Here is a 288,358-nt window from a genome sequence, read left to right as displayed (position 1 = left end):
TATAACTAAATCAACAATATCTTTAGAGGAGTATACTTTAGATCCACGGTAACAACGATTTAAGTAAAGCTCTTCCACTTCTTCGTCATTTGTCGTACACGATGCTTGGTCTTTAAAATCAAATTTAATCTTTTTAAAACCAAACCTTTTCTTCATTTCTGTTCATATTGGAATATGTTTTTATGAGACTTTTCACTTATGTTTTATTTATTTTTAGTTAATACACATGACAATTTTGATGGTCATTATTGACGTATAATAATTTTTGACATATACAAGCAATATTGAGATTTTGCGACAGTGCGTTATTATATAATAGACATAAAATAGACATATAAAAAATAAATACCTATCCATTTTATTATGTTGACTCTTATCGTATTTAGTAAATTTTAGATCGCTTCTATTTTTCAATTTTTTTTTAAACAACGTAGGAACATTTGGGCGTACAATTCATTGGGGTGAAGAGAATTGATCCAAGTAGATCAAGAACGAATAATCTGAGCCCCAATGCTGTCCAAGCACTCTTCTATAACACCCGGGATAGCACGCTGATACGCTGTAAGAGGCTACTATCATACTGATGATTGTCATGTGGGAGTCTTAGGAAACGAGACAGGACAGCGTGAGGCGCTTTGGTAGCATGGTCTTCGTTTCCTTCTCGTCTTTGTGTGTTGTGTGTATCTCAGTATCGAACTTCCTTAAGTCTGCAAGAGCCTTTTGGCTAAGCAGACTCCAGAATCTCAACACTCGAATGGGAAAATGGGCCTGTCTGGCCTAGTTTCTAAAGTTTTGTTAGTATTTTTTTTTGGTTGTCATGTGTCATTTTTGTGTCGTTTTTTATTTTTTTTAATGGCTTCGACTTTCTTGTATTTTATTTAATTTTTTTGGGGAGTTTGGGATGGGAATCGGCTGAGGGTGGGAGCTAGTCGAGCATTACAAAGCTACTCATCTACTTGTCTCTTCTAAGTCGTTGCCAAGTAGTTGCTATTTGGGTCTTACCATCGCATTGGTTAGAAACATACCTTATGATCTTTTACAGGATGTGGTTGGGATGGTCTATTATTTCGGCGAATTTTGTTCTTACTTTGTTGTCCATCTGGTCCAATACTCTGTTCTGATGAAGGAATATTTCCACTAAGTATCAAGAAACGTCGCCATCCTTCCAGGTCGCCTAGTGCTGTCTGAAAGTTTCTGGTTGAAATGTTGTGGTTTCTGTACATAAAGGCTGATCAGCGCGCCTAGTATTCTGAGAGTGTCGGCTATGTATATAGCTCCCTGCAGTACACTTAATTCCAGAATTCCGACTTTGGATAGTGAATCCTGAATTTTCGATTGGCAAAGTACGAAGAAAATCTCTGTCATGGCATTACTTTATTCATAGTACTTCATTTTATAGATCAGTCATTTGTGTCAGACTCTGTTAAATGCTTATCTCACGGTGTATTGCCTGGTGTTACCTGGTAGTCGCTTGAGTGTTTGGCTCTAAAGCCAAATTGGACTTCTGGTAACAACTGTAGTCTTTCCGTACCTCTTCGAGCCTTAGGAGTATCAATTTTTCAGTAATCTTGCTAGCTGCTGGCAGTATGCTTATTGGCCTGTAGTTCTATGGAAAAGTGCTGATTTTTCTTAGCTTGTGGATTATGATCCACATGGGCTTTTTTCCATCGATTGGGAAATTTTCTAAATATCATCAGTGCGTTTAGTATGTTGGTCAGATAAACGACTTGTTTTATTGGGAGGTATTTTAGAGCCCTGTTGGTGATTTCGTCTGGTTTAGATGCTTTTCCCCTTCAAAGTCAGGGTCTTCTTGTTGGGGATAGTTCATGAAAAACTGTCTTTCTAGGATGGTTCTAGTGACATCGGCCTTGTTTTACGGTAGTGTATACTATGCCACTTTCTTCATTTAGAGGTGGCATTGGTTTTCTGCCGTTTCTTAGAATTTTCTGTATTTTCCACACATGGTCCGTGTTTTTTTTGTTTTCTTCTTGTTGCTTCTCATGGTTGTTCCATTTCTTACTCGCGTGTTTTGGAGCTCGTCTTTGATCTTTTTGTTAAGTCTGTTTGCTCGATTTTGTAAGCAAGTAAAGCAAGATTTTTCCGCAAAATCTTCCATAAAGTCGATGGACACGTAGCCAACTGCTACGCATGATGGCGGATAAACTGATTCGGGTCTTCCTGTATGCTACGCTTTACAGAAGAAACAACTTTTTCTGTACGCGCTGTACGACGCGACGTATGTGTGGATGCATATTATCATTCAGAATAAACGTGGTGCAAAACGTACCATGGTTAATCGAATTACTTTCTCTGATGGGCTATTATGTTGACCATAGAATGGACGTAGTGCGTGATACGTATTTCGATTAGAATCACAAGTTTCAAAATAAATTTGTATAATTTGGAAGCGTTGTTCAGCCGTCAAATCTATTCATGCTGAAATGTCAAACCAAACTTGAAACATAAATTACATGAAAGCTGTCAAAATGATTAACATACAAAAAAGTGCTATCAACTTACATTTGAGGCTATCAGTGCAATAACGGACCAACCCACAAAAGTTAAAAATTTATTTTATTCTAGAATATTAACTGTCTAGTTGAAATTTATCAGCTGCATAGTGCACCAATCCACATTTTTCTATTTGTTACTAGATGGCTGCACTAAAGTAGTTTTGGAACTCCATATTTGATAGGATCTTAGAGAAGCAAAGTGGACCATGTGCGGTTAGTCCACTGTGCTGCTCATAGTTAGATGTCTATCATTCTTGCTTGATATTTTTGGATCTTTTTGTAAATTGTCATTGTGAATTTTAATTATTGTGAAATATATATTCTGTTCTATCCCCTATCCTATTTTTTTTTTTTTTCGAGAAACGTTCAACAGACTCTTATAAGAAGTGTGATTTATTTAAAGTAAAAATAAAGTCAGCCAATAGTGTATCAATTAAATAACTCGAAATTGAAAATGAACTTCAAAAGAAGGCGAAGAGTGGTCGAGATTCTTTAAAAAGAGACACCAAAATGGCAAAAAAAAGAAAGGCATCGGTCACCTGTGCTTACTGCAGGAATTTGTTACTACAAGCGGCAATTATGCACCTACTGCTTCAATATTCCTGAAATGGAACTAACAACCCATTTATATTTGTGTGGGATGTGTCACCTCTAGGATCCTGCATTTCATTTTCCATAAAAAATTTCGTAAAATCGAAACGACTTATTATGTATTCTGACCAAGGTGGCGGCCAGAATCGTAATATTAAAATGTCATTATTACGCAATTATATAACTACATCTCCAGATTTTACAGTGGAAGAAATAGACCTCAAGTTTCTGGTAAGTACTTGCTATCTGACCAAGATTTTGGTATAATAGAAAAAGAAAAGAAATTCCATTCACATGTATTTATAACCAAAGACTGGCATGCAGTGATAAAGCACGCTAGAAAGAAAATCCGTTCACAGTAAGAAACATGGACAAATCAATTTTTTTTTCCAACAGAAAAGTTTCCGAATCAAAAACCTAGGTAGAGTGGCTTAAAATTCAATGGTTAAGATTGAGGAAAGACTTTCCCAATACTCTTTAATATAAGTATTCAAACAATGAGGATGTTTATTTTGAAACAGTGGAGCTTAATAAAAGGAAATCTGTTTCCAAGAATACAATGGAATTGCCACTTCTGTATCCATATGGTAATACCATTAATGAAGCTAAAAAGAGACCTACAGTTAAGATACCTCGTATACACCATGAATTTTATAAAAACCTGAGATCTTAAGCTCAAGCAGCCGTAGGTGAAGTAATTGGCCCATTTGACGACGAAGAGGATTAGACATTCTAACTTTTGATGTTTTTATACACATTCTGTGGTAATAAAGTCTGTGATTCAATATCGAGTGTATTATTTTGTGGGATAACCCATTCACTAACTAAAATTATTTTAAATGCAAAGTGGACCAACCCACATTAAAAAATCGAATATAGGTGTGTATCCAAAAATTTTGATCAAATTTGTCAAGTAAGTAATATCTAACATAAATCCATTCATTCCAACCAAAAAATATTCTTAAATAAGGTTATAGTGGATCTCCTAATTTTCACTTTTTTTCAAACCCATATTCTAACACTTATTAATATTGGGATTAGTCCGTTATTGCACTCATAGCCTCATTTATGGAGTCGAATAAATTTATTGAGTTAAATGTGAATACGTCCTAACGTAGTGAAAAAAAAATATATTACCATAGTTGTATTTATTAACATAGTAGGTAGATATACGGAATACGGAATACGGAAGTACGGAATAATTATACTATTATCTTATATACTAAAAGGCTAAGCCCCTTTCTTGTGCGCAATACTCCTCCTAAACGGTGATAGATAGGAGAATAATTTTTTCGAATAATTAAACAGATTGTTGAGTAGATTCCCCCTAAGGTTTAAAATTTAAAAAATTCGAACCGGTTTAAAAATGGCGGCCATAAAATGAATTTTTCCTATAGTAAAGTATAGGAATTTTATAGGTTTCATTCTTCAACATTTAAAGTCCTAATTTTCAATGTATTTTTAAAATATGCCCCCGTCTACTTTTTGCAAACCAAATTGCAAACAAAAAAATCAACTTCGAATTTCAATATTTCAATAATATATATAAATATATTAAAATCCATTTCTCATTCAATATTATACACAATGCAACAACGCGTCAATTCTCGAATGCTGGAATGCACCAACAAGTGTTTCCACTTAAGGAATAACGATAATGACCACTCAAAATTCGGGATCATCCTGTCTCCGATTTTAATTTATGGGGTCTGTTTTACACTATCTGATGAGTTGGTATTTTTTTATTTTTATGTTTAGTAAGAAAGTATTAGTTAGAAATTTATTATTAAGTTTGTTGGGAATAAGCCACAATTTTACTTTAAATTAGGTTTATTTTAAATAAATAAATAAAAAATAAACTTATTATAAAGTAAAATTGTGGCGTATTCTCAAAAAAGTGGAACAGTAGGCGGTAGTGTAGACTAGCGCGGAGCATCATACTGTTTTCTGTATTTTTTAAATTTAAATAATATTTAAATATAAATTTAGTTAGTTGGTTAGTTAGAGTTCTCAAACCGACTTCTTTTTCTTAAACGTGGCATTTTACAATCTAAAATATGCAAAAAAAAGTTACTTCCGTTTTTTATTTAAGAGGGGCGGAGTCTAACAATCATATTGTTTCCGTTTCCTAATGTAAATCTTCCTGAAAATCCTAAAAAACTACTGTATCGATTTTCAATTTAAAAAAATTGGCGTCGATACAGTTTATTTTTAGGATTTTTGGAACATTTACACCAGGCGACGGAAACGATGATTCGTTAGACTCCGCCCCTCTTAAATATCAGCAAAACTTACATCAAAACTCGATGTCGAGTTGGTCCGCTAGTTATTATATTAATCATGTTTCACTAATTTTTTAAATATTTATATGCATATTTAAATTCGATAATAAAGCTTATGCTGATTGCGACTGGCTGAATGACAATTGTCCAAGCCAAGAACAAAAAAAATGTGAATACGAAAAAAAACCTATATTGACGTGAAACAAAGTAGTGTAACTCCGCATAAAGCATTACTTACATAAAATTGACTTATTTGTTGGTGGAATGTATATTTATGTATATACAATAAATTTTAACTGATGTACATTTTTCTTTCATTAGGCACTTTACTTTTATTTACATTCTACATCGTTTTATTACAAGAGTGCTATTATCATTTCTAACGGTACTATTATATACGTATACAAACATAAATGCGACAGATTGTTGAGTATTACCAGCCAATAATTAAAAAGTTATCTTGTAAAGGCCACACAAATAAAACTACACGTTATGCAACCGTCATCTGGTTAATGGAAACTTCTCGGTATGTTATTCTTGTAGGTACTTCTTTTTATAGAATCCACAAAGTTAATGAACTGCTAAACAGTCGGCTACGGATGGTTTATAGTTGTAAGTTTTTCAATTTGGTTACAAAAAGAACAGTCTAAACATATTTTTTACAAAGTACGATATATAATGTACTTGTTAACTCTCAACTATTTCAACTTTTCAGCTTTTTTTTTGCTGTATTGCGCACCAAAAGAACAAAACTTTTCTTAAAACGATCGTAATCGTGAATTTTTCAATCAAATTCTGCGTTTCAAAATATAATAGTGCGCAACACACAAAACAAACAAACAATAAGTATATTTTCATCATCATAATTGACTTGACAATCCTTTGTGGATCTTGGCTTTCTCTCAGGAAAGTCACCACTCCTCCCGTCGATTCCTAGCAAATTCCTTGCTTTCTCTGACTCTTAGAATCTTAAGGTCTTATTCTATATCTTCAATCATTTTATACGCAGTCGTCCTCTACTTCTTCTGCCCTCTGAATGTATGAATGTGTCCAAGTGCAATGTCCAGTACAATGTGTCCAGTCCATCTTAGCCCCTGGGCATTAATACATTTCACAATATCAGGATCTGTGTACAACTGATATAATTTAAAGATATATCTTCGACGCCATATGCCATTTTCATTTACAGGCCCAAAAATCTTTCGAAGTGTTTTTCTCTCAAAGATATCAAGTAGTCTCTCGTCGATTGGAAATAAAGACCATGTTTCAGCCCCATATATCAATATCGGTTTTATTAAGCTCTTGTAAATGTTGAACTTAACTGCTCGTTTTACGTTTTTATTTCTCAGATATTTCTGAAGACCATTGAGGTTTTGTTATTGCTGTGCGTCTTTTACTTGGTCGCTTGTCGTGTTTGTTGTGTTTACTGTTACGCCAACCCTTGACCCTTGCTACAAACCTGATCAAACTTTGCCAGCCGGCGTTCGATAAAATTCTACGATGTTCGAACATTTCGACGTTGGAAGGGAGACCTAAAATTATTTTGGGATCTGGAAGTGAAACAGAAATATATACTCGTACATATATATATATATATATATATATATATATATATATATATATATATATATATATATATATATATATATAGACTTGATGTCCAATTAAATAGACATTTACGTATTATATATATTTTTGGCAACAACTTTACTTTACTTTACTTAATCAGTAGAACCCGAACCCATTTGTACCTTTCGGTGTTGGGCAGTTTACAATACAATTAATTAAATTACAATATTTGACAGTCTTCTGAGGTGTCCTAGCTCTTAACGAACTTTCTCCATTCCTTCCTATTGGATGCCATCTGTGTTGCTTCCTGCCAAGTCTTACCCTTACTCTGCAGTATCTGCGAGATGTCACTGTTCCATTCTTTAATGGGTCTTCCTCTTCTGTTCTTCCCTATTGGTTTGGCGTCCCACACTCTTTTTACTTGTCTATTATTGTCCATCCGGGTTAGATGTCCGAACCATGCCAATTTTTTCTCTTTGATTGACTCGAGTATCGGTTTGATTTTGAGTCTTTCTCTTATTTCTTCATTTCTGATTCTATCAGTTCTTTTTACTCCTATCGTTCTTCTAAGGTATTTCATCTCTGCTGCCTGAATTCTGCTCTGATGTCTTTTGTTTAATATCCAATTTTCTGCTCCATATGTCACTGTTGGTCTATATATTGTTTTGTATATTGTTTTGTTTTCTAACTAAGACTTCTTAAATGTCTGGAAAATTCGGATATAGATTCGTATTTCACAAGCTGCTTTACCTAACCGCAGTACTACTAGTGACAGTGGAAATGAATATACAAACAAAGCTCGACATCAACAAGGTCCAACACATGTAGCTTCTTTTATGTATAGAATTCGACTACCGGGAAAAGACGTATGTATTTGTGTCAAAGCTCGTCGTAGTATTTTCGGTGTTACTGAAATGCAGATCAGTCGAATTAGAAATAGCTTAGCAATGAGTGGATGTTCTCCAAAATATTCCCGGTGCAAGCATACAAATAGGCCTAAGAAGACACTCCCTGCTGATACAGAAAACATAATAGCTCACATTTCTTCATTTAAAGGCCGCCAAAGTCATTATACATGGAGACTGGACAAAAAGAAAATTTATCTACCATCAGAATTTAATGTAAAAAATATGCACAGAGCCTTTAAAGAACTTTACCCACAGTCCAAGGTTTCTAACTTTGTTTATTATAACATAATCCAAACTCGATTTAACATATCCTTTTCTTACATTATGTGATAAAACTGAAACCCAGCTTCATTACGCTAAAGCAAGGGCATTTTATGATATAAAACGAAAAATTAAACATAAATATCAGCATAGTAATAATGTATCTGCAATAGCCTTTGACTTTATGCAAAATCTTCCGCTACAAAATTTGACTTAAGATAAAGTTTTCTACAGCAGACAACTTTGGTACTATGTATTTGGTGTATACGACATCTTCTTCTTCTTCTTTTTATATAGACATGACTTTGTCTGTTTTTCAATATGCCTCCAGTAAGTTGTCGTTCCATCGTTTTCGTAGTCTTCCTACTGATCGTCTTCCTTGTCGTGTTTACTGCTCTATTTGTTGTCATTCGGCTTATATGATCGTTCCATTCCACTCTTCTATTTTTTACCCAGTTCTTGATGTTCTCCACCTTGCATCTACGTCGTATATCTCTACTTCTAGCTCTGTCCCATAGAGTCTTACCATCAATTTTTCTAAGTGTTTTCATCTCTGCTGTTTTTAACATCTTTTTATCCTCTTTTGTCAGGTCTTATTTCTGCCGCGTATGTCATTATTGGTCTGATGGCCGTTTTGTAAATTCTGCCTTTTGTTTCTTTCCCGATATTTCTCCATATTGTTTTATTTAGACAGCCTGCGGCTCTGTTTGCTCTATTCACGATCTTCCACTTCGGTTTCGAGCTTTCCGTAGCTAGATAATGTGGTGCCTAGATATTTAAACTCCATCACTTGTTCTATTATCTGACCTCCCCGCTCCAATTTACATCCTAGTAAATTTGCTGTTATAACCATGCATTTTGTCGTTTTTGGGGAAATTAACATGTTAAACTTTCTGGCGGTTATATTAAATTGGTGCAGCATACGTTGTAAATCAACTTCACTCTTTGAGAGAGTAGTATTGCGTCGTCTGCATAGCAGATTATTTTAAGTTGTTTTTCTCCCATTTGTTATCCTTTTTTAGTTCTTACTTTTTTTATTATTTCATCCATAATCAGGTTGAACAATAGAGGACTCAGGGAATCTTCCTGTCTTACCCCATTGCCAGCTTCACTAGGGTCGGTTAGTTCTTCTTTTACTTTTACTTTTATTGTGTTGTTTTGGTAGATATTTTCGATCGTTTTGATTATTCCTAGAGGTATATCTTTTGCATACAGTAAGTGGATAACGTCGTTTAATTTGACCGGGTCAAATGCCTTTGTAAGGTCCACGAAACATAGATATGCCGGTATGTTGTATTCTAATGATTTCTCTTGCACTTGCCTCATTATAAATATGATCGTGTACACACGATGTCGTGTGTACACGACATCGAACGCAATAATGTTCATATGTATACCTATCACAAAGAAATGGCTAAACGTGGTTAAAACGAAGTAACTTCCATGATACTTCATTACCTAAGAGATCATACACTCGGTAAAATGGATGAAATATGGTAATAATTTCATTAAAACCAGCAAAAATGTACCGAATATCTGAGAAGTATCCTGGATAAGTTTTAATACGCCAAAGTTATCACGGCCCATGGACCTTCAACACCGTTACTGGAAAAACAACTCTAAAACAAATAATTCTGATACCAAATAAAGCGAAAAAAAAAATAAGTCAACCAAAGTTTCGCAATCTAATGTTGTTAACTAAATATCGCTAATCTTAATCTAGAACCAGAATACGAGGAAACCAAGGACCACACTCCAGTCATAGAACTATTTAGTGATGCTAATAGCAATGGTGGCGAATAGACATCATAGAAATTTTGTTATTTCTACGAAGATATTATATATGTTCATTTTCCAATATATTTTTCTAAGTTTCTACCGATTTTTATTTAAAATATCAATAAAAATATAAAGTCAACTCGTACAATTATTTTGATATCCACATCCTTTTTAATGAATATCTTAGTAAAAGTAGGATTTGAAATAAATTGAAGATTGGCATTTTTTCTTGATTTTTGTGTAAATGTTTGGATATATTTAAATCAGACATTTCCCGGACGATGGATTGGTAGATTAGGTAGTATCGAATGGTCTTCTAGTTGACCCGATTTGAATCCTAAAGATTACTTTTATTGGGGATACGTAAAGTTAAATTTATAAAACTAAACCAGCAAGAGTTGCAGAGCGAAAGCAAAGAATTATCATTAATCTGTATTAATTTCTAGAGAAACATGGAGAAACCTTAATATACGCATTCTGCCATCGTTAAGGATACGGTTAACTCAACAACAAAAAAACAGTGTGAACTCTTGATTAGGTAGTATTTAGCAATGTAGTAAACTTTTAATTTTTATGTTCAAATTTAATCGTACATAGTGAATCAAAAAAATTATTGAGACGATTAGGCGTTTCTAGGCTTTTGTTTTATCTTTTTAAATTGTACCGGACTACATAAACTCGAAAGTATTGTTTACGGTTAAACTGGTATCAAATTTCAATTTTTCATAATGCATAATAGCTGTATCTCTGTTTTGTATAATTCCAACCATTCATTTAAGAGATAATTAAGCGTTTCCAGACTTTTGGTCCACCCTGTGTACTAACTTAACATAGAAATTTTCATGGAAAAATTTTCATCCATGTAAGCTTAACATAAAAAAAAAATATATTTTTTGCACGGGTATCACACTCCACCTGTAGATACTATTAAATTAGATAACGAAATTCTTTGATTATTATACAGGCCACCAACGCGACGTGAGCAGCAAGTTAGTAGTATTTTATGTCATACATAGTTCACAAGACCGTCTTAAATCCATTCAATACAAATCAAGGAAATAAGACAATGTACTCAAGTCGAATAGCAATAAAGTTATAAATACACACTTCGAAACAATGGACTCTTCGGCTGACTGAAGTGAGCAGGTATTTAAGGTAAGGGGCTTTATTAGGTCGCTATTTTTATGTGAAAATACGACAGGCCTTATTATTTAAGCGAAAATAATAACTTGTAATTGTGTCACAATTTATAAAAATATTTTAATGATTTTTACAAATAAATATTACAAATAGTCGTACAATCCAAATGAACAGATTCAAAATATGTTTTCAATGAAGACACAATGAAATATAAATGAAAATCAATATAAAGACACATTGAAGAGGTATGTATTATGGCAAACTTTAGTAAATACACATAAGTAAAAGTAACAATGAACAGATATTTTAGAAGTAGTTCTTAATAAGTAAAAAATATTGAAGAAAAATAAAAAACTTGAAAACGTTAAGCGGTAGAACTAGCACATACTAGCTCTTCAGGTTGGTTGACAAAAAGAAGTTCAGGGCGCAAGCAATTCAAGAAAGAATACCTCAGGCCAGCATTTTATCACTTATAATATTTAATATTTTTGTTTCAGGTTTGCTGACTGATGTCAGAATAAATACAGAACTATATAAAGATACCACAGCAATATATACCGCATCTGGCAACAGAAGAATCGTCGAGAGACTTGGAAACCACCTAGAGAGAATTGCAAACTAGAAACAAATAAAAGATAAAGATCAACACAGAGAAGACTCAGTTCATCATCTTTGCACAGCAGATCGTACCAACCAGAGAAGGATTAACGATAAAAAATACAGGTTTTAAAGTAAATAGGAGTCCATCTTGACAATAGAATAAATTTTATAAAACACACCCAGGAAGTCAAGACAAAGGCGTCAGTGGCGAAGATATTAATTCAACCCTACATAAACAGGACCAGTCCTCTATCACAGGCCAAGAATGATTTTATACGCAGTATCAGTAAGAAGTTCAACAGCGGAGACCAACTGTAAGAAGCTTATAAGAACAGAAATGACATCTTCTTCTTCTTAAAGTGCCTATCCGTTCCGGATGTTGGCAATCATCACGGCTATCTTTACTTTGTTTATTGCAGCGCGGAACAGTTCAGTGGTAGTCGTGTTATACCACTTTCGTAAATTTTGAAGCCAGGAAATGCGTCTTCTTCCCGGTCCTCTCTTACCATTTACTTTACCTTGGAGAATCAGCTGGAGAAGGCCGTAACGTTCTTGATTTCTCATTACATGTCCTAGATATTCCAACTTTTTAGTTTTAACGGTCATGAGAATTTCACATTCTTTCCCCATTCTACGCAGGACCTCCACATTAGTAACTCTGTCAACCCAGGATATACGTAAGATGCGCCTATAACACCACATTTCGAAAGCTTCGAGCCGATTCATAGATGCAACAGTCAGTGTCCATGCTTCCATTCCGTAGAGCAGAACTGTGAATATGTAGCAGTTCAATAGACGGCATTTTGTTTTTAATGATATGTCTCGACTGTTGAAAATAGTTCTCATTCTAACGAATGCTGCTTTTGCTTTTATTATTCGCTGTTTAATTTCTGTTGAGTGGTCCCATTGGCTATTTAAATTGGTGCCTAGATATGTATATTGCTCGACTCTTTCGATATTCTGTTGGTTGATTGTAAGTTGAGCGTTTAGTATTGGTTTTTTACTAATTGTCATAAATTTGGTTTTCTTTATGTTAAGAGCTAGTCCGTATCTGTTGCTGACTTCTGTTATGCGATTTGTTAATATCTGTAAGTCATTCAGATTATCGGCAAAAACTATAGTGTCATCTGCATATCTAATGTTATTCAACCATTCACCGTTTATTAGTATTCCTTTCGCACAACCGTCTAAAGCTTCCTTAAATACCCATTCAGAATAAATATTGAACAACAATGGAGACAAAATACAGCCCTGTCGTACTCCACGTTCTATTGCAATTTTATCAGTTAACTGGTCTTCTATTTTGATTATGGCCGTTTGATTGTAGTAAATGTTTCTGATAATTCTAAGATCTTTGTTGTCAATTCCAATTTCTTGCATTAGAGTCATTAATTTGTCATGTTTTACTCTGTCAAATGCCTTCTGGTAATCTATAAAGCATACGTATATGTCACAATTCACATCCCTGCATCTCTGAAATAGCACCTGTACAGCAAAAAGGGCCTCCCGTGTTCCCAGAGCATCACGAAATCCGAATTGTGTTCTTGTTAGTTGTTCCTCACATTTTGTATATATTCTTTTGTGGATGACCTTTAGAAATGTTTTAAGTAAATGGCTCATAAGGCTTATAATTCTATAGTCTTCGCACTTTCTCGCATTGGGTTTTTTTGGAAGATTTATAAAAGTTGACACTAACCACTCTTGGGGAACCACGCCCGTATCATATATACTGTTAAATATATTTGTCAACCATTTTATGCCATCATAATCCATAAGTTTTAAGAATTCTGAGTGAAAATTATCAGGGCCTACTGCTTTACCATCTTTGGTGCTTTTGATGGCATATTTTACTTCTTCGACTGTAAATGGTGGTCCAGATTCGCAATTGGTGTTTGTTGTAATACCAGTGTTACTTCGTATATCTTCAAAAGTTTTTTCCACGTATTTAATCCAAATATCTCTTTTATGCTCTATTTCCAGTACTATGTTTCCCTGATTATCTGTCAGGAATCCAGTGTTCTTGTGTTTATATAAGCCTGCCGCTTCTTTAATCTTTTTATGGAGGTTAAATGAATCATGTTTTTGTTGTAATGACTCTATCTCTGTACACTTCGAGCTAAACCAATTTTTTTTTGCTATTTTAATAGCCCTTTTTATTTCGTTATTGATGTTGTTGTAGTAATTCTTATTATCTTTAGCGTTTCTTCTGTCTTCCATCATACATAGAATCTCCTCCGTCATCCATTCCTTTTTATTTGTTCTTTTAGGTTTTAAGTATTTCTCTGTTATTTCTTGACTTACTTTGTGCAAATTTTCTAGTTCTACATCTGTGTTATCTGTTTCTGTACGGGCCCATGGTTTTTCTGTACGAGCCCACGTTTTTTCTTTTAGGCGTTTTTGTACCTTTTCCTTTACTGTTTTATTTTTCAGTTGGTTAATATCGTACTTCATAATTTTTGGTCTTTGAACTTTCTTTAAACTAAGTTTCATTTTGGCGATAAGTGGATTGTGGTCCGAATTTATGTCGGATCCCGGGTACGCTTTAACAGATGTTATAGAGTTTCTAAATCGTTTGTTAATAAGAATATAGTCTATTTGATTTCGTAATGTGTGATCTGGAGTATCCTGGGGAGATTTCCACGTATATAGTCGTCTTGGAGGAAGATCATAAAAGGTGTTTGTCACTACGAGCTGTTCTTCAGTTGCAAATTCAATCAAATGGTCTCCGCGTTCATTACGTTCCCCTAGACCAAAGGATCCCACTAAATTTCCACTTTGTCCTTTGCCAACATTGGCATTAAAGTCTCCCATTATTAGTATTATTTCGTTTTTCCGAATCCTTTTGATAATATTAGTAAGGTCATTGTAAAATTCTTTTATGATTTCTTCTGGGGCGTCCGCTGTAGGAGCGTATACTTGAATAATGTTTGTTTTTATGGGAGTTGTGTTTAGCTGAACTAAGAGCATCCTTTCTTATACAGGTACAAAGTGACTGACATAGTTGGCGATTTTATTATTCATAATTAGGCCCACTCCATTTATATGTTCGTTCTTAAGATTTCCTGAGTAAAATATTTTGTGATCTTTGATAACTCGGTATCCCGTATCTGTCCAGCGCATTTCGCTTATTCCCATAATATTAATCGAGAGTCTTTCCATTTCTTGAATGGCATTATAGATTTTTCCCGCCTCGTACATTGTTCTAACGTTCCATGTACCTATCTTTATGGCTGTTCGGAATACTCTTAGAGATCCATCATCTAGAATGTAGTTTGGTTCGTGAGGATTTCTCTTGATAACGACCTGGAAGGCCTCACGGTTTGAGCTAGATTTACCTTCCCTGCCGGATCTTGAATTCCGATTTTCATGATCAGTAGTCGGAATCTTAAAGTTTTTTATCACCATGATAATTGTACTAGAGATACTTACAAGAAGTCTTTAATGCAGTGGTTTCTCCTTGCCTTCTGCATCCTTATGCCGTTCACTAAAATCTTAGTTCCTCCGCCTTCGAAGCCGATTTCTCAAACTCCAGGACAAAAGAGTGCCCTAAGATCGCAGTATCACAGCCGCTTAACTCATAATGTGAGTGTCGCCTGTGAGTATCTGAGATTAAGCCTACAGGATTTTTACTTCCCACAGCCTTAATCCAATAATGACATTACTGCTGCCTAATGTCATATCCTCAGTTGATCCGCGGGTACTTATTTGGCAATGCCTTATTCGTACCTGTCCTGCATATCTGCAGGAACTTTCCCTATCAGCCATATGGGACGTGCCGTGTCGAGGTTGAGGATATCCCCCGCCCAGTCTGTCTTCCGTGAAGTACAGAAGAGCCCCTACTCAGTTCGGAGCTCCTCCTCCACGAAAGCGGAGACCGGCCACGGTCTCCGCTTGACATGTGACAGCTTGAGAAATGACATGCTACATGTTAATAGTGGAATTCTCATGGCCAGAATAGTTTTAAACGCAACCATCCAAGACAGGCTAGACCACATCACTGAGAAAGGTGGCCGTGAGCACAACCAGAAAATTCTTTCATCAGGGAATAAGAAGACTTCACAAGATTAGGCATATTCTCGCCAGAAGCACAGAGGATACATCGGGATACCCATAAACTGATTGTCCATTTAATTGGGATCTAGCCAGATGGTTGCCAAAGAGAGCCCAGCAAAGAAGTAAATACGGTGCCAAAAATAGTACCTACAAAAACAGAAGTCCAGGAGCCTAGCAGCCTAGATAATCAGGAACCCGAAGTGGACGTAGTCCCATAAAGTGAGTGGTATAGAAGCGGAATGTTGGCAAAAGAAGAAAGAAGACTGTGTTGTAAATACTGTTCGACATGTACATATTATTAGTGCAATAAACTTTTTTATTTTTATTTTTTTATAAATATATTAGTTCACAGACAACGCAAACCATAATGTTGTCGTCAATAATAAAAAAGAAGTCACTCAAATACTAACTCCTACAATGTTAGTGGCTACAGGAAAATGTTAAATAATACACAAAGAGAGATTTATAGAGAGTTGCAGGTTCCTCTGTAATTTTTGATACTTCCTCATTGTTTGGTTTAGTTCTACATCTAGCTTTTTTGTGTGAGTTCTATTTAACCACTGTTTGGAGAACAGCATTCCGCTGCCGAGTAAATGAGTTAATGAGATAAAGCTGAGCTGCGCACTACAGATGCATTAGAAATCCAACTAGTACCTACCGCATAATTTTTGTATAATGTTCAGGCTACGAATTTTTATAGCACAAAGTTCTAGCAAGCTTAATGTAAAGGGTTTTTATTATAGGGTAGCACTTTACCATCAAGGTGTATCGTAAGCTGCTCATTTGCTAATTTATTATTCAGGTTAAAACAGGTGATCTCTTTTTTTGGACTATGTTGTAATCTCTATTCTCGAAAATATTTTGTTATTATCATCAGATCATTTGTTAGTACGATCTCGGTGTATTTCAGGACTCGGTGTTGCGTGGCTATAGCCCTAGCGTCTTCATATTCAAACTTTTCATCTGTGGTTATTGGTATATCTGCTATGTAAAGGCTAAATAGTAGTGGAACAAGAACAGAATTTTAAAGCAGGCCGTTATTGAGTTTCTTTAGCTTACTTCTCTTATTGCCAAGGATTACTGATCGATTACACAGCATCTCGTTGATTAATCTTGCAGTTTTCAAACCAAGACTAATAAAGGAAGCAACATCTTACTAACTGTAGAAAGGTTATCATTAAAAAAATGCCAAATGTAAAAGTCTGTATACAGGGTGAAATTTTCGAAACCATTATTGTCTTCATTCGCTTAAAGTATTTAAAAAATGGTTAAATAGTTCAATTTTTTTATGTGTTCTACTGGCTTTTTGTAGATGTTATGTTTGTCTGCTAGTTGGGATTTCAGCCTATAAGACTATGAACATGATCTTTGTTTTTTGTTCCGTTAACACGTAGACAACACGTGTCGTGGGCGTCTCGTATATTCGATAGGGTATCGGATAGACTTTTTATGCATTTATCATTTGCATGTTCTAGTGCTCTTTAAAAAATTAATTCTGAGTAGCAATTGAACAATCTGATCTTAAAGCATTGATGAACTTATCTTACTCCCCATTTAATAGGTGTTTCCGGTATTAGGCCGCTTTCTTCTCTCACTGACACAACTTGATGCATAGGTAGATAAAACAGAGTCTGTATATCGTTTCTATCTAGTCCTGTTGCTTCTAGAATTTCGATTAAGTCTTTTGCTTCGAGTCAGTCAGTCAATCTATATAGAAAATATATGCTTTTTTCTTCTGATCTCTACATTTTTGTATGAGAACCTAGATATTGAATACCGCTTATCTGTTCCCAAGGCCGGATCTAAAACCAAATTGTTCAAATCTTATATCAGTGTCACATTTTTGGTATATTCTGAGATTCATGATCGTTAGATATAGTTTTAGAGTCTATAGACATAGTAAGATTTTTTCAGGATGGGTATGAAAGTCGATTTTAGCCAATATTTCGGAGGTTCTACTGCTTTATATATTCTGTTGAAAAGCTCTACCCGAATGTTTATTATTTATGCATTTCTTGGTATACTCCATTTGGTCCTGCTTCTTAAACTTTTTTGATTTCTTTGAGGGCCTTAAAAATTCCACTTTTTATTGTGGGTTCTCTGCCTGTTTACTGGATCTTATTATCGTTACTAAAGAGTTTCTCTATACAGGGTGAGTCATGAGGAACTTTACATACTTCTACCATATGTAGAGTCCCTCAGGGAGCATATCATGTGGCCACTAAAAAATGTCAACTCCTCTTCTTTATTAATTAACAGGGTGATTTGTGTAATTGACCATTTATTTTATTTTACTGTAGTGTTTATACGGCTCATTTGATTTTTTTAATTTTTGTATGATACAGTACACTACTATCAAGCATTCGACTGGTATTAGCTAAACTAAAAAATTCCAGGACTGGCTTTGGAAAAATTAATTTAGGGATTCGTATTAAATATTACACCCTGTATAAATTTTTTTTAAAATGCAATAAGTGATTTTCAAACTACATAAATAGCCAATGAAAACGACATATGCGACAATGTTGTCGCACTTTTATTAAATTTTTAGTGAACGATCAAATCTTACCAAAAATAGAACAACCATAATGAAGTATCAAATTATAAGGTATTAATTTAAACAAATGTTATAAATTTCAAACATTTTAATTAAAATGAGTTCCTACGACATTATCTAATACGTAGAAAATTAACATCTTTACTGTCACTTTGAATTATCTCTACGATAGAATCAATTGTTTTTCAATTTTAAATTTTTACTCATAGATCGTATTGGGGCATTATTTTCGATAAATAATAAATTAAATTGATTAAAAAGTCAAACCTCTTGTATGTGTTAGTTTTTGTTGATTGTAAATGATTAAAATTTTATGTCAAATAGTAATACATTGCATCAACTGTACTAAATAAAAATAAATCTAAAAAAGTTTAAAATGAAGGTTGGCGTTGACCGTTTGACGTTTCTTGATATTTTATACCCATTGTCATTATTGTCATTATCAATTGTTATTTATGTGTACAAGAATACATATTTCTTCTGTCATATCTACGTTAAGTACATTGTGTTAGTTTTGGTAGAGCTTTTGTTACTTTCGTTCAAAATGCCACATCAGTTTTCGACCACAGAATATGCAGACATAATATTTGTTTATGGATTCTGTAATGGGAATGGTAGGGCTGCTAGTAGAGAATATCGCAGGAGATTTCCTAATCGTCGAACTCCCAGTCATCCAACATTTGGGTCAGTTTTTAATTATTTGCGAGAAAATGCCACTTTTCCTAGTGGAACAACAGAGCGACATGTAGATGAAGCGCAGGAAGATGACATTATGGACGCCGTTACTATGAACCCTACAATAAGCACTAGTGAAGTAAGTCGAGAACTCAATGTTACTCAATCAAAAGTAAGTAGAGTCTTACAAAAATATAATCTATACCCATATCACATTCAAATGGTTGAAATTTTGTAGATGGATTAACAATAATCGACCAACGCTATACAGGACACTATTTACAGATGAAGCCCAATTTACCAGAGACTTGATAAATAATTCACGAAATTCACATGCGTAGGCAGAAGAAAATCCCCATGCTATTCGAGAACTTCGTTCTCAGTTAAGGTTTTCGGTTAACGTGTGGATTGGTGTCATAAATAACCAATTAGTAGGTCCTCACTTTTTTGATGGTCGTTTAACAGGGCAGGTCTATTTGAACTTTCTACAAAATATTTTGCCGAATTTGCTTGCCAACGCGAACGTTGCTATCCGAGGGATGTATTTTCAGCATGATGGGGCACCCCCACACTTTTTACTGGCAGTGAGACAACATCTCAATAATGTTTATGGCAACAGGTGGATAGGACGTGCAGGTCCTATTTCGTGGCCTTCAAGATCCCTTGATTTCAATCCCGTTGATTACCATATTTGGGGACGATTGAAGCAACTAGTTTACGCAGTGAATATTAATAACCGACAACAATTAATTGATAGAATTATACATTGTTGTAATACTATTAGAAACGATCCCCAGAGTATTTGTAATTCAATACGTCAATTAACAATTCGGCAACAAAAATGTGTACAGGCTGCAGGGTTCCATTTCGAAAATCTATTTTGAATTATTTTTATTTTGTTACCATTATTGTATCTTTTCCAGTTCTAATTTATGGGTTTATCATAACTATGTACATATTTTTAGTTTTTTTTTTAAATTGTTCTTCGTTATTGTTAGTAGTTACTGTTTTTTGTTGTGCAGTGACTCAGTTTATCATTTCAATTAAAATATTTGAAATTTATAACATTTGTTTAAATTAATTACCTTATAATTTGATACTTCATTATGGTTGTTCTATTTTTGGTAAGATTTGATCGTTCACTAAAAATTTAATAAAAGTGCGACAACATTGTCGCATATGTCGTTTTCATTGGCTATTTATGTAGTTTGAAAATCAATTATTGCATTTTAAAAAAAATATATACAGGGTGTTATATTTAATACGAATCCCTAAATTAATTTTTCCAAAGCCAGTCCTGGAATTTTTTAGTTTAGCTAATACCAGTCGAATGCTTGATAGTAGTGTACTGTATCATGCAAAAATTAAAAAAATCAAATGAGCCGTATAAACACTACAGTAAAATGAAATAAATGGTCAATTACACAAATCACCCTGTTAATTAATAAAGAAGAGGAGTTGACATTTTTTAGTGGCCACATGATATGCTCCCTGAAGGACTCTGTATATTTGGTCCATACTTCTCGTTATTCTTGAGTAGTTATTGCATCAAGTTGTCATTTTGTTGTCATCTTCATGTAGTGTAGCTTCTCTAAGAGTTGATACTTTTTTTATTTTTGTGCAAGTTAATTATATCAAGTTTTTTGTAGCTGCTTAATTTGAGTGCATCTTAAACAAAAAGGACTGCGTATTTTAACAGGAATACTAAGTGGAAGCATATGGGATACAAAATTAATATTAACATAACATAGGTTACATAACATACCCTTAGTTATAAAGTCACTGTGAGATATAGGACTGCGAGAGCTACTCTAAACACTGAAAAACTATCAGAAAAAGGAATGAATATTGGACACACTAGATCTTATCGCGATCAGTCGCAGTGGACTTTTTTTTTCCTAAAGTTAGTAAATAATTATAAAAAGGATCATGAGAATAATTCTCGGACGTATTTCTTACTAATTTATTGTATTCATGTTAATCTATTCCATCATTTGTCTGTAGTAGTGGCCATGACATCTTTATCAATCATTGGGCCATACAAATCAATGAGTATTTACATCGCTTTAACTTTTTTCTTTTGGTATATTTTTTGGTTATATCGTCAGTTGACAAAATCAAGGAATGTTACCTTGAAAGTTGCCTGTTAGATAATCGAATCGAATTAAAAATTATTCTTATTTAGAAAATAATTCTTTAGATTTATACATCTATAAAAATTATGGGACAATAAATTACAGAACAGATTTATTTTTCCAAATCTAGGTCAATCATAAAATGTTAAAAATGGATATTAAATAGAAATATTAACATAAACTGGAGGCAGAAAGGTCGATTAGGATCACGACATTTCACATACTACCAGTTGGAAGTTTTAGGACTTTGATTAATATATTTGATTACTAAAATATATGGTGAGATAAAAAAGTAACTAAGTATCTACTAATACCAAACATTAAAGAGGCCTACTCGTAATCCATAAATGAATGGTAGATATTGGTCCTTCTTCATATAGGCTCTTCAGATAAATTAGTTTTGGATATTAGTTCCTTTTAATAAGAATACAACTCTTTTTCCAAAGTGCCTGTGTTGTATGTGCGTTAACTCTGGAAGAAAAAGAATCTTAAAACTTGATACCTATATAGTTACTACATATTGTAATACTTTTGTTTTTGCGGATATTTTGAGAACTGTCTTATTAAATATTATATAAATGTATGTTATCTAATTGTTACTATTATGTCCTAATATACTTCATTTGTGACGTATTGTAAACGTTTGACTAGTATCAGAACCAGTTCCAACCAGTCCCATAAACAATTCCTAAGTCACGTCATATTTCCCATGTTGGCAACTTTCATATCTGACAGAACAAGCTAAGATTCATCAGGATTTATTTACAAGCCACTATTACCACCATTTAAATTTTATTGGATCGTTGTAGTACTGACGTCAATTTTTTTTCAAATTTTTAGTTAAGATATCATGTCAACGTTTCTGAATATTTTTTTGAGGTTTTGCTCAAATTACTAGTAACCATAGACATATAATACAAATAGACTGACTGTTGCAATATAGGCCCATTCCCCAGTGCGACAAAGAAACCTGACGCAAAGCAGTCCCTGCATTTCTTTGTAATGGACCGGGTTTATTGACCATGTGACCTTTTCATTGATCATTTAGGTCTAGTTTAGGCTTTTGTTTTGGGAGGACGCATTGATGAAATACTTTTCTCTTTGGGAATGTGGGCAGCTTCCTTTAAAAACTTTCTCTCAGTTTTCTATATACTGTCCACACAAGACCAATTCTTTCCCTTTAGTTCATGGGTCTGATTATCCCTGCCAGTCATAATTTCATGTCCTAGGTATTTATATTTATCTACGAATTCTATTTCATGCCCACCAATACTGATGTTCTGGTTTGGTACCAATTTTGTCATTATTGTTGTTTTTGAGATTTTGTCAGTCATTAATCGTCTAAGACTATGGAATGCAATAGTTGAACTGAGCATCCTAGCTGCGATAACGCGAATGTATGTAAGTAACTCCTTTGTATAAGTTAGAATAGGAAGAAATACATCAAATGCTTTCTGCGACAATTTTTGACTAAGACAGGAAGATCTGCTGTCCCCATGGTTGTTTAACCTGGCATTGATGTCATGCGAAAACTTTATCCATAAATCAAATCAGACATAACTGCTAGATGTAGTAGTACAATCAACATTAGAAGGTAATGATAATTTCTCTAGCTTTAAAGAAGCTGTACTAAATATCAGTCTAAATGTAAATGAGACAAAACAAAACACATGGTTGCTTTAAAACAAAAACGACGGCAAATAAGACAAAATATCGCTATAAACGATCATAACTTCGACTTGGTTAAAGAATTTACCAATTACAACAAAGTAGAATAAAAAATTATAACGCGAATACTGGCGAAAAACAGAACTTTCTTTGCAAGGCAACACCTAATGAGGTCAAAATTTCTTTCACAAGCAGTCGCGTATGGAAGCGAAACATGGACGCAAGTAAGTAAATTGATGGTGTGGAAACGTATAATTCTTCGAGTAATATATGGCCCTTGCAGAGATAGCGTGGCAAACTAATAAGACGAAGAAAAACGAATAAAACGAGGTGCAGACACAACAACGAGTTAGAGTCTGTCTTTGAACATGAAAATCCAATGAGATATATAAAGTTTAGTAGACTAAGATGGGCAGGACATGTGATACGCAGTAATGATAATTGCATTATAAACAATGTGTTTTGGGAAAGACTAGATGAGAGATGGTCTGTAGAACGGCCTAGCTAAAGGTGGAAAGATGCAGTGAGAGAGGATCTGGAGAAAATGGTTGTAAAATTTAGCTATCCAGCAAACCATCGAATGTCATATACATCTACACAAAACCTAATACTAGATAAAGGACAAACAGTTTAAAAATTCTTTGGATCCTACATTATAGGCAAAGTAGCATCCAAAGAATTTTTAAACTGTTATCCTTTGTCTAGTGTTAGTTTTTGTGTAGATACAGTAAAACCTCCGTTAACCGAAATAATTGGGGGAAAGGCCGTTTCGGATAACAAGAACTTCGGTTAAAAATAAAATTGTTTTTTATAGTTATCTTGGTCAAAGTATTAGTATTAAAAAATACTATGAGGTGGTTTCGTAATGTTTTCTAATAAGTAAATACAGAATAAAGTAATAAAATTAAGGAAAATGAACAAGTTTAACATGCTTTATTAAAGCAATCTTCTATTTTCTTTTGCGTTTTTGTTTGACAACAATGTTTTGCAGCTATATCTCTCCATCGTTCATTTGCAGACCATCATGAGTTTGCCTCATTCGATTGTTCGACGAAACGTAAAGCAATCTGAAAAGGACAAAACTTTATGCAATGACAACAAAAATTAAGTAGTCGTGTCCTTAGACCTACTGTATAAAATTCTTACCTCTAAGGCATTGAAAATCATTGAAGGCAGCACGAGACCGTCGACCGCGAGTCGGCGGTCTCGGGCTGCCTGTTGTGTGTTGGGTCGTCATCTTCGTCGTCTGATACGCTCAGGTTGTCTGGATGAAGAACCATATCAATGATGTTCTGGTCGATGAATTCACTTTCTGAGTCATCGGCTGCTAACCACTCACGTATCTCTTCTTGGTTAATTTCGTCACATCCCGGCAAAATTTTTTATTATAAAGGTTTAATTTTTTCTGTCGTTTCTTTACCATTTTCTTCTTCAGGCTCGTCAATCAAAATCCCATCAAAAAGTTTGTTCCAGCATTTGAAGATTTGATCTTGGCCCATGACTCAGCATAACAATAAACAACATGTTTCATTCATCAAAGATTTGAGAATCAACAGTTTTGGGTTCATTTGTCTTCTGTAATAACAGATGTCTTAAGAATGCTCCTCTATAATGTTTGTTGAATGTCTCTATGACTCTGGTCTAACAGCTGAATTAAGCTCGTGACATTCGGTGGCAAAAATCTGACAATTGTCACCAATTATGTAGATTTTGAGGGTGAGTTGGCGCATTGTCAACAATCAACAATGCTTTGATGGGAAGGTTTTTTGATTTTAAAAAGGATTTTACACTTGGGACGAATTCATGTTCAAACCATTCTGAAAATAAAGTGGTCGACATCCATGAGCTTTTTTGGCCTCTATAAAAAGCTGGAAGTGCTTTTTCGGAAATATCTTTTAGAGCTCTTGGTTTTTTTGATTTCCCAACACACAAAGGCATCAATCGGTAAGTGAAATTAATGGAACTGTTTACGTTTTGCGATAAAAATTTAATTTTTATTGACGAAATTATTGAAACTCAGCCGTTTCGGTTAAACGAGGTTTCGGTTAAAAAGGTTTCGGTTAAGGGAGATTTTACTGTATATTTAAATGTTTATAACATTCACTAATGTGCTGGATAGCAAAACTTTGACGAAATTACCCTGAAGATGCTCTGAGAGCGAAAGTACTTCAACCATATATTATATTTATGTATTTATTTTATTTTACTTAAGTATGTATTCTATTTTGTGTGAATCCTTAGCTCACAAATAATTTTTTTCAAATTAGGAAACAATAGGAAATTATCATGCAGAACACTACCCTGCTAGTTACCTGTAGATAAATAAATTATTTACTTATTGTAATTTACATTACAGATCGTAAATAAATGGAAAGTTAAAGGAAAAAATACGTAAAAGGACGAAAACTTATATTTTCCTATAATATTTATAAAACTAGAATCATAATTTAAAATTAGTGCTTCTAGATTTTTTTCTTGATGTCAACATTTACGTGGAAATACTTTAGATCACCCTTGTTATTCATGATTCATTGTAATATTAATTTTATGTATTCTGGTTTACTTTAAAACATAGTCGGATATACAGATTTTTTATACCTCTAGTGTGACTTCACCATTAGCAATTTCCTGATAATTGTTTGTAGTCACCAACTCTACAACAAATTTTTCGTACCGCCGATCAATGTGACATTGGACAAGTAGCTTTGACTTTACGGGGGACCTTGGCCGATCGAATGTGGTAGAATACCGCGATATAAGGGGGCTTGGGGGGCACATAGTCCAGGAGCTAGTAAAAAAATGTATTCGGCAATAGTTAAATAGAAACACTTTCTTTTATAAAACCATTAAATATATTTTGCTTTTTTCATATCCCGTCTGAGCAATAAAAATACGCAAATATATGCTACCATGGCCTATCACAATAGTTATATAATAATCAAAGCCATATAACCTAGTTATTCATCATTTTTATTTATTTTTGAAGAAAGTTCCTTAAACCTAAAAACCTTAAGATCGATAAAACGACTATTGGAGTTACCCATATAAGTTTGAACTACAAAACAAACAAAGCTCGGTCGAAAAAATATTACTACGATAATGAAACGAAACGTCTACAGCGAACAGGAAAACAGCAACCAGTGAAAAGAACACAGCAGAGCAAAGTTTAAGTGGCGATATAAGGTGGTGACAAAATGCTGCTCTTTACTGAAAACTCAAACACAGAATACAACATATAAACAAAGTATAAAAAATAGTCTGGAGCATACTATCGATCAGATCATATGCTGCTTAAAATGAACTGCAGACTCAAACTAGACACAATACATCAGACAAGGAAAACCACAAATATTAGAACACATAAATAAAATATGAAATGGAATTAAAAGCTGGATATTTTAGCAGACACAGACTGCAACCGCGTAAAATCCAACAGAACAAATATTGGATGTCAGGTGAAACCTTGGAATTACTGAAAGAAAGAAGACTTATGCTATAGAAAATGTCACACTGAGAGTGCAGTACGGGTAAGATACGGCAATGCTTTTCTTATGGAGAATAAACGCGCAGGGTTGTCGGTTTTCTCCAGCTGTTGATTGCTCGTTGTCTCACAGGACCGGCTTGGATAAAATGCATCTGCCGGCAGTACGAGTAAAATATTTTATATCATGTATACGTATACAGTAGAATAAAAAGGCATTGATGAGTTATTGACAACGAAAACTATGAATTTTGCATATAAAACGTCAACATGAGATATACAATTGAATCATATTCATAAGAGTAACATTTGAACACCTCTTTACAAGAACAACATACAATAACTGTAGTTTTAATGTTTTACATAAAATAGAAAAAACCTACATAATTTCTAGGAAAGAATTTGGAAACTTGGAAATGATATTATTTATAGATATTATATATAATATTCAAATTTCCAATTCTTTCATAGAAATTAGATTTTTTTCTATTGTATGTAAAATATTAAAAATACAGTTATGTTGTTTCTATAAATAGGTCTTCATTTCTTTTGTAAAACTTCTGCTACAAATTACAATCATTAACATAATCACCTAAATATGGCCATAAACTTGTTTGTCATAATTAGTATTTGATAAACTCCAAGCTTTCCCTATTTCACCCCCTACCCATCCTAAGGATGGGTAGGGGGTGAAAGTGCTTTTGGAAAACGAAACTACACTTCAAAATTTAGTCCGAGTTTCAACAGAGAGCATGGAGTCCCATAAGTTTAAATCCGGTGAATTATTTAACGGTTGCGCTAAACTCGTAGTGTTAAATGTGTTGTGTTTTTTACAAAATATGGAACAACTTAATGTAAGTGCTGCTGTAAGACGTACTTCGTTGATGACTGGTGTTAGCGAAAGAAGCATTTACAATTTCAAAAAAGAAAAAGAACAGAGTGGAACGTTGAAATCGCCAAAAAAACGTAAAAAACGAGTGTGTCAATCAAATTCTAGAATATTCACATATGACGAGGGTGTAAGAAGTATTCTACGGAGAATTGTTCATTGTGAATTTTTCATGAAAAATTTGCCGCCATTCTTAAAGCATATACATAACTTCATACAAGGTAATGAGAATATACAGCCGTTGTTTTTTTCTACTTTATACAGACTTCTGAAAGATATTGGATTTGTTTATAAGAAACGTGGCCGAAGAAGCATCATGGTGGAGCGAGAGGATATTATTCATTGGCGCCATAATTATTTGAGAACTATACGACGTTTGCGAAAAGACCATTGCAATATCATATATTTGGACGAATCGTGGGTTAATGTTGGCCAATCTATAAATTACGAATGGTGCGATACTACGATACAAAATAGTCGTGATGCTTTTCTCAAAGGTTTAAGTACTGGCTTAAAAGCACCTACTAAACGAGGTCCACGATATGTTTTATTGCATGCAGGTTTTTCAGGAGGTTTTCTTCCTGGCACACAGCGTGTTTTTCTGGCAAAGAAAAATGATGGCGACTATCACGATGAAATGGATGCCGCATATTTTGAGTCGTGGTTTAAGGAGACATTAATATCAAATTTACCAAATAATGGTCGCAGGAATGTCATTGTAATGGACAATGCATCGTACCACTCCCGTAAAGAGAGATTCCCTAACAATTCCTGGAATAAAGCTGCAATCAAGGAATGGCTAGTGGAAAAAGACATTTTTTTCGAGGAGTGTTATTTGAAATCCGAGCTATTAGAAACAGCGCGTGCTTTTAAAGATCAATACGATAAGTATCATCTTGATAAATATGCTTCACAACATAATGTTTATATTTTAAGGCTTCCTCCATATCACTGCGAATTGAATCCTATAGAAATGGTGTGGAACCAAGTTAAGCGATATGTAGGTACACATAATACCACTTTTAAAAACGACGAGGTACGCCAGTTGATCGACGACGGTTTCGCACGCGTCACAGAGCAAAATTGGCGCAATTATGTCACTCATGTTGTTGAGAAAACGGAAACTGAGATGTGGACTGCGGACAACCTGCAAGATGACGTAGACCAATTGATAATACACGCGAACACAGGGGAGAGTTGCGAAAGCGAATCCGACATCTCGGATGTAGAGGACGACTTTAGTATAATTAATTGAATATCTGTGAGTAACCTCGATTATTTTACACTGTATAACCAATAAAATGCATTTACCAGTCCAATCAGAGTATGGGCTTTTCGGATATTGGGCTGGGTGCACGGAAATCGAGTTGCCGGAGGTTCCACCCTGTATATTTATAGCTATCAAGAAATGTAATTTAAAATATATTTGTTAGTTTAATAAAGTATAAATATAATATAATGTTAAATAACTTACACTATAAACCTTATACCTGCTCATCTGGTCAAGTGTGGGCAAGGAAAACCATTATCCCATATGGAATAACACAAGGTTTCGCTGAAAACTACCCGGTTGCTATGCCAACGAACCAGGTAAACTTATGTTGTGTGTAAAAAATGCGAGACTGCATTATGTTTTAACAAGGACAAAAACTGCACTTCAGATTTCCACAAAAAAAAATTTCATAGTAGGTGTTAAAATTTCGCAGTGATTCAAGTGAGCAACTTGTTTTTTTAATAACATCGTCGGGATTAAAAAATGTGCAAAGCTTTGTCGATATTCCCGTTCCTGATAATTTTTCACATATTTACAAAAGAAAAAGTTTTTCTTGGATATTGGGCTGGGTGCACGGAAATCGAGTTACCGGAGGTTCCACCCGGTATATTTATAGCTATCAAGAAATGTAATTTAAAATACATTTGTTAGTTTAATAAAGTATACAGTTTTATAATAAAATTCTCGCTAAAAACTTAAGGTCTTTTTATTCAAATTCATGCCTCTTATTTGGTTACTTGAAGGCAATTATTTTATCAATATATTATTTTATAATAAATAACAGAGCCCGGCGTAGAGATCTGGATACGGTTCTGTGACTACCACTTGGACCTGTTTGTATCGCCAAGCACAAGGCGTGAAATCCGGCAATTGTGCATTCCTATATTAGCCGTACTGCACTCTCGGTGTGACATTTTCTATAGAAGATAACACAAAAACAGAAAAAAACACACAAGAAATAGCGGAGCTAAGCAGAAAAATAAAATGTAAAATGTGCATCATAGATAAAAACAACCATATTAATAACAGGTGTCAAGAACAGGACTAACATACAAACTATTTAAAAAAGTTAAATATTTAGCCCAAGAGCTCAAGCCACAACTTCAAACCATTCAAGGTCATAATGGAGAAGTAAAAACTGACATAAAGAGCATTGCAGAGACATGAAAAAACTACTGCTCAGAATTATACAAAGATATTGCAAAATATACAGTTTCAGGATACAAAAAATATACAATCAAAGAGGCAGAACCAATCATTTTACGAGCTGAAGTAGAGAAGGCTCTCAAAGAACTAAGAAACGAAAAACCCCAGGGATAGATGGCATATCAGCAAAGACTCTAAAAGAAATGGACGAGATTAGCCTAGATGTAATACTGGATATGTGCAGCACATTATGGATTACAGTTGAATGGCCTGATGAGTGGTGCGAATCTACATTCGTCATCATCAGCCAATTTAGAGTGTCACTACGACCTGACAAGTGTTCAAGGAATAAGAAGGTGGACCAAAGGCTTAACGAGGAAACAGCAATAATATCTACTCTAATAGTCTTATCGCTGTGATAAGGTTTTGTTCATTATTGAAATGAGAGGTGTATGTCTATCAGAAGTATGTATATGGTGTTCTGATGGATGCAAACTTATCTTGCTAAAGGCACAAAAGTACAGTGTATTATAGTTCGTAACATTAATTCATTATGTAGTTGTCAACACTAATTTTCAGGTGAAAGACATCTACAAACGAACGTGTAGTCTACCAGAAACACAAAAAAACAATACCTAAAGAGTATTCTAACAATATATTTATAAATAAATATTTATATATTTCGACTCAGATGACTATCTTGTGGGACTAAGTAAAACTACATCAAATTGCCAGTTTGCAAAAATGGAATAGGGAAACATTTAAGAACCTAACGAAGAAACAATAATACTAGCACAATCTTTAAATACAACTTAACAGGACAGAATGGCAGAGGGTAAATGGAGACGATCAGTTTAAAAAAGATGATCAGTTTAAATCCCAGTCTATTAGTTTAGATAAAGAATTAATTTTTAAGAGGCTTTACAGTTTGCAGGTGACGTAATTTATTTTCTGGAAATTTCCCTCTAACAAGTACGGTAAACATTTTTTAACTATCAAATTTCTTGCTCAAATTTTTTCATATTGGTACAGTTATAAATGATTACATGGACTTCTTTGGAAAGTACCATGTAAGAAATCATTGGTAAACTTTCTTTTATAATTATCATAAGTGGCTCGACAATCCGTTGTGGATCTTGACCTGCTCACAAAGAAATCGCCACTTCTGTTGATTACTATCAACTTCCCTCCATCTTCTGACCCTTAAAATCTGTACGTCTTCTTCCACATTATCAATCCATCTTCTTCGTGGTCGTCCTCTGCTTCTTGTGCCCTCTGGTTTTGAAAATGTTAATCTCTTCGTGTATTCGTGAATCTGACATCCTCGCAACTCTGGCTGTATTGGTATGAGGTGAATTAAGTAGCTCTATAACCGATGCAGCCGGTAGGGACAGAGGAGTAACACCTCTAAAAAAACCAGGGTTCAGCTGACCCGGCTGATAGCACTCTATGAGGGTCCCTGCCTGGGGTACAGGTGAAAACCGGTCAACGATCTCAAAAGCAGAGGATGGCTGGAAAAGTCACAATGGTCGAGAAGGCGGAAGAACCAACAGCGTCTGATCCAGAATGGCCATTTGAAGAAACGGTCCTCCAAACGGGGGTTGTTGCGTTAGTAATTAGCAACCTAACACACAGAAAAACGTAAGGGTAAGAAGAACGAAAATCGCAAGATAAAAAAGCCAAATACGGAAACACATCCCCGGTGGAAATCCACAACTCTGATAGAGGGAGCCCCATCGGATACGAGTGAGGGCAATGTTACGAAGAGTTCGGAAGACCCAGTCTTATCAAAGCTCAACCAAAAATCAAAACGAAGAAAAGATAGAACATTCATATGTGCAACGTGGAATATACAAGGATGGAACAAAAGGACGACAGAAGTGATCAAGGAGTTTAGAGTAAACAACATCGACATACTAGAAACAACAGAAACCAAAAAGAAAGGAAATAGAACGAACACAATAAAAGACCATATCCACTGCTGGAGCGGAGTTAATAAGAAATGTGGAGCAAAGGCAGGAGTGGGAATCTAATCAAAAATAAATGAAAGAACAGGGTTAGAACATGGGAGCCTATCAACGAGAGGATAATAAAAAGCCTGTAGACATATACGGTAAAGAGACAGTAATACTCGGAGTATATGCACCAACAGACGATTCCCCGAGAGTAAAAAAAGAAAATTTCACGGAACAACTTTAACACCTAATAGAGCTAATCAAGAAGAACGTGAAGATGATTATAACAGGATACCTTAACGGCAGAACCGGAAGGAAAGAAACAATAAAGTAGTGAGACAGTAAAGACACAAGAAACACGAAAGCTGAAATCGATAATAGACTACGTAATAGTCAAACAAGATACCACAATAAAGAGAAAAGATGTGAGAGTCAGAAGAGGAGCAGAATGTGAACTGAACATAAACTACTAACAGCAAAAATGGGCATTAATTGGAAACATAACACACTCTACAGAAGAACCGTTGAACACTATAAGAGAAAAACAATACAATATAGAACTACTCCAAGAATAATCAATAAGAGAACTATAAAAACAACGTCTAAACCAAAAATTAATAGAATTTAGATACGGCAACGTCAAAGAAATATACGAGCATATAAAGGTGAGTATAAAACAAGCAGCATTCGAAGCCCTTGGAGAGAAATAACATATAATGACTAAACAGCACTATTATGAAATAAATGAGCCAACAAAAAGAACAATCGAAGAAAAAAGCAACTATAAATAAAATGGCTGACTACAAACAGCAATGAAGTTTATAAAGAATATAGAGATAAAGTTAGAGAAGTGAATAAATAAATAAGACAACAAAAGAATAATAAAGAATGGGAAAGAACCTGCTTAAATATTGAAACATACATAGGAGGTACAAGAACTTCGGAGTCATGGAAAGTACTGAGAGGATTGAAACAAAACTCAAAAGAAAAAATTAAATTGGGAAATATACAGGACAAAGAATGGAAGGACTATTACAGGGAACTGTTAACAGAACAAAGATTCATTGGAAAATAAAACAGGCGAAGACGAAGCAGATCCCTACAACAAGAAATATAAGCAACAGATAGGGAAATGAGAAAGACTCATCACACTTCAAAGCAATCAAAAATAAGAAAGCACCGGGACCTGGAGGCATCTCACCTGAGCTTATAAAGTACGGCTCAAAAAAATTACACCAGATGATAAAATGGATATTTTAGACAGCCATAAATGGAAAACAGCTCCCAAAGGAATGAAAGGAAGCATATATGACATCTATATTTAAGAAAGGAGGTAGAAAACGATGCGAAAACTACAGAGAACTACAGTTTTTATCATGTAGAATTTCACCGTTAGTCTCTTTACAAATTTTTAATCGTAGTTTAAATTTTCGACGGCTATTATTTAAGGATTTGTAGTATTTCCTCGTTTTATTTTTATCGAATAAGGTGAACTAATCTAACTACTTTTTTAACCATCAAATTTATTGCTCAAATTTTTTCATATTGGTACAGTTAGAGTATAAATGATTGCATGGAGTTCTTTGGAAAGTACCGTGTAAGAAATAATTGGTAAACTTTCTTTGCTTGCTTTTAAATAAATTTTATTAAAAATAAACTTAGTTAGTAAAGTTAAACTATTTATACAAATCGGAGTAATAGAGTTTCTAAGAAATAATATGTCTACTCCATTAAAAAAATAAATTGAAAAAATATTTACCAAATATGAAACTAATCAGATAGTCTTTTCCTTTTTTAGTACTCCTAGTAAGACATTATTTTCCCTTTTTGAAACTTTCCTATAACCTCTCTATAAGTATCTATGTGTTTCAATGATTGTCTATCGGTACGCCATAAAGGCCCTTTTTTACAATTATTTGGTGATAAGTTCTTATCATAAAATCAGATATCACGGAATCTCTAGAGAAAGCTGCTGAAATAAATGCCAATTTAATATTGATTAACAATATTACATTGTTTATAATTGAAAATGTCACTTGACAATCATTAGCTTGACAGTTAGTGGTAAGACTCTGGAACAAAAGTGTCTAGCCATAGTTATCTTGGGTCAACAATCAATTACTTGGACGATTTCTACAAAACGTTATAGTAACAATAGAGAAAACATAAACAAACTTTATCAAACTGAGAAAATACCTTAGAACAAAGAATCTGAAACTGGATTTGCTAGTAAGTCTATACGTTGGCATATTTGAGTGCAAACGTAAAATATTACATGTTTCAATTGACCATAAAACGCAAGAAAAATTTAAGTTTGAAGTATGTTAACATATGTATCTTCCAATTGTGAATGTGTTCTGTATTTATATCAGTACATTTCTTTCCTTCATAGCCACTAATTCCAGTGGAGTGCGCCAATTTTCACAATGAAAAATAATAAATCGGATAAATTGGAAACAATCACAAATGGCTAAAAAACCAAAATTTAAGTTTAATTCACAAAATAATCATTAATTATTTTTTTATCGTGTATTTTTGGTTATCTGTTACAAACATTTGCAATAACTAAGTGATTCTGTGATAAATATTTACCTGGGTTGACTATCCTCTTAGCCCAACCTATAGAACTTTTATTAGTGCCCGAGTAATATGTATTTCCCAATCATAACACATCTTCAAGTGTTATTGCTTCGGAGCCGTATGTAATTTGATTAGCAATCAGATTGGCTCCTGGGCTATGTCGTCGATATAGCAGGTTCAATGCACCTGACGGAATGGCGAGTCGGTGGTACCGTTAAGACGGCAGCGAGAGCGCTAATGGGTTCCGCTAACGCTAACGCTAACGTTAACGCGCATCCAAACTCATCATCATCATTATGATCACCATCATGCGCCAGGAACTTTTCTGCATCTACATGATGCTGATATCAGGGTGAAAGGTACAATCCAATTAGTACGAGCAGTACCGTCACAGGATAATCGTTTAAGTTTGTTGTTTTGGTCTATGGAAGAGGAAAATTAGACCATGCAAAAATTATGTAGTAATATTGCGTAACAATTCTTTGGAAATATTTAGAAATATATAAACTGAATGTATGAATGAAGATTAGAAGTCTTAAATAGCTTAAGTGAAAATAATAAATTTAAGTAAAACGAAATTGAAAATCTGTTTATAAAATTAAGTAGCATTTATCTCACACGAAATGAGTTTTAAACATGCAAGGCAAGGGCCCCACTTAAATTTTAAGACACTGTATGACAACTCCTATCCAGAAACGTCAAATCTGACATGATGAACGCAAACTTAAACATTTTAATTTTATACAAGACATGGACAACACTTTGGTTATATGGATGCTCTTTTTAAGCATTGTTGGCTTCAACGTCTTTGTATATTAGCTATTTTACTAACTACTTAATTTTACTTATTTTTCGACCTTTTTACGCTGATACTGTTTGTATAGTCTATCTTCTTCTTCTTTTAATGTCCTGTTGGATTACCGAACTTTGGCGATCATATTGGCAATAATAACTTTGTTTACGGCAACTAGAAACAAATTAACGGATGTCTCTTGATAACACTCTCAGGAATTTCAGAGCCAGGATGTTCTTCTTCAACCTGGACGTCTTCTTCCGGCGATCTTGCTCTGTATTATGTAGAAGATTATACCTCTTTGGATGTCTTATTACATGGCCGAAATATTGTAACTTTTTAATTTTTTCTGTTTTGTTATTTTTGTGCTCTTTTTCATTCGGTGTAAAACTATTAAATATCTTTACTATACTTACAGCAATGTGGAGAATATGTAGCAGCATATTAATCTGATTTTAAGGTTTAATGTAATGTCTCTATTAATGAGAATTTTGTTTAATTTATAGAAGGCCACTCTGGCTTTTTCAATGTGTATTTTTATTTCTTTGCTTATATTCCAGTTATCATTAACAAGCCTCCCAAATAGGTCATATTGTGGATTCTGTCTAATTCTATTCCATATGCTCTGATGTTCCATTGGAATTCCATTGGTTGTAACTCGCTAAGTTTTGTCTTAGAAGCATTAAGCTTTAGCCCATACTGAACACATGTTTCGGTCACCCTGTTTATTAGTTTTTGCAACTCTATTTGATTGGATGAAATCAGTACCGTGTTGTCTGCGTACCTGAGATTGTTGATATTAATCCAGTTAATTTTAATACCTGTATCTTCATCTAAGGCTTTTTTGAAAATAAATTTTTAGTAGATATTATAAAGTACAGGCAATAAAATACACACTTGCCTCACCCCACTTCGTATTTTCACTGCTTCTGTCGTATTCTGACCAATTCGTATGTTTGTACCAATACAAATTTTTGATAATACGGAGCTCTTGGTTATCAATTCTCACCTGTTTTAAGACACCTATCAGTTTGTCGTGGGTGAGCCGGTCAAAGGCTTTTTTGAAGTCGATAAAACACATATATATTGATTTTTCTATATCCCTAGATCCTTGAAGCAGAACCTGCAAACTAAATAATGCTTCTCGGGTTCTAAGGTTGTTTCTGAAACCAAACTGTGGTTTCAGTACATGGCTCATTAGACTGATAGTGCAGTGATCGCTACATTGTTTACTGTTTATTTTTTTTGTTTTTCGCTATCATTAGAAATTTTGATAGTAGCCAGTCTGTTGGTATATGCCGCTGCATATATGGTCTCCTATGTGATAAATTATTTCTTTCTCTTGGTTTTGTTCTTTTTCTGGGTTTAAGATCTCTTGAAAATGCTTCTTCCACCTTTTCATTAGTTCCTCTTTCTCTCTGATAATTGCCCCGTTTTTGTGTTCTTGCCCACTGTTGTTCTTGTCATGTGTCCTGGAGTGCATCTCTTGGTCCTTGTAAAATTTCCTAGTCCTTCTTCTGCTATTATAATCTGTAATTTGTTGTATTTTCTAATTTAACATTTCTCTTTTTTTCCATTTACATATCTTCCTGGCATCCCTTCTTAGTTCTTCATGCATTAGCTAAAACGTTTAATATTATATCTTCTAACAAAAACTACAGTGATACTTTCCTCGTTTATAAGATACAAGCTGAAAGTGCAAATTTGCCAGAAAGTGAGTTAAAAAACAATTCACTTAAACTGCTTTTACTGCTGAAGAACTGAACAATGCCTTAATGAAATTGAAAAACTAGCCCATGGCCCAACGACGTACCAGTAATATTTTTAAAATATCGACCCCTTTCTGCTAAACTAGACCTACACCAGGTCTCCAATTTAATTTGGCAAATCAAAATTTTTTTGATAACTTGGTCAAAACCATTATTCTGTCCCTTTTAAAATCGCAAAAACCAAGTCTAGAATCTGAGTGAGTGTGACTGACATGTTTAAAAAGCAAGTTAATGAAGAAACTGGTAAACCATAGACTGATGTGGATGATAAACTCATCTAATCACTGGATGATTTCGACCTAATCGCTCTGGATTTGATAATACCTTGCACTTGTAGAGTGATATCCACGATGCGCTAGCCACAAATCAATCCTGTATTACAGTATTTTTTATTAAAATATTTATATTATATTAAAGTATTTTAATTTTATTAAAATATTTTTGTACAATAGGTCCTTTCGATTAAGTATAGATAATTCCGACCCTGAGGAATGTGCTGAAGAAAATGGAACTCCACAAGGCTCAGTACGTAGTCCTACGTTGTTTCTATAATAGTATCATTCATAATCTACCTAAACCCCTAAAAGCTCATTAATTTGCATACCATCTTGTTGTGTATATCAAAGGTAAATACATTAAGTTAATGACAGGTACACTGCAATCATTGCAGTTAGAAGAATAGTCAGCCAGTACAGGTTTCGAATTTTCAATACTAAAAACTTCGGCAGTATTTTTCACCACAAAACGTGCATAAAGTCTACCCAACAATAAAGTTGCATAACTCCGCAGTGGCATTTAATCCATCCGAAAAATTTCTGGGCATGTGATTTGATCAAAAACTTCCATGGCAGGAACATGTAAAACAGATTGTATCCAAATGTCATAAAAACTAAACTTAAAAACATTGGCTAATGGAAATTGGGATCAGATCAAACAAGGGACAAAACATAGGGATAAAAGGCTGGGAAAATCCATGAGCTGGCGTGGGCAGGTGTGCTATTTCTGAACTAGATCTATCCCCTGCCGGGAACGCAGAGAAGTATCCACCCACTACCCGCTATACCTTTAATTGAGGAATAACGCTAAAATATGTCGGACAAATATTGTTTAATACTTAAGTTGATATTGCAATGCAATATAATTAATATTATTGAAACGTATTTAATTTTGTTTTGTATGTTTTCTACCCTTAGTTTGAATATTGCAATCCGTAGAAGCCTCGGTTATTGCATATTTTTGGATGTAATCATGTAAGTACCTACTGTTAATTGAGTTTAAATATACTGTAATCGTTATGTCGCTAATATCCTTCGGGTATGCGATTTTGTGTTCAAATAAAAAAAAACATTTACACGTTCCAAAATTATATTTTTCGTTATCTTCCCCAAAAACCTTCCAATACGAGAATTTTTCATCTCCCCGTAGCATGTATGCATACGCTAACTTTCTGTAGATTGAATTGAATATATTGTTTCCCATGGAATACTTACACATTCATGGAAACAAATTAATTAAGTAATATACGATTTTTCAACGTTTTGTGGTCTTGCCTCTTTGGGTATACATCCAAACACGTACAACATGCCTGAGAGCAGGCGTGTACTTGAGTCGCAACGCAAAAATAATTTCCCATGGTTAAGTAAAACCATAAAAAATTACATTAGAGACTACCTCGTTAAGTAACAAAATAACAACATTTACTGTACCATGTAAGTATATCGTTGATTCAGCTAGTTTTTTCGATGTAATTAAGCGGTTAAACTAGTAGTAATATTCAATTTGGTTATTCATGCGTTAAAATGCTACCCGACAAGAAGTGTTTTCGTATTTAACTAGGGACATGTAAATCAAATGAGTTTGAAACAAAACTGATAATTCCCTATAAGGTATGTCAAATTGCTTTAAAAAGTTTATTCTTCTTTTTGACGACTCTTTTCTTATCCGTATCTTATTTGTATTCCCTGAAAAGTTTCAGTGTTATTACTGTCTTTTTTAAATTTCTTCATGAACACAAATGTCCTTTACACCTAAAAATAGTTATATGAAATTTTATATTATCTGGCCATTATTTTCGTAGGCTTTCTATGATCTCCAACTTTTTATGTTTCATTATTATTATTTTTATCACTGTCTTCTGTATCACTTTCAATATTTTAATAGTCTTAATATTTTTCTGAAGCTATGTTCTTGTGGCATTTTAAAGTAATTACTATTTTAATCAGAATAAGCCACAATCGAAGGTTAAAGTAAGTTTATTGACGTTTCAATTTCCACTTCGAAAATCGTTTTCAAAATACTAACATTAATAAATTAAACAAATTTTGTTTTTTCTTACTTAATGAAAAATTCTTCTAAAAATTTAATTGTATCTGACTCATTTATATTGGCAATTCAAACATATATTATACATTTTAAAGTAGACGACTTTAAAATAATATTACCATTATTGCTGAGTTGCGTTCCTGGGACGACTTTATTGTAAGATAGTTCATTCGATTACGTGAAATCAACTTTAACTTGAGAATAGCCGTCAGAAAAATCATAGCATGTAATTCGTCTTCAAAAAGACAACCACATGCCATGATGACAGTAAAATTCTTCTGTTGAGAATTTTTCATTACGTAACAAAAAACAAACTTTGTTTAATTTATTAATGTTGGTATTTTGAGAACGATTTCCAAAGTGGAAATTAAAACGTCAATAAACTAACTTTAACCTTCAAACGTGGCTTATTCGCAATAAAATAGTAATTACTTTAATAATCTTTATATTTTTTGCTGTCATTTCGGCCTACTAAGGATCACGAAGATTTTTTTATCTTTCTCATGACTAAGTTTTTCTCCTCCATCAGTATTTTTTCATTTCAATGGAATTTTCCTGTTTCCTTTTTTGTGACTATTTGTTAACGGAGCGAGGAGCAGGGTTAGTGAGAGGGATAAGGTTCTTAGTAGATTTCACCTTAACTCTGAGACCCTATGCATATATTGTTCGCATTATTTAAATGATTAACTTATTTTAGTACTTGTTAAAAAGCTTTTCTGCCTATGTAATTCACACATTTTCTGCTCTTGCTTATAGTCCAGGATATGACGGTAAGAGTTGTAGATAACCTCAGAATTTTTTTATATGCATCCGTTTACCCTATGCCAATATATGCCAACATGAACTAATTATATTTTATAATAAAAACTATCCCTTATTGTCCAAATTTATATAAGCTAAAAGTAAAGCTCATAACTAGACTTAGGCACATTTATGCAAAATGCAAATATTTTGCATATTTTGCATATTTGATGCAAATATCTGGGGATTTTGCATATTTATACAAAAATTGCATAAAATTCACAAACGTCAATTTATTTCGAATTGCGGATTACAAATATTATTGATCTTACCGTAGATAATGTTATGGCTAAGTAACTGGAAATTCCAATGTTCATTTTATTTCATTATTTCAGTCTTCAATATTACCGACAGTACTTTATAGATACTACCTAATATTCTTGGTATTGTTATAGCAGGTAACCGATAATAATGCCGTAACGTTGTTTTAAAAGTTTATTGCATGAGGTATGAATAAAATTGTTCTTTTGCAAATCATTTTGTTCTCAAAAGTGAAATTGAAAACTTAGGCATCGTCAGTCGAGCTATATTGTCGATTCTGCAATACAAGAATCTAAAGCCTGGCTGTTTGCAAAAATCGTCGAATGATGGTTTATAGAGTCATACGTTTAATCAAGAGAAGAAGGATAATATATAAATAGAAAAATAATAAGGTTAAAGCAGAGCATAGTACGACAAACCGGAAGAATAGAAGACAAAAGTTACACTATTGAGATGAAACACCGAATGTGCTAGATCAAAGAATTTAAAGAAAGCCAAAAGACCATGGGTAATAGTAGTCAAACATTGCGAAAAACCATTTAATTGAAAGAAATCTGGATGACATTGTTTAAATACTTTAATTTATTTTTGTGTTATGATTTCTTTAGATTTTAATAAAATCGTATTTTTAATTAACTCAAAGCAATAATGATAATTCAATAACTGTTTATTAGGTGTTTGTACCGAGCGTTACCATAAGACCCAATGAATAATGGGAATATATAACATTCATTATTGTCTTATCGAGAATGGTCGCGTGTCTGCCATTATATGCTGGTACTAGTTAAGTACCTAAGAACTGGAGGCCGTGATAACCCAATCGACGGTACTTCCGCGTTCATACATCATAATATGTTATTATCTGCAGCGGCAGGTACGTTCTCAATTTTTTACGCTCTCCGTTACGCTGTGTGAACAACCAATAGAATGTTTGAGAAGGAATGTCTGTAGTAAATAATGATAGAACGTAATATATAAGTTGAACAAGTAACATGATTTGATAGGAAAAAGAAAAGGAATTATTTCTCGTTCAGCACGTACGAAAAATGAAATTCCTAGTTGATGTGCAGAAGCGTCCTACATAATGTTAGGCGTTAACCAACTAGTTCTTATTGTTTTTTACTGTTAAGAAGCAATTTAAAGCATCAGATACATATTATTATACTTCTTTATTAAATTAAATTTAAAGGAATGACAATATTAAGTTTTATAAAAGTTTATGGATTAAATGCTAAATGCTGAAGTGGGCCAACGAGAAGTGGAGAATTGTGTGGGACGATATGGACTCGGGGAGAGAAATGAACGTGGAGATGCTAATTGATTTCTGTATTAATAAGGAACTCATACTTGCAAATACCTTGTTCAAACTTCCTAAACATAGATTATACACCGTGGACGTCACCAGCTGACAATAACAACAAAATAGTCAGAAATCAAATAGATTATATTGCCGTCAAAAGAAGATCATCAGAAAACATCAGAAAGAAAATTCGAGAGGCAAAAGAGAGGTGGCTCTCCGACAGATGCAAAGAAATAGAATACCTGGATCAAAAGTATGATAACTTCAATTTACACAAAAAAAATCCAAGAAATGATAGTGAAGCGCAACATATAGCCACTCCTATTCAAATGTCAACCTCACCTGCTCGTATGATGATCTAGATCTAGATCATGGTCTTCTGGTACATCCTGCTAGATAACTAACGAGGCTCTGACGTCCGAGTGTTTGCCGGGATAAGCAGAAATAAGGACACTCTGTTGTTCTGAGACTGAAAAATTTATCTCGAAGGCGGAAGAACCAAGAAAGTGGTCAACGGCATCAGAATGCAGAAGGCAACGAGAAACCACTGCATTAAAGATCTCTGATGACATCTCTAGTATAAATTATAATGGCTAGCACTATTTGCGCAAGAGACATTATTGATTATGGTAATCGGAGACCAAAATCCGGCAGGGGAGGACAACCATCAGAACGCAAGGCCTCCTCGGTCACCGACATGTGAAACCCTTGCACAAAAATCCAAAAAAAAAAATACTCAACCCTCTCAGATAAAAATAGCTACCTGGAATGTAAGAAGTATGTATCAGCCTGGAAAATTACATAATGTTATTAAAGAGAAAGAGGGGCTAAATATAGATATACTTGGGGTTAGCGATGTACAATGGTCAGGAAATGGAGAGATATTAATAAATAACCACAATATTTATTACACTGGAGGAGACAAAACTGATCATCGATACGGAGTAGCTTTCATCATAAGCAACACTATTAGAAAATCAGTGCTAGATGGAATTCAAGACTCAGAATGAATAATAATGCTAAAAATTCAAGCACGGAACTGTAATATTCATATGATCCAAGTCTATGCTTCCACAGCTGATAAGACCGAAGATAAGATCGAAAAGTTTTATTCAGAATTGCACGACACAATCAAGTTAACAAAATCTAGAGATATTACTTACATTTTAGGAGACTTTAATGCACACATTGGAGTAGGTACAGTTAAAAATATAGTTGGACAGTTCGGATTAGGAACTAGAAACGAGAGAGGAGAAAGGCTCATAGAATTCTGCCAAGAAAAGAATATGGTAATTGCCAATACTTGGTTTCAGTTTCCTAAGAGAAGACTATATATATGAACGTCTCCTTCACATACAGAAAACCACATTGTCAGAAACCAGATAGACTTTATACTCGTAAATAGCAGATATAAAAATTCTATAACCTTAGTTAAAACTTATCCTGGAGCAGATATGAACTCAGACCACAATTCGTTAGTTGATGACGTGAAAATAAAATTAAAAAGAATTGAACTCAGAAAACAACAACCAAAAATTAATGTAAGAATGCGAAGTAAAAAACGAAGAAATAAAAAACGAATTAAAAAATAATGTAAATGTTAATATGCGAAAAACACTAACTGACAACAAACAAATTATGGATATAAATAAAAAGTGGTACAATATAAAAAACACATTACTGAAACCAGCTCAAGAAAGTTTGATACAACATAGGTCAGAGGCTAAAAAACAGTGGATGACAGAAGAAATACTATTACAGATGGAAGAAAGAAGGAAATATAAAGGAAAAGATCTACAGAAGTATAAACAAAAACAACGAATAATTAAGGAAAAAATCAAAATAGCTAAAGAAATCTATTTGATGAAACAATGTAAAGAGATAGAAGAACTAAAAACAAAATATGATATGAGAAATATGCCCAAAAAAATAAGAGAAGTGACTGGAATGGGTCGAAGTAGACGGCAAGGATACATAAAAGACAAAAAAGGAGTACTACTAATAGATTTACCAGAGAAATTAAGACGATGGGAGGAGTACGTTAGAGAACTTTTTCAAGATGAAAGAGGTAAAATGCAGAAAATACAAGAATTAAATCCTTAGAGAGACAGAAGATCACGATAGATGAAATCAAATATGCTATCAAAAACTCTAAAGACAATAAGGCAGCTGGATTAGATGAAATACCAGTAGAACTGTTAAAACTAGTGGAAGAGGATAACTTGGAAGTATTGGCAGATTTATTCAACACGGTGTACGATACGGGAATAATACCACAAGAGTGGCTGAAGTCAGCATTTATAACCATCCCTAAAAAACAAGCAGCAAAAGAGTGCTCTGATTATCGAACACTGAGCCTCATGAGTCATACTTTAAAAGTACTGCTGAAACTAATTCATTAAAGAATATACGAAAGGCTAGAGGAGGATATTAGCGAGACGCTGTTCGGGTTCCGAAATAGAATGGGTGCTACAGAAGGACTATTTGCCATCAACATATTGATTCATCGATGTTGGGATGTAAACGTTGATCTACACTTGTGCTTTGTTGACTACGAAAAAGCTTTCGATAAAGTAAGGCATGAAAAACTAATATCAATACTTATGAACAAGCGCATTGATAGTAAAATCATAAATATAGTGCAAACATTATATTGGAACCAAAGTGCCATAGTTCAAATTGATGGGCAACACTCAGAAGAAATGAAGATCTGTACAGGAGTTAGACAGGGATGTGTTTTATCGCCACTCTTGTTTAACTTATATTCTAAAGAAATTTTCCAAAACACGCTCAATAATATCAAAGCGGCAGTTGCCGTTAACGGAAAATTAATTAACAACTTACGATATTCAGACGACACTGTGATCATAGCAACGAGTATAGAAGATCTACAACATCTTATTGAAAGCTTAAGTATGGATAGTGCTGAGATGGGAATTACTATAAAAGCTAAAAAACGACGTACATGCTAATTACAAAAAGACCACAAAATATACATCATCTATTGACAATCAATAGTAACGTGATAGAACAAGTAGAAAAATATCAGTACTTGGGAACTTTAATCAATGAAACCAATGATCATACTGCATTTATACGAATGAAGCCACGTGCTAACGTGCAAAAATCTAAATTTGGAGATTAGACTACGTACCATTCGCTGTTATATATTTTCAATATTATTATATGGCGCTGAGACTTGGACATTAAAAAAATGCAATTTAAAAAGAATCGAGGCTTTCGAACTCTGGTTATATCGCAGAGTATTAAAAATATCATGGACTGATAGAATTACAAATAAAGAAGTACTGGAGAGGGTTGGTAAAGAAACAGAACTAATCACCACTATACAAATCAGAAAACTAGAATACCTAAGCCACGTGATGAGGGGACCAAAATATGAAATTTTGAGACTCATAATACAGGGAACGATTCAAGGAAGAAGATCTGTTGGCCGAAGGCAGAACTCATGGTTGAAGAATCTACATGATTGGTATCAATGCCGATCGATTGATTTGTTTAGAGCAGCAAGTTCAAATATAAAAATAGTCAATATGATTGCCAACCTCCGTAGGGAGACGGCAAGAAGAAAAAGCTTAAGAACGAATATTATTAAAAATGCTAAAGGAGAGTTAAAGGAAAGTTATAAGTAGAGGACAGTGAAATTGTAAAAGAAGATTTTTTCGCCTTAAATATTAACCCTACATAATTATTGACTTCTGATAAGGGGTAGTTGAGGGTGAATAATTACTAGGGTGGTAATAACTTCGTAAAAACCTAGAAAAGCACTGTGGTGTGTCATAAATATATTTTTATTTTTGGAATTTTACCAGCTTGAATATGAAGCTAGCGGGATTGCTCCTACAGGGGTAGGTTTGGGGGTGAAAAATTATCAGGTTGGTAATAAATTAGTGAAAAATGGTTAAAAAAATACTCCACAGGCAAAAAGTTTATTTTTTTTTTAATTCTGCTAGCTTGAACCTTAAGCCAGCAGAATGGCTCTCCTTAATGGTGGTTTGGTGGAGAAAAATTATTAGCGTGGTAATAAATTAGTGAAAAATGGGTGAAAAAATATGGCGTAGCTTAAATTGGATTCCGCTCATGTGTCCCCGCTAGCTTAAGGGCACTAAAGATGGGATTCAAATCATTTTTCAAAGCGTTAGGCGCCCATGTCTTCGTGATATTCCCCCGTTTTTTTTGGTAATAAAATTAGTACACTGTCGCCTCACTACCAATATAGGCGTCAATCAGTCGTTGCCCTTACCCGTTGGTCCTCGTAAGCCTGTTAATAAACCGTCTATAAATGCTTGACGATAGCTCGTTACAGTAGTATCTTGCCAGATCTTAGATACTGTGTGACCAGCATTCACCCACGTTTCGTCCAGATAATAAAGTTTTTTATGGGCAGAACGAACCTCTTTAATAGAGCAAAGATATCTTCGTCCCCATGAGATTAAATCTTCTCTTTCTATTAAGACAGATTTACGTGATGGTTTGGCATATATATATATATATATATATATATATATATATATATATATATATATATACATTTTAAGTCTTCTTTTATTATTACCCTTAATATCACTTTGCTCATTTTTGGAATGAGATCATTCTCCATTACCTTTGTCCTAATGGATTCGAAGGTTAGCGTTTTATTCTCAAAAAAGAAAGAATGAATAGTAGTGCGTACAAAATTTTTCTCGCCCTCGTACTCATCCAATTCAATTTTTTTTCTACCACCACAATGTACTTTTGGAGCTTGCTCAATTCCAGTCTTTTGTTTTTTCTTGTACAATTCGTTCGATTATCGACACGGATAATCCCGTTAAAAATGAACACTGAGCTACAGCTTCCACTGTACGAAGTGTATTTTTTAAATTTTCATACACTACAGACAATTTGCTTTTCTTCTACCGACATCAACTTCCGCTTTCTTTGTACATTACTTGGACCCTCTACGGCATCCATCTTAATGCTATAAAAAGAATAAGCATCAATCATATTATTCTGCTATTTCTCTGTTGTTTACTTACCTTAAAAACTATTTTAGAAGTTAATATAAAAGTCTATTTTATTAAGATAAAACAAAGTCACATTCACAAGACACATAACACACCACATCTATGCAGATAATGCTTGATGATGAAGAAACCGAACGAATAAAATATTTCTGCCATTCTCACTGTTTCCAATGACGTAAATCTATAGAGCAGTGAAGTGTTCATAAGTTTACCGATGTTTCAAAGTATTCGACGAACTTGTTTAACTATTCGCTCGTGAATCGCACTGGTATGCAGAAAGTATATTGGTACGGGAGCAAATTTTATGGAACTATCTTACTTTTCACTTATCCACATTGACAAAGCACATACAATAAAAATGACCCCGGTAAGGATTACTTTCTGATATTTAACATTATTGGCGTTACCTTTCAGTTCAATTTGTAGATGATTCACCTTCAATTGAAAATTGTTATAGAATAACGAAATATATATGTATCAGAAAATCGACCCTAATTATGCAGGATATTTCAAACCTTTTTAGGTAGATACCTATTTAAATAAGTAATAGTATTGGGTGTTTTCTTCAACAAATAGATAAAAATATTTTGGCTGTTATTAAAAGATATGTTAAGAGGTAAATTTCTATGAAATGGGCTTTAAAAATTTGAGATTATTTGGCAGCATCCGTATTATAAAGGTGGCCGTAAATACCAAGTCATAAATAAAGGAATCTACATTATAATTGGTTTGGGAAATTTTGAAAATGGCCGTTAGTAAAGGAGGCCACTTTTGACAGGTGGCCGTCGACACAGGTTTTACTGTAAGTTGAGTAAACGCGTAAGTTGAGTAAACGCTAGTTATTTGCCAAAAACAAACTTGAACATCTCGTCTTTATTTCAATCAATGTTTATTGTATTTTTAAAATTTCTTAATTTTAGGTTTTGACTTAACCTTGTAATATAGACATCTTCAGTTACATTCCCGACATATTTCTTCGTGTAAAACGTCCACAATATGGTTGAAATATTTTCTTACTCATCAAATCGTTAGAGCGAGCAATGAAAGAATGACAGTGAATATCAGCCAAGCATCATTGTGGTAATTTTTTCTTTTTCTGCTACGCTATTTGTCTGTTCGTGACTAATAGAATATACCTAACCGGTAAGGTTAAAGTCCTTATACTCTAGTAGGCTCGGAAAAGACCCAACTTCCGGCCGCACAAGATACCGTTAACTTTACTTCTGTCGTTACCTCATGATGCCAAGAAAGTCTTTGACATCAACATTAAATTTATATATGGGACGCTTCATTGTTTATGACTGTTTGTATGTATCGATTCGATTGAGGTTGTTTAAAAAGTTTGTAATAATATTTACTTAACTAAAACTACAATCAATTGTTTTAAACGCGATATTAAATCTCCTTGCTTAAATTCGTATGGTGCATTCACCATTATTGAAGTTTGCAAGTTTTCTTTCAAAAGTTTTCGTTCTCAATATAATTTTCAGCGCAAGGCTGAGCGGTGCCATATTTTGGCGCCCTTTAAGTCTACTATATCCAATTATGAAATAAATCTACATATTTTTTTATTTTTTACTCGTAATAAAACAACAGAAATTGCAAGAATTCCAATTTAATTTTTCTTGTAACTGATTTACTGTAAAAAAAACAAATAAAACATTAATATATTAGTTAAATCTGGAAATTAATACCTTAAATCTAAATTGAATTAAATTGGTGTTTTGCTAGATTTGACTGCAGCAAATCGTCGCCGAAGAACCAAAACCGCCTAAGTGACATTTTTCCCCAAATATACTTTATGGTTCCTTTACATAGAATTACAGTATCATTTGGCTTGAAAACTGCCTAATTTCGACAAACGACACGCCCTCTAGTGACGCTATTTTAATACTGACTAGCTCGTCAAGAATTGCAATGTCTCTGAGTTTTGACAAGAATATAAATTTGGAGGGGAGGATCCGTCAGTAGCCCGAATATACTCAGTTCCATTTTGTTAGCAGAAGCAAACAGATCAGACGCATATCAATTACACTGGTGTAGGACTTATTAATCCGGTTCCGTTACAATGGAATTTAAATCAAAAGTTCATCGTAAAGTTTTGAGTGGTCAATCTCGTGAAATTATAGCAAACGTGATATATTTTATGAAATGAGAAGCGGAAGCTAAACATCTGATAATAGAACTAACGAAAATTCAAGAACGTGTTTCGCGCGCAACTAGTGTTAGCGTTGGTTCTGTAAAGCAAATTTCAAAGGAAATGAGATCAGTTGAAGATGGTGAAAGTGATTCGTTTCATACACCTAATATTAAAAGACAAAAAAGTGCGACCAAAACTAAGTTGGATAATATGGATAAGGAAATTCTTCGGAGATTTGTAATAAATTTTCACGTCCACGAAAAAAAGTTCCTACGTTGAGAGGCATACAAAGGAAATTTGTCAATGAAATTAATTACACAGGATCGTATGAAAGTTAACGAAGAATATTACATAAAATTGGTTTCCGTTGGCGAAAAACTCAGACAAAGAAAAAATTGCTTATGGAAAAACCTGACATCCAACAAAAAAGGATAGCTTTTTTGCGAAGTATTAAGAGGTACAGAAACGAAAATCGTCCTATAGTATACATGGACGAAACATACATCCACTCTTGTCACACATTCAATAAAAGTTGGAATGATGATTCTCACGATGGTTTGCGTAAGCCTATCTCTAAAGGACAGAGGTTCATATATATATATATATATATATATATATATATATATATATATATATATATATATATATATATATATTATTTTGACTTGCTACAAACGTGTATTTTATGTGTGTAACGTAATGAAATAAAATAAATTGAAATCTATTCTACTGTACAAGCAAACACAATTTGAAATGATTTTAATAATAATTTGATTTCTAAATATCAATCTTTTATAATATATTTCATCTTTAAAAACAATAAAAATCGATAATTTTCATTATCGCATATTATTACGTGGAATAATTACTCCTAATTATTTAAATTTCAATAACTATTGAGTTCAATTGACCCTCCCCCAGTCGTAGTTCCATAATAAAATAATTTTAAAATCCGAACGCATTTGCTATCTTCTTTACTCCGAATGCGTTCTCTGTTTATTTTTCGCATCGCTAGAGTTTAAACTGAAAGACAGAGCTAAATTTGACGAACTGTACATTCTGTTAAAAATACGGACGTGTACGAACTCATCACTATATAGCCCCCCATAAAATTATTAGACCCTCGGAGATATAGTAAACTCCACAAGGAAACTAAGTTCCTGTGTTTGGCTGTATACCATATATTAAAAATTTTGAATAAAATCCTTTGTATAAAAAGGTATATAAAAAACCCAGTTGGGCTATGTTAAATTGGCAAAACGTTTTCGGAATAAGTATTCCATCATCAGTACCAAGTTAATACATGGATGTAAGAACTTTACCATCTAAATTGTAAAACAGACATTATGTAAACTAAATTTCAATTAGCAATTTTTAAAGGGTTTGTAACCCCATATTTAGTGGCTACATCCATGTATTAACTTGGTACTGATGATGGAATACTTATTCCGAAAACGTTTTGCCAATTTAACATAGCCCAACTGGGTTTTTTATATACCTTTTTATACAAAGGATTTTATTCAAAATTTTTATATAGTAAACTGATCACCGGCATCCTTTGGAGATTGGTAAATTCATCACCGCAGATAGGTAAACTCATCACCGGGATTTTTGCCTGGTTTCTAATGCGAAAGATTGCCTCTTACCTGTTATACTTCTCGTTTATGTGATAATTTAATAAATTCAGAAATTATTTTAAGCAAGTAGCTTTAAAATTTAACTGAGATATTAATATGTCTCACGGTGTGGCCTATTAGACGTATCTGCCAATCTAAATGGTTTTGAGATCTAAAAATTTAGTAACATAGGATTTCGATAGTGAACTTTAAAATGAAAATATTTGTCAATATGTGGTATTTTTGTTTATATCGGAAGTAGTCCCACCTTCGTTATTTGATTTTCTTTGCATTTTTATATTTCTCATTGAATTTTCGAGATAATTTGTTAAGCATACATTCGGTCTATGTCTTACCGTTTTGGCGCTATTTGACTATCTTGAAAATAATAGACGATTTTGGACAGTTAGTAAATATAAAATATCTGAAAAATAGGAAAAGCTAAAAACTTGAGTGTGCTATTAGTGCATTAAAGTCGAAGGAAACTTAATTTTTTACACGTGCAAAGCTTTACATTTTATGGCATCATTGGCGGGAATTTTTAAATTTGAAGTAATCAGCAATGCATTTATTGTGACAGAATGCATCAAAATGCTTAAGTACAGTTTCCTGTACTTTATTTTTTAATGACTTGTACAAAGATCCCACAATTAGAGTGCTTTTAAAAGCAATTTTTTTACATTTTTTGGTTAGTTTTCGCCATTATTTGTAGGAGTCAATGAGTTGTTCATTTCATTTTATAAACATCATGACAACTAACCTCAATTAGTGTAAGATACAAAATAATTTTTATTCTGTAATTTGTACTTATTTTGTTTATTGTAGCACCCTGATGATGCAAATAAAGATTTGCGAAAGCTTGGTATAATAAAAAGAGTACTTCTTTGTCCTATCTTCGGCTGCACACCCAAATATGTAAATTTTTTTATATTAAGTTTTATGAAAAAAAATTTATTCTCTAGTTCTGAATGATATAGAATTTCAATCATTTCAATCAATTTCAGAATCACATATTAGTATTCTTCAGTCATTTACGCGGTTCGTTAAACAACATGAATTTTATTAGGACTTGAGAATATCCACAATTCATTTTTTTGATAAACCGCGTATACAACTAAAAAAAATTTAATATCTGATCATTGTATTCTAGGTTTTAGATCATTCAAAACTTTTTATGTAACATAATTATTATATGTAACAAAATTCATAAAACTAAAAACAAAAAGGTTTCACATATGGTGCCGACTTAATTGGATACCCTATATATATATATATATATATATATATATATATATATATATATATATATATATATATATATATTATATATATATATTATATACATATAACACTGTGACTTTAACAATTTAATTAGAACTCTCAAAATGTAATATCAGAAAAGGTAATCTACAGCAACAAAGTAATATTATGCCTTGCCTGCAAGAAACATCTTATGCAGTTAACTTAAAGAACTTAATTACGCTGATTTTTTTCTGTTTAATTAGGATGATTTGCGAAAAACAGTGCGAAACAACTAAACAAAAACGGTATAGAATTTCTACTCACCAGTTGTATGACATTTAGCCTTCCACCCTTTCGTCGCACAAGTCCACAAAAGGCAATTCGATTTTTTTAGAGTCTTTCGCAATTGAAATTTGAAATTATTGATAACCATCACCATCATTTTTTATCCGCATTAATAGAATTTTGTGGAATTCCCAAATAAAAACCAATAAATTGCAGTTACATTTAAGACATCTGGATTTGGATTATTCTGTGAAATTACCAAAAACTAACCGTTTGCTGGGATTTTATGGTCTATACCTGATCCGGGGTGCAGGTAGGCCAGTGATCAGTTTACCAATCTCTTAGGGTCTATTTTGAAAACCCTACTTTTATGGCGGTGATGAGTTTGTACTATGTACGAGGGTATTTATGGTAATTGGTGATGAGTTTACGTGTACCCAAAAATACCGCCGTTCTCCTGTCAAGTGTAATATTAAGGTTAGGTTGTATCGCTCCGTGTTTTGTGCCAAATTACAAGCGAAAAGGTAAGTTTAATTAGTCAAATATATTTAACTTAGTTCTTAGCTAGTTAATTAACAACATTTTAATAAAATATCCTCGTAATAACAAAGTTTATTTGTAAAAATTGTACTCTTAACCATGGAGTTGGGCGGTATTTATTTATGTAAAATTAATAATCCAATGAGGACAAAATATAGTAACTTAAATTTTTGTTTTTATTTTTATATTATCTTAGTTCTTGGCATATTACTTAGAATTATGTTCTTCTATATATCGCACAGTGCATAAACTTATTTTATGTGAGTTAATTAAAAATAAACAAATATTTTATGTTTGTTTTTATTTCAGATAATATGGAATGGGAACTAGAAGATAGTCAGCAATCTGATAAAATAGAGGATTACGATGGCTTTTTCTCGAATGCCGAACTAATGACCGCATTTCACGAATATCAATCAAATATGAACAAAGGTCGTAAAAGTTCCAATATTAAGAATCATAGAGAGAATGATTGCTGAACAACTAAATTGCTGTTCTCATCTCCGGGAGCTTGAACATCTGCAGATTTTTCGTTAGATAAGGGAATTTTAACCATACACAATAAAGAAATCCATACCACAAATGCATCAACATCATTTGCTGAATCGTTAAAAACCGTTCCTTTGTATTGTAATATATTTGAATAAGAAAATGAGCCAGTTATTTTTTCTCTTCTGTTCATTTTGACTGTAGTATATCCAACAATGCAGTTGAAAAAATAGCCATGGCTAGATGGGCTTGGGCCGGACATGTTGCCAGATTAACGGATGATAGATGAACCAGAAAGATTCTGGAATGGCGACCAAGGCAAGAGGTATATCATCATCATTACCATCATCATCAGCATCACCACAAACTGGATGCAAGAAGCACAAGATAGAAATAGGTGGAAAATTTTACGGGAGGCCTACGTTCAGCAGTGGACAAATATAGGCGAATTGATGATATCCAACAAAGAAATTGTAGCTGAAATTGAACCTGAAGACACTGAATTAGAGGAGACTCCTACAAATAGAACTATTGACTCTGAAATGAATGGTACTAACATATAACCAGCTAGTTCATCATCTAAAGATGCGGAAGAGACACTTTTTGATAAAAAATCACAAGCACTAAAGAAAAGAAAACTTAACCGTCAACCGTCAAACGTCAACCAAAAAAGGAATGGAAAAAACCTAAAAACAAAAATGTGAGGACGCAAGAAGAAGCATATTTAGAGTATCGAAGAACCAGAGAGGGAAAAATATATCAAAATGTTAAGAGAGATCAACGAAAAATGGGATCACCCTGTTCTTCTGATATGTGCCAAAAATCGAAGGTTAGAACCTGTAATAAAATTACCAAGCAGAAGAGTCAAGAACTTTTTAGTTTGTTTTGGAAAACCATGACATAGGACCAACGAAAAACATGTATTGTACATACAGTTGAAAACACTATCAAACGACGAAGAAGCCAAGCTGATAATTCTAGACGCCACTCATCGCTACAATATTTCCTAATTATTAATGGAACTAGAAGGCAAGTTTGTTGTAAAACTTACCTAAATACATTTGGTATTTAAAAATGGACTGTATGCTACTGGCTTGACTTTAAAGAAAATAGTGATGGTATTACTCCTACTTCTAATACTACTTACTCAAAATCTACAGGGACTGCTGCAAAGCGGCACACAAAAAACAAAAAAGTTTCGTTAAAAATTGTTTCAATTCTCTACCAAAGATGCCGTTCCATTATTGCAGACAAACAACAAAAAGGAAGTACTTAGAGCCTATCGTAGCATTACTTTCTCAACTGTACAGTACAATCTCGAAAAATTGTCACAAGAAAATTTGAAATAAGTAAGTAGATTTACTTTTGAATCGATTTTAAAAAAGAAAATTTGTCACTGTTTAATCCGAGGAAAGATCAGGGCGACTGAGGGGGCGACAGGGAAGCTAAGTATTATATGCATATACAAAATAAAGAAGGAGCACGAATTGAAAAAGGACAAGACAAAGAGCCAATAAATTAGCTCCGATGACCCAAGCCAGTGCATTTTATTAGAAAAAAAAGTTAAATTTACTTAACTTTACTATATATAACCTACACACTCATGACGCGGTTTGTTACTGGTTCGACGAAACAGCCACAGAATTGGTATCCTCTTCATTTGCTTCTTGCATTATACATAATTTGGAAAACGCTTTGTAAGAAAAACAGTTACCAGTTATCCTTTGGTCGGATGGCTGCAACTATCAAAACAGAAATACAGTTTTATCTAACGCACTGCTACACTTCAGTAAAGAATGGAATATTACGATCGAGCTAAAATTTTTGACCAAGGGACATACGCAGATGGAATGTGATTCCGTTCATAGCGCGATTGAAGCAAAATTAAAAAATCGAGATATTTCTCTTCCCGGTGAGTATTCTGATATTACAAAAGAGGCCCGACGTAAACCATTTCCATGTAGAAGTTACAATCTAAACTATAAGTTTTTTAAAAATTATTCTCAGAAATTTTTTTAATTTATGACTCAAATTTTTTCATTATCAATGTTATTTTCTGTTTAACAAATAAATACCTCCTTAATTTTGTAAGTTGTTTATTTATTATGTAGGACACAAAACCGCCCATCTTACTTTTCTATAAATTTATAATACAAAATACTGCCTAAGTAACAAAACACACTGCAATTATGTAGTTTCGCTAAAATAATGGTATACCCTTTTATATCATCAAGAACCTAATTATTTAGGTCAAAATTGTGTTATTTTATTGATAACTTTTCTAATTAATTAGTTTTAACTGGCTCCTGAAAAATTACCTATTTGGCACTTGTGCGGTTTTGGTTCTTCAACGACGAAATTCTTTTTTAATATCTTCAACCTAAGTCAACTTTATTGACGAGCTCTTGCTAATATTGCCAAACCAGATAATCTTTCATGTACCATAGTAGACGTCAAATAATTTTTAATCAACGTTAATGTTGAAAATGATCTCTCACCAGAAACAACAGACACAGGTAAAGTGAGGAGGATTCTTAATGAAATAGTGATATTTGGTAAAGATGAAGTTATAATACATTTGAAAATTATTATTAGCACAAATTTTATTGCACATGAGATAAAACCCAATATAACATCATAAAACAGGAGATTTTCTAAAATAAAATATTCAGTATTGTTCTGAAAATGTTTGGGTTTTATCTAAAAATTTTAAACATACCAATTTATTTCAATTCTTGTCTTAAATTTTGTAGTAATTTTAATCAACAATGATAAAATTACGTAATCTATACAGGTACAAAATATTTAAAATTTCCAAAAAGGAAAGGGGTCAATTTATAAATCTTCAACTTTCTTAGAAAGCATAATGACGGTATTAGACTTTTGTTTCGATACAGGGCAGCGGCAAGCCGCTTATACGTATTTTGACCTCTTTAGGTCTCATCAGAACGGTATATGCCACTGCTCTGAATCGAAACAAAATCTATCCCGTCGTAGGCCAATAATTATCGAAATAACTTTTTCTTAGAAAGGATTAAAATTTCCAGCAGAACGTGTTTTGCAGATTGTGAATCATTTTAGTTAAGAATAACAGGTTATGTTTTTAAAGTTCTTTGATAACACGCAGAGTTGTTAGTTCTATAATCAAAAGCGATATTAATAAGTGAACTTGTGTAGTAAAAATGTCACAAACGTCTAATTTTACTCCTGAGAAATTAAAGTGTTATTTAACCGTGTCAATAAAAACTTTAGTGTCAAATATACATGATGCTCTTGTACATGAATATTTTACTGTATTGTTCGGAGTATAGTTTCTAAGTGTTCAGATGTGACCTGAGTTGGAGAAGCATTTATTTATAGACTTTTAAAGCAACGGAAAGAGTGGAAGTATTACAGAAGCCCCTAAAACGTAACAGGGAGAAAACCTATTCATATAGAAGATACTGTGGAACAATCGATTCGAAAAAAAGTTCGTTCATTTTATTTTCAAAAAAAGATTCCTACTTTGGATAAACTTTTAGTAGACATCATTTAAGACGAATCTTTCTTCTTCTTCAAGTTCCGCTCCTATCGGAGATTGGAAATCATTCTGGCAATTATAATTTTGTTGGTTACGCGCCTGAATAGTTCAAATGAACTGCATCCAAACCATTCACGGAGATTGCGTAGCCACGAGATTTTACGTCTTTCTACTCTTCTTCTGCCTTTGATTTTACCCTACATTATATTCCTTAGTAGTTCGTATTTTTCACCTCTCATGATGTGCCCCAAGTATTCCAATTTCCTGATTTTCATGAAATTTAAAACTTCGCATTGTTTTCCTAGTTGTTCGAGAACTTATTCGTTTGTTTTGCGATCAATCCATGATATTTTCAAAATACGTCGGTAACACCACATTTCGAATGCTTCTAGGGTTTTAATGTTGGATTTTTCAAGTGTCCAAGCTTCAACCTCATACAAAAGGGTAGAGAAAATATAACATCGAAGCAATCCTATTCGGAGCGATATATTGATATCGCGATTACAAAAAAGTTTTCTCATTCTATTAAAAGTTGACCGTGCAACTTCAATGCAGCATCTTATTTCTTTTGTCTGATCAGTATCTTCTGTGATATATGCTCCAAGGTATTTGTTCGAAGATATTTGTTCAATTTCTGTATTATCTAGTACTAGCTTAACTTTGATGTTTTGTGCTTTTGTAAATACCATAAACTTGGTTTTCTTCAAATTTATTTTTAGTCCATAATCGTTGCAATATATATTTAGTTGTTCAGCAAGGTGTTGCAGTTCTTCTAGTGTTCCTGCCACAAGGACGGTGTTGTCAGCATATCTTATGTTATTAAGTGGCCCACCGTTTATTATAAGGCCCTCACTGACCTCGGTAAGCGCTAATTCTGAGATGGCTTCACTGTATAAATTGAATCACAAGGGTGATAAAATACACCCTTTTCGGACCCCACGGCGAATCTGTATATCCTCGGTCAGTTCATTTTCAACTTTCACTTTTGCTGTTCGGTTCCAATAGAGATTACATATGATTCTAATGTCTCTACTGTCTATGTTTTTATTTAATAAAATTTCTTTAAGCCGATTATACTGCACTTTGTCAAATGCCTTCTCAAAATCAATGCAACAGGCATATACTTCCTGATTTATATCTAAGCATCTCTGCGAAAGAACACTTACTGCAAACAGTGCAAACTCGTGTTCCCAGTCCTTTCCTAAATCCCATTTGTGTATTACTTATGCCTTCATCTAATTTCTTATGTATTCTATTGTGAATTACTTTTAAAAACAATTTCAAGACATGACTCATTAAGGCTATGGTACGATGTTCATTGCACTCCTTTGCATTGGCTTTTTTGGGTAGCAGTATGAATGTTGATTGGAGCCATTCTTTAGGTATTATACCTGTTCTATATATGGCATTGAATAGGCCGAATCTTTGCCAAACATTAAAAGAGACAAATTGTTAAAAACTTTGCGTGAATTTGGATTCGTTTATGAGAATAACAATAGAAAACCTGCACTCACAGAGAAAGAAAAAATTATTTGTTGTAGGAGGCAATATTTAAGGAAAATTCGAAAATTCAGAAGAGAAATCAAAAATATTTTTTATTTAGATGGAATATGGATAAATGAAGGGCATTTTGTAAAAGAAGTTTGGTAAGATAAACTGGTTAAAAATTCTCGTCAGGCATTTATAGAAGGTTTGTCTACGGTTTTAAAATTTCTAAATGGTAAAGTTCGCCGTTTAATTATCACTCATATTGCAGGAGATAAAGGATTTGTTGATGGAGGTTTGATAGAGTTTATTTCAAATTGTACGAACGACTACCATGAAGAAACGACTGCTGATGCTTTTGAGGAATATTTCAGTCAAATGATAGATTTTCTACCGACCAATTCGACCAATTCAATAGTCATGGACAATGCCAGTTACCATTCAAGATTATATTTCATCATTAATTTCATAAAATTTCATCCATGATTAAATTGAAGACCATAGGATTCAATAAGTCCCTGTCTGATTTCGCTGATTATGTGTGTAGGTTCTGTAAGCTGTTATCTATTCTGACTTTCATTTTGTTGTTTTGGTAGGTGTCTTTGATAGTATTTAGAATATCTAGGGGAACTTGTCTATTATACAGAAGATAAATAACTTCCTTGAGTCTGACTTTGTCAATCTCTTTCTTCAAGTCTGTCAGATACGGAAATGCTAGTATATTATAACACAGAATAATAAAACATTCAGAATGCCCGCTCTGCTTGTCAAGATAAGTAAGTGCATCTCGTTCGCGCAGACGGAATCAGCGATGTTTTAAACGAAACCAGTGCTGTTCAGTGAAATTTAAGTTTTAGGGTAGTATTTAACAAGTTTATACCTCTGTAGCTATCTGGCTGTTTTTAAATCCTTTTTTGAATAGTAGAATGTAGAATGAGTCCGCTAGTTCTCCATTATTTCGGTATTTTATTGTTTTTTATAATTTTTTTTTATTAATATTGTTAACTGTTCTGTCACTGCTACTCTACAATATTTCAGTAACTCGTTTGATAGTCTGCCTTTACCTGCAACTTTTCTGTTCTACAGCGTTTTTTTCGAACTTCTTGTGAATTTATATTAACTTTCTGTGATAATTTCTGGTGTTTCTGGTTCTAGCATCATTTGTTCTTTCTCCGTATAGAGCTTTTTTTTAGATAGTTGTATGTGTTATGGTTCTATTAATTCCTTTACCTCCATTATTTCTTTTTTTATATGTGCTTATCTTCTAGAGATGCTGGCGACCACATTGACCCATCTTATTCTATTCACAGGAGCTCGAAATAAATCAGATGACGTTAGACCGGTCCACTTCCTAAGATTAGCCCGCCAGGATATACGCCTACGTCCAGGGCCACTCTTTCCTCTTAATCTTGCCTTACAGAATCAATAATTGTAAAAGTCGGTATTTATAATTACGCATGATGTGGCCGAAGTAAGCCAATTTTTTGTTCTTTACGGTGTTAATAATTTCTTTGTTTTTTGTCTTTTCTTAGCCTCTGCAGAATAGTTATATTACTTGTGTGGTGTATGAGACCCTCAACATACGTCGGTAGCACCACATTTCAAATGCCTGTAATCGTTTTATGGCATCTTCAGTAAGGCTTCAGCTTTCTACTCCATAGAGGAGGACACTAAAGACGTAACATCTATTAATTCTTATGCGTATATTGATACTTAAAGATAAGTTGCAGAGAATCTTCCTAAGGCTGTTGAAAGAGCTTCTGGCTTTTTCAATACGAGTTTTTATTTCGTAGCTGTGATCCCAAATATCCCTAATATTGCAGCCCAAATAGCATATTTTTTCCACTCTTTCCAACGGTGTATCGCCTATTGTAATTTGGGCGTTTATGTAGGTGTTCTTACTAATGATCATTATTTTTGTCTTCTTGGCACTTTCTGCAATTCTGGCACTATCTGCCAGCCACACTGTATCATCTGCATATCTAATATTGTTTATAAGTTAGCCATTTACAGCAATCCCATCTTCTGATTCGTTCAAGGCCTCTCTAAAGATGTTTTCAGAGTATATGTTAAATAATGCCGGTGATAATATGCAACCCTGTATAATTCCTTTTTCGACTGTGAAGATCTCGGACAGTTCATTTTCTAATCGCACTGTTGCTTTTTGTTGGAGATATAAATTTGAGATCAGTCTTATATCCTTACCATCGAGCCCTGATGTTTTAAGGATATGGATTAGTTTCCCATGTGGGACTTTATCAGATGCCTTTTCGAAATCAATGAAACATGCATACACATCGCAGTTGAGATCCCTGGTGCACTGTATTAGAACTTGCAAACTAAAAAGTGCCTCCCTCGTTCCGAGTCCTGCTCTGAATCCAAATTGAACTTCACTCAGGTGTTCTTCTAATTTGGTGTATATGCGCGAGTGAATGATAGTAAGGAGTATTTTAAGTACATGGCTCATCAAACTAATTAATCTATGTTCTGCACATTTTCTAGGTTGGCTTTTTTAGAAAGTGGAATGAATATTGATTGTAGCCAGTCTTTTGGTAAATAACCACTCTCGTAGATGTTGTTGAATAGCTTCGTAAGGGCTGTGATTTGGTGTGCCCCTAATAGTTTTAAAATTTCGCCATGCACCTCATCAGGTCCTGGTAATTTCCCATCTTTAATCCACATAATGAGCATAGTTACTTCTTCGTTTGTTATTTCTGGGCCGTAGGAATTGTTTGTCCATGTCCGAGATGGACAGATGATCTGTAAAGGACTGCCGGGAAAAATTGGCTACAAGTAGCGTACAATAAAAAACAATGGAAAGGAAGACTTGAAGAGGCTTATGTTCAGATGTGGACGTGAATGGCTAGACGAAGAAGAAGAAGAAGAAGAAGGGATTGTTTATTTCAGTCGGACTTCGTGCTGCATCTTCGAATAAGTCTTGCATATATTCTTTCCATCTTCGTAATTTATTTTCAATGGTAGTCAAAATCTGGCCTTCAATGTCTACAACTATGCCTGTATTGCGTTGTTTTCTGGTGTTCTGTACCTCTTTAATTTTTTTGTGCATATGAAAATCGTCATGTTTGCGTTGTAATGTTTTAATTTCCGTACATTTTTCTGTCAGCCATGGTTCTTTTGCTCCTTTTATTTCCTTTAGTATAGTCTTATGCAACTTTTTGTATTCGTTCTCATTTCTACCTTTAAATTTTCTTCGTTCTTCCACCATCTGCAATATTTTATCTGTCATCCATTCTTGTTTCTTTTCTCTTTTAGATTTTAGATATTCATGCGAATTTGTGGTAATAGATGTCTTCATTTCGTTCCACTGTTCTTCTATGCCTCTAGTAGTGTCTTCAACTATTTTCGCAAAATTCTTATTAATCTCTGTTTTTACTTTTTTCTGGGTGTCATTTTCTTTTAGTAGTCTTATATCTATCTTGTGCCTCATTTTCTTATGAATTATTTTCAGTCGTATTTTAATATTGGCAGCCAATAGACTATGATCTGAGAAGACATCTGCGCCTGGATATGTTTTTGTTGAGCTGATAGAATTTCTAAACATTTTGTTTATGTTAATAAAATCAATTTGGTTTCTTATGATTTTCCCTGGGGCATCACCGGGTGCTTTCCATGTATAAAGCCATCTTGGGTGTAATTTCAAAAGTGTATTCGTTACAACCATATCCGTCAGAATTGAATCAGTCTTTCTTCATTATTAATCTCTTATAAAGTACCATTTTTCTTTTTACAGACCATAAAAATCATGTTCCAATTCTTTCAAATACGTTCCCAGTGACCATTTTTTATTCTTCTTACAAGTACATGTATTTCGTTTTTTATTGTCTTGATTGACATGTATTTCAGGTAAGCTTTTTTTTCTTTAGCCATAAACTAGATAAAATAGAAACAATTGAGCTTGGCGAAAAACTTGCATCTCTAAGGATCCGTAAATTACAATTAGTTGTGATTTATTAAATCTGAAATTTTTATAGTTTTAATTGCTATTTTTACAGTTATACATCCGCGTAAAATAAAATTTTATTATTTGTGTTGGATATTATTAACATCCTATGTCCCTTTACAAATATATATCCGCTTGTATTAGAAGGATATCTGGGAGAGTTTAACAATTACTATCTGCAAAAAATTGCAAATAGTATGCGAATGGTTATACATATTTGATTTTTTCATTTGCGACCTTTATGAAAATCGTGTTGTTATTTTTTTATTATTTACATTGTTCAATATATACAAAACATATATCTAATAAAAAGGTTTAACAATAATTCCATGTTGAGATTTAATTGTATCTGGAACCTGCCGAGCGAACTATTTGTGATTATGTAGAATAATTTTTAATTAACATGTAACGTAAGCAATTTTTCATTGGCCTTGAAATATCTAGTTATTTTAATTTATTTCTTACCCTAACAAGAGTGTATATCATTTTTTATAATTTGGCGTTTCAGTGATCAAAGCCTATAGATAAAAATATCGGTAATATTTAGCAATGTATTAATTTTATGACCAATCTTCTTTTTAAGGTGACAACTACTTTTAAAGGTTGGCGATCTATCTATCTATATTCCGATTTTCAAGCATACAGGCTCTTCCAGTAGAGATCTATGGAGGAGTAATACTACAAACTGGAAGCCGCATCTCTTGACATACTGCTCATCCATAGGTCGATCCGATACACCAGCGTATTCTAGTCTAAGTAGCGAATCCATTTGAATTTTACACTACTGCGTTAGCCTTTTTGTTTTCTGGTCAAGGTTTAAACCATCGGCCACTACTTCATTCACAGTGAAGTGAATGCAATTCATCCATCTGGCCCAGTTGGCTCTCTGATCGACTAAAGAGTGATGTTCATGATGACTTTACTCTTGTCTACTGTTTTAAAGGGTAATTAGATGAGTTTGCCTTGAAACCATTATCCGACATTGTAGAGCCCAGACATCCGTCTCGTTCCAACGCTATATTTTTTAATAAAGTTTCTTAACAGGTAGTATTACGATTATATATAGCTCTATATATAAGATAGAGAAGGCCAGAGCTGCATTCTTTAAGATGAAGAAACTGTTATGTGAAAACAATATTACTTTAAGTCTGAAAATTAGATTAGTGAGATGTTATGTGTTCTCTACTCTTTTGTATGGTGTCGAAGGTTGGACTTTGACGGATACACTTCTCAAGAAACTGGAAGCCTTTGAAATCTGGGTGTATCGGAGAATCCTACGAATAAGTTGGGTGGATAGAGTTCGTAACGAAGCTGTTTTGCATCGGATGGGAAAAGTTACGGAAGTCGTCAAAACAGTTAAAAATCGCAAACTTGAATATTTTGGCCATGTTATGCGCCACCCAGAGAGATATAATATACCTCCATTTAATAATACAAGGCAAGGTAGACGGAAGAAGATGGCCAGGTCGAAGAAGAACGTCATGGCTTAGAAACCTGAGAGATTGGTTTAACAGATCCTCTGCATCTCTTTTCCGAGCTGCCGTCAACAAAATTACTATAGCCAATTCGATAGCCAACGCTGGATAATCGAGCTCGGCACATGAAGAAGAAAAAAAATAGCTCTGTTACTTTTGATAGCTGTTTTTCACAGTACTGTAACGTATGTGCAGTAATCTAGGCCCTTTTGATCGTGTCGCGAAGAGTTTGGGTGTGGTTCTTTTAAAAATCATATACAAACTGTTTGTATTATCTTTAAAATTTAAATAAATTGAGCACCATCCTTTAATAGTTTACCCTCAAAAGGAAACGAGCTCAGACAAAGAAATAAAATGAAAAATTTAAGACAAAGCCAACTTTTATTATTTTGTAACGAACAAACAGGTATTAAAACATTCTAGGAGTATTACGTTATCACACAAATGCTTGTGTGGCTTGTAGAAAGGATATAATTTTTACCAACTAGGTACTCAGGCTGGGATTTCGGAACCTTGAATCTATTGAATTGGGCGGCTAAGCAAACGGGATATTCCACAAAAGGCACTTGTACCAAACAACGGTAATTCTTCGAATTATTGAGGGTGTCATGAAATGGCGGACAAATATACGTTCTGGTTTTAGAACTCATACCATAAATCCATAGCTATTTAGATAACCTCGGGCTGATAATGATAGTTCTGGCAACTATTAGTGCTCCCGATAAGTGTCTAAAATAAATATTTATTTAAAATATAAAAGAAAAAAGGAATTTTTCGGCTTATTTCTACAAGAGATCACTCAAACAAAATGTCGTCTGAATGCTGGACGTTCAAAGAGAGGAAAGAGGAATTGCGCTGAGTTTACGAACGCTCGTATTTTGACGCCAAAGTCGGACTATTGGGACTACAGTTCGATCCTTGAGGTAATTTCGATGCTTCCGTAATTGGCGGATAGATTGCGTGAGCAACATTAATTTGAAAATTTACTAGAAATCATAGTAATAAATTTTTGATACTTTGACAAATAATTTGAAAATTTTGAAACGGTTACAGTACTTCAGCCCTAGTAGCGTATATCCATCCAATATACATTTTGTTCTAAATGTACTTAACGGTTTAAATTTTTTTCAGGGTGAGTTATATTGTGTTTGGCTCCAAACTTTATTTCCACTCATTGAAAGTGCTTTATGTATTGAATATATCAGTTCATCTTTCGTTCATCGTACCAGTGATATAATTCATCATGAACACATCAACTTATTATACATTGTATCTCAAAGTTGTCTCGCTTCGCTAAGAGAAAGATTTTGGCCACTCTCCGGACGCAACTTGACAAGAAAAATTGTTAATGACTGTGTTACATGATTTAAAGTATAACTTTAACTTGAAGATTATCTTATAGGTAATTTGGATGTCCCCATCATGTATATTTTTTATATACGGTATTGAATATTGACTATTTTTATTTCGGGACCATAGGAGTGGAAAACTACTAAGGTATACATTTCTTTTTTAATTTGCTTTGCTATAAAGTCCATACTCCTAGAGCTAGTTAGCAAGGTAACATCAGAGTGTTCTATTGTTTGTCTTCGGAGATTATTGTCTAGACTAGGTAAATGCCATGAAATTCATTCTTACTTTTCTAAGACTTTGTAAGTGCAAATAATAAATAAAAACGTTTATTTACTCTCATGCAAATAGCATCATCATCCTACTTTCAAAATAACATAGATATCCCATGAAAGTTTATGTCTCCCGATGATCCTCACTTTGGTGAAATCAGAAAAACATTATTTGAAACGTGTAATTGGTAATACTTTTTTAATTTTTAAAGAATTCAATACTGTATGTATTATCTCAGATACAATCATAACTGAACTCTAGACCACATTATTCCTTCTCAATGACCCCAATGAGTTAAATTCTAGACTTTAATAATAATAATAATAATAATAATAATAATAATACTTTATTTCCTTTTTGACAAATACAATTTGTATAGGATCAGTCACAGTTTAGAAAACAAAATAAGTAAATATAAATGTAAATCTAAAATTACGCTAAACCTAACATTACAAGACAAACACAAATAGAAAATGTAAAATTACTAATATATACTTAAAATAATGTCAACTACTAAAATATTCATCAACAGAATAAAACGTATTCTGCAATAAAAAATCTTTTAAAGTTAATTTAAATATTTTCATATTCTTACATTTTTTTATTGGGTCGGGTAACTTATTATATATTCTTTGACCTATTATTGCAGGTGAGTAAAAATGCATATTTCCTTTAGAAAAAGGCACATGTAATTTTTGATTCTGCCTTGTATTTATATTGTGAATTTGACTATTAGTTTTAAATTTCTCAAGATTTGAATGAATAAAAACACAAACTTCAAAAATATATAAACACGGCACAGTTAAAAGTTTATATCTAGTAAAGTAACTCTTACAGCTAGTGATTCAAGAAATACCAGCAATACAACGGACTATTCTCTTTTGAGACAGAAAGACTTCACCGAATTTACAAGACCTACCCCAAAATACTATGCCATACCGCAAACGAGACTCCACCTGAACATAATACAGCATAATTAGCTGTTTTTCACTTAGTATATCTTTGAGGTTTCGAAGTAGGTAGCATGATGAGTTTATTTTGGAAATAATATTATCACATTGCCTTTTCCAGTTGAGACATTCATCAACATACAAACCCAAAAACTTTAGGCAATGAACTTTTTCAATTTGTTTAGAATATATTGATAGTTCGATATCTAACAGATGTTTCTGTCTATTGTGGAAATGAATAGCATGCGTTTTATCCGCATTAAGATGTAAGTAATTCGAGGAAAACCAATTACTAAGATCACACAAAAGTTCGTTACATTTATTTTCAAGAGATATATGTGATTTATCTGATATAAGTATTGAAGTACCATCTGCATAAAGTGTAAACTGTACAGCAGAATTTATTGAGACAATATCATTTAAGTAAATAAGAAATAATATTGGGCCAATTACAGAACCTTGTGGAACACCCATATGAATGTAAATGTAATCTGATTTGAAAATATTTACTGATTGTTGGGATACATCTGTTAAGGAGACATACTGACGACGTTCTGATAGGTAGGATTCTATCCATTTTAGAGAGAGATCTTTTATTCCAATATTTTCTAACTTATTAATGAGTAACGTATGATCGACACAGACAAATGCCCTACTGAGATCACAAAAAATCCCGACAGGGCATTCATCCGCATCAATATAGTTAGTTAAAGTCTCATAAAATGAATGAACTGCTGTATTTGTAGACTTACCTGCCTGAAAGCCATGCTGATATTTACTAACAATACCTTTCTCCAATAAATAAGAGTTTAATCTGTTAAGATAACAGTATTCGAATATTTTTGAAAACACTGAAGGGACAGTTATTGGGCGATAATTACTAATATTCTTTGGATCACCTTTCTTATGTACAGGAACGACTTTTCCCACCTTTAGATAATCCGGGAAAATACCATTGCAAAAAGACAAGTTTATTAGAAATGTTAAAGGTGATAATATGAATGGAATTACTTTTTTTAATAAAAATTGAGGTATTTCATCAAATCCACACGATTTTGAAGATTTCAATTTTCCTATCAATAATTCACTCAGCTCATTTGGAGTGTAAGGACATAATTGTAAAAAATTGTCATTTTCATTATAAGGCGGTTTCCTTAAAGTACTATTTTGATGACTGGGAATTTTAGAACGTACCTCAATTGGAGCATTCTTAAAGAAAACATTGAACATGTTAGCAACAATAGGGCATTCCTCTATTACACAATTTTCATCTGATTTTAGACATATATTTTTCCTTCTATTATTGTCAACATTATTAGTCACGTCGGCAACAAGTCTCCAGGCACTTTTTGTTGGATTATCTGATGATGAAATAATATTCTGGTAATAATTTTTCTTTGTCAAACATAAAAGTTTCTGGTGTTTCTTTTTTTCTAACTTGTAATATTCACGAAGACATGGACAGGATCTAGATAAAACATGCAAGTTTTTTAAGTTATTACTAGATAAGCGTACTTCAGTCTTTGCCATTTTTTACGATCATTTTTAATACGTTTATTTTGCAATGGAAAATTAATGTTAAAATAATACGAAAAAATATCAACAAACACATTAAAAGCCAAATTAGTATCAAGTATACCATAAACAAGATTCCAATCTTCCAGCACAAGACTCATAACAAAATTATCTATCCCACTCTCAGAAAAATATCGCTATTGACAAGACATAGGCAATTTCGATATATCGATTTCAAGTTCGACTAAAACAGTTCTATGATCAGACACAGTGTTGTCAAGAATACATGATGTACCTAAATTAGAAAAATTTACAAAAATATTATCAATTGTTGTTATGCTGGTATTTGTTACTCTTGTAGGCCATTTGACAAGATTAGTATGTATGTTATAAGCAGATAAGCAATTAAGTAGTTTTGTTTGGTTATTGTTTGACGTTTTCATATTAATATTAAAGTCACCACAAATAATATAACATGCATTTGGCTTGTATAAATGATTTAAAAGACAGTCAAGATTATTTAAAAAAATATTTACATCTCCACACGGAGATCGGTAGCAATTCAATATGTAAAAGATATTATTGTTTTTATCCCTAATTAAAGAACAACAAAACTCTGAATGTTTATCAGAACAGAATTTTTTAAAATTAATATTATGAGCGTTTACATTTCTCTTTACGAATATTCCTACACCACCTCCTCTTACGGAAGAGTTTCTACAATAACTACTACTCGTAGTAAATCCATCAATGTATACATTATTAATAGAGTCAATGGTTTCCCATAATTCTGTTAGACATAAGATTTCTATATTTTTAAATGTATTAATATCCACAACAATGTCACATATTTTATGGTTATTTATACTTTGAACATTTAATAACATTAATTTAGGGTTAAACATTACCTCTGGAACCTCTGATTTTTCCGTAGGTACAAAAAATTGTTCACACATACATTTTCAGGCCAGAGTGCTGGATCCATAGCTTTATTGAAATTATTTTGATATATTCGGACCTTAAATGATGAGTAAAGACTTGGGTAGCGAGACTCCATAGACTCGCAAAGCACTTCCGGAAAATGGGGTTTTAGAAGATTTTCCATTGCAGTCACATTGGTGCTAGGATCAATGCGATACACATGTAGATCCACATATTTTGGAACACCTTTGACAGATCCAGCACCAGTTCCAACAACTAACTGTCTTCTTCTTTTGTTTCTGTCTTGAACTTTCTGCCATGGAGCTTCGTCTTTCTACAACACCAGCACCTAATTTACAGCATACCTTCTTTGAATTTATTGAGATTTCAATGGATGTAGCAAATGCTACAACACGTTTGGGCCATGTGGTACAATTATATCTCTCAGCTCCAAAACAGAGTCAAATGGAAGACTCATGATTCACAAAATTCTAACATTGGAACTGCGGTCATCATCAAGGACGACGCGCTCCCACCATTAAAATGAAAACTATAATATAAAATAAAAAAAAAATAAAAAAGTTTATTGCCCCAATAAAATTTGGAACTGAAAAATATATTTTAGCCTTCTTTATTATTATTTTTTTTTTGCTTTCGGATTTTCTATGATTCTGAACTCCTGGACATCTTTTTTCTGTAGGTACTATTTTCGGCACCGTATGTGCACTGTGTGTAATGACTATATCTGCTTGCATTATATTAAAATGTAAAAGGCCTAAAAAACCCAATAAAAAAATAATTTATATAAATGCCAGATAGTCTGGCATTTATATAAAACTTCTACAATTTTCTTTGGTAACTTTGTTGTAACTTTTCTACCGTTAAAATGTTCTTTCTTAAACTACCATTTGCTGTTAATACAGTAAACTCTAACATTTTGCAATCTTTCCCTTCAGAATCGTCACAAATTAGCACGTATTGTTCAGAAGTAGTAGGTCATGAAAATCTATAATAATAAATTATTATGACAATTATTAACATGGTAATATTATTACAATTAAGTATTTAAGACATTTTTAGCGTGCATGTCAATAAATAAATATATTATTTTTATAATGCTTGGATTAAACATAAGGCACATTTTATAAATGCACTACTATGGTAAGAATTTTAATGATTTTGAAATATTATGTATAGTATCTATAAAATTTATGTGGCAAGGTTAAGATTAATTTAAACACAGATGTAAAATGTTCAAAATAATATTAAATTTAGTTTTTATTAAAAAAAATTTGCTATATTAGCTGCAGTTCTTGTGTGGTGCTGGCAAAATTCAACTTAGAATGATCCTTTGTTTAATTTCCCTTTGTTTTGTTATGAACAATCATTCAGTCTACATTTGCCAACTTGTCACAAGTTCTTACTTGTATTGTACACGTCGTAAATAACATCACGAATACCACTGACATTCAACTCTTCTGTATTGGTTTGTCTTTTTGTAATACCGTTTTTTAGGAGGTGATTTTAAAAGTTCATTATTTTTAACAGCTTAAGAAATATTGTTAACAGTAGATACAGTTAGTTTTAAGACTACTGAAACACATTGAAATACATAAGAAAACATTTTAATATCAACTTATATATTTAAAATTCTTTAACTTACCTCTTTTAGAGCATTTAATAGTAAAAACTTTAACAGTAAAAAAAATTAAAAATTAACTCAAGTCCCTCTAATATAAACATCATTCAGGTCTACGCACCGACATCAGAATTCACTGAAGAAGAAATATAAAATTTCTATAGACTTTAGAAGACTCTCTAAAACTCCCCAAAAAACATGAACTTACTATTATCATGGGGAATTTCAATGCCAAAATAGGACAAGGTACAGTCGAGAATGTCGTGTGGTCATACGGTCTTGGCATAAGAAACGAAAGAGGAGAAAGACTAATCCAATTCTGCCAAGAGACGGATATGGTTGTAACGAATACATTTTTTAAATTACATCCAAGAAGTGCGATTAGAAAATGAACTGTCCGAGATCTTCACAGTCGAAAAAGAAGTTAGACAGGGTTGCGTATTGTCACCGGCATTATTTAACATATACTCTGAAAACATCTTTAGAGAGGCCTTGAACGAATCAGAAGATGGGATTGCTGTAAATGGCCAACTTATAAGCAATATTAGATATGCAGATGATACAGTGTTGCTGGCAGATAGTGCGCAGTGGCTTCAGATGATGATTGATAACGTTATAGAAGCATATAACAAATACGGTCTAAAACTAAATTGCAAGAAGACAGACTATTTGGGTTGCAATATTAAGGATACTTGGGATCACATCTACGAAATAAAAACCTGTATTGAAAAAGCCAGAAGCTCTTTCAACTGCCTTAGGAAGATTTTCTGCAACTTATCTTTAAGTATCAATATACGCAGAAGAATTCTTAGATGTTACATCTTTAGTGTCCTCCTCTATGGAGTAGAAAGCTGGAGCCTTACAGAACGATTAGAGGCATTTGAAATGTGGTGCTCCGACGTATGTTGAGAACCTCATATATACACCACACAAGTAACATAACTATTCTCCAGATGATAAGAAAAGACAAAGAAATTATTAACCCATAAAAAACAAAAAATTGGCTTACTTCGGCCACATCATGCGTAATGATAAATACCGACTTCTATAGTTGATTCTACAAGGCAAGATTGAGGTTAAAAGAGGCCCTGGACATAGACGTATATCCTGGCTGGCCAATCTTAGGAGGTGGACTGGTCTAACGTCATCTGATCTATTTCAAGCAGCTGCTGTGAATAGAATAAGATGGGTCAATGTGGTATATCTGTGAAAGTACAACCATATCTAATGTGTCCATCCAAAACAACAGGTTTAAAGTAATCGCCGACAAGGGTAGAAACAGATATCTACACAATAGGCTACCAAAGCAAAACACACAGTTTTTCTAAACTTGTATTTCAAATAAGTTTGTTCTGTTTTCAATAAAGTGGTATTTTATTATCTAATAATTAAATCAATAAATACTTATTCTAATAAAATTGTAATTGTTAGAATAAATATTTATTGTATAATATAATTAATATAATAAATAAGTGTTATGAATGTTTGAACATTAGTTTTTCTTTATTTTTTAACTAGTAGGTATTAATTGAAACCCACCATGTTAATATAAATATGGTTCATTCAATGTTAATAATCTTGTTACCTTTAATACATTTTTTTCTGGTCAGCCTTGAAACTCTGCTTTACTAAAATAATTTTTGAAATTAAAAATAGTAATTACATATCAGCCGGGCAGTCTGAACAAATATACCCGAAATTATCTTTTTTGTTGGCGTATAGTTAATAACAGTATCACGAAAATTTGCCCAACCTTAACAAATTGTTAAAAATTTCCAAGTTGTGATTGTTCGCAACATTTTTTCTGGTTTTAATGATCTCATTTACTCGCTACGGGAGGCAACTAACCGAGTCCTTGCACACGCAATAGAAATCATTCTGGATGAAAAAAATAATTTCCTTGTAATCCTGTTAATTAAAAAGTGAGTTGCCTGGTTCCTCTTGAAAAACCATTGAACTAACTTGTTTTTGTACAATATTACATAATATTATATTTAATAAATTTCAAAATTCAAATTCAGATTAATAAAATTAAAAAGTATTACATTCAATAATTCGTCCCGAACTAAGATTAGGCGGGAAGAGCTCGATACTGAATAGAATTCTTTTCATCTCCAACATGGCGCGTTCCAATGGCTAAATGGAACGTCTTATAGATATATAGGATAAAATAGAATGTATTTTAATCAAATAAAAGGCAGATGTAAAGCACAGTTTATTTATTAAATCTTCCCAAGTACTTTCTCTCCTAGAGCATCTTCAGAGGCACTTCATCAAATTTGGGCTATCCAACAATATATGGAGAATGTCATAAGAATTATTGAATTAGAGAGAGAATTTTCTCTCTTATAAAATCAATTTAAAGTTTCAAGTAATTGTTTTTTAGAATAATTATCTTCATAATATGTATCATTTTCCAGCATATATTCCTGGATTCTAAGTTTGGTGTCATTAGAACATGGAACTTTATTCAGCCTACGACTGTGGTAGCTGGCATTGTCCATCACAATTACACTGTTTGGTGATATATTTGGCAATAACTTCGTTGAAAACCAGTTTTCAAATAATTCTGACGTGGTGTTATCATGATAGTCGACACGGAAATCCTTAATGTTTTTGCATGATGAGGCTAAAGCATTAGGTAGAAAACCATTTTTTGTTCCTGCATGGATTATTGTAATAGGTTTTCCTTTATTTAATGGAGCTTTTATTGAACAGCGACCAGAAGAATCTACCCAACCATATTTTGGAACGTCATGGGTGTCAAACCACGTCTCATCCAGATAAACAATTTCTCTTTCACTTTCTCTGTATTTATAAATTTGAATGTGGGGATCATCTATTATTTATACATGTTATAAATTTTTCTTCTAATATTGTCCACATCACTCCGGTCTAGTTTCCTAAACATACCAGCGTCTTTTCTATTTCTTTTACTTACTAGACTACTATACTTACTACATACTAATGTTCACGTATATATATTTTCTGGAAGATTCATCTTGGCCAATTGTAACAATTCTGGTTTTGACTGATGTTCATCAAAATTTTACTCCTTCAACCAATCTATAATGTCTGATTTTAACCATTTAGTTCGTTGTACATGACAATCAAAGATGGGTGTTCTAAATTAGGAAGTACTTAATTGTGTACTTATGCATTTAGTAAATATTGTACTAAATAAACTGGCATCTGAAATAAAACCTTTTCCTGAACCGGCATGAACCACAATAAATTGTTTTCATCATAACCAACTGGTTTACGTACACTTCTGCTGTTGTCATCCTGCCACGACATCATTTTATGTTCCCTAGAAAAAATCCACGTTTCGTCTAAATACAACTTTGAGCTCTTTCAATTAAAGCTCTTCGATGATCATCTTTTTTAAATTTAAAGCCCAAAAAGTTGTTTATTTTAATATACTACTATAACATGTTAAGTCCCACAACATTCGTCATTTTCAACAAAGAGTTGGTTTACTTAATATCATGGTACATATTATAGGTACCATGCGGTCCATATGTATGGAATAAATTCATTTTTGGCGTTATTATGTACTATCTGAAAAAAACCTAAAACAGGTCGATTTTTATTCTTAAATTGACAATTTACAGTATGAAAATATTATTCCCTTTCAGCACCCCCCTTGAATTATAAGCACCCCCTCGAAAATTTTAAATAACAAAGGGGGTCGTGTGACACCTTGTTAGAAAGCAACTTTAGTCCTCTGTTCATAAATATAAAGTTTTTTAAGTTTGGTGCAATCATAACTGAGAAAATTGATTTTGAAGATGTAAAATTTTGATAATGTCTCTTTCACAAAACTTTAAGTTGAATAAAGATAATAATGTCACATAATATTTAGAATGTATTTTTCAATATAATTTTCAATTTAATTAAATGTTCAAAATGACCACCATTCACTTCTTGACAATAACCGAGGCGATCTTGGAATTCTCTCACAACATTTTGTACGACCTCAGGGGTTATTTTGTTAATTTCTTCCGTTATCCTAACTTTTAAATCAGCAATACTGTTTGGTCTATTAAAATATACTTTAGATTTTAAATAACCCCATAAGAAGTGATCGAGAGGAGTCAAATCGGGGATCTTGCCGGCCATTCGATCGTTCCACGTCTTCCAATCCACCTATTGGGAAAAACCTCGTTTAAATAATTTCTAACTATACGTGCAAAATGCGGAAGAGCTCTGTCTTATTGGTAGTAAATAGATCGCTCTATCTTATTTGGATGATTGACATCAGGAAAAAATCTTCGTAATATAGGCACTAAAAAGTTAATCAAAAAATCTAGATAAACCTCACCATCAACTGTGCCCTCAAAAAAATAAGGACCAATAATTTTATTGTTAATGATACCAGCCCGAATGTTAATTTTCGTAGGATATTGCGTGAGTCTCACACACCAAGTGAGGATTTTCTCTGGGTTTGTTAACCGTTCCGTTTAAATGAAACGTCGCTTCATTAGAAAAAACTATTTTGTTTATAAACTGCAAATCTGCGTTCATTCTGTCCATCATTATTTTACAGAACTCTTGTCTTCTATCGGGATAATCTTCATTTAACTCCAGAACCAACTGAACTTTGTACGGGTGGTATTTTTCTTTATGCAAAACTCTCAAAATAGATGATTTACTTACATCATTGACAGCGGCCAGTTTTCGAGTTTTCTTATGTGGATTTTCCTCAATCTCTAGAAGTACATCTCACTCTTTTTCATCAGTAAATTTAACATTTCTACCTGATGCGCGATTCCAGCTGTTACCATCAATTTGCTATGAGTTTTTGATTATGTTGACTGTTTGAGGTGAAACAAATGAGTAATCAAAAACATGTGTTATAAGTATAAAATGAGTTGAGATTTTGTAACAAGTGATTTTTGGGATTAAAAATAAACGCACAGAAAACCAAGTATAAGTATTGTACTAGATCAGGCAACCAGATACCTAGACTATTAATTAATGATCTGGAACTCTAAGGTGTGGACACCTTCGTCTACCTGGGCTCGCTGCTGACCAGCTGCTGTGAAAGTCATTATGGTCGGGGTAAGAGCGTTCTGAGTTATCTATTAAAAAATTGTGGCGTATTTGGAAACAGACTCAAAAAGAACAGAAAAACTCACCTGCATCTTACTCAAAGTTGTTCAAGATCTTCCAGACGAAATTCAATCTAAGTTTTGGCTGACCAAAGACAGACGTTTGTTCATTTTGTGATCTAACAAAAAGTGAAATAAATTTATACAAATACCTTCAAGAAAAAGCTTCCCTTATTACTAAGTACATATTGCACAAGTTACGAGCTAAGAAATTTTATGAACTGCTTAAAAGAACAGAAGCTAATGTAGTTAAGGTATCTCTTGACATGGAACAAAACCAGCCTTTTTCAAAACTAAGAGTTTGTGAGGTAAGATACACAAGATTCTACTAATACTTTTGTGTACACATGGACTGAAAATCAGACTGGACAAGGCTCCAATGAAGTAGTTTCAGCTCTGTATAACTTTTTGTGGATTTTGGAAGACAAGTTTAAAAATATACCAGCGAAATCATTGACATTTGAACTGTTTTCTGATGCTTGCAGTGCAGTGGACAAAATTAAAAATCAAAATGTTTTGGGTTTCCTACTTAGTTATGTGCAGACTTCCAGAGCGTTTAGTGATATTCAGCATTGCTTTCCAATCAGTGGACATAGCTATATGCCTCCTGAAAGAGTATTTGGACATTTTGAAAAAATATTTAGAAGAAAAGAAACAGTAGTTAAACCAGATAAGTACTACAAAGTGTTTGTATCTTCAGCTATAGTTAAAGTTTTAGGAAAAGACTGGGAACTTTTTGATTTCATGGATGCTGCAAAACGAGTTTTATTGAAGAAGCTCCATTTTTTATGCTTTAACGAGTTTTTTCATTTTCAAATAAAAGTAATAAAGACATTGAGGCTAAAAATAACTACTGTGGTGATTCTAGTACTTTTAAAGTTATAAAAAAAGGATGCAATTTGCTGGGAGTGTACAGTACAGTGAAGTCTATGCCATTAGTGAATCATGTAAGTGGAAAGAAGAAAAAGATGTGGAAAACCTTCTCAAATTTATTTCATTATCTGAAAGTTCAAAAGACTTTTATAATATTACACTTACCAATGTGCAAAATAGTTCCAACGCTAATAATACTGTAGTGTATGATGAACTAGAACCTTTTATTTGAAAGATTTTTCAACTTTACTTTTCAAATTTTGACAAAAATGTGAATAATTGACTTTGATGAATAAAAATTAGTTTTTAATTATGTACTTAGATAGTTATTAAACCTTTGCTGACATTTTAAAGGCAAGCTTTGATTATCAATAAACTTACAAATCAATACCTAATAATATGAAGTTGTCTCCGACATGAATTTATCAAAAGTGCTTAAGTCACTGACTTAAGGTCGTTTAAAAAAAACCAAATGTTTAACTTCTTAAAAGCCATGATTTTGTGTTCAAATCTTACTTTCAATTGTCTTGAAACAAGAATTTGAACCTGCAAATTACATGACTGATTCTATCCACCTCTTCATTTCTTCTTTCTTATGGTTTAGAAACCATATTTAATCAATTCAGAACTAGAAAATTCAATATTAAATTGGTTTATGAAAGAATTTGAAAATATACTTAAAAATCCGTTATTTTCTGGAACATAATAAATAGTATAAAAAGAAATCATCTTCCAGCTCTATCGCGAATTGAAAATATAGCCTCGCGAGGGCCCCTACCAGAGATTGTAAACAGTCAATGTCAAGGTTAGGACTAGCCCCGAAGCCAGATCCACTCCTCTCTTCATACGAACATTAGACGCTAATTCTAAGTCAAGTTTTATATTATACTGCAATACAGAAATATAAGACGTTTAAAGCATTTTAAACTAGTTTTTTTAATAGTAACATATATCAATAAATTAGAACAATAAAATAATATATAAAGCAGAAAAAAACATAATTATGCCAATACTTGATTGTCCTTATGATAATTAGAATCATAAGGACAGCGGCAGGTTTTTTAGCAGTAACTTTATTTATGTTCTTTTCTTTCTTTTTCAGTCTACTATACAGATGGTCCATAAATCTTTTCTAACATTTTTCGTCTATCTATTTTTAAGTCTTCAATAAATCGATGTTAGATTATTAATTATACAATAAAAATAATCGCTAATACTTTGAAATTTAAATAAAAATTTTAGCCACCGCTAAAAACCCATTTAAAATACATGAAATATTTATATAATATATAAAATATTGTCACCAAAGGATGGATAGCAAAGCAAGCAAAATATTTTAATCCAATTAGATGCATCATAGACGAAAACGGTAAACAAAATAAAGTTAAAATAATGCAAAATGCGTTAAAGGAAGTACTTTTTTAGCTTATTAAAAGAAGAGTTTGGGAACCAGCATACACAGCAATATCAAATTCTGTAAGGTACAGTGTTATCATGATTTTTATACCATGTTCCGGAATTGTTTGTTTCTGACGTTTCGTCTGCAAATGTGCCAGACATTATCAAGCTCGGTGCGGGAGCGGACACAGACGTGACCTAATATCGTTTCACTCTATTGTGTGAGACCAAAATTATTTATTTATTAATTAAGAGATATTTCATTACATTTTACCTTTATTATTCACTCGCATTAACCTTTTCTATTTGATTTAAACGTTTTAACACGTTCGCACCTAACCTATTGATACTAGACGTTCCTCAGAAACGGATATGGGTTTTTAGGTAAAAAACAGGAATATTGGATTAAAACTCGGACACATGGATTAGTATATAGATATTAAAACATTTTTTTTGGTTTACTTAGCCTGTCAGTATACTGGTAGTCAGGATATAGATGTACGTTTTTAACTATATACTAAATACCAGTATACTGGCAGGCTAATCTAGACAAAATAAACAACAATAATCGCTGTATAATTGGGAAAAAAATTTCTCTTATCAATTTTATCATTTTTTTTTATTACAAAAGAAACATAATTATCATTCTAAACTTAAAACTATAAGAAATAAATTTATTGTTTGACTTGTGTATGGAACAATTTGTAGCAAGGAACTATGCATAGTCCTGGTGAGTCGGGGCAGCTGGGACAATAATAACGGGACCTTTTTCGGGCATTTTGCTTAGTGCAATATCGGCACCGTAACATACCACTTTTATTTTTTTCCGTGACAGGAACTTGTTCTGGTTAATGCATATTGTTTGCAGTTGTTTGTACCTGAATAGCCTTGTTATTGTCGATAAGGTCCATTACTATGCTCTCACGAAATTGCAAAAAAGAAGTTTTCTTATTCGATGCTCTCTTGTAGATGTAAAAGCTGTTCCAAATGCATATGTCTAATAGATGGAAAAACAATTTTCTATACCACCGAAGTGTTTTTCATGGTACCCAGTAATATGACAACATCTGGTCTGCTCGATCTATCCCAGACATGTGCTTATTGTAGTCAAGCACACAATCGGGTTTAATTTTCGTAGCACCTCGTTTACAAACAACCTCAGTCATAACGTGCTTATGCTTTGTGCTGATCATTCTGACATCACGCTTATCTTTCCATTTAGTAACCAATACGGGCCCTTTACGTTTCCATACAGCATCTCCTTTCTTTAGCTTCTTTTTTAACATGTCCTTGGGGTTTCCAGTTCTGTCTTCTCGTAGAGTTCCAACAACGTGTGTCTTTTCCTTGAATAGGGCTTCCGCCAATCCTACGCTGCTGTAGAAATTATCCATGTATAAAACATGATCTTTTCCGAAATAATCCTTCGTCAACTCTTTGACAATATCCGCCGTTTTCAAGGTACCTCTTCCGGTATATACAATAATATTTAATATATATCCATCGTGTGTAGTGAGTTCGTATAGTTTAATCCCATACTTGTGACGTTTACTGGCTATGTATTGTCGAAAGATGAGACGACCACGCCACAAGATCATGGCCTCATCAATAGAGAGCTCTCTATTAGGGTATAGACAATTTTGTATATTTTTTAGAACTGCGTCCAAAATAGTCCGAATCTTGTAAAGACGGTCCTCAGTATTAACATCAGTATGGTCTATGAATCGTAGCATTTTTAAAATCCCTAGAAATCTATCGCGGGCCATAGTTTTTCCAAAAACAGGGTGGTAGTAAATACTTTCCCTGCTCCAGTGTTTGGCAAGGGAAGGAAATTTTACGATGCCTCCCAAAACACACAAACCTAGGAATTTTTTGATTTCCTCATTAGAAACTTCTTTCCATACACTTCTTTTTCGTTGAAGTGTTGTAGATGTGGATACAGTGGGTCGTCTATTAGTTTCACATACAATTGTGTTGATTATATCGTTGTCGAAAAGCACATTAAAATAATCTATGGGTTTTGCATTGGCAGGAAGATTTACATTGATAGACGGTATTCCAGTAAAATCAAATTCTGTTACATCTTCTTCTACTTCGCCCCAACCATAATGTTCATCTGAAATGTATTTTGTAGATTTTTTCTGTGTCATAGTGGTATTTGTTGTCTTATTATGGCAAATGTGTGGTTCATCTGTTAGATCAAAATGTTGTTCATCCCCAGATTCACTTTGATCGGACTCTGTATCTTCAGAACTATTTACACTAGTTTAGCTAAGATAAGTTTTATCAACTACAGAATCATCGTCAGAAAAATCGTCTTCGGACTCATTAAGATTTTCTGGGAGACTATCGAAACATTCTGCCTCTATTTTATTTGCTTCAATCTGTAATTCTTGTTCTGTTAACGGGTGATTGCTAGCATACATTGAAAGTCTAGGTTTTTTCATACCACTTGGGCTAAAACAAAAAGAAAACAATTAATAATGCACAAACTATTGAACCACTCTGTACATAACTTTATTTTTCATCTAAATTTTATAATACTTTTAAGAACAATTAAAACATTTCAATATTATTTATTCGTCCAAGAAACATTCAAGTGTTTATAATGGGACAATAAAAAAAATCTTGTAACTAAATAAAGTGAACAAAATTTAAGAATGCTAAATTTAACTTAAGAGTGAGAGGTTTAAGTTCATACAATCAACTACATTTAAAGTAAAATCATCTAAAAAAATAATAAAAAAATTATCAAAAGTGGAATTAGTTGCACAAGTGCTTTTAATTAATCAGTAACTAAATAACACTAAAATATTAGACCAAAATTATTTTGTTTTATTACTAGCACTATTATGACTTATTCTATAAATGATATTTAATATTTCTTACCCTGGAATATTTGTATTATCCATATTTCATCAATAAAATTCACCAATATCACCATATAACCTTAAAATTATCACGTGCTCTAAATGTGTCAATAAAATTGTTTAGGAACGAACTACCAGTATACTGGCAAAGATTACAATATTAGAGACTACATACATATACGGCGTCTACATCTCGTTCCTTTACTCCTGGTCTGTGTGAATAAGCATTGAAATTAGTAGAGTTGTGAGCCAGTAAAGTGACAGTCAGTATATTACGGAAAACTCGAACTACCAGTATAGTGGTAGTCAGGTGCGAACGTGTTAATGTTTGGCATTTTTTATGTTAACGAAATTAACTCTAAGATTTAACACCTGTTGAATCTGCGAGTTAATTTCGTTAACATCAACATTTTTCGTCGCCAAAATTGCGCGCTCACTGAGCTAATTGTGATTCAAATAATTATCCAGTATAGCCGGAAACACACTTACAATTAATTCATGTTTGGTCTTAACAAAATTGAAGAAATTATCTAGAAGTGTGATGCATTAGGATGTAGTTTTATTTTACCGTTTCCAATATTTAGCAAATTTCGACATTTCGCCATAAAAACGATTGTATTTGTAAACGTGTATATAGAGAGGAATAACCGGTAATGTCTGTCTTCCTGTAAACTGACAATCATTCACTACTAACACATGCAAAATAAAACTGCGTGAAACAATAAATAAATAAATTTTTCGATGTAAAAAATAAAAATATTTGACTCTCGAGTAAAAATCACATTTTTTAAAACACTTCATATACAACTAATAAAAGTTGGTATCTGATGGTATGTGGTATGGCTTGAAACCATTTTTTAATTTGTCTACCACATCGGGTGTCACTTCTAACAATATATAATTGCTTATAGAGGGTTGAAAGTGGGGACTGAGCAATTACTGGGCTGGAAATAGGGTAAGCAAATAAACTGAAACTTTTGCAAACGGCTACTCTTGTTTTGGTTGGAGAGCTGGGATCGTGAATAAGGTTTCTTTATTTGAGGGACTGGAAGGGGTAACTACAAAGAAATAAATTTAAAAAATACTTACAGAAATTTTCTGGGCAACAAACACAAGAAGGTTCTTAAACTATTTAAATTGGACGCCGTTTAAAAGAATCCTCTTGCTGGATAGAAATAAAGGCTTTTCTTTCCTAAAAAATTTTTGAAGATGAAAATCTTTTTAAAGGAAATAATTTTAAACTCTTGGTTTAAAGAGAAACATTACATTAAAAATTTTAAAAAACTCTTCTCATTTTATTTAACTTAACTTAACTTTCAATTTTGAAATTTCTGTAATATTCGTTCATCAAAAATCTCTAGCTAAACGTCTTCCTTTGGTTTGCTTACACGGAAAATAGCTGAAAGCGCCCTATCGATCTCTTCGAACCCTTTTGGCTACCAAAAATCTCCTTATCCATGATTCTTTTGATGAATAATAACTGGTTTGTACTTACCATAAATATTGAAAAAACTTAAACTGCAACTTCGCTCAATCAACATTCATAGACCAAAACCGCTACCACTTTTTAACCCTTATTCATAAATTACTTTTAGACTGTTTAAATTTTGCCGGCACTCATTCACTTGTCAGAATTGGATGTTTATCCTTCTAAGATCAAAAACAGATCACCCATCTTTCTCTGCTTTAACCAATTGGGTATTATTCTGTATTTAAAAAACAAACCCAAGTTTCCAATTTCTCAAGAAATCTTAACTTTCTTATTTTCTGTTTTCAATAAACAAAATAAACAATTTTGACCTCACCATTTACCTTTCTACAATTTTTTAAAGTTTTTAAATTTAATGCCAGGCACAAAAAACAATACCACCCGTTAATCGCTTATATCCTGTTTACTCAAACTACGAAGAAAACAGATACACGGCTTCTTCCATGGTCTTTTGCTACTTTAATTTTTTTTGATATCTTTATGTATTTTATTGTATTTTTCTCTGTGTATGGATTTGTACTGCCCCCGAACGTTCATTAGATCTAAGATGTCTTGTGTCATCCAGTCATTTTTAACTGTTTGATGTCTTAAAAAATTTTCTCAAGATGCATGATGATTATTGTTGTATTCATTTGTTCCCAGCAATCATCTATGTTATTGGTATGTTCTGGACTAATTTCATGGAACTTGTTGTAATTTCATCTTCTTTAAGTTCAATCTTCTATCGAAAGTTGGAAATCATCTATTCTTCGTCTTCTCACATTTCGCTTTCTTCGAATTTTTCCTTGCATAATAAGCTGCAATAATGAGTATCTTTGCCCTCTCAAAACATGGCCTAAGTACTCAAGTTTTCTTCTTTTGATAGTAAATATTATCTCAGTTTTATTTACTATTTTTATAGTAACTTTTGCGTTTGACATTCTTTAAATCCATGATATTCGTAGGATTCTTCTCTAACACCAAAATTCAAAGGCGGCCAACTTATTTGGATGCATTTGTTTTAATGTCCATGCTTCCGAGCCACAAAAAAGAGCAGTGAATAGGTTACACCGAAGCATTCTTAGGCGTAGCCCTAGCCTTATATTCCGACAACAAAGAAACTTTTTAACTTTAACGAATGATGTACGTGCTATTTCAATACGTATTTTAATTTCTTTGGTTTGGTCTACATTTGATGTTATCCATGTTGCTAAGTATTTGTAGGTATCTACACTCTCAATTACAGTATTCTTAACAATCAATTGGTTGTTTGCATCTGCTGATTTAGTCATGATCATGCATTTAGTTTTTTTTAAATTCATCCTTAGTCCGTATTCATGACAGCATTCATGAAGTCGTTGCATTACGTTCTGTAAATCATTGTTGTTATCCGTCATTATTACTGTTTCGTCTGCAAAACGCAAGCTATTCAAAACTTCTCCATTGATAGATATACCTTCTATTGAATATGAAAGCGCTTCTTTAAATACCGCTTCACTGTAGAAATTGAAGAGTAGTGGTGATAGCACACAACCCTGGCGGACTCCTCTATGTATTTCAATATCTCAAGTATCCTGGTTGTGAACTGTTACCTTCAGTTTGATTCCAATATAGATTAGATATAATTTTCATATCACGACTGTCAATATTTTTGCTTTTTAATATTTCTACAAGCTTTTTATGTTGAACCTTATCAAATGCCTTTTCAAAATCTATAAAACACAAGTACATGTCCTGATTCATGTCCATGCATCTCTGGGCCAGCAGATTCAAGCCGAACAAAGCATCTCTTGTGCCCATTCCATTTCTTATGACAAATTGCGTGTTGTAATTTCTTGAGAAACCTTATTTAGAGTGCATGGGGCCTTGGACTGTATCTAGCAATACTCTCTTTAGGCTGAGTGTGATTGTAGAGTACTGTAGATTATGGTCTGGTCGAATATCGGCACCTGGGTAAGTCCTGACCAATTTTATGCAGTTTTTAAATCATCCATTGACTGTTATACAATAAATATAATACATACATTTTTAAAATTTTTGATACGCCATACATCGAAAAAAAATGTCGATGATATCTTACAACACACTTAATTTTAAAGATAGGAAGGTAATAATTAAATACCCTATATAATTATTTTATTTTGAGACAATCATGTACTAAAAGGACATAAAAAATAAAATAAGACATTTTGCAATTACAACTATGCCTCGTACCTCTGGTGGTGATCAATTATTTTTGTTTTAAAATAATATCATAGCACTCACTCTATGCACACCTATATAGGTTGCATTAACGCCATTTTTCTTTCTCAATGGTATACAGGTACTCATTGTAAAGAGTTAACAGTTAAGTTACATATGGCTAGCTTGGAAGCTATTTAATTACTTAATGCTATACATTAATTCTTGATAATCAGAAGAAAAAAGAACCTCTGCTCTCTTTATTATATTTATGAACTGCGTATTTCACACACGAATGAAGTTGATGAGAATATCAAAAGGTCTTTGATCGGTTAAACTAACTATTGAAAATTAATACGTTTATGAAACCTTCTAACGGTGGAATTTTTATTATGGTTTTGCGAGAGTCGATTAAAAAAGACCGTAAAGTATTTTCTTAAAGAGTTGAAATGGCCAATTTGAAAATCAGGCGTTTATTACGCTGGAACAAATTATTTATACAATTGATGAATTCCAATGATATTTGAATAATTTGAACTCTAACAACTATTAGGCAATCATTAGACTATAATACAATACTATACGATAATACAAGCTATTAAGACGAGATCAACCATTAAACAACGAAAAAAGTTTATTAAAGGAAAAAATTATCATAAAACCAGTAAAACTATTAGCTTAAGATCCCACTGCAGGATCATTAAGTTCATAACGTAGTTCATCAAAATCGCATTTTGCATACATGTGGCCGCAAATATTATTAATTTAATTAATAGTAATTAATTTTTGACAAAAATTTTATTTTATTTAAAAAATGGTCGAAAATTAGGGCTGCCGCTGTTAAAAACGCTAGATGTGAATAATAAAATAAAAGACAGCCCAACGCTGCTGATTTGAAGTGTCAGTTGTGTGAGTTTTTAAAGTACTTATGCTTCGATGGATATATCATAATATTCACATTATCATTTATCAAACCAGTGTCGCTGCGCCCTAACTCTATTTTACTTATTATCAATGTATTTTCCTAATTTTAAATGTATGTAAAAATGTGATTTTTAAGAAACTACGTTATGAACTTAGCGATCCTGCAGTGACATCTTGTACTATATTGTGTCGATATAAACGTCACGTTTGTATGTAAAATAATTGTGAAAAGCAATTATTGTAGTATTATAATCAGTATAAGCAAGTATTTATAATCGATGTTAAAGAGCAATGGGGAAAATAATTATTAGAGATTCATACAATAGAGTTGAACTAGGTTCGATCACATGGAAGGAGGCAAGTGGTAGTGCGGTGTGAGACCAAAGAAGACCTGATCGAAAATGTTTAAATCAGGCATATCGTGAAGGATATTGATAATATTATGACCAAGACAAGAACCTATATATAAAAATATATGCTGTATAAACATGGTAATGTTATACATACATTACTATGTTTAATAAACATAGAAATAATAAACACAATAAAAATAAGAAAGTTACAATATCTGGGACACGTAATGAGGGGACAGCGATATGAACTGCTAAGGCTGATAATACAGGGAAAGATAAGAGGAGGAAGGAGTATAGGAAGAAGAAGAAGAGTGTCATGGTTGAAGAATTTAAGGAACTATGGTTAAGGAAAATGTGTTAAATTGAAATTAGATGTATTTTGCTATGTAATACTTCTAAAAGTTTAGTTAAATTTATCATGTTTGTAAAATCAGTCAAATCTAGCGTGCGCAGGAGTCAAGGCTAAGTTTCGTTATAATATCAGTGCAATATTAAATCTAAAGCAGACCACACAACAGCAAAATATACAGTTCATTAGAATCATTCTTTCTTACAATAAATTTGGTCCTTTAAGCCGGATATATTGTGAAAAAGTGTACAAAATAAATTTCATCAATTGAAAGTACATAAACCGAAAGTTACCAGTTTATTTAACCTCCAAAGCAATCGAAGTTAGCAGGTCCAAAGGGACTCTAACTCTAACTAATTAATTACATATTAATCGAAGTCTAGAACAATCGTTGCTAAGAAGGACATCAATTGTAATAATTTAGCTTTTAAAAATGCGGTGTCAATGCTTCTTCATTTTTTTTAATTTCACTCTTATGTTTGGTGATAAAAGAAATCTGCAGTAAAATTCGAACTAATCCAATTAATTATTATATTTAAATCTCCTTAAACATAAAGTTGGCTGATCTTATATTTTTTAAACCATCCAAAATGGGTTTGCTTATTAGTCTATCTGTATTTTTGCAGCTCCTTCTGGTCAATTAAATCAGAATGAATCATAATATGACTATTCTTCCTATAACTTGATTTGGCTGGATTATCTCTGGTCAGATACTAGTCCCGTCTTTAGATATGATTCACTGCAATCTCTTATACAATTTAGAATCTCATGGTTGTCCCCGTTTTTGGTAAATTTAAAAGCATTCTAACACAAAATCTCCACTATTTGCCGAAGAAAAAATGTATGAAGATAGTTTTGTTTTAATTTTCGTAAGAGATTCTAATGGTAGATTTGTCGTGACCATCCCGTTTAAAGATTCACCAGGTGAACTTAAGATTGGAAGCATTTGAGGTGTGACTATATCGTAGAATACTTAAGATGCACTTGCCGAGTCACAAATGAAGAGGTCCTCAGAAGAATGAAAAAGAACCTATGGGTACTGACCACCATCAAATCTCGAAAGCTACAGTACTTCGGATACATTGTGCGAAATAAATCCAGATATTCCCTTTTACAAGCGTTCTTGGAAAAATATTTGGAAAGTGAGGTCCAGGAAGAAGAAGAACTTATTGGTTAAAGAACCTTAGAACCTGGTTTAACACAACATCTGGGCAGTTTTACTTGCTGCTGCAGACAAGATAAATATTGCCATTATGATCGCCAACATTCGTCACAGATAAAAACACCAAGAGGAAGAAGGTAAACTTATGGCTTTAAAACGAATGGCTTCAAACATGTTTTACAATATAGAAATCCAGGTCCAAATCTCCATCACAATATCTATCTAGTGACTCTTATTATCTTCCTCATTATGGTGTAGTAAAGGAGGAAATTATAACCATCAACTTACGGGTAATCTTAGACTGCTTTGTTTTCTCTGTTAGTGGCGTAGCAGTTAATGACATTCAAATAGTTGGACCAACACGCAGCAGGTCAAAGTAAATTATTTTCAATTCTTCTTCATTGTTGAAAACATTTAAATGGGGTGGTTGTTGATATCACAAAGAAATCTTAATTGAAGGAAACCAACGAAACTTACAGCACATGTTGTAGAGATTCAATGACTCAGAAGACTTACGTTTTTATTATCTTAACACCACTACCTACGGTACAGAATCCCATCATGTATTGCCACAATGTGCCTTCTACAACTCTCATTAGAATCCGCCAAAGATTGTATATTAAGTTCTAGATTTGAAATAAATTCTATAACTACAGCCAGAGCCTGTTGCATTATATTTCTTACTGTGCCATTAAATTTGCCGTAGGCTAAGATGACCAGGTCATTAACATAGCCCAGGACATGATGTCTATTGTTATTGAATCTAGCTATCAGCCCATCCATGATCAGATTCCACAAAAAAAGGAGATACGACTTCCCCTGCGCACAGCCTCTGGCTACTTGTGCTGATACTGTAGCTCCCAGTAACATTGTGTATATCACACGGTTCCTCAGAATACAAATCTATCCATCTGCAATTTGTTTTGTCTATTTCTTTTAAATTAATCACTCTTATGATCGCTGCTTTGTAGGAGGTGTTGTCGAAAAATACTTTCGAAAATGGGAGTATTTTAGTATTATACATTACATATCTGAAAATAGTTTTCACATATGTAATTTTATTTTTCTGGGATAATAACTTTGATTTACTTGTTGAGAACACCAAAATTCGAAAATTTAGAAGAAATTATCACACCAAAGAAAAAAAAATACTCCTTTGAAGTGATAACTCACTAGAGCCTAGGCACATGTATATAACTTGTATCAATTCTTACAATTGCGTCATAAGAAGATCCTCCAGGTTTTTATTTGTCATCGAAGATTGAAGCCTGGTCTTTAATAATTTTATTTTCAAAAAACCTCGTTCACAAATTACTTGAGAGGAATGTATGTACCCACATCTCCCTTAGATAAAAAAGTTCAAAATATGTTTCTAACAGATATTTGTTCCTATAGGTAACAACAGGTTTTGTCGTTATTGATCAGATTTTACATATCTGTTAAAGTAAATAAAAAAGAAACATTTGCATTGGTTAATATGATACGCCCATAATTACATCATTGTAATAGTTATGTAACCACTTGTTAGTATGATGACAATTTATATATGAATCGATAAAACTGAATGTAATGCTTTATAACAAGAAAAACTAACTATACTTTCCGATTATTATGCATAATTACTCATTCGTATATACATATTTCATATTTCTTATTAATTTTAAATATTTTAAATTAAAACGTTAGATCGCGGTATTTTATTTATTTTTTATTGATTTTTAAGTGCCTTTAATAATTCCAAAACTGGTATTTTTGTAATAATAAAAAAATATTCCTTGATTGCAATAATTTTAATAATAGTAGGTAACGGATATAGAAACTCTTCGCGAAAAGTACGAACACACCTCACAAAGGCACAAAAACACCATCCTCGAAGCGCAGTAGAAAGAACGACATTACCGCGGTATTTAGGAGGACGAGGACTTTACGAACTTATTTTCAGGTGCAGGCGAAGACATCACACGCATCTGGGTGGGTAAACCTCTGCACGGGCGACATCCGAATGAAGTCAGTCAAGACTATGTCGACAATATAGCGTCGAACTAGTGGCTGACATCAGGAAAGATGTTCCCTGAAACAGAAGGTTCATTACTCGCCATTCAGGATCAGGTTATACCCACCAAAAATTACCTGAAATATATCGTCAAAGACCCTCAGGTCCAAAACGACAAATAAATGCCGATATGGATGTCAAGCCCAAGAAACTATCCAACATCTTACCGGGGGCTGCCAGGCATTTGCTGCAACTGAATATAAGGAACGGCATGACTCAGTAGGAAAGACCCTCCATCAAGAGATAGCGTTTAAACTGGGACTTCTACAAACAAACCATCTCTCATATTATCAATACGTTCCTGAGAGTATGCTTGAGAATGACAACTACAAGCTATACTGGGATCGCACTGTGCTCACAGACCAAACTGTAGCACATAATAGACCAGATCTCGTGCTAGTTAATAAACTAACAAGACAAACAACACTAATCGATGTGGCGATACCTAACAACAATAATCTGCGTGTTAAGTACAACGAAAAGATCGCCAAGTACAGAGATCTGGAAATACAAATAAGGAGACAATAGAGAATGGAAAGTACCCAAACGATACCTATTATTATTTCTACCACTGAAGTCATCCCGAAGAACCTCCTAGAAAACATAAAAAAGCTGGGTCTAAATGAACGTCTACATAGTATCATGCAGAAAGCTGTGCTATTTTCGACGTCCAGATGCGTGCGAAAATTTTTGGGAGATACACCGACGTACCAAGTCATCTAGGACTCGATAACATGGAAATAGTCCCACCAGAGCTCAATCCTTTTGATACTGTAGGTATCTGGGATGAATGAATTTTCCCCTTAGAGGGAGTGTGAGCCACATGGCTAAATCTGGCAGGTAAAAATTTTCTCATCTTCTTCTTCTTCTCTGTAGCCATATATGTCTGTTTATCTTTCGATTTATTCCTCGGTTTTAGGTTTCTCGGTTTAATAGATTATCTGTCCATCGTTTTCCTTTTGGTAGTCCCGTTAATCTCTTTCCAGCTTGATTTAACTTTTGCCAAAATCCAAAATGGTTGAGGTTGTCGAATCCTTTTATCGCGAAATGTATGAGAGAACCACCGAAAGGCAAGAACAGCCCCTATCCAAAATCACAAACCAGTGATCCGAATTAATGCCAGAAATAACTCCATACGAAATCAAAACGGCACTTTTAGAAATGAAAAATAACAAATTCCATAGCGATGACGGAGTAGTGATCGAAGCGATCAAACTAGGTGGGAATAAAAGTATTCAGGCTTTGGCCAAGCTTTTCACCGAATGCATCTAGAAAGGAAAAACTCGTTCTAAATGGAACAATGCAGTCAATATTTTATTACACAAGCAAGGAGACATAAGAGATCTAAAAAAACTACTGTCCTATCTGTTTGCTTTCACACATATATAAACTTTTCACAAAAATTACCAAAAAAAAAGACTGGGCGCTAAATTAGACTTCTAACAGCCTAGAAAAGAAGCGGGATACAGCACTAATGACCACTTACTAGTGATAAAGAACCTGATAAAGAAGTCTACAAAATACAAAAATTAAGTTAAAAGCATTGCCAGAATGCCGAATAGACCATTGCTACACTAACATAATCAAATATATCTACCAAAATGCCACAGCTAGAGTAAGACTATTTGAACAAGAAACAAATAAATTCTGTATACAGCGAGGAGTATGACAAGGAGACACCGTCTCTCCAAAGCTATTCACGACGCTTTTAGAACATACTTTAAGAAGGCACATCTGAACGAGCATGATATTAACATAAATGGAGAGAAGCTCAGTCATTTGAGATTTGCAGATGACATCATCCTTATAGCCGATCGTGTGAATGATGCAATAATAATGTTGGAAAAATTATATCACGCTTTCTTGGAGGTCGGACTAAAGATTAACATGAACAAGACGCAAATAATGACTAATCTGGTGCTAAATCGAAATATTGCTGTTGATGGAAGGGATATTGTGCAGGTTACATCGTATAAGTACTTAAGACATGAAATTCGGTTGGGTAGAGATAATCAGACATGTGAGCTCTAGCGTTGCATAGGATTAGCCTGGGCAGCGCTTGGTAAATTAAACTATGTATTTAAATCGGATATACCCATATTCCTCAACATGGAAATCTTTGACCAATGTGTGTTACCTATAGTCACTTATGGAACGGTATCTAAAATACTATTGCACACCTACAAGACATTTGTCAGACCCATCATTGAATACAGGGCATGCATCATGAAATGCGTCTCAAACCATATGAAATCAACACCATCATAGCGACCGAACGAAAAATCCTTGGATCCTGTATGAGGGTGAGCTGGCATTACCCATCAGCGCACATATACATACTTGCTAATATAATACCAATCAAGGACAGAATCCTATGTCTCAGCTTTAGGTATGTCTTAAGAACCATTGCCGGCTCGAACAATAGAGCCAAACAAATATTAAAGACTCCATGCAATCGCCGAGGGCGCATACTCACCAGGCTTCACAAATAAAAGTTCTGTTCCCTCCAGCCAAACTTCTACACAACACTGGACAAAAACTCCCTGATGAGTATTTTGAAATTCTTGAATTGACTCCCATCAAATATGGCAGTTAACACTGCACACCAAAAACGCTGATCAAGAGCCGTTCCATTGTATGGCTGGTAACCCCTGAAAGTACCTCCTTGGCGTGCTTGGCAAAGTTCACCCAAATTCCTCTTGTGCGCTTCAGAAACATCGCCTACACAGGCAAACCACCTTCTGATCCCCCTGCTCCTTAGTAGTCCACTACTTTTTCACTCAACACGTTTCTCCCCGCCACTACTCCTAGAAAAAAAAAGGAGTACCCCTTCCTTGAAGAAACATAAGCTTAAACAAGGTAAAAACTCAGGATCCATGGAGCGGAACTGTTAAGACTCACAAAAAGGTAGAGAATAGGATTCGCGTGACCCTAGAGGGCTAAGGAGCGCCAGATGTCTGGTGTCTCTCTGATATACCGAATCCCAAACGAAGAAATACGTCTTAGAACAAAAACAAGAGACGCTATCGAAAAAGTCGCGTCGTTAAAATGAAATTGGGCAGGACATGTCGCCATATTATCAGACAACCGATACACAAAACGTATTTTAGAGTAGAGACCAAGGCAAGAAGCAATACGGAGCAGAAGACGCCCACCAAATAGATATACGGACGACTTGAAGAGCGTTAGCAATAACTGGATGCAAGCCGCACAAGACAGAGACAGATGGAAAGAGATGAAGGAGACCTATGTCCAGTAGTGGAAGTATACAGGTTGAGGATGATGATGATGATTTTTACCACTGTTTTCTCAGTCATTCAGTTTTACTATTCTTGATTCGCCGGTTTATTCTTTCAATTTTGCGCATATTTCTTATATCCCCACTACATAGTCCCACCTCTTATTGTTTTATTTGTAATTCTATGAGAGTCTTTTATTTGTGTTATTTTTAGATGTCTTTACTTCAAGTTTGCATTAATACAGGTTTTAGCAATGTATGCCATTACTGGTCTAGCAACAGCTTTATACTTTCCCTTTAATTCAAATATAGCTCCCAGGTATCCTGATATTCTGTTCCAATAATTACATTTGAAATTTTACATCTTTTGAGTTTAATAATCAAATATAAACAAATAACAGTGCAGGACTTATATAGGGTAATCCTCTAAGACCATTTTTATCAGATATTTTTATGGATCATCTAGACAAATATTTCAAAACAGCCCGTATTCAAACAGTTTTTATATTGGTGGAGATACGTAGACGATGTACTGGTAGGTTTTACAGGAACTAACAGACAACTTGATCAATTTTTATTGCATATTAATTCACTCCATAGTCATATTGGATTTAAAATTGAAACAGAACAAAATTAATCCATTAATTTTTTAGATTTAAAAATCATCAGACTTAAAAATAAACATGAGTTCTCCGTATTTCACAAACCTACCCATACTGAGACGACTATACACAATTCATCATCCCATCCTACACAACATAAACTGGCAGCCTATCATAGCATGATACATAGATTAATAGAATGTCAAAATACAACTTTGAGACAGAATTAAATATCAGTAAACAAATAGCAGTTAACAATGGGTACAACGAAATAACAATAATAACATTTTAATCAAAAACTACACAAGAAAGCCCTGAAATCAATATTTCCACCACCAGAGAAAAACCCAGTACCTTCTGCACGATTACATATACAGGCAAAATAACAACAAAAATAGCTAAACACATAAAAAAGAAAGGAATAACACCAGCGTTTAGAACAAACAACAGCTTAGGCAAATATATTAAAAACAACAAGAGCCAAAATACAAAGCACTTACAAAGTGGTATATACAAATTTCAATGTGGCGACTGCCCAAAAACTTACATCGGTCAAACTGGTAGAACCTTTAACAAAAGTATAGCAGAACATAAAAGGGCTTTCAATAATAAGAAAACAGATTCTAAAATACGCACTTCACCTTCTAGATAATAATCATTCTTTTAATGACGAATTTCAAATTCTTCACATTCAAAATAAAGGCCTTAAGGTAACTTTATTAGAATCTATGGAAATTATCAAATTAAAAAACACAGACACAATTCTGAATGACCAACTTAAGAGAAACAGTTCTCCTCTCCTCAACCTATTTCGTTAAAGACTTTACATTGTAAACACATCCAAAAATAGATCACTTGAGAAAGGCACTCTGCCGAAACAGCTGTATTGATAAAATATTATAATAAATTTTGTGGAAGTTTTGAAAACAAAGTTTACAATGTTTTATTGTTATAAAAATAATACATCCCGTAATTTGATCTGAATTCAACTGGCAGCTATTTCCGTAATTTCAAAATAGCCAAAAACTTAATCCATGGTATTAAAGATTTTTTTGAATCCATAAAACTAAAATTTAAATAAAAAAGTTATTCAACTGAATTAATATAACATCATTATCAATAAGTACGCAAACAGTTAAACAATTGACTAAAATGAACCCGTCATTGAATCGAAATTGAAACTACGTACACAATCTTGTTTGCCGCATCAACTATTATTTAAGTGAAAATAAGTATTACAGTTACTTTGTTTATATTTCGCTGTACGATATGTTTATGATGTAATTATTAATATGTGTAAACACTTAGCGGTTTTTACGAAATCATGTCTGGCTGGTCAGAGATTATTTAGGCAAACAAAAATGTAGAAAATTTATTCACGAGTGTAAGGAAACATAGCAGAGATAATAATCACGTTCAATACAGGTTTGGAAGAAATCGGTTTAAAAAGTTGCACAATGTTTTAAAACTGATCGACTATAAAGCGAGTCTCAGAAAAATGTATTACTTACAGTTTAAAACTTCCTACATTTAGCTATTTAAAAAACGTAAAAAAAACTAGATTAACTTTGATCAAATACTTTCGCTTCCAAGAGCATCTTCAGGGGCATTTCGTCAATTGCGGCCTATCCAACAAGAATAAAATGTTTATAACAATTGTTAAATTGAAATTGAATGTACATTTCAAAAATGTACATTCAATTTCAAAATTAATAAAAGGGATTTTTGTTTAGTATGCGGTTGCACCAGGTCGGCAAAACTTATTTTGAATTGCAGTAGTTTCAAAGGTGGTGTTCAATATGGCTAAAAAAAACTGCTCTAATAGATGAAGAGCTTCAAGAGATGGTCGCTAAGATTATCAACTCAGAAAAAGATTCTGATTTTGATTTGAAATTTTTTCTGATATACGATATACTAGAACTGCCTGATAAAACTCCAGAAATGTATTCAGATTCATTAACTACAGGCCTCCGTCAGAATCGAATTTTAGTGTAGAACAAGTAATGATTTAGAATATATCAGTGACGAACCAGTCAATGATGCTGATGAAAATGTTACTAATAATGGTGCAAACCAGAAAAATGAAAGAGAAAATAATCAAGATGACGGCAACCGGCAACATGACGGGTCGATATCGGGGATGAACCGGAGATATTTCTTCTTCTTCTTAGAGTGCCATATCCCTACGGAACGTCGGCGACTACCATGCTTATAATATTTTTATACTGATCTCGGTCTTGCGCTACGTGTAGCAATTGGTCCGCTGTCAAACCTGTCCACTGCCGCAAATTCCTCAACCAAGAGAGTTTCTTTCGTCCTATCCATTTCTTTCCTTCGATTTTACCGTTAAGAATTAGCCGAAGGAACTCATATCTTGGTCCTCTGATTATATGTCCAAGATATTCTAGTTTACGCCTCTTAATAATATTTAATAGAGTTCGTTGATGTCCCATTCTTCGAAGAACTTCTTCGTTTCTGGTTCTGCTAGTCCATGGAATTTTTAGTATCCTTCGATACAACTACATCTCAAACGCCTCGATTTTATTCATGATATCGGCGTTTAAAGTCTAAGTTTCACATCCATACAAAAGTACAGACCACACGTAACATCTTGTAAACTTTTCACGGATTTCCAAATTTAATGAGTTATTGGATAATAGAGGCTTGAATTTTTGAAATGAGTTTCTTGCCTGTTCAATTCTACATCGAATTTTGAAAGATGGATCTAGATTTTGGGTAATCCAACATCCAAGGTATTTGAATCTCTGAACTCTCTGCAGCGGTTGTTGGTTTAATATCAGTTGGGTTGCGCCGATATCCACTTTACTGGTCACCATGTATTTAGTTTTATCGATATTTATCGACAGTCCCCAATTTGTGCATTCCATGTCAACTCTATTGATTAGCTCCTGCAGATCGTTGATGTTTTCAGCTAGAATCACAGTATCGTCGGCGTACCGTATATTGTTAATTATTTCTCCTCCTATGATAATTCCTTTTTGATCTTTTAAAGCTTCCCTAAATAGATTCTCAGAATACACGTTAAAGAGGGTAGGAGATAGTATACAGCCTTGTCTTACGCCTCGTTCAATACTGATTGGCTTTGATTCTCTGTTGTTGGTATTAATAATGGCTGTTTGATTCCAGTAAAGTTTGGCAATAAGTTTGATGTCTTTCTCATCTAGTTGGATGCTCTGCAAGGCGGTAATTAGTCTGGTATGCTGAATGCGATCAAATGCCTTTTCAAAATCAATGAAGCACATATATACGGGTTTTCTTACCTCCCAACATCGTTGAAAGAGTGTTTGCATAGAAAATAGTGCTTCTCTAGTTCCAAGGCATCTCCGGAACCCGAACTGCTCTTGACTAATTATTTCTTCGCACTTGTTGTTAATTCGATTTAGAAGAATATGCAACAGTATTTTAACGGCATGGCTCATTAAACTAATGAGTCTACAGTCGCTACATTTCTTAACGTTTGGTTTCTTAGGTAGAGGAATAAAGATCGATTTTAACCAGTCCGATGGAATTTCACTGGTATCATATATTTGATTGAAAAGTACAGTGAGTTCTTTTATATTGTCATTTGAGAGTAATTTTAGCCATTCGCTGTATATTTGATCTGGTCCACAGGCTTTGTTGTTTTTGGCTTGGTGTATGGCTTTTTCCACTTCAGCTTTTAAGATTGATGGTCCTGTATTTACACTTAAGTTAGGTAGTGATCCTCGATCATCCTTAAATAATGCTTTAATGTAGTTTTCCCATTCAGGGAAATATTTGACTTTTCAGAAATTGAAGATTTAAAAGCTAATATTTCAAATGAGAGTAATGCAAGAGAGATATGTGAACTAATAACTAATGTTTGATGACACCTCATTTGAAAAAATTTGCGATGGATTAATCTACGTGCAATGTTAGTTATAGGCAATGTAATGCCAAATCAATGGAAATATAATGTCAAAAAATAGGTTTGAACAAATTCGGTGGTGTATGTGCTTTACCAAGAAAGATGATACAAAAACTTTGTACCCTTTTGCACAAAATTGAACAACTCGTGGAACATGTTTCCTAAAACATACGCAGGTTTTAAATCCTGGAAAAAATCTTTCCCTAGACGAGGCTTTGCTACTTTGTCGTCGACGATTATTGTTGTACCAATACATTCCAAACAAAGTACGAAATATGGAATAAAGTTATATGAGCTTTGCATCCCAGACGGATTCATTCTGGCATGTATAGTTTATTCTGGAAGGGACATAGTTGGAAATAACGTTGCCCATGTACAATGTGTAATGCAAAACTAGCAGAATGATATTTTGGAAAGGTCACACATTGTATTAAATAACTATTATAATAGTGTGCAGCTTGGAGAATTCCTTTATCAAAACTAGACTCACGTAGAAGTAACCTTGCGAGAAAACTGGAAAGGGAACCGTAAAGTGGTAGTAAACTACAAATTACGCAAACGTGAAAGTATTGTCAGAAAAAAGAAAAATATTATGGTGTTAAAGTACAAGGATAAGCGTGATGTGCTTATGATAACAACGTTTCATGGATCTGCATCTGAGAAAGTTACTAATAAACGAAAAAAAGAAAAGAAAAACCAAGTGTGGTAGTCGATTATATTAGAAATGTCTGTTGTGGACAGGAGTGACCAAATGCTCTCATATTATACCACAACAAGAAAAACAATGTGGTACAGCTTGTCAAATTTAAGGTGATACTTGACAAATTTGTCCACTTGCGTAGAAAATTAAGTGAGAATGCATTCGGAGGAAAAGAGATAGATAATGCGCTCGGTCTCTTCGCCTCGTTGGTACACTCCATACCCCAAGTTTACAGAAAGTGACCTTATTTATTAATGGAACTTCTATGATATGTCTATATTGTCTATATTTTGACGTTTCAATTTTTCCTTCGGAAATTTTTCTCAAAATACAAAATATTTTGTTTTTGTTACTTGGTAAAAAAATTCTTCTAATAATTATATTTTATTTGACTCATTAATATTGACTATTCAATCATGTTAAAGCGGCAGTTTTTTCGAACACTTCTATAAATGTCTCGTTCTGTAATTTTATAAGAGGAATATTGGCAGAAATGAAAGCTTTACATTTGCGTTACAGTAAACTGTATAAGAATAAAAGAAAAGTAGTTAATCTTATACCTGGAACATACCGACCAAACATTTATTACTTAATAACAATGGCGTGAACAATAATCAGCCTTTGTCCTTTGGAAACTGGCTTGTGCAAACCTTCGGTGGTATTGTTTCCCCAGTATCTGTCATGGGTATGAGAGGAATGAATATTAAGTTGTTTCATCCATGTAAATTATGGGCCGATTTTCTTCCCTATATTGTTTAATATTTCTGAGAAACTTCCTCCGGAGCACTTGTATATCGGGTTTTTCCATTAGGATTTTTATCCATATCTCTCATCTTTTTTCTCAAAGTTTCATGCGACCCTTTATAAATATTGTCTTCATTAATTTTTTTGTTATATGTCGCAATGTAGGAACTCGTTTTTCCGTGACATAATAATTTATTATTATACGCCGAAGTAAACCTTTGTCAAAATCGCCCAAGTTGGATTTTGGGGCAGATCTCATTCTTTTGTTAGGCGTCGAAAATGATGTAGAAGCACCTTCTTCTATATTTTTCATTTCACGAGAGATCCGTTTTATAGTGGCTATACTTACTCCCGTTGCTAAGGAAGCACGCTCTTGAACATTTTTAAAATCTTTAACATGCGGATTTTGCATCACTTCTCTCTGCATAAAAATAATTACATTTGCTATTACCTCCCTCGTTTGTCCAGAACAAGACATTGCCTTCTAATTTTGAATGAAAAGCCATGTTTATAATTTAAAATACTTAACAATAATTATTTAAAAAGTCAAATCTATTGTAATACGATATTTCTTCAACACACAGTAACTTTAAACATAAGTAAAATAAAAAAACTTTGTCGCAGACTATACAAGTACCTTGCACTTCGAAGAGCCAAGAAATAATAAGGAGGAATTGTGTTGTGGTCGAATGCGCATCGTGGGTGGAGCCTAATATCAAATCGGCCAAGTATCACGTTAAATTTGACAAGCAATACATAAAAATATGGCACCTATCTGCATAATAAGGATAAGAACAAAAAAATCACTTAGTTACAATTCAGGGAGCTAGTAATACTTGACTACCCTCAAAATTTTACACAAATTAAGAAATAGTCAGGCAAAACCCATAACATCCAAAAAAAACGAAGAAGGTGCTAAATTTGCTACTCAAAAGAGAAAAGAAGTCAAACATTTTTTGTTTGTGAAAATTGTAAAGACAAAAATGGGCAAATGATTGGTCTATGTGTGGACCCTTGTTTTTTTATAGATTAGATTTTTAAATTAGATTTAGATTTTTTATATATACCTACTAATATGACTTTTTATTTCAGACATCATACAAAAACACGACAGTCACAAGAGGATAACATGAATAAAACGCTTAACGCTAGCCTGAATATAGGTCGGGGAGCGATGTGGGAGTTCTATAACCCATGAAGAGCATTTGGTTGATAGTTGTACCCCTATCGCGCATCAGAGTGCTATAGAGGGGAAACAGGTAATCTGGAGCATTGAAGCACGGTGGAGTGATTCAATTAAATTGCTTGCTTCAGTGAGTACATACTTTATACTTTTTTTGCACTATATGTTTTTGAGTTGTTTGTGAACTTTCTGTTTTTTTGTTTCTAGTGTTTTGTTCTTAACTTGTATTTTTTTTTAATTATATTTTAATTTACGTAAATTTTAAAATTTCCTTTATGCCTCATATATGAGACCAACGGTCTATAATATTTTCGGCTATACTAAAGACTCACAAAAAATCCCTCAGGAAATAAATACTCATGTCCGGTTTTATATAAATAAAAAACAACTAAATGCTTTTTTCAAATATTTGACATAACCTATATATAGTCTATAAGAACGAAACTTAAGTACGCCCTTGGTAGCGAACTTGTTAATTAGTCTCTGCTACTTTATACATTGCCCGTCCATCCCAAATTTCTACAGCTGGCTGCAAAAAGATCTGTTTTACTTCCTATTGAGTTCCCATATTCATTTCAGCTACTTTTTCATGATGGGGATCATATATCTGAGCCTGACTAAGACATATTTTGAGCATTCTCTTTATTTAAATCCCTTTTATTGACAGACTTTCCACAGTTAATCCATAATCATTTTTTCTCCTTTCACTGACATCTTTATTAGTTTAATCACTTTAGAGAGCACCAATTATTACCTTGTGAATTAAAATTCTATCTTCGTACTTATGATTCATATAACAACAATTTTAAACTCGCCCAGGTATCTAGTTACCAGATTATTATAAAACCGAGTACCACGTTTATCGAATAATTGAAAAACATCAACTTTTGCTAAGAACACTTTACCCAAGGAATATTAACAGACAGGCAAAGCGACTGACTTACGTTTGCCGACTTGACAATGGGGTTTTAAATTTTATTGAGGTTCTTGTGTAACCATAACTCCTTCGGCCTTTATTGTACTCTCCACGCCGGAGGTAAAACTAAATATTTCCAATAAAAGTATGTACTAAGATATAAACTGTCGGGTAATATCAAAGGGGTACTGATTATAAAATTATAATATTTTATAGATTTATTGCAGTCATGCGTCTACCTACAAATATTTCCGAGTTTTAAAAATCCCTAAATGTGCAAGATTTCCTTTAAATTACTTGATTTTGATAATAAAAGATTTAAGTAAGAAATGTGTCAATAGACGGGTACAAAATAAAACATTTATCAGACAGGACGACTCCTTGCGCCATTTATTAAAAAGTTATTATTGGTTTGATTATATTGAATATTTTACATATAACGTGCCATTTCATTCTTCTTCTTCTTTAAGTGCCATCTCCGCGATGGAGGTTTGCAATCATCATGGCTATTCTGACCTTTGAGGCAGCTGCTCTGAACAATTGCCTTGAGCTACAACCCAACCACTCTCTCAGGTTCTTCAACCAGGAAACGCGTCTTCTTCCTACGCTTCTCCTACCCTCTACTTTTCCTTGAATTATGAGTCTCAAGATGTTGTATCTTTCGGCTCTCATCACATGTCCGAGATATTGCAATTTCCTTTCTTTTACTGTATTTTCCATTTCCCTCTCTCTGCCTATTCTCCTTAATACTTCTGTATTCGTGATTCTATCTACCCATGGAATCCTTAACAATCTTCTAAATGTCCACATTTCAAACGCCTTAAGTCGATTTATTGTATTCCGGTTTAAGGTCCATGATTCAGCTCCATAGTAGAGTACACTGTGTACATAGCATTTAATTAGCCTTATTCTGAGGGACAATGTCAGATGTTTGCTGCATAAAATCTTTTTCATTTTCACGAAGTTGGCACGTGCTTTTTCAATTCTGACTCTTATTTCCCCAGTATAATCGTTATTTTCTCTGATTATCGTTCCCAAGTAAGTATATCTTTTTACTCTCTCAATCTGCTGGCCGCCTACCGTTAATATTTCGTTTGTATTGTTGTTCTTGCTAATTTTCATGAATTTGGTTTTTTTGATGTTAAGAGAGAGTCCGTATTCTCCACTATATCTTAATATTTTGTTCATTATTGTTTCTAAGTCTTCCAAGTTGTCAGCTATTATGACTGTATCGTCGGCATACCTAATGTTGTTAATTAAACTTCCGTTCACTTTTATACCGACTGTCTCGTTTACCAAAGCTTCTTGTATGATTTCTTCAGAATAAGCATTAAACATTAACGGTGAAAGTATGCAACCTTGCCTGACCCCTCTCCTTATCTCCACTTCTTCTGACGCGTCTCTTCCAATTTTCACATTTGATCGTTGGCTGTAGTATAAATTTGATATCAATGTTACATCCCTCACATCCAGATTCTTGTTTTTGAATACTTCTATAAGTCGGTCATATTTTACCTTATCGAATGCCTTGTTGTAGTCTATAAAGCATACATAAAGATCTCGATTAACATCTAAACATCTTTGGGTCAGCACGTTAAAAGAAAATAGTGCCTCTCTTGTGCCCATTCCATTCCGAAATCAAAATTGGGAATCACTAATATCCGTCTCCAGCTTAGCGTGTATTCCATTATGGATGATTTTTAGCAGGGTTTTTAAGGTATGTGACATTAGACTGATCGTTCGATAATCACTACATTCTTTGGCATTTACTTTCTTTGGTAGACAAATAAATGTTGATGTCAGCATTTCACGTGGAATGATTACTGTGGAATAGATTGTGTTCAGTAGTTGGACTAAAAGATCTATGTTTTTTTCATTGACCAGTTTTAGCAATTCACTTGGTATTTCATCTGGACCAGCAGCTTTATTATTTTTCATGGACTTTACTGCATGCATAACTTCTGACTTTGTTATTTTAGGTCCCTCGTCTTTACTCTGATTATCTTCATATATATTTTCCTGTCTCTGGTCATGGAATAATTCCTCTATATATTCTTTCCATCTTCCTAATTTTTGTTCTGTCTCCACTAAAATGTTTCGTTGTTTGTCCAATAGTATGCTTGAGGTTTTTTTGTTTTGCTACCCCAGCTAATTCTTTAACTTTCTTATGGAGATTAAAGTTATCATATTTGTTTTGTAAGTCTTCTATTTCTTGGCATTTTCCAGCGAAATAAGTCTCTTTAGCTTCTCTTATTTTCCTTCTTATTTGATTATGCAACTGTTGATACTGAGTTATGTTGATATTCTTTTGCCTTCTTCTGTCCTCCATCATTTCCAAGATTTCTTCTGTCATCCAATCTCCTTTCTTGCATCTGGTTGTTGTGAGTTCTCTGCGACTTGGTTCGATAATTGCATTTTTAAAGAATTGCCACTGTTGTTCTACATCACCATCAATTGATTCCGGTATGGATTCTAGGTTTGCATTAATTTCTTGTTTCAGTTTTTCTTTGACGTCTTCTGATTCTAATTTTTGTATGTTCAGTTTATCACTTTTGTAGCTTTTTTGTATCTTTTTGAAGTGAAGTTGGAATTTTGCTACAAGAGGATTGTGGTCCGACGCCACGTCTGCACCTGGGTACGCTTTCACCGATTGTATTGCGTTTCGGTATCTGTGGTTTATTAAAATATAGTCAATTTGGTTTCTAACTATTTTATCGACCTTGTCAGCTGGCGATTTTCAAGTGTAAAGGCGTCATTTAGGCAGTTTGAAGAAAGTATTCATTACCGCAAGATTATGTTCTAGGCAGAATTCTATAAGGCGTTCTCCTCTCTCATTTCGAACACCGAGTCCATATGGTCCTACAGTAGACTCACATCTTCCTTCTCCAACTTTGGCGTTAAAATCACCCATTACTACTGTTATATCTCTAGATGTTGTATTTTGTAGGGTGTTTTGAAGGTCATCGTAAAATTTTTCAATTTCTTCCTCTGTTTTATCGGCGGTTGGCGCATAAATCTGAATAAGGTTTAATTTCCCATGTGTTGTCATTCACCATTTCATTCTTAGCTAATATTATATTAGAGATATCGCCACCTTGGAAGAAGACCGTCATATCTCAAGGAAAGTGAAAAATGGACTATGTTAGTGAACAGATTTTAAATATTCTATATTTTTTTGTGTGATAATCATAAAGGTAATGCCTATGGTCCTCAGATGGTAGAAGTGCCGTTATTGTTAATAAGATAAATAAGAAAAGTTGGTTCGACATTTTCCACAATACTGTCATATTTTGAGATATGCCGTCCTTTCTCAAAAACACAATAAGATAATGCAATACTTTCTGTGAACTTGTTTACTTCTGTCAAAAATAATGAAGATTTTCATGGAAAGTTAAAGAATGAATTTTCAAATGAAGACAAGTAGAATGACAGTATTTTTTACTTTTTATACTATAGCGTCTTTGTTCTTATTTTTATGTGACAAATCTACATTTATAAAAAAAAACAGGTAAAACAATTTTAATAAAGAAGTGAATTGTCTCCAAATACCGAATACACTTTTTTGAAGAACGTCACAACTCAATAATTTTAGGGCCTAAAATAGGATGAAACAGTATGGAATTGACTATAGCTTTTTACAGCCTAATACACATCAAAGCCAAAATATTAACCTGTTCACAGTTTTGGCTTAAGTTATATGATATTTTTAAAATTCATCGATTTTTTAAATGGTGATTTCTGAAAATATTGTCATATTATTTTGATTTATGAAAAGGTGTGAAAAAGTGGTAGAGACTAGTTTCAACATAGAAAACCAGTGCGGAAGCTTCATTTAATGGATGATTATAAAAAAACACAACTTCGATTGACAAGAAGTTAATTGGCAACTTGGTATACGTGGATCAACGATATTTACGTGTTGCTATACAAGCAACATATAGATCAACAAATTCAACAAGTTAGTTGAAGGATTCGTAATCATTTTGAGCCGGAATCAGTTTGGAAAATCAAACAAAACTTTTCGTGTACAGTGATATATTGTACTGCATAGAGTATCTGCTGCATAGAATATTAGCCCTAAAATTGTCCCAGTGTTTGTGAACAAAAGACTACATATCGCTCGGTTGGCGGAGAATTTATACAGCAACATTCGTTTAAAATGAATTTAATTAATTTTCATACGGTTCAAAGTCAGATAGGATAGCTAGGCTATCCTATTCTAGTATAAAAGGATCCCAAATTGCTTTCTAGTGTCCTAAATATCATACGCTATCATCTTTTAGGCAGGGGTCACAGCAAATGGGTTCGTCTTTTTTGAAAACGTTATCAAGCTAACTTCTCTGAAAGGAAATCGTCTGGTACATCTTCTTGGTATGAAGGGTGAAACAAATAGGTGCTTTGACTTCAGACTATTATACAAGTCCTTGGGGCTTCTGCAGACTGCTATGTATAAGCTTTCCTCCAACACTCGATCGATCTTTTATATGGTCCTGGTATAACCAGAGCTATTGTGTCAAGGAGACATTAAAAATTCTCATAGAAATATTAAGTCCTGTGTAAGTTGTAATGCTTTTCTCAAGGTTCGATTGCATTTCTCTATTAAAATCACCAAGACCTATTTGGGAAAGATACAAAGTCTGCAAACTCTTTTTTGCCCATTGTCTTACTGTATATCTTAAATTTTTTTCATAATAACTATTTCAGAATTCTGGAACCCTATATTAGCTTTTACAGGTCTAGTGAATGGGTACCTTAGGTTTTTTAGTCACGTTGAAGTCTCAAAAAAGTGATTTCCGTTTGCCATCTTGTACTCCTTATTTAAAATATGAATGACTGTATACAAAATTGACTATGTTGACCAAAAACTCGGTAGCGTAAGTCACCATGAACAGCCCCATCGTATGCAGGTGTCGCTTGACTGACGCATGTTCATTAGAAAGCCTGATATGATTCTGGACTGATTCCTGCTTATTTTTCAAAGAACATGAGCTCTATTAGCATTTGTATATACAATATACATTTTCCACGTGCTTGACTGGGTATACTTTCTCAGTGAAGTTGACTTTAGATACAAGCTTTTTCCCTTATGCGGACGGTACTTTTTGGCAGTTGTAAAGTGTAGCTGATTCCTTTTGGCACATTCATCAGCTCTTTTATTGCCAATTAGTTCCTGCCAATTTAGCAGCCAAACCAGAGTCATACTATTTCCTTTTCGGCATTCCCACACTAACCTTAGAGTTTCTGAGAGCCCCCAAAGCAGCTTGATTATCTGTGATTATATTGATCCCCATAAGTTTAAAAGTTTAGCAGATGAACAACATCGTTTTCGTAGTGGAATATCGTGTACAAATGCAATATTTGTCATAAAGCAAATTACTGAAAAATCACTAGAGTATAATAGACCAGCATTTCTGTGTCTGATTGACTTAAAGAAAGCATTTGACAGAGTAAGACTTAAAGATGTAATCCATCTTGCATATAATAGAGAAGTTCCTCTTAATAATATAAAAACTATTAAAACCAAAACAACAAAAAGGAAGTCAGAACAGATGGACAACTTACAGAACCTATAGAAATGGGCAACGAATTAAGATAGAGGACCCATTGAGTCCTATGCTTTCCAATTTACTTACGGATAAAATCATCAAAAACGTTAACAAAGAAAGAGAATACAGTATGGGGAACACAGAAGTAAAAATACGCTGTTGCGCAGACGACACAATATTGATAGCCCAAGATGAAGACTGGTCCACAGATTTTACATAAGAGAAAAAGAATTGAATATAACAATCTCATCTCAGAAACAATAGTAATCAACAAAAAACCAACCAAATGTATAATAGAAATTGATGGGATCAGTCTTGAACAATTAATGGAAATAAAATACCTTGGAATTACACTGTCCAGCTATGGAGACACGGGCAAAGAAGTGAGAGGTCAAGTACAAAAAGCAAATAGACTAGCAGGGTGCCTTAATAACACTACATGGCGAAACAGGCACATTAACACTGAGATGAAGTCAAGAATTTATAAAGCCAGTGTAAGACCAATGATGACATATGCCTTAGAAACAAGACTCGACACAGCCACAATACAAAGGCTACTGAAAACGGCAGAGATGAGAGTACTGAAAAGAATTACAGGAAATACTCTGAGAGATCAAAAGATAAGTAAAGATATTAGAAGAAAATGTTACGTACAGTGTATAAACGAATGGACACAAAATAGAAAAAAGAATGAAATAACCACATAAGCAGAATAATCACCAATCGGCAGAAGAAGTATCGTATGACCACGCAAAAGATGTGACAACCTTCCATAGAGAAAGAAGTTTAAAAGTCTGCATAAAGAGAACAATAACGTGAACAGTGCAATATTGCTTAGCTCTCTTCCTGAAATACAGAGGTATTCTAGGAAAATAGACATTTTTTACATTGTCATCACTACTGTAGTCCGTACAACCGACCGTTCTGTAGTTTTAAATCTGCCTGTATACCAAGTTTTAGTCCTCAGCCTCGGTTGTCCGTTTCCTCTCTCATATCTCTCTTGTAAGTAGATGTTCACCCAGAAAGGTATTTTAGGCCTTTATAGTCTCTACCCATAACCTATATAATTCTATTTGTCACTAGAAGAGTTCCTCATTTTTGAGTCCTCTTTTTGTGCGATTTCTTTTTGTCTCGTATTGATTTTATTCCCACGAGTTTGGACGAGATTCTGTCAGGTCAGAAATGGGGACAGTATGGGCTCACTGTATGCCAGTTCATACCATAACCGGAGTTCGACAGCTCTCTGGAGCATCGTTTAACTTTTACTCCTTTGTTATACATCCCATGGACATGGATACGATGGAGTTACACTTTGGGATTGGAGAGTGCAGTAAACGCAGAAGAAATCACATCGTATGATGAGTCGGTGGTTCAGTTGTGGTGCGGCTATTTGGATATTTGTTGATTGATCATGGTGTAGGTGTGTAATGACACGCCTACATCTTGTTATATCTTGTTTTCAGTTTATCTGTGAATATGTATTAATTATACCTTATTCAACTTGTTTGCATCTATCCCATGTATTATATAGCCATAGGACATTCACTATTAGTTATCGAGATGCATCGTGTCGGGGTTGAGAGGTTCCGTACCCAATAGATATGTCTTGCGTGAAGTAATAGAACCTTCTGTGTGGACTGATGCTTAGGATGTCTGTATGTGGTGTGTTGTTACTAAGCCAAACTTTTGTTAGAAACAACATGACATTCTGAGAAAAAACACAGTAAAAACCTGGGTGAAAAACTACTGGAACTGTAGATGGGCCAGTCTTATGGGATTAAAACAATCATTAAAGTAGTGTCGCTAATGTAAATATGAAAGACATAAGAACTTCATTTCTTTAGATAAAGATAACAGATTGAATATAATCAACTTAATTGATGCGTGGTCATGGCTCACTAAAGTACCATTTATATCAGACTTTGACTATTAAACGATGATATTAATTTGTCAAGATTACTAAGAAGAAGTGTGGGCAGCACAATTATTTTCTACTGGGGAAATTGGTAGTTAGAGATTATGGGCCAAAGTAAATACCCACACAAAATCTATCTGAATGTCACCAAGTACTAGAAATTTCTAACGCTGCACAAAAAAAGCGTTAAAATCACCAAGAAAGTTGCGCGATACATCAGACTAGTAACCCCTATTAATATGTATCAGGTCATCCTAATACATTTGTTAATATTGCAGCAAAAAAACAAATAATTCAATGGATATGACGCAAGTTAAGAAAAGTGGGCGAATTCAGACAAACAACTATGTTGGAAACCGGCGAATAAAAAATAAACAGATAATAATTAAAATATTTCGCTTAGATGTACGGTTACCATCACCATCAACATGCAAAACTATTATGTTGTAATATTACGGCCAAGTGCACGATGTTGTCACGTCGTGCCACGTAACTATTATCTTTGTAAGCCGTAACAGCCGTGTGGATATAAGTTACGCAACGTCGCGAGGAATAGACCGTGATCTTGGCATTCTTACCACAGACGAAGAACAATCCCAAGTCTACTTCATTCTGAGTCGATTGTAGTTGCCAGTCCGCGAATCATGTAATACAAAGAGTAATAATATGAGCTTTGCTGCCAGATTGCGTTATTTATATTAAACGGTTAAATGTTTTTTACTTTCTTCATTAAGATGATGATTATTTAATATCCTTTGGAGTGTGGGTGTAACATATAGGGCATTCTATCTTTCACGTAAATTGTTGTACTTTGCAAATTTATTTTAAACAATTATTCTAGTTTGAAAATATTGTCCCCTGATAAAGTAAAAATATTTGAGAAAAGGAAATTTGAAAAGTTTTGTAATTATCATCTTATGCTTTCTACTTGGTTACTATTTATTAATTATTTTGATCTATTCTTTGTGTCTAATGAATTCATATGTTTAATCCATTACTCTTGTATTGTCAATCACTTACCCTTTTCAAAAATAGTACAATCAGGAACTTTTTGTAAAGTATTGAAAAATTGGTTTTTCTGTATAGCTATATACATATATAAAATCCACAAGGAAAATAATTCCTGTAGCTGGCTGTATACCACGTATATCAAAAGAGGTTAGTCTTTGTATGTGGGTATATTTTATTTTATAAAAACCCTTAAAAGGGCAACATTACAAGCACGAACGTTTTCGGAACAACTGTTCCATCATCAGGTTAAAATACAGGTTACCATGCCTGAGCCACCAAAATATTTGGGTAAAAACCCTTTAAAATGCAATGTGTTACCAAAGATTGTACATGTTGTTGATAATATTATATGATGTTTAATATTTTAATTAGATTTTACTTCAAGTAACATACACCCATGCTTAAGTGAGTTCCAGTGTCCGGAGAGTAAACCTCTTCAAACGGACTACGGCTGGTAACTAGTTACCAGCCGTAGTCCGTTTGAAGAGGTTTACTCTCCGGACACTGGAACTCACTTAAGCATGGGTGTATGTTACATGTTGTTGATAATATTATATGATGTTTAATATTTTAATTAGATTTTACTTCAGGTAACATACACCCATGCTTAAGTGAGTTCCAGTGTCCGGAGAGTAAACCTCTTCAAACGGACTACCCAGCCGTAGTTGAAGGTCCTAAATTTATATCCGAGTCTTCTATATTTTCATGTATGTTTTTCATCAAAAATGATTCCAGTGCACCGCTAAGTTTTTTTTTTTTCTCCTCAGTTTTTGCCTCTTTTATTTTTCTATATTAAAAACCTGAAAGTCGTTTTCTTTTTCTTTCGGACATTTTGAAATTATCACTTAAGAACGAAGCTGGGCAAATTTAACAAAATAAATCCAAAAACACTGCAAATAAGTTGTCCAAATAATGATTCTCCAAATAATATGTAGCCGTAACGCGTATACGAATAAAATTGCTCTGATCGACAACGACAAGGTTACTTCGAAATAAAGTACGTACTGTGCAAAAGAAACAGGCACACTACTATATTTTTCAAACAAAATCGTTTATCAAAAGCGTGTCTAAATTTATCGAATTCTCAACTAAGACTGAACATAAGACATAATAACCCATCTATAAACATAACCATAATGAACAATATTATAACAGAAACTTTACAACCACTTGCCTAAATTCTTGTAAAGCATCTACGTGTGAAATCTCAAATAACTGAAGTCCGAAAGCCGCCAGCCGCTTTGAATTAAAAAGTATTCCCGAAACTGCAAAAGGGCGGCAGTTCATACAATAAATAATATTTTCTGGCATCTTTTTTAGATTAGGATAAAAAAAGAAGTATACATGATAAATGAAACGCATTTAAGTATTATCACGTACTGAATAATTATTATTGTTTGGAATATTAGAGTTCACAGAATTATCTAAATCATTACTATTTAATTATTTGAATTTATTTTCGTTTTAAAAAAGTATTATCATCAGTGGACTGCTTTTGGCCGCCCCTATTGTTGGCCGCCCGTGTGCGATGCACACTTGGCACACATGGCAAAAAAACGTCATGGTACATAAAAATGCATACTCAACCTCCCCCCTTCCCCCCTGGCTCCTAGACTAGAATATAAAACCAAAACTTTCCGAATTTAGGCAATAATCTATGTAATAGAGCTTTACCCAGCTACAAACATTAAAAAATGCATCAGTTTCCTTACAAGTATAAATATACAACACTTCTTTGTTTAAGTTTCAACTTTTGTCGACTAATTAATTGGTAACAACCTTGTACTTGATCAGAACTATCCCCTATTTAATATTCAACACTAACGTTCTACATACATTATTCCCCTCATCGACCCACATATTGTACGGTCCTTGTGAAATAAAATTAAGGGTGCAACATAGTCACACATAAAATTGCATAACAATACTTCACCCCTCGACCTTGAAAAAAAATATGGCATTACTCTTACCCTCGTAGTTGAGACAACGCTGTGCACCTGTAGAACGTTTTAACAGGTGTTTATCTAGGAAGGTCTTTTGTAACTTCTTTTATAAAGCCAGTACATGACATGTGCATGATAACGAAACAAAAGGAAGGTTTGCAGAAGATTCAGAGTGTGTAATATTTTTACGTATTTTATTTGTTTCATCTGACAACGATAAGACCGTTAGAAATGAGAAGTTTGTATACATCAAACGTTTAATATATAATATTAAATTAATAGTGAGAGGTGCGTAAATATTATCTTTTACAAAAATTTATGGATCGAAATAAATAGCTTATTATCGAGAACACCTTTTTTCACCGGAAGTAAATATGGTACAGCACAAGGACTTATTTCTAAACAAATATTTCTTAGGAATTAAAAGTAGCATTCGTTAACAACTATAGTTTATAAACGTTGTATTGGAGAATTCAATGCTCGATCGCGACAGAAACCCTTTTAGCGTAGGAGCGCAAACCCAAAATATTAAAATCTAATAAAATCTATAAAGATATTTTACTGTTTTTTAAAAGCAAATATGTTTCTAAAACTTTACCCGGAAATTGTAGCTCTTTTATCTGTTACAATGTATGAATAGATTTCGAAAATTAACCACCAAACTAGTGCAAATAAAATAATGATCCAGTTAAAGATCTACATTATAAAAGTATTCCCAAAAAATTCATTAGGAAATTGAAACAAAAAGAGTCATAGTACTGATCATCATCAGTCCTACTTTAGTGGGCAGTATTTGCATCGAGATTTGCTCTGACTTTTGGGACAGGCAGAATAATTCGTCATCGTCAGAGCAACATACCCTAACGTCATTTTTAACGAATATGAGTTATGCCTATTATTGGATTCGTATTGAGAAGGCGCATCTACCAGTGCTACAAGTTTTAAAAAATATCCACTAGAGAGCGCTCCACCTTAACAAATGTAACAACCCACATTGTCATTTGGTCAGTAACATACCATATCGTCAGTTATTTTCATGCTTCTGTTCATAATTTTTGCTGTGATCTGAGTTTTGCATCTAGATTTTAGAATTTTGGTAAGTACAAAGTTTATTTTAAGATTAATTTATTAAATTTCTTACATTTCCATAAAAAATCAATTAATTTTGATATATTAGTGATATAAGTGCTATGCTTATAATTGTAAGAATATCACAGAAGAAGAGTATTTGAAGCACAGAGCTCGAAAATAAGAAGCTCAAAATGAGAAAACTGAAGACAAAAAGAAGGCCATGAATGGAGAATGTCACACAATTTGCTGTGACTTTATGAAAGTCACCACTTTATGAAAGTCAGCATATTACAAGTTAAAATTAACTGTCCACAATTATACAGTATATAACTTGGCAACCCACGATGTTATGGCGTATTGGTTTGACGAAACCAACAGTAACCTTAGTGCTTCAACCTTTGCTTATTTTTTAGTGGATTATATGTCACAACTTTTAAAAATCTCTCTTAAACCAGTGGTGATATACTCGGACGGGTGTAACTATCAAAATAGAAAGTCAGTTCTTTCAAATGCGCTCTTGCATTTGAGCATGACTTCAGGAGTGACCATCACTCATAAATATTTAGAAGTTGGCCACACATACACAGAAGGCGACTCGGTACATAGCCATATCGAGGCTACTTTTGAAGATTAGATGTTCTTCTACCTAGTAAATTTGTGGCATTATCAAAAGTAGCTTGAAAGAAAACTCAGCAAGTTGATCCCTACAGAGCTCAACAGGTGGATTTCGAATTCTTCAAGGATTTCAATACGTCAATAATATATCCTTCCATCTGACCGGGAAAGAAACCTGGAGATCCTACTGTTACGGATTTAAGAATTCTCCAATACAGGCCTGAAGGAAAAATTTATTACAAACTAAAATACACGGATGAATTTGCTTCATTGCCCGTACGACCCCAAAAGCAAGATCCTATCTATTTTTTCCCCAAGCTCTTCAAAAAGCCTCTGAATATAACTTTGGACAAATGAAGAGATCTTCAATCACTAAAGCCCATGATGAGTAAAGATGTTCATAGCTTCTACGATTCACTCCCACACGATAATATAAGTCAAAGGGATACAAAAAGAAAAAAAAAGCAAAAGAAAATAAAAACAAGAAAAAAATCTGAGAAGCATTAGGTGTAATTAGAAGCATTAAATTTAAGCTTCTCATGAATGTATTTCCCTTGTTTTTTTTTCTTACCAATTTTTTTAAAATAAATTATCAAACTTACGTGTTAACTGTTTTAAATGGGGTCCATGGTGTACTTTAGGGATAGTTTAGTATATAAAATTACTTTGGGATTTAACTGTTTATTAAACTAGACAGGTAAAAAATAATGTTGAGTTAATAGAATGAGCAACAGCTCGTATTGTCAATACTCTTAGCAGACAACAAACCTTATTGTCCAGTTTTTCTAATATCACAAGTTTATAACAATTTTTCCCCTAAAAATGAAATTTTAGAAACAAAGTAAACAAGATTTTATCTGGTAAGTAAGGTTTCATTGGAATTATTAAGGGATAATGAGTTATTTCGCTCTCCTGAAAAACTTAGAAAATGACGTTAAGGCATGTTGCTCTGACAGTGAATATTCGATGACTACTATTCGCGTTCTCAAACGACCGTGCTGCCAACTGCTGTCAAAATAGATAACTAATAAAATGGGGATAAATGTCAAAAATTTGATTAAATTAGAGTTTAAAACTGGAATCAATTTCATCAAATTTTTAAAATAATGAGCGATAAGAAAAAAAATAATAGATATTGTTCAGTGCCACAATGTTCTACTCGATGCACGAAAGATATACATCTCCACTACTTTCCAAACGACGAGAAATTACGAAAAAACTGGTCGTATTGCAAAACCTGTGACAAAATTCATAAATGTATGCAGCCGACACTTTAAGAAATCAGATTACTTTTTTCCAGGTAAATCATATTTGATTGGAAATTTATTTAGGTAATATATAGTCTCAGCCTGGTTCTTTCTTCATTGAATCATTGAAATAACGTTTTATTTTTTAGATGTGAGCACTGGTAAACGATTTTTAAAAAAGGTTCCATTCCATCTGAGAATCTACCTATTCCATCTTTGGACAAAGTGTTGTTGTCTTCAGAAAGATCATCTCGAGAAGAAAGATCAAAACCGACAAAACAAAGGCATCTATCTAGTATAGTATCTATTTTAAAAGATGTAATGATTGACTCAGATCCAACAACGTCAACAATTATGGAAGATGAAATCGAAATTTGGAAAACACAGGTACAGAGATTAGTGCAGTTTTAGAAGCCATTATTGCTCCAGCTAAAACAACGTATTGTTCTAGTGTTTGCTAAGCTAAAAACTGACCTCACTTTTCTTTGCCTTTCTGTTATATTTGGTGTCTCGGCAAACACGTGTAGAAATTATTTTCAGATAACGGTGGAAGTTCCTTCTGAAGTATTAAAACCTGCAATACCCTGGCCAGGAAAAGAAGAGATTCAAAATAGGATAGGTACCTATAAGTTTTAAGAAACTTTATAAAATAATAATTATTTTGGACTGCACAGAATTACTTTTACTTAAAAGCAAGTGTCTTAAGTGTCTTGTAATGACTTATTTTCACTACAAAGGCAACCACACATTAAAAGTTATGATTGAAATAGCACCATCTCATTTAATTACATTTGTAAGTCCTGTTTATGGTGGTGGTATCTCAGACAAACAAATTTTTATTCAATCAAGATTAAAGGACAAATTGACACCAAATGGGGATGCTATAATGGTAGATAATGGCTTTTTGATAGAAAATAAATGTATCGAAAAGAAAATCGAATTAATAAGACCATCATTTTTGGGAAAAAGAAAACAATTATCAATGACAGATGCTCTTTGTACTGCTGAAATTGCTTCAGCAAGAGTAAACGTTGAAAGAACCATACAACGGCTAAAAATCTTTAAAATTCTTAAAGCAAGAGTTAATTTATTCCTAGTTCCTAATATCGACTCTGTTATAAATATTATTTCAGATATTTTTAACTTTTCTGCACTAATACTTAGTGATGATAAATATTAATTTATATTTTTAGTGAGTGTGGTGAAGAGTAAATATTTTTTCCAAGTAAAAGTACCTATAAGAAACAAAACAATCTTTTAAAACAAGTTTTTTATTTATATAATTGGAATAAAACTGGTAACACATTGTAAAAATATACGCCTATCAAAACTTTTAACATGTTTTGTATAAATTCTACATCAAGTGGTACTTTTATAATAAGTGTGGACTTATCAAATGGACACAACGCTACAAAATGACATTTGTAGTCCGGTAAGTAACATTTGCAATTGTACTTGTCCATAATACATATGGTTTTTCTTTAAAGTAATATTATTTTCATCAATTATGCATTAATATTTAAGGTCACGTAAAATTGCACAGATTTTGTTTTGCCTGCCAGAGGGCACTTTATTTCTACACAACATTTTCCTGAAACAATTCCATCGACATTTACTGCCAGCCATGGTACATCATATGAGATAAAAATTTCCAAATGTTCAACTTTACTTTTGATTTATTTTTTTATACATTTTTAAAGCAAGTGATTCATACTTTTTTCCATGTAATGTCGCAGTATTTTCTTTAAAATTGGAATTATACAATTGGTTGACTTTAAGCGGCCAATTTAGGTTTTTATTGAAGTTATACTTCTATAAGCGCATTCGACGTTTATCATTACATATGTAATATATAGATAAAAGGAAGACAGAAGATATATTTTCTCTCTTTTTCTCTTTCGAGAATAAAAATGTTCCTTTTGTAAATATATGTAATATTTATTAATACATATTATTATTATTTTTCCATTCTGTTCAGATTTGTCTTGAGTCTCGTTAGGTATGTTAAATTATAAATTAAAACTTGTAAATATCTCAGGAAAGTTCAAATGTGTCCTTATATACACAAAAAACAACAATTAAATTTTGTATCTGTCAATGTTGACAGTTGTATCACGAAACAATATTTTTATTTTATTAATATTATTATCATGATAAATTAAACATATACGTGAGTAAGTTATGTATATTGTCATTTTTAAATACTTATGAATATTACATTTTAATTTGTATTGTATTATTATATCAATAACAAAATAAACAATGAATTTTTCTGCAGAGTATGTGTAAAAAAATTTTTTTGCATTCAACTCCTTTTATACATATATGAAAATAAAAATACACATTTTCATCAAAATATTGACTCAATCCTTCATTTACTATACTCCTATTACAGGTCAAATGTTGTTTATATACAGCAAACCATGCACCATATACCTATATACCTAAATCTGTTTCTCTTTCTGCTCTCTCTTACCTATAGCATTACATATGTAATGATTATGCAGATTGACTCCCATATAAATTTGTAACGGCGAACGCGTGTATAGAAGTATAACTTCTCACACCCGTTTTTTTTTTACTATATGTAACTAAATGCTAACAAGTGGTTCCAGTTACTCACAGTCGCGCCAGGTTCTTCCACGCTTCTCCAGTTGAGTTTAACGTAGTTAAACACATTTTAACAGAATTACTGTAGCTTACTTCAACATTATTTGTATAAAACATAGCTAAATCATATTCTAGAACAATGCCAGTAGACCATGTATCAGCAAAGACTAGTAGAACTTTATTGTTGCCAATAATACTGTGACATAGAGATATCTGAAGCATTTCTTTCTCATAGAACCTTGTGTCTCGATATATAGGAACCACACTTTTTAGAGTCGGACTCTGAATCTTCTGGTCCGGAGAGTAATATCTCCAATATCTCAGTATCTGCTGGTTTTGCTAGACGCGTACCTATTTTCTTCTTGCAGTGTTTTTTTTTTCATGGAGCAAAACTGGTTAATTAGCACCATACTTTCATACACATTATGTTTTTTTTTTATTTTCCCCCCTGTGCTTGATGTATAGTTAAACTATAGTAAAAATAGCTAAAAATATATAGTAATGTGCCAATTATATGTTTGCATTTGCCTGAATTTCCAGCCTTACCTGTACAATTACAAACAACATTTTTAATATTATCAATCACTGCAATTTTCACTTCTATTTGGTGGAGTACTCGTCTCAAATTGTTCATTTGAAGGCACAATGCTTGTATCATTGCGGTTTTCCCACTACATGATAATATTCCACAAGTAATAATATGGTTGGAATCTACAATTGCTTGCCCTTCAACTAGGGGTCTTTTAAAATGCCCTATCAAATTTACAATGTCAACAAATGATATCCCTATTTCGTCCACCATCTTTCAAAACAGGTGCTACCACCTATAATCGTTTGAGAACGCGATTAGTATATCTTAGATTAGAAAGAGTCTTTTAAAAAGTGGCTCTCCGAAAAGCTGATACCAATGTTGGAGGAACCATCTCTAATTATTATGGATAATGCCTCATACCATAGCTCTTTAATAGAAAAGTTACCGAATGCCAGTTGGAAAAAATCGGACTTACAAGAATGGTTACGAGCGAAAAAAATAATTTTTGACGACGATTCGGACAAGACAGAGCTATTGAGTCTTTGTCGCCAGAATAAACCACAAAATACCAGGTACGTTATAGACGAGCTACTCCAAGAACATGAGCATCAGGTTTTGAGATTGCCTCCATATCACTGTCAATATAATCCGATTGAGTTGGTCTGGGGCATTTCTAAACAATACTATTATCGTCATATTGGAGAACATGGACGTGGAGATGAAACAGTGAAAAAAGTTTGGGGCGATGCATTAGCTGAGGCAACACCTGCAGTGTGGGCGAGTTGTGTTAACCATACTGAAAAATTAATTCAGGACGACTGGGCAAAAATGGTCACATATGATGAAAATGAAAGTAGGATTATCATCGATTTGGCGGAAGATTCCAATGATGAAGACAGTTTCAGTAAAGACGCTGACTGATTAGCTAATTAATCAAGGTCAGTACGTTGTAACAGTTCAGAATTCGCTACAGTGCTTAAAACTTAAAAAATCTGTATCATTTTTTAATTAAAGTGGGTTAAATAATTAACACTTTTTTGGGTATATTTCAAAATCCTTTTAAAATGTACTTTTCGTTATATCCTGTCCTATTGTACTGCAAGCTAGAAAAATACTTCTTCGCAATTTATACGTATATTCCGTTATTAGAAATTTAATGAAAAATAATTTATAATTTTCTTTTATAACTATTATTTCGTTTGACATGCTACATTTTGCTCCGCCACTGGAGGAGGTAAACGAATCGAGCTTATACAAGGAAAGACAGATGAAACAACTTATTGCAAGTGTTTTTACACGCACACGCCAAGAACGATGAAAACGATTATAGTTATTTTAACACAACAAACGATGGACAGTATTTGAGGTAGACAAAATGAACGAGGCCGCGTTGATCAAAGTAAGGAAATATATGGGGTGGTCCTTACGACATTCCTACTACCACGTAAACACAAAAATAAACTGATTAAACTGGAAATATTAAATAAACAAAACAAAGAAAAATTATAAATATTAAAATATTAATAATGTTTGTATTTTGAGAACGATTTCCGAAGTGCAAATTAAAACGTCAATAAACTTATTATAAACTTTAATTGTGGCTTATTCCCATTAAAATAGTAATTACTTTATCTACACTTCTTTAAAGTATTGGATGAAAGTTTACTGAATCGGTTTTTGATTTTGTTTTATTTTTTGTTTTTTTTTGTTTAATAATCTCCTTCACTCCAACGCATTTTCAAATATTGTTTGTTTCGGTTGCATTTTTTTAAATTTTTTTGGGCATTTTTGTAGTTATTTCCTTTATTTTACTATGTTTCTTGTATTCAACCATCAACAGTTTGTGATCTCTATTTCAAACTGCACCTAGCAAACTTTAAGCTAACTGGAATGATGTAAGTACACTCAGAACAACTCCATCAATTTCATTGTCACTTCTAGATAATCGTTCTGTGAATTATTTTTTTTATAGTTAATCGTATAGTTATTTTGTTGAGATAAAATATATTTTCTTTAATCTATTGATCCGTTTTTCCTATCCATCATTAAATTTAAATAAGCTTGATCACTGTACATCATTTTATGTTTGGTCGCTGGTTCACTTTCTGTGTTAGGAGATTTGTCCAATTCAACTTCTCGGATGCTTATTTTCCCTCATTAGGTAATTTGATTTTGATCAGTTTTGAATTTTTTGTGGCTCTTTCGTATTGTATAAAGCATCTGTATGTGTGGTTGATAGATTTTGTCAGCAAAATTACCATCCAATCGCTTTCTCAACGTAGCCTTAAAGTCTCCGAGAATGACAACAATTTCGCACTAGTAGTGACTAACAATTTTATCTATAGTTGACTATAGTCGGCTAAAAGTTAAGTTCTCGACTTCGTCTTCTTGTTATAAAATCGTAGAAATATAGAAAGAAATAATATAAGTTAAATAGCTAAAATCTTTTAATTGTATTAATATTTAATTAGATTATTAACTTAGTAATGGTTTGGAATCAAGTACAGTAAATAAAATAATGCTACCTTCTTACGGGTGGTCTCTTTATAGAGACAGAAAGAAACATAGGACACATAAAATGTTTTTTTATTTAACTTACATTGTAATATTAGAAGAATTGAAAATACCTGGGGTTGATACTAAATTATAGAATATTAGTCAGAGAACTTTACAATTAGAATATCAGTTCACCTTTATTATTATATTAAATTACAAAACCACCGCTTATTAAGTTACAGATTTTATTATCAAGAAATTAATATATGAAGACCCTACCCTAGCATGACACACCTTTTAAAACGATTTAATTTAATTTTATAAAATATCACTGTTACCAAGAAAACGTAATTTTTTTTAAACTATCTTATTTTATTAAAAAATAAAACAAGGATTCAGGATTTCAGATTTACATTTAGAAATGTTTTGATTGCTGTAAAATACAGTAATTGCTTAAAGTAATAGCTCTCCTAATAAAACAAACATTTATTCCCCGATGACCATTGAGGTCTAAATTTATACCCCCATGACTATTGGGGACCCAATATCATTCTAAAGTTATCATCCGGTTACGGATTTTATCTCTAAAGAACCTCAAAAAAACAAATGTTGTTTAATATACAACAATGTGCTTATGTATTACAGATATACAGAACTAATTTTCAATACAAATTGTACTTTCTCAACAAGGATTTATATAGGTATAGTTCAGCTAAATGCACCTTACAGGTACAAGGCTTCAATATTTTTCTTCTATTTCATTCTGTCCTGTGCTAGTTTTTCCAAACTTGTATCATCAACAATTTCAAATCTTTCTTTACTGACTCCATTCATTTTCTTCAGATGCATTTTTTTTCATTTTACACCAGCCTTAGCAATAATTAAAATGCATAAATGGAAAAAGAAAGTGCAACGTAAATTTAGGTTTGAAAAAGTGCGAAAATTTGGGGTAGCGCAGGATTATCAAAAAGATATAAGAAACCTACTCCAAACAAGATAGTACTACTGTGAGTACCATACAACAAAAGTTCTTGAAAATGACAAACACTATAAAGGAAGCGACGGCGAAGAACATACCAAGAACAAAAAGATTTAGAAAAAACCACTGGTTCGATGACCAATGTATAACAGAGTTAAAAAAAGATCAGATTTGAGATTAAAAAGTTTACGATCGCAAAAACAAGACGACCTAGAAAGGTATACCGAACAACGAAAAAAAGTAAAGAAAATCCTAAGAGAGCGAAAACGAAAGTAATGGATGATAAAGTAAAGCGTATTAAAGAAAATTCAAGGAAGAACAATGAATATAAAAGATACGCAAGGAAACCTGATAGTGGACGAAGACCAAATATGTGAAAAGTGGAAAGAATATTTCGAAGAGATGCTAAATGACGGAGTGACTACCGAAGAACATTATAATGTTCTTAAACCTCAAATAGTAATAAAAGAAATACTAAAGCCCACAAGAGAAGAAATTGAAGAAATAATAAAAGATATGAAAAATCAAAAAAGCCCCGGGGAGAGCGACATTGTGGCAGAGAACTTAAAATATAGAGGAGATGCCTTAATAAACCAACTTAGTGAGCTAATACCGAAGAAATGCCTCTAGAATGGAATAAGTCGATTATAATTCCTATACACAAAAAGGGAGATAGAACTGAATGCGCAAACTATAGAGGAATATCCTTATTAGAGGTACTATATAAAGTGCTCGCCATACTAATTAAAAAACAATTCGAAATATATGTAGAGAATAATCTAGGAGAATACTAGGGAGCATTTCGGAAAGGAAGATCAACAACGGATTAAATTTTTATGCTAAAACAAATCCTGATCAATTGCTATGAATACAACATTTCAGCACAAGTACTTTTCATTGATTACAAAGCCGCCTACCATACAATAGACAGAAACAAATTAATGGAAACGCTAATAGTATTCCATGTGCCAGAAAAAATAGTAATATTGGTAAAAATGACAATTAGACAAACCATTTGTGCTGTGAAATGCAACGGTACAGTCTCAGAAGAATTCAAAGTGAAAAAAGGTGTTCGCCAAGGAAAACCGTTGTCTACATTGCTATTCAATATAGTTCTAGAAAAAATTGTAAGGATTAGTGGGATAAATAGTTCCGGTACTAAGGAGCTCCAATGCTTGGCATATGCTTATGATGTGGTTGTTATTGCAAGAAATGGAAAAGAACTGGCAAATATAGTAAAAAGACTGATTCGGGAAAGCTCTAATAATAATAATCTATTATTTGTATCATAATCAACTACAGAGAGTTATTAGCAGGGAGTATAACACAAATTACAATTTTTCAATGTCTTACAAAGTATACAATCTAAATATGGGATGTAAATGTGGTAGTGACGCGCAAAATATGACGCTGTATCCTGTTAGCGTCACTAGCCTCCCTACTCAATTCCGACTCTCACCATCACCATCAGGTGGAAACCCCGGTAACCTGAGCAGCTTTGTGGAAGATTGTGGTAACCATCTCCAGTGGGAAGCAGAGTCAGTGAAAACGAGAGCGGGTGAAATGGTCCTTCGAAGATTAGGAGTTTGGGCAAAAGATTAACGACCTCTCCCCTTAAAAAAACTTATTTTTATGAAAGCACAAAGAAGAAAATCCTATATATATCCGTCGTTTAATTCACGACGACCTAGCAAACGACAAAAGACTAACGATTTACGGATCTGCACATGCCAAGCCTTAAGTCAAGGACATTAGTCCTTAACTTTGAACTCATAAACAACAGAATATGTTATATTCGTCTTAAAATTATTTACCTATAGCTGACTTAATATACACTTACCTACGGAAGAAAGGAAGACGACGAAAAAGATGAATTCTACGACATCTTAGAGAATAAACAAATGAAACAAGACATAATTAATATTGATAATCTGTGCATTGAAATCGTTGCGAAAGAGTATATGAGACAAATCGATGAAAAAATGGAGAGCCTGGAGGTAGGATAAAATGTGAAGGAATTGTGGACAAGATGTAGAAATATAATAACTATTAAGGCAAGTAAAATATTGGGGAAAACCAAACCAGTTAAACACAACGAATGGTTTATTAATTAGTGCCAGGAAACAACAGATAAAAAAATAGAGCATACCTAAAGACAAATCAAGATAGATATATAAGAAGAACAAAGGAGGAATATTGGACCCTAAGAAGAGAAGAAAAAAGATTATATAGAAGAAAAAAAAGACAATTTGAGGGAACCTTATGCTGATTATGCTGACAACATTTCCAGGAAGTGCATGAAACAACCCGGCGAGCATCACACTCTATCTGACGAACATTTTCAACGCCACACTCAGGCTCTGCTACTTCTCATCACCATGGAAAGTAGTTAACACAATTTTGCTCTTAAAAAAGGGCAAACCCGGATCTCTCTTCTAAATATGTTGGTTAAGGTCTTCGAGAGGTTCCTTAAAGAAAGGTTTATAGACTTTACCACAGAAAACAATATTATTCCTACATTTCACTTCATATTTAGAGGTCACTCCACCAATACGTCGTTGACAGAAATCGTCACATATCGTCACAATTTTTCTCGATGTTCAAAAAGCCCTCGACCAAGTCTGGCATGCTGGACTGGTGAAGAAACTAAAGTATAAAAACTAAAAATTACGGTAAAGGTCAAAAGTCATTTCTCTACCCCCTCCACTCTTACAGCAGAAGTGCCACAAGGTTCCGTGTTGGTAATAATACTCAACACAATATACAACAGTGACTTCCCTACCTCACAGTTAGGGACTAATACAGGTAGACTGACTACTTTTACTTTACTTTTACTGACATACTACAGATGACACTGCTCTTGTAACAACGTCTCGAGATGCAGATGTCTTGTGTAGGTTTGCTCAAAATAATTTAAACCATGTCAATAAGTGGTGCGATGGAGAGTAACACCTTATTCAAACAAAACACAAATTATTCTCTTCAGACACCCTAATCTTAGCAGACACATCACAAACAATGTTGCTGAAAGAATTGACCTTAGACTATGAAGGAATCGACTCCAACTCCGGGACCAGGTCGAGTACCTAGGCGGGTGTTCACAAAGACGCTACACTGGAGACGCAGAGAACAGAGTAAGGAAAAGAGTCGATCTACTTAACGCTCTAAATGGACACATTCACTTAAACTCATACACACGTACAAAACATACATCAGGCACGTGATTGAATATAGAGGTAATATATATGGCATTTTCAATCACGACCTACCACAATAACTGCTAGAACTGGAGAGGAAAATTCTTCGTAAAGTAAATTACCACCGATAATTATCGAACATGCAGCCCATAAATGAGAGGCTCTTCTGTTTGAGCAGGAGTTACACGATTAAAACCATCAGAGGCCAAAACTTCAGGAGCCCAAAACACAATCAAAACTACCTGCTCATCCATTGGCAATGCATTTATAAGACACCCCAAAAGAAAACTATTCCTCATTTCCACCAAACAGCTGGCCTTGACCATTAACGAACTCTCTGAGGAATACATGGACATCCTGTAGGCAACTTCACTTTACTATCGCAACTATATATCACTTCGAGCTCTGCCACGGACAGGAAGGGATCGGTTTTCTGTGGTTTACCGATCCCATTGCACAATTATACATATCCTTAGGCAGGATACAGTTATAGCTGTCCATAACGCGACATCAATTATTCACGTTCACTGTTTATACATTTAAATTCAGTCATATCGTTCATAACCATTAACAAAAAATAATTTCTGAAAAGAACCATTTTAGCACCAACCCTTTCACCTCTAACTACCCTGGCTCCGCAGGAATTAACATCCACCGATCCAATACCACTAATGTGACACCAGGAAACCAGTGCCAATGTCCAAAAAACGAACCACATCCTGAAGAGTTGACAGACACCTAAAACAGGACACACAGATACCCACCGAAAAGAAGCAATCCAATCAGAGAAAGATGCACCAACAAAGTAGATAGCTAAAAATAAGTGACCTTATGTGATAGTTTACGAGAAAAATTGAAAATTCTTTAAAAACAAAATGGCGGACATTTAAAAAAATTGCTCAAAAATTCACAAATCTGTGATTGATTTTATAGTCACTAATAGAAAAATCCACCCAAAGCAGATTCTAGATATCCGAAGTGAACACAAACTAGTACTAGCAAAAATAATAATGAAAATAACACCAAAACAACATTGAAGAAGCAGCAACAGAAGCTCTAGGAAACGGAAAAAGAAAGTCATACTGAACAAAAAGAAACAACAATACACCATAGTTCAGATAAGAAATAAAAGAGAAATGTATAGAGAAACGAGAGGCCTACACGAAGTACAAAACATCAAATACTCCAGAATCCCGAGACATCCATAGAAGAATACGAAATGAAACAAAGAAGAACAAAAAATAAACAATGGGAACAGTTTACAAAAAGGATGGAAAGCGACTTCTACGGTACACAAAAATAAATATGGAGATTCATAAGAAACCAACGGAAAGAAATGGCAGAATTGAAAGAATACACAACATACCAGCAAACGAATGAGTAAGATACCTGACGGAACTGTTTAAAGGGAAGGAAAATAATAATCAACACAATAACGTACCTAAATTAAGACACGAAATAGAAATCACTTTTGAGGAAGTAGAGATAGCCATAAATTCACTCAAAAATAGAAAGTCGCCAGTACCAGACGGAATAACCAACCAGCTTTTAAAACACGGAGGAGAAAGTATAACCCTAGAGATGATAAAACTTATACAAAAACTAATATTGCACTGCAAAATACCAGACGCATGAAGAAACAACATAATGGTACCAATGTTCAAGAAAGGAGATAAAGAAGACCCCAACAATTATAGAGGTATAAATCTACTGAACACCGCACTTAAGCTTACCACAAAAGCCCTAACCAACAAAATCAATAAACTAACAACTTTATCAGATGAACAACAAGGATTCAGATCAGAAAGATCCTGCGTAGATGCCGTATTTGTACTAAGATAAATCACAGAAAAGGCCATCGAGTACAATAAACCAGCATATCTATGTTTTATAGACCTGGCAAAGGCTTTCGATCGTATCCAAGTCGAATTTATCTTACACCTACTATATAAAAGAAACATACCAATCAATATAATACAAACCATCGAAAACATCTACTTCCATAATCGAATACAGGCAAAGATAAGTGGAAAACTAACCCAGTGTACACCAGTACAAAGCGGAGACAGACAGGGTGACTCGTTGAACAAACTTCTCTTTAATACAATAATGGAAGAAATAATACAAGCAGTACGTAAAGGTCATGGTTACAGAATGGGGAACAAAGAAATCCAAATATTATGTTATGCAGACGACGCCGCATTAATCGCCGAGACAGAAGACGAGCTCCAATGATTAACACACATCTTCAATACAACAGCTAAGAAATACAATATGATAATATCAGTAGAAAAAACCACATGTATGACAACATCTAAATACTCACTACGATGTAAAATCGAAATTGATGGGAAAATAATAAAGCAGGAAAGGAAAATGTAAAAGAAGAAGTACGACATCAAAGCTTAAAAGCAAGTAAAGCGGCGGGATCTCTTAATGACACAATCTGGAAGAACAAACACCTAAGACAAGACACAAAAACAAGAATCTATAAAGCAGCAATTAGATCTATATTAACATACACGGCGGAGACAAGACCTGACACATCTAAAACGAGACGACTACTAGAAACAACGGAGATGAAAATACTTCGACGAATATCAGGGAAAAGTCTGTTGGATAGGGAGAGAAGCGAAAACATAAGAAAAGCATGCAATATAGAAGACATAAATGGATGGGTGACAAAACGGAAACAGGAGTGGAACGAACACATTAGTAGAATAGCAGAGGATATGATAGTACGAATAGCACGAGATAAGTTTCCAAATGGACGCAGAAGTATTGCCAGACCAAGAAAAAGATAATGCGATAATTTAAACAATTTAGGAGGGTAATATTGAGGAAGAAACAGGCTTTAAAGCCTACATACAAGAAGGAAGAAGAAGTTCAAAAATTGACAAAGTTGTCACAATAATTTTATTAATTTTTTTATTATTAAAAAAAATTATTCTTGAAAAGTTGTATAATAATATAAAAAAAAGTTTGGTTGTCATAGATAAGGTACAATAAAAAATGTTGAAAATGTATCATTTTTAGCATTCTAGATGGTAATAGTTTATGTCCAAAATTCACCACCTACTTTAAAATTTTTTTCCGATGGCTCTAAGCTGTATTTCTAAATATTTACCAAAACAATTCAAAATTAGGTAAATAATTTTATTTTTCAATGTATTTGTTTTTTTTTAGTAGTAGAAGTATTTAAAAATCTATATTTGTCTCAAACTCAAAGAAGAAGAATTACTTCCACACTACAAATTTTGAACCCAAGACATGCATGCGTTGTGTAGAATATGTAGCAGCAGGAGCTCTGTACGCAATTCTACTTTCTTACAATAAAATAGTAAATAAATCTACAAAATCATCAAAATAAAAATTTACTCTTCCTTAAAATTCTTGGCATGGTTGACAAGACTCGTTCAGTTACGGATACCTGGCGAGTAGGTACCCGCGGTACCAGCAAGCCGGTATCCCCACTCCAAATCCTTGCGCCAATGCCAAGCTACTGAGAATAGGTAACCTTTACAGGTTCACCGTGTTGGTATAGTGGATCCGAGGGGCAAGGGGATCGTACAACGGTTCACTTGGATGGAAATACAAGCGGTCATCAGTCTTCTCAAGGCCCTCTAAGTGTATGACACGCAGCATTTTTTAATTTCAACCTAACATCTACCTGTATAAACAATCAACAATGATTTTTACGAAGGACTTTAAGGATTTTTAGTGTTGTGATGTGAGAAGTGACTGTTCTGTGGTTGTGTGACCATTCTTAGGATACTCTTTAGTGACTAGAGGCAAAATGCCGAAAATATTCTTGATTAAAAATAGGTTGCACCAGCAACAACTAAGACTTGAGTCCCAAAATGCTGGAGACGCGAAAACTGATCTTGGAATTGGTGATTGCCAGCCTCTTTCGTTGATAGTCCAGAAAAAAGACGGTAAGTCACTCAACAATTCCTCAAAAGGAACAACTTCAATAAAACAATTGCATTTAACAATTTATGTAATGTATACAGTTATAAAAGACATGTAGGTATTTTAAAGCATGCAAACAATACCGTCAATTAAATGATTATATATAAACATTGACAATAAGTAGTTACTCATTGCTTTTAAATAAAGGATATATGACTGACTGTTTACAACTTTTCGTTTTGTGCAAAATTAAATTATAGATTGGTATTCTGTACACCACAAACTTCCGTGAACTTGAAAAACATCAATTTTCTAAATCTAAATAATCAATCGTGATGATGGTAATTTTCTAAACGACAATTTTCTTTTTGTAAAATTGTTACTAGAGACGTTTTGTTTAGTTTTTATGGACTTCACACCAAATTGCGTTTTTACTGTCAGGTCTATATTTTCCTACATGCGCTAACATCATTAGCCTTTCATTAATCCCTCTTTCCAATGAGAACGAGATCTTAAGCAAATATAGGACTACATTTCAAATGTACATTGGTTGTACTACAGGTATCCAATGCAGCACCAAAAGAATTACTTCTTTATGATATACATTAAATATTTGTTATCCATAAAAGTTTTTGGATCCTAACATTTTTTTTAATCGAATTGTTTTGTTTATCTCCATTCTTCCGGTGACATATGCAAGTAAAACTGCAAAAAATACAGAAAAACTGATGATAGATTTGGATTCAGCAATAAAAGTTGTATAGGGGAGAATGACGAAGCCGGAAGATTTTACTTCCGGTCAGGAATACTAGAGCAATTATCTTGATTTTAGGGTTTCTGTTTTAACTGAGCATTGTATTCTTCAACATACCTAATTAAATTTTAACTACTGTTTAATGGAAACTGTTTAGAAACTGTAAGCTTCGATTCTACAGTAAATAATATATTATATTTTTATTTATGTTCAAAAATACAGAACATAAAAATGAAAATAAAAAAAGAAAATTTTATAAACAATTTATTTTACGTAGATAATAAGGATATGCTAACATAACGGCTAAATAACTCTTATTCACAATAGAGAAACAAAACCAATTTTGTTGGCGAATTCATCACTATAGGCCTTCATGTAACCAAACACTTTATCGCTAATTAAATTTTGAAAATTCTATTTTTTTATTTATTACAACGGGAATTTTTCTGCTAATCTAATTATGTTCATACATTATTTTTATTTACACACTGTTGACAAGGTCTTTACAATTTTGCAATATTTGGTTAAAATCCATTAATATGTACGCCTCACTGGTATAAATATTTCAAATCATCAAAAGTTAAGATAAGTTGAGAAGAGAAAGAATCTTTACTACTAACAGAATACTCATAAATATTTTCATATTAAATCAAATATAGCTAAAAAGGGGTGCTATATGCAGTTGTATTATATCACCAGCAATGTTCAAATCCATTAAGAACTAAAAAACTAGAATAATATTCGTCCAATATTGTAATGTCTTCTGTAAAATATTTCAGAGCATTTATAAAACATTTTACACGCGAAGATAAAAATATCAATTGTTATAATTTATTATGCAATGAAAGATTCGGCATAATACATGGTTGAAAAACCTAATTCGCTTGCAGTTCTATTCAACTTTTCGAGAAGCAGTCCCGAAAGTCAACATTACCACGACGATAACCAATGTTTCTAAGAAAAATAGTACTTAAAGAATTATTTATACGGGAATAAACATTCATCTATATGGTTTTTATCATTTTCACTGTAAATGCTTTAGACCCTTTATTTTTATGGTGATTCCACATTTTTTAAAATCTATTAACTTCTACACAGCTTAATGTTATTGCTTTAAAACTCATAAAAATAGCCTTCTGGAGGGTAAATTGGAACATAAAAGGGTGCAGCCGGTTAAACGTTTATTTACCTTCTCACCTTCCTAGCACCATCAGCAAACATCAAATTAATTTTTGTTATTACTACTGTAAACTGTTTGTTTTCAAAATTAACTTAAAAACAACAAAACAAACAAATTGGAAGCAATTCAGCACGTTCTGCATAGCATTTAGTAACATATTCAAAAAATATATTTTGATGGGCTAGTCCGATAAGTAAGTAAGACTATAAATAGTGTCTTGTAAGGACTATTTGGAATACAACTATAACAATAATAGAAGAAACACACCATGCAGGATTCAACATTACTTCAGACACTTTTACTTACATTCAGTTTAAAATTTCTCAAGACGCCAGAAAGAAAGAAACTGCAAAAAATATTGCTCCAAAATTTAACTCGAAAGTAATATTTTCTCGGAATCAACTACATTTTATTCCCTCTGCGCTTTGTAACCTTAAACTTACAGCATATAACAAAAATAACGTGATACCCAATTTTTTTAAAACTTTCTCCATGTTCTCACAAGTTACAAAAATTACCATCTATATACACGGACGCATCTAAGACCACAAATGGAGTAGGAGCATGCTTTGTGATATCACATGAACATTCCATCTATAAATTGTCTCCTGAGACAAGTAAGTTTACAGCAGAACTATTTGCTATAACTAAGGCTCTAACCTTTATTCTAGGAAAAAAACTTCCCAAATCTCTTATATCTGATTCACTTAGTTGTCTGACATCAATTTTTCAGATTTATCTCTCTCATCCATCATTACAACAGATTAAGTTAATTTCATACCATATATACCAAAACAATTTGACAGTAGAGTTCTTCTGAGTACCGTCACACGTTGGAATAGATGGTAACGAAAAGGCAGATAGTCTAGCTAGGTCCGCAGTAACCAGTACAGCCGCATTAGTGGAAAATCTAACGGTGCATTTAGATTTAAAACCTTACTTAAAAGCAAAATTGCACGATATTTAGCAAAACCAATGGAATAGAAGCACCACTAAATTGATAGAAATAAAATCTTCCGTCCTTCCATGTAACTTCTGGCCTTCAAAGCGACAACATCAAGTCCTAATAACACGTCTCAGATTGGTGCACACTTCTACAATACATGAATACTTGTTAAAGAGAGAAGATGAACCAGTGTGTTTTGTTTGTGAATGTAAAGTGACAGTGAAGCACATTTTGATTGGCTGTCCAATATACTCAGTTGAAAGACTATATCACCACATTCCAAAAACATTAAAAGAACTTCTAGGAGAATCTAATCTAGTCTAAGAGAATCTAGTCAAACGTTTCTTGAGAACATTATACTCAATAAATAAACTGATCTATAGAGAAACGCTCCACCTTCGCTGTTGCGCTTTTATTAGTTAAGTAGGTGGTTCTCATCAAATTTCTAAGCAAGTAGGTTTTTCATTAACAATTCTTGTGATAATCCTCTTGATACTCTAATAGTTAATCCAATTATTTATTAACATTTCTGGTGGGAACACTATTATATCCTTTTTCTAGATGTATGCATTTGTACTTCTTGCATTTAGTGGGCTATTTAGCTTACGATCCTGTACACGTGTACAATCTTCAGCTTCATCAATTGTATTCTTGAAAATTTGTTCATGCTTGAGAAACCTGTAACTGATAATCAGCTTTAATTCTCGCAGTCATCTGTCTTCTCTTTTTATTTATGGTAGATACCCATACAAAAAGTAAATCATTTTGATGTCTTCTCATTTCAAACGATGTTGGTATTATTGTTTAAAATGCTGAATTGAATAAGATAACATCTTGTTTTATGGGTGCTATCCCAATATAAAATCTTCAAGGTTTCAGTTGAAACAAATTTTTCATGGCCACTTTTTCTCTTTCATAGTAAATTAGAATAAGTAAGTCAACTCTTTTGCGCTTATCTACACGACACAGTAATATTACCAAAATTGTACACCGTTTTTGTTAATCATTACATAACCGAATAAGGCCACACACATTATTTTTTATTGCTGTGGGCTCTTTTCAAGATGTAATAACTCATAAATGAGATTGTGGTAGTGATTTACTAGATGGATAATTAATGTAATTATTGGTTTATTATTACTGATAATTTGCTATTAAGTAAAACTATCCTTAAACACTTCAGACCAATTAGCATATTTGCCGGTTCATCTTTATATATTCCACATCGAAACTAAGGCATGTGCTAATCTGAAATTAACATTCTTCTCGTATGTATGTTCAAGTACACCGCTACATTTTTAGTTAACTACAACTATTCTTTAAATATATTATATATCACTATTCATGACGTTTAATATAAATGTTTTTGTCTTGCTGTTTGTTTTTATGAGACTTATTCCTTTAATGTTGCTTATTCTAATTATGTATTTACATCCTGAACCAATATGTCCATGATAAGTACTTTGTACTTCATGGGATGGTCTATATGGCATACCAAAAATACAACATTATCATGTACTGTAAGTGGAGGTCAGGATGTAGTGTTTTTTTAACATTTTTTTATAAATTTTTTCGAGTCTCGACACTTGCCGATTATGTATAATGCCAGACATTAATAAATACGTGGCTAGACCCTTAACGAAGAGTTTTACAGTTCAAAATTATAGTCATAAGAAAGTCATAACTCACTATATCTTATATATACTGTAATAAAATTTCGAACACATAATAAGAGCAAACAGAAAACAACAACCTGATCAATAATGAAGTTCTCCTCTCCGGCTATCCGTATTCCGGCTACAATTTGAAATCTGTATTAAAAGTGTCAAACAAGAAATAATGCTGAATGCGTTTTCTTCCTCTGGTTTCCATTTTTTCAACAGAGGTATCTGACTTATCTTGAGGTTGTTTGAAATGTTTTAGAATTTTATGAACACGTCTCGCAGACACTTTAGTCAAATCGCTACATATAGTTACGTCATTGATATATACTTAGTTACGTCATTGACCAATATATTTTCATTCCTTTTACGGAATCCCCATTGTATTTAATAGTTTTTTTTAACTTAAAATTTGGCCGGCGACGTTTCCTTTAACTATTTTCGTCTTCACTATTTGTCACTTTAATATTATTTCTATAAAAACGTATTAGCCGCTTCAGGTTAACTATAATAGTACTGATGCATTTCAGTATTATCAAGAAACAAAGTCATTATTATTGAACCAATTGTTAATAAACAATATAATAGGAAAACCCATAAACTAATTTTACGAGTTGCTTCCTAAGACAGAAAAGATTTATTTTCACGTTCAGAGCGACTGTGAAAGCCGTTCTGAAGAGGCCTATTAGGCCGAAATACGTATAAGCGGATGCACATGCGCACTGTACGTGAAATCAAATCTTAACTGTCTTTTCCTCCTTAATATAATAGGAATTTCCAAACAACTAAAAAAATGGAATTGTGTTTTTAAGCAAACTAAAGCCTCTGTTGTTTTATATTTAAGTGTAAAGTTTGAGTGTTGATAAAATATGATTTATTCAATAATATTGAAGTTTTCTATAAATCTTTTTTGTTGGAAATATGGAACCCTTCAGCATCTATTATTTATTACTCTATAGCTGATTTTTATCTAGCGGCAAATTATTGTCGCTCAAATACTGGGGTGATACTGCAATCTGGGTAAAACGTTGGGGTTGTCTTGTAATGTAATAAGCCTTGACAAATATTTTACTGTGAAATAAATGATATTTCAGCTTAAATAAAAAGTCATTGTATTGTTAAACTGCTATTGATCTCCTTCTCGTAATACTAATAGTTTCTTTAATTCCTTAGAGGCGTTTTTGGAGAAGATAGTCAAACCTAACACATGTTTAATTATCTACTTAACATATATACTTAATATATACTATAAAACGATTCGTACGAATTCTAACTACAATATTCTGGTAGAAATACACCTATTACACATCGTTACGCTAATTTAATTTTCATAAATTTAATTATTTTATTTAATTTGAGCATATATGGAAATTTTGCCTGTTGTCTAAATTATTAAGTTGCATTATGACTGATTCCACATATTTGTTTACCAATTTCATAGCGCTAGGGAGAGAATATTAGTATATATAATTTGTAAAAATTCTTCAGTGCAAGTAGCTCACTCTTACATATTAAAATTTCTACGCCACTGGAAGACCAGAATAACTCAGAACGGTCATCACCAATTTCTGGAATTTAGTGCTTACAGTTTTGACACTCAACTGTAGTACAATCTATGTGTTTTTCAAACATCTAATATCGGATAATAGGCATTCACTTTCGATCCTTTTTTATCTCTCGCTACGTGCATTCATCCCGATGTGACACGATTTTTTTGTCTACTCAACTAAGCTTTGGTCGCTCTTTTTTTTGGTTATATGAATAGCGTGACAGGAAAAATTTCTAATTCGATTTTGATATCTCCTGGTAGCATCTCTAATCATTTAACATTTTGATCCATTTGTTCCTTTTCCTTTCTGACAGTTGTATGTTGATTATTTGTCTTTGCATTGCTCTTTGCATCTTCACTATTCTATCCTATATATTAGTTCTTGCGAATATCCATGTTTGACATCAGTATATAAGGATAGGAGAAATGTGCTACTTTAACAGTTTCCTTTTTAGATGCTTATGATACTTTTTTATTTTTGAATGATTTTACCAAATGGAGTTCCTGCCAATTTGGGTCCCAAATATGTGTATTTGACTTGTTTTGTATTGACTAGAGCTATTAATTCTTCTTTTTGTTGATATTAATTTGATATATTGTAAGACATTCATTAATTTGGAATAATAATTAGCCTTTCTTCGATTCTTGTGATACTTTTTCGCCGTCTATACAGTTAGTAATACAGTAAAAATAATATGATTTGTAAAATAATCTTGAATATTTATTTAGAATAGGTGTAAGTGAGTTAGTAAAGAAAACATTATTTTAACAGATTTTTTTGTCCGTCCTGTACAAACAAGCGCGAGACAAAAGAACAGTGTTCTCCATATAGTCACTTAAACTGTTATTTGCTTAGCATTACAAATTCGCCGCTAATTGAAAATGACCTTCTTAATTTGGAAGACAATGTCGTTGTGTAGGTCTTCTGTAGACTATAACACTTGTTTCTTGCGAACAGCATTTACACACATACGCTGAACCTACATACTTACCTGTTATTCTTTTGTTCTGTCACGGATAGTGCTCTTTAAGAGAAATTTTATGGGGTTGTTTGGAGGGAAACAGCCGATTCGGTAACATGGGCTTGCGTACAATTTGATAAGAGGGTAACTCTTTATAAATATCGTCTAATAAATCTCAAAATAAGGTTTTTAATCGTTTCTATACTATAATTAATGAATATTTTAAAACAGTTAATTTTTTATTATTAAAAGAAAATGAATTAATATTTGACACTCTCATTTCATTTGCTGTATTTCTAAGGTATTTGATAAAAAACAAATTATTGACACAAAAGACCAAAAATCACATTAAAATATTCGGACATGTACGAACTTATCACTTTATCGCATAAAATTATTAGACCGTTCGAGATGTAGCAAACTTATCACCAGCATCCTTTGGAGATAAGTAAACTCATCACCAACATTTTTGCCCCAAGGAGGTGGTTTCTAATGCGAAAGATTGCCGGTTATCTGTTACACTTCTTGGTTTTGTGGTAATCTATTAAATTCAGAAATAATTTGATATATTTATTTATATCGGGTGGCTCCCGGTGAGTGACAGAGAAATTTGTATTTTTGTATGGTTTTAGATGGAGACAATGGAGGCATTTGCATTTAATATATCCGGACATGAATTATTCTTTTAAATTATCAAACCTTAATGGTTTTCAAACATTTTATGGTCTGTACCTGACACGGGGTCCAGGTGGGTCAGTGATCAGTTTGCAAATCTCTCTGGGTCTATTTTAAAAGCCCTGATTTTATCGGGGTGATGATTTTGTACTATCTACAAGGGCATTTATGCTAATTTGTGATGAGTTTACGTGTACCCAAATATTCACTTGCGAAATGGTCATTAGAAGATATCATGGATTTATCATTGAGTTCTTTAATCCCTCATTATATCACCAATTGGTCTAGTATACCCAAAATAGAATTTATTCTAGTAAATATGGCTAGAGCTTGTTTCTCTTTGACAGTTATTTCTCTGTATAATTTTGAATATTTTTAATTAACAGTGCTGTGAAAGGCATACTAAAAGAAGATTGTTCTATTATGTTGAGTTACCATATTATATTGTATATACATATACCAAAGTATTAGACAAACTTCTTTGATTTACAAATAAGACATGACATCTCTTAAGTTATAAAGAAACCCTTTTCCTTTGTCGTTTTAATTTTTTCACTGCATATAAAAGTTTTTAGTGCTAAAAATCCATTACTCACAACAAATAATATCAAAATTATTTTATAATTTATTTCTCCAGATAAACTTATTATTTAACTTCGTTTTTCATATGCCATAGTGTATGACATAAAGGTTTGTTCTTGGTTTATACTACGATATGTTTCGTTATGGTGTGACTCATCTGTTCGTGGTAGAACCCAAGATAAATTTCGAGAGAAGAATACACACTTCTTCATCAAGCTTCTCGCTTTACAGAGTAAACATGCTACATAGCGCCATCTGCTTTGGATCATAGAAAAAATGAGCATGATAAAACTGTGTAGCAACCCCCAACATATTTGAAAAGTATCTTTATCTGTATTTAATTTTATAGAGTACGGAGTAATATGCTACAGAAGGCATAAATGCCTGTTTTTCTCTCGAAAAATCTGTTCTTCGTTTTGAAAAATTATAGCGGTTGCTACGCATTTTATATACACACAGTGGTGCCTATTTTCCATCATTCAAAATAGATGGCGCTACACAACGTGTTGCTCTGTAAAGTGAGAAATCTGATTAAGAAGCCGTATCCTCTTTTGAGGTTGTATTGGGTTTTACCGCGGTCCGATGAACAGACTTATGAGAGAGAAGGGACACAAATGCATGACTTTTATAAAATTCCGAAGTATAATTTATTTTCAATTGCCAAACTATATCCGTCCTCATAGTACACCTACTGGTACTGGTCAGGTATTTGGTAAACTGTAAAAAAAATTCCTGTACAGCAATATCATGACGGTGGGTTATGACGATGATGAGGTAATATAAAAATATATCACAGCATGAAGAAAATGAATATTATTTGTAGCATGACAATGAATGGTTTTGAAATTATTGTATTTATTTTCAGATTCTAAATCGATAAAATTAATAAAGTTTTCGTTTTCCAAAAAATTCCACTTATTTTACACTACCATTAGCCCTATTATTATGTCGTTGTTGTAGTGTTTTTTTTTTGTTTTTATGGCTAGTTGATATCTATTATGTTCATTCACAAATCACTAACATTATAAGAATTGTAGAAATTACAACAGAGCCCTAAATATTTTTATTGCGCACGCTAATGCCAAATAGGTACGTGACCATAGCATAAACCTCTAGGTTCTGAGAATGCTTTATTTTTCATGAAAATGTAAATTATTATGAGGGTTCTTTTCAAATTCTCATTTGCATAGTAGATATTGGAGATATCAATGCTGGTTTAGAACAGAAACTTGTAAAGATTACTGGAAATATTAATCCCATTTATAACTTTCACCAAAAAGTTTTGTTGCTTATAATTTTCCAGGTATATATTTACTTTTGTCAGTTGGTATTTAAAACTAATAACTCAGATTAAACTTTAATAAATTTAATGCGTATTAACACTACTTATTTAAATTATGTATGAGTGATATTAACGTTAGCTTGCGAATGGAATTTTACTTCCATTGACGTAGATTTATGTATCTTGAAATTTTGCTTTTATTACAATAATTTCCGGGAGAGCGTACTCGTACTTATATTCCTTTCATTACTGACGTCAAATGACGTAAAAGACCACGCGGACCAAATGAACTGTTTTTCTTATCGAACGTTTATTTATGACCAAGTTCCTATCGGTCCATTTTCTTTTACTTTTTTCATTTACGCCATTTTTAAATCTGTCTTTGCCTGTATTATCTATTTATTTCTTCTTTGTGTTGGTATTTATTTCTAACTACATAATCATTCTGGCTTTACTACCCTGTGTGGGTCCTAGACTTCTCCAGAATTTCTCTCCAGTCGTCCCAATCCATCGCTTTTCTCCGCCAAGCACGTATTCCCATATTTCTCATGTCTTCATCGATTATATCAAGGACCTTGTTCTGGGTATTTCCTCTTCTTCTTTGTCACAGTCCATTGTCATTTACCGCTCCATAGATTCGCCTTAGAACTTTTCTTTCGAGGCATTCCAACATGTTTTCATTACTTTTTGTTAGAGTTCAGGTCTGAACCATACGTTAGTATAGAGAGTATTATTGTTCTGTAGATTTTCACCTTTTTATTTCTCGATATAATTGAAGATTTAATAAAGAGATTGAGCCCAAAAATAAACACCTGTTAAACGTGCAAATTCTGCGGTTTATCTCTGCGGTAGTGTTATTTTCAGTGTTGACGAGCGCTCCCAAGTATACAAATTCGTTAACTGCTTCGATGATGTCGTTTTCTATAACAAATGGCCGTAGGATTTGTGGTTGCATGTTTATTATTAAGCCCATTTTTGTAGACTTTTCTTTTAGTGCTACATACGCCTCTCGTACAGCATTTTCCCAACAATATTGATCACAACCGATGGTTGTGATTTGTGATATATGGATTACTTTTTCCAATTAGCCTGAACAGTACGCAGAAGAGTGGATTTTCCTGACACAGCAAGTTATTTGTTTTAAAAGGTTCAGAGAAATCTCCCTGGATTTGTACTCTACATTCAACTTTTTCAAGTGTTAGTTTTGTTAAATTTACAAATGATATGGTAGTCCTAGCTCTTTCATTGCTGTGATCATTTCTCTTCTATTTACAGAGTCGTAGGCTGTTTTGTAATCTATAAATACGTGCTGAGTATCTATGCCATATTCCAGTGTTTTTTTTTTGTAAAATTTGTCTCGGAGTTACAATCTGATTAATTGTTGATTTACCGCCTCTGAAACCAGCCTGGTATTTACCTATTCTCATTCCGAACTACAGTCTTATTTATATTCTTCATCTATGTACACTTTCTCTAGAGTTTGAGCTATTAATTTGTATTTCCACGCGTTTCTTAATTGACAGTGAAGTAGCTCCATCCCGATTGCAAAAAAAATAGTATTTGTTATGCTCGATTTGAAAATTATTGATAGCGCAATTTTTATGACAGCTCATTTGTATTATATTAAGGGTTTGTCATTATTTTTGTAAGATCTTATACAAAACTGAAATAAGAAGATGTAATATATCTCGATATTTATAATTTTTCATCCATTTCATGGTGTCAAGCCCAAGGCCACAATTTTATTTAATATATGTCGCAATAACTATACGATGTAAATCTAGTAACCATTTCCAGATCCAGACACATTTTTGAACAAAATTAACTGGCTTTTTGAATCAGTCTGATTTTTTTGGCGATTACAGTGCTCCTACTCATTTCTTGGATCACATTTTGAAAACATTTTATTTAGAATGGCATTTTTATTCTTGTAAAAGACAAATTTTTTAAAATTCATATTGCATTCAATTTCTCTTAGGACTGAGGCAGTCAAAAATTTCTCTTTGCTTTTGGTATTATTACTGTATCAAAATTAAACAGTTCTTCTATCTATTACGTCTTTCACATTCTTCGTCTCTATAATAATACCGGGATATTTCATTAATTTATTATTAAAAATATTCTTTATGAACCGTTGTTTATGTCATGATTTATAAAAGTGATTACTGTAATTATTTGAGACTATGACAAATACGTGAATGCAAATCAAGATACCTACTGATGATTTCCCAGAAAACGTTGTAAGTTATAATAATCAATTAGATCAAACAGCTATGTAAATTAAACCTTGACTTTTAGAAAATAATAAATCATTAAGTATGATCATTAGATTTATGTATATATATATATATATATATATATATATATATATATATATATATATATATATATATATATATATATATTGTGACAATTGGGGTTTATAGAAAATAATTTATAAGTTATATACTACATAATATTAGATATTTGGTTGTTTTAAATAAGTTATATACTAGAGAATTTTATAAAAATTATTTATGTGAGGGCATTTTAAGAAATTAGCATATAATAATTGTAAAAAGTTGTATTTTAGTAGTTATGATTTTGTAGATATTTTTAAGTGAGCCATGTGACTAGGCAACACACTATACCCTCCATTCCTAAGTGTCATTTTAAGAATTTTACGAATATAAGTGGGGTTATATTGTTTGAAATGTGTATTTTATTAAATTAGAGTGTTAGTTACTAATTTGAATGTTTATTCTGATCTGAAAAGCCTAAATGTCAACAAAATTATTAATAGAAAAGAATGGAATTCTCTGGATCTCCGGAGATGGCCATGTTTGCGAAATGGTTTGTTCCAGAAAATTCAGACATGTATTAAATAGAACAAAATAGTACATGATATCTTACGAGATGGTTCTAGAATATCCAAAAGATATAAATACCCGTGATTTGGATTCAAGATGGCAGTTTTTGGAAGTTATTAGTCAGAAGTCAAGCAGTTTATTATGAAAGTTAGTAGTTCACAGTTTTAGTAAGTCAGTCAAGCAGTTTAATAAGAAATATGAAAGTTAGTTGGAGATAGTCCAATTGTTTAATATAATTATAAAAGTATATTAGAAGAATATTGGATGGACATTGGAAGGAATTAAAATTATATTATGATTGGAGATTAGTATAAATCAACTTATAATAATTGGATATTGGTATATTGAAAAGAAGAATAAATATAAATGGTGTTTGCTGGTTTGTTTGGGTGGTGTATAAATGCTGGTGAAGAAAACTATATCTTAAATTGGTAGAAGCTGATAATTGGAAAAAGTAATTTCACAAAAACAAGGATAACCGAAGTACGAAGACATTCAGTGGTGATTAGAATCTATATAGTGGAAAACAGTTCATTTAGGCATTCAGTGAAAGAAAGGTACAAAATTTTGTTAATATAATTTAGTTAGTGTCATAACAATTTCAATTTTGAAGATAGTTTGTTTAAATTTTAGATTGTCTATAGAATTTAATTAGTTTTATAAGAATATCAGTTTAAAGATAGTTTATTTTAAATTTACATTGGCTAGGTTAGATATATATATATATATGTCTGTTTCATAATAGTTACAATAAAGATAATTTAAAAAAGTACTTACAAACTAATTCTTTGAGAACCGCGATAAAAACCCTATATTATTAAAATTACTCATTGCTCATCATTCAAACAAAAAACACATCATAACAATTTGGCACCCAACGCGGTGGCTCTCTATTTAAAAGAATTAGTTTGGGAAGATAAGTGCTCTCATATAATTAAATTAATTATCAGTAGAAAGAAAAAATTATAGATTTTATTTTTAATTATATTTGAACAAGTAAAGTCTCAAAATGACTCAAGGAAAGAAAGGTACAAGAAGCAAAAAGAATGAAGAAGATGTGGAAGTAGAAACACAACCTATACAAGAGGAGAGTTTAGTTCAAGTTCCACAAGATACTGCAGAAATGAATCCAGAAAGAGAGGAAAATGTCAATATGGCAGCTTTGATGTCATTAATGATGCAGATGAACAAGACAATGGAAGAGAATACGAAAAAAATGGAAGAGAATTCAAAAGAAGTCAAAGAAGACATAAAAAAAATAGAACAGAAAATGGAAGAGAATACGAAAAAAATGGAAGAGAATTCAAAAGAAGTCAAAGAGGACATGAAAAAAATGGAACAGAAATTGGAAGAGAATTATAGAAAATTAGAAAAGAAAATAGAAGATAATAATAATAAAATTGTAAAGCAAATAGCAAAAGAAATTACTACCCAATGCCCAATATGTCAACTAAACAAAGAAAAGAATTTAAAAAAAAAAACTTACTGATAGATCCATTTCATAGATAGATGATAGATTTCTTTGTTGGAAATAAATTTGACATCATACTTGTTGAATTTTGTACATATGGAAATTGTTTGGTACCCTAAAAATCATAATTTGGGGTTAGATACAGAATTGATTGTGTAAATGTCTTTATAAAAAGTGTAAAACTTACCAATTTATATTGATGAAAGTTATTTTGAATGGAAATAATTCCTAGATTTTGTCTATAAATAAACAGAACACAATATCCATTATATTTTTAATTAAGGTTATATTTTATTCTCTGATATAGCATCCATTGTTCCATTTGACATGACAGTTTGACCATAGAATAGCCGAACTGTGATCCGTTGTTCTCAGCTTTGACATAGACAGCGAACAGGGATGTATTTAACACATTTTAAATAAAAAAAAAAATTGATTTATTAAATTTAATAAGGTATGAGAAAATTAATATTTAAAAAAATAATAAGTAAATTATTTATTTTAAATTTAATTTTGGGGTATTGTGACAATTGGGGTTTATAGAAAATAATTTATAAGTTATATACTACATAATATTAGATATTTGGTTGTTTTAAATAAGTTATATACTAGAGAATTTTATAAAAATTATTTATGTGAGGGCATTTTAAGAAATTAGCATATAATAATTGTAAAAAGTTGTATTTTAGTAGTTATGATTTTGTAGATATTTTTAAGTGAGCCATGTGACTAGGCAACACACTATACCCTCCATTCCTAAGTGTCATTTTAAGAATTTTACGAATATAAGTGGGGTTATATTGTTTGAAATGTGTATTTTATTAAATTAGAGTGTTAGTTACTAATTTGAATGTTTATTCTGATCTGAAAAGCCTAAATGTCAACAAAATTATTAATAGAAAAGAATGGAATTCTCTGGATCTCCGGAGATGGCCATGTTTGCGAAATGGTTTGTTCCAGAAAATTCAGACATGTATTAAATAGAACAAAATAGTACATGATATCTTACGAGATGGTTCTAGAATATCCAAAAGATATAAATACCCGTGATTTGGATTCAAGATGGCAGTTTTTGGAAGTTATTAGTCAGAAGTCAAGCAGTTTATTATGAAAGTTAGTAGTTCACAGTTTTAGTAAGTCAGTCAAGCAGTTTAATAAGAAATATGAAAGTTAGTTGGAGATAGTCCAATTGTTTAATATAATTATAAAAGTATATTAGAAGAATATTGGATGGACATTGGAAGGAATTAAAATTATATTATGATTGGAGATTAGTATAAATCAACTTATAATAATTGGATATTGGTATATTGAAAAGAAGAATAAATATAAATGGTGTTTGCTGGTTTGTTTGGGTGGTGTATAAATGCTGGTGAAGAAAACTATATCTTAAATTGGTAGAAGCTGATAATTGGAAAAAGTAATTTCACAAAAACAAGGATAACCGAAGTACGAAGACATTCAGTGGTGATTAGAATCTATATAGTGGAAAACAGTTCATTTAGGCATTCAGTGAAAGAAAGGTACAAAATTTTGTTAATATAATTTAGTTAGTGTCATAACAATTTCAATTTTGAAGATAGTTTGTTTAAATTTTAGATTGTCTATAGAATTTAATTAGTTTTATAAGAATATCAGTTTAAAGATAGTTTATTTTAAATTTACATTGGCTAGGTTAGATATATATATATATATGTCTGTTTCATAATAGTTACAATAAAGATAATTTAAAAAAGTACTTACAAACTAATTCTTTGAGAACCGCGATAAAAACCCTATATTATTAAAATTACTCATTGCTCATCATTCAAACAAAAAACACATCATAACAATATATATATATATATATATATATATATATATATATATATATATATATATATATATATATAAAAGTTAAAGGTAATGGCATGTCTCGCAACAAGAAATAGTATCTAAGGACTTAGAGCAACTGAACAACTAACATATCTCTGAGGAAAGAAATGAAAGCAGAGAAAACGTTTAAAACGTTAAAAAAAATATAGAAAATGTATTAAGTAACACTAATGAGAATAAATGCGGACGAAGCCTTGAGCACTAATAAAAGCCTACTTCTTGGGATTTCTTCGGCAGAATTTTCAAATCTCGTGTCAGCTGCATCAAATACTTGATCATATTTGTGTTGTAAAAATGCATCTATTCTAGTAAAGACATCTCCTGCATCAACATTGGCGGATATCTTTTCTTCACAGACTTGTAGTTAAAATAGGCCATTTTTTCAGAAAACATCTATGTGTTTCCTGAATCTGTAGTCCTTTTTAATCATGATTTTGGTCAAATGAGACATTTATTACCGACCGGTTCTGTCGTAGTTATGGATAATGTCAGTTACCAGCTTCTTATAGTGCCGTGCACCTATAGTGCGTTGGCGAATTATCTTAAGGCCAGAGGTCTGTCTCTTACGGCATGCAAAAGCTCGCCAGCGTTATTTATGCGACCTACTTCTCTCTTGCCCTCATCTTTGATGAGATAATTAGTTGAGGGATTGCGTATTTTTTTCCTCTCATGATATGACCCAGGTATCCAATTTTTCGTACCTTGGTCAAGTTGAATAATTCTCTCTGAGTAGTTGCCCTTCTTAAGACTTCCTCGTTTCTCACCCAATCTGTAACTTGCGGAACAACCTTAAAGGTCTCCAACCTATTAATGGAAGCAGTTACGTAGTAGCGGCTTCAATTTAACAAAAGCTTGTCTTGCTTGTTCGGTACGGCATTTTATTTCTTGACAGTTACCATTCAAGATTAAAGGAAACATTTCCTAACTGGAAAAGGAAAGAGCTCTTCGATTATAGATAAAAAGAGAAAGATGAAAGAAGTATTCTATCAAAAATTACATCCGACAATTATGAAAAAGCGATGGCATATCATAGCGTAGGACGAAGAAAACTGGAAGCTCTATAATATAAGTAACAGTAGAAGAAACCATGGAATCAATTAAAATTTCAGGATGAAATAACGAATTTAGTGATGATGATGCTATCTAATTCGAAGATAACGACATATTCTTACAGTATGTAATAAATGTATGTACTTACTGATATTTTTTAATTTCCTGACTATACATCTGTACTATACTCTCTCCCAGAGAGAGCCCCCCCGTTTTAGGCTACGTGCTGCGCTTCGGCTACGTTTTAGGCTACGTGCCTCTTAGGGGAATGGGAGTTCTGGGTATCGATCATCTGTGACTGATTTACCGTTAATGTCTGGGTGCTGGATTTGCTTTATGTAATAGCGTTGTATACAGATATATGTAATAATAATAGAGTTGTATTTCGTTATTTTTCTATTGTAAAGTCAACTTCTGTTAATCGCCACTGAGGAGTGAAATTCTGGCTAAATCCTTAAGGCTTGCTTCTTTTTCATTTTATGTTGTAATATATTTAAAGTTTGTGGTCATATTATTTATTTACTCTTGTACAAGGGGGAGAAAATACGGTGTCGATATGTATAATTTTTTTACTTTGTCCTGTATAAAGACCGTTGTAATCTTCTGCCATAACAACTGTTTTATCGTATAAATTTCCAAATTGAGTACAGTCTTATTTTATTAGCCTTCGACTTTTTTTCCATTGTTGAGCAAAAATGGGCAGTAAAAAAATGTAGAAAAGACAAAATTAAAATATATATTCTTTCTCGAAAATTATCTGTAAATATTTGTAGATGAGATCTTATATTACCCATTAACTTTTTATATTAAGGATATACAAGAATAAATTACATTTATTTCGGGGAAATTTTATCTAGAGATGGGAATTACCACTAAATAAAAAATACAGCTAACTGTTCAGGAAATACCTTGCTAAAATTATGTAGCCAATTCGTGTCATTATGGTAAGCAAGACTACAGTTTTTTTTATAGGCCAAGGATATATATTATACCCAACAGGTTGGTATTCACGTAAAAGCGTTAGTGTGAAATATATTTTTTGAATTTGTATTTATGCAAATAAAAGTCCCGAATTTTTCATAAATTTTGAGAAAAAAATACGTAGTCAAAGAATTATCAACATTTTAATAATAGTTTAAGAGTAGTAGTTAATTATAAATCTTTTGACAAAATGAAAACTTTTAAATTAAACTTGACATTCGCCAGTCTTACGCACAATGAAGCAGTTTCATGGAGCTGCAGACTCTAATGCTTAGACACTGAAACAGTCAACCATATTTTACACGACAGCAAGACACTAGATCATTGGTGTCAATCACTTTTTAAAGACTACCAAATGACTCCACAAATATACGGTACAAATCCACTAGACTTGTATAAGCTCATACAACTTATACAGGTCTGACGTATTAATCATAATGAAGATGTAGAACAACCCAAATGGCTGCAGTTTGACCGATATTTAACAGATAGTTTTCCCGTGAAAAAAATATATAAAACTAATAGTGTACAGTCCTCAATAACTAGGAATGGCTGTTAAGACTTTGTCGATATTCCTTACAACGGTATTCAGTTCCACGTTAGGATATTTTTTGAAAAATAAATTTGATTTTTACTTGGGCGCTTTCTGGCATGTTAGTTAACCCTCTTTTATTTTAAGACATGAAGACTTGTATTTATGTAAAGTGTAATTCTCTTCTCCTGAGTTTCTTGTTGCCCTAAAAAATAGTGCATTGCTAAATTTGTCTTTAAATATAAAACTTCTACAATACGTCACCTTATAGATAAGTACCAGCTATAGCGAGGTTCAGTTCTTATGCGCTGGAATACTAATGCATAAGCCAGAGATTTAGACAATCATATACTGTATTCTAAATATTATAAATTTTAAATAAAAACTAGAAGAAATTACTAACAAAGGCGAAACAAAGTAAATGCTTCAATATAAATGCAAATGTAATTTCTTATTTAGTGTTTACTTAAATATTTTATTTTATGCCTTCATTTCTTACTTCATTCCATTATCATTATATTTATATTTTATTGTTCATTCTTTACACTTATAATTTTAGTTGTTCTAAAAACATTTGTTTTTAGAGGGAGAGAAGGTTTGAAAAAGTGTTTACCTAAATATTTTATTTTTTATTTGTTTATCTTCATTATCTTCTTTAAATTTCTCACGTTAAAATTGGCAACTTATACACACTTTATCATAGCATGCAAGGTTTTTTAATAACCCCGTCAATAAATTAGAATATACTCTTAAACAAGTGTGCGGGAAACATCGTTAATTTTAAACCCGAATTATATATTTCAATCTTATCAATAAATTCGCAAGTGTTTTTGCTTTTTTATTACTTTGAGAACAGTTTCGAATCAAGAGTTCGCCCATTTCCCACGCGTTTTCTTGACTTAGGACCTGCACCCCTCGCCTAAGGTAGGCGCATACTCATGGTTCTATAAATAAGACGTTTGTCGTGCGAAATGGACCAGAAGGTTAGTATAGGTACAGCAAAGACGCCTTTCATCAATCCTTACTACGTCAGGTTTTATTGCAATAATAAAGGTGTAAGTGTTTATTTAAATAAACAGTCTATCAAAGAAGACTAATAGAAATATAGTTGCTTGTCTATCAAAGAAGACTAGAATGGCGATGGCATTAAGTTTAGGTAGGTCAACTGTTGAATAACACCCGATCTTAACCACGAAGTCAAAATATGAGCTTGAATATAAAATTCCACCTCAGCCTTTCAACGAATGAAATGTTCCTTGCAAACATCAAGTATCAGTAAATGTTGTGTATCAGTTCGTATAACTCATATTTATTCTGTACTACTCTAATAATGTTAAAACTGTATTACTCTATTAAAAGTGTGTTACAAATACTGGAAACGGATTGGAGTTAAATAGAATAGTACAGAAACTGTATTACTCTATTAAAAGTGTGTTACAAATACTGGAAACGGATTGGAGTTAAATAAAATATATTATCTAGAGGACATGATTACAGAATAGACACAAATATAAGAACGCACTCTTCATAATGAGGGAAAGATTAGGTAAAAGTTATGGACAAGATGTAGCACTGGATAGAGCACCAAGAGAAGAAGAGAGACTAGAAGGCTCAGAAATGTTGGTGAAAGAACAAAGATAAATTTCTGAGAGAGTAAAGGTAGATGATGACTTGAGATCGGAGCCATCAAACATTTTAAATCAATGTAGTAAATCTGTTATACTGTCCCAAATATAATTATGATATTTTAACCATCTCTTTAATATTTCCATATTTTATAACGATAATTGTTATATTTCAAACCCGCCAATGTATTTTCGCAGAAAAACCGTTTTCTAATTATGCTGTTATAAACGACTTCAACCTTGGCTTTTAAAGTACGTTTACATTGATTGGAATTCTATTTTATTTAGTTGTAACCTTTGAAAATATAAAATGCCTCGTTACTGCTCACTTTTAAATAATCAGCAACGGTTGCGTAATTAAGGAAAATCAGTTATACTTGTATTAATAGAACGCATACTAAAGCAATGAGTGTATTTTTTGTATATTCCAAAACAGGATCTCCATAATAGCATCTGAATACTAAAAATTATAATAAAAAGATAGATAGCGGTGAATAGCAACATTGAAAGTAAACTATGCAAGTGAACACTAAAGACGATAAAACATCTGTTCAATAAGTAGTAAAATTGGACCTAAACAAAGGACCAAAATTAATTAACGAATAGAAAACCATAATCTACCACAAAAATTGCATTTGGTTACTTTTCGTACGACAGACTAAACTAATTGTAGGGACTAGGGAATGTTCTGACTATGTGTCAAAATCACCAGGAATCTCCTAAAGTTTTTCTGCTTATTTCAGATGGGACACTACTAGTTATCTCTTTTACTGGGTCATGAGGCCTTTGTTCCAATCCCTGTTCTTTTATTAAACCTCATCAAGAAGTCTATGCTCTAGATAAACGAGTTTCTTATGAAGAGTTTAGGAATTTATCCTGGCTATGCAGACCAAATCAACAAAAGATACAGATATAAACTTTATTGTCTGGTATACTCTTACATAGAATCTATACTTTAAAATTTGGTGCCTTGATCTTTTGGATAGCCGGTCCATGAAGTTTTTTTCGTCTGCATGGTTATTCTTTAGTCTCCTGCGTGGAAATAATTGTCGCTGGTTTAGACTTTTTAATGTATCTAGCTTTTTTTTTGAGAGTGAAAATTTTCTAAAAACCGTACCAGGTTAACCCATCACTAGGAATGGCTTGCGTGTGTTGGATTAAGGGTAGAGGGGTATATACGATCCCATTTCCCCCTAGAAGGAGGTCCTGCAAATCGGTGCCTTCCTGTTATCCTGCCTACCAACTAAAACTCCTCTTCTACTCGTGCGCAATTACGACTTGTGTGACTCTCGCACATACCGAACTCCAAAAGTGGGATGGCCGGTGCAAGGCTGCCGACACAATCGGAGCACTCCCTCCTCTTATCTAGATCTTATCTCTGTCATTAGTCCTGCTGCTGTTTCTCTTCTTCTTCGTTATTCTTATTGATTACTCGGATGTAATTTTATACACTATTCCATTCCTCCTTATTTTTCGTCATCTTCGCGATTATTTCTCTTACAGTCACAGGGTTCATACCTATTTCTCTATATATTCTGATTCTCTCCACTGACTATCTATTACACTCCAGCTTTGTGTGAGTAACAATTTCAGAGTATTCACAATATAGGTATTTGTTTGTATATGTCTTTACAAACTTATGAAGACACGCCCCAAAATACCCGTGTCCTGTGAGCACTTGCGTCACGAAGTAATAAAGTCATCTGTGACCACAATCCACCCAGTCCCTTGGGCTTAGGATCAACGTCTTAGTCCACTTTCCCTTTCTTATGGCTGTAGTCAAATGCTCTCTTCTCTCATAGAAATGTCTCTTTTCTACTGCTAACACACGCAGCAAGGTCGCCGCAGATATAGTCTTGTAAGCCCATGTTACTCGCAAGAGACTCGTTCTGTCCACTCGTATCATGAACCCCTTGTCTCGTCTCTATCACCCCACTCCAGACTGGTGTTGCGTAAAGGACGACTGACTGCACAATACCGTGTGGGCTCTCATCCTTTGGAATTTGGGTCCCCCAATGTTGAGCATCTAGTATCTATTTATATGACTACTTTCAGTCTGTAGAAGATACATCAGCACAAGTTAAAACTTAGGGAGTGATCCAGTCTTAACATTTTTCAGCTTTATTGATAAGGTTTATTAGATCATTGAGATCCTAAACAGATTTCTAACCAACACATATTTAGGAAAGGAACTTGCAGGTTTCCTATTGTTTGTAAGTTTATCGTCGAAATTATTTCTATTAGACGCAGTCAGTCTAGTCGCTCATTTGTGAAAAATAGCTGGAGGTTTCTGTGAGATGAGAACTTTACTATTAAGCTCTCAAGTTTCCTTCGTTAATATCTGAATAAGCATTGCTGATACTTCAAGTATCTTGGTGTTTTCTCCAAGAGTACTAGAATAATCCTTTAATGTTGGTTTCTACCAAAGTTATAAGGATGGTTATCTTTTCGTTAATCTGCCGAATATCTTTTTTGGAAGTCCTTTGCAGAGGCACCTGTTTTTTTTTAAATTGTAATGTATTTGGTCCATTCTGAGAATTGCCTTGTACCTGCAGAGGTACCGGTATAGGTATAAGAATTATTAGGAAAGTAGAAAAGGTTCGATGTATCCAGTAGACTCTTTATGAGAAGAACTTTTTTAAAACACAACTGTCATACAGGCTTGGGTATGGTATAATACGCTTTTACCTTGTTAGTTATTTTTAGTCACTTGGTCTCCTGATAGCAGTTCGTTCGGCTTAAGGGTATCACCACGATAAGATAGAACAGCACAATAGGACTGCTTAAGTCATTTTATAGAATAGGGTCTATCTGGAGCTTATGATTTGTTTACTACGTCGTTTTATCTGTTTTTTTTTTAAGCCTGAGCATTTGACGCCGAAACAGAAACACAGATTGGGGTTTCAAAAAAATGCCTATACATAGACGAATGCTTCTTCTAGAGATACTTAATGAGTGTAAAAAATTAGATTATCGTTATAATCAAGAATGGGAAGGCATAAAGCGGAATGATCGAAGACATCAGTCGGTTGAAGATAAAATTAAGATCTATCTAAATTGCTTGAAAGGAAGTCGATATAAAAATTTCACGGTCTCTAATACAATAATAGTCAACCTCTGCAAAAAGATCCAGTTATCAGTAGAGAAAATTCTTTTGTATTATTTGTAACTCTTGCTCCGCTTATATAATGATACAATTTTGCTCTTTCTTCCTGTGAGTCCTCTTATTGCGACTCTGGTTGTCGCTGTTTGTAGGACTGTCCTGTTTTACTGTGAACATTAAACCTTGGTCGATTATGACTCGTAGGTATTTACCTTCATTCTGCCATTCGATCGATCTGTCTTACACTGTGAGCTGTTCTTCGAGGCTCTCCCTTTTCTTTTTGAACATAACAGCCTGAGTCTTTTCTGGATTTATGTCCATTCTTCATTGGATACTCCACTATTCTACAGTATCCAGTGCCGTCAGTAGATCTCTTACAGCCATATCCAGGTTCTAGTGTTTTGCCTCATTGAAGTGTCGTCTGCATAAAGGCTGAGTAGTGTTCCAAGGCTGGCCTAGATATTAACCTCGCGAAAACAGAGTACCTATCTACAAGTGAAGAAGACATAGAAGATCTACAGATTGATGACAACGTAACAATCAAAGGAAAGGATAAATTCAAATACCTGGGGTTCATAATCACGAAAAAGGCAACAACAGAGGAAGAAATTACACAAAGATTAGGACAAACAAGAACAGCAATCCGACAACTTAACTCAGTATGGTGGGATAGACACCTAAATATGAAGACAAAAACGCAGATTTATAAAACATTAGTGCGAAGTATTATGACATATGGGGCCGAAAATTGGATCATAAACAAGAAAAACAGCAGTAAGATAATAGCAACAGAGATGGAATGCCTGCGAAGATGCTGCAGAGTAACAAGAATGGGTAGGAGAAGTAATGACGAAATAAAGCAAAGAACATCAATAGAAACAGACATACTAACATATATAGAACAAAAAAGACTAAAGTGGTATGGACATGTAAGAAGAGCTAGCGACAGCAGATGGATAAAAAGAATAACCGAATGGAGCCCCATAGGAAGGAGGAAAAGAGGACGACCCCGAAAATCCTGGAGGAACGAAGTAGACGACGCCATGAGTAAGAGAGGACTAACCGATGGAGAATGGAACAACAGAGAGAGATGGAAACGGTTGAGCGAGGGAAGGCAGTGAATACTGTAGAATCCCTAAATATATATATAGTGTTCCAGGTGTTCTTGGAACATCTGTTGTATATATGCTATACAGAAGGAGTGATAAGACAACCTCCTGTAGTACTCCAGCTTCCCGGGGCTCCGTGTTCAGATGGAACTGGTTCTATCTGGACCCTGAACGTCCGGTTGCTTAGGTATGGAGAGATGACCCCGGTATATCCATCTTCTCTCATTTTGTATGTCAATCATGTATGCCACATTCTGTCAAAGGCGTTGTTTACATCCAGGAAGGCTGCTTCTGTATATTGACTGTCGTTGAATCCAACTATTGTACTCTGTAAGTCTGAGTACTTGTAGTTCGCTGGAATGTTGGGCTCTTAATCCGAATTGTGCTTCTGAGATTAATCTTAGCCTGTCTGTTTCTGATTGGAGTCTGGTTTGGATGACTCACTCTATCTTCCTGATCAAGAATCCTTAATAACACATTAAACACAATACTTACTGTATTTAACTTTCCTAAAAGTCAACTTGACGTGTTTCTCTCAACTTAATTGGTTGTTACTACGTCCATTTTTTTCGAGCGAGAATTTGTATGTCTCTTTAAAAATGAAATCCTTTAACATGCAACTTTAACAATTCTAATACTTTATAAAATTTATTTTGGATATATTTTTTTTAATTTTAAATGAATTTATACCATTTTACAGTTTTTACTTATTAGTAAGTTTTTTTAATACTTTGATATACTTCAGAGCTTTGGCATCTATCATCTCTTTTAAAAAATCGCTGGAATTTAAAAGAAATAAAATTGTCTGTTAGGTATACAAATTATTTGCACATAAAATAGTTAGTTTAAAATCATCATCCTTCTAACGAAGCTGATATTTCAGAGAAATATGCCAAGTTGAATATATTCTATAAAAATTAAAAACAGTGTCTAGTTTTATATCTTATGTCGTTTTATTGAACATCAATGTCCGTCAAGTAACCGCCAATTTCATTAATAGCAAGAATCCTTTGTATAATATACAGGCTATTATTAATGCAGACATTATTTAAAGTCACCTTATACAAACCATTAGTTGATTTTAAATATAATTAACCGGGGACCATTAATAACTCACTAAAAATATTCCGACTAAAACAACTCATTGCATAACTGTCTGTATCGTCTATTTACAAAATAACCAAAAAATGAGGATATGTGGGTGTGTATATTAAACATGTTTGTTTGGGAGGCAACTGTTAGGTCAGATGGAGCAATTTTTTGTTAAAAGTTTAGAATACAGGGACATAAATTTTAGAACTAATAACAAATCAAAATTGAGTAACACGTTGCAAAATTTTCACACTCACGGTTTTTGTTTAATAACTGTGTTTGTGTATGCTGTAAAAATAAATATATTGATTCATATGAAATAATATCAAGACGTCTGGATTATACATTTTTAATTTGTTTTTCAAGTTTTTTCTCTTCTTTTGTCATATTCTATTTTTTATTGCTATTGTTCTTAGTTTCTTCGTCTACTTTATATCCTCATTCGTTCGATTTTTTACTTTGATTATGTGAAAAGTTTGCTTTTGATGGGATTTTTTTGATATTGGTTTAATTAACTTCAAAGGCTTTATTTTTGCCACTAAGTTGACAAAAGTCATATGTTGACGTAAGTTATATGAATTATAAAGATGTTCAATCCTTGTTTGTTTGTAAAACACTTTATTTTTTAACCCATGAAGGACGAAGTTTTCGAAAATCTTTATTTTACATAAATAATACAAATAACTCTTATGAATGGACAAAACTTACTTAGAAAAAGACAAAAATAATTATTAAATATATTAAAACCTAAAAATATTGCCTGTTGCCAAATGGCAACGCTAGGTTCCTATGGCTACATTAACCGAATGAAATAAAAGTAAAAAATATTCTATGAAATTGAGAGATAATCGGCAAAAAACTTTCTATAGCTGTGTATGACATTTAACATTACACTTTGTGCACAAACCTACTTCACATTTGGCGCATCTTGTTCTCATGATCGATCTGCATTCTTCACCTGCACACCTAATTTTCTTTTTATTTGGTACTGGTTCCAGTAAATGCCCAACTCCATCGTATCTAATATCATCAGATACTCTATGAAAGGAACGACTTGAGAGTGAACTAGACGGTCGGCCACCTTGTTTTGCAGGCACTCCGTATTTGGTCAGATAGGCTTGCACAATTTCACGCCTAAACTCTAACTGTGTCAACTTGTTGCCGGATTTTTTATGTAGCACCCACGCATTTTGTATAGTCGCATCTAGCATCCAGCTAATCAAGCTCCAGTACCATTTTTTTGCCCTCATTCCTATTCTAAAGCGGTTTATATTTTCGTCCATTAGGTCGGTGCCCCCCATTGCATTATTATATTTACCAATCAGGCATGGACTTTGAACCTGGATGATTTTCTTTTCAGCTTGTGAATATCTTTTCACGAGCGATTGTGGTTCCACCCCATAACATGTTGACGCTACACTTACGACGCTGTTATCCAACCATCTTACAACTATAATACCAGTTTCTCTCTCGAGAATCGACTCTACATCACCCCTTTTGCGTTTCTGCATATTAGCTTTCGATTCTATAGGGCAGTTTTTGGGAGTGCGATTTTCCCGTATTGTTCCGGTAAGGCTATAGCCACGATCCTTTATATGTTTCAAAAGGTGGAGGCTCGTAAATAAATTGTCGCAGAAAAATTTGTAGGGTAATCTTGATTTATCATTGGGCAGTTCATCGAGCATTGTGACGAATGGAGCCGCACATGCTCCAAAAACTTTATAATAATGATTATTTGCTTTGGGATCGGTTCCTTGGTACATGTTGAAGCTTACAAGATACCCACTTTTAGTGTTGAGGCACCAAACTTTGTATCCGAAACGAATCGGCTTTCCTTTTATGAACTGTTTACATGAGTGGCGTCCAAAGTATTTCACCATAGATTCGTCGTAATTTAATTCGCCTTCAGGGACGTAATATGCTTTATATTTTTTCTGTAAATAGTCAGCTAAGGGTCTGATCTTGTAATATTTGTCCCTTTCATCGATGGCTTCATTATTTGCAAGGTGGAAAAAACGCCAAATTGTAAGGAACCGATCTCTTCGCATAGCGTTCATGACCATTGCATTACCCATATCGCCTTTCGTATCCCAGTAAAATTTTTTTCCCGGGAGCCAATTTTACCCCGATAGAATCAAAATGGCAAAGAAACACCTTATTTCTCCTGCGGAAATTTTGGGGTCGGGAAAGTTCTTCTGTAGTGCATAACTCGTGCATTGGTTGAGAATGTAACTAATTATATCCTCGTCGAAAAATAATTCTAACATCTCGACAGGTGTCAACGTATTGAATGGTTCGTAGCTATATTCTGGGAAACTAGCGGCATTGTCGACCAAATCACCCGTTATCCAATGTAGGGACTCGTATTTAATTTTCTTCACTTGAGAGGTAGTTTGTGGGATGAAACTTCCGCTGCTTTCCTGGGAAATATCCATCGCTTGAACTGCATCTTCTTCGATGTCGTCATCCTCCTTGTCTGCTTCTTCGCCATAGATTTGCACCTCAACATTTGCTTCCAGCTGTTTTCTAGACAGATTGTCGATGAATCCTCCCCCATCTTCCTCGCCAGAATCTTCATCAGTGAGGTCTCCAATATTTGGGGGCTCAACATAAATATTTCTAACGTTGACGTCATCTTCGTAAACCATGTTCAAAGCTTCTTGTAGAGAGAAACCCCGCCTGAAAAAACAAGATGCCTGTAGATACTAGCGTTGCCATATGGCAACGCGATGAATAAAAACAAAATATTGTAAAAGATCGCTTTTTTTCAAGGGTTGTCAAATATTCACAGAGGGAAAATGACCTTTCTATTAGAGCATAATTGTTACTTTAGCCACTTAGATGTAATAGTTATTCAGAAGTAATTGACAAATTGAGCTACTTACACAAATCTTATATCCATTCTTACAACTATCAAAAACGGTGACTATAAAATCTCACAAACACCAACGAATTAAGTTTTTGTTAGGTGTATATCTTCAAATTACTTATTTTCTGCAGACCGGCACGTTCTTGGAAACAAAACAAACTAACATAACCTCAAAATAATAAGATTCGTACGTCAATACCAGTGTTGCCATATGGCAACTCCAGTCCTTCATGGGTTATTATAATTAGGGATCTCTTCTAACCGACAAGACGAATCCCCAAGCTGAGGACTGAGTCTCAATAGATCGCAACGTGGAAACTGCCCTACCAAGTACAACACCTTGCCAGGTACGTAAGCCGTCTACAGACAATTCCGAGTTCCAATAACGAAAAGACCCACGTTCGTCCGTCTAAAGATCTAGTCTACTGGTAAGGATGGATTTCACCGTAAACTGATAATCTCAACGGAAGTTAGGGCTCGTGCAAAAATCGTAGCGAACTATAGTAAAGTCACATTGTCTTAAGCCTTTCGACTCTCGGAACTCCAAGAGATATTATTGCCAGCTTTGACTAGAAAGTCAGAAAGACCGAACTTGCGGTTCCTCTCGTACTGAGTAGGATTACTATCGAAACGACGAGTCATCAGTAGGGTAAAACTAACCTGTGTCATTACGGTCTAAACTCACCTCACGTTTCCTGTCTATAAGTGAACAATCAAACGCTTGGTGACTTCTGGTTTGATAGGAAGAGCCGACAGTTATCCCTGTGGTAACTGTTCTGACACCTCTTGCTGAAGACTCTTCTATGCCAAAAGGATTGATAGGCCGTATTTTCGCAGTCCCTATGCATGCTGAACATCAGGATCAAGTCAGCTTTTGCTCTTTTGCTTTACGCGAGGTTTCTATCCTCGCTGAGCTGTCCTTAGGACACCTGAGTTATTCTTTGACAGATGTACCGCTCCAGTTGAACTCCCAGTCTGGCAGTGTCCTGGAATAGAATCAAGCTGGAGGTAAGTTAACGCTCGAAACGAAACACATAAACGCTAGCCGGGTATCAGAACCACGAAACTGACGAACGGCACAATACAATGAAACGTCATTCCGTGCCCTTGGCTTAAGAATACCGTGACAGTCGCCGCCTCCTGAGCGAAGGACGTAATTAAAGAAAGGATGAAAGTTCCATCCTGTGATTATTTCCATCGTTTTCTTTTTTCTTAAAGTCTATAAGTAACTTCTTAAAGTAATAAATCATTAGGAAGTATCTAAAACTCCAAAACATATCCAGATTGTATCACGAAGTTTAAAGTAAAATTTCGATACTATTAAGTATGTTACGTTTTCCGTTAAGTCGGTAGTATTTTCATAAAAAATGTATTGAAAGGGTCTTTTTACTATTATGAAATAAACACACCCTTGCGCTGGCCATAGTTTATTACACTTACAAAATTTTAATCTGAACCAAACTCAGGAGAACAATAGTAGATGTCTGGATTAATAATAACGGGTTCAGTTACTGATATTTACAATATATTGATTTTCTTGATCATCATCATTGATTTTACCTTTATCCCTATGCGCGCCTTCTCTAATTACATTTCTTCATAAATTTCTATCATCCATTTTACACAGATGTCTATTCTAAGTATCTGCCACCAGATCTTTGGTCTTTCTCTCTGAATCCTTCCAGGAATTCTAAAATGCCCTAACCTATGTTCTTCCAATTTCACATTAATTGGTTCCACCCCTACACTTCCTAACAGACCTAATACTCAATTCTTAAATATATCATTTTTTGTCACTTTACTCGCCAAAGTATTCTCATTTCAGTCACGTGAATTGATATTGAAGTTTAAAACATATTTACTTCATAGCAACGAAAGACTCACAATTGGGGTTGCTGGTCCTGAGCCGTAGTCTTGATATGGACTCTAGATAGCAACTGGTAATTCTATAGATCCCTTAGTACTCCCCGGAAGTATTTAAATAAATTAGTGCCGTTAAATTTCCTATCTTTCCTGTACATTTCCAAGTTTCTCATTGATTTTTGTTCTGTTGTTAAGTTTTCGATTTTTCCTAAGTTTATTTCCAGTCCATTTTTTGTGTATTAATCTTCTAGTTTTTGGAGCATAAAGGATAGATCTTCTTCATTTTGAGCCGCTAGCACTTGGTTGTTCGCAAAACTAAGTAACTTTTCCATGGCTTTAATACATGCTCTAGGAGATGTGGAACATCCTTGCAGTAAGCCTGCATATATATTTATTAGTATTGAATTTATATTGATTGAATCAATGCATTTCTAGATTTTTTGAACATTTTCTTTTTTGGGTGATAATATTGGTTTAATTAGAGCTCCATTACTACGCAGCTTTTCTATATTTTTGAGTACTGGTTTTTGTTTTACTATTTGTCTTATTACTATCATTTAAGTACTGTAATAAACTGAATATTGTATGTATTCAAATACAAATCGCACATTTGTATATAGTGCCCCAAATGACGAGCAGCCACTGATTTCAGCTGTAAAAATTTAGCTCTTACCAACGCTTTGCAAGGCGACTGAAACAACATGATAATGAAAGCATAGGAAGTCGGTCTCAAGGAACTGGCTTTAATAATGAACGCAGATAGGTACTTTACCAAGTATTACAAGTTAACCCGCTATTTAATATTTTAATCGTGTCTTGTAGACGTTATTTTCCAGTATTTAATTTATTCAGTAATGCAAAACAAGAAAACAACTGAAGCGGTTATATGTAGATGTGATAAGTTTTTTCCTAAATCGTTAATATTTATGAGCCTATTGTATATATATATAGGTATATATATATATATATATATATATATATATATATATATATATATATATATATATATATATATGTATATATATATATATATATATATATATATATATATATATATATATATATATAAATCCAGGCAGCAATAGCTATCTTCGTGGTCATATTAGTTGTATTCGTAGAATTTTAAAAAATTACACAGTAAAGTTGCAAATTTCTTGAACGGTTTTTGTTTTTTGTATTTTATTTTACTTATTTTTATTTTTATTTTACTTATTTATTGCAGCACTAGTCCTAATTTAACTTTACTGGTTATTGTTGACTTAAATATAGTCACGATTCGTATACAGTGAATCAGTAATACTTACTGAAAGCTTCCAACAGTTAAACGGGATAAAACAACGTCTTGAGCTGGCCTCGGCATTATCTAATTTAGATTTTGAATATTATATATCAAATAAGCTCTAGCTACCCTCCATATCAAAATCTACCCTATGTCGATATGTGCTTATTGTTTTGAAAGTTGTAAACTGTCCCTTTTTTTAAAAAACCAATGAAAGTGGAAAATTAAACATGGAATAATTTGAGAACCATTTGTAGATCCAGAATTAAGGTTTTTTGATGCTTCAATGTACTATTTATCATTTTTCAACCCTTATAATCATCCCTTATTACAAAAAAAATAAATGAAAAAATCATTTAGGGATATCGATAAAGGTTGGAATAAATTCGTTAAACGCTTGATTTAGCCATTGGGTAAAAACCTCAAGACAGGTCGATTTTATTTTTCAAGTGCGCATTTTTCGCTGAACTCATATTTTGATGACGTCATCACTGTTCGAGTGATGTTTCGAGATGTTTTTTAATGGTAATCTTCTTCTTCTTCTTAGTCGTTAACCTGATGCAGGTATCGTGATATCATGAAGCTATTAACTAAATTTCCCAATGTTCCTCCACGTTTTTCTATCTTCTGCCATTCTAGCACATTCTGACAATGGAGCGCCAATGGTAGCAACAATATGGTCCGTGTATCGTGTGGGAGATCTACCTCTATTTCTTTTGCCTTCTACTTTTCCCTGGATGGTAAGTTTTTCAAGACCATTTCTTCGAAGGACATGTCCAAAATAGCTTATTATTTGTTCTGATATTTGTGTTCTTAGTCTTTTCTTTATGTTTAGCCTAATGGTAATACCAACTGTATATTTGAGAAATAAAAGATTTTACTCGTACCTATATAATATCATAAGAGAGAAAATTTTGCCGGCAATATTTTCGACTCGTATGAAAGTTTGTTGCCTGGCAATTTTCGCGATTTAAATTTTAACAGTTAAATCACGACACATCAGTCGAGTGATTTTGTCAAAATTTCATAATCGAAAATTGCCAAAAGGCAACAAACTTGAATAAAACCGGAAGAAAATTTTGCCGGTAAATAATTTTCTATCGAATGATATTCGACAAGACTATTTCACGAGTCAATTAATGCACCATATCAACGAAACAATATTTATTTATTTCTTAACAGTATTAAATGTACAATTATTATAAGCTATAGTAGTCTGTCCATTCTTTTCTACCAAAGCATGATTTTGTGTACTATTGACCTGTAGCATTTGGGAACTCGAAGGTCCAGCTTAATTTGTTGTTCTGAGATTTTCGATCACCTTCTGGTGGTGACTGAAATCCAGCTGCAGATATGGTTTTAGAGAGCTGGCAATTGAGTGACCCGTTAATTTAATGAACTACTTTTTAGAAACACTTTCCTTGAACAAGGCTGACACAGCTAAAGATCGATGAGAATAGTTTGTTATTTTATGTTTTTTTGTGTCTATTCCAATTTTTTCAGCTGTCATTTTTGTCCACTTAGATACGGTGTTGATTCTAAATGGACAGTTTTTGAACCAAGATCCATCCATAAAATCTTTGGTCCCCTTTTTTCCACTAATTTCAAAAATAATCTAACTGGGCATAAATTTTCGTTTGATGAATTTCTTACCAGCCATTTGCTGCTTGCCAAACTTTTCGAACCGCCTTGATTTCTTTTGGAAAAAATGCTGTTGTATTCAATTCGGTCCGTAAATTCTCCCATGACATCAAATTCCTTCTGGAAAAAGTGAATCTTGTAGTTTACGGCCTCATTGCCTCTCCAAGCAAGTTCAAATGAGCACAAGTGAAAAAACTTTTTTGTGTTTTATCAGGGGTTTCCTCGTCGTAGCTTTGGATGATTTTCAATAGTTCTTGGGTGAATAATGCTTTTGAACTGAGTTTTCTTTTTTCTTGAACACTTTGAAGCTGCCTCCGCTTGGTATCTCTGGCAAATCTTGCACATTTGAAAGATATATCTGTGAAAGGATCGATTTTTATGCCGTTCTTCTTCTTCTTAACGTGCCCCATCCGTAGGGACATTGGCGATCATCATGGCCCATTTGACTCTATCTGCAGCCGTTCTGAAAAGTTCTATTGACGTTTTCTCACTCCATTGTCTCAGATTCTTCAGCCAGGACGTGCATCTTCTCCCCGGTCCTCTTTTGCCTTCCACCTTCCCTTGTATGACCAGCCGCATCAATTCGTATTTATGCCGTACTCCGTAAAATATTTTTCTTGTACTAATTTTGCTGTAGTATTCCACATTTACTTTACAGAAGACTCTTTATAGTCTTCGCCGTTGCCTTTTTTCATTTTAGAGGCATATTCCTTCAAAATTTTTGCTAGTTCCGTTATGGTAGTACATATTTCAAGCGTAAAATTTCTCACCCGTAGGAACTCCAAAAATTAATTGGGGCCAAATAAAAAATTTGCGTGTTCAATGGAACATTTTCCAATACGAATTTTTTTGATTTTTTACTTGACTGACATCCAAATCTTGATTTTTCGTCTGGATTTATTATCTCTTCTTCTTGTAGTGCCTATCCGATTCGGATGTTGGCGACCATCATGGCAGTCTGTATTTTGCAAACTGCTGCTCTGAAAAGATTTGTGGTTGTTGTGTTGAACCACGTACGTAGATTTTTCAGCCAGGAAATTCTTCGCCTTATCTTTTGCTGTTCCTCATGATGTGACCAAGGTATTTAATTTTGGTTAACTCTTTTTCTTTTTGCATTCATTATATCTGTCCAAAATTGATTACGCCTCAATGACACTTGTCAAACTGACAACAATAGAATTACCAGACACCTTCGTGACGGATCTGTCATAATTTTGTCGCTGAGAAATCACGGACAGGAAGAAGTTTTGTCAGTAGGAAACGTGGCGTTGCTATGACGTTTTATCAGTTAAAAATAGTCTATTGAAATATTAATATCTAAACGTAATTTTCAAAAATGAATTTTTGAATGAAAGAAAGAAGTGTGAATGAAATTTTTAAAAACAGAATATTTATTCCGAAAACGTTCTGTGATTTAGCCCGAAAGGTTTTTTTTAAATAAATGTACCTTTAATTTCTTTAATAAATTTTTTGTGACATATGGTACATATATATAGCTGACTACAGGAAATTGCTGAAACTTTTCCTTGCTGACTTTTTATATGTAAAATCGTTAAAAGCGTAATTTCCTCTTTTGTAGTATTTTTTTTGTAAATTTTGCTAAGACAAATAAATATTTAATTTCTTCTCTTTTTAAATCCCATGCAGAAAAACCACTGAGGTTATTAACGCCATGCTATCCAACAGATGTTTTAAAGTTATATTGGGAGACAAGACTAGTACCCAAAGAAAACTGAATAATGGACTTCCACAAGGATCCGTGCTGGCTCCCATGCTTTTCAGCCTCTACATAGCAGACATGCCAGAAACCACATCAAAAAAGTTAAGATACGCAGACGACTGGACGCTTGCCGCAAGTCATAAAGAATTCGAGGTCACTGAAAGCATTCTAACAAACGATTTAAATGCCCTAGGGAATTATTTCCGCAAATGGAGATTGCAACCCAATCCAACTAAGACAGAAATGTCCTGCTTCCATTTGAACAACAAAATGGCCAACTATCAACCTCAACTCCATTTTGGGGATAGACTCCTTAACTATAATAAACTCCCAAAATACTTAGGTGTTACACTTGACAGAACGCTAAACTTTAAAGAGCATCTTACTAAGACTGCTGCAAAACTCCGAACTCGTAACAACATCCTGCAAAAGCTCTGCGGCACTACATGGGGCTCCTCAGCACCCACACTTAGATCGACAGCATTATGACTGGTATACCCCGTAGCGGAATACTGTGGACCAGTATGGATAAACAGTCCACATACTCACCGTGTTGATGTCCAACTCAACCAAGCCATGCGAACTATATCGGGCACAATCAAGGCCACGCCCACTTACTGGTTACTAGCTTTGAGTCATATAGCTCCACCACCCATCCGCTGGGAACATGCCCTTGTCAGAGAATTTACAAAAATTAATACTGATCCTGAGCTCCGCTCCCATGTCGGAACTTCCGCCAGAGGCATAAATAGGCTCCGTTCAAGACACCCGCCTCTAAAAACAACAAAAAGGCTAGTAGATCAAAACTTGTAACTGAACGGTAGAGAGAACAATGGGAGAATAACGCTGCACCAGCTAACTGGTACATGCCATGTATTACAAGCAAACCTGAGGGCTTCAACCAACCGAGACGAATTTGGACCACACTCAATAGAATAAGGACGAACTGTGGCAGATGTTCCGACTCACTTTTTAAAAGGGGAAAAATACAATCACCAAATTGCGACTGCGGCGCCGAAAGGCAACAGGCAGTAAACAAAGGCAACAACAAAGGCAGTAAAACACATGGTAGAGGAATGCCCGATTAGATTCTATAACAGCAACCCTTCGGATTTCCTGGCTGCTACAAAAGAGTCAATCGAATATATTTATAATCTAGATGTTTGTAGAATAATATTTTTGTATTTACTGTTGTTTGTAATTTATATAATATATATATATATATATATATATATATATATATATATATATATATATATACTGAGATGTAGCCATACGCTAAATAAATAAATCTCGCCTGCACTTTATCATTCCTTAAAATAATTATTGTTAACCATCACTGCATCAAAATACAGATCTACTTTTGTCAAACGCGAAGGTATTGCAGACTAAGTGATTAAAAGCTTCAAGAGGGAAATCATGCTGCTAGTTAATTCAGTGACCCACAAAACAATGACAAATATTTTCAACACACATCTGATTTAAAACGAAAAAAGTGTAATTACAAGGAGAGCGTGACGATTTGTCCCTTTAATGTGATTATGACATGGACAATGACCTACATACATGTTAAGTATACTTTTTGTTTTGAGACAAAGAATTTGTGATAATTGTTATAATTTAGTTACTGTTAAGCCAATACAAGAAAATCTTTGTTATAAAATAAATACATATTCAAAAATAGCTGTGAGTATGGCATTAGACAAAGAATCTTTTTGTCACAGAACTTTGTTATGTTACATTTGTTTATCCACTTAATTAAAATATCAAATATAGATTTGTCTGAATAAGATAACAGATTGCTGATATAATTGGTAGAATAATTTTGAGATGAATTAAGTCTAGATATAGATTCCTCGTCTGATCTCTATGATTGAGACATTCGAAAAATATATGATATAAGTCTTCAATACTTTCATTACTACACGAACAGACGGGAGTCTCATAGATTCCAATCCTATGAAGATGCTCTAAAAAAAGACCATGATTAAATTTTAAGTGGGTTATGAACAAGAAATGCATTTTATCATGCTGCTTATCATAGTTATAATTGAAATGGGTGTTCATGGATGAATAGTAAAGAAATGGTTTCTGTATGCTTTCTGGATCTCTTTATATTTTGATCTTGATCTTTCTCTACTAGTACTTTCATCACTTAACTAAACCCTAAATATTCGAGGGGATACGCTCTATCGGAATTTTGACTGAATGTATAAAAAAAGTAAATATTTATTAAATTCACAGTAAGATGGAGTGTCAATCGTGTTCTCTTTTTTTTTAACTATTATCTACATATTTCTTTTCGCCGACGTGAACTGACGAAAAGCGTCTCTACACGCTCTATGAGATTCCGACTTTATAATGTTCTCACAAGCTAGCAGCCGCCGCGGCTGTAAAAATAGAAAAATAATCGGGAATTTGATATTTTTCGGCATAAGTGGTGTTTGAAACAAAAATCTTTCTAAAAATCTGCATAGTATGGATTTTAATATCAGATTAGTTAAAATTGGGAAGTTTAAATAAGCAAGCAATGTGATGGTTAGTTTGTCTATCAGAACTTCAAGATCTTGATAATAAACAGGAAATTTTGGTAGCTGTTAAATAGGCTGGTATAAATTTGTATAAATAAATAATTCTGTAAGAGGAGAACTTTTATTTTCCAATAAGAATTTGTTTTCTGTCAAAAGTAAACCTATTTTGTGGTTAATATTTTTGTTCAAAATAGTTTTTTAGTAAAGTATTTTTTATTTATAATATTTAAAAAAATTTAATATACTTTCAAGTCAAGAGGATATTTTTAACTGATTACACTAGTCGGCACATGTTTTGTTATTGTACTTTTTTAGCTGTTCCTAAATAATTTTGATGTCCTAAATCCAAAATTCCATCAAATTTTCTGCACGAGCTCATTTTCTTTCAAATGATCTTATAACATATTTGCATTAAAATAGTTAATCTTATTCCTGCATATAAATTTTGGTTAACATCTATATACACCTTATAAGAAACAAACTGAAATTTTACAATTAACATTACTAGAAATATCTATTTTTGGAGCATCACAACTTGTACTCGTTTGCTTAAACACTGGATTCGAGGTACTGGATTCATTTTCTGGTCCGCCAAGTATACACTTGGATACAGCAATCTTATTGCTTATTGACTCTTCAATGTAAGATTCTGCAACAGATGATATTCCGTCCATTTCTTATTTATTCACTTTGTACACAAAACGCAACAATATTCTCCGCAAAACGTAACATTTGTTTGACATTTGTTGACAGAGTAATTCATATCCCTAGTAACGGAGCAACACAATTGCGATTTTTGTGCTAAAAATTACAATTTTCTTTGAAATTCTATTTTTCACCTGAACTTGAAGTCTTGCTATAGAAAAAAATGTTGTATTGCACACGACGATAAAATCGCATTATCTTCTCGAGCATAATTAGCGTCTCGACTGACGTCTCGACGCTAAAAAACGCTCTCGAAGATAAAGTACAATTTTATCGTCTTGTACAATAAATAACTATTAATATATGCAATCAACGTCATTTATCTGTTTTGCTGTAAGGCTATGAAAATTGGACACTCGACTCTGAAACAGAAAAAAGAATAGATGCCTCTGAAATGTATATATACAACGGATGCTGAGAATTCCATGAGTACAAAAAGTTACTAATGTTGAGGTACTTCGTCGCATGTGTAAACAAAAAGAATTACTCAGCATAATTAAAGAGAAATAAATACAATACTTGGGTCATGTGTTGAGAGGTAAAAGATATAGATTATTCCAAATCATATTGGAAGGTAAAGTTCAGGGCAAAAGATCAATTGGAAGACGCCAGAACTCGTGGCTGAAAGACCTGAGAAGATGGTTTGACCACTTATTCACAGAAATCTTTCGTGCAGCAGTTTCCAAAGCTACAATTACCATTTGGATCGCCAACCTTCGAAAGGAGACGGCGCAACAAGAAGCCGTATAGTTTTTTTGGCTTACAAAATATAACAGCAAACCACTTCTAATATCTCTTAAAATGTGATTCGTAGAACATAAAAAAACCAAAATTAGTACAGAAATTAAATTTTCCTTGATTTCTATATAAAAAAAGCTAAAAAAATTATGATTTTTTCGTTTAAAGTGAAAAATCTTGTAATAGTAATCTAATAGCAATACTGTCAATGAGATTTTTGTAGTGAATAAAAAAATACAGACGTTTTTTTATATAAAACTTTATCGGTACAGTTTTCGCAGAAAAATCGGTAAAATCGACCATTTTAAAAAAGTTCCTAACATAGGCTTTTTTAAATCTATAAAACTTATTCTATGGATAATGATTTATTGATAATATTATGCTGTTTAAACAGGCGCAAGTTAGATGTTATTCAACGAATAGTTTTTCTAAGCCTTAGTTTCAATATTTTGCACCGATATTTCGGATGGCTCAGCATATTAAGTGAGGTTATCGGATTTTAATTTGGAAAACATTATTAAACTTTGAAATTTATGCTACGATTTCTTTGGACGATTTTCTCCGATCTTCGATTTTCATTTAACTGTAGCAAAAATGTAAAACAGGGTTTCAACATTGCTTTGAACCCGCGTTCTCGCTCTTAATGCTGAATCCAAATTAGGATATTATATCTTTGTCCACTTATGTCAATAGGGATGTTCACAAATTTTTAAATATAGTTAAATTCAATTAAATTCAATAGATTATAAAATATATAAAAATATAGTAAACATGAAATTGTTTAAAAATATATATTTTTTAAGATAAATCAATTTTTAATTTTGATGGAGGCTAGAAAAACGGCTCCTCGCAGTGAGGCTACGGTGTGTGACGTCAGCAGTCGTATCGACAACTTGTTGTGTATACGTATTTACGAAGTGTAACCAATTCTTTAAGTATTTATACAATGATAATGAAGCCAAATAAGTGGTGTTTGCTACAAAGAGAGGGAAAAACTAGAAAAGGCTGTTATTATGCAAGTTAGAAAAAAAATAAATGCAAATATCTGTACCTCGGAAGGAATCAACACTATGTTCATTTTTAAAACTTTACAGGAGAGCAGTTTTAAACTTTTTTCACCAAAAAGTATTATTGCTGCAGCTCTTTATTAAGATATTGAAACAATATTTTACTAGAACATTCTGTTTATTGTTATTTACATAATACATTTGTTATAATTAAAAACAAATTTGTTCCTGTGTTTTTTAACTCTTTTAACGGACATGGTGTTGTATCCATCTAATAAAGTTATTGTACTATAAGAATTAGTATGGGGTATTCAATACCAACTACAATCCTATTTGACTTTTACTGACAAAATTTATTTAACCATACAATTTACCTTTACAAATACAAATATGTATGTAAAAATGGCATTTTAGGTACAAACCACTCAGTCATCCTCAAGTAAGTCTCCTTTTGGATAGTCACTATTAGTATTACTAGTAGGTATGCTTTTTAAGCTTTGATAAAAATCATGACAAAATGTAGGAACATTTGACAGTAATGCCAATAGATCGTTATACTTTTGTTGTGATATAAGTATTGAACTTTGTGATACCAGTTGCAAATCTTTTGGCAATGTAAAGTGTCGCCTTCGAAACCTAACAAGGTCAATTTCCTGGTTTTCGTCATGAAAATTACTTTTTAAAAACAGTTCCAATGCTGTTTTGTTTAACTTGCAGTTAAACACAGTTTGACAGAAGAACTTGTTGTTTGTTAATGTCTCTTTTATATTACTCAAAGGCGGATTTTAAGATGTTTTGACATCATACAAAGACCTTAAATTTTTAAATTCTTCTAGTTCCATAGTATGTACGGTATATTTCATTGGGGTTTATTTGACTAACGGCTGCCAGTCCCAGGGCGTGTAAATAGAAATGTTAAGTTTTTTCTCTTTCGCTCTATCAGCGCATGGACAGTGTCCGCCTCCATGTGGGTATTACTCTTTAGTAGAAACTTCTGGATGATAATTTTCTAAACAATTATTAATGCTAACAATTTTATTCTGGCCGTAACATTTGTAAGACCGTAGTATGATTTCTTCTATATTACTGTCAGGAATGACGATATCTGCCCATTTTAGTAATGCAGATCTTATTTCTTTTCCACTACGAATAGTTTATCAGAACTTTTCTCTATATCAGACTGATCTTCGTTATCACAAGTCAAGGCATCTCTAATAATATGCTCTTCATTTAAAACATCATTGCTTGGTGTATTATTTGATTCTGAAATTAAACAAGGCGTATAATATTGGTTGTAAAAGATTTAATAATATTGCTAGTCTAAGGTCTTAGTCAAATCACTACATTATCCTTTTGAGATTATGTTTTTTAATAATTTCAAAATAATGAGCAAAAAGGTAGCTTACCTGTAAATGCAGTAGAAGAATTCGCAGAACTTTTTAGTAGGTACTTCAAGAATCTTTCTCCTACGAGAATTATGGTTCATTGTTCTTATTATTAGTAACAAACCACTGTAAACACACCATAAATAGCAAAAGTATTATTATTAGATCACTAACAGTCTACCTCTCATCATAGAGATATACGCCGCGGTAATTCACATGCGTAGAGAGACAAAACGTTAAGTCCACATGGTGTTTTATCCCTCCAAGTAAAAATGGACTTGGTGTTCTTTTAAAGGTCACTTTCTTTATCAGCAAATGGTTTAGGACCTAGTGCTCTATTCCTTTAAATAAAGTAATAAAAGTTAATTATTTGTTTGTAAAATTGTCAAAATTGAAAAAATGGACATCATGTTGTAGAGTATCCCTCCGAGGTACAGATATAAAAACCTGTGGTTTGATAATTTTATGTGAATATGGTGTTAAATTGTTTGGAACTGTAATAAAAATCTTCTCAGAATTGTTTTTAGATGTATTTAGACACCCAGGAACAAAACACCACTTAATTGGCTTCATTATCAGTGATTAAATATTTAAAGAACTGGTCACACTTCGTAAATAGGTATACAAAACAAGTTGTCGATACGACTGCTGACGTCACACACCGTAGCCTCGCTGCGAGGAGCCGTTTTTCTAGCCTCCATCAGAATTGAAATTAAGAATTGATTTATCTTAAGAAATATATATTTTTAAACAATTTTATGTTTGCTATGTTTTTATATATGTTATAACCTATTAAATTTAACAATATTTAAAAATTAGTGAACATCCCTATTATCCCGAATAATTCCATTTACATTCACTAGATAAAAATAACCATCGTGACAATGATTTTTGGTTTTTCATGATGCACCAGAAGATTCAGTTTGGAGCTCTTCCCAATAAATCTAAGAATCTTTCGGACTTTCTCCTTTCTTGTTATAACTTTCAACTTGTGTTTCAACTTTGTGCAACTTGTATTTGTCTTTTATTATTATCATACGAACATTGTTATAGAATTAACATAGTTTGGAAAATGGTTCAAACATTTGAGCATGAATTATTTCTGTCCATACCGCAAAGGGCAGATAATTCCCAAGTTTGAAAGAAATCTCAGAACAATTTCGACGAAAAATATCGAAAATATGACAAAAGATTTTTCAGTCTTTATAAAGCCTAAGGAACTGTTTATAAACTACACCAATATCCACACATTGACTATTCAAAATTATTGGTAGTTATCTTTTTCGTGTTCAAATTGGATAATGGCTAAGTATTGTAGAGACACGAGCAAGACATGGTTTTCGAACGAAATATCCTGAAGAAACCATTTCATAACGAATGAGTTACTTTTTAGTGGCATGTGCCTGGACGTGGGATTATCACTACTTTTTGACAGTTAATGGTTAGTCCAGATCTGCTGTTGCACAGGCAATGGTTTTAAGAGGATAGCGCAGTAAGCCATTCGATTGATGAGCTTACGTCACGAACATTTCGAAAACAATAATTTCAATTAGTAGAACAGACTTTGAGTACGCTTATCAAATATGATATGTGTTTCGATCCCTTTTTATAACTAACAATTTCTCGTAGATAAAAAAAAATGTGGTTAAAAAATATTATCTAGGTCTCCTTTCTGCTATTTTAATTCAACCAATCGCAATGTTTTAGGGTAATAGCAACATTGCATACACGTGTCTGCATAGATGAGCTAGCTGGATATTTGCAAATGTAAACAAACCGCAAAATGTTAAATTTGAATTGTGTTAATATGTATTAATATTTGTGTTTTGAGACAATAAAATGTTTCGGAATTTCATTATGGATGCAATATCAAAAGACAATATATTCAATTTAAGTGTCTCTGATATCGGAGCTTAACCGTAGATAATATGAAATTATATATAGTATAGAGTTGAAGCTTTCGTTTAAGGATGCTTTGGTGCTACGTTTGTTCTACTGGTATTTATGGGATCTAAATGTAGATATTAAAATAAATAAATTGACTGCACGTGTGAAATATATTGCTACAGAATCCTACAAATATTATGGATGGAAATAAATAATATTGATTATCAATCCAAGCAAATTTTACGCGTCCGCTGCCACTTCGTCCTCCCACCTTTTCGTGGCATTCCTTTTGATCTTGCGCCTTGCCACAACTTTTATACATACATGTATATAATATATATATATATATATATATATATATATATATATATATATATATATATATATATATATATATATATATATATATATAGGCAAAACCTCGGTAAGTCGAAAAACTCCAACACTTGAAAAATAAAATCTCAACCCTCTATTAGTCGAAATAAACAGTGAGTCCCTGCAAGCCATTTTGGTACATATTTCCCTCTATAACTCGAAGAATTAAATTGAACCTCTGTATCTTCTTCTTCTTCATGTGCCTTGTCCGTTCCGAACGTTGGCAATCAACATGGCTATTCTGACTTTGTTTACGGCAGATCTGAATAGTTCAGCAGATGACAATCCGAACCATTGCCGCAAGTTTTGGAGCCACGAGTGTCTTCTCCTCCCTGGACCCCTTCTGCTGTCTATTTTCCCTTGAATGATCAGTTGTAGTACTCTATATTTATTATGTCTCATAACGTGACCCAAGTATTCCAACTTTCTTTTCTTTATACTTATTCCTACCTCTCTCTCTTTACCTATCCGGCGTAGTACCTCTTCGTTGGTCACGTGCTCAGTCCAGGATATACGTAATATACGTCGGTAAGCCCACATTTCGAATGTATCTCTGTATATCTGTATCTCAAACACAGCAATGTTTTATTTTACAACTCGATCATTAGAAAGTTTTTACATACCTCTATAGTTCGAAGAAAAATAAGTTAACGACTTTAAGAACTTGCCGACAATGTAGGGATACCATTGTACAACCTTTACAACTCGGATATTTTTATCACTTATATAGCTCGAAAAAAATAAGTTACCGACTTTAAAGAAGTTACTAAGAATTTGCTACAATATAAATACACCATTGTCTCAGAAAACAATTTGGAAGACTCACGTTAACACGTGCTTGTTTGCCTGGTGTCAGGTATTTAATTTTATTATTTCTGATTTAATTTGAACTTGAAGAAAGTCATTTGTTGTCGATTGAAAAATTGTCAGTTTGTAGTAGATTGATTCTACCGTAATACATATCGATTTGTATAACAGTTTATAAATAAAATTGTTAAAACATGAGTGCTGTGAAACGTAAACTGAAAACTTTAGTCTCCTTGAAAAGTAAGAAGTGCTCGCAGCAGTGAAGAGCTGTGAAAAGAAAATGTTGCTGAACAATTTGGCCTACCAATGAGTACTCTGTCAACGATAATAAAAAAATGAATCAGATATCAGGAAAACAATCCAAAACAGTCAACATTTGTCCTGTAAAAGACGACGGATTGCAGAATCTCTGGGTTTGGAGGAGTACTACTTGGTTTGGAATGGTTTGAGCAGTGTCAGAGCCAAAATATTTTTGTTAATGGACCACTGTTACAAGAAAAAGCCAAAATATACTTTAAATCATTGTCTGTACCATCTTAAACTCTTGGCTTAAACTGTGTTAATTATTGTTGTCTCAATACTCATTCTTGTCAGTATCATGTCATTTCTTATTTTATCGTGAAATGTTAACGCCTACATCAACCAAGTCTCCAAACCCCAATTTCCATTGACAGTAGCTTTTTTTTAACATTCTCTCATTTACCAGACCTCAGCTCCTTTCGACTATAATCTTATGATTCTGAAATAAATTCCATTTACTAACGGTTTAAGAGACACTTGCCCAATGGCTCCAACCTTATTTAAAATTTATTTAAAATCAGCACTACGACGATGGGGACGCACCTGTCATAACATGGGCATATCTATAGGTGATGACAAACTTTTTACTTTGCATTTTGGTGACCACCACGTGGATGAGGATGATGTATGATATATGATCAGGAAATCAGATCGAAATAATCTAGTTCTAAACCATTGTAAAATTATAAATTTTGTGTCATACACTAACCTTAGAGTTACAATTACTAAAGAAGGCTCTAGTGAGACTAATATTAAGAAACGAATAGGACAAGGTAAGCAGGTGGTAAAATAACGAAATTGCCTGTTGTGGAACACACAAAGTAACAGTGGGAAGATCCACAACATCCTGGTTGGTTTGCGAACCTGAGGCAATGATAGGCATGCAGCATCATAGAACTGTTTAGAATGGACGTCAGCGAGGTCATCATAGCCATAATGTTCTTCAATCTTCCATAAAAGATAGAACTTAAAAAAGATCAGAAACGGAGAAGATTAGAAATGAAACCAGAAAAAAATTTTAAAGTCCTTGTAGGAATTTTTCTTCTCCAAATAATTACTTGGATATAAAAAAGACAGATTTAGTTTTATGTAAAGGTACTAGGATGGAACTAGTTATGAAGATGTACTATATAAGTTTGTTATACTCGCAATAAGGTTGAACATAAATATTAGTGAATATAAATCGATCGAATCGTTAATAGTTTTAATTCCCGTTTCAATATTTTATATATATATATATATATATATATATATATATATATATATATATATATATAATATATATATATATATATATATATATATAATATAATATATATAATATATATATATATATATATATATATATATATATATATATATATATTTATATTTATATACAAATACCGATTATCTTAATGGGTAATTATGTGACCTTATACTTTATCATTATTATATTTTTACGTTTTTTTTTTAATGAAAACACTTTATTAGTAAACACGTTGTAAAACTAACGTATGTATTTAAAACAACAAAGTTTACAAACGTTACTTTCTAGTTAAGTAATTAATGTTTTTATCTTACTTTTATAAATATTTTTTAAGTTTTCCATTTTTTAATTTAGTCAATATTTGAAAAGTTTTATATACAATCCTGGAAAATTATCGTACCACTGCTTATTTTGTTGATAAATGACAAACGAGAAGAAATAACAGTAATAAAAGTGATGTAGATTTACTAGAACTATAACCAGAACTAGACACAATTATTTTTAATTGTTTGTTCAAATTCGGTTATTGAAGATTATTTTTGGCCTTTTTCTTTGATTGTACTTTGAACAAGCAGTTTCCCCAATACTTTGTACAGGGTAGGGTGACGTTTAATTTTTATGTGTTTTTAAAACAGTTTTTGGTGAATTGACCAAGACATCTAAATGAAAATGAAGCTGTCCAGGCAATGAATTTAGTTGGAGAGTGTTTTGGGCGTGCATCAGACAACAACTAGCAGAGCATTGTAACGTTTTTGGGAATGTAACACATACAAGAAGACCTGAACAAGGACGACATATAACTAGTTATTAAAGAGATGATAATTTTTGTGTCTCGATGTTAACTTTTACCAGACGTAGCACAAATGATGCTAACTGATTATAGAAGTACACCATGTTGATATTTCCGTTCATACACGATGGAATTGCATCTTGTTTATAGATAAGATGAGTATTGCTTTGTAGAAGAACAGGTGAACGGTTTGTGCAAACATGCATTTCTCCAAGGGAGCCTATTAAAAATGCACTGAGTTTATGCCTTACCTAGACCTGCTCTTAGTACACGCAGGAATGTGCAAGAGATCACACATATGGAGAGTACAACTTTAGATTGACCTCCACGAAGATTCGACATGCATCCAATAGAATATGTCTCTAAGGAGTGGGAAAACATACCGCAGCAAACCTTTCGAAATTTAGTAAGAGGAAATTATTCAAGCTCTCCTAAAACTGTAGCACTAATTTTTATTTTTACCCTCTTTTTCTATGTTTCCTTAGATCTTTCTCGCTTCCTACGATTTGGTTAATTTAGGTAGTTCTCTATTCTCTTTACATCTCGATACCAAATAAGCTGTTTGTTTTCAATATCTGTTGTTAAAGAGCCATTCACTATAGTTGCGATTCTTTCAGAGATCGTATTGCTCTTTTCACGCTATCTTTCCTTCTATTTGTATTCATAGTTGCACATTCCGCATTGATGAAGTTCGTTTTAAGTAATTTTTAACTGTCTCTGACCATCGTGTTGGTGATCGCCATTAACTTTTTCCCTCCGATTTTCCTTGGACTACTAGTCCCTCCATATTATCGGTAGGTGTTATATCTCGAAGGAATGTTAATATTTTTAAAAATAAGAAATTAGAGAGACGTTTCGAGACGTTTCTACTTTTCAGAGGCATAGCAAAATATCATTTTTCGTGAGTTTCTTCCATCTTTTCGTGAGGTTGGAGATAGTGGGCCTACCCATCTGTATACGTCGTCGAATTCCAGTTGATGTTGCTGCCTAAATAAATAAAACAGTCAACCAATTCGTACTCTACATTCAACTTTCTTAAGAGTTAGTTTTGTTTTCAACCAGAAGAAGTACGTCGAATAAAAAAACCCGAAAAACATACTGAATAAAAAAGTGAAAATTGGAATATATCGGTCATGTAATGAGGGTACAAAATACACACTTCCGAAATATATAATGCAAGGAAATGTCAAAGGAATCCACGCCGTAGAAGAATGTCCTGAATGAGAAACGGTTGCAGCACAAACGAACTGTTTCGAACAGCGGTAAACAAAATTAGGCTGGTTGACCTTGATGAGATCCAATTTCCGATAGACCTGCTTAACCACATAAGAAACACTCTGGAACGCGAGGAACACTTTAAACATAATTTGTTAAATTAACAGATCTTCTGGATCTTGAACAAATAAGGGGATTTTTTATAAAAAAATATTAACAGTAGTCAAAAGACATAATGTCTTTTGATTGAAAAGTCTCACGTCTTATATTTTCAAGCTATTATATAAAAAATATATAAAACACCAGAGCAATTTTAAGTATATTAGTAAACGAAACTAATTTGCCAATTTAAAAAGTTTACATACCTGGTCAGTTCGATCTATCAGGTTTATATGCAGAAAATATCTAAAATAAAACAAACCAGATATACCTTAAAATGCGACAATTTCTCGGCATTCGAAATAAAGCAAAAAGTAATACTTTTTAATATTGCTAGATTTTTCCGGCATTTACTGGGTTATAAAATCACTAATGCAGTTTTTTCCCCATTAATCATGAAATCACTGTCCGTCACAATATATTGCTAATGTAAACCCATTATATGCAACGATATTTAGCTTGATTTAACAAAAATGAATATTACAATTTAATGCAAAATGCTAAATTAGGTACAAAAATGGGAATGACAATTAACCATTGTGTCCCATTCTAATGTTATTGTAATTACTATTTCTGTGGATATATATGTATCTATGCTAGACTATGAATCAGCATTAAAAATTATAATATTTAGATATGTCTAATATTTAGAAAATAAGAGCTAAGTTTTTAAGTAACAAAAATAAATGATTTAAAACTCAAAATTTTACTAATAGTCACTAAAAAATTGCAAAACTTTCAACAAATATTTATTGTACAAAAGATGGCCAACTATGTTATCAACATTTATCTATTTGTATTACATATTATTATAATTATATTTCTTGAAATTCTTCATCAATATTTTGTTTCGTTGTTTCAATTATTCCTTTTTGTTCACTGTGTTTCCAGTTTGTCTAGTAGTTTTTGTGTTTTGTTAGTATAATTATGTTTCTCCCTTCTTTTTCTGTATAAGCGTATTGCCTGTTTATCCTTCTGGCTGGCTTCTGTAACTGGCTTTCCAGCTATCTACGGCAGTATTATAAGCTAAGCTAAAAAGCTTCCATAAGCTAATCCATAAAACATGTCTGCTAAGACTTTTTCATTCTCGGTACTAAATACCTTATTTACAGAATAGTTAGGTGTATACCGAATGGATAGTTCTGCATTGTTTTTTTTTTCACATATCTAAGAAAAATAATTATCTATTAATTAATACTTTCTGTGAAATATTATTTACATGGACAGGGTTTTAAAACTTAATTTTCCCGTTTTGCAATAGATCTAATACTGCAACCAGTTATTGACAGCTTCAACGGCCCTTTTCATCGTATCCTCGGAGAATGTTCCGCGATTAGTTTTCCTCGGTAGATTTCTAGTCATTCTAAGTTTCTTTTATAAATGTCTAGAAGAAAAATGAAAAATACAATTTTCTTTAGAACTGGGTTAGAGTGAGACATGTCTCTATTTATCTTATTCAAGTAAATCTATATTTGATATTTTAATTAAGTTTATAAATGAATGTAAGGTAAAAAATTTGAAAATCATTATAACAACGTTTTTGTGACAAAAAGATTCTTTGTCTGATGATATCTTTCTCCCCACACACACACATAGACACACAAATATAAACAAGATTGCATTTAATTCATGAATAGCAATATATTCATAGATATAACGGTACGTCAGTATTATTTATACCGCAAAAAACATCCTCATATTAACTATGATTCATGTAAATGTATAGCTTTTCGATTATTGCATCTATAATGAAATTTCAAAACATGTTTATTCCTCAAAACGCAAATGCTAACTTTAAAATATTTCAGATTTATCTGAAACATTTTCCGGTTTGTTTACATCTGTAAATATCAAACTTCTATAAGCAGACACGTGTATGCAAAGTTGATATCCAAAAACATTTTTTAATTGAATTCAAATATGCTGAGAGTTTGCAGTTTATCGTAAATTTGATGGAAATCAAAATGGCTGGAAACTGTATTTTTTTACTTTGACGGAATAAGTTTTAGATAGAAAATGAAAAAATGTGTTACCTTTTATTATATACACATCATATATTTTCTAAAAATAGAAAAGGCAATATATATAGAAAAAAAATCGTCGAAATATAGACAGTGAAAACAGGATATAGAAATTTTGACGATCCCGGATGACATAATAAATTATTTATAAAAATATATTTATTAATAGTTATTTATTGTACAAGACGATAAAATTGTACTTTATCTTCGAGAGCGTTTTTTAACGTCGAGACGTCAGTCGAGACGCTAATTAAGCTCGAGAAGATAATGCGATTTTATCGTCGTGTGCAATACATTTTTTTCTATAGCAAGACTTCAAGTTCAGGTGAAAAAAAGAATTTCAAAGAAAATTGAAAATTACTCTGTCAACAAATGTCAAACAAATGTTACGTTTTAGTTTTTGCGGAGAATATTGTTGCGTTTTGTGTATGAATAAATACGAAATGGACGGAAAAGAATTGACACAAGAAAAGGAAAACCTGCCATCAGATGTAGAAAATGCAGCGTTGGAAGCAGAAAGTTTATTGTTGCCACAAAAATCTAGGATGATGTATGAGAAAGAATATCAAGAAAGTGGAAAAGCATTAAGAATATCAATGGCGTGAGTGAAAAAATACTTCTGGAGTATTTTTCTGAAAAGTCGAAGAAAGCGATGCCATCGTCATTATGGTCATATTATTCGATGCTGAAGCGTACGTTGTTGGTGAATGAAATTTGTGACATTTCTAAATTCAGCAAGTTAACCACCTTACTAAAAAACCTGAGTGGAGGATACAAAGCTAAAAAGTCCAAAATCCTGGAGTCAGATGACATTATTAAATTTCTGACAGAAGCTCCTGATGACGTCTATTTGTTGATGAAGGTTATTGCTATTTTTGGTGTGCATGGAGCGACTAGGTCCGATGAATTATACAAGTTAGAAGTGTTTAACGTGGACGACAGAAAATCGGTGATAATCGTTTCATTATCTGATACTAAAACCAAGCAGGAAAGATCGTTTTGTATTACTGACCGGTGGGGATTAACACTATATATAATATCCCCAAGAAGATTGCAGATTTTTTGAAACTTGCAAATTCAGTTACATTGAAGAGTCAATAAGCAATAAGATTGCTGTATCCAAGTGTATACTTGGCGGGCCAGAAAATCAATCCAGTACCTCGAATCAAGTGTTTAAGCAAACGAGTACAAGTTGTGATGCTCCAAAAATAGATATTTCTAATAATGTTAGTTGTAAAATTTCAGTTGTTTTTAAACCTTAATGTGTTTGAATTTGTAAATTTTATTGAATAAAAAAAAGTTGAAACATTTTATCTACTCTTACTGTTAAAGTGTCACTTTAAAAAAAGAATAGTATTAGATAGTAAAACTTAGAAGAAAGTGATTCAATGGAGAAAACTATCAAAATTTATGTAATTAATTAAATTTTTTAGTATCGTCTAGTGTATATCGTTTCCATATGAATCCTAAATTTTATGTATTTGTTAAAATGCAGCTGTTATAAGCATTTGTAGAGGTTCAAATGTAGTTTTTCTTCATTTTGCTTAAAAAAAAAACTTTGTTAACCACCACGTTTCCGTTGATCTTTATATCCTGCCCTCATACTCGTTTTAAATATTCAGTAATCGTGAATGATACTTCGAAAAAAAAAAACCTTGAACACGGTACCCACATTATACCAATTACTAGAATACAGCACCCAAAGATAAGGTATGTAAAAGCGACTTATAGTATTTTCAAGGCCAAAATATCCTTTTAATAGATATCGGTTAGGTCTTTGTGTTAGTTGTCGTCGGTAGTCTACAGATTATTTGTGTTAGGAACTAAAAGTAAGACAAATAAAAAAAATATATAAATATTTAAATCATGTATATGCTTGATATAAAAAAAATGCACAACAATAAAAAGATATGCGAAAATAAGCAAATGTTTGATGGATTACACATCGACTGAATGTGTCAGAAGTGATAATTTACACAAACACTCATGTACGGAAGATAATCTTTGATGCTATCCATAAGACAAGAGTAAAATAATATGGCAGAAAGAAAACGATTGAAAAAATATTTACTAGGAAAATTCACAATAAAACTATAGAATAAATATCCAAAAATGTTGGAATTACTGGAAAGGCAGAAGGAAGTAAAATATAAGAGGTCAAAAATACCAGGTAAAGTTATGGAGAAAATTGAATTCAAAGTTAACTAACTCAACTTTCATATCAAAACGAAAGGTAAATTATCTCAGGAATAAGTAATTAGAGAATGATGACAGTATTGAAGAAGAGAGTAAATATAATGATTATGGTAACAAAGGCTTCAAGAGTGGTGGAAAATTTCAAAATTCAAAATACATTCAAAATTCATACAAAAATAAGAAACTATTGAACTACAAACAAAAATTCAGATCAGTATGGTTATATGAGGCTCAATGTTAAAAACACACTTACTGAGGCTTAACAATGAAGATTGTTGGACAAATAATATCTGTCAAAAATCATACGCAACAATTGCATCATTATAACTTTCCAAATCATCGATAGCACCAAGTTAGTACGGACACTACAGAGCTTAAATCTATTTGAGTTAGTTAAGCGATTAGTACAAAATCAGATTATGGTAGGGTTTAGTGAACAACTGTGCTTGTGTATATAATTCCGGAAAGAAAAATCTTGTAGAAAGATTATAAAACTATATTTTGAAGAATTTCAAAAATTAAATCAGAATAATTCTTCTGATCAAGTTCTAGGGCTAAAATGTAACTTAATAATATATAGTAACATGTACGCAGACGGTGTAAACTTGATGAACCGAACCGTAATACACATCCGAAAAGGAAACAAGATAACAAAGCCTACTTCTTTCTTTCGCAGGTGTTTGGATCCAAAGATATCGATAGGGAAGTAAAGTTCAAAATGTATAAAACCACCATACGACCAATAGCAGCATAAGGCGCAGAAAGATGGATCATTTTAGAAAAAAAAACAATAAACCTCATTTATACTTTTGAAAGAAAGATATTGATATCTGTGACAATGGTATGTGGAGAGTACGATTTAACCACGAGTTATATCATTATTACAAAGAACTGTCTATAGCAAACTATGCAAAATAGAAAGATTGCGCTGGGCATGTCACCTTATAACGGAATGGACAACAAAACACCTAGTAGAATACTTAGCGAAACTATAGTGAGACGTCAGCCAGGAACGTCTTTCGTGTCACCTCTTTTGCGTACAAACGCAGCAGCTGGACCCAAGTCTACCTAGCCTTTCGGCCTATGAGTTTAAGTGAATCCATTACCCCTTTGAGTCCGACACCATTTGAGGGTGGCACGATGCTGACGCAACGTGGGGCTCCACCCCCGTAGTCCCTGTGTTGCTATACGAACACCCGTTTGTTATCCCACCCACGGGCCGAAAGGTGAATGCAGATAGGAATAACCTAGCCCGTTGACAGTTAGCCGCCGAGGAGGCTACTCCTCTACCACTCGTCTCCAAATAGAGGGTACGTACCGCAAACTTACGTCCTCAATGGGAGAGGATTAAACAATACTTTGGAATGAGAGTAGGGCGGTCCCACGGGAGCTCATCTCGAATACTAGGAGTGCAGACCGGTGACTGTAACGCTTTGTGTGCGTTTCTGCAATCCCGACACCTCAAACGACGGCTCTGGACCTCTCTTTCTTCCCAATTTACGACTTACAGGGAAAAGACGCCCCGGAAGTATTCTATGCGTAAATGTCGGCCAGTAGAAAAACCAAGGAAAAGGTGGATATACGACATGAGAACCGATGCTACAGATATATGGAGGATGGATAACTGGAGGAGAGCAGCGAAGAAAAGGAATGCTTGAAGGCAGAAGCTGGGGAAGGCCAGGGCACTTGGGCTGTAGCGCCATAGAGAGAGAGAGAGAGAGAGAGAGAGATACATGTACCTTGTGATGTATATTGTTATTAAGAAATATTTCTGCCTCAATTACTAATAAATACAGTATACCAAGATCTAGTTTAGTTTTTTGGTTTTTAGTTTTAATATATTTTAATTTTTTCCTCTCATTCTTTTTTTTTCATCATCATTATATATCCATTGGTAGACAACTTTGAAACTTTTTTAGACAGCTGTAAAAAGAGTTTTAAAATATGAACTAGCTTTAAAACTTAATTTTTACTGTTTTTTAATTAAACACCGCATATAATATTTCATATTTTGGGAACAGCAACATCACAACTTACAGCAATCTAGCTACACTCCCTGAAAACAAAATTATAAGATCTACTCAAAAACTCGATAGCCAGTTAAAATCAAACTTAGTAAATTAAATAGCTGAGTACTTTAACTTCACCGAAATCGATTTTTAAAGGTATCCTTCAAGTACCTGTCCTTTTACTAAACACTCATCCCAGACTCGCGTCTGTAAGCCCTCAGACCGTAAGCCGTAAAACGTGAAAGTGAGTTTTTTGGTCAGTTCTCAAAGTCACATGCACGATTGTGAGTACCAAATACCGGTTTAGACCTTGCAGGTGCCGATGTTGTGTCTCGTGTACAAAGAACTAGAGATGAAAATACGAAATACCAATAATATCGATTGCGGGTTATTATTCACTTCATCAATTACGTAGAGGGTATCCATTTCAGTTCAGTTTCATATAGTCTTAATTATTTGATTGATTTATATATATATATATATATATATATATATATATATTTACATACAAAATTATTTTTTATTAATAATATTGTATTTTTGTTCTTATTAATATTATTCATACAAAACTGGTACATAAATATTTAAAAGCTGGATCTTAACGACTTCCGAATAAAAAAATCATTATTTCAGACGAAAAGTTTTATTATCATTTTTAATTTTAATAGTTTTACATAGTAACTAAAAGGTAACAGAATATATGAATATGTTTTATGATTACAGTTATTATTAGACTAACTAAATTTTCCAAAAACCTGGAATTTTGTCAAAGAAAGAAAACTAGAAGAAAAATAGATAAAATGTTTGAAATTGCTCAATTAATTATGAAAGGATTTATTGTTGTTAATCTAAATGATGCCAGTCGCTTATTATTCTCAACCAGTATCCTTTAAACCATTTTAGTTTCTAACTAACTTTTAGCCATTATAGATTCTTGCAAACATTCTCTTTCTTATTTGTGGCCCTTTTCCACGCTCTTCTTGTCATAGGTTGTTGCCTCTTCTTGGTTCCTTGCTGTCATTTCTTCATCGACATCTTCACGCCAACTTCTTCGAGAAAGTGCTCTCTTTTCTCAATAGGAATCCATTCTAATATTTTTCGAGGCCATCTGTCTTCTGGCATTCTCTTTACGTGCCCGAACCCTGTCAACTGTCTTTTCTCAATCTTTTCGCCCATATTACGATCTAGTTTCATTTCATCTGGTATCTGCTCGTTTTTGACGCTATCTAGTTTTGATTTACCATAACAGAGAAAAGAGTTTAACACAAAGGTTGTTAAACCCTTGATTTGTTTATTTTATGCGGTGACTATTTGGTCATCAACAAAGAATGGTGTAAGCTTTTGCTCTTATACCGTAAGTCCCATGCTTCGTCATTTCCTCACCTGTTTCTGTAGGGATTTGTCTTGATAAATCTTAAATAGGGTAGGTGATAAAGTACATCGTTGTATCAAATCTTTTGTAGTTTCAAATGAAGAGGTAATTCTGTTCCTATTTTAATTTTTGCAGGGTTCTCATAATATTTTTGAGAAGCCTTAATAAGAACTGGATTTATTTTCAAATTCATTTCCTTCCACAACTGTAAAATCGGCACGCTATTATGTATATGCTTTTTCCAAGTCTATTAGGCTGTTTTTCTATTTTTCTGTACTCTTTTTTCTACGGTTATTTCCAATGTAAATAAATTATCTATGGTGGTCAAAATATAAATAAAAGTAAAAGAAACTTAGGTAGCTAAAGTAGAATTATTTTTTATTATTATTATACAATGGTATCGAGCCAAAACGGAGCTTATGTGGCCCAAATAACAGTACTAGACCAAATATTAAACGTCAAATAAACAAAAAAATCAAATGTTCTATCAAAGTAAAAATAAAAATAATATCCAAAAGAATTAGTTCGTAGGAAAAGTTGTAGCAATAATAGCAAATTAAATGCAAATATTACAAAGTATACATATTATTACAAAATTTATTGTAATGAAGAGAAATCATATCAAATACATATATCCTTACCACTTTAACAGTTAAAAAAAATAAAAAATAAAAAAAAACACTATACAAACATTATAGTTAAAATAAGACTAGGTACTATATCCTGTTAGCTTTCATCAAACTTTTTTTTGAAACTATTTAAACTAGTAGCTTCTACTATGTTATCACTTAAACTGTTCCATTTATCAAAAACTCGGTTAACTAAAAAGTTTTGCCTTACAGTGGTTTTAAGACTCCTTTTACTCTCTCCTTTCGAAAGTATGACCTAGTCATAGTCCTCTATGATTTTCGTTAATATTAAAAAAAATTGATGTTCCCCAAAAAAAGTTCGTTCTAAAGTCTAAATAATGCCCTGAGAACTTCCAACTATTCGACATAGGCTTTAAACTTACCTAGAATCCAAAATTCACAAAAAGTGATTGACAAGCGAAACTTTAAATACCTCCGCACAAAAAAATCTTAATTATTACCGATACACTGTATATTTCATGGAGACTTGAAAAAAAATTGCAGATGCTTTGAAAAATATCTTTAAGCAATGTGTAAAAAATTTAACCAACATTTAAAAAAAAAATCTGATAATTGTTTCCACTTTCGTTCTGTATTTCCACGATCTCTAACCCTCGAATTTAATTTTTTAATTTTTTTATTTCGCATTTTTCATACATCGTTATATACATATACTTTTTTCACACATGATTATATACGTTATATACACTAGTAGTATATACTTAGTCAACAAGCTTAATGCATATTTTTACATTTTTTTCTTGTGGTTTTTTAAGCCGAATTAGTCGTATCTTTTTCTTTACAACAATTGGCGCCCAACGTGGGGCAACAAGTTCTGGAAGTTTTAATTACGCCCAAGCATTTGCATGGCCTAGATGTCGATACTTATTTAGAAACTTTGAGTTTTAGCTCTTAATATTTATAGCTAATTGCTCTTTCTAAAAAATATATCTAGTTCTACTGGCGATAGAAAGTTTTTTTTTATTTGTGCTTTTCTATAAGCATTCGAATGACGTATTTTGTGTTTGTAGAGTTAGAACGAATGTAATTATGTTACAGTTAAACAGTTATTGATAAATAAATTGTAACAATTGCAATTTTACAAAATCACTAGATCGATCGAGCCATTTTTCGCAAATCATTTATGGACATGAAAACTCATATTGTGAAAATTTAGTATTATTTTATTAATTATTACGAAAGTTATTATTAACTATACAAAAACCTGTCTTTCATTTGTAGAACCATTTTCGATATAGCACATAGAAATCAAAATTGTATCAAGAGACACACTAGATACATAAGCATCAGAAACTTCGAGATTAAACAAAAATAACAGGATGTGTCACTAAAGTGGACAAAGAAAATAATAAGGAAGATATTTGGGGTTAAAATACGGAATGGGTTATGCATAAGAAGGTCAAAAGATTAAGGTGGTTGGCAGATATACCAAGAATATCAAGTGGAAGGTTATCCAAAACTGATATTTAGAAAGACTACAAAGAATAAGCCGACCGAGAATGAGAGAGGACAACTAAGAGGGAGAAATAATGAAAAGAAGGCAATAAATATCAAATGGAGCCAGATAATTTGGAAGACAAGCATTTCGAAATGCTGGTTGACTTCCAAAGTAGTATTACTGCCACAAGTAATCCAAGATATCCACAAAAAATATACTTTTGATTTTTCCGATTTGAAAAACTATACTATTTTTGTATTGTTCTCTCTTGCATTTTATCCAATGTTTACTAGATATATAAAAATTGAAGTATACTGTAAATTGCACTATTGATGTATGATGTAAAATTTGGGATACGATTACGCCATTTCGCCATTTGCAAAGAGGTGGATTACAATGTTGCCACTAACAAAAATTCTTTAGACATAAGCAGATTTAAATTTAAGTGGAGTTTTTGGTAAAACTTACTATAATTTTCGTTTTTTGGAAAACCAGACATAGTATAAAGAATCATTACTTGGATAAATATGCAAAACTAGTGAAATATGGCAACAGTACATACATTAACATCATACATCCTTGCCAAGTCATACCTCCACCTAGCGTGACTTGTATAGCCGACGCCATTATGACAGTGGGGACCAGCAAAAGTTTCCCCACCTGACCTATACCTGTTACACTACTATTTTGGTTATAGACTATGGTAGGCACTGGCCCTTAAATGACATTTTAATTGCACAAAAGTAAAATTCGACGTTTGTGTCATTTTAATTATATAAATCCACTTAATGCTTTTTGTTACTATTAATATAAAACCTAACAATTCTTTACGTTATGTTTAGAGTTCTAAACAGACACAAACGTAAATCTAACTGAAATAATTGGGAATAAGAAATTTTATGTCAATTGGAAATTCTAATCCTTTCTAAAAAAACTTAATGGTGCTTTTTAATAATGCTAAACAGTTACCCACATTATTAGTTTTATTAAAATTTCATTAAAATTCTTCGTCACCGATTTATGAATCTGATATATCAGCTGTGTCATAAAAACTGTGCTGTCATTCATTTTTAAACAGAGCATAGTTATTTTTGAGATTTGTTTTATTTTTCTTATAAATACTACAAAATAAATATATAAATTATTGTAATATCTAAATATGTTACCAACATATACCTACTTAAGTTTTGTTAAAACCATCCTATTCTGAAGAAAAAGCAAAACTCAAAACTATCTCACGAATGCAGCCAACATCACTTTTAAGGTCTACATAAACAACTTAACACTGACAGAAATATCTGTTCTGATCCTGTGCAGAATAAAAAATATGAATTGTTTCGTTGTGGATGCCACAAGTGTATGACCTTTAAAGGAGGTGGTTTTAATCCAGAAGCTCGGTTCGAGTTCTGTCGCTGACTATCTTTGGTTACATTTTTTGTTGTAATGGGAATTGGCCATTTACGAAGAACGCATTAATATGAAACACATGGGAAAAAGTTGTACTTATAATTATTATACGTAGATGTGATCATTTTACAGCTTTTTTACTATTGTACAAATTATAATAAATATAGGGAACATTTTAAGACAAGGTTTTAAAGAAAGAGATAAAAAATTGTGCAATTTAATTATCATGAAGCAGCTAGACAGATCGATAATGTTGGCATTAAAAAACGCCAAATATTTTAAACTATTCATAGTATGTCGTTTTGTAATATCTTATAATAACTCAATAACTGTTAATCTTCAACCAATTGTATTCTTTTTCGTTAAAGCAACACAATTATTTCTTAGGATGGAATGTGAAACTCATCGTCATTTACCCAGTGATATTGACCCAGAAACTGTGAGATAACTTCTTATATCATTGGAGAGAGCTTATATCAAAGAATGGGAACTTTCTACGCGCATTTTGATTGCGTAATTCCGATACACACGCACAGATTGTTGATTGTCCTTGAACTGATGGACATCGAACTTTTCTCATTATATATATATATATATATATATATATATATATATATATATATATATATATATATATATAACAGTAATTAGCGTAAATTAACAATATTTTAGGATAAAAAAACTGTGATAAATAGTCTTGCATTGGAGAATGCATTCGATTAAAATTAAAGGAGTCATCATCAGCATCACCCAGCCCTTTGCGTCCACTGCTGGACATAGGTCTCCCTCAGTTTGCCCATTGTGCTCTATCTTGAGCACATTTCATCCAATTTCTTGAAATTTTCTTGAGATCGTCAGTCCGACGAGTAGTCTTTCTCTACATCTTTTGTCTAACGTCGGCTTCCACTCAAGCAATCTCTTTGTCCACCTTTCATCACTGATTCGGGCGACGTGTCTGGCCCAGTTCCATTTAAGTGTGGAAAGACAGATCCTATCTTATAAGACAGAAAAGATTTATTTTTCACGTTGAGAACGGCTATGAATAACTGTTCTGATGAGACTTATTAAGTCGAAATACGTATCAACAGATACATAGACGCTTTGTACGTGGAATCAAATCTTTGCTGCCTTTTTCATTTTATTCGGATCTACTCTGTATGAGTACAAGAAACAAATTCGTTAAGGATTTCTGCTTAGTTGATAGACATGTCGTGGAATGCAAATTTTAGATTCCCCATGTCTCTATTAACATCTTTATCAGCGTCTGTTATATCTTGCAATTTTAGAAGGTTCAGATTAAAGCAGAAATCTGAATTTGTTTCGAAACTATCTTACCGATTCATTATTATTTTAAGGAGTTTATGTAGGTGACTAAGGAGACTTATAGGTCTGTAGTTTTCTAATTCATTACTAATTTTCTAATTTATTTACAAAATTAAAGGAGTACCCAGGAAGTATTACAAGCGAATACCAAAGACGGTTTCAGCAACACAGATCTACAAAAGTATATAAAAGAGTATTCTGTATCTATCACTTTAAGGGTAAGATGTTTAAAGAGGCTTGAAATAGATGAGATAAGAAGTTAATAATAAATTGTATATGTAGGGAATGAGGTCTCTCGAAAAAGTTAATCATACTAGTCAGACTGAAACTCCAAAATACAAAAATGAAAGTACTGATATCAAGTAATATTACTATATTATATATGAAGATATTATAGATAAACGGCAGAAGAGTTAAAAGCAGAAAAATGGTTTAAAAAAGGCGATCCACATTCCATAGTTCTGTTAATGTTCTCTACGACTGGTTAATTTGGAAGAGCAGATTTACCAGAACAGGTATGATATAGACATATAACAAATGTCATTGTTCTGCTTACTACGGATAAAAGTGAACTAAAGGAGAAACTTCAGAGGCTGGTAGATACTGCAAAAAAACTAGTGATAATAAGCAACACGAAATGGCAGTACACAATTATGTTTATCTAGTGGGAGCACGATAAAACTAATAAAAACTATTACTAGAATATGGATGCGAAAAAACGGTGAAAATATAACGAAAAATTTTGCCACATATATAATATGAGATTGTGAATTGTAAAGAAAAAAAAAGAAATAAATGCAAGTGTAGTGAAAGGGCCTTAAAAACGTTCAACCATTGCTTTTATTCATCATGCAAGCAAAATCCTTCTACAAACAATCAATTAACTGCTAAGGAACATTCTATTCCCAGAGATTGCCGAAGAACAATGCGGATTCGTACCATAATATTTTTCAATAAATCTACATACGCGGGAGCTTTTAAGTTTCCCTCAATGGAAAAGGGACCAATTATTTTGACCTATTATTATAGCCTACACATTAAATCTTTCTGGATACTGTGTGTGGTATTTGCGCATCCAAACGTGACCAGTATCCACAATGATGCCGATTTACGTTTCCATTAATTAAAAAGCCTCATCGTAAAACATAACATTTTTTAGCAAAACTCGTCATCTAACAACTCTTGAACTAATCTTGTCTATAAATGGAATTTATTATTGTGTAAAAATTTTATTACGGATGTTTGCGAAATCTCAAGTTCGCTTCTTGTCTAGTACTCAAGCGTGGATCATCTTCTAGCAGGACACAAACATCTAAAGATTTATTTTCAGTTGATGCAGTTTTTCTGCTCTCTGACTTGTATATATCTTTTACAACCACTTTCGTTAAAATTTTTTGCTAATTTACTGACAGTAACAGTTTTTATTTTTGACTTTGCTATATGACTACTTTATATAATTTAATACATGAAGGCCAGCAAATCGACAGGCCAAAGAAACCTAGGTTCACTAGTTACCGCAGATAACAATGTCAGTGAAGAAGTTAAGAGAAGAATACATATCGCTAATAAAACATATAATGGACTAATTAAACATATAAGATCTAACAACATCACAAGAAAAACCAAAAAATGCAAAATATACAAGACCCTGATAAAACCGGTCCTTGTATATGGATCAGAGACATGGACACTGTCGAAAAGCGATGAGAACCTATTACAGTATTGTGCGAATTAATACGAATAAACGGAATTAATTTGTAAATATGATTTATTTAGGCCAAAGGTAAATTTAGGTGCACTTACATGAGATTTTTTCATTAATTAGAATTTAATATGTCTCCCTTTTACCTTTATGACTTCCTGGAGTCTTCTAGGCATGTAATCCACAAGTTTTTTGCAATTGTTTGTGATTGCTTCATCTCTAAACCACACCTTAATCACTGCTTCCACCATTTTTGTTTTTGTCGTACAGTCAAATTTTTGCAGTTTAGCCTTACATATTGCCCACAAATTTTCAATAGGATTAAGGTCAGGTGAATTCCCAGGCCAATCAAGAAGGGAAATATTATTATTCTTAAAGTATTTCATCATAACCTTCGATACATGGCACGGAGCTGAATCTTGTTGAAAAATTGCAGTCCCTTCGGCCTGTACTTTGTCAAGCTCTATAGCTAAGCGTTGCCCTAGCATGGCTTTGTACTTTTCACTGTTCATCATACCTTCAATAGGAATAATAGTGCCAGTTCCTGAGTATGAAAAACAGCCCCACAACATTTTTTTGGTGTGATGTTTAACTGTTTGGTTAATATGGCTAGCTGAAAGTGACTCATTGGCTGCCTTTGTTGGAGACTAAAACACCAAAACATATAATGAGGCAAACACCAGTAGGGAGAAGGTCAAAGGGAAGACCCAAACTTAGATACATGGAACAAGTAGAACAAGATCTGAAAACACTTAAGATTATCAACTGGAAAAACCAAGCAAGGAACAGAACAGAATGGCGGAAAATCCTAGAACAAGCCAGAACCCAGAAAGGGTTGTCGAGCTACTGATAATGATGATATGACTACTTTCTTGAGACATCTTCCATGCTGGTACAGGATTCCTTTTCATTTATGAAGATCGTAAGATTTAGAATAAAATGTTTTTTCAATGTATGGAAATTTTTTAGAAATATATTATTTACACCTTGATTATTTATATTAAAATGTGGAAGTCCTGTTTATAATGTCCTATATTTCGCCTTTTGAGTGTACATTTGAGTTATTTGAAACCTCATTTTTATAACTTAATAGCCTATTACATTATATCGTGATTCAGCTTTGATCTAATCACCGATTATCATTGAATAATTAGATCTAATAAGACGGTAACGTTATACCTCATTAGCTTATGACAGCTACCAAATAATTCGATTAAAAACGCTTTATAAAAAATTAATTAAATCATGTCTCCTTTGTTTAAATATGTGTATATGTCACGAAGTTTTTATGTACATTAAGTACTTTAATATTGCGTTTCAAGGTTAGTGTATTAAAACCTTGATCTTCATATTCATATTTAAATACAATTTTTTTCTGGTACAGTATTTGCCATTGAAATTATGTGATGTTTCCTGAATGTAAAAATAGAAAGTCTGCTAGCGTGATATACCTGCCTACATGCGTTAGTTAGTTACAGTTTATTTGTTTGCAACTGGCAGCTCATTACAAATGCGAATCTTCACTTTTCTGCAAAGAGCAGGTAAAGTAGTCCAACTTAAATCACTAAAAATAATATTCTCTCTTGTTCAAATGCAGTTTTAGATATTATTTTTCAAAGAGTCCACCCTGTTTACATAGAAATAATAATACAAACCCATGGATTATATACCTAACAGGTAGGAAAATCATGAGTCAGTGTTGGAGAATCAAAAAGGGACAGATTTATATGTTAAATAAAATTAATTTTAAAGCAAATACATCGAATTGATATCTAACATATAAGCAATGCGCATAAATTAAAAATTTTCTGATTTGCTTATAAATTATGAATTTCCATCTCTTCCTCTTATCATTTGTGTCATGATCTCATGGTCCGGCCCGATGAGAATTATTATAGATTGATAGAGTTCTTCAATGTTATTATTAACAGTCCGCAATCTCTCTTCCGTTATCCGTTATCTTTCGTTACTTTTTTTATGGAATTTAATAAAACTTGTTTTACATCCTTCAATTTAAAAGTTATATTTTGTCTCTCCACTTCACGTATTTGAGTCCATATTAACTCTATTGGATTTAGTTGACAAACATAATACCGTTATTCCTTTTGTTTTGCCATTTCGCCAATGACATATTTTTTTATAGCACGATTAATGTTGTCTTGCAATTCTTAATAATTCCGTTTTAAGCATAGTCTGATCATACGGTATTGTATTTCGTTGGAGCCAGTCAATTATATCTACTTTTTTCCATGAGACCGTCGGTAACTTTTGCACTAATTCTAAGTAATAGCTCACGTTATCGAAAACAATAGCATTATTTGGTAGAAAATTTAACAACTGAGAAAAGTAATTTTCAACAACATCGGAGTTCAGTTATTCGTGGTAATCCTTAGTGGATTTTGAAACGAACTCAAATAAACAATTCTCCACAAAACGATATTCGCTACCAATGTGCGTGATTATTAATCTTCAACCCTTTCCTTCGGGTGTATTTAAACCAATATAATATCCTTCTAGAACGACTTGTCGAGAGCTTGTAATATTTTTATCCACCCATACTTTTGAAACGGTATGATTTTCGTTTACCCAGGTTTCATCTAAATAGAAAATGCATCTTCCTTCTGATCTAAATCGTTTTATCGGTCTCAAATATTGCCTTCACTAACAAACAATCTCTTCCTTATCGTTCAATATTGGTTTTTTTCTTTGATTTTGATAGCAAAAACCGATTTCATTAACTAATTTCCACAGCTTATCTCAGTCAAAGTTAGGAAAATTATTATCTCTTCTTGCCTTTGATATTGTATCCAATATAGGAATCTACTTGTTTAAATAGAACGAATGAACTTTTCTCCGAAAGATCTTTCTACGTCAGTTTCCATTCCAAAAGTCGGCGGAATTTTAAGTACTTATGATCGTATGCTTTGTTGACTACCAAAATGCATTCGATTGTGTAGGTTGGATAAATATTTGGTCCATTTTAATACAAATAAAAGAAAAAGTATTTTCTTTTCCATTGTGTGTAAAGTATTTAATTCCGAACTGAGCTCTTTCGGTTTAGCTTTCTCAGAACCTGCATTATATAGTGCAGTTCTTTTCACACATAGGCAGCCTTGAAGTTGACAAAGAGATGGTGTGTATCTATTATATTATATTCTAGTGACTTTTCTAGAATCTGCCTATGTGCTTAAATTTGATGTGTAGTTGACTTTCCAGCAGTAAATCCGCATTGATATTGACCAACAATCATCATCATCATCCAGCCCCATTTTCACATCCATTGTTGGATATAGGCCTCCTCCAACCGTCTCCAGTTCTCTCTATCTCTAGCTGCTGCAATCCAGTTTGTTTCTATTCTCTTTAGGTCGTCGGTCCATCGGGTGGGTTGTCTGCCTCGACTTCGCTTGTCGGCTCTTGGTCTCCACTCCAATAATCTCTTTGTCCATCTTCCGTCTTCCATTCTAGCAACATGTCCAGCCCACCTCCACTTTTGTTTATTGATTCGCAGTATAATATCGTCTACGCCAGTTCGTCAGTGTATCTCCTCGTTTCTCACGCGATCTTTCAAGGTCAGGCCCAGCATTGATCTCTCCATTCGCCTTTGTGTTACCCTTAGTTTTTCGGCAGTAGCTTTCGTTAAAGTTAGGGTCTCTGCTCCGTAGGTCAAGACTGGTAAGATGTATTGGTTAAATGCCTTCCTTTTCAGGTGAATTGGGGTATTTGTTTTAAAAATGTCTCTCATCATTCCATATGCCGCCCATCCCAACGTGATTCGTCTATTTAGCTCGCAGGTTTGGTTGTCTCTGGTTATTCTAATTTCATGACCCAAGTATGTGTATTTATCGATTAATTCTACCTTGTTATTGATCTGTATCTCTTCGCTGGGAACCATATTGGTCATCATTTTAGTTTTCTCGAAATTTATCTCCAGCCCAGTTTCTTGTAGTATGTCATTCAGTTCTTGGAGCATGTCTTTGATCTCTCCCAGATTATCTGACAGAAGCACGATATCGTCCGCAAAACGTAGATGGTTTAATCTTTCTCCATCGATGGATATTCCTTTCTGTTGCCATGTTAGTCTTTTAAATGCATACTCAAGAACGGTAATGAACAGCTTTGGTGACATGGTATCACCATGTCACCAACGGTGATTGACCAACAATATCCTTTGTAAAATGTTTAAGTCTTTCAAACAATACATTGCCGAAGATTTTATAGGCAGATGTTAACAGAGCAATGCCTCTATTTCTGGATTTCTAGATTTCTGAAGATATAAAGTAAAAGTTCTTTTGCATTGCGAGCAGGACATAACCTTTATGTTTGCGTTTGGTATGGAATATTTAACAGTCTATTCCTTAGACGTTTGATATTCCATACAATTTAATACACTGGAAACAAAATAAAATACCAGAGGCAACTGGACCCGTGAAAATGCAAAAATTCTTCACCATGTTTGATAAAATATTTTATCATTTGTACTTTTTACCCTCTATAACTGTACGAGTAGATTATTTTTGTGTAAAGTTGTCTATTTTAGTAATATCCAATTCTTTGTTTTTCTTTTTGTAAAATCCTTTTTATCATCTACATAAATTTGTATGATAATGTATGTTGTATCTTCCATCTCGCTAAATAAAATGTTTTCAACCGGCAACCAACAATATCCATATATTATCACGTGTTACTACCGGTGAACATAATAAATACTTTGTTAAAAAGTTCAATGGACATCCTTGAATTTTTAGATTGGCGATACATACATCAACTTTTAAACTATCCAATTTAAAATTTTTATCCGTTCCCTCGTCCATATTTATGCCTATCAATAGAATGCTGAATCCTGCCGTGTTTGAATTTCTAATAAGGACCTTAAACTTGTTTTCTTTCTTATGAAAGTTATTCTTCTCGACTTACAGAACTTGTTTAAGAATTTAGACTACTAATAGTTTACAAAAATATGTTATACCTTTTGTGCTGTGATTGTACTAAAGTGGAATATTGCCATCCATACAAAGTAATAAAATGCGTCTCTAACAGATTATTATACCTTACTATTGTCTAATATTACTAACTTTCAGGATTTCAGTCATTTAATCATCGACATCATCCATCACAGCGTTTCGTATCTTTTCCATATGTCATGGATGCACTTATTTATAGGTCTTGAGTCTTGAATTCTTTTTCTGTATACATTTTCCATAGTTACTTATACACAATTTATCGACTTTCATATTTCTTCTACTTTTTGGTATTAATAATTCATTTGTCTTTTCTCTTCCGTGTGGAGGAAATGTTATTTAAACGATGACACATGACGGTAAATGTTATGATGTTTGACGTTTGACAGGTTGATGGGATGTGACCTCATAACTGTCTTCTAATAATATATTTTTATATTATTTGAAAAGTTGTTCCTATACATAATATGAATAATTTGCTATAATTACGAATTCTGAGGTCTTATGATCGTAATATATAAGGTATTGCAATGACAAATTGCAATGTTTTTAAATGAGTAGCTTCCCTTATTATTTGAAAAATCTATTTCGAGTATTCGGACAGAACTAAAATCTGCAACCAAAATATCAATAAATACTTTTCAATAGCACGTTAACAGTGGACTAGTTTTGAGGAGAGTAATAGTAAAGGGGGGTTTATAACAAGTATTTATTAATATTTTTTATTTAAGATTCTAATTCTCACCAAATAACCTAAATAGCATTTTATATAACTTCAATAAGATAGCCACGAATTAACCTTACTAAACATAAGATTTCATAAATCCCCCGACAATGGTACCATGGACATGTCTGTGGATCAAATAATTAGTAGCTGGCCCAACACAAAAATACTGTCAAAAGAATTCTTAATAAATTTCATCACCTGAAATAAAATATTACATGCCACTTATTAGAAGTGCCCCACACCTATGTCTCTTACAACCCTTCTTTATAACCAGCAGTTTTTTTATTAAACTTTTAATACATTTCTCGAATATCCACAACATAAAGTTTTGAGGAAAGGGAAATATTAAATGTATATATTCAGGGATTCTACAGTATTCACTGCCTTCCCTCGCTCAACCGTTTCCATCTCTCTCTGTTGTTCCATTCTCCATCGTTTAGGCCTTTCTTACTCATGGCGTCGTCTACTTCGTCCCTCCAGGATCTTCGGGGTCGTCCTCTTTTCCTCCTTCCTATGCGGCTTCATTCGGTTATTCTGTTTAACCATCTTCTGTCGCTAGTTTTTCTTACGTGTCCATACCACTTTAGTCTTTTTTGTTCTATATATGTTAGTATGTCTGTTTCTATTGATGTTCTTTGCTTGATTTCGTCATTACTTTTCCTATCCATCCTTGTTATTCTGCAGCATCTTCGAGCATTCCATCTCTGTTGCTACTATCTTACTGCTGTTTTTCTTGTTTATAATCCAATTTTCAACCCCATATGTCATAATACTTCGCACTAATGTTTTATAAATCTGCGTTTTTGTCTTCATATTTAGGTGTCTATCCCACAATACTGAGTTAAGTTGTCGGATTGCTGTTCTTGTTTGTCCTAATCTTTGCTTAATTTCTTCCTCTGTTGTTGCCCTTTTCGTGATTATAAACCCCAAGTATTTGAATTGATCCTTTCCTTTGATTATTACGTTGTCGTCAATCTGTAGATCTTCTATGTCTTCTTCACTTGTAGATAGGTACTTGTTTTTGCGAGGTTAATATCTTGTTGGTTTTGTGCAATCACTACTTGATCGTCTGCAAAGCTTAATTTGCAGACGATCTTGCCCGAATAGGTGGAGGCCAATAAACTAAAGAAGGAGAAGACGCGTTTTTTCCACGTAAATGGTGAAAATAAACAAAACATAATGTAACTTATATAAAAATACAAACAAAAAAGGTTACTTTCTGGATAAAATCCAAAGTTCCACCTATTTTTAGTTTTTTAGATAACTTTGAAAGCTCAATCGTAATGCATCATCCGTTTTTCTCTATCCATCAGCACTTTTCGATGCACTAATCTGCGCATAGAAAGAAGGACCATCATTTTATAATCTAAAGGATAGAAATTACCTAAGGTAAAGGATAGATATCTTTTTTAACTACCTTTTATTTAGATCCAGAAATTTTCGCTGAAACAAATATGCTAACAACACTGGTCTATGTACATAGTTTACATTAAAAACTAATGTTTCTCACCACGGGCTGGCGGATTCCGAATCTGATTATAGCAGACGTTAATTAAAAAAGGCATTAACTTCTGTAAACAATATTGTTTCTTATGCGATAATTAATTATCCGAATATACCTAATAATAGACAGATACAAAGAAAAATAGTTGACGAACCATCTGCGCCAAATACTAAAATCACTTATTATCGAAATCAACCAACCAATCAGTGTACCTGTAGAACTGTCAAGGTTATATAAAATACGTCAAATTGCGTTCATTGACCCCATAGAAAACTACCAGCTTTTAAAACCTTGAATATCTAATGTATTGTTGATTATAGCATTATATTCATGAAATCCGTTATTAAGGAATAAAATGCCAACTTAATATTTTAATTCGTCTGTTGAGCATATTTTTAAATTTAAATTTTATCTTAATGTTTGCAAATTTATAATATGTAAAATTTCACACTTAACTGGTTAAAGACTTTTAACCTAAAAATAATTTTTTAGCGAATGGTAATTAGGTTGTGAGGAAATAAGAGAATGATATCAGTGTAGGGTTTTTCTTTGTTGTCTAGGGTTTAATAATTATAGGCCACGGGTCGATTCGAATTGAAACAAACACTTTATTGTTAAACTCGTAAATTACAGGGATGATTATGAATATGCAACTAATGTAAACAGTAACTACTTATAACTTAAAATAGGTCCGCGGCTTAATAGCAAAAATATTAACGTCTTTCGTCGTACGTCGTATAGAGATGAGATGCCGTCATATGCATATCAACTCTTCGTCTTGAGTGCTCTACTTACACTGTGTACTCGACCCCCCGTCGAGCTACCATCATACCGCGTTTTATGTTTTTTCAGCCATGGTACTTTCGGCTTTCGGCTCGCGGTTCGTGATAAATAAAAGTTATTGGTAACGGAAATAACGGAAATGGAGTTTATTTGATGACGAATGTAATCCTACACTCGGCCATCCTCTTCAGAATCCGACTCGGATTCGTCGCTTTCATTGTCGACCCACGGTTTAAGATACTCAGCACACGTTGATGTTCGCATTGGTCCCTCATGCTCACCAATCTTAACAACATCGTAACGATCGTTATCTTTAACCTTGACAATCTCGTATGGACCTAAGAACTTTATCTTGAGTTTAAGTCCTGGGCCGAACTGGGTTCTTTTTATTGCAACTAAATCTTTTTCCTTATAAATTTTTGCACGTTTTCTTCTAGAATTATACCCTTTTTTGTTTTCAGCTTGTACCTTACATATTTGTTCTTTACATCTTTCTCGAAGTTCTTTTCTTTCTTCATCATATATTTTAATCACCTCTTCCTCTATGAGTTCTCTGATTCGAATATCATCTTTATTTTTCATTTTTACGCCAACCAATACTTCGAAAGGTGTAGTACCTATACTTCGTTGATAGGTAGAGTTCAATGCATTTTGTACCCTGTCAACATTTTTATACCATTTCGTAGGTTCTTCTAAACTCAATTTGGTAAGAACAGGGATGATTGTTCTATTCACTCGTTCAACCTGACCGTTTCCTCGTGGTACTCCAGTTGTCACTAGAACATGTTGAATGTTTTCTTCTTGGCAATATCTTTCAAATTCCTCTGATCGAAATGCTGTACCTCGGTCGGTTATCATTCGAGAAGGGTTTCCAAATATTCTTCGTTGCTTTTCAAGACAACTTATAACTTCTTTCGTCGTTGTGGACTTCGTCGGGTAAAGCCAAACAAATTTGGTAAAATCGTCTATAATTACAAGTATATGCTGATAATTCTTACTTGTAGACTGCAATGGACCCAAATGATCCGCATGGTATGTGTGCAGTGGACCGTCTAGTTTTGGTATGGGGTTAAGTGTCCCTTCCTTTTTTCCTTCCTTTTTGCTTCCCAGTATACATGCTATACAGTTAGAAATAACATTTTTAACTTTTTCTTTTATCTTTGGTATATAAAAGTCTTTAGCTATTACTTCCTCAGTTTTTTTCTCAGAAAAATGTCCTACCTCGTGACTTCTTCTTATTATCTCAGTCTGCATATTTCTCGGTACAACTAATAGTTTTAATCCATTGACATACTTGTATAATATTTCGTGCTCTAAGTAAAAATCTTCATATGCTTCTGTCAAAAGTATTTGTTTTATCGCCTTAATGTGCTCATCTTTATCTTGAGCCACTTTAATTCGTTGTATTACACCATTTTCTTCTGTAACCGTTAAAACTTTTGGATACCGGCTAAGGGTATCCACGTGAGACATCTGAGCACCTTTTCTATGCTCAATTTCATACTGGTACTCCTCTAGCATCAGTGCCCATCGTGCAACTCTTGTTGTAAGGTCCTTCTTGTCCATAGTTCGCTTAAAGGCGTCACAATCTGTAACAATTTTGAATTTGTTCCCAAGTAAATATATTCTAAACTTCTTTACCGCTCTTATAATAGCGAGTACTTCTAGCTCGTAACTGGTGTACTTTTCTTCTGCAGGTGTGGTTTTTTTACTCATGTAATATATTGGGTGGAGCTTGGAATCGTCAATTGATCGCTGTAGTAAACATGCTCCATAACCATGCTGGCTGGCATCAGTATGAAGTTCCGTATAAGCACCTTGTCGATAAATGTGTAACACCGGCTCACTTATTAGTTTTTCCTTTAGCGTTTCAAAAGCCTTTTTTTGCTTATCTTCAAACCTAAATTCTTCATCTTTTCTTAGTAAGTCACTTAACGGTTTTGCAATGTTTGCATATCCGGCTATAAATTTTCGAAAATAACCTGTAAGCCCTAAGTAAGATTGAACTTGTTTCTGAGTTTTAGGTTCAGGAAATTTCTTTATTGCTATGACCTTCGCATCACCTGGTTGAATTTTTCCGTCTTCCACAATAAATCCTAAAAATTCTACCTTTTTCTGCAGCAATTGGCATTTCTTCTTTTTAATTTCCAGTCCATATTCTTGTGCTAATTTCAATACTAATTTTAATCTATATATCCCTTCTTCTATATCAGAGCTCAGAATGATAATATCATCCATATAATAAATTACATATTTTTTAGCCGTCAATTCTCTAAAAATGTGAGCAATAAACCTCTGAAATACTGCTGGGCTGTTACATAGTCCAAATGGACACTTGAGGAATTCAAACTGTCCGCTGGGCGTCACAAACGATGTGTACTTAGTACTACTAAATTCTACGGGAACATGAAAAAATCCGTTCTTTAAATCAATAGTGCTAAAAATTTTTGCACCTTGTAAACAGTCAAGCACGTCTTCAACAAGGGGAAGTGGGAATCTGTCTCTTATTATGTTTTTATTTACTTTTCTATAATCGCAGCAAATTCTTGTCCGACCGTCCTTCTTCTTTACCAATACTATTGGGCTGGCAAAATCTGAGCAACTAGGTTTAATTATACCTTCGTTTAACCATTCATTTATCTGACTGTCTACCTCTTCTTTTTCAGAAACAGATAATCGTCTGGGTCTTTCATAAATCGGTTCCTCGCTTTTAAGGACAATTTTCATTTCAATTTCTGTCGTCTTCGTTTTCTTTGGTTCATAACTTTCCATTAACTGTCTAACAATTTCTCTGTGTTTTTCGTCTTCAATGTGTGCTACTTTTACTTCATCTTCTTTATCTTTTTCGTCAAGCATAATGTGCATAATAAAGTTTTCGTTCGTCCTCTTATGCATTACTATCCCATCATCTCTTATACTAACATATGCTTGTTGTAAAATATTATTTCCAATTATTGCTTGAAAAGATGTCGCGGCTTTTGGGATAATATGAAATGTTAGATCAAACTTCTCTTCGTTAACGTCAGCTTGTGTAGAGAATGATCCTAATGTGTTAACTTTCGCATTTTGTCCTAAGCCTTTCAAAATTATGGTGTTGGGTGTTAAACAAATATCGTTAAAGAATGTATCGTAAACATCTTCTCTTATCGTACATATATCACTTCCTGTGTCAAATAAAGCTGTTAGTGTGATCTGATTAATTGTTAGCTTAACCGCTGTTTTTGGCTGAACCTCAATTACATTTAAAGCTGTGTTTTCTGTAGTAGCCTTCGTCGAATTTTTATTGGGACATTTACTTGAAACATGCCCATATTTGTTGCAACCAAAGCACTTCGTTCCCTTAAACTTATCTGGGCAATCCTTAGATTTATGACCTCTACTTCCACAATTAAAACAAGTAATGTTGTTTTCTCTTTTCACGTCGTTCTTCTCTCTTTTGTCCTTTCTAACGATGTCTTCGTTTTTCTTAAATCCTTCTTTATTTGCTCTAAAGACTTGAGCTTGTCCAGTAGCCTTCTTACCGCGTATCCTCTCATATAGTTTAATTTTCTCCTTAAACTCTGCAAAATTTTTTGCTCCATATAGCACTAGTTTATTGGATGATTCGTCTTGTATTCCATCAATTATGTATTGCATAACAACTTCTTGTTCTAAGTAAGCTCTATTAGCTATTTCTCTCATTTTAATCATGTATTCTTGTACAGTCTCATCAAATTTTTTTCGTCTCGTCATCAACATTTTATGTATCTGCGCACTATTTACCTGTTCTCCAAATTCTTCTATTAAACGTCTCTTCAATTCAGGCCAATTTCTGATGCCTTTTTCTGACTGCACAAACAATTTGGCGAGTCCTTTTAAACATTTTTTTGCATAGATTAATTTTTGCAGGTTGTTCCACCCTGTTATCTCAGCTACTTCTTCAAATTCGATAATCCACGTGCGAATAGGATATTCGTCTTTTCCATCAAATGATCTTATGCTGTCCTCCACGTCTCTAAAACTTAATGCAAATGATTCTTGTCGTCTTATACCAGTCGCTCCAGTATTCACGGATCTAACTTCAGCGTCATTTCTTGCGCTATAACTCCTTTGTCCAATTTCTTCATGTATGTAAATATCTTCGTCATCTCGCCTTTCTTCGAATTTTCGTCTCTCTTCGTCATTATTTCGTTCATATCTACGTCTTTCATCACATATTTGTCGTCCTTCGTCATAATTTCGCCCTTCGCGTCTTCGTCTATCCTCGTCGTTTCTTCTCTCACGTCTTCGTCTTTCTTTTTCTTCACGTCTTTCGTCTTCCGAACGTCTTTCATCGTCTTCTCGTCTTTCTTCTTCTAATCGTCGTTTTTCTTTTTCACGTCTTTCATCGTCTTTCCGTCTTTCTTCTTCCAATCGTCGTTTTTCTTTTTCACGTCTTTCATCATCTTTCCGTCTTTCTTCTTCCAATCGTCTTTTTTCGTCTTCCAGTTGCGTTTTTTCGTCTTTCAGTTGTCTTTTTTCTTCCTTTCGTCTTTCGTCGTCTTCATCTATATCTGATACGTCATCCTCCTCTTCGTCGTCTTCAGTTTCGTCGTCGTTAATAAAGGTATTCAAAAATGAACAAATACGGACAACCACGTCATGCTTTTCATTTTTATAATTTAAACCAAGAATTTGGCATACCGCAATTAAATCAGGAAGATCAAAATTTTCACTTACGTCTTGACATTTACTCAAAAATTGTTCGGAAGTGTCGTCAAGCCGAAATCCAGGAAAAGCACGCAAAGCTTTTCTAGTTTTTCGAGGTTCACCATCAGTGGTAAAACAAATATAATGTAAAATTTTAGCAACTCTCAATTTAGCATGAGTAATATTATAGCCAATATTACCGATAGAACCCAAAGTTGCCATAATAATAAAATATTTTTTTAAAAAAATATCCAACAATACCGAAAATATATGTAACTACATATAAACTATAAACATGCAAAAAATTAAACCTTTTCAAAAATGATTATTGTCTTTTAATAACCATAACGCATATTTGTGCTATCAAACCTACATAAATTATCGTTTTCCTAATCTAAAACAGAAATATATCGTCGACAAAAAATAGGAGTAATAAAATTTTTATTATAATTGATTTCTATTTATTACGGAATTCACTCTTAAGACTCATAAACGTTTAAAAACCGGATACCATAAATGTTCAAATAATGTATGAAAATGTTTTTATTATAGTCACAAAATTAAATCTAGGTCAAGTAAAAATAGTTCATTCATATAATAAGAAACACGTGCGTCTTTACTGAGAGTTCATCTACTATACTATTAATTCTGTTATATAAACAAATGCAAAACTTTCAAATCACAAATGTCATATAAATATAAATAACGTTATCTTCTTTGTCTTTATCTTATTTGCTTGGTAGAATGTTGAAAAATAACTCTTACCTTAGCAAATCATCTTTAATAGTTTTTTAATTTGTTACCATCTTTCGTCGGTTGAGACTTTATCCTCTTTGCTCCTGTTTCTCGTTCTTGGCACATCTACTTGAGTTGGTATTGGTAAACAAGGCGTTGTTGTGTCGTCAATCATATAATATCCTGTTCCTCTATCCTTTATCTGCTATCCGCTATCTGCTATCTGCTATCATTTATCGTTCATCGTTCATCGTTTATCGTTTATCGTTTATCGTTCATCGTTCATCGTTTATCGTTCATCTGCTATCTGCTATCCGCTATCGTTTATCGTTCATCCCGGACGAGCCCCCAAAATGTAGGGTTTTTCTTTGTTGTCTAGGGTTTAATAATTATAGGCCACGGGTCGATTCGAATTGAAACAAACACTTTATTGTTAAACTCGTAAATTACAGGGATGATTATGAATATGCAACTAATGTAAACAGTAACTACTTATAACTTAAAATAGGTCCGCGGCTTAATAGCAAAAATATTAACGTCTTTCGTCGTACGTCGTATAGAGATGAGATGCCGTCATATGCATATCAACTCTTCGTCTTGAGTGCTCTACTTACACTGTGTACTCGACCCCCCGTCGAGCTACCATCATACCGCGTTTTATGTTTTTTCAGCCATGGTACTTTCGGCTTTCGGCTCGCGGTTCGTGATAAATAAAAGTTATTGGTAACGGAAATAACGGAAATGGAGTTTATTTGATGACGAATGTAATCCTACATCAGTTTTAGTTTATCGTGGTTTATTTTAAATGCACATTGTTTACCAATTTCGTTGAAACTATCTAGATTTTTAATTTATTTCGGCAGCAGTTGCATCGGCATATCAGATATTGGTTATAGCACAGTATATTGCTAATAAAGAATTCTTTAGCAATATACTGTGGTTATAGTTCAAAATGATACGACAATGCCCGAGTGATACGACAATGATGCGAGCTGTTAGTGAAAATGTTTTTTAAATCATGGTTTCAAAACTATTTTTAAATTACCTATCGTTTAAGATGTTGTATTGTTCCATTTAGAGCTGCGCCTACCTTCCTTACTAATTAATAGACTTGTGAGTCTATTAGAGATATGAGAGACTAGAAATGTGAAAAATATGCGCATAAATATGCACCAATTTACCCAAAAATATGCATTAAATATGTATTTATTTTAGAAAATATGCAACTTTCAATGGAAACATATTTAATAATGGTATATTAATTATTGTTTATTTTCACAATTAGAAAACAATATAAATAGTCCTTCTCTCTATTCGGATTGCCGAATATAGGCCTCTCCTAATTCTCGCCATTCCCGATTTCTTTATTCCATCGGCCATCCTTAAGACCTTCGTATGTCCAGTCTATTTCCATTTTAGTTTAGCTGCCTGTTCGACAGCATCTTTTACTTTTGTTTTATTACGAATGTCTTCATTGGGTTTATGGTCTTTGAGTGAGATACCCAGCATCTGTCGTCCATTCGACATTCCGAATGCTGCCCATCCCATTTTTACACCTCTGCGTATATCAGTAGTCTGATTTTATTTGCTTACCTTGACATTTTGACCCAGATATGGATATTCATCTTCTATTCTATCTCTAGTTCTATCTCTGTCCTTTGGATGCTTATCATAGATTTGTCATCTTTCTTTGACATTAGTTTAGTTTTGCTGAAATTCATTTTCAGTCTTTTTTTAGGGATTCTGTGTGTAGCTCCTCAATTATCGTATTCAGTGCATTCCACGTATCGGCTATTAGTACTACATCATCTGCGTATCTAAGATGGTTCATGTATCTTCCGTCAGCATCCCGAAAGCATCATCTTCCGTCAGCATCCCGAAAGCATCACAATATTTTACTATAATATAAAGTTTTGATGCATTTCAAAATTTTCTAAATTTACACTGGACGATGTTAAATAATTCTCTATTATTGATTCTTTGTTTTAATTGAGTATGTATGTGTTCTAAGATATTTTAAATATTTTTATGTACAAAAATTTTGTTCGATCTATTAGTAACACTTTTTAGCACCCACGTCTATCTTGACAGACCAAATTGCAAAAAAAATTGTTTATTACAATGAAATTCTGCATTTTATTTATAATTCTGGATCTAAATATCTTCTTCTTACTTCTTGTATGTAGGCTTTAAAGCCTGTTTCTTCTTCAATATTAGCCCCCTAAATTGTTTAAATTATCGCACCATATTTTTCTTGATCTGCCAATACTTCTTCGTCCATTTGGTGACTTATCTCGTGCTATTCGTACTATCCTATCCTCTGCCATTCTACTGATGTGTTCGTTTCGCTCCTGTTTCCGTTTTGTCACCCATCCATGTATGTCTTCTATATTTCATGGTTTTCTTATATTTGCGCTTCTCTTCCTATCCAACAGACTGTTCCCTGATATTCGTCAGAGTATTTTCATCTCTGTTATTTCTAGTAGTCGTCTTGTTTTAGATGTGTCAGGTCTTGTCTCCGCCGTATATGTTAATATAGGTCTAATTGCTGCTATATAGATTATTGTTTTTGTGTCATGTCTTAGGTGTTTGTTCTTCTAGATTATGTCATTAAGAGATCCCGCCGCTTTACTTGCTTTTAAGCTTTGTTGTCGTACTTCTTCTTCAACATCTCCGTAACTAGTTATATCTTTTCCCAGATATCTAAACTTTGCTTCCAGCTTTATTATTTTCCCATCAATTTCGATTTTACATCGTAGTGGGTATTTAGATGTTATCATACATTTGATTTTTTCTGCTGATATTATCATATTGCATTTATTGGCTGTTGTATAAGATGTGTGTTAATATTTGGAGCTCGTCTTCTGTCTCAGCGATTAATGCAGCGTTGTCTGCATAGCATAATATTTGGATTTCTTTGTTCGCCATTCTGTAACCATGACCTTTACGTACTGCTTGTATCTAAATATGATACTAGTAACTATGTGAACTTGCAAGCACTTTCAATCCGTACTCCATTAAATTCGAGTTAAGATTTGAATATTGAAGATTCGGATTTAACATTTGGAAGTTTCTACTAATGTTTGACATAATTACTATATCATCCACATGTCTGTCTGGCCATAACGAATATTGGTAATTCAGTAATTTATTTTTATACCTAATGATTGATTTTCAAGGATCTTTGAACAATTGAAATCCATTTCTATACATATTTCTTAAATAAATTATTTCTAAACTTCTATGATTTTACACAAGTTCTACATTAACACTACTATGCTAAGATAATTGTATACATTACATACATTTTATATAGCTATGTGTATAGTAAGTATCTAAAATTTCCAGTGAGTTTCAAAACAAACTTTATATACCTTTTTTGATTTTCAGATCATGACAGGAAGCAAGAAGAAAGGTCCAAATCAAAAACTCCTCCCCCGGAATCATCCAAACCTTCCAATATACCCCCTCGTCGGTTTATCTCTTCCATTCTTGGCGGAGATAAACCGTACGGAAGTAGAGGTCACGTGCTCACACGGGCCGAACGAAAGGAATACCCATCTCTCTTCAAACAAGAAAAAGTCACACTTCCTCCCTCACAAAAACCGTCAGAAGATAGCAAACCCCGTCCAGCAAATTTGGCCCCCATTAGACAGTTTTCGGTGATACAAAGAACGCCCAAGTCTACGACGAAGAGGGAGGAGGATACAGATACGCGAGTACCTACGAATTTAATCATACAGGAACCTGAACAAGAACAGCCTATTGATTATCACATACCTAAACGGAGGGGGGAGACGGAAAATGAGGAAGAGGAAAGACGAATTCGGGAGCAAAGGAGAAGCCATTGTTCGAAAGTCAGCAAACCGTTGATATCTGTACGGTAAGATATATATTTTCGATTATTTATGTATTAACTCTATTAACACACACAAGTACATTTTAAATCCGCTTTTGTTAAATCCTTTTGTTTTGAAAATATACTTGGTTAGTGTAGCAAACTGGCAATACTTCACTTCACAGGAGATCGTAAAAGCCAAAGATGATGAATGGATCACTTGTAGCTGACCTTCTACATCTTTTCACTTGCTCAAGCTTTTTTTGACTTAGTCTATTACGCTTGCAAAAAATTTTAAACCACTCTTTGCCAGGCTTTCCTTCCTTAACCTGGGTAGTAAGGTGGTTGTCTTGTAGATAGGTTTGAACTATTGCTTGGATCTCCGGTTTAGTGAGGGAAAACCCCCATTTTGCCATAATTTTTATGTTTTCACCTAAGTCTTTTTCAATTTCTTTGGTTAAAGAAGTTTTTCTTCCCTGTTTACCAAGTACACGAGTACGTCTTCTCGAAAGACTTGTTTGACAGATTTGTCAATTTTAAACTGTGTAGCTGCACTTCTAAGAGATAAAGTGCCATCCTCTATTAGCTTTAGGGTTGTTTCTATGTCCTTTTTGTCGTAGGGGCGCTTTTTGGGAACGTAAACCTTAGGCATTATTCTTAAAAGTATAAAAACTCCGTCTTACATTACATATTTCAATTGTATATGTATATGTGGAAGTAATTTGTAACGTATGTTTTATAAGGTTATTGTTTTTTTGCATTAGGAAAAACTGAATGTTTTGTTTTTAACCGAAATTTCGGCTGTCTCATTTTTGCACCACTTGACCCTAACTGCTTTTCGAATTGGTTCTTGTGATTGAAGCTAAGCTTAATAGTGCAATGTACCAAGGTTTCGATTTCCATCAAGACGCATCGATTTTGATGAAATTTTTGGAATTAACGTCTATTTATCCTTACCAATCTACCCTATGTCAAAGTGTGCTTTTAACTTGGGGCTGCAATCTACCCCAACTGGGTGGTTGGTAACCTTTATATTGAAAATAACGTCAAGAATCGATAGAAAAATATATTCCAAGCAAAAAAAAATGAAAATTTTAATTTTTCTTATGTATTCTATTGATTTATTATCAGTAACTCAAAAACTGTACATTTTATCGAAAAAACTGTTAAAAGATAAAATGTACCTTATAAAAATCAAAGAATTTTTTTTATTTTTGTTGTAAGCGCAATACAAACGGAGTAATAATTCAATAAAGATGACAATTTCGTATTAAATTTTTTTTAAAATCCACATAGAATAATAGAAAAATGTCAATTTTACTGGAAAAGTTAGTCATATATTTTTAAAGTAATTTAAAAAGCATTAAAATGAGACTTTTTAAAACTCTCTAGCAATAAGGCCGATTCCTATTTTTTCGTTAGAAGAAAACAACAATACTACCCTTTCTATTTCTAACCTAAGACAGTTAAGGTTTGTTATCACGCAAATATAATTCGCTTATACGTATTTCGTCCTATCAGGACTTATCAGAGCGAATGGATAGAAGCGCGTGTACGTGAAATCAAATCTCCGTCAAACTTCATACAGACGCATATGGCGCCATATGGCACTATATGCCAGAATGAAAGATTTCCTCAAAGTATATGTTGAACAGCAGGGGTAATAGTATACATCCCTGTCAGACCCTACGTTTGATTTTAATATCATCAGATTCCCCTGCCTCTGTACGGATAGACGATGTTTGATTCCAGTAAAGATTGCTAATAATTCTTAGATCACAGGTAGGCTATTGATTATGTACTTTAGAAAGGAAATACAACTTTAAAGGAGTTTTATTGCGTTATATGGTCAATAGACCCCTAAATATAAAAAAACCGCGGAGTACTACCATTTAAAAGGGTACGTTTTTGAGAAACCGGTGAATTTGTACCTATGCACTACAGAAAAGTTGTTCAAAGTTAAATTTTCTATCGAAATGTCGCCTTTTAAAGTTTCTTTTTGACAGAAATATATTCAACAAACCAAGTAAAACAAACAAGAACAGACTCGACTTTTCTTTTATGCCCCATAACTTTTTTCACGGGGATATGGGTGAGGTATTACTTCACTTTTAATATTTCTCTTCAAAATGACATTTGGTAGAAGGATTTTGGATGTGCAGTATCCGAGATACGATTTTTCTTTTTTGCTATTCACACCATTTTTTGGCCATTTTTCCTATTTTTTCGCAAAAATTGTTCTCTTGATACTCTTTTATACACAGTTTTAGGCATATGTAATGGTACATTAAATAGAAAAAATAATTACTTTAATTACCTACAACATACGGTTTTTCGAAGTTTTTTACTTTTAACGATTTTTGCTATTTACGACAAAAAAAGCTGTCGAATTTTTACCGTCGAATACAAACTTTATTTAAAAAATTGATTTCGCACGCGTAACACAGTTAAAATCGCCGATAGCTTCAAGCTTTGTTTCTGAGAGAACGGTTCATTCTACAGAAAAACTGAGAATAAACATTTTTGTTTAAAATGATCTCAGCTACATTTCTTATTTGATTTTTTCCTACGGCGTGTACAGATTCTTAGTAAATCGATGTTCCTCCTCCCTACGATGGACGGTTTTAGGGGGAAGCCCGGGAATAGGAGTGGCAAACTTTTTTGCATCTTTTTTGGAGTCACATAATTGACAGATTCTCATCAAAATTCAGCTTGTTGGTTTGGTTTTTAGAGGTTCAGTGGCATTTTCGTCTTTGACTACTGCGACTGGTATTTCCAGAGTATTCTTTCCTTGTACATAGGTATATACAAATCGTTGCAAGCCTCTCAATTTGACGAACCATGTCTTAGTTACCATGAGTTAGTCCAAGAATATATTATTACAATAGACTATTTTAAAGAACAGAAAACAAGCTTTCATTTTTATTTACTAAGGCATACACCTAAATATACAAGAAAAAAAGTTATAATGAGAAATTTAAAAAAGCTGCAAAAATCTTTAAGAGTAGAAAATTTTGAACAACTGTATTTTTCTTAAAACTAGTTCTAGAACCTTCTACTATAGATCATTTTCAAGGTAATTGATTTTTCTTTTAATTAAATGTACCACTGCATATACTTAAAACTGAGTAGAAAAAAGTTATAGAACAATATTTGCCAAAAAATAGGGGAAATGGCGAGTGGCGAACTTTTAAAAATCGTATCTGAAATACTGTAAATCCTAAATACTTTCACTAAACGTTATTTTAAATATGAAAGTTTTTTTCCTGCAAAGCAATGACTCACCTATATCACCGTGGAAAAAAGTTAAGGGGCATTAAAAAAAAGTTGCGTGAGTTCCTGTGCTTTTTTGTTTCGTTTTTTGAATATACTTTTGTCAAACAAATTTATTTATTGTTGACTTAATTGCTAAAGACCCTCTCATACCCACTACTGATCCCATTAGTGATACTTAAATAAAGTGAATATGAAATGAATAACGTTTCCAATTAGTGTAGAAATAACAATATTTTTGTTTTTTTTTTTCTCGTGAAAAAAATATGAATTGACCTTATTTTTATCATAACTCACTTAGTGCATACACTAGAGAGTACTGCAAAGTATCATTTTAATGCTTTTTTAAGTACTTTAAAAATATATTACACATTTTTCCAGTAAAATTGACCGTTATCCTTTTATTTTAGGTTAAGTTTTAAAACGTTTCGTTAAATACAAAATTGTCGCCTTTAAAGAGCGAATAAGTCTAGAAGTATTGATTTTTCGAAAAAATTCTACAGAAATTTTTTGGGGTGGATTCCACCCCTAAGGTAAAAGCACACTTCGGCATAGGGTAGATTTTGAAGTTCTATTACACGCCAGAGAACAGAATTAACTCACTGCAGTTAACTGAAGCCAGCAAAACTTCTCCGAACCTGGCAAGAGTGGCTCAATGGATCGAAAAGGTTATGCCCACTATATTTTTGGGGTTGCAAGTTGCAAAGAAATAATTGTAATTGACTCTCTTGAAAAAGGTAAAACTATCAATAGCCAATATTATTGTGCATTATTCGACAAATTAAAGCAAGAACTTAAGTGAGAAACTACTCCATATCCAGAAGCAGACAGTGTAGCTTCTGCAAGACAATGCACTGGGTTACAAGAGCAAATGGCGATGGCAAAAATTCATGAGTTGTGCTTTGATTTACTTTCTTATCCGACTATTTCTCCAGATTTGGTCCCGTCCGATTATTAGGTGTTCCCACGTCTGAAGATATGGCTTGTAAATAAAAATTCATCTCGAACGAAGAGACAATAATTGACGAAACAAACATAGTTTTCGGACTGCATAAAGGTGTATAATCACTAAAATCATTGTATTGAGCTCGGCAACAAGTATATAGCGAACGAGTTCGCATCTTTGCACCAACAACGACATTTTTACTTATAAACATGATACGAGCCGTTCACTGTGCTTCGGGGGGCACGTTAAGGGCACTAACTACTTGAAATAGGGTTAAAGATGCAATTGGCTCCAGAACAATCCGAAAGGATCTCCACGGAAAAAGCCATACGATTTTATTATTAATATAGAGCTAAAATGAGACTATATTGAATAAAATAAAAGAATTTTCTGGAAAAGCATGTTTTTAATTTCTTCTTCTTCTACCTCTTTATAAGCAATTCTGCTTGTTCTAAGGCGGATTAATACCTCTATGGAAGGTTGTCAGTCCATCTTTTGCGTGGTCGTCCGATACTTCCTTTACCGATTGGTGACTTATCTCTTGCTATTTTACGACACGGGTCTCATCCATTTTGCTTATGTGGTTATTTCATTCTTTTTTTCTATTTTGTGTCCATTCGTTTATACACTGTACGTAACATTTTCTTCTAATGTCTTCACTTCTCTTTCGATCTTTCAGCGTATTTCCTGTAATTTTTCTCAGTACTCTCATCTCTGACGTTTCCAGTAGTCTTTGCGTTGTGTCTGTGTCGGTCTTGTTTCTGAGGCATATGTCATTATTTTTCTTACACTGGCTTTAAAAATTCTTGACTTCATCTCAAGTGTCTGTTTCGCCATATAATCTTATTTAGGCATCCTGCCAGTCTATTTGCTTTTTGTACTTGATCTCTCACTTCTTTGTTCAGGTCTCCATAGCTGGACAGTGAAATTCCTAGGTATTTTATTTCCATTACTTGTTCAATACTGATGCCATCAATTTCTATTTTACATCAGGTTGGTTCTTTGCTGACTACTGTTGTTTTAGTTTTCTGAGATGAGATTGTCATATTAAATTCTTTTGCTCTTATGTTAAATCTGTGGACCAGTCTTCATCTTGGGCTATCAATATTGCGTCGTCTGCGTAACAAAGTATTTTTATTTCTTTGTTTCTCATTCTGTATCCTCTTCCTTTGTTAACGCTTTTAATGATTGTATGCATGAATAAATTGAAGAGCATGGGGCTAAATGGGTCTTCTTGTCTTATTCCGCATATGTTATCTAAGTGGTCCATCTATTCTGAGTTCCATTTTGTTGTTTTGGAAGATGTTTTCGATAGTTTTTATAATATTTAGGGGAGCTTCTCCATTATACAGAAGATGGATTACATCTTTGAGTCTTTCAAAGATGTTTTTAATTTCAAAGGAGGTTTCTTATTAGACTATCTAGTAATTATAAAGATAAATGAATATATACCAGCTTATATTGCATCCAAAATAAAACAATCTTAGAAGATAAAAAGATCAAAATACTAAGAGATGCCAAGCAAAAACACGAAAATAAAATAAATGGAACACCCCTTTAAGAAGATCAACATTCATAACAGATGAAGAATAATTAAAATATTATTGGAAGAAAGACACCAACAATAACAAGGCATGAAAATTTGAAAATAAATAGTAAAGCTGGAAAATTTATTTAAGAATTGAAACACTTTTTTTTCGGTGTTTCAATTCTTTTAATTTTTATTTTAAAAACCTAGATACTTTTCATAATTTTGGTAGTACGTATATCATAACTACTTTTTTATTAATTTTAGTTAATGACTTTATAAAAGGTAAACAAATATTATGGTGTTTTGATAAATGTTCCGACAATACAATGCAAAGAAATATAAACATTGTTATAACAAAGCAATTTCTAACCTACTATTCACTTAAAATCCTTGTTACAGATCGCTTGTCGGTAAACTTCCCGTTACGTTATCGGCTGCTGCAGGTCATGGAAGAGGAGCCTCTGGGAACCAGTCCTCGGGAAACCAATCCACTAATTCTTCTTCGGGTGGCGGTAGTATAAACTTTACCAGTGGTTCGTCTGGTGGCGGCGCAGGTGGAGCCATGGGAAGTGGCACGGGCGGCGGTGGTATGAATCCTGGAAGGGATGGAAGACAAAACTACGGGCCCAGTAGTCCGCCTACTGGAAGTTTACCGCCATTCTACGAATCTTTAAAAGGTAGGAGGGATAATATTGTTGAATGTTTGTTCATAAACGTAATATTCACTAAATATTTCTTAATTATCTAACCTATTTTTTATTTATTTATTTTTAATACGTATCAATATGTGTGGTAATTAGAGTGACTACAGTTTACAAAAATATATTTATTATATTAGTTACATTAGATTTTATATTTTGTTGAAAATATTATACATATTGACGTAATTAAACTTATTACAAGTAAATTGCTGAAGATTTCTTTGACACACTCGTATAGAATATTGTAGTGGGCTCATACAGGGATGAGTGCCTTAAGAACCGGCAAAATAAAAGATAGAAAACATAATACGTTGTGAAATAAAAAGATATGAAAGTAGTAGAGGTGAGAAATTATCGATATTAACCTATAATTTACTTTACATTACATTAGAATTATCGAAAATTTCCCACCTTTAGACATTAGCTTATGAGCTGGTTGACTTCAGTCATAGTAATACGTATCACGCAATGTAAGTAAAACAGTTTAAGTAGGAGTATTTTTTTATCCAAAATTAAAATATTGATCAATAATAAACTATGATTTGAGACGTCGCATACACTCTTCTCAATACAGAATTATCATAGCTTGTTATTCTGTATTCGTCAACACAGAATTAATTATCAAATTACTACTAATTAAACTGTTTACTTACATTTGCTTTATTGCCTTCAATCAGTTTTTACTTTATGCGAAATTTAAAAAATGTAAATGTTCGACGTCATACTTGTAATATTATGACTGATGTCAACTAGCTCATAAGCTAACGACTAAAGGTGGAAAACTATCGATAGTCCTAATGTAATTTAATGTAAATTAGAGGTTTCTATCGATAATTTCCCACCTCTACTACTTTCATCTCTTTTTATTTCATAACGTATTATGTTTTCTATCTTTTGCGTTATTTTGCCGGTTCTTAAGGCACTCATCACTGTATATTGATTTTTCTTACAAGTAAAGACATGTTTATAAGCATGGCAAAAGGTCAAACTAAGCATTTATCATCATCATCAGTGCCATTACAGCTCGTTATGAGCCAAAGCCTTCTTCAGAATAATCTTCCATTCGCTCCTGTCTCTGGCAACTCTTCTCCGTGCTTTAACTCCGATGGATTTTAGATCATCCTCTATGTTATCTTGATACCTAAGTTTTGGTCTTCCTCTGGTTCGTCTTCCCACTGGTCTTCGGTCGAAATTTTTTCTGATCGTTGCATCTTCATCTCGCCTAATTACATGTCCTATCCATCGAATGCGTGCTAATTTAATACAGTTTACAACGTCAGGTTCCCCAAAACTTCTGTATAACTTAAAGATGTAGCGCTTACGCCATAAACCCTGTTCTTGGACTCCTTCATATATTTTCCTTAGAATTTTTCTCTCGAAACGTTTAAGCAATTCTTGGTCGTTCTGTATAAGTGACCACGTTTCTGACCCGTATGTTAACACTAGCCTTATTAGTGATTTATATATGGTAACTTTAACTTTTCTGGGTAGTTTTGGGGCCATCTGTTTCCTCAAGCCATAATAGCACTTATTGGCAAGCACTATTCTTCTTTTAATTTCTTCGCTGACATTGTTGTCTTGGGTCAGCAACGAGCCCAGGTAGACGAAGGTGTCCACACCTTTCAGTTCCAGATCATCAATTAATAGTCTAGGTATCTGGTTGCCTTTTAATCCCATTCTCAGTGTAGACGCCCTTAGTGATCGAAATGCTTCGATCAGAGATTCTGTGGACCTAGCAATAATGTCTATGTCATTTGCATATCCGACCACTTGTACAGATTTATTAAAGATTCGAATTAATATGGCACTCTCGAATTACTTTTTCTACTGGAAGGTTAAATAAGAGACACGACAGTCCATCTCCCTGTCTCAGTCCATTTTTAAAATGGAAGGGTCTTGAAAAGTCTTTTTGGATTCTGACTACACTCTCTACGCCTGTAAGTGTAAGTTCCGTTAGTTGAAGAAGATGAAACCGCATTTAAAATTCCACCATAGCGTTTAGAAGTTTTTGTCTGTTGACTGAGTCATATGCGGCTTTGAAATCCACGAATATGTGGTGGGTGTCGACTCCGAACTCAAGCGTTTTCTCAAGGATCTGCCTGACTGTGAAGATTTGATCCGTTGTTGATTTATTGGGTCGGAAACCGCACTGGTACTTCCCAACTATTTGTTCAGCATAGGGATCAATCTTTTGTACAATACGTTGAACAATACTTTATATGCCACGTTAAGTAGGGTGATGCCTCTATAATTATTACACACCATCATATCTCCCTTTTTGTGAAGAAGGTGCATTACACCTATTTTCCAGTCCGCAGGCGTTTCCTTCCGTTGCCAGATTTCGGTTTCTAATTTATGCATGTGTTTAAAAAGGGTGTCACCACCACTTTTACCACCCAAACCGGGGGCTTTGTTATTTTTCAGTTTTGAAATGGCTTCTCTAGTTTCTTCTTCGGTGGTGGGCGGCTCTTGAGCGTTTTCATCCATTTCAGACAAAGTAATTTCTATTTGGTCTTCTTCACGACTGTCGCTAAGCAGTTCTTCAAAATGATTCGCCCACCTGTTCAGTATCTGTTCTTTGTCACTAATTATGAAACCATCTCTGTCTTTACATGCTGTTATTCTAGGTTTGAATTCTTTTCTGCAGCTGTTTATATTCTGGTAGAACTTAAGCGAGTCTTTTCTATTGTGGTGGTTAACAATCTCGTTTAGAGCGTTTTCGTATGGCTCTTTCTTTTTCCTTCTAAACGCCCTTTTTCTTCTCGTCTAAGATTTTCATAGTCTTCCAGGTTTGATCTCGTTCTGCACTGCTGAAGTCTCTTATATGCTTCATTTTTCTGTTGGTTAATGGATCTACATTCTTCAAACTAAGCATTTATATAATCACAAAATTGTGCAAAAACTAGCAAAATGTTTCTGAAATAAGCAACGTTCAACAAAAATAATGTCGATATACCTAAATCTGAATAAAACGCATTAACATTTTATTTGGTAAACATAAATAGGAAAGTTCATTTTGAATCAGCATAAAACCAATTAACAATAAAATATGTTTTTAAATTTTTCTTTAAAAAGTTATATACAGTTATCAAAAGATCTCCATGAAGTAACCATGAATTCTACCAACTGTCCAAAGAGACACCGATCTCAGAATTCGTCAAACTTCAGATACTTAGATGGGCTAGTCATGTAGTGAGAATGGAGACCGAAAGATTGCCAAAAAGAGCCCTAGATAGTAAATTGCAGGGCGCAAGACCAAAAAGAATGTCACGGAAAAGATGGGAGGATCAAGTGAAAGCGAAAAATTTGCTAGACATGAGAACCTGGAGAATCTATAGACATCTTGAGAAGTCACACCTCTACTACTAGTTAAAAAAACTAGTATTTAATGTTCTTGTGTGCTTGTGGATTCTGCAAGGGCGAAAAGCTATTTGTCATTGTTTGTTAGCTTAATGAATAAGAAAGTTTTTTCCATTTTTTTTTTTTTTCAATAGTAGATTGTCAAAATAGGTTAAAACTTAGTAGAACGTATTGCCCAAAGAAAAATTAATTTTATTGGCTAGGCATTCCACAAATACCAAAACAAATCAGGATTGCGTACATAAAAATTATTAATATCTTTCTTATGTTTTTTCTTTATTATATTTCAATAAATCCGCTGAATATCCGCAATAAACTGCTGAATACAAATCCTAAAATTTCTGGTAATAAAATTCATCCACGCTTTCACATCCGTCTCTCAGAGCAGAATAACCCTAAACTTGTAAGTCTTATGTAAACGACAAAAATTCTGGATTGTGGTGAGATAAAAGCTTCATATAGGTAATTGTGTCTGTGTTGTTTTTTACTCATGCTAATTTTTCCATAAATATGTTGTTACTTCTGAGCATAATATGTGGAAAATACTGTATATAATACGGACTACTATTTATTGATCATAAAAGTTTTAAATAAAAATAAAATACTTTTACTGCTTATAATTTATTATGCTTAATTATGTACTATTAACAAGTCTTAAAATAAATTTTACAATAAATTAAAAGGATATATGAATGACAAAATATGAACAATTTTCAAGAAATGTTAAAGAAAATAAAATTATAAAGGCTGTACATTCAAATATGCTATGATAAATAGTTTTATATGAATAACCATGTAGATTTCTCGTTTTAATTTACTTGCTGAATCTTTTCCTCCTCCTACGTACCATCTCAATTGAGGTTGGCGATTAAGCAAATCAACACTGCGTAGTCTCATATAAGTTTTAAGTTTTTTTGTGGGGCAAAAATTGATACAATTTTTTTTACAGGCGGTAATAACAGCAACAGTTTTAATGCAAATGGAAACTTTTCTTCAAATTACATCCTTTCGAATCAACAAAACATGGACTGCGATACAGGACAAGACCTAGGAAATTTGACGATCAATGGAAACCAAAGTCCTCCGAAACAATATTCAACGCTTCAAAATGCTTCTTATGGGATAGTAATGAAAGACGAAAGTGACATAGATATATACGAAACAAAGATGGATCCCATGAATCAACTTCTGCCCAGTGGATATTCTAGTTATGATGATTCAATGATGGTTGACTTAGTAACAGGTATAACACTTTATCTAATAATCGCATAAATAACCGTTTATTTCTTCAACTTCTCACATAGCATTGCATACCTACTGATAAGAATAATTTAACTTTCTTCTTTTTAACAGGAACTGTTGTGGATCCTCTGCAGTTTACAGCGACCTTAACATTCTCCAGTTCGGCAGAAAATGCCTTATTAGAAAACTTTCCTGACGCCACTGATTTGTCAAGTTTCCTTCAGCGACTCCCAAGTGAAGAAAACGACAGCGAAGAAGTTGGACCTGGAAGTATGCATTCTCCTTCGATGACTCCCGATTCCCAGTTACATCCAGTCGATCAAAATATTGATTCCTTTAGCGAACAAATGTTAAACAGGTAAGTTGTTAAATGAGGTATCTAAGAATTAAGGAGGTATCTTAAGAACATTCTTATAACACTCGTGAAAAGCCAAAATGTATTGGTCTGTCAATATAATAAAAATTTGTCTTTAAAATAATAAAATTTTCTTAATATCGGGAATTTTTTATAGCAATGATTTTATATATTCTCTGCATAATTCAAAAATATCTCTGTATCCAATAACACTCAAAAATAATAATTTGCCCCGATATGACATGCCAAAAAGACTATAAACGTAATTAATACAGTAATGCCCAAAATAAACAGTACCTACTGAAACTGAAACATAGATGTTTTTTTATTCGCGCTGTCATATTCAAATTAACTAGTATAGCTGTCAAGTAATCTTTAACAATTAATTATTAAGGTCTAATTGTTAAAAAGTATAGAGGAGAAAGTGTTCCTCGTGGAGCATTATTTTCGCTCATACGGAATAGGCCAACGTAATAGTGCAAGTCTGCAATACGTGTGTGATCAATTCACACAACGGTTTAATAAACGTTCTCCGAGTAATGCTGTAATTTTGAAGGTTGTTGAAAAGTTGAAATACGGGTAATGTATTGTGCCAACGAAGAGGAAACTCAGGGCGTCCCAGGACAGTGAACAACAACGATAACCATGAGCGTGTTTTTGAGCGAATCTTGGAAAATCCGAAAGCCAGCCAGACAAGAACAGCGTTGCATCTTGGCTTAAAATGAACTTCCTTGCAAAGAATTTTAAAGGAGCTAGGTGCATTTTCGTATGTGATTCAGGTACATCAACAATTACATCCCAGAGATTATCACAGTAGAGTGAAATATTGTGCCAGAATTCTTGCATTATAGTATGAAAATCCCGAATTTTTGAAAAATGTATGGTTTTCAGACGAAGCACATTTTCATTTGTCAGGCCATGTAAATCGTCGCACAAATCGATTTTTGGGCTTTGACAGACCAGATGAAGTTCAAGAAGTTCCTTTACATAACGCAAAACTGAGTGTCTGTCATACTGCTGTCGCAGTTCGTCAATTTCTTCAGGGACATTTTCCAAACAAATTCATTTCACGATTTACTGACTTTCCCTATCGTGCACATTCTCCAGACTTAACATCTCCAGACGCATACTAAACGGGTTAGAGCCTTCTTCGTGGACTTAAAACAACCTTTATTCCATAACATTACGAGAAATCTGGAATATCAGTATGAAGTCTGTCTTGAGAGAGGAAAAGCTCATTTAGAATATGTTATTATGCTCATTTACAAGTTCAGTACTGTTTATTTTGGGCTATACTGTACTTAGTCTTCTTAAGGTAAACATAAATTTTCCTGGCGGAAATTTAGCTGTGAAAGAGAAAACGGCAATCTACAGTATATACTGTTATAACATACTCAGGTGAAATGGAAAATCTCTTTACCCTCCCGCTGTAGTGAACTAATAAAGAGATAGAATAATATTTTTTATTTGAATTAGTAGTGTATCTAGCTGTATCCAAATAATAAATGTCAGTTCAAAAGTATTATATATTCAAGAAACTTTTATACTTTACCATCTTCTACTTCTCATTAAGATTTAGCAGGATCGATTAAGTAAATCTCCCTCTCTGAACTTTAAGAATGGAGACTAAAACCGCTAAGGTTAATTGCAAATCCGGCTCGAAGGACCATGTTGGAAGCTTGTACTCAGACCTCAAGTATCTAAAATTATTAAATAATCTTAAGTTCTATAGATGCTGGTTCACTCAGTTCACTGAGTCTAAATAAATGTAAAAGAGGGAGGTGATTTTAACACATGTATTCTAAATGAAAACTTGTTCACGCACTAATAAAGTCTGATCTTTTCTCTCTTCGGGCCTTTGCCGGGAAATATATGAGCTCATAAGAATATACCCTTACCTCATCTGCTGGGTTTATGGGTATCACTTGCCTAGATATATGCCGCAACTCTGCAACGCAATCTTACAACTTTCACTAATTTCGAGAGTAAGCACTTACAATTTAAACGTACAATTAATAAAACAAGTGTTATTGGTACTACTTGTGAGACACTACGAGAACTTGTGGTGTCTTTTTCAACCAACATGTTTCGACTGTCCTTGATGTTGTATTTTTACGGGGAAAAGAGAAGAGGCTACTGTGACATCAACAGATCTTAGATTCTCCCGTGTATTGTACCGATAACCGATACCGTTTAAGCCATTTGCAGTGAAAGAGTCGATGTATTTCTCTGATAATTAGCTGCTGGGTATATCCAAATAAGGATAGAAATATTCTCTTGAACAGATAAATATTTAATGACTACTTTTATGAGAATTTCGAACAGTACTTAACATAAATCTGTGTAAATAAACAGATAACACTAACAGTTTGCAGTAACTAATACTTGACAGATACGTTACTGAATTATTGCTCAGCTTCTAATCGTTTCGATAGCCGGAGGGGTCCGATAAATACGTCATTTCGCGGACCTCGCCATAAATGACTTATGATGTATATTGGTAAATGAAAAATATAAATTAGATTATTATATTTATTGACTGTTTAATGGCTCTATCTGCATTTTCTTATTATTATTACAAAGTGTTCTTTTTATTGTAAAGTTTCTACTAAATGGTTTTTAAATTTATTTGAATTCCTTTATTTATATTTATAGTCTTTTAAATGTTTTGCATCATAGTTTCTATAAAATAATCCTTCTAAGACATTTATAATGGTAAAAGTATCTCGATTAACTGTTAAAACATATTTTATGTCTATATTATTAGAGACATCAGTAAAGAGACATTGTTGTAGACCTCAGGGACGAGACATTTTCTGCAGAAACTCTTCACATCCAAATCACTCTATGATTTTTTGATTTTTATAAGACATGGGGAACTTACAAATTTCCGGCTCGAACAAGGACTTGATCCAACGAGTGATAACAACCAACCAGTGGCGCACCCAGGGGGGTTTTGGCACCCAGGAGGGTTTTGGGGGTTAAACCCCCACCCAGAGCTCTATTCGGACACTGTTACTCACAAATTTTAAGGACTTAAAATGGAGGTAGCATCATAAAAAAATTCTAGGTGCGCTACTGTAACCAACTGATGACAGCAGGAAGTAAAAATTTGGCAATACATTTATATTATAAACAATATCAAATTTAAATTTTTCTAAATTGAGCTTTATGACGAGGCATGCAACTGCAATTGTCTGCGTCGGTGCACTATGCAAAAGAGGTAATTTAAGGAAAGACTTTTCCCAAAATGTTTCCAGTTAATAATGCGTAGAGGGAATAAAGCAATAAGAGAATTCCTAATGCCTGAGTCCAAATGTAGAGAAAACTCAGTAAAGAGTAAACAAAGATTTTATTTAAAACTCTGAAATTTACTATTATTATTTGTTTGCAGAAACTATGAAAACCGGGGAGGCTTTCCGCACAATCACTTCTCTAAAATCTACCAAGACCCTTTGCCGCCCTACCAATCTCCCCTGCACGACAATTCTCTCCAACTCCACCAGCAGCAAATGCTTTCACCTACTCTTTCGTTTAACGGCAGCGGTTTGGATCTGGATTCACCGACCACGATGAGTCTGCCCTCGCCTGGAGCAGCGAGTTGTTCTCTGGATGGACCTCATGGAGACGGAAGCCCTATCAGTCCACCATCTAACGTGAGTCGGAGAAGGGATAGCACTAGCAGCGAAACCCCCTCCATAGGAGGAAGGGTTAATGTGTTGCATAGGGTAAGCATGTGTTTGATTTTAGGCAAAGCATATTTAATACTTATAACTTTTTTACTTTATATCAAGTAATGGAAGTTGGTGGTTGTATAAAAATTATAAAAACATTAATATTTCTGTTATATATTTTTTATTTGGAGATCTGTTTTGTCTACTTATTGGAATATAATTTGACCGATTCTCTGCAACTCACCAACAACCAATACTATGTCAAGATATTTTTAACCATTTTTTATTAGCACAGCCAAAGAATCAAAAACGTTGCTTTCCTATATTATAGCTTTAGAAGCTCAAAATCTAGATTATTTTCGATTGGTCATATTGCATTTTAAGCGTGATTCACACTTCAAAAATAAATATAAAAGTCATTACATGCTATTTTACCGCAACTTTATAATTTAACAAGAATTTTAAAATGCAATATAAAAAAATAATTTTGAGTTTTTAAATGCCATAAGCCTAATGTATCAATTTATTAATATTTCAGATTTTCATGAATTATCCATCGTCAATATATACGAATTAGGACGAATATTTAAAAGTGTTTTCCGTCTTCAGTTTTCGTGTGAGGTGACCCATGAGATTTTTCCATCGCTGTCTTTTTTTTGTTTGTCGATTTATGTTTAATACTAGTGATTTTGCCCGTGCGTCGCCATGAGACGGGGGATCCAATTAATTGCCATCTAAAGTCACTACCAACATTTTTTTCTGACTCCCTCCAATTTTTTCTGACTCGCTCCAATTTTTTCTGGCTCCCTCCAATTTTATCTGACTCATTCGATTCAAATTTTATCTTGCCAGGGTCCCTTCTACTGGAGGCTTCCTCAAAAGTTTACACACTTTGGTGAGCTTGGGGAAGCACGGCTTCTTATGCTAACCTTGCGTGTCTCAGTCTCCAGATCTCGATGTCGACGAAGCCGCACCAAGTCACCCTTCCTTCTAGGTCTCACCATATTCGCAGCCAAAATTATAGGATCAACGAACTTTCAAAACAATTAAAAACAGATTTAGAGATTTAGTAGGTTAAAATCTCAGTTGGTAGTTCAGATTTCTTTCCTAGGTGGCGCCTCATTAGATTAGATGTTATATTTTCTATTCTTAACGCGTTAAGGTGTGTCGGTTTTTGTGTAGGTCTTCTGCTTTGTTTTTCTTCTTGGACAGTTCTCCTTTTAGGACTTCGTCTTCTATTTTATCGACCCGTTTCTTACAGGTGACTGCTTTTGCGGTCTAAAAAACAGTTAGAATTTAGTCTTAGTCATTTTTTTCTACTGATGTCTCATGAAGTGTGCATTGTGTCGCTCTGTGGTTGCTGGTGCATTTTACACACTTGGTGATAAGACTGGCAATTATATTACTGCATAGGTTTTGTAGGCATATTCAGGTTTACGTCTGACACCGAGGAAGAGTGCTAGTAAGTGTCACTAACTAAGTGCATTAGTTTGCTCAGTTTTCTTATTGCCTCTTTTTCCTCTCTTGGCACTTCTACTATGTGGGTAGGCGGCAGATTTTTGTCGAATCTTGATTTATATTCCTGATGCTCTGGTTGTATGGATGTAAAGGTCTTCTAGTGTCTCTTTATTTTCACGGTTTTCTTTTCGGGATATTAATTTCACAACTGCCTTATATGGCTGGTTGTTTGATTTTTGTCGGGTAATGATATATTCGTCGTTTTCCAGCGGTAATGTATTTGTTTTCTTCTTATTTGGTAAAGGTGTTAAATTTCCACTTTTGTCTTTGCTCTTTTCTTCACCTCTCCTTGGGCTTTGATGTTGCTTATGCTGCAGACATATGCCAAGGAATTGCCTACGCTCAAAATTCCTTCTCATTTCTGATCTTACATTCCATCTCCTACGCTCATTCCCGATGGAATGAAAGGCTTTGATGTTGAGTACTTAGAGCTCTTTGATTCGCTTATTGCGGTGAATCACTTCTCATTCTTCTTATATATACTGTATAAGTTTGTTATATGACTTCATGACTTGCTTTCGTTCCATTTTTCTTACATTTTGATCTATGTATAGGTCTCTCCAGTTTCTGCCTTTCGGCTGGAAAGACCACCAATTATATTGTTTTAAATAACTCTCTTGTTTTTAAGATTAGATTTTCCGAATGCTAGATATAATAAACCCTTTTTGATTTCAATTTCAAGTTGTATTCTCTACTGTGTGTATACTGTGACTTAATGAGTTTTTATACTCAATAAGTTAACGTTCTGCTCACTCCGCTACGGATTTGTTATAAACTAAAGTATATTTTATTTCTAGAATTACGAGAATAACAAATTTATTTATATGGACTTGTTAAGTCACGTTCGTTATACTTTTAGTATCTTTTGCAGTTGGGATTACCAGCAGAAGTACAGCTGGAATTCGTAAATGGAGGACACGGTATCAAGAATCCATTGGCCAACCAAGACACTGTACGGAGCACCACCAGAACTGATGATAAAACCAAAGTAGCGTCCATAACAACCGAAGACGGTCAAACCAACTTCGCTTGTAGGATATGCAACAAGACTTTCGCTCTACAACGTTTGTTGAATAGGCATATGAAGTGTCACTCGGACGTGAAGAGATACTTGTGCACGTTTTGTGGAAAAGGGTTTAATGACACTTTCGACTTGAAACGACACACGAGGACACATACAGGTAGGTTTAATATTCTTCTCTAGAACGTCCAATAGTAGAATTTATTGGTCTAACTTCTCATTTTTATTTCATTTGTCCAAAATTTGCTGATAGTTCAATATCACTAAACAAGATCTCTCACCTCGTAAACCTTGCTTGGATACAGATATTTTAAAACCAAAATTAGCCAAATTGATTCAGTCGTTCTTGAGTTTCAGTGAGACTAACAAATGAGATTTTATTTTTACAAAAAAATTAAAAATTTCTCACCGGTGAGTTTAATTTTTAGTATAGTTTAATTTGTACTGCTAGAGGCCTTCTTCAGGTCAATAAAGCAAATTTACCTTCTAGTGTGTCTATTATCATCCACACTGTCATGTGATATCTCGTATGTCACTATACGTTCATTGATAACGAATATAAGGTATAGTGAGTGCACTTTTGGTAGTCGCCTTGTTTGTTTTTTCTATCAATATAAGCCTTATTCTCTCCTCTTTCATTTAACTTATCACACGTTCCAATCCGACCAATAAAAACGGATATATGATGTAATGCCGACGTTGGGGTTTTCGTTACGGACAGACAAACAGACATACGGAATAAGCAAGTTATATATTTTTATACTGTCATGTGATATCTCTTATGTCGCTATAAGTTTGTTAATATTGAAGATGTAGTAGCCTTTTGATAGTCGCTTTGTTTGTCTTTTATATATTAGTATAATCCTTATCCTTTCTTCTTTCATTTAACGCATCGCACGCTAGAATCGGACCCATAACAACGGAAATATGATGTAATGCCGGCGCTGGGGTTTTCATTACGGACAGCCAGACAGAATAAGCAAATTATAATATTGATTATTTTTTTTGTAAAGCAAAACATACACTTAAATTTCTTAAATTACTTAAATCTATTTTAAACCAGCTTGTCTAATAAAAAAAAATTGTTTTCAGGTGTTCGACCTTACAAATGCAGTCTTTGCGAAAAATCTTTCACGCAGCGCTGTTCCCTAGAATCACACTGTCTGAAGGTGCACGGAGTCCAGCACCAGTACGCTTACAAGGAGCGACGTACAAAAGTATACGTTTGCGAAGAGTGTGGCCACACGACGAATGAACCTGAAGTTCACTACCTTCATTTAAAAGAAAAACACCCATACAGTCCTGCATTGCTCAAATTTTATGATAAGAGGCACTTCAAATTCACAAATTCCAATTTTGCAAACATGTTGTTGCAAGTTCGTACCTAGTAAGACTTCAATAGATGGTTGAGTGCAGGCCTATAAAAGCAATAATAGATTTACATGAATTTTTAAAAACGAATTACAAGTGATCATTAGAAATATTTTTTATTAAAAGTATTTACCAAAGAAGTATCTTTTATGGTATATTACGATGTATGATTGTTTAATCTTTAACTTCTTGATTCATAATCTCTTTATATATATAAGTAAATTTTGTTCTTAAAAATTAATCATTCGGGGAGTATTTAACAAATTCATTTAAGACTCGAATATTTTATTTACTGATTTTGATTTTTCGAAAATTTCGTTTTCAAAAGGTTTGTTTGTATGTGATGGAAACCACATCTTGTTTTAATGGGCAAAACTTGCAATAAGGAAAATGTAAACTAAATAGTGTATTTTTCAAGAATCTGCACTCACCGGCACAATTAACCGCCCACCGGTATTATGTACCACCCACCAGTGTGTTTCTTTCAATTTGCAGAAATTGTCAATCTTGGACCACATTTTATGAAAGCTACTTTAAGAGCTACCATTGAGTATAAGAATAATAAAAGTATTGAAAAAAAGTCGTTTATCAAGGGATCTTTAGCAAACATGTTTAAAAATCATTGAAAAAATTCAAACAAACATAATTTTGAAAATCATAGTCCTAATTAAAAAAAAAATATGAGTATTAATAATGGGTGTTGTCGCCTCTGGCCCTTAGGACTTCTGAAGTTCGGCAATCCATTCATGATATCTTGGATATCCGATTGGGGGATATTGTGCCACTCCTCTACCGCAGCCGTCTTGAGCTCTCCGAAGGATGTAAGGGCTGGTACTCTTGATCTTACACGTCTTTTGAGCGCTAAATGTGTTCAATTGGGTTAAGGTCGGGACTGTGTACCGGCCATGGCAAAACTTGAATTCTGACCTCATTAAGGTCCTCACGGGTGGATCTTGTGGTATGGCAACGTGCATTGTCATGCATTAATCTAAAGTTTTCACCAATGAACGGTGCGAAAGGCATAACATAGTATTGTAGAACTTCTTCCACCACTGCCTCTAACACAACAAGATCAGGACGTGCTTCGTAAGAGGTACATCCCCAAATCGTTATTGACCCTCCTCGATAAGCCTGTTATTATAAAGGATACCAAAAAAAGTTATTTACAAAAATAAGAGGTAACTGTGAGCTTTATATTTTAAAATTAGTTATAAATATACAGGGTCTTCCTTAACCATATACCGCATCAAAGATGCTTTTTTAATGAAACACCCTGTATTTTATTTTCAATGTAGAATCCGCTTTATTTCCTCTTTACAAGAATATAAAGTTATTTTGTGTCATACAGAGTATTTACAAAACTCTAACCAAATTTCAATGAAAATCGTAACAAGTTCAACGCCCACTTTTCAAAGGAAGTGCTATTTGAGCGTGTGGCTGTCACCTGAAGGTGGTCCATCAAAACACCGAAACTTTGATACCGTTAGATATTAGAAAACTTTTAAAAATCGACGAGTTCAAACAATTTTGTTTTATCGTTAAAATAAACGAGTTGACAGGGAGAGGTAAGACTATCCTCTCACTGTATAAACCGTCAGTACAGTTATATTTTGTTAATTTAACACTTACCTTTTTTATTACTTTTGAAAAATGTTAAAATACACTATTTAGCTTGCGATTTAACGTCGTTAAAACTCATTTATAAATTAAGGTAAGACGAGTAACCATATATAAACCACATTATTCTGTGATCGTGCCCACTACACAGCAGTTTGTGAATTGCAATTTGCTCTCCTGCTCTTATTTCGAAAGTTATTTCTCTAGAAAATGATAAAAAACTCAAAATATATTAAATAATATCTCCAGATTGATATTTTGTAATGGATATAATATGTACTTTCCGTTAATGACTAATTTTAAAAGAACATGGCAATCAAAGGTCTGCACGAAACCAATTGATTTTAACTTATCCGTCCAATGTAGCAGTAGTCCCACAAATAAAAAATCTCTTGTATGCATTGGATACTGTCAATTCTCTTCTGTGATAATATATTTTTCATAATAAAACACGCTTCATATCTACAATTTGATAGCAAATAGACAATCCTGCAGGAAATGGAAGATATAACAAGGAATCAAGCCTCTGGGGCCTATTTTCCTCGTTCATCATTGATACAAAACCGCATGCGCATAGTTGTCACACTCTTTGCATTTTAAGCGGAGATTATAAATAAAAATCGGGTTTTTTGTGCAATCTGGTGGAAGGAACTGGGTTTATTTTTAGTAAGTTTTAGCTTAGATGAAACTAATAATATTGGAACGCAGTTAGAATTTGGAAAAGTCATCGAGGGGTAGAGATTTGGAAAATATTTAAGAGTGAATATGTCTTGGCTCAAAAAGCATTAAACAATGTAATGTTAACATAAACTAATTGAAAAAAACTTAATTATTAAAAATATAACTGCAAGTATAAGATTGAAAACTGTGTTTCGTCCAAATAAGTTACATTAAAAGATAATATTTTCTTTGTCAGTATAATTCACTGTAACCTTTCTTATACGATTAATAGATGCTGACGTAGACATATCTTCTCTTAATTGACTAATGCTTATTTAAAATGAGAACAACTTTATTTTATAAAAAAATTCTGACAATCATAAGTACATTTTAAATTACAACTTACAACAAGCTACAATATTAACTTTTACCCAAGTTTTTGAACTAAAATTGAAAGCAGTGTATAAGTAGGTATACCCATTTTATCTTTCACTTATTTTCTCTCTATATAGTGTTTCCGATTTGTTTAATGTATTTTTCTAGCTTTTGTGGAATTAGTTGTAAAAATTTCGCGTCCCAAACCTTCTTTGCGTAACTTTTAATATTGAATCTGAATCGGTTATAATTTCGAAACATCGGACGGACAGATAAACATACCGCACAGTTGTGGTTCTCGGCCCAGTAACCAGTAACGTGCCACGTCAATTGCTGCATCGCTAACTAACCATAGGTCGTTATTGACGGTACATGTTGACGGACATCTTGGGTATGACAGAAGATGTCCCATATTTTGTTGCTTTCCACTTTCCCACAGATCGATTAGTGGTTTGCAGCATCTAATTTTTTGTTTGTTCTTTATTAGAGCTGCAGCAGTTCTAATATGGTTTAATGTTCTCCAGGTCTTCCAGCCGAGGCTACTATCGAACGGTCTCTTTTCTTGGGATGACACAAAATGCAGGAAGCTTTTTCTGGATTTTGGATTAAACGGTTGGGTTCCGTGTTGTACGGTGGGTGGCATTGATGGAATGTTTGTTTCAAGTTCTCTTCACATTCAGCAGCCGCCCTGCGTTCTTTGAGCGATGAGAAACCGACATTCTTATTTAAGGTTACATCAACTTCTTTTGTGTGGGTGATCGATTCCAGGTTGGCAGGCATACTTTCCTGTTAAGAAACACATTGCTCGTGCTGTTCTCATTGTATAAGGGCTTGTGCCCCAAGTGCTTCCAGCCAGTTTTCTTAGTAGGGCGTTTCTGGTAGTGACTATTTGTCTTGTGTTATGACAATGGTACTTATGTTATAAAGATCTTTCCAACAAAACTCCGAGGTATTTAGGTTTATCTGTCTGCTGTAGAATATTTTTCTCTCATATGACATGTAGTTCCTGTTCGCATTTCTTGTATTTAAGTTGAAGGCGCTTACTTGCGTTTTTGAGCGATTCGTTTTAAGATAGTTTCCTCTGCAATATTTGGACCTTGTTTAGGGTATCTTCGAGATTTCCCTTGATATTATTGAAGTTCTTCGATTGTACTACAATAGCCAAGTCATTGGCATATAAAAAGTGTTTGCGTTCTATGTTATGGGCTGGTCATTTATGTATATATTGAACAGAGTTGGTACAGGCCATTCTTTTAATCTCTCCATTTGCTCTTCTTCCTGTGTACCACAATACAGAATCTCCTGTTCTGCAGTATGGACTCTACAACCCTCATTAGGTTCGAGTCTTTCAGTTATCATATATTTTATGTAGCAGTTTTGACCAGTGTAACACCAGTTATCCGTTTATTTTCGAAATTCTCTATAAAATCTGTGAGATTCAGTAACTGTCCAGTACAGGATTTTCCAGGCCTAAATCTCGACTGTTCGGCAATTAGTTTAGAATCGACTGACTTCTAGATACGGTGTAGGATCGTATTATTTCATATAGTTTACGTAAGTGGAACAGAAGTGTCATTAGTCGACAGTTTTTTGCTACTTAAAAATATTTTACTGATTTAAGCAGAGCTACCACTTTTGCTTTGTTTTGGAGTTTTAGAATTTTGGACTCAAACAGACTAAAATGTATGTTGCTATTAAAGACTCTCTTCAAATGTCCTAATCACGGCAAAGTCGGTACTCTGGGAAGAAAATCTCCGTGAACTATGAAAAATTAAATCATCAATTAAAATCGTATTTTCGGGAAATACAAGAAACAAGCAAACTAATGACGGATTTGTGGATGTGGGCAGAGTAAGACCGTGGTTTAATTGGAATCGTAATATTTGTCTATTTCTGCCTTTAATGAGCGATGAGCTTACGAAGCAAGGTAAACCATTAGATATGAGAGACAAATAGCTATTGTGACTATCTAGCTGAGTATTCAAGACTTGAACTTCACCTGCCCAGTTAAGTATTTATATGGGATATAGCCATAATTGATTGTAATGAAAATTACATTTGTAACTAAAATTGACGTTTTGATTTCATCAATAATATGAAAGAAACACATGAAAAAGAGAAAAGTCAAAGAAGCAACTCTCATCCTACTCAATGAAGAAATCCATCAACAGAACGCAACACGCTTTGGTTGCCAATACTAAAAGAAGTCAAGAAGATACCAATAATAGCGAATTAAAGGAAGTCGCAGACATATCATCTCCAATGTATACACAATACATATGCAATACACAATACAAAAACATATAATCTAGGTAAACACACAATATTTAACCTTACATGTCACACAAGAAAATAGTTTCAGAACCTTTTTAAATAATGTTTAGATAGAATATCTTTAAGATGCATTTTAACAGAATATGTTAGCTGTAACTTTTGTCCACAGTTAACAATGTTGTAATGAAATAAGGTTGTTCTCATTCAAATAGTTAAAAGTGGGAAAAACTGTTTCTAGACTTTAATACGTTCCATTATAGACATTCTGGTGCTTCATAGAGAGATATGTTTAACACTATGGTGCTGCAGAATCTTCACACTTTGATAAACAGAGATAAGTATGTTGTGATCTTCATATATAACAACGAACAAATTATGCAATACATTTAAATTTTGTTAGAGTGAGAATTTGTTATTTTTGGAATGAGTGTTGTTTGTACATAGAAAATATTTAGTATATCCTTTTAAGTACCTATTTGTTTATCTTATAGTTGTGTTAGTGTGTACTATTTAATTTGTTTGCCAGTGTACCTAGAGATGTTGAGATGAATTTTAATATTATTTATATTCTTTTCTTACGTTACAGTATTCACGATTCTTTTATTGTATATTTTTTACTTAACTTTAATGAACTGAGTATGATCAAGATTTTATACCTATTTTATTTTATTTAAAATTTAGCTTTAAAGTTTCCGTCTGATCTTTTAACTTTTTTTGTATTTTTATCAGTTCACACTCAGTTATTACTCAATGTAGAACAAAATATGTAATTTCCTAATGTTGTTATACGAATAAATTATATTCCTAATTTGTAATCTTTGTTTTTATTTACGATACCATTAAAAATACTAAAAATTGTATGTAAGAAATGACAATAGACACAAAAATAAATTTGTAGTTTCTATTGATTATTAGACAGTTACTGCAAGATAATAGCCAACATAGCCGCAATGGCACCGTCAGCCAACATCAGTTGCTTGTGCTGGAAATTGAAGGAAGATACTAAACAAAAGCAAAATATTGGGGAGAACCACACAAAATCAAATAGTGAATGTTAACATAAAAAGAAGGTTTATTCCGGGCAAAAATAATAGAAAAAATTAGCTTCAAAATGAAGAGAAAACCTAATATAATTTGCATAAATGTGCCTAGTATTCGTAGATACTACAATTGAAATATTTAGAAAAATGTCAGGAAGAGAAATTTAATAATAAGGAGACTAATAAGCAATACAATAAATATAGAAAGGTGAAGCAATTGAAGAAGATAATATCCTCGAGAAGTGTGGAAAAAAATATAAATACAAATACAAGAGGCAAACACAACTTAGATGACATAATTTGTTTAATATAATTATCTGAATAAAACAAATGCCACATGAATGAAAAAGCAGTATCTTAATATCCATATACAAAAATAAAGAGATTTACTAAAATGTACAAATTGCAGGCATCTCAATAAATGGAATCAAGCTCAATAACCTGCGGTATGCAGATGACACAATAGTGTTTTCCAATACCATACAAGGGCTGCAAAACTTAAAGAACAAAACAACGGAAACAAGTAGAACATATGGACTGGAGCAAATCTGGATGTGAACCAAATGAGAATGGAACTTGTGTCACAGTAGTTGAGTCGTGGGACAATACCCAAGAGATTAAATGACCCATCGGAAAGGCAAAAAGTGCATTCTTGACTATGAGCTGTGTGTTCAAGAGCCATGACCTCACCCTAGAAACAAAAAAATAAGGCTCCCTAAATGTTACGTGTACTCAGTTCTTCTGTACGGAGTAGAAACGTGGACATTGAAGGCGGAAACTCTATGAAAACTTCAGGCTTTTGAGCTTGGGTTATACAGAAGGATCCTGAAGATACCATGAACAGACAAAGTCACCAATGAAGAAGTACTACGGATAATGAACACAACCGTGGATTTGGTCAACATCGTGAAGGGCCATAAGCTGCAGTGCAGTACTTGGGACATATAATGAGAAATCAAAGCAGATATGAGCTACTCCAATGCATTTTGCAAGGTAAAATTAAAGGAAAAGGGGCCCCAGGACGAAGAAGAATATCCTGGAGTGCTAACCTGAGAGCATGGTATAGAAAGACCTCAACACAGCTATTCCGTATAGTAACCAAAAACGTTATCATAGCCACAATGATCGCCAGCGTTCTGAACGGACAGGCACCCTAAGAAGAAGAAGAACAAATTGCAGGTTCATTTGTAGCGGATGGGAAAGGTTACGGAAGTGGTCATAACAGTCAAAAATCGCAAATTATTTGGCCATGTTATGCATCACGGCATTATTGACGTATTACGACATTCTTGGTGCTTGTTGTATGATGATAATACGTTGTTAATACAAAATACTGAAAGGGAATTGAACAGAGATTGGACATTTCAACTACGATATACAACAATTGTGGAATTATTTATTTTACCTGTCTTGAATGGAGATTGCAGCAAGAAAATATGTATCTTTGTTTGCAATGTATGGTCCAATCCTTTGCAGTAAATTTTCAAAATCGAAATGTGACATTCGGGGGAAAGTTTTATATTGACCACTTATTTCTTCAGACTTCATATCCAACAAAAGTGCGGTACCTGAACGTTTCTTATACAACTGGGTGTGCCAACACCGTCGTTCTTTTTTCTTCCTGTTATTTGATAAAGTAGCCATGAGCAAAGTTGCACTTGCCATCACCAAAATTGCTGTATTTTGTACACGAACCGACATGCTTGCACTCCCACAAGTACACAACATGCTTGCACTTCTACACAAACAAAACTGTTACTTCGCACAAGTTGGTTTGCCGCTTTCTATGGATCGTGACGAGTTTACGATGAGTTCGCTGTATACTTATTTTTAACGAACAGTTCGGGTCGCATACAGTACGTTAAGTTTTGGATTAGATATTGCAAACATTGCCTCGTACGAGGTAATTGTACAAACTCTTAAAAACCCATCATTCAAGCCTGCGAAGGTTCTAGTCTCCTTAAGAATTTCTCTCCAGGTATTCCTATGGGCAGTTTATTCCATCCGCATTACATGTCCTACCCACTTTAAAAGTCGTGTCTTAAGAGTGGGGGTGGTCTAGGTTTTTTACATTTTTTTGTTTTATTCGACAGTATAGCTCTTCAAAAATGTCCAGCTAAAATTTAATAGTGATCGGAGCAAAATTGATGTGAGTTATAGTCATTTATGAGTGAATAAGGTGAAGTGAGTGAGTGAGGTGACTCCGTACTTACATAGAAATTAGAATAAGTACAGTGTCAAGTTCGTACAATTATGCACTTGCCGCAGATAACAATCGAATTACTAGAGTGGATGAAATGTCTGCAGATGCAACAAAAAAAGGCAGAGTTCGTCAAAAGCAGGAACAAAAAGATGGTCTAGATATTTTAGCAGGAAGTAGGACTAGGACGTCGCTATATGGGCCTGGAATTGACGATACTGAGAGTATAGACGAAAATAAGAATTTTTTACACGCATTTTTCTCGGGATAATTTTTAAGTCGGTGTTCACTGTATCTCAAAAACTACTTAATCGATCCTTCTCAAATTTGGGACACCTCTTTTACAGATAAATTACTAGGTTGCAACGTCAAAATATTGTACATTTTGGTGTTTTAATTAATTTTATATTACATTTTAGCAAAAAATGTTCAAAAATTCAAAAAATTTGATTTTTTAATTCTAAAATTAAAAAAAAACGATATAATGAATAGAATCTCCACAATGCGACTTAGGAAAAATCATAAACTAACGAAATCATTTTTGTTTTTTGTCAACATATGATCCAGTTAAGTTACGATGAACACCGCAAAGTAACTTCATCTTGGAAAATTAGCTGTCATTTTTTTAATTTTTAATATTTTTGTATCGAAATTTCAGATAAGATAATTTCAGATATAATGTACCAATGTTATAAATAAATTTATATTAAACAAAAATCTTAAAAATATGTTTAAAATAGACCTTCCCCCCTAATGTGTTTTACAATATCTAGTTCTTGATATGTTCTATAAAATTCGAAGTTGTATCGTCTTCTCTAGACCAGGGGTTTTCAACTAAATTTTTCCAAGGACCCCTTCATCAAGGTACTACAATGACGAGGACCCCCACTATTTCCTAAAGACCTAAACAAACCTAAAAATACCTGAGCCAAAATATGTGAAAACATAAATTAAACTAATCTTATTTAGGATTTATTTGTGAAAATACACAGTACCTACCCAAGTACATTATTAGTTTTAATTTTCACTCCTCAATTAATCAGATACGTTGAATTTAACCTTAGAATCCATTATTTCTGTAATGTTAGGTTCCAAACTTGAAACTTTCGCTCTGAAATCCGACCGCATCTCAAGCCGATTCCTATATTTGTTTTTTATGAAGCACATGGAAGAAAATGCTTGCTCACACCGACAGGTTGTTGCAAACGGAAGGATTTTTTTCATGGCCTTGTCTCCAAGTTCTTTGTAATCCTTGCGTGCTGTTGCCCAGAAGTCTGCTATTTTCTCGCCATTAAAAATGTCCGTCATCTTACCACAACTCGACAAATCCACAAGCTTATCTTGTTCTTCTTCTGTGAGGCCTTGAATTTGTTCAATTGCTTGAAAGCTGAAAGGATTTGGAATCCAACCATCGTCAGAGCTAGGTTCAGGGAAGTATATCCTAAAAGTCGTAGCTAGGCTACGTAGGTTCTCGCCTGCATTGGTCTTTATCGGGTCAGGTAAACTCTACTCTGCAGACTTCAAGAACTGTTTCAAATTAGGAAAGTTAGTGAACGACTCGTTTTCAATCCTTGCCGTCCACAGCTGGCACTTTTTTACCATAGCACTGATCTTATCTTCAACTTTAAACATGTCTACATTTTTCCCTTGCAAACTTAAGTTTAATACATTCAAGTGTTCAAATACGTCAGCTAAATAGGCAGTTGGGCAAAGCCAAGAAAAGTCAGTGAGAACATCTGCGCACTTGGTGTCAAGAAAAAAAACACGAACTTCATCTCTAAGTTTAAAAAATCTCGTCAATATCCTCCCTCGAGAGAGCCACCTTACTTTCGTATGAATAAGAAGGTGTTCATGCTCACTGCCAATCTCTTTGCACATCAAAGAAAATAATCTGGATTGTAGAGGTCGAGTTTTAATGTAGTTAACGATTTGAACTACTTCGTTAAGTATCTTCTGCAAAGGTTCAGGCAATGTTTTGGCTACCAAGGCTTGACGATGAATACAACAGTGTGTTTATTTCACCTCAGGAGCTACTGCTTTGACACGAGCTTGAAGTCCTGCTTTGTGGCCAGCCATTGATTTTGCTCCATCTGTAAACAAGCCCACACATTTTCTTCATGTGACGTCATGTTTATTGAACAATTATTCAATTCAGTAAAAATACCTGCTGCTGTTGTGTGAAGTAGTTCGCATGAAAAAAGAAAATCTTCCAATATCTGGTCCTCCCACAAAAATAGAACAAAGCACAACATTATTGCTTTTCTAAGTCTGACCAGCAAGGTATCTTCAATGTTATTGGCCATATCTGAAATTCGTCTTAGGACAGTGTTGTTACAGAGCGGAACAGTACTTATTATCTTAACAGCCGCATCACCCAACATTCTCTTGCATAGAATTATTGCTGATGGTAGTATCTTCAGCAATTGTATGGTTTTTTCCACATTTAGCGACAAGATGTGAGATACCTCATAATATGCAAGGGTTGCATTTTCATTTACATTTGCACCATAGTGTTTAGTAATGTTTTTACGAGATCTTTTAAGCTCCCCTAGTTTGTTTTTAAAAAAATCGAATGACTTACTCTTGTACTCTGGATGATTTGTCTCAAGATGCCGACGGAGTTTTGCTGGCTTCATACACTCATTCGAAAGGCTTTCGTAGCAAATTACATATTGAGGTTTAGGCTGCTGCTCAGGGCCAGTGAGCGTGAAACCCATTTCCAAGTGATCAGAGTTGTATTTTCTAATTTTTGCAGCACTGATCTTGGTCGAATAAGGTTTAAGAGTCGCCGACGAGTTGGGTTCAAGAGACACTGACAAGTTCGATTCGAGAGTCATTGACTTTTTAACTTTAACATTGAATGCATTTTCTCCCTCTTCGTCTGTAGGTCTATCCCGTTTTAACGATCCACATTTTAACCAACCGTCCATAACGTACGCGTAATGTAACTTTCCATGACAAACAAAGCTTTAAAATGTTGCACAAAATCACACGTTTTGACAGTGTGTTGTGACAGTGTTTTGTGTTGACAGCGGACAGCGACGCATTTTAACGGCATAAAGCCAAAGTAGGGTCCCATCTAGTTCCTGTCTTACACGAAAATATTTTTTTAGGTATATAAACAAAATTATTGTTGTAAATCTAAAATTTGATATAACTTTAAGCTTGCGCGATATATGTTATTAATTTTAAAGATTTAGAGAGAAAAATTTTGTTTTCGCTGTCCTAAAAAAATTTGCAAAATGGATTTATATCGTTTTCCTCCCTGGCTCTTTATATATTTATTTTTATATCTTGCGGACCCCTCAGCCATACCTCGCGGACCCTCAGGGGTCCACGGACCACCAGTTGGGAACCACTGCTCTAGACTATATTCATTCACTGCTCCATAGATTCGCGTTTTTTTTTCGGAACTTCCTAATATGTTTACCTTTGTATTTTTCGATATAATTGAGGTTTTAAAAAGAAGGTTGAGCCCAAATTCTGCGGTTTATTTCTGTGGTTATATGTATTATTTTCAGGGTTAACGAGCGCTCCCAGCTATACAAATTCGTTAACTGCTTCGATGACGTCATTTTCTATAACAAGTGACAGTGGGATTTGTGATTGCGTGCTTTTTGTTTTGCCATTTGAAAAGGATTTGCACTAATTTGTTATATATTTAACCGATGGTTATGATTTGTGACTTTTTCCAGAGCCAGATTAAAAAGTATACAGGGGAGAGCGTCTCCCTTTCGCAGCCCTTTATTTGTTTTAAAAGGTTGAGATAGTTCCCCCTGGTTCGTATTCTACATTCAACTTTTTCAAGGGTTAGTTTTGTTGCCAACTCCTAGCTCTTTCATTGCGCTGAACATTTCTCGTCTTTTAACAGAGTCACAGGCTGCCTTATATTTTATAGATATGTGGTGAGGATCTATACCATATTCCAGGATTTCTCTTCCCTCTTGTCTGTTCCTCTTAGATTCTCTTCTTTTCATACAAGATTCTTACCAAAGATACTTATTACTGGAAATATTATTACAATGGTGTAAATAAAAAGCACCAAAATAATATTTAAAAATTTAATGAAATTTTAACTATTAGCGGATTTAAAACAGTATACATATTAAATAATATTAAAATTCAATTTTAAAATCTCCTATGTGAAATCATAAAACACAAATTAAAATACTGTGTGAAGCTTTTAGCTTTTACAAAATTAAACTGTTATTCCCGCTCTAATTCTGCTTGGGGGATCACCACTTTTTTTGCTTTTTGAGCTCTGTGTAGAATCTGTAGATCCCGTTCTCTTCATACTAGCAATATAGGCAACCTACAAATAAAAAATATATGAGTAAATAACAACAGACCCAAATAGCAAAATACAAAATTGTCGTGGGGATACTGAAGTAGGTAATAATGAAGTAATATTTTTTTGATAATTTTTGTGAAAAAGTTTATATATGTGTGACAGCCAACTGACAGCATGGTAGTTTTTTAGATCTGTTATGTCTCCTTGCTTGTGTAATAAACGAATGACTGGATTGTTCCTGTGAGGAGTTTTTCCTTGGTAGGTGCATTCGGTGAAAAGCTTGACCAAAGCCTGGATAATTTTATTTCCACCTAGTTTGATCGCCTCGATCACTACTCCGTCATCGCCAGGGGTTATTTTTCATTTCTTAAGTGCCGTTTTGATTTCGTATGTAGTTATTTCTGACATTAATTCTGATCCCTGTTTTGTGATTTTGGGCATGGGCTGATCTTGCGTTTCGTCGGTGCTCTCATACATTTCGCGATAAAAGGATTCGACAACCTCAATGATTTTGGTTCTATCCGTAGTAATGTTTCCATCTTTGTTTCTTAATTTGTACATATTTTTGTTGCCTATGTTGTTCGTATTTCACCTCAAAACTTTTAAACTTTTGTTTTCTTGAATTATTTTAGTTATTTCTCTTGTATTGTTTTCTCTTACGTCTTTTCGGATTGATCGGTGGCTATTTTTATTTAATTTCTTCTTTGTTGTGTAGTTGGAGTCGTATTTTTTCGTCAGCTGTCTTCTTTTATCTATTAGCTTTTTGGAATTTTGACTTAATTTTTCTTTATGGGTCAGAAGGATCGGGCAGCACACCCTTTCCGTTTTTTTAATGCCTTCGTTATGTCATCATTTGCTTGATCTACATCTTCTATTTCGTCTTCTAAGTCTTGTATATGTCTGATTAGAGTATCTTCAAACAGTATCGTTGTTTTCTGGGGGTATCCATTTCTTTTTTCGTGTTTTTCATCTTTGTTCTTTCCAACTTGACCTTTAATAGTATCTTAGCTCGGATTAATCTGTGGTCGCTTCTTATTAAAAATTTGTTGAGTACATCGATGTCTTTGATTATTTCTTTTCCGTTATATAATCTATTTCATTTTTGACACTGCCATCTGGGATGATCCATGTCCATTTACGTTTATCGAAAAAAGAGTTCATCATGGATCAATTTTCCTGGTTAAGAAGTTCAGCAATCTTTGCCCTCGTTCATTTCTTTCACCATATCCATACTTACCTATTGCTGCTTCTGCATCGCCTTGTTTAAACCCAATTTTCGCATTAAAGTCGCCCATAATGATTGTGTAATATGCTGGTGTGGCATGTAACGCTGTTTCTAGGTCCTCATAAAATTCTTCAATTTCTTCAACCGAGTGGGTAATCGTTGGAGTATATGTCTGGATTACCTTAAGGTTATATCTTGCATTTAGTATAAAGATGAGGTATACAATCTTTGGACTTATGCTGATAATTTCAACTATATTTTGTGTGTGCTTTCTATGTATAATGAATCCTACTCCAAAATTTGAAGTGTCTTCTTCTCCTCTAAAATGAAATACGTGTCCTGATTTAAGAGTATTTTGGGCGTCCCCTCTTAGTCTTATTTTGCTGAGGCCAATGATGTCCCCATTTTATTCTTTGGGAGATATTGACGAAGAAATATTTAGAAATGGAGAACAAGTGAACAATATAAGATGTGCTGTGGAATGGAAACATTCGACTAAAATAAAGAATGATTAAACAGCATGCATGAGAAGGAACAGGCCACCTTGCAGATGGGATACATCGAAACTATTTTGTATAGAAAATATGCATGCACGACAGATTTGTTAAAGTAAAGAAAATTTATTTATTTATTAAAAAGAAAATTAGAAAAAAAGTAGTATATCCTTTATTTAAAAATAGATGTTGACTTAAAATCAAAAATTCTTAGAAATTATCGGCTGTTTGGTAAGTTACTTAAGTGAAGTAACATTCACTTTGATCACATAACTAAAGTATGTTAACAACACTGAATACGCTATAAGTTAAGTATACGAGCTAAGCGCGGTGAGAAAGAGCCGAGTCTAGGTGGAATGGCTGAGCGGAAGATTTACAAGCGCGTGAACGGCATGCAAAGTGTCGCCACCACAGTAGCCGGTCTGTCCCGTTGCATTAGATGTTTCACATAAAAAACTCACGACCTACGTCACTGTTCTTCTGTAAGAAATGGAATCGTTATCTAAAGTATCGATGAAAAAATTTGAAGTATGTGAGATCTGATACTATAGAAGCAGACTACGGGTCTCTTGGATAGACAGAAATCGCAATATGCCAATACCCAAGATGATCTGTAAAGAATGGGGGAAGATCATAACCACGAATTAATTATAACCATTAAACTATGCAAACTGCAATATCTAGGCCATATAATGCCTATAATAATAAACAATGATAGAATCTGCTTAAAATCATTCTACAAAGCAATGTATACGGAAGAAGATGAATATCCTGGCTGCACAACTTACGAAAATGTGTCAACTTATGTACTACATGAGTTTTTAAGGCACCAGTCAACAAAGTCACGTTGATGCACAACATCCATGACAGATAAGCAGTACAAGAAGATACATAAAAATTAGCTGCTATAATACTCACCTGTTTATCAATAGCGCGAAATTGCCAAGACCAATTAGCTCTATACAAAAATGGACGCAAGTCGAACCTGTTATCTTCTGGACTGTAGGACTCGGCATGATATGATGGAGTTATTACTGTCATCTTGTGTCTGTTAATAGCGTAACATCTGCAAAGAAATTGCTCTTAAAATATTACGAAGTAATTTAAATAACTGAGTAATTTAAATTACATGAAAAATAATTGCCAGGAAATCTTCTTTAACATCATAAAAACTAACCAAAATTGAAAAAAAGATCGTCTATAATTATCTTACCTACGCTTACCTAAAAAAATGTTTCACTTTTTCTGCTACTTGCTTCGGAGTATATTTCGAAGACCACGTTTGCACTAATTTACAGTACATCGAAAATGGACCGCAACTTTCGATTTTCCTTAATCTACCGTAGTGACTAAGTTCTTCATAGGTCATTCCCATGTCTTCTTCATCGGTTTGAACTATTCCTCCCTCTTTTAAGGGTTCCAACTCCGCTGTAGGTGGAGCCTCAATTATTTCGTTTAAAATCGGAATGTTGAATTTGGTTTTAGCGTAATTCATAAACCTAAAAATAATACATTGTTTACTAAAAAGTTCTAAATAAATTAAACAAAGGAAATTGTTTCAGAGATAAGTAATAAGTCAGGCGCAAACCTGAGCGATGATCATTGCGGTGGAGGTGGTAGGTGACAGTGTATGAAGAAGATGTGTAAACAAGAGCGATAAAAACGCAATTATAAATAATGTTTAAATTTTTAGCAATAAATTGAGAAAAAGAAGCTTTGCTTATATATAAAAACCACAGAGGTACGGTATTTATCTCCGTTTTAAATTAGTTCTAATATTAACCAACCAAAGTGTTTTCTCCCAGGAAAAAGATATGAATTATTACGATACACATACATAAAAAGCAGAAGGAGAATCCCATTTGCTGATTGTAGTTAAGTAGCATGGAAAAAATTATTTTTTATGTAATGAAGTAAAAGTAAAGGGACTCTGACAGTTCGGCGTATTTTCTCATGTTAAATCCCATAAGAAATCGCTAAGGTCCATTCTGGTCATTTTTGGCTCATTTTATGGTGGGAGTAAAACGGCTCGTCCGATCGTGACGTGCAAGATATCGTCGGAAAGGGGAGGGGTAACGAATACGATAACACAAAAAACAAAGATGGCGGCATTAGCAAAAGGATACTAAGCTTGTAACGTTTATTAAACAGCTCAACGTACAATAACGTGCAAGGTATCGATAGAAAGAGGAGGGGGTAACGAATACGTTAACACAAAAAAAAATAAATATGGCGTCATTGCCAAAGGACACTAAGCATGTAACGTCTAAACTGCTCAACGTTCAACAATGTGCAAGGTATACATGGAAAGCGGGGGTGATAACGAATATGTAAGGACAAAAAACAAACGCAAAGACAATGCCAAAACGACACTATATCGTATCTCCATCGTTATTTGTCTGATTACTACGCGTAACACGTTAAATGAAAGAGGAGGGGATATCGAATACGTTAACACAAAAAACAGATGGAAGACATTGCCAAAACGGCACTATACCCTATCTTCGTTTCTATTGATCCGATTTTGACGTATGAGAAGACAAATGAAAGAGGAGAAGATATCAAATATGAAAACAATAAAATCAAACATGGCAACATTGCCAAAACGGCACTATATCATATCTTCGTTGTTATTGGTTCAATTACTACGTATGAAGCGGTAAATAAAAGAGGATTGGCTAATGAATATGTTATTACAAAAAACAAACGCAAAGACGTCATTCACGTAATTTCAAGTGACATTTCACGTCAAATGTCACGTCCTTCGTCGAAAGTCTTGTCCTGCGTCTAATGTCACGTCATTTACATCATTTCATATCAAATGTTACATCCTGCATCGAATGTCACGTGTTGCGTCGAATGTCACGTCATTCACGTCATGTCACGCGACATTTCACATCAAATGTCAATATACAAAATACAACAAAAATTTTTATACCGTTTTGGAAGTGGCTTTTTGCAAATGCTTCAAGTAATTATACATCTTTTATATTCAGTCAGAAATCATAATATGATTTCAGTCAGAAATATTTAGTCAAAAATTTTACCCTTTTTATCGACACCTCCTACGTAAAGTATCGTAACCAACAAATTTCGGTTTTTCACTTTTTTTCATTTTCATATTTCTATACATGTAAACTAACGCCTGCGATAATTAAAATTTCAATATTTCTATTAGAAGGCCTCCAGAATTAGAATGTAAAATGTCGTATGTTTACTTTCGTCCAATTATACAATCGTATGTTCTACTACCGATATTATACGGGGGTGGTGTGGGAGGGGCACTCGGTCATGGCAGACACCAGTGTTCTTGAATAACAATACTATCAGTAACGGTAACGACAGAGTAGTTGGTGAAGAGACAAGCTCCTCGCGTGGCAAATTAATTCTTGTTATTTCTACATCACTTCGTAAGTTAAATAATAGTAATAGAATTTATTACAAGACATGTCGTCCCGAGGACATAGAATTATTAATCTCGTAACAAAAGAAAATCAAAGTGATACAATACGCAAAAAAGAGACCGTTGAAAAGTCAAATTATGGAGGCAATATTTTAGTTAAAACAACGCCTTTGATTGAAGAAACTAAAAGAAATGAAGGTATGTATTATTGTGTATTGATATTTTGTAGTAAAATTATTATTTTAATATAAACGTAATAATTTTTACATTTACCGACGAAAAATATCGTAAGTTATATTTACTATACTTTACGTTGTTTGCACTATAAAAAAAATATCGTAAGTGTTAAATACGATATTTTACACCGGAAAATAATTAAAAATTATGTCGTATGTATATGATACGATATTTTACGTTGGCGTCTCATATTGTTTTTTTATCGTATCTACTACTTACCATAGATTACTTCGTTTGGTTATTTAAGTTACAATATTATACGTGCCAAAAAATCTTTAAATTTAACTTATTTCATTTTCTTTTTCCAGAATCACCTCTGCCATCGGATGTAGACATGAGTGCAATAGAACAAATTATGGATTTTTTGACAGATACAGATGATGAAGATTACAATAACGTTCCTCCTTCCCCGTTTTCTGGTAAATATTTATAAATAAAAAATAATAAACATATTATTTATAGGTACACAATAGTTTTTTAACAATGAATTATTTTTAGAATCAACTGAGAACCGGTCAGACGAAGATAACACACCCATTCCATCCCCAGAGTGCGCTGAAAGCCATTTAGACTGCAATTGTGATAACTACTTTTGTCCTTGGTATGAAAATACCGACCTACTATCAACACCCCAAGCTAACACCCCGATGTCTTCATTGTCCGAGTCAACTCCGAAATGTTCTAGGAAACGCAAAAAGGTTTCTCGAAAGGATGTAGGTAACATTAGACATCGACATGTTGCATCTTGGATTGATAATACAAGAAAAAGACTAAAAAATACAGGTAAATCATATAAAAGTCGTGATGGTACAACCAGATTAACGAAATCATTAAAACCCATGTGTCCAGAAAATTGTAGACAAAAATGTACTTCAAAAATTAGTACCGATGAAAGGATTTCAATTTTCAATAAATTTTGGGATTTAGGTAACAGGGAAAAGCAATGGGGTTTTTACTGATACAGTCTCAAGGCGCAATTTTACTCTCATTTATAGACTAAAAGTGAAGAGAGATAATAAGAACGAATTTATATGTGTTTGTAAAAAGACGTTTTTAAATACTGTTGCGAATTTATTAAAAGGTTCAATATTTATAACACTTACGGATTTAATTTATTTCTTTATTTATATTAACTTATCTGACAATAATTTATTATATCCGTACGTACAAATTCGCGAGCGCGGGTCTTGAGTATTAACTGCCCTCCATATAAAAATGTTGTATTTATATACGAAATCCTGATATACTAGAACAGCATCGAAAGATCGAGAAGCTTAGCCGGCTCATTCACCATAATTTTGGTTCTAGACTTCCACCGAAATTTCTACAATAAAACAGAATAATTAGTCATAAAAGTTAGGCCAGTATATTTATCGTAACATTGCCCCCCTCTTAAAAGATGGTTCCTCCTGGAACCTTGTCGGGACTGGAACCGGAACTGTATGCTGGTATCGGCAACTGGACCCTCTTTTACAACTTCCAGTTGTATAAAAATGACAAGGGACGGTTTTCTCTCCGCACCAGTAACTATGCGGATTGCAACAGACTAACACCTGGACTTCGGTGTCTTTAAAGATCTCCTCCACCATATTTCGGATAACCCTCCAATCTAATTGGCGGCACTCCAACTTTGGCATGGCTAACTTTTGCACGTCGGACTCTAGTACGTGCCCTCTCAATTGAAGTAAGGCTTCCCATACATCTCGGTAGGTAGGTTGGTCACGGGCAGTGTCTTTTGTTACCAGGTAGAAAAGGTAACGTGATGCATCTTGGAGTTTCAAGGTTTTACCGGGAGCTGGCACTTGGCATTGAAGTTCTGCAACTCGACCAAACTTCCTTCGAAAGACGGATGCCAACCCTGGTGCGTCTTTGATACTGGCCGGGATGGTAAGGGCCAGCGAGTAGTCATCGGGGAGCGCGAGTAGATCTTGCTTTTCTTCAGTGGTAACACCATGTCTCGCTTTACCGGTACCTCCATAGGCACCCATGAATTCCTCAAACGTGAGGTCAGACACATCTTGGACTTGGTTTACTTCCACTTCTTCATCTACGTCGTGGTCACCTTCGAAAGATGCCAACCGGTTATGGTGTACTATCATCGGCTTTCCCCTCGGAATCTTGCTTATTCGGTAGATGACATCGTTGATCTTCTCCATGATGAGGTATGGACCTTCCCAAAACTGCTGCAATTTGGGAGAACAACCTTTTCGCTTCTTGGGATTATACAGCCATACTTTGTCGTTCTTCTTAAAGCAACCCTTTTCGGCTTGTGTATCGTACCGTTTCTTCATTCGGTCGCTAGCGATCTGAAGGTGGGAACGGACCAACTCATGTACATCGTCCATTCTTCTTCGTAATTCGATCACATAATCTTCACCTGCTACATCTTCTCCAGGTCGACACCCAAACTCTAGATCACAAGGTAGTCGCATTTCGCGTCCGAATAGGACTTTCGCTGGTGTCTGGCCTGTTGATTCGTTAACAGCAGATCTGTAGGCCATTGTGAAGAACGGAAGGTATTGGTCCCAGTCTCGCTGATGATCGGACACCATCTTTGTCAAATATTTGCCAACTGTCCTATTCATCCGTTCTACCATACCATCAGATTGCGGATGATATGCTGTAGTTCTTGTTTTCTTCATGCCTAGTCTATCACATATTCCTTGGAATAGATCGCTTTCGAAGTTCCTGCCTTGGTCACTATGGATCTCCAAAGGCACTCCAAATCGGCTGATATATTCTTGGATCAACTTATCTGCAACGGTGGCGGCCTTCTGGTCTGGAAGTGCGTAAATCTCGACCCACTTACTGAAGTAATCCATTACTACCAGCATGTACTTGCCTCCATTTTCGCTTTCTGGAAATGGCCCAGCGATGTCCAAAGCTATTCTTTCAAACGGGCTTCCAACATTATATTGTCTCATAGGAGCTCTCCTTTTTCGGTAAGGCCCGTTACTCGTGGCACAAATAGTACATTTCTTACACCAGTCTTTTACATCGTCGGAACTGTTCATCCAATAAAACCGTTCCCGAATTCGCTGAAGGGTTTTCCTTACACCAAAATGCCCTCCCGATGGACTGTCGTGTAACTGACGAAGTACTTCGGCTATTCTGCTCTTTGGGATCACCAACTGTCTTCTCTTCTCTGAACCGTCATCATTTTCCAGGACTCGTTTAAGCAAGCCATCTTCGATGATAAATGAGTCCCACTGGGCCCAATACGTCTTAACTACTGAGCATAGGTTTGATATTTCCTGCCAAGGTGGTCGACGGTTTTCCTCTTTCCATTTTCGGATTTTCTGTATAACTGGATCTCTCTCTTGTTCTTCCCTGATCTTAGTAGGCGTCCAGTCGTCGTTGACAATCGTCGTTCTTAGCACTGCTGCTTCCTTGGATTCCGTTTTGTTGCAGTGGGAACACTCTGCTGAGCATGGCCTTCTGGAAAGAGAATCAGCGTTTCTGTGGCTAACTCCGACCCGGTGCTCAATCTTAAAATCGTATTCTTGGAGTCGTTCGATCCACCTGGCTATCTGACCCTCTGGATTCTTAAACTGCATCAACCACTTAAGGGCGGCATGGTCGGTTCGGATTAGAAACTTTCTTCCATAGAGGTATTGATAGAAGTGCTCTACTGATTTCACTACTGCCAGAAGTTCTCTTCTCGTGACGCAATAATTCCGCTCAGGTTTTGAAAGAACTTTACTAAAATATCCGAGGACTCGTTCCTGTCCTCCTTGAATCTGAGACAGCACTCCTCCAATTCCCACATTACTTGCATCTGTATCTAAGATGAACTCTCCTTCTGGCAGTGGATACCCTAAAATTGGTGCTGTTATTAAATGCTTTTTCAAGGTCTCAAAGGCATTTTGGCAGTCTATATCCCAGCGGTATTCTCTTGCTTCCTCTGTAAGTCGCGTTAATGGCTTAGCGATATCTGCAAACTTCTTAATAAACCTCCGGTAGTAAGTACATAATCCAAGAAAACTTCTCACTTGATGTTTGTCAGTTGGTTTTGGCCATTCCTTAATGGAATCGATTTTTCCCTTATCCACGGCCACTCCTTCTTTACTGACTATATGACCCAGATAATTGACTTTACCTTGAAATAGCTGGCACTTCTTGGGGTTTAGCATCAATTGGGCAGCTTTAAGTCGATTAAAAACGTTTTCTAAATTCCTCAAATGATCTTCGAATGTCTCCCCCAAGACGATTATGTCATCTAAATAAACCAGGCATGTTTTCCAAGATAACCCTCTCAACACATTTTCCATAAGCCTCTCAAATGTCGCAGGAGCATTACAAAGTCCAAATGGCATAACGTTGAATTGCCACAATCCAGATCCTGTGGTGAAGGCTGTCTTTTCTTTATCTACTGGGTCCATTTCTACCTGCCAGTATCCAGACTTCAAATCCAAAGTGGAAAACAATTTACTTCCAGCCAATGTGTCCAATGTGTCATCGATCCGAGGCAGAGGATAACTATCTTTCTTGGTAACGTTGTTCAGCAAACGGTAATCCACACAGAACCTCGTCGTTCCGTCTTTCTTCTTAACCAGGACCACCGGAGAGACCCATGGGCTCGTAGAAGGTTCTATCACCCCGTCTTTCTTCATTTCCTGAACAATCGTTTCAGCTTCCTCTCTTTTCGCCTGTGGTAATCGTCGAGCTGTTTGACGAATTGGCTTAGCATTACCAGTATCAATTTTATGCTTAACAACGGTAGTTCTTCCCGTCTTTCCTCCTTTCGGTACGAAAATATCACGATACTGCCGAAGAAATTCCCTTAATTTCCTTTTCTCGATCTGGTTTAGAGACTGTCCTGCAACTGCAACCATTTGGTCGAATTTGTCGTTGGAATTATCAGATGTTGTCGCCTGACGAATTATGGATGTCACAGGTACACAAGTTCCTACTTTTGTCTCTTTCTTTATGGTCACTGGGTAGTCGTTGACATTGATAAGTCTCACAGGAATTTCTTTAGCCGAAGTCACCAATTCCTTTCCAATTATGATTCCACGGCCAACCTCATCGTCGTGGTTCCAAGGCTCCATCATAACAGGTCTCCCTTCGTCTACAATTCCCTGTAGTCGCGCTACTATGATCGTTTCGCTTCTCGCAGGCACGACTGTATCTTCTGTAATGGCTGCTTGCACAGTGTTGTCATTATGTGGATGGAGAAATACTTCCTCGTTGCCAACTTTGATTACCTTATTCTTAAAATCCAATTGGAATCCATGCATATTCATTACGTCCATTCCTAATATAACATCCTCTTCGATGTCAGCAACTATAACAGTATGGACAAACTTTTCTGCTCCAATCCCCAATTGTACCTGGATTTCTCCATGAATGTTGGCATTTTCACCTGTAGCGGTCCGAAGTCGCAACCTCGTTGGTAACAGTTTCTTTCGGCTGTTTATAACTGTCGGGCGTATAATGGTTCTGGTCGCTCCGGTATCCACCAACAACGTATGCTTTTTACCATTTATGTCTCCATCTACATATACACTATCTTCACGACATTTCAAAGAAGCTATTAGTATAAGAGGGTCTTTGGAAGAGTTCCGGGTCGAAGCTGCCCCCCTAAGGTTGACTCGTTCTGGTTTTCCTGATGGTGAGTTTCTTGATTTTATGGTCTTCTTTTTCTTGCATGTCATGCTTTTCATCAAATTAAAGAGCTGGTCAAGTTTATCTTCATCTCCTTCCTCTTTTACAGTCCTAACTTTACTGTAACCGCCAGAGGCCTGCGTAGCTGACTCGTATTCGAGGGCGGCGGATAAAACATCAACCAGCGTCTTGTGACGAGCTAATCGTAGTGTTCTCTGCATTTCATGATCACGAAGACCATCAATAAACGTTTGAACGGCCAATTTTTCCATCATGTCTTCGGGAGCTGTTGGATAAGCATATCGTACTAATCTGGCAATATCTACCTCATATTCTTGAAGAGCCTCATCGTTCTTCTGTCTACGATTTTTAAGCTGCGACTGATATACATGTTCCAAATGTTCGTGGCCATATCGCATATTTAACCTCTTCTTCAGTTGTTCGAAATCATCGGTCTCCTCTACGGCTATGGTCTGAAGCACATCTAAGGCATCTCCTCGAAGAGCGATAGTCAGGTTTACCGCCTTTTCTTTTTCAGACCATCCATTTGCTCTTGCGGCTGATTCGAACTGTTTCATGTAGTTGTTCCATGATGATTTTCCGTCGAAAGTTGGGACTTTAACATGAATAGAACCTCCACTTCCTTCAAATTTCGGCCGTGTCTCCAACTTACATTTCGTCTCGTCTTCTTTTATCTCCACTGTAATCGGATTGTTACCTCTCTCTGCTGTCCCTGTTTCTTCCATCTTCCTTTCCATCTCTTTAATCCTTTCTTCGAAGGCCAACTTATCGGCAGCAACTTGGTTTTTTAACGAAGATATTCTATCGTCCAGGGCAGACATCTCAGAAGTGACTTTAGAGATTTCTGAAGAGATGTTAGCAGAAACTTTGCTTTCCAGGGAAGAAATCTCGTTAGAAACTTTGCTTTCTAAAGAAGCGATGTCGCCGGAAACTTTCGAAATATCGCCAGAAACTTTGTTCTCTAATGATGCGATATCACCGGAAACTTTGGCTACATCAGAAGAAACTTTCGAAATATCGTCAGAAACTTTGTTCTCCAATTTCGAAATCGACGAGATGACAGCATCTTCAAATATATAAGTCTCTGGATCTAGACCTTCTTCTAGCAAAGCGTTCTTTAGTCGTTGGACTAACTCAGCCTTTTTTCCGGTAGAAGCTAATTCTCTGTCTTCGAGATGTCTTCTTAAATTCGTCACTGTGAGCTCATAAATCGTAGCCATTTTCACAATTTATTTAACGTATTCACTTGTATTATTATTATAAGTCTAATTTATGTTCGATCCCACTTCTGACACCATTTGTTGCGAATTTATTAAAAGGTTCAATATTTATAACACTTACGGATTTAATTTATTTCTTTATTTATATTAACTTATCTGACAATAATTTATTATATCCGTACGTACAAATTCGCGAGCGCGGGTCTTGAGTATTAACTGCCCTCCATATAAAAATGTTGTATTTATATACGAAATCCTGATATACTAGAACAGCATCGAAAGATCGAGAAGCTTAGCCGGCTCATTCACCATAATTTTGGTTCTAGACTTCCACCGAAATTTCTACAATAAAACAGAATAATTAGTCATAAAAGTTAGGCCAGTATATTTATCGTAACAATACTTTCTCTATAAGCGAACAGTTTGTCTACACTGCTTTGGAAAAAGTAGACGTTACTAGCGGTTTGATACAAATAGACCAGCGAGGACGCCATCATAATCATCGTAAGGTGATAACCGAAGACGTTGTCAAAAGTGTTTGTGATCACATTAAGACCATTCAACCCGTAGAATCTCATTACACACGAAGTAGAAGTGATAATCTTTATTTGGATAGCGATTTGAATTTTCATCGCTTATTTGATTTATACAAGGAATGGTTTGACGAACAAGTATACTCTTCTATAGCTAATACTGAAAGGCAATATCGTGATATTGTTAACAAACATTTTAAATTGAGTTTTTACATTCCCAAAAAGGACCAATGTGATAAATGTCACATTTATAAAAATAAATCTAAACCAACATTGCTTGAAACACAAATTTATGAATCACCTGTGCTTAGTAAAAATCTCGCACGTGAAAGAAAGTGCTGTGATAAAAACGACGCTCTAAGGGAACAATATTAACAGCTACATTCGATTTTCAGAAAATACTTAATGCTCCACACGGTAATTTGAGTATTCTTTATTATAAACGTAAACTATCAATATTTAACTTCACTGTTTTCAATGTCGGGGATAAAGAAGGTACTTGCTTCATGTGGCATGACGGGCAGGGCAAAAGGGGCGCTAATGAGGTTTCTAGCTGTTTAATGAAGTTTATTTCAAAACATAAGGACTTAGGCACAAATGAATTTAGATTTTGGTCGGATAATTGTGTGGGCCAAAACCGCAATCGCATAGTTTATGCCATGTATTTGTATGCCGCATCGACTTTAAAAGTTACTATTCGTCACTGCTTTTTAGAAGTTGGACACACTCAGAATGAGGGCGATAGTGTCCACGCTTTGATAGAAAGATCCGCCAAAAACAAACTGATTTACACTCCACATGAGTGGTACTGTTTGGTACGTTGGGCCAAACAAGATGGTAAACCTTATTTAGTGGAAGAAATGCAACACACTGATTTCTCCAATTTCAAATTGTTGTTGAATGGAAATTGGATGAAAAGCAACAGTGGAGATAAAGTACAATGGAACAACATAAAAGAAGTTTTTGTGAAACCTGAAGATCCCAATAAATTATATTATAAGTATGATATGGCTAGCAATGATTACTATGTTCTTTCGGTAACAAAAAGTACGAGGCGACAATGTTCAACAAATTCTTCTACATCAGTTGAACCCTTGTACCAAAGTACCCTTTCTATTGCTAAGGCCAAAAAAGATGATTTGATGAATATGTGTAATTCTCAAATTATCCCTAGCAGCTATCGCGGATTTTTTGCAGATCTCCCATCCGTGAATGTAAGCGATAATGATCACAATTCTGAATTTGATGAATGATTTTATTAAATTTATTTTTAACTATTTTAATTTTAAAGGGCTATTACTTAATAAGTATTATTTTTTGTGCCATTCAAAGTAAGTCTGTTAATTTTATGTTATCCATAAATATTAATAAGTGTTGATAATTTGTTACTAATAACTTCCAAAAATTATGAATAGTTACTGACTGCACAATTTCTCTTAAATGTTTAAAGTTATTAGAAAGTTATTATAGTTTATATTGTATTTTTATTTTTGTGTTACTAGAAGTTTGTGTGTTTTATTAAAATTTAAGTTATGTTGATGTATTATATGGCAAATAACGGTTATTCTATCAATAAAATATGGTAGTGTGATTCTATCAATAATAATTTCATGCTTTTTTATTGCCTACTTTCCTAAAAATACCCCAGAATATTTTTATTAAAATGAGGTTAATAAACTTACGACATTATTATTTAAAATTTTAACGAAGCAGAATATATCATCTACTACTTACAACAATTATTTACCATTTTTTACAAAGAAGAATGTAGTCTCTATAACATACGATAAATAGTTTCATGTAGTGCCCAACGTAGTTCATAGTAAGTGTGACATACTATAATTTACTTTTTATGTTGGTCAACGTAAAATATCGTAAGTGACTTTTCTCGAAAACAAGAAATAATGGTAATAAAAATACTACATAGGATTATTACCCACCTATTTCGTAATTAATATGCAAATTTTCAAATATATTGATTGTCTCCTCACTGAAAAATCATCAATAAACAATTAGCGAACCTTTAAACAGCTATTCTGTAAAGTTGACCAAATACACTTACGATACTCTACGTAGGAGGTGTCGTTATATAGAATTAAAGTGGAATCACTCACTCTCAGGTACGTTTTGAACAATTTTGTAATCTTTTTGGATATTTTTCTTAATAGTAATAGTGTCCCTTTATGCCGTTAATGCGGTTTTGGGATTAGAGCAGGGTAGTCTAATATCTCTTGAACCTACGATATTTTCATAATTTTATAAATTATACCAGTTACATTTTGAGTTTTTTTATAATTATGGTATACAACCAACCACTGGGAATTTTCCCTTTTTAAGTCACCAGATAACACTTTAACCTTAAGCAAGATACTGATCGTTAGACCACATCTCACAACGAAGACATATTTCACATATCACTAGTCCTACCACTGTTAGACTATTAAGATAATAATTAACACACTTACCGCCTTAAATCTGACTTTGAAATTCCTCCAATGGGATTAATATCAGCACTGGAACAGTCATATTTAGTCATATACCCTCTTAACGACTCATCAACATTAGCACTTCCTAAAACTAGAAGTCCACCGGGTCGTCCTCTTGTCCAAAGCATTAGTTGTGCGAAGAGATAGGACAAAACCATTCTTATTCTAGCCTGGATATTTTGAAGAGCAAGATTTTGTCTTGCACAGCCACCATTCGACGAAAATTGTGGAAGCATGTTTGTTATTTTAGTGAATATTTCAACACAAGCTGAAACAGCAGTATCTATAACGATGTTCATGTGATAGCTGAAATAAAGAAAATTACTAAGTTTATGAGAACCATGCCCGGGTATCTCTTATGGGAGTAACAGTCCTCTGAAATTTCTATTTCCTAAGGACACCAGAGGGCGTAGCATTCATAGCAAAGCTTCGTGACTGCGCAATACCGCAACCAACAAAACAAGTACGCCATTTTTATTGTGGTTTCGACACAGTGTTTCGAGTTGTATTATTTGCGATTAAATAATTGTTTGCTTTTTTGCCATCATATTTAAATAATTACGGTTTTTAACTGTTGCGTTAATGGTTGTAATAATTACAATAAGGATGCTCAAATGCATATTTTTCCAAAAGATAGGGCGGTAAGTAGAAAATGCTGATATAAGATTTTATTTATTTTTTAATAATTGCCTTAAAATGTCCGATGTTGTCCCAAACTTCTTTCTTTCACGTTATGATGTGAATTAGAATTGTTGCCGATATAGAATTAGGTAAAAGTTTTTTAGGAATTAAAATTATCGCCATTAAAAATGTGGCAATTCTTCAATGTTTCAAGAACTTTTTCTACAAAACTCTTGTTTATTTGCCCTTTTGTAAAGCACCTCTAAAAATATACTATGTAACATTATTTCACAGAAAATATTAAAAACAAACTATTTATTTTTTAGCTTTATGATATTTGGATTAACAAAATTGGCAGAGAAGACTTGCACAATTCATTTTGGACCAGAAGCCCGCTATGTTGGATTGAGATATAAGTCCACCTTGAAATGTGATGCTATTCCTTCTCTGTTTCTGTGTTGTAATTTATAGAAACTACAGAATAGCCACTGTTTAACCAACTACATTTAAATACATGTAATTAATGTTTATATAAAAACGTAAAAAAGAAAATAAAGTAGAAAAAGAACCAACGTTTGTTTTATTTTTGTAATCAAACCCTCAATATTAATCTTTATATTTGAAAAATTACGAGAAGATTTTTTAAAAAGATGTTGCTTTCCTAAGGCCGCCAGATGGCGCATTGTCCAGAAATAACCTACACAGTTTCCTATCTATTCAGTAATATATATTCTTTATCTATGATGAGAACTGTGTTCCAAATATATGCCTGAAGTGAGTTTATAAAAAAACGCGCATGCGCGCTCGTGTTTGTGTGTCTATGTAAATGTTTTCTACCTAAGATCAAAGCCATCGAAAAAAAATCGTAATTTTTGCAGGCTTTGGAATAATCTTCTCTTGGGTCGAAAGACTAGTTGTTCCATCATAATGACTTCAAAATAAATATTGTGGATACAATTGTCTATTATAAGGAAGTCCGAACAAAGCAGTCATTGTAAATTAATGTCTGTGTCTAAATATGACAGAAGCCATCAATATTTAAAAATTGAATAAGTTAAAGTTAAAATAATTTAACAGTAGCAACCATCAATGTTGTAGTATTAAATTGTGAATTTGTCCTGAATTTATGTTAAGAACCTGGAGAAAAGTGTTTTATTGATTGATGTATGTGGAATGGATAAAAAATAAGAGAGTAGAATGGAACGATCACATAAGCCGAATGACAACAAACAGAGTAGTAAAGACGGCAAGAGACGGTTCCCCAATAGGAAGACGATCAGTAGGAAGACCACGAAATCGATGAAACGACAACTTGCTGGAGGCACATCGAAAAAAGAGAGAGTCATGTCTACATAAAAAGATGAAGAAGAAGTATCTAAGTGTAATACTTAACCAATAGAATGGTTTATCACGGGGCTGCTTTCTTAACGCCTATATAATCGGCTAAGCTTCGTATCTGTATAGCGATGTGTTTCGAAAAGATTCTAATTACCGCATGTCGTTTCCATGGTAACCGTGCCTTTATCGGGTGCTATGAAATCAGTCCCGGATATAGTCCGGACGCTTAAAACAAAGATAAATATTGTAAAATTTAGTTCAGCTAGGGAAATATATTTTAATGGAATAAAGCTTCAACAGAAAAGTCTGAATATGAAATATAATTGTTTGTACATAATTTTTCTAGGAAGGGCGGCGCCCTGTAACCTTCTCTCACCAGCCGCCACTGGTCATAACATAATATACAAATTGTTTATTTATTTAATTTATTATAAAACTAGTGACACAAGTCGAGATAAAACGTATATCGTCTATGTCATGCTGATTCCTGAAGAGTAAAAGTTGGCGACATTACAGTAGTATGGTTTGCTTTATCAATCGGACGATAACTCGTATGAAGTCATTTTGGTATTGACTCAAATTGATATAAAACAAAAATACTAACCTTCCTATAAATTCTGCCAGCCTCTCAGCTCTCATCCGGGTCTCTTTAGAGGAATTTTCACTTCCCATGTAACATGTCACGAATAATCTATTACATATATCTTGAGCACTATTTGGTGTATAATCAGGACTGGCTAAGATGCGTCTTAAGTCTGATAAAACCTTTTGATCTAAAAACATATGGAAAAGATATTTTGAAATATAAACATACAAAAAAGTTTTATACGTATATACTCATATATAGATAATTGGATTCGAAATCCTTCGTAATTATCAACCGTTCAAGTATGTTGTATAGCACTACGAAATCGTGATAGAATGTCGGAACTGCGGTTAGTGTGTTTTATTTTATAAAGCAAATTATGTCAGACAGACACATATTCTACGACAATGCGACGAACAGTGTCGCCTTGTTCATCGTAGAATATGTGTCGCTGACATAATTTGCTTTATAAAATATCAAATAAAACACAAAATTTCGTAAGTTATAAAATTGTGAATGTTATGTTGTATCTAATCAGTAGCGCACCAAGAATTTGGGGGGGGGGTGTTTGGTTGGTCACCGAAATTTTTTTTATGATGTTACCTCCATTTTGAGTTCCTTAAAATATGAGTAACAGTGTCGGAATAGGGTCCTGGGGGGGGGTTAACCTCCAAAACCCCCCCTGGGTGCGCCACTGTATCTAATTGTTAGTTAATTTTGTAATATGTTCGTGATGAAGTACAGAGAGTTCGAAAAAAAAGAAATGTGAATGAGCTAAACATACAGCAAAAAAGAAAGCAAAAGATTTTAGTCAGATTAGATGTATCAGAGACGAAAAGAATAAAACACTTCTTATTTCCAAAAAGAATGTCAAAAAGCGGTGGAAAAGGACTTTGAAAGTTTATTAAACGAATAATTTGACGTAAACAGTTGAACTAATGAAGATAATAACAGCAATGGTCACCAAAATGACAAATGGGAAGGGGCTCTTCAAAAAATAAACAGAGTGTAAAGCAGATGATATCGCTGAGGAAGTGTAGACAGTTTTAGACAGGAACAAGCTAAGACAATTAAATGGGAGACAAACAATTAGTGTTATGACAGGTGTAGGAGATAAACAAACTGCAAAGTAACATTCCCTGGTGATTAAATGATGATGATTTAGTGTTAGTAGAAAGTACTGAAACGGATTCAAAGCAAAAACTAGAAAAGTGGGGAAAATTGTTTAAAATTTAGTAGGACAAAACAGACTATCTAGATTGTTCACTTTAAGATTGAGTTACTACTATAAATGATGATAATAGATAATTTTCGGAAAAAAATGCTATAAAACTGCCATAAAACCAGCTATGCTGTACGTTGATGTGTTGGACATTTAACAAGAAAAAAAACAATAAATGCATGTCGCGGAAATGAGAATGCTTAGATGGATGAGTGTAGTGAGGATAAAGGATAAAATTAAAAAGAGATATATTAGGGAAAGTCTAGAAATTGAACCAATTGTACAAAATGAAAACATATGCTAAGATTATTCATCATCATTCTGGCTTTACAACCCTGCGTGGATCCTAGCCTTCCTCAAAGAAAAAAAGAAAAATGAATTTCATCAAATATGTCTAACTGCTGACCGTCATTTGTCTTTAGATGTTTTTCGACCAATCAAAATTAAAGTTTGTTCAAACTGACCTTGAAAAATTCAGGATATGACGTCATACACTGTCAATTTTTTGGTTTGGTCAAATTAATTTGATCAAATATTTGACCGCGTTACACTATGGTTTCCGTAAAAAAATTATGGCGCAAATTTAATAAAACAGCCATATTAGCTGCGTTGGTTAAATAAAGAGCGACACGCGCAAGACTGTTTAAATAAAGGTCGCGGCATATTATCGTGCACGTATAGTTTCCGGCACGTACCGTTTCCACTCCAGCAATCAGACTGCGCGTTCACATTTCCATACATAGAACGTTTCAGTTTGGTTCAGTGAAGATATGATCTCGCTTTTCTCGACAAAAATTATGTGCAATTGCTCGTCTACTTAACGATGAAGAATGAAAAACAGTGTTAAAAAGAAGGTTTGAAGTACATCCAATGCTAAGAGAAAGGAAGAAGGAATGTGAATACTGGACTTTATACAGAGAATTAATTGATGACGATGAAAATATTATGGATATTTTAGAATGAATAGGATTCAGTTTAAATATGTTTTAAATTTAATTTCACTTTCAGTTAAAAAACAAAATACTACATTTAACGAAGCCATACATATCAAACCAAAAAGTGTTTTTAAAAAGAAGAGGTATCACTGCCGTACAAAAGTCCTAATTGTTTACCACTTCCGTGATTAATTGTCACAAAGCAATAAAAACACATGCATAAATGACAAAATAGCCTCGAAAATTATTTTTTTAAATACTCTGTATCAAAATCAAACAAATACCTAAATAAACAACGGGGGGAAAACGACGGACATCTAATTCACATTATCCTTACCAACCGGTTACGACTCGCTACGTAGCCGTCGGCATCAGTAAAATATTGTTTTCAAATATACTGAACGGAAACGTTAAGTGTCTGAAACGCTATGTTCCGGACAGTGTGCGTTGTTCATATTTAAAACCATTTAAATTATATTTTGCGGAAACTAAACGCTATGTGCTGGAAACGCAACGTGCACGATAATATGCCACGACCTTAACAGTAACACTTAGCAGTACCAATATCTTGCAAATATGCCACTGGATGAATGTATAGCTTTAGATCGTGTTGATGTTCGGAGGCATCCGGTACATCTAGATTGGAACAAATGAGTTTAAATCTAAACGATATTAAAATTGATCCTGTTCCAAAGGCATAGAATCAAATTTGGAAAAAATTCGCTGCAATTATGCAATTAAGACAGTATAGTAAATCTACCGATTTACTATCATCAATTGAAAGCGAATGTAATCATTACTATTCATTTACACAGCAGATTGTTAATAATATTACAGAAATGATGATAGATTTTGCTATATATAGGCATATATTTTCTATATATACATATAAATATATATATATATATATATATATATATATATATATATATATATATATATATAATATATATATATATATATAATATATATATATATATATATATATATATATATATATATATATATCGATAAATATTGTTATCGATTTTACCCTATGTATCTCTATTAATTTAATGATTTAATTCATTTTGAGCAAAATGATTGTTGCATAATTACTTACCCGCTTCTTGATGGATGGCTTCCATTATAAGATTACACATAGAGAACACAATAATGGCAGTACTTGACGAATCCACACCACCACTCAAAGGTAGGAAAAAACCACCTTGCCCTGATCTTCTTAAATAATCCCACAACCAACAAGCTGGTCCCTACAGTGAGAGAAAAGTTGATTAAAGATATATGTCTAATAATTAGTATTAATTTCTCATAACTCAAATATTAAATTGGTCAGAACCTATGGTCACTATATATTAATCTGATTGATACACGGTGGTGCATTGTCGGACGGGATGTGAAAAAGACTGAAATGTATTGTCAATAATAACTGGTAGACTTATTTTGACAACTATATTGAAAACTGATTATACAAAATGTAAACTATTTATGTCTATCGCACGTGTTTTTTATGCAACTATTTATGTCTAGACACGAACTGCCTGTCCCTTTAGTGGTCCGGTAGAGGAGTGAATGTTTCAATTGGGTTTTAATAATGGAAAACAGATTGGAACGGAAATAGTAGTACAGTTAGTGACACTTACTTCACTTCCACTGATGCTAATATATTATAATAATATTATAAAACACAACTAACCTGAGCTATTTCCTCTTCTGGTTCAAGAAACTGCCATTCTATTGGATTGGCAGATGGAAGGACAGTATCGTATTCGGGAGATAGAGAAAAATCTACGTTGATCCTTGGATAGCTAGGTGTTGATGAAGCCAAATGTGCGTTTGCTCGGCGATTGTTGCGATAAGAACGAATATCTTCTAAATCGATAGTAGATGCTACAACTTCCTAAAAAGAATTGTAATAATTGAACATGCATTAATATAATTTAACAGAAGTTAGTTGTATAGAAAATGAAAACGATAAATATGTATACAAAGTATTTAATATTTAAGAGATTTAAAGAAAAATGTTTACATAAAATTGTTTACATTTACATTACATTGTATACATTTACAAGTGAAATAATAAATTGTAAACCTTCCTACAAAAAGAAGAGACAAGGGATATAATATTAGCTGGTTTATGACACTTTAGTTGGGTCGCCAACCAGCGTCCCAGCAAAAAACGCCGTTTCACACGACTCCGCACTGAAGGCATTAATCAAAAACCCTTATAGAAATAAATTTTTATTACACTGTTTTGTGTCCGCACAAGTTGGTGAATCCGTTCTAAAGGTCACAGTCTAAGCACAAATGTTAGACTGTAACGCGATATTCTCGCTTTTTTGTTTGAGAATGTGAGTTACAAGCGCGATGTTGCGCCGATAAACATTATATCCCTGCACGTTGCGCGCCCTATTCCAGTCACCATCACTCCAGTGCTTCCTCACTCCTGCTCAATTTGTTGTCAACAGTCGTGCGAGTTATACATAGACTTCAACTGTCAGGGTTTCTTGTGATCCTCCCGACGACACCGACGCGGTGTGCGGTACATTGTAAAATTTAATTGTTTAATTCATCAAAAAGATCATTGCCCTGTACCTTGTAACTTGTACCTTTGTACCTAGGTGCTTACACAAATATAATTCGTACTATGAAACTATTGCAACATTATTTAGCAATTGATCTAATTTTACCGGAAGGTAAATAATTGATAATTAAAATATCTATTACTATTAAATCGAGTAAAAACAGTGTAAAATACCGCCTGTTGAAGAAAAATTTCGACCCAAAACAGGCACCCTAAGAGATTGTAAACCTATCCGAAAGATACAAATGTAGATGTATTGTATACATAATAGATTTTCCAGATTCCAAAGCCACAAGATCCATCTAAAAAAAATATCTCAGACCGTTTGAAGACACGTCAAAAAATCGGTTTTAATAATTTAAATTATAGTTTAATAGTTATTGGGTTGATCTTTGAAGTTGATTCAAATCAATTTTTTTTTTAGAAATCCTTGTCTACTTTTTAATTCCAACCAATGCGTAACGGTCTAGATATATACTTAATAGTATGATTAAATAAAAGGTCAACTTAAAATAAACTAACCACTTCACTTAAGGCAAATTGTTTAGCTCTATTTAAAACTTTCCCATTCAATGTAATACAAGAAACTCCGTCGAAATAAACTCTTTGACCATCACAGCCTCTTAAATTACTGTATACATAACAACCTCCACATTTCATAGTAGCATTCTTAACTAAATCGGCTATCACATAGTTTTTCCTTAATTCAGTATGGCTACCTGAACCATTGCATATAATTTCAACACCATCTAATGATAAAGGAATGTGGGGGCTGCTTGAACACCAGAGTTCTTCACATATTTCAAAACCTGAAAGAGAAATTATGTTAGAGATAATTTATTATAAAAAGGCAATTATGTCTGTTAAACTAATAGAACAAAGCACCAAATAAAATAGAACAGTGAGTCAGACAAGAGGATGTCACATTATCAAAGTTTTTAGCCTAGTACTGGACATTGGAATTGGTTGACTTGGAATTGGAATATTTATAGAGATAACAAATAGTAAAAATTCAAAAAAATAGACTAAAGAGTAACGGTGATGAAGCCAAAACCATGATAAATATCCAGCAGAAGATTTAAGGTAATCTAAACAAGCATCCTTCATATCTTTCTAAACAGAATTAACAATAAATGTGAGGAAATAATTGGCTAAGAGCAATTTAGATTCAGATGTCTTGGAACTATAAAAGCACTTTTTCTATGGAAACATCTTTCAACAGTGTTGGAAAGTAAGAAACCCGCATACATGAGCTTCATTGATTTTGAAAAGACATTTGATCGCATTGACAAACTGACAAATTAATTACCTTGTAGATCATCAAACTAGATGAGAGAAACATCATATTTTTTGTCAAACTGTACTGGAACCAAACAACATTTAATAATATAAACAACAGAAAATCTAAGAAAATCAGTATTGAACGGGGCGTAAGATTGTATAAACTATTCCACCCTCTTTAATGTGTATTCTGAGAATATATTTAGGGTAGAAGTTCTTTAAAATTTAAAAAAGGAATTATCGTAGGAGTAGAAATAATTAATAATATGATACGCCGACGATACTCTCAATCTAGCTAAAACATCGACGATTTGCAGGAACTAATCAATAGAGTTGACATACATTCATCGAGCAAAAAGACTGTTTTCTTGCTCGATGCATATATTGCAGCAAATGAAAAGAGTGACCGGTGAACTTGGAAGAACTAAATATATGGTGACCAGTAAAGTGGATATCGTCCCAACCCACCTGGTATTAAACCAACAAACGCAGGAAATAATACACCGATTCAAATACCTTGGATGTTGGATCACCCAAAATTAAGATCAGTATTTTGAAATCAGATGTTGAATTGAACAGACAAGAAGAACATTTCAAAAATCCAGGCCCTTATCCAATAACTCGATAAATTTGGAAATCCCTGGAAAGTTTTCAAGATGCTATGTATGGTCTGTACTTTTGTATGGATCTGAAACTTTTACTTTGAACGTGTATACCATAAATAAAATCCAGGCATTTGAAATGAGGTTGTATCAAAGAATACTCAAAATACTTTGGACCAGCAAAACCAGAAACGAAGATGTTCGTGGGGGCTTAATTTGTATTCCATCATTCTCTCCAGACCTCTTTTAAGGTTAAGAATGTAAGGATATTGTTACGTCAGTCCCCGTGCTATGCTACTGATTGAACATTTCGGCGTTCGATCGACATCTACTGCTGTCATGAGACCGAGAGAATTCCACTGGGTTCTGGATGGTCACATAAATAAACGTTATAAATTAATAGTGTTTTAGTATTAGTGCTAGAAGAGTTTAAACAAATTAAAATAAACATTACAATATGCTCAAATATTGTATGACTCAAATATTCTTTAAAAAAAGATTAAAGAAAATTGGCTATAATTAAAAAAATATGGGGATTTTACAGAAAGAATTTATTATATGCCTTACCTATACATGTATCTAATGTAGAAATTACAGCGTCGCCAATTGGTACAATCTTTTGATTAGTAATACTAGAAATCATACGAGGTAGATAAAAGTCTTCTGTTTGTCTTTCCTGAAATAAAAATTTGTATCTATCCCTTAGACTACCCACAAAAATTAAAAATATTTGTGTATTTTTAATTCCATAAAATTTTCAAAACTTTGGAAAATCCATTTGTATTTTGGACTAAACTCTATTTATGATGTTCTCATAAAATCAAAGAAAAGATCGCACAAATATATAACTTTCAGTATAATACAACTTCCATTTAATATGAAATAAGAGTTCTGTTCCAAAGAAATCATAAGTTTGCACCAAAACATTCAAGCGCCTGCTGTGGGCTATCAATAATTGTAATCAATAACTCTTCATGAACTTACAGTATACCATAAATACATACATAAGGAAGTCTCTAGTTTGTAATAGCATATATTTATTTACATTGTTCTTTTTGTGTTCATTCCATTTTGTTACCACTGAAAATAACAAAGAGATGCGAGCAACAATATTCATTAAGTTTTGCTTTAATTGATTAAAGTATTTTAATTAAAGAATATCAGTTGAATGTACCCGAATTAGAAATACATCTTTTAATTTAGAAAACTGGTGTTTTAAAACTCTAAATAACCAAGAGTTTGGGAATGACTCATGTATGTGTCAAATTTATTCCCCAACTGAAAGGGCACACAGGGCAAAGCTGAAAAAAATTCGCTTAGAATTCAGTCTGGAGAAGATAGAAGTCACTAATAAAAATACTTTTAAAAAGAATATTGCTGTTAAGTAGTCGTGAATTTATACATCAACACAACAAAACAACAGTATTCACAATGCAAGCTTCCATCCGAACATCCATTTTGACAGTTTTTTTTATGAAGGAGTTGTACACCATGAATATGCTTTGGGATCTACACTAAAAAAAACGTTTACTTTTAAGTTTTAAAAAGACGCAATGGGAAGAAAATGTTCCAATTTTTGTTTGAATAGCAACTTGTTTCTTAATCAAGGTAATTGGCCACCACATTTATCAAACTTTGTGCAACAGTTTTTGGAAAAAAAAACAAAAGTTATAATAACTGTGTCAGTGTCTGTACAGTTCCGATATAGTATCATCTGACTTTTTTGTCTAGCAGAAAATATGATGCCACGAGCTGGATGACAAAAAATAAAGCATTGCAAAATTATGAACGTTTTATAACAGACCTCTTAGTCAGTGACATACATATCTCATTATTTAAATTAAAACACTGGTTAAAGTCTTTTAATAAAAATAATGTATAATACTTTTACATACCTTTTTCCAACTAGTAAACCACCTACTCTCTCTATAATTTCCACTATCAGCAAGAATTTTCTTAGGTCTAATGAGTAAAATTTTTTTATTTAAGAATATCACTCTGCAATTGTAGGAAACATTTTTGTGCATAATAGGCATGCCTACATCTATTAATATGTCTTTACATAATGGTGCATTCAATAGTTCCGCTAAGACTTCCCAAGAATGCAGGAAAGTATCACTTTCATAGAAATGGTCCTCACAACTGTACCCACTAAAACAAAGATTTTTGTATTAACTACAAAATGAAAATTGTGTATATCAAATCAAATATTTAAATAATAACTTATAAAGCGGAAGGATCCCAGTGGTTGGCTGTATACCACAGTTTGAATAAACTTACAGTGAAGTAAAAAACATCTGGTGTAAATTGGTATATTTAAAAAATGTATTAAAAAATGAAATTTTCAAACAGATTACAATTTCATCAGAATGTTTTGGGTTTGATCAGACCATTATCAGTGAAAACATAGTTAGGAATTGAAACTAGCCACTCAAAGAGGTGTAATAACCTTTTTGATTATATTTAAATGTGATAGCAATTAAAATTGAAACAACATGAAGTAGATGTTAATGGATTTAACTTAAATGGAACCTACTGACCCCTACTTGAAACAGAGACTGTGTCTGAGTCTTACCAAAGATACCAGCCAACTTGACAAACTGGTGGAACATAATAGGGTAACACTGTATAGGTTCCAGATCACCAGAGAATATACAACAATGAAAGATCTTAAATATAGGTGGATTTCTCTTAAAATGTGCTTTTTTATTTTGAAAGGATAAATGTACCACATCTATTTGGGATAAAATGATAAAAAGAATGAAAACACAGTACAAAGTAAGTCTTTAAAGTAGATTAGGAAATAAACTGCTAAATTGGTAGATGTACTATAAAATCAGTAGATATGGCATCACAGAATACATAAGATTTGATTAAAAACAGGCGATTGAAATCAACCAATAATGACAAAGGTGTATAGAAAATTTATTGTAAACTTGTGAGGAGTCGACAATAAAAGTCCAAAGAGTCCAAAATTAAAAAAATATGGATAGTGGATAATATGTACAAAATAGTTACTATGCTGTGGACACAATTATAAGTTATATGTTATCAAAACATATAATGAATGAAAGAGTATCAAGCAAAGGAAAAAAGGGAATTTAATAAGAGTATTAAAGGAAAAAATTGATTCAAAAAGGAATAGATGATGCAAGATAGTTCAAGGACTCATAGTAGTAGATATTAGTTATTAGAAGACTGTACAATTGTATAAAAAAGGCAAAAAAACTGGTTCTGCAGCAAAAAAACAATTTTCGATTTTAAAGAAGATATTAATCTTGTGTTATCATGAAATCATATTTTAAAAACAAACTAAGTATAAGTTTAGGCAAAGAATATAGACGCTTAAGCGTCTATATTCTTTGGTTTAGGTCTTAAAAATTAGCTTAATTAAAAAGTGATATAGTATATTGAAAAGCTTGTATAACGATACTTAATTATAACTGCATCAATTTTAGCACATTATATTATCTTCTTATACCTTATTTCTAATTCAGGTCCTGTTCTAAATGTAGCCCCAACTTCTTTGGCTTCTAAAATTGATTGCAAAATCCTGTCTAGATTTCCTTCAAAATCTAAAGCCCATTGATTTAAAGTAGAAGCTGCAATTGTTACTTTTCGACCCATCTTGTTATTTAAAATAATATGTTTTACGTAACTTAAAATTATTGATCAAACATGTAAAATATCAAGATAATAATATCAACATAAACATTGTTGACATTTAATTTAGGTTTAGGTTAATACCTTCTTCATCCACTTTCTTCACTTTTCATTTTCCATATCATAGGCTTTAATTAATGGTTTAATAAAATTTGCCATAATCAGAAAATAATCTTAGATGATAAAATGATCTTAGATGATAAATGATATATAAATTAGTTGAAGAAATTAGTTTACTTTATTCCATTTTGTTACAAAATACAAAGAAAGTTTGATGTTTCACAATTGACTTTTAGTGTCTTAAGAATATTCAAAAAAATATAGAAATAAAAGCGAAAAACGAAGAGTTTAATGACATAACCTATTCACAAAATTCATTCATAATTCATAACCTTTTTTAGAGTTTGACTTTGATTCCAAAAGTAAGTGATTTTAAAATATTCAGTTAAAAATCAAACATTATGAGTGTACCACTACCCCCTGGAACTGGAATCGAAAATATTGATGGGGAACAAATCAAAACGGTAATAAATGACATCTTTGTATTATAAATTGACGATCTAAATGACTATTTTACTGTGTTTCAGTTAAAGGATTTTCTTATATCATACAATAAACTGAGCGAATTCTGTTTTACCGATTGTATAAATGATTTTACAGCGAGAACTATAAAACCTAAAGAAGTGAGTAGGGGAAACATTGTTTATATGTTATAGTTAATAGTTATATTAATATATTATATAGTTAATAGTTACCAATCTGTTTATTTGAAGTCAGTTTTGTTAAACCAGTTAGTTATCATCAAGTTGCTCTGTATGAAATGCTCTGTATTGAAATCAACTGACAGACTAGAGTCTGACCTAAACTATAGTTATCAACTCTCTACTTGTGCATTTTCATCAGTTAGTCAGAAGTAACTAAATCATCACAAGCAGATACCCTTCAGGTCTTTAATCTAGACAATCTACTAGAATATCTTGTTTTACTAGTTTTAACCTTTAGCTGCTTGTTTTATTGTTGTCTTAATTTCCTATTCTATCCTCCCACGTCTCCTCCTCGTTGCCATTCTTTTACCTTTATCTTACCTTCTTTATCTACCAATCTTAGTTATTGATCTATTTGTTCTTATTTTTTATGTGTTTGTTGCAGTCTAATATCCTAATTTTTATACACTAGTTTATTTCTTCTATCCTACATCTCAATTTTTCCTAAGTATATTATTTTGTTATCTTGTTTGTAATATAATAGAAGGTTTTTGCTGGTTCAAATTCTTTAAATTAATTAAATGAAATAAAACAGTAATTTGCTTATATATAAATTTTAGGAAAAATGTGCACTTAATTGCATGGAGAAGTTTCTTAAAGTAAACCAAAGGATAACTCAGCGTTTCCAAGAGTTTCAAGTTCTAGCGAATGAAAGTGCCATGGCTGCAGCACAGAAATTGGAAAAGGGAGCAGGTTAATCATAAATATTAGTATTTATATAAAAATTTATATTACGTTGTAGTTAATACTTGTTTGTTTTTTTAATAAATTAGAATATCAACTGGTTTTATTTATTACCACTAGGGAGCGAATTTTATGCATTTTGTGATATATGAAGACTACAGGGAAAAAACCAGATATGTCAAAATTTCATAAAACCGAGAAAAACGCATTTTTAACTTTGAAGACCATAATGTGTCTTACATTGAAACGTATAATAAAACTCGGGAGTCAAAATTGCTCCATAAAAACACATGAACGTCATTGCACTGTTTTTATTCAGAAAAATGTGTTACACTCTTTAAAAATCCAGGAAATTCTTGTCAACCGCAATTTGTCCATTGAAAGAACCAGCTTAGTCATCTGAAACAGAAAATTGTCAATGCTTTCAATAATGAAAATAGATTTCATTTTGATTAGTATTTCTATTGTGAATGATAGGTAATAATAAATACAGCAAAACCTGTCAATAACGGTCACTAAAAATGACAGAACTATTGGCCGATATAAAAAGGTGGCCGCTAATACCAGGTTTTGTAGTCCACAAATTTTGGTTTGGGGGACTTTGAAACTAGCCGGCTAGTACAAGTGGCCGGTTTTGACAGGTGGCCGTTAACACAGGTTTTACTGTAACATGGCTCGTTAAAGATCCCTACCTTTGGTTGGAACACCAAGGCATTCGTCAAAATTTTCCGTTGGTGGAAGCGTGCTCCAGGCGTCGGTGTTTAGTTTTAATCGCAGAAGTAGATCGACGCCGACGTTAAATAAAGAAATAAAAAAAGAGTAATTATAATAATGATAATTTACCTGTTACGACTAATTATAAGGTAAGACGGAGAAAAAGTCCACAGCTGCAGGACCACAGAATCTCAAGGCTCATTAAATCGCTGTGCTTGGCTTTTGAAATTGCGAGGGGTCCTGAAACAACATACAGGGAATAATATTATAATTTTTTGTGATACCTTACCTGAGTAGGCTGGTAATGGTAATTCAAATTCTCCATTCTTCAACTCCGGAGTTGTTAAGGTCATTCGTTTCTTCAAGATGCTTGAAAAGAATGGTCCATTGTAAGAAGATCGATTATTTATAAGTCGACTGTGCTCTGATGTGGCAACAACCTCTTTCAAAACCTGAGTTTTGAAAGGGCATTTTGGAACATACTTATTGTCCAAAAATGATTTCCAGTCCAAAACTATTTTTCGTGTTACTTTCACGACGATGAATGGAGACGGCTTTACGCGGGACCCCTTGATCATGTCTCTAAACTCTTTTGGTAATTCAAAAGGCATTTTTAGATTCCACAGTCCAACATTCTTGTCACACTCTAAGTATGAATGTCCACGGATGGGATATGTAATTTTTTTTTCACGAAGCCCATGGATTTTATTGTTTACGATATAATGTATGAATCGGAATATTGTGAAATTAATGTGTGAATAATGCGAACTTTTTATACCTGCCTGTTTATATTTTTACAAGAAACAAAACGAGTCTTTCTATTACGTTATGTTATATCAATGCATAAATGTCTTGTTGAACATTTAATCATTCAGAAAAATAATTATATTCGATATTCACAAATGTTTGTTCTTACAAAAAAACTTTCTATTATTGAAACACGCATTGTTTAATAATAATTTTTAAATCAATCGAACGCTATCTACCGTGAAACTTGTGACATATCTGGTTCTTTCACTGGACGCATGGACAAAGCTGGTTTTTTCCCAGTACCCCGAAACTTTGAAGTGTAATTACTCATGACAAGACTACTTTTTGCCCTGTACGATAGCTCTAAAATGTGCTTCTCCGCGTGTTCTATACCATAGAATAGAAATCTGAAATTTGAAAAAAATTGACATGTCTGGTTTTTTCCCTGTAGTCTTCATATATACTTTTTTTACTTTTGTTGATATAAAATATTTATTAAAAATAAAATTGTTGCAAATTTGATATACCTTATATACTACTAATAATTTATTTATCATATACTTAGTAGACAAGAAAATAATAATGATGTATATCTGTGCATCTAAATTCTCCTCCTAGTTATCATTATCCATTATCCAGAGATTCTATTATGAACTACCAAACTACTTCATCTCAGCAGCATCTTTTTTGATCTTGTTGATTATTTTGTGTGAGATTGATGATATCTTCATCAGTTGCCAGTGAAAGTTTCAAATCAAAATGATTGTTCAAAGCAGCATTTGCAAGTTTCACCATGGCCTCATCTACAAAGTTAATGAAATTAATTATATAAAATTTGGAAAATAGAAAACCATTCTGCTAATTTAATTATTAAAAAATATGTGTTCTACATTCAACTAAAGTAAAACAAAATATTTATGAATACTGTAGAAATTTTTGAAGACAGCAATATATTTAGTTTGATGATTGGGTAAGATTAAAATATGTTTCACTCAATCCAACTAGATGTCGGAGTTTATATAAATTTAAATACTTTTTGAGAAATACCTAGACAGAAAACTGTATAAGGAAGCGAAAAACAAATAATAATGTTTACTATGTAGCACTTAATTCTTCCATTTTGTTTCTGCAACTCAGTAACAAGTACTAAAAACAGTAAAGGGCCATGAATAAAAAACAGACAGATTAAAGACTTTACCTAAAAATGTAGAGGGAAAGTAAACAATAAATACGATTATTTACAAACACTAACGAGAATGTTTTCATGTCACCAGATAAAACAGCCAATATCTGGCTACTGTGCCCTTAAATTACTATGATTGATACAACCTCTACAATGAAAATAATTGCATTGGTGGATTAAGAATATGTTTGTGTTAGATTTTACAAAGTATTTACAGTGGCAGTGAAAATGTAAAAATTTGATAGGATAAAGTATCGACCAACACCTAGTGACATGAGAAGAAAGTTTTAAGTCTATGTTGGCTTATATAATCTAGAAATATTTCTTAGCAGCGGTGATTAAAAGGGAGGAAGATGCATTTTTTTGTATGTGTTTGCCTTGTACTGATTCAAATAGTACCTACTTTTTGTGGTACAGTACAACCCAACTTTAGTGGCCTAAGAACTATAATGCCTACCACCCAATTTGAATCAGACATTTTTCACTTCTTGGCTAGGGAATAGGTAGGTACAGTGAGACTGTCAGAACACTGAAACAAACTCGGTAGAACTAAATGAACATGCCTATTACTACCGTGAAGTGAAGCAAACAAGAAACCGTTGAGATTTAACAAGAAATGTTTTAGTTATCGCTGGTCATTCGAATTAAGTGCGTCGTAGTAAATATACCTTATCTACTTGGCCGGTGTTTTCACGGAAATTGAAGTTTTTTTTTAGACAAGGTAAGTTATTTTAACTAAAAAGTAAACCATTTTACAAGACAATTAAATTAAAACAATCGATTTTATGTTAAATAAATTGAATTTGAATTATATTATTTGATCTTATATACTAGGATGGTTAAGTTACAACAGGAAAGGCTATCAACAAGTCTTCGTAGACACTTTGTCTCAGGACTAGCAACCTCCAGTCGAGTTTTACGTTGCCGTTTTTGCCCAAGTATTTAGTGGCTCAAAACATGTACATCCAGATAACACTGATGATGGAATATTAATTCCGAAAACGTTCTTTGATGTAACCCGATAGGGTGTTTTAATTATATACCTTTTATAAAGGATTTTTAAAAAAAATTTTTGTGATATATGGTATACAGGAATCCACAGGAACTTATAGTTTCCTTGTGGATTTCAGAAACGTCATTCCAATAATTTATCCCTCCGGACCACAGAAGGTTGTAGTCTTGCAAGTGCAACCGGTTTCAATAAATTTAACGTTGAAATGTTTTTCAGTAAACTTGAAACTGTCTTAAAGAGTTTCTCGGTGTTTGGAGATGGTAGTCAGATCTATAATTTAGATGAGACAGGAACCGTTACCGTTCAAAAGACCCAAAAAGTGTTTGAAGAAAGAGGTATACGACAAGTTAGTAAGACTACAAGTGGCGAACGTGGAACGCTCGTAACAACATGCTGATACCACGAAAACCTTTGTTAGCCCAACAATTTTTAAGGGTTATCCTAAAGCTCCGACAAGAAAATCTGGGGAGGGCAACAAAAAACGCAAAGGAAAGACGATGATAGCTACGGATACCCCTGAAAAAATGGAACTGATTAAATCTAAAGAAAAAACACCAAAACAGAAAAAAGTAACTAGGCGCGTATTAGATAGTGATTCTGATGATCAAGTTGAAAATGAGATGGAATTACAAGATTCCACTGGAGGAGAGAATTTTATTGGTGAAGATCTCGAACCAATTAGTTTCGAACATCTTGATGGCTGCCCCAATAATGGGAATTATGTGCTTGTTGAATTTAACTCTAAGCAAAAGACATACTATGTAGGCAAAGTCTTGTCTCAAATAAAAGAAAATGTCTCACATGTATTAAAAAGAGACATTAAAATGATTTTGCCGCCCTATGTAATGCAAGGGTTAACTAAGTGCCAAAGCTCGCTTATAAAATTTGAATTATCTTGAACGTAAAATAATTTTAATTGTTCCGTCTTAGTGTTCCCACATTGAAAGGAACAGTGAGACTTTTAGTTTAAATATTTTTTAGGTATTAAGTTTTTATCAAAAAAGACATGATTTTTCAGTTCTTGCCTATATATCAAATATAGAAGTACAATATAAGTTTAAAGTAATAAATAAGTTATAGTATGTACTCTACGGGAAAATAAATTATTTATCTAGCAATAGGTGTACCACACTTAAGGAAATTTCAACTGATTAGCTTATATATTGAAAAACATTCTCTCCCTTGATACTTTCATATTGATCCCAAATTTGGTTATGAACAAATCAAAAGTAAAAGACAGGACAGTAACGAGAGATATGCTTGCTAAATTGTTAGAACCAGAGTATAAGGTGTAAGCTTAAAGATCTTTCCCATTCTGTAAAGTTATATAGTTATGATACTATCATGCTTTCAGGGCATGGACGTATAAACATAGATGTTTATACGTCCATGTTTCAGGGAATTAGCTGTACAGTAATATTTTAAATACTGAAATAGTATTATAATTACCATTCTGTATTAAGATATGATAGAAGTACTGGGGTCAGTACTTTTAAATGTGTAAGAGGTGTACTTATTGCAGTTGAGCTTGAGAAACATGTTTCAGCTATACCTACAGGTCCAGACTTCCAATAATAAATTAAAGCAACGGATGTAATATTGTCTTGTGAAAGAACTAAAATCCTACTAAATGTCTAGGTAGGTATATACTTCCAAAATCCTCAAATAATTTATACTACATATCTTACCAATATTAATATTTTTCTTGGCAGATGTGACGTACCAAGCTAGAATATCGTTATTTCTACAATATTCGTCAATTTGTGATGGCAGTGTTGTAGTTACTATATCACCTTTATTTGCTAAAATCACTATGGGTATTGTTCTTCCTCCAGGTAGATACAGTTTTTTTCTTAAATTTGTGAGCCACTAAAAAGCAATCGTTAATTTTGTAAAAATTGTATTTTGGAGTTCTTACTTTACTAACTGAATTAAATGTCTCTGGTCTTGTCAAATCAAATACTATAGCTGCTGCGACGCTAAAACAACGAAATAAGACATATTAATGATTTTTTATATATAATCAAAAATATTATTGAATTTGCTTTGCAATAAACACTTCATCCTGCTTTGTAGATGTCATAGTCGGCCTATAATTATCAAATTACTTAATTAGAATTATAAGGAAAAGAATAAAAAAGAAAATAAGTAACCTAAGTACTATCTTATATTGATAAAAAGAATTGTAAACAAATATTTTTGTCTTTAAAAAATCTTAATTCATGTTATAATAATATTATCTATTCTGTTGAATTAAGTATATTCTACAAAAGATATAATAGGTTTATGATAACCAAAGTGAAGATAGGAAAGTCCGAGATTCAATTTTTTCTAAATATCTTAAAAAAACGTGTCTGCAGCATTTAACAAGAAACGAATGGGACCGTCTTGGATGCGTCTTTTATTTTATCATATTTTTGCGCGATCCCCGCTACGCCCGTAGCCCGCGATAAGAAAGCTATGCTTTCAAAAGTGAGCTGTCTCTTTGTACATAACAGATCAAGTATCTTTGAATAATGGAACAATAAATCAAAATCCTTAAACCGTTCGAAGATATTATTAAAATAACCAGCACATGTATCTCCTGCATCTTTGAAGTGATTCCATATGTTACAATATTGAAATACCTAGAAGGAAGAGACTGCAAATAGAACACTAAATTTTCGATTCGATAAAAGTGACAAATATCTGGTTGCAACTTTTCTTGACCCGCGTTTTAGAACTAACTTCCTGAGATTAGTTCAAACCGAACGAGCGAACAAGACCGAAAATTCTTTTAGAAGCTCTGAAAATGAGTTGTGATGAGTCAAGCAGTACCGATCATGAGTCTTCTCCACTTCGTAAAGAAACACCAATGAAACTGATAAAAATAAAATAACAAAAATATACGACAGTTTTTGGAACTGATTGAAGAAACATGCAAAATGATGAGGATGCAGAGAAAAGTTATGTGACAAATGAGATTGATTCTTATGTTAGAACTGTTCACCTAAATATGACGGCAGACCCTTACAAGTGGTGGTTAGCAAACGCAAAAGCGTATCTAAATCTGACAAAATTTGGAAAGATTTGTCTACCTAGTGTATGCGAGTGAGAGACTGTTCTCAGAAGAGGATATTATTTACGAAGAAAAGCGCAATCGTCTGCTATCAAAAAATGCTGAAAAAAATGTGTATGAATATTTTAAAAAGACGCCGAATACTGAATAGTACCTTATAGCGAAATATTCGGGGCATCACTACTTTTAGTAGTAATCTTTTGGTGTTAAAGTTTACGCAGGTTTATAAGTTTTAAGGAGGTTTTCAGGTATTCGCGACCTTAAAGATCGCTGGCGAAATGAGTATTAATGCAAGATAAAAGGTTTATTAGAATATAGACGAATAAATTTCCGCGCCTAGGGCACCAAGTGATTAAAATCTAGTGATCAATCTCGGTATCTTTATATCATAAAAGTGGCGTTTAGAGTACTGTAGAATTTAACGTATTAGTAAGTGATTTGGACGTAGTCTCCCAATAATATAATAGTTAGGGCCAATAGAAATAAAGTGGAACAGGATAATTTGTATCTTGTTGGGCTAAGATTGACTCTCCATCTCCCGCACAACACATCAATTTCTATCTGTTTTTGAACTTTGATCATTAATGATCATAATATGAGACGTTATTATTAGAGGTATAGTTTATTTCACGAAAAATGGTTGAGTGCTTAATGATTGCAATAAAACCCGACCGCAAGTACCCCAGCTTAGTCAACATTAGTTGAACAGGTAAGTATTCAGGTAAAATTGAAGCTACTGTGGAGTGGCGCTATCTTGTTTGTATAATAAATTCCTGGTAATATAAAAATTATAAAAAGAATTAGAATGCATTTTATTTCATAAAGTTGTAAACATGTTAACAGTGAGTTTCACTATCAATGGTTGATCTTTTAATGACCACAATAAATTTGTTGATCGTTAAGTATTTCCTGGAATAATTATACAGGTTCCCTCTATTCTGTATAATTTGTAAAAGTATATACAACCGATGAGAAATTTTTAAATATACATTTTGTTTCATTTAGTTGAAAGTGTTACCAGTGTTATACCTATTTATACCTATAAAACAGCATTATGTGGCGTCCGTAGAAAAACATTGATGGTGCTTCTTCCATAATTGGAGGATTTTGTCTAAAATGGGCTTCAGATATCGTACAATTGACAAAAGGCAAGTGCTTATGGAGTCCCATCGTTTACAACAGTGGCGTACTAAATATATAACTTCCATAAGAAAGTATCGTACAGAAGATCGACCAATAATTTACCTGGACGAGACATGGTTTGACACTCATGAAAAACCTTTGAAACACCATCCAAAGGATGGTCCGATTCTTCCAACAGGTGTCAAACAAAAGCTCCATCAAACAAAGGAAAAGAATAACAATTTTACATGCAGGATCAGAAAATGGTTGGGTCCCAAATGCCTTATGGCTTTCTGCAAAGAACATTAAAGACTCCTGCGTGGACTACCATGAGGATACAACGGCAGAACTTTTTGAGCAATGGTTTAGGAATTGTCTTATACCTAACCTTCCTCAAAATAGTGTGATAGTAATGGACAATGCAAGTTATCACAGTCGTCAACTACATAAGTCTCCAAGTGCAAATAACACGAAAATTGAAATTCAAAACTACCTCTTAGAAAACGATATATATAAGTTATTTAAAAAATGAACTGTTAAAAGGGTTAAAATCATTTTCTATTAAAAAAGTATATGTTTGTAACGCATTGGCCGAGGACATGGGACATACAGTGTTACGGCTTCCGCCCTACTATTGTTTATTTAATCCCATAGAGCATATGTGGCACCAACTAAAGTCAAATGTTAGGTCACAAAATGTTTCTCCGACTTTAAGTGGTAGTGTAGTCGAATTAATAAGGAAACGTGTTGATGATATCTCCCCAGAAAGTTGGAAGAATTCAGTACGCCATGTAATGAACGTAGAAAATTCATATGTTACTTTGAATCACATAATTAAATCAATTGTTATTAATCTTGAAGAGGATAGCGACAGCGAAACAGAATTAGGTATTTAGGAATTCATAAATATATTTTGGTTTTTTGGGTATTTTTTTTTGTAAATATTAGCTTGTATATATTTTTCTATATTTTTTTTCAATTCATCTATTTTTTGTACATTATGTGTTCGTTTGTATGTATATACTGTAAATAGAACTACAGTAGACTCCCTCTATAACGAGAACTGAAATGGCAGACTAATTACCTCGTTATAAGCGGATCTCGTTATATCCAACAACAATAATATTGTGCATACATATGAATATGTAGTTCTCTCTCTCGAATCTTATTTTCTCTCGTTATAAGCAAATTTACCTCGCTATAAAGGGTTATAGTTCAATAGAAATTTCACGGGACATCTAATGTACCTCGTTATAAGCGAAACCTCGTAATAACCGTGTTCGTTATAAAGGGAGTATACTGTATTATTACTGTACATTTTTAACGATATCCGATTAGGAAGAGCAAAAACTTTTAAACACGCCAGTTTTTTGCTGACAGTCCTAAGCCTGAAAAAGTGTGAAGGAAAGTACCTTTCTGAATTTAGATCCATATACTACAATTATTCACGTAGAACAAAAAAACTACTTTCTTCATGTTAAAAATTGTTCAATTATCAAGTATATTCACTTGAACAACCTGAAAATACCATATGAAATAATCTAATAAATTTTTATAATCGTGTATTACACAGCTACCAATGAAATATATTAAATAACAAACTTTCTGAAGTGTGACCCTATGTACTTCGGTAGTTTATTGAGAGACTCTTGTATATACAATAGGATCAACTCAGGTAACCATTAAGCACTCAACCATTTTTCGTGAAACAAACTATACCTATATCATAACTTTACTTACGCATGCCTGTAAAAAACGCTTAGTAGACTGCCAAATCGCTCGTTGCCAGCAATGTCCCATAAATGTAAACTAATTCGAGTATCTTCATCCCATTCTAAAGTTTTGACGGCAAAATCTGCACCTATCGTTATTTTATATTGCGTCGAAAATTGCCCTGAAAGGAGAAAATAATATATTTAAAAGTATGACAACTTAACATCAATATTTAAAAAATATAATAACCGGTATCGATATTTATAATTTTCTACTTTGCACAGTTCTGTAATAACCAGTGGTGTAACTAAAAATTACTTTTAATTGAATTAATCTGGTTTGGTTTTATTCATTATCCATACATTAAAGCAAGGGTTGAATATAGAATCCCTACATTGATAATAGAAGATTATTTTGTTAATTTTCATACTTTAATTTTTTTTACTTAGGTACAATCATTTTTTTTTCTGATTTTTATTTCTGAAAACTGTTTAAGTTGTCGAAGTTGATGTTGTTTGCTACTTCACGTTTAATCGAGAGCACTTTCAAACTATTTAGCTGGGTCTGGCTCATGGTGGATCGTAACAAGCTTTTTATGAGTTTTAATTTTGAAAAACATTTGAGAACAGATTCCATCAGGTCCATATCAAGAATAAACTGTGCCATCTTCAATGTAGTCCAATTTCTGTCATCTTCATATTTATTCTTGCAGCTTTTATATGGTGGCGTAGTCTTTTAATTTCATTAACATTTTCTTGATCATCGAATTCTGTGTCACAATCATTGAGTAAATACTCGACCTGAACGATTTTTAATTTTACGAATACAGTCTCCATTTTTTACATTCTAGTTTGAAGCTCTTGGCATAGCTTGTCTAAACATTCAAGCATACATCTTTTAGTTTCATCTTCGAGAGATAGTCTGACGTCTTCGGCTGTTTCTCCAGGCATTATCTTTTTTAAACGTCTCCTAAATTTTTTTTTTCAAGGGAGATTCCCATTTCAACACATTTCTCCGAAGCAAACTGAAGAGCCTTCGTAACCAACTCATATCGACTGTCTTCCAAAAAGGCTTTCAAATTTCGGAGTTTTATTACGACATTTTCAAGGCTTAAACAGTCCGCCTGTAAATACCTCTCTGGACTGTTTATTTCTTGCAAAATGTACCCCTATAAATGAAGTATTCCAAGAAATTTAAAATTACAAATATTCGAGAGTAAAATTTCAGCAGAGTTTGTTATAATATTTTAATTGGCATAACACAATTTTTCTGTAACTTGAACTCATCGTGATTGGCACTCCATCTAGTGGCAGATAACTGTTTTACAGATACACCTATAACTTCCATTAAAATCCCCCATTTATGTGAAGATTACAAGAAGAAATTATATAGATACACTTTCTAAAGTTGCAAAAAACGTTACACAGCTAGGGTTGATTGCAAATGCATGAACTCCGCACAAATTGAGAGACTGGTTTGCACAAGGTACAAACATGATTTTGCTATTTTTTTCCTTGAATTTCATTATCATAAGCCTTGACTCCTACACAATTGTAGATCTAATCCATCATTTTTCAATGGATTTATATCATTGCTTATTCAATATTTGAATAAGCTTTTTATGTGACTGCAAGGTGCATTACAATACGTATTAATTTTTTATAAAAGAAAACATAAAGTGAACATTAAAACTATTTTATGTTATGTACCATAGTGTAGTTTTATATATTAAATTTTTTTTTTCGTTATTTGTTAATCGTTATTTTATAATTTTTATGCCAATTTGGCGGTCCCACATATCAGAGGCCCGGGGCAGATTGCCCCACTCCCCGCCTCCCTAATTACGCTACTGATAATAAAACCGTTATAATTTTCTATTTTCACCCAACCACTCCTAAATATAATCATCTTCCAATTCTTTCCAGGTATTTCTGTTAAGAGCAGTCTGAATACAATTTTTTAACGATATTTTCGATATCGTCTCGCCATTTCCTCTGAGGTCTTCCCAAACTTATTTCAGTTTCTTTTCCAATGCGGAGAATTATACGAAAATTCATTGAATGAGCAAAAATTTTAAGTTTTGGATGTACTTCGTTTTAAACTTAAGTTAATCTGAAATTTTGTACATTCGCTTCGGTAACTGGGCACTACGAGCAATTACTCACACACAGATACAAGACTGGATTGGAACAAAGAACTAATGACGAAGTGTTACAGACAAGTAGGTCTCGAATACTGTAAGAAGACGGGATACTAGATCATAAAGCGTTGCAGAAAAGCCATTCTTCTTTTCAGCATAATTAGGTATATTTTAGCCAAGATGAAAGCATCACTTCCTCCAAGCGGAACCGAATCATTCGGTAGTATTCTTAGAAAATAGTAGAGAACTGAAAAGAAATTGACTGCGGATTTAAAAGGTAAACCTCTCTGACTTGCGATATTTAAAAGAGTTTGTTATATTTAAATGCGAAAGAGGTCCCTTTACGGCCTTTTGTATCAAACGTACAAGATCTGGAAATTAACCGATGATTTGTATCATATTGACTCCGCCAAGACAAACACGAATTGTCGAGTGATAAGGTCTTATGAAGTGATTAATTTTTAGTTCCCTTTTATTGAAATAACAGCGATTTTAATAATTAATAAACTTATTAATGTACTCGAAAAATACGTATTGTATGATTAATTAATAAATAATAAAGTATAAAAATTTCACTAAAAAATAAAACATTATTTGTATAAAAATAATGAGAACCATATTGTTTTTACCTTTTTTATCAATTACATTTTTTCTAGTAATGGGTCAAGGCCTTTCTTGGAAAAGTTTATTCAAATTGTGGAACTATTCACGGCATTCAGCGAGTTCGTTACTTTACTCACCTACTTATCGATTGTATGGTGAAATATTCTAAGAATGCGAGAATATTGATTACTTGCGACTTTGAATGGTTAATATGTTTTTCTGAATTACTTGAGAAGTTTATTGCACTTGCACTTACCCTCTGTAAATCTACCAATTATAGATGTTTTTCCTACAAAAGAAAAATATAATTAAAACATATCATTCACTTTTTTATTTAGGTACTATCATATATTTAATTAGTGCAAAATGTATAGACATTCAAAATTTGTATTTTAAAAATGACTTCCTGCCTGGAAGCTGAATCGTTGAATAAAGTAGTTGGAATTTAACATTTTTGTTTATTGTCATTTCCAAAATAATGATAACAACTCTGGAATATTAATAAAACTGTGAAAACTACTGTTATACTTCGTTCGCTGATTGCAGTCCCAACTGCCTAGTGAATTTAGAATTTATTTTTTTTGCGACGTTGGTAAAATTTTGACCGATTGACAATGGCTGGCACTTGATCATTGGCAATATTAATTGTAACTTAAACTAAAAAATTATTCACATGAAGTTTATTTACAAAATAAAACTGTACCAATTAAAACAACAGTTTAAATGTTTATTTTTGAAATTTTATAGTCGTTTATAGACTAGTATTAACAAATGGAAAGTTCTTAATAAAAATTAATGAATATACACTTTCATTATTCATAATTATTTTTTTTTTCAACGAAAGAAATCTGTAGGTAACATTATTTGAGCTATTCATAGTGACAGGTAAGAATATTTGTGTTTTATGTTTCTGACAATGAATCTGTCAAAATTTCCTCAAGCTGAGCGAAAGGACTATAAGTATATTTAAGGTCCATTCGCTCAACTCGGCCATATTTTGACAGCTTCATAGCTGGAAACCTACAACAAAAAAGTTCCTAGCTCACAGTATTAACAGCTTAAATAAACTTTTATTGCAGACTTCTTTCATTGAAAAAAGAAGAATTATTATAAATATTGGAAGTGTATACTAAACCCATAAAATTTTGGGTAGTGTATATTTGAAAAATATATTTCAGTTGTTATAATTTAACATAACTATTTATTATATGGTGCAAATAAATAAACATTGATTGTCGGTAATTCGCAAAGTTCTATTTTATTTACTATTTAGTTTGTTTACTATTAATATTGGCTATGAGTACGTGTTTGCTTGTATAGTAATTTCCAGCCACTTCTAGTCTGCCAAAAAGTAACTAACTTCGCAAAAAAATAATTACTAAATTCACTAGACAGTTCGGACTGGGAATAGCGAACCGACTATATCTATTTAGGATTTAACATCACAAAAAAACAACAAAGACGATGCAGAGCTTAGCAGAAAAATGATCCTAGCCAATACGGCATATTTTGTAGCGAGAAATCTAACATTGAGCACTGTAAATTTTCGAAAAAAATGTGTTATTTACCGACAAGGCTACACTACAAATGAAGTAGTATCATCAAAAATTTTTAAAGCGTATAATAAACACCAAAAACCATCATCATCATCATCATTCAATCTTCGCTTATCCACTGCTGGACATAGATCTCCCTCCCGCTCATACCCCTGAGGTATGAGCGGGAACACATGAGTGAATAAATACTCATACGCTTATGAAACGCACCTGGTGGATCATAAGGGCCTTCACATTTTACTCTTTTTCAACTTGTCTTGAGTGAAATGTCTTTAATCTTTCCTATCAGCCTCTCTTGGCTAACTCTTGTTTCTTCCGACCCCGAATGGCGATTAGGTTTCCGAAGGCAGACGGGTCACTATATTTCCTTCTACTACAACTCTAAAACTCGCCAACACGCTTGGCCAGCGCGGCGTTTCAAGGCCAAATTTCCCCTCATGATGGATACCAAAAACCAATATTCTCAAAAAAATCAATGTAGACTGTGGGATACCGAATGAGCGTACGATTGACTATTTCTTTTTTGAGTAAATTTTTAAATTTAAACACTGACGGGTAGGATGCCATTCACGAACGGTTCATTTTTATTATTGAACGATTTAATTTATTTGTCCAATTAGATGTAATCCAGTGGGGCATCCAGGGGGTTTTGGAGGTTAACCCCCCACAGGCCACTATTCTGACACTGTTACTCACAAATTTTAAGGACTCAAAATGGAGGTAGCATAAAAAAAATTCGGTGCCCAACCACCCGGGTAAGGGGGGTGTAAATACTGTGGACAAGCTGTGTGCTGCTTTAACACTTCAAGAAATACCAAGAGATGTGTCAAATGTAATTTTTCATTCCAACAATCCCGATAATGTAACCAACAGAAGATTTTTTTACAAAGTTTAACTAGACAATTAGTTGATAATCACCTTCGTGCTCGGGCTACTCTTTTTTGTTTGCCATCATCAATGAAATTAAGAATTACAGAAATGGTTGAATCTAAAGATCCACTACCGCCTCCAGCTGGTAATATTGGCCAACGAAGGGGACGCTGCAGTTACTGCGACAGAAAAAGAACCGTCCGACCAAGTATTCATGTGTTAAATGTGAAAAATATATGTGTTTACAACATTTCAATATGCGGACTCACAGTACGCTGTGTGTACTAATGCAACTTTTTGAGGCGCGTATACTGAAAGGTTAAGAACAGATTTTTAGAAAGGCGAAATCTTACAAAGGGAATCAAAGTGAATCGTGAAGCCATTAACAATATCCGATATGCAAATGACACAATATTAATAGCGAATAGAATGTAAGCTTTACAATTCCTGATCAATAAAGTTGTAAAAATGGGTGAAGAGTACGAAATGAAATTGAACATTAAAAAGACGAAATATATGGTCATAACTAAGTACAACGAGTAGCAAACTTCGCATATCTGGGATGTACATTGATCGAATGGGAACACTCTCAGGAAAAATTCCCAATCGAAAGAGCTAGTGGCGTATTTTTGTAAAAATGAAGAACTTGTTATGTAGCAAAGATTTAATTTAACAACTCAAACTACATTTAATTTCTAATGAATCTAGTGGCATGAAATTTTTTATATAAAATTATTGTTAATACAAATTCTATATTTTCGACAACAAATAATCTACAGAGGTAGATCTTTTTGTACATGGCATCAAAAAATTGTTGAAGTCGGATAATAAATAATTTTTTTACATGGTTGTCTTCAATCTAAATGGCTAACGCTGTATACAAAGTTAGATACACTTTGTAAACTGTTCGTCACAGTTATTTAAGAAAACAGCAATTTTTTTAGAATGATTGTTAATTAATTTCACCTTACCAGGGCGAAACATTAACACAGGAAAACATGTGACTAAAAATGTAAAATTTTTCACAAAAGAGAACTTTGATTAGAAATAAAAAATATCTACATTACACAATTATGCACACAGAATGAAATAAGTACTACTAGAGACGTTTAAATTAAACTAGATTTATCACCCTCTTTCATGCGATATTATCTTCTACGTGAAACGTGTTGAGCATTTTTTGTTTTAAGAAAGGGATACCCTGTAGGTACCTACATGAAAGCAAACTAGATTACGTAGACGATTGTTACGCTCCCTTGAATTATTATTGGATTGTTTTTTAGGTAAATATCTATAAAATCTTCAGGTATCTATGGAATGTTTGTACCACCCTGTATAAATCCACAGATTATAAAATTGATAAGATGAGATTACATTAGTTTACTAAAAACAACTTTAATTACCTACGTATATTAATCGATATTCTGAATAAACCAAAAACGTAAAATAACCAATTTTTTTATAAAAAGATAATACAACTTTTACTCACCTACTCCATAATCTCCGATAATTACAATTTTAAAGATCAATTCCTGTTTGTTTAAATTATTTTCTCTAATTGTCTCACTAATTTTTATAATTTCTTCTCGAGTTAAACCAAGACGTGTTCCATTCATGTTCACTATTTACATAGCCTACAATTGTACTATAAAATAAATAATTTCGTAATTTTGTATCACATTATTGTCACGAGATTTATATTTTGTTGTTAGACGTGCGAGACTAATAGGTAAACTTGAGAATATTTAAACATGTTTGATTAGATACACTTTACTCTCAATAATACGATAACAGCGACATCTTCGACCAGGTAAAAAAAGTTTATTTAAAAAAATTAGTGTACTGTGAGTGTATTTAACTAGGACGCTACTAGATGGCCAAATACTAAGACTTGGAATTTTGGATAGTACATAGGTACATAATTATCGTTGATTGAATAACGATAGTATTTATAAGGATATAAATGAATCCGCCAGATGCAAAACTTTGTATTTTTTACCGTATAAGTCAAACTGAGTTATTTGCAAAAACTGGCAAATTTTGTAAAAAAACCTTAGATTTAATAAATGGCACTTTTTTTGTGATAGATAGCTTTATAGGTAAAATATAATGATTTTTTTCTTAGAAAATTGCCGTGTTTGCTAGGAAAAAAGAAAAATTTGAAAATACCAAGTTTTCCAAGTGAACTATGTAAATACAGATTTATGCAATTAAGATTTGCAAATACATGCTAGTAGTCAACCATTAACGATATTAGTGGTCGTTGGATTAGTCTATTCTCTAACATAACGAACGTGTTACGAATAAGGAAGAAACCACGTGGAAGTAGGTAAACTTTTAGTCAACAGTTTATTTTTATCCAAAGTACAAAAGGTCTTACAAATTATGTGTATATATTTATATTAATTAATAAACTCTAAGTTCCTCTGGGTCTTCATCATCAATATGATCATTTTATGCAGAACTCTCGTTATTATTTGTCTGTACGCCAGTATCTATTATTTTATAATATGTGAGATCCCGCTGGTCTCCCCAATTTTCACCAAAATGTTTTCTAAGGAGAGTATTTATGGACGATTTACCTCCTTTCAATAAACATTCAATATGTTGTAATTTAGGTTTCAATAAAGAAATCTTTTTCCCTTTTCTTATTATAGACTTGCTGAACCCTATTTCAGAACGATAAAATATTTCCCCCCTTACCGTGGCCATATGATCTTTGTCATTGGAAAATATGAATCATTTCGATGCATTACATTTAAAATGCCACTGAAGGTTTTTTAACAACATCGTCACTTACCTTTTTTTGTCTGATATCTGCCAGTCTTTACCAAGTCTCAGCACCTTTGAGTGTTTTCCAATTAAATTATATCTTCATATACTTTTCTGTTTATTACAACGTTCTTCTTTTGTATCTCCTTTCTATCATACCGAAATCCTATCTAGTGGCAAAAAGGAATGATCAACAACAAGAAACGTAAATTCCACTTCCTTGATGTGACCAGCTGCTTCATAAACCAACCAGTAGATTATTATAAACATCTTCGTGCTATTTTTGTTCTGTCTAACACATCGATCTGCAAATAGGTGAAATTTTTCGATTTGATTTTTAAAGTTGAATTGTATGAGAGTATCATGTACAGCAGAGGCAACAGCATTTGAATCTTTTGGATGTTCATACTCCAGCCACACACATGACGTCACATTTGCAGAAGAAAGATGGGATTTCGAATTTTCAGCCACGATGGTTAAATTACAAACATTTACTTGCTGCAAAAAACAAGCTGCCTGGTTGGGAAGCTTTGGTAAGGAAAGATTTTTTTGACAATCAAAAGAAAATATTTGTATATTATGATTTGATTCGTTTTTTAACAAAGAATAAAAAGCTCTAGCTCTTAACGTATGAACTCTCTGCTCTGTTATAACCCTTAACTTTTCTTCTTCTGAATTTTCTTTTCTCAAAATGTCCCTCATTCTGAGACACGTAGAACAAGCATCTATTAAGGGAGTGCCGAATGATATGTTGTAGTGTTCAATAATGTATGTTCGTAAATATGATAACTTTACGCAATGATGTGGATTGACGTTGACAGTTACATTCTGTAAAGATTTGTAAAATTCAGATCACATGGTAAATACAATCTAGTTGATCGTCCTCTATTATAATGACTCCCTGCACCGTTCAAACGCGCCATAAATGCTTGGATAGATAATTTTATTGGATCAAATCTCACTTTTGTTGTATCCCTCTCTTCTCTCTTTTGGTATTTCATTCGTGATAATAAACCTTCTTACAACATGCTCTATTCTTTCAGAATTTAAGGAGTTATTTCAAGAAATGCTCTCTTGCATACTCTTAAAAGTCCATCCTCTACTGTAGAAACTGAAATTCCATGTAGGTTTGTACTTGATCTCTTAGGCTTTTGACCTTCACAAAATTCCAGCAGAAAATTTCTTGTTTTATTTTGTCAGAATACATATTATTATGGAACCGCTGAATGTCTCGCATCTTTAAATCCTTACAAAAAGACATTTTCTTTGTATGATTACAAGTGGGAAACCCTTGTAAATCCTTAGGTTTATACCTAAAAATATTGAAAATAAGTCCCGAATCTATCTAGTTAATTGTAGACACCTCTTATCTCTTTCGTTTCCATTTTTCTGTTTGTACAACTCGTTTTCTCCCGTTTCCTTTTTCACAAGGTCTAATGCACATGAAGACCCATAATGTCAATTATTTGCAATAAACTTGGTGTTTGAGGCTGCTGTCGCATTGATTGCTTTTAATAGTAAAAAAAAACGATTTTGGGTAGCTAGCCATATAAAAAGAGAATGTGAGGAATTTGCACTATTTAAAAAACTACGTGATGAAAAGTTTGTGTAAACTCTTAAGAATAGGGAGATATAGATTTCACGCTCTCTATAAGATGCTCCATTTTGCCCTTTTTACAAAATATAAAAAACCGCACTTCATTTTGGTAAACTGAAAAGTGAGAAGGGGTATAACGGGGAACGAGATATGCCCTAATATAAATATAAAATACCGCTCGAAGAGGCATAGTCGAAATATACTATAATAGGTGTATCACACATATAAAAATATATATTATCGTTCCGTGTATGCAGGCTCACTCATTACTGTAGTGAGCGATATTTCTGTAATATATAAGACATAATATATATTATATATATTATAGTAAAGCTCCCCGTGCGTGACTAAAAAATTACCTCCTATTATGACTCTCTCCTCTGATAAAATATCTATCAGCATACCTTCTTCTTCTTAGGGTGCCTGTCCGTTCCGAACGTTGGCGATCATTCTGGCTATGATGACTTTGTTGGTTGCTATACGGAATAGCTGTGTTCAGGTCTTTCTATACCATTCTCTCAGGTTATCAAGTCAGGATATTCTTCTTCGTCCTGGGGCCCTTTTTCCTTAAATTTTACCTTGCAAACACAGCCTCTTGAACACAGAGCTCATAGTTAAGAATGTACTTTTTGTCTTTCCGATGTGACATTTAATCTCTTGGGTATTGTCCCACGACTCATTGATTATTATAATTCCCAAGTAGTTGTACTGTGAGACAAGTTCAATTCTCATTTGGTTCACATACAGATTTGCTCCAGTTATGTTGCTGATGAACGTTAGCTTGGTTTTGCTGGTGTTTATATACAGTCCATATGTTCTACTTGTTTCCGTTATTTTATTTATTAAGTTTTGCAGCCCTTCTATGGTATTGGAAAACACTATTGTATCATCTGCATACCGCAGGTTATTGAGCTGCCTTCATCAATATCTTTTAGAGCCCCTTCAAAAATGTACTGCGAGTAAAGATTGAATATCAGTGGTGAAATAATGCACCCCTGTCTCACTCCCCTTAAGATTTTGACCTGATTTGTATATTCTCCATCTATTCGGAGCACCGCTGATTGATTACAATACAGGTTAGCTATTATTTTTAGGTCTCTTCCGTCAATCCCTGTCCTCTTCTGTACTTCCATCATTTGTTCATGTCTGATTCTATCGAAGGCCTTCTTGTAGTCAATCAGACATGCAAAAACATCACAGTTGACATCTCTACATTTCTGAAACAATACCTGCACGCTAAATAAAGTTCCCTCGTACCAACGGCGTTCACAAATCCAATCTGATTGGGCGCAATTTGTTCCTCGCATTTCCTGTAAATTCTTTTGTGGATGATTCTTAAAAATATATTCAGCAGATGGCTCATTAGGCTTATGGTCATATAGCCTTCACAAACTTTTGCTCCTGGTTTTTTGGGCAATGTAACAACTCCGATTTGCCACTCTCCTGGTATTATCTTGTTTATTTCATTAAATATTTCAGTTATTATTTTTATTTGTTCTGCATCTAATAGTTTCAGCAGTTCTGCAGGAATTTCATCAAGTCTCGGTGCCTTTCCATCCTTTATTTGTCTGACGGCTGCCTTTATTTCTTCTGGTAGGGTTTCGGGACCTGAATTTTCTTCAATGGTGGGTTCTTGTATTGTTCTAAGGTCGTGGAAAAGTTTCTCCAAGTATTCTTCCAATACTTTATTTTTATCTTCCTTGGTTATGGCAAGATTGCCTTCATCATTTGTTATTTTTCCGCTGTTGTGTTTTCGGAACTTTCCAGCTATTTCCTTTACCTTTCGATGTACATTGAAGTTATCACATCGACTCTGATACTCCTTTATTTCTTGACATTGTTCTGTTTTTTGTTTCTCTTATCTTTCTTCTGACGATGGTATGTATTCACTTATATACTTGGAGAATTTCTTTGTTTTTTTTCTCTGATCCATAAGTTCAAGTATTTCATCGGTCATCCACGATTTCCCTTTCTCTGTATCTTTTTTCAGGTATTGTTCTTTTTTTTTCTCCCACTGTTTCTTGTGTGATGGTCAGACTTTCCTCTATAGTTCCTGAATTTTTGCATTTTAGCACCTTTGTATTGAGGTTTTCACTCACCTTCAGTCGAACATTGGGATCTTTCAGTTTTCTAACATCAAACTTCTTCATCGAATTACTTGTAACCTTCTTTATTCTGACTTTGAAATTACCCACAACTGGTACATGATCAGAATTTATGTCTGCCCCCGGGTATGTTTTGACAGATGTACAGCTGTTCCTATACCTCTTATTTACTAGCATGTAATCAATCTGATTTCTTACAACCTTCCCACAGAATCCTGTGGATATTCCCAGGTGTACAAGTTCCTTG

At 33.4% G+C, this 288,358-nt stretch overlaps 4 protein-coding genes and 1 long non-coding RNA gene across 9 annotated transcripts; 3 read left to right on the top strand and 2 right to left on the bottom strand.

Moving 5' to 3' along the window:
- The first annotated feature begins 112,883 nt into the window (after positions 1 to 112,883).
- On the top strand, positions 112,884 to 114,487 carry LOC140438206 (uncharacterized). 2 transcript variants are annotated; one of them, XR_011950452.1, is made up of 3 exons: positions 112,884 to 113,159; positions 113,256 to 113,493; positions 114,300 to 114,487. It is a non-coding gene; the product is annotated as an uncharacterized lncRNA (long non-coding RNA). The 2 variants fall into 2 exon arrangements; XR_011950451.1 differs by having other exon boundaries at positions 112,884 to 113,190.
- Positions 114,488 to 126,474: 11,987 nt separating this feature from the next.
- On the top strand, positions 126,475 to 229,950 carry ovo (transcriptional regulator ovo). Of its 2 annotated transcripts, none has more exons than XM_072529328.1 (8): positions 126,475 to 126,855; positions 205,514 to 206,006; positions 212,111 to 212,388; positions 216,722 to 217,015; positions 217,126 to 217,372; positions 220,764 to 221,097; positions 223,433 to 223,742; positions 224,675 to 229,950. In XM_072529328.1, the coding sequence occupies exons 1-8, from the start codon at positions 126,717 to 126,719 to the stop codon at positions 224,968 to 224,970; spliced, it is 2,391 nt and encodes a 796-aa protein (XP_072385429.1). In that variant the 5' UTR covers positions 126,475 to 126,716; the 3' UTR covers positions 224,971 to 229,950. The 2 variants fall into 2 exon arrangements, with proteins under 2 accessions (XP_072385429.1, XP_072385430.1); XM_072529329.1 differs by having other exon boundaries at positions 126,478 to 126,855; positions 220,764 to 221,025.
- Positions 229,951 to 237,162: 7,212 nt separating this feature from the next.
- Positions 237,163 to 265,547, bottom strand: Nadsyn (NAD synthetase). The gene is made up of 11 exons (XM_072529324.1): positions 265,287 to 265,547; positions 263,701 to 263,956; positions 262,373 to 262,481; positions 260,445 to 260,731; positions 259,035 to 259,238; positions 258,441 to 258,591; positions 255,200 to 255,368; positions 252,616 to 252,942; positions 240,353 to 240,628; positions 240,048 to 240,195; positions 237,163 to 237,431 (listed from the first exon to the last, which is right to left on the bottom strand). The coding sequence occupies exons 1-11, from the start codon at positions 265,430 to 265,432 to the stop codon at positions 237,318 to 237,320; spliced, it is 2,187 nt and encodes a 728-aa protein (XP_072385425.1). The 5' UTR covers positions 265,433 to 265,547; the 3' UTR covers positions 237,163 to 237,317.
- A 285-nt stretch (positions 265,548 to 265,832) lies between these two features.
- Tim9a (translocase of inner membrane 9) lies at positions 265,833 to 267,013 on the top strand. The gene is made up of 3 exons (XM_072529327.1): positions 265,833 to 265,992; positions 266,056 to 266,151; positions 266,793 to 267,013. Exons 1-3 carry the CDS (start codon positions 265,930 to 265,932, stop codon positions 266,928 to 266,930), a joined length of 297 nt encoding a protein of 98 aa, XP_072385428.1. The 5' UTR covers positions 265,833 to 265,929; the 3' UTR covers positions 266,931 to 267,013.
- A 144-nt stretch (positions 267,014 to 267,157) lies between these two features.
- LOC140439426 (ras-related protein Rab-38-like) lies at positions 267,158 to 283,387 on the bottom strand. 3 transcript variants are annotated; one of them, XR_011950620.1, is made up of 7 exons: positions 283,127 to 283,385; positions 279,468 to 279,500; positions 276,496 to 276,649; positions 272,494 to 272,554; positions 272,264 to 272,444; positions 267,760 to 269,183; positions 267,158 to 267,315 (listed from the first exon to the last, which is right to left on the bottom strand). XR_011950620.1 is itself a non-coding variant. In XM_072529326.1 (6 exons), exons 1-6 carry the CDS (start codon positions 283,251 to 283,253, stop codon positions 269,053 to 269,055), a joined length of 582 nt encoding a protein of 193 aa, XP_072385427.1. In that variant the 5' UTR covers positions 283,254 to 283,387; the 3' UTR covers positions 267,158 to 269,052. The 3 variants fall into 3 exon arrangements, 2 of the variants coding, with proteins under 2 accessions (XP_072385427.1, XP_072385426.1); XM_072529326.1 differs by having other exon boundaries at positions 267,158 to 269,183; positions 272,369 to 272,444; positions 283,127 to 283,387; XM_072529325.1 differs by having other exon boundaries at positions 267,158 to 269,183.
- Positions 283,388 to 288,358: the final 4,971 nt, after the last annotated feature.

Source organism: Diabrotica undecimpunctata, chromosome 4 (assembly GCF_040954645.1).
Source record: "Diabrotica undecimpunctata isolate CICGRU chromosome 4, icDiaUnde3, whole genome shotgun sequence".
NCBI lineage: Eukaryota > Metazoa > Arthropoda > Insecta > Coleoptera > Chrysomelidae > Diabrotica > Diabrotica undecimpunctata.
This window is presented reverse-complemented; position numbering and strand designations above follow the sequence as displayed.

Bases quoted from the DNA above. Each gene is read 5' to 3' on its own strand.
- Nadsyn (XM_072529324.1), bottom strand. From the start codon at position 265,432: ATGGGTCGAAAAGTAACAATTGCAGCTTCTACTTTAAATCAATGGGCT. The intron at 262,482-263,700 runs GTATGTAAAAGT...TTTTTATTTCAG, and splicing joins GGTTTACTAGTTGGAAAAAG to GAAAGACAAACAGAAGACTT. The intron at 252,943-255,199 runs GTTAGTATTTTT...TCTTTATTTCAG, and splicing joins CTGGCAGAATTTATAGGAAG to CTATCACATGAACATCGTTA.
- LOC140439426 (XM_072529325.1), bottom strand. From the start codon at position 283,253: ATGAATGGAACACGTCTTGGTTTAACTCGAGAAGAAATTATAAAAATT. The intron at 276,650-279,467 runs GTAAGTGCAAGT...TTCTCCTTTCAG, and splicing joins AATTGGTAGATTTACAGAGG to GGCAATTTTCGACGCAATAT. The intron at 269,184-272,263 runs GTAAGATATGTA...TTAACTTTGTAG, and splicing joins CAAGAAAAATATTAATATTG to ATGAGGCCATGGTGAAACTT.
- Tim9a (XM_072529327.1), top strand. From the start codon at position 265,930: ATGAGTGTACCACTACCCCCTGGAACTGGAATCGAAAATATTGATGGG. The intron at 265,993-266,055 runs GTAATAAATGAC...ACTGTGTTTCAG, and splicing joins ATGGGGAACAAATCAAAACG to TTAAAGGATTTTCTTATATC. The intron at 266,152-266,792 runs GTGAGTAGGGGA...TATAAATTTTAG, and splicing joins GAACTATAAAACCTAAAGAA to GAAAAATGTGCACTTAATTG.
- ovo (XM_072529328.1), top strand. From the start codon at position 126,717: ATGCCGAAAATATTCTTGATTAAAAATAGGTTGCACCAGCAACAACTA. The intron at 217,016-217,125 runs GTATAACACTTT...TCTTTTTAACAG, and splicing joins GATGGTTGACTTAGTAACAG to GAACTGTTGTGGATCCTCTG. The intron at 221,098-223,432 runs GTAAGCATGTGT...TATCTTTTGCAG, and splicing joins GGGTTAATGTGTTGCATAGG to TTGGGATTACCAGCAGAAGT.